Genomic DNA, 244,473 nt, shown 5'->3' with positions numbered 1-244,473 from the left:
CACTGATGTACATTGATGCCCATTGATGCTGATCATCATCAAATTAACAACATCGGACAACAGCAGTGTAGATCTTCTGTCCGTACATACATTGTTCATAAGACTAAAGCCCCTTTCACACTCAGCAGTGCTGCAAAGGATGGTCTGCATGCATATAAGGGGTTTTAAGCTTTCAGGCTCACTGTCTGCATGGGTGCTCAAGGAAATCTCTCATACCATTAACAGCTTGCTCTTCACAAAGATTGAACCGCCTGCACAGTCGTTTCACTTGTGCCTCACCATGCCGTATGTCAGGTGTTGATGGCCAGTTGCCTGTATCCAGAATGCTGAGATCATGAAGCATTTCATCTTCAAATGAGAGGCACTTCTTCATGTGTTGATCAGACTTTGTAGGAACTGCTTTGCATTGATTGGTGTGAGCTTTGCATTTGACTCCAGGGGAATCGATCCAAAATGTCCCAAAGCATGTGCTGTCATTGTGTCCTCTGATTTCTCTCCTGGGGTGTCTTTGAATTATGCCAGCAGTCTGACGTTGTGCTTAAGAAGCTGGTCTGCTCTCAAGTGTGATTGAATGGGCCTGGAGTTGCTGATACAGGTTTGCAAGTTCAGACAGTGCATCGTACATGAGTCCAAGGTCACAAAGGAATTCCAGGCCTTTGTAAGTTTGTTCTCTTTGCCATTTCTTGTTTGGTCTCCCGCAGCATTTTCAAAGTGTCTGTTGAGTTGAAGCTGCTGGCCACTCATTGCACATTTAAAACTCTGCCAATTTTCAGGACTTGTGTGAACCCACTTCTTGAGCTGCTTCCAGAAGCCCCTGTTAATTTGTATTGGACTGACTGTAGAGATTATGGATCTTCTCCATGAATGCTTTGAAGTGGTTGACTGCCTGAACCTCATCCACAGCATCAGATATAGCTAGTTCCAAAGGTTCATGTTAAGAGGTTAGGGTACCTTGCAATCTGCCTGGTTGCCACACCAGAGTTCTTGCCTAACATGACACTGGCTCCATCTGAAACAAATTAGACCTTTGGGTTATGTACAACTTGACAGCGAATACAAGAGTCAGGTTAATTATTGGACTCAAGTGCTTACAAGAATCACTGATGTCACTCTGACATTAGCCTCATGTAATCTGGCATTCAGAGGGCATAATATAAAATTTGAATGACCCAAACAATGGGAACTTTGTCAGTGATTGAGTTGTTAGCCCGGTATGACCCAGTGTAGCGAGAGTTGCTGGATAAAAAAAGCCACATCTGCGGGAACGGAGTAGATGACACTGCAGCGAAAGTGGACAAACATGCTTTCGACTTGCTTTCCAAGTATCCTATGGTGAGTTGAATGGAGAATTGAGCACTTGCTGGAGCGGAAGAGATAATTGTTCTGTGGGAATGGAGTGAGTTGGAAGAAGAAACGGAACTCCTGCGGGAGTGGAGGAGATGACACTGCTGCGCCAGTGGGCCAAACTTGTTTTCTGAAAACAAATCTCCAAAAGGTAAGTTGGACTAAGAACTGGGCTCCTGCAGGAGCAGAAAAGATAACGCTGCTGAGGATCAAGTTTGAATGGAGTAATGGAGCTCCTGCGGGAGCGAAGTAGATTGTGCGGTAGTGGAAATACTTTGTTTTACTTTCTTTCTAACTATCAGATGAGCCAGTCAGGTGGAGAACGAGCTCCTGATGGAGAGGAAGAGATTATGCTGCTGCAGTGTTGGAAACAAACTTGCTTTCCAAACTATCCGAAAGGCGGTTTGGACGGAGAGCTGAGCTCCTGCAGGAGTGGAAGAGATGGTACTGCTGTGGCAGTGGAGCAAGTTGGAATTGAGAAACATAGCTACTGGGGGAGCAGAGTAGATGACATTGCAACGGAAGTGGGACCCAAACTTGCTTTCCAGCGGCCTAAGGGCGGGTTGGAGGAAAATGTGAGCTCCTGCGGGAGCGGAACAAAAAGCATTGCTGTGGACGTGAAGTGAGTTAGAATGGGGCACAGGGCTCCTGCATGAGTGGTTGATAGAGAAAGTTGATACTAAAGAAATTTAGCTGGTGAGGGTTCGTTGAGCTTCTTTGATATGGAAGCAATTTGAACGGATGCAACTCTTGAAGGCCTCCGACGACCAGCGGCCAAGTGCTTGAATCTGCTGCTGGGATAGGCCTTTTTGGGCAGCTGTGGTTGCTGCGTCTATACGAAATGAATGGCTGGAAAAGTGTTCTCCTGGGATGCTTGATTGGAGAAAAATGGACTTACGGTGTTTTTGAAACCAGGATTGTGTGACAAGGCGTTTGGAGTCGTCAGTGAAGAGTGGGTCGGAAGGGGATTTAGTCTGCGAGTTTCTGATATATAAGTAGGCTAAGACAGATTGGTACGGTTGGACTGGTGATGGGAGATTGAAGATGTATATGAAATGACCTTTTTTTTATTTGATCTGTCTTACTTTGCTTTATGAAGTAAGAGATTGTTTCGTTGTCTAGCACTGATAGATCTGTGATTGTGGGGTGGACTTTTGGGTTAAAGCTGGAAGTGATGGTGAGTTCTGAGCATCTGAGGAAAATGATAAAAGCCAATATGAATATTGCATCCAGTGTGCGGGCAGTGTTGGTGGAGTGGTAGCCTCGGCGAAGGGTGGAGATGCATTTAGTAAGTATGTCTAACCTTATTGGTTGTCTGCCATCTGGGCGGGTGAGTTGGGTTTTTTGGATGCCTTTGATACTTGCAATATCTGTGAATTGGCTATCTCTGAGGAACCAAAAATGAGTTTGTTGAAGAATTGGATTCCGCTTAGATAACCCTTGATGGAACAGGCTTGGGGGTTCTTGATACTGTTTAGATAGGATATGAATGAAGTGATGGTGAGCAGAGAAAAATTGGGAAAAGGAAGGTTGTATGTGAAGTGGAAAGACTTAAAACACTTCCATGCGGATTGGAGGGTTCTGGGTGAAACGGCTTGAAGAATGAAATTAAGAGAGGCATCGAGAAGTGGTTTTAATGGGTGGTTTATTGGAATATCAGCTCTGAATAGTGAGGTACTGGCGTTGGGAATGGGTACGCGTCTGGTGCCAGCAGCCTGAATTTCTGGAAAGAAAAACGAGAGAGAGAGTCAGCTATTTGATTTTTCGACCCATGTTTTGCAGTTATGATGAATTGATCGTAGGCTGAAATCAAAATGAGGTGTCTTAGGAGAGGCATTAGTGCGGGGGAATTTGAACGGCCTTTGTTAATGCAATGCACGGTTGCTTCGTTGTCACAGTGCACTATGATGCTGCTAGTGGACCAATCTTCGCAAAGTTTAAGTGGCCGAGCAGAGATATTAGCTCGGGTTTAGAACAATTCGGATTTTCTATGAGGGTGAAGCGACCAGAATAATCCTGTCGATTTTTTCCTTGTGCAGTAAGGCCTGGAAGTTAACTGTGTCCAATTTAATGCCCAGAAATCCGATGGACGTGACTGGACCCATGGACCAACATTTTGTCTTGGGTGATTTGAATCCCTGGCTCAGCGAAGACTTTTTGGACTGTGAGAAGTCAGGCTTCAGTGGAGTCAGGCGGTGAGATGATTAGGAAATCATCTAACAGGTGGATTAAGTAAGGAATTGAGTAGTTATTGGACAGAATCCGACAAATGGCTTCTGATAGCATGTCGAATCTTGGACATTAAGTTTTCAGAAATGTTACTGTTCGAAAAGGGGGGCGAGTATAATGAGTGGAATTTATTCTGGGGTGCAGAGACGGGTCCATAGACATGGAGCCTGTGCAGTGCATAATTTGAATGTGGTGTTAAATTAGCCTGGTCCACATTTCTACGAGAAAGGCTCGGGAGATAAAATTATGTAACAAAAGCATTTTATTTATTAACAGCCCAGCAAGCACATATTTATATAGTTCTTTGGCATAGACCCCATCCGTAGCGCGCAATCCGAGGGTAGCGGAATCTGCATTTCCTGCCTGAAGACGAAGGGAGGGGCTACCCATACCCGGGAGGTATGGGTAGGGACCATCCTGGTGGTGGTGGGGAGGATGGAGGAAATTGTTTGCGTCAGCATCTGCAAAATCAGACATGTTTAAGTACCAATCTTTTATACTGCAATTAGAACATGATTGGTTAGATGTGAAGGCAATAAGTGACGTAACGATTGAGTCTTCCTGGCAGAACTTACACTAAAGCTTTTATAACACATCGATCAAGGAGTTCCATGACGTGGTCCAGAGACTTTGTTTTCTTCAGCCAAAGCATCAAATGTTAGGAAATGTTGAAAAATCAGCCAACACTGAAAATACTTTGTCCCACTGTTACGTGCTGTGGAACAGAGGACCAAAAAGCGAGATTCAAAATTAACAGTCTTTAATGGAAACAAGGGGCGAGTCACAGGATCGCTGATGAACATAAATCTTCTTAGGTAATTGACAAACAGAAAAACTTCGCTCGTAGAAACAACACAGACTGCAAAAATAGCTTGGAACTGGACTCTTGAAGCGCTGAGGCACGTCTTGCGAAGTAGAGCACTCAGTGGAGGTTGCGGAGGAAAGCGAGCCTGCAGAGAGCGATGGCACCGCAGGCTGGACAGCGCGTCTGATCAGGAACTCGGCGTCTGAATCGTTAGGACAGAGTTCAGTGAGTGAGCCAGAGAGAAGAGAGGCATACCATCTCGAGGAGAAACAACTTCACGGATCACACAGCACAGGACAGGACAAGACACGACACGATACAGCTAGGAAGGTAAGAGACGCGTTGTCTGCATGGAAAGCTTGGAATAAACTGACAAAGAGGCAGAGAAAGAGAGAGTAGAAATAGGAGGAAACATCAGGGAAAAGGGGAATCAGGTGTGAGGATAGGACATGATTAATGTGAATGGGAACAGCTGAAAGTGATGAGGCTAAAATGATAGTGTAGTGAATGAGTGTGAATCTGGCCACAAGAGGGAGACAGAGTAAAAGGAGGAAACCCAGATCATGACACCCACAAGATGGGCGTCGAGGCGCGATGCTCTCCATGCACTACGTTTTCGTTCACATCCTAAATAGACTGACCAAAATTGCCCAACAGTCAAAAAAATTAGAAGAACGTACATAGGCATTATCAAATCAATGGAAATATTGCTGCTATAATCACGCTTTATTGCATTATTGCATTACATCTTCAGATTCAATTAATCAATTAACTTTTGATAGGTAACTTGAATGTAAAAAATTGTCATGAACATGTTCGATCCCTGTTTATAATCAACAAATTCATTGTTATAACGATAACAGATTGCAGAATATAGTTTTGACACCAGATATAGGCTACCTGTTCTCTCTTGCATTTTAACACGTTATTATAAGGTTGTTTTATTGTTGGTGTTTTTTTAAGAACCTGAAAAGTTCTTTATAAATAAAATAAATTAAATGCATTAAATATAGACTATAGTAAATGCCACGGCACTGGTACAAGATTTTGAAGGAAAGGGTGCATGAATCCCACTTATTTCATTATGCTGCGAGGGGCCCTTCCTCCACTCTGCACCAACGCAGTTTGCGCTATGCCACTGTATGTTTTATATGGTCAGCAGGGTGTGACAGTCCATGTATGGTTGAAATGAGATTCCTGTGTATGTGACGTCATTAAGTGAAAGGACTGAAAAGCAAGGGGTTGTGAAATTATTTATTGTTAGAAATAAAAGTGATTGACAGAGTGAACCTGTCACGAACTGCTCCAAGACACGAGAATCCAAATGCAGCTTTTATTAAGGGGTAATCCAAAGAACAGGCAGGGTCAAACACAGGCAGGCAGTCCGTACAATTAAACACACAAACACACAAAACAGCCAGGGGTCAGAGGCAAGTAATCCAGGGAACAGGGCAAGAAATCCAAAAACCAAGAGACATGAAAACCAGGAGAATGCTCAGAATTGCAGTGTGACACTAAAACAAGACTTCGCAGAGAATTAATGGGTGTACATGGTATAAATAGGCCGATACTAACAAGGTAATGAGATACATGTGAATGCAATCAGTGATGAGTCCGGGCAGTGAGTTCTGGGAAATGTAGTTTGTGAGAATGACAATAGTCTGGGATGGAGTGCCCTCTGGTGGCTTTCAAGGGCACTCCAGCTGGTAACCAGAACCAAGCATATAACAGTGTCATCCTTTACTTTTTGAGCTACAGGAACTCGACATCAAATAAAGTCTAGCATTTACTGTGTGTATCATCCTATGGCATTGGTCAGTTTTGAATAGTTAAAGACTTTATTACATGTCACTTTAATGAGTAATTAACCACACCTTGAATAGCAAATATGCCAGTGCCACATCATGACATGAATAACTCCAATGATTGTATTGTGGAAAAATGCCTTCCCATGTTCATTATACACATTAAAGGGTCTGGCTTCAAATCCTGTACTACCCATCCATCACACATTTTCCTAGAACTAGGCCTACTGTTGGAAACACAGCTAGTCTGAAGAGAGACCAGAGTATAGTATGGAAAATGAACATTAGGAGTTATGAATCCCGTCCTTCGGATGAGATGTTAAACCAAGGTCCTGACTCTCTGTGGTCATTAAAAATCCTGTAACCCTGGTGTCCTGGCCAAATTCCACCCATTGGCCTTCATCAATCATGGCCTCCTAATAATCCCCATCCATTGAATTGGCTCTACTCTCTCTCCTCTCCACCTATAGCTGGTGTGTGGTGAGCGCACTGGCGCCGTTGTACTGTGGCTGCCGGCGCATCTTTCAAGTGGATGCTGCACACTGGTGGTGGTTGAGGAGAGATCCCCTGATATGATTGTAAAGCGCTTTGGGTGTACAGAAGTACATATGAAAGCACTATATACATGCCTCATTCATTCATTCATTCATTCATTCATTCACGAATTGAGAAATTGTATTGAAGATAAAGTGTCCTCCAGACATCAAGATCAAGGACCCAACTCTGAGAAAAATTTGCAATATGGAAACATTATTACATTATTACTAATAACTATGTTATTCCATAACATTATTATGGAATACATTATTACATTATTACTATGGAAACATTATTACATTATTACTACATTATTTCATTATTACTAGTCAATGTAATTTCTAATATTTGAATACAGTACCAGATAATTCCAGAATTGTTGCAAACAGTTATTTTCCGCCATGTAAATGATGTGGAGAAATAAATCAGATTTTTTGAAACCCTCTGTTCCTAAGAAAGTGTCAAATTTTGATTCCAGGTCAGTCATCAATCCAGGATGCATCATCTCGTCTGAACATTCCTGAAATCTTCAAGCAGGCACACACCTTTCATAAGTCCAAACATGCCCTGCAATTGCACCATTACAAAGAACAAACAACCTTCCCCAAGGTAAAACTTTATCAGGACCCACCTAAAACATTAGCTTCATTCAGGTGGAAAAATAAAAAGAGGATATAATAATCTTTTTATACAGTCATTCAGAGCAGATCAAACTTATATAAACTTCAAACAGTTGCAAATTATAACAATGCATGTATTAGTGATGACTTACCTTCATGAAACTATATAGGGATTACTTTACCTCCAGGGCAGAGAGAAGACAGGAGAACTTTAAAGGGGTAAACTTTCTTTAAAGGGAGCCTATTATGTAAAATTCACTTTGATAAGGTGTTTGAACACAGATGTGTGTCCACCGTGTGTGTAAACAACCAGCCATGGTAAAAATCCACCCAATAATTTTATTTTAATCCTCATATATCATTATCAATCTTTTAGAACAAGCTGACTGACGATTGGTCACGACTGGGCGACTGGTGACTAGATCCCGCCCTGAGTGAGAAGCATCAGTCCGACATTATAGCCATAAACAAAACGATACCTACTCTATCTCCATGCAGTATATATATATTTTTGGCTCAGTAGGCATAATACAGTTCACACACAAGCACCTATACAAACGTTTATAGATTAACATGACGGTACAGGCTAGTTGATGAGATGAATCAACGTAACTCCACAACAACTACATAAATGTATTCACTAACCATTCAGAAACGTCCTTGTACAGCAGGGGTCGGCAACAGGCCAAGCACAGAGAGCGCTGAGGAAAGTAATCACACAGACATGTTTGCAGTTAAAAAAACAATAACCATGTTTCACACAGTAATACACAATAAAGCTTTCTTATAATCTGTATGAACAGTCCAGTATAAATACCTTTTTTTATAAAGTAAAGCAGGGCTGAGCCTGGATAGTACCTGGATGGAAAACCAGGTTGCTGCTGGAAGAGGTTAGTGAGGCCAGCAGGGGGCGCTCACCCTGTGGTCTGTGTGGATCCTAACGTGTTGTGACGGGGGCACTATACTGTCAAAGAGCACTGTCCTTAGGATGAGACGTTAAACCGAGGTCTTGACTCTCCTCGGTCATTAAAAATCCCAGGATGTCCTTTGAAAAAGAGTAGGGGTATAACCCCGGCATCCTGGCCAAATTTGCCCCTTGGCCTCTGTCCATCATGGCCTCCTAATCATCCCCATATACTGATTGGCTTCATCGCTGTCTCCTCTCCACCAGTAAGCTGGTGTGTGGTGGGCGTTCTGGCGCAATATGGCTGCCGTCGCATCATCCAGGTGGATGTTGTGGTGGTTGAGGAGATTCCCCCCTTCCATGTGTGAAACGCTTTGAGGTTCCAGAAAAAGCGCTATATAAATGTAACAAATAATTTTTATTATTATTAAAGTTCGCATGACATCACTGGTATATCATGACATACCATGTCTTCTGAAGCCACAATGTCATTTTACAAAGACTTTATTGACTCTCAAACTCTCAAAACTTTACATTTTTTTAAATGACTTCAAGAAGTTAACAATTCAAATGAAACAAACATACCATTGTGCATAACAGTATATGTTTGTTTCATTTTAATTGTACAGATTATATTGTAAAATTTGTTTGTAATGTTAATGTTTGTAATTTTTTTACAGAAAAAGTAAAAATGCTAAACCTTTTAATTGGTTAACCCTGAATGTTTCACATATCATTATTACATAGCATGTTTAGCGACCTATTGCGATAATATAAAACTATCCTTATGTTAGAATAACAATTACTGAAGGATAACATAAAGCATATTTTGGAGCTTGGAAGGGTTCCGAGCAGATGTTTTATACCATCATCACTGTCCTTGTCAGAGCTCATTTCCCAGTACATTCAGCATCTGGCTCATATTTATGATCTCAAACATATTCTCAAAACTATAATTTTTAACATCTTCAAAATGAACATTTTGATCGCTGACAGCTTCTTCACCAGATCCACCATCAAGTGACAGTGATACTAATATTTGATTGCGTTCAGTACTTGCTCTACAGTAAATCGCTGAGCCATTTAATGTTTTGCTGATGATCTTGTTTTCTGGCTGCGGTATGAGTGTAACGTCACTTCACCATTGTGTATCAGACATATTCACCTTGATGATTTAATTATTCGTTATATACATAAGTTAGTTATTTTGATGTGTAACTTTAAAAAAATGAATGAGGAGGAGTGTAGTGAATGATGTCCCGGGTCACTAAATACCCAAAGTGGGCGTTTAAGGGTTAAATGTAATTTACCTTACTAGTAAACATCTGTAAATGGTTTACCCAAAAAATGTAAAACACTATCAAATGTAGGTATTTTTTGAAAGTAAAAACTATTGATTACCGTAAAATTCACAGTGAAAAGCATTTCCAGAAGTCCATATGACAAATCACATTTATTTTATTTAGTTTTGCTTATTTTTATTGTAAATTGATATAGTTAAGGTTTATAGCATGATGTAGGCTAGGCTATGGCATAATGCTGTGTGTGTAATGCTGCTCGTGTTTTGTGAAAATATGTGTTATTGTGGTGGGCCATCTACAATCAAACTTCGTTATGTGGCTTTTCTGTATTTTTCTATGGTGAATTTCTGGCAACATGCATTTCTGCTATTTTTATTTTATTTTTATTTTTTTTACTGTAGGCTATATTTAACTAGCTACAACTTGTTCCAGAATGTTCAAAGAACATTCAAAAGTACTGTAACAACAACCCCATTTTATTTGCAAAAGGATGAAATTAAATGTTTCCTTAACGTTCGCATAAAACAAAGCCCCGTTTTTTTCTTTATAAAAAACAAACAAACACTGGACCTTTTGACCGTTCAGACAAAATTCCGAAATAAAAAATGTATAGGGAACGTAAGCGAAAAGTTCTTGGGAAATATTTGTGTTAGCTGTGGAGAAAAGTAATGTATCACCTCTCTGTCATTCTTAATCGGTTTGTGTGTGTGTGTGTGTGTGTGTGTGTGTGTGTGTGTGTGTGTGTGTGTGTGTGTGTGTGTGTGTGTGTGTGTGTGTGTGACAGACCTCTGACAGGAGAGGGCGAGATTTCATCAAAAACAGTCAACAGGTGTGACACCCCTACCAAAATCGATGCCTAGCCTACTAGTGGGACGCCGCCTTAATGCAGTGCTCGTCGATCTCGCCCTCTAGTGCGACTAATGGACCGCCTTTACATGCATTCAGCTCCAGAATCAGGGAGAGATTGCTTCACACACGCGGCACACACACCCATTCAGACCTTCGCTCTCCGCGTTCGTGTGCGCGCTCCTTGTAAATCTCCTACCTTGTGGAATCGAATGGGAAGACACTTGTGGCACAAGAGCGATGAAGATCAGTGCGCGTAGGTCGCTGTTTGTGTTCATCAGACCGCGTAAAAATATTTAAATATATTATTATTTATTAAACGGATCTCCAAACTTTCAAAAAGCCGACCGATGTGGACAGATGTGCTGATCCAGTTCTGAATCACCCGATCATCAAGGTGAGTGGCCACTGTTAGTTTGATTGGATGTCGGTGCGCGCGCGCAGCGCACTGCGTTGTTTGAGGGGTTTGAACTCATTTATGTTATTAGGCATTATGCAAACCAAGGCATATAAGCACAGAGTCTGACAGAGGCGCGTTTACATTCGAGAGAGAAAGAAGCTTATTTCACGCCTTGCGGTTATTTTTTAGTTAGCCTACATACTGACAGTTCTGTAGCCTATGTCTATTTTGCATTTTCCGTAAGCTCTTCTTAACACCCCGTGTGGTGCAATGCTGAGAAATTGTTTAAGAAAGCTTCTCTAAGCTGTTTTGATCTTAAAGGAATGTTTTACCGTCACATTTACTCACCCTGATGTTGTTTCAAACCTCTGCATTTCTTTCTATAATGGATGCTATGAAAGTCAATGGGGTCCAAACATATTTTTATTTCTGTGGAAGAAAGAAATGCATACAGGTTTGGAATGATAAAGGGTGAGTACATTTTATTTGTATTTTTTAATTATTAAAAAAAAGGGGGGGGGGGGTAATTTTGGGGGGAACTAAGCATTACAATGTTTTATCTGTCAGTGATGATGAAGACTGAGACAATAAACACTTCCAAAAAAGCGTATAGATTTAAAAATGTATATGACATTACCATCACATGAGGCATCGCTGACCTTTTCCACGAGTAGTGAGACTACTGGCAGACTGGTCAGATGGTTTGCCTGCTCTTTTGCACTGTAATGGATGTTTTTGGGGTAGAGTTAGAAAGGCCAAGGCAGGACATTGGTGCCGGATCACTGGGGAATACATTATTTAGACCTAGTACTGAAAAATCCAACATAGGCTCATTGGAAAAATGCACCTCTACCTACATTTATACATGTACCAAAAAGGTACATACAATTCATAAAAAAATAAATTAAAATATATATATATATATATATTAGTGGCAGTAAACAACAACAACTTTTATTCTTTTTCATACAAAGTGTGATTACTGGGACAGGATATTAACTTATTTTCATGCGGTTCCTTGCACAATACAATGTTATTATGACCTCAGAATGCTTTTAACATGATTTGTAAACTAAAGGCCCCGATATATACTCGCAGTAAAGTTATTTTTCGTTCTTCACTCTGGGGTAAAAAGAAATTTAAAATACATGACCAGCAGTATACTGTTATACCCAATTGGCGGCCATAGTACGGAAGAAAAAAAATACAATGGAAGTTAGTGAGGCCCATCAACTGTTTGGTTACCCATATTCTTCAAAATATCTTCTTTTGTGTTTAGTAGAAGAACGAAATTCATACAGGTTTGGACCAACTTGAGGGTAAATGATGACAGAATGTTTGGGAATTTTCAACTATCCCTTTAAACCTTCAAGCCTCACCGGATATTTGTAATTGCGAAATGTGCAAGAAGCAACATATTATCATTTTGTACAAATGTAGCCACAGGCACGTTTTTGCAATGAGCGTGGGTTGAAATAATCATGGGTAACTAACTTAATCAGTCTCACTTGCAGTTTGAAGAGTTATTACCTCTAAATAGAGCAGAGACCTAACATACTGACCAGGGGAAAATCAATCCCACAGCCCAGAGAGCGAGAAGCAAAGAAAAAGAGACAGTTGAAAATTATAATGTTCACTAATAAAGACTTAAAAGGAATGGTTGTGGAATTTATTCAGACCAATAAGTGGAAAAACAAGGGCCTGGATTAAGAAAGAAAGCACATTATGTACAATATGTAATATAAATGGACACCTGCGATTGTGAAATATGCACATTACATGTCTCTGTCAGACTACAGTAAGAGACAGACACAGAAAACAACAGCATATTGGAGATGAAAGCTGGATTAAGCTCAAGATTTTAAAAAAAGAATGCTGCAGAGCTTTTTTTAGACAAAAGATATGCAGAGAGGAGGTTTGCAAGAAATGACTCATGAGAAGAATGATGAAATTGGTGAAATGTTTTACAGGAGAAAGTCTGAATTTTCAGTCTATCAGTGTCACTTTATTTATCGGTTCAAAGCAGTGTGTGTGTGTGGGGGGGATTTTCACAATACACACACATTGTGTACTTTGTTTTTCTTCTATATATTTGAATGAATGTATTTTAAAAGAATATACTAAATTACAAATTGAATGTTATGTTTCCAGACACATAATTGTGAGTTATTTGCATTTAAATGAAAATCAAGCGTAGCGTCAGTTCTGGCAGGTCACGTTAGTCAAGCTCGCATCAGCTGACTCTCAGCTGATCCACGTCGACCTATAGGAATACGACGCCTGTATACATATATAAGCTCCTTCAGTATTATCCGCAGATATCGCGTTTCTCAGGAGCGAATTACCCTCCTCCATCCCCAGCTCCTCCTCTCGCCAGTCAGGATTTGGCATTCTGATTCCCCTTGAATCAGAATAAAGTCTTGAATTATGTTGTACTTTAAAATCTTGAATTAATGATATCTGCAATACATTCATGTTGGCTCTGTTCTGTTTACCCTAAGGGGGGTTATTGCTGCTCTCCCTGCTCTTATCCATGCTAGGCTGCATGGATGCGCAGGGAGTTCTCGCCCAGGGGTGCGTTTCCCGTACAACTATATAGCTCTCTGCTTAACTACCATAGTATGATGCATCGTTGGAGAAATCAACTAGCTCGTCACGACTGTTTCCCGAAACCATATGTCGCAAAGTATCGTTCAACCACGCTGGTTTATGACGTCTCGCACGTGGTGGACTAATAAATTATTTTAATTAATCTGTTTGAGATCGAATTAACGCTAGATTTTGTCATATAAGTTACAGACATGGCATCTGAAGACCATTTCTAATTTTTCTCAGTTATTTTGCTTTATTACCAGACTCAATATTTGGCTCGTTCTTACATAGTAGAGCCCGTTCGCACATGCGCAGTCTTCAAAAACGGTGTTTTAAATCTCTTGACAAACTAAAAGACGTAAATTACATTTGTATGTATTCTAAATAAATAACACGGGTTGTACTGAATGTCAGCTTGCTTATTTTGCTAAAGATAAGGATTTATTCAGTCTACATCTCATGTAAACTAGAAACTATGCTTCTAACCACAGCTCGAGAGCAGTCGTTCCAACCACACAAGTTTGCGATGCTGTTTGCGAACGTTCGTTGGAACGATGGTTTCGGGAAACACCAAATCGTTGAACTATACTGATAACGACGGAACTTGCGACCATAGTTGGCTAACGATGCTTTCGGGAAACGCACCCCAGAACGGAACCACCAATCCAAACTGTATGCTAATTGTCAATCATGTTTGACGATAGTGGTCCTGACAGAAATGTAATATAATAAATGCAATGAGCTAAACTTTAGTGTTTTTTAAGCTTTAGTACATCTACTGTATGTAGTTTCATAATTCTATTTTCTTTGAAATTTAGGTAAAGTGTACCCTTGAATGTACATAATAATCTAAATTAATTTATGCTAAACTAAAATTACTTTTAATGTCATTTCTATTGAAACTAGAACCTTACCAATTGCCTCCTATTTGCAAATGAAAAGTAGTACTATAGTTGAATTTCTAGTTTTTAACCTGATTAGTAAAACATGAATGCTTTAAGTTGTTTATAACATTTTGTGTTCTGTTCTTGAGTGTTTATTGGGATCACCTTTTGCCAACCTACTCAGGAAGTGTTGAGGTCTACACGAAGATGCAGTTAGGCAAACTCTCACACATGTTTGCATCCATGCAACATGCACACAGACATAAGCAAATAACTGAAGCAATACCAGTCTGCATGTTGCTATAGAACGTTTACAACAATTTTAACAGTGTGTGCTATTCATGAAATACTCACAGACACACTGACATGCAAATGTTTCTCTCTGCATGTCTAATCTTGACCATTTAGGGCTGTATAAAGCCTGGCTCTGGTAGTGAGCCTGGGCCTATACGTGACTTATTAAAAACACAGGAAACACAGCATGACCCATTCTACTGTCAAGTCGGATAAACAGGAAGTACACGTGTTTTAGAGAGTGTACAGTGTGAATGTTTTAGGGTTGTCTGTAACTAATTTCTACTGGGACAAGAATGAGAGAGATGTGCTGACATCTGATGTTGGGTTTCCATGTTTTATGGGGACTTTCAATAGACGTAATGATTATTATACTGTACAAACTTTATATTCTTTCCACTAACCCTAAAGCCCTAAGCTCACAGAAAACTTTCTGCATTTTTACATAAAACAAAAACAAAAAAACAAACATAATTTAGTTTGATTTATAAGCTGTTTTTCTCATGGGGACCAAAAAAAAAAAGATCAAGGTAAACATTTCTGGTTTTACTTTCATTTGGTGACATTTGGTACCCATAACGTAAGGTTTACCAGGACCCCACACAGGCACATGAAGAGAGTTTCTCATTGTGAGTTTTGTGAAAGAGAGAGAGAGAGTTCTGTTATTTTGCATAACTGATCTGATAGTGCTGCATTGTGTTGCTGCTGAAAGATGGACAGAAAATAGGAGAGAGAAAAACAAGTCTTCCTGTCTGCTTATTATACAGTAACCACAGTGCAGCGGCAAGCACGTTTCTCTCTCTCTCTCTCTCTCTCTCTCTCTCTCTCTCTCTCTCTCTCTCTCTCTCTCTCTCTCTTAGTTTCAGGTTTAGTGTGGTTGATTGGCATGACTTCACAAAAAAACTGCACATTTGTACTGTCTTGACTTTTGTAGCAGAGCTGTGTGCAATGAGAAACTGTGAAACATGTAAATAAAAAATAAAAAACGAAAATGTTATGAATTTATCAGCTAGATAAATATGCCGAAATAACTATTAACACAGAAGTTGTATGCCATAATTTAAGAGAGTTCTCCTTATGAGCCAGAGATACAAGCCTGCAGCCATCTTTCAAATTTTCTCTAACTTGCTTATTTCTCTGGCATAGCTGTCAAAGAGTAAATAGCTGTTGAAGTGGATTTACCTATTGTAGAGTTAAGAAAAGCTATCATGAATATTGTAATATTTTAAGCGGACGTCTTAAGATTTTAAAACGAGTGGTTCATTCATAAATCCGTAAGATCTACCTTCATGCTGTGGAAATACAAACTGGAAGACCGAATAGAACGAGCGCAGATAAGGTTTTGGCATAATTGGTTCTTTAAAATTGTACTTTTTTTTTAAATTCTGCAGTGTAAAATGAAGTAAAATAGCAATACTGTGAAAACTGTGAAAAAAATGTGAAAAAAACAAGTAATGTTAACACATGAAATCCATATCGTTATCTCATTTATTCTCTGTGAAATACATACATAAACAGTAACTTCCGCCTTTTGTTAAGCTGTCAAACTGTTCTATTTTCAGGGCAACAGGAAGCATCTGCACTGAGATAGAACGACCAACAGAGAACATTCCCTCTATCTTTCCTACACACACAGACAAAGCAGCCTGGTCTTATTATTAATGCGTAGGTATCAGTACGTAACATTTGTAGGTGCAAAACTTTTTTTTTTTTTTTTTATAGATGTTGAAATTTTAAGTATTTAGATCTAAAGAAATACAAAATCTTTATGAATCTTTTATTTCATTAAGATATTTGTATAATTGCCCTTTTACCACTTTTATAGGTCAATTTCAGATTCCTTAACCCTACACCCAAACCCTTTTGTACGTCTAAAAGTTGTTCATATGTAAATAATGTACATTTTAGTGCTGTCAATATGTCAATATTGTACAGTTCATTGTGTATGAAAACGTAATTAAATTTGCGTGTGGTAGAACCACACTTTACGTAAATATTAGTGATGGGGAGTCAACTCCAGAAGAGTGACACTTAATGGCCCTATAGTGTCAGATTCGACTCGACTCTTGTTGTCGACTCTGTTGCTGTGTTTGAAACCACTCACTCATTTATAATAATATATATTCGACCAAGGCTTTTTCTCATGGCTTTTCCCTCTAAAATGAACAACTAGGAAACAATGTACTCATTTCAAAGTAATGCCATTTCTAAACTGGACTAATTTGGCCAGTCATTATTACACACTTAATATAGGCTATTTTCAACACAAAGCTGGCTTTGTGTCGAATATAGCCTTAAGTGTGTAATAATGATGGCAATCTTGTATTCTTATTGCTAACCCTGTTTTGAAATGAAGTAAATGGAGCAATTGGAGCTAATTCTATTGAATCATGATGTGGGAGTTGGGAATAAGAAGTCGACTTCGAAAAATCGAACACCCCTGTATATTCATATACACATGAATACTCATGAGATCACGTTGGACAGAGAGCCACAAGATTCAGAGAAAGGCCTTAGACAAAGACTTTGTTTACACACGTTTAAATACACCCTCATAATGTAATTTATAATGAGATTTAGACATCTTTACCTCATGTAAAGAAGAAACAGTTCAGATTTTTGAACTTTTGAACAGTTTGTAATGATCAAATTGATGCGATTAAGCTCATAACCGTAGCAATCTTAGTGTATGCTGATTTTTTATCGCAATAAACAGGCATGTGAAGTGTGTGCATGTGCTTGTGACTTACATGGGTGACCTTGCATTTGAAGTAAGCAGACTAAAACAGTGACCAGTAACACCTACTGTATGTGAGTTCATCATTTGTGCTGTGCATTGTGATTTATGGTGGTAAAAATAACACCAATTCTTGGCGAATAATCAGAATAATGAAATTTGCATATACTCTGATTATTGGAAATAATAATTACATTCTAAAGTGGTTTCTATAATGTTTTGACTTCAGAAGGAAACAGCAAAGTGACCAAAAGTACAATCATAACAGATCTTCCCACATAAAGCCCATGTTCGATGGCTTGAAAACCGCAAAAATCGCGATAATTTTCGTAAGGGTCCAGAACACTTTTTAATGGCAGAACAGACACAAGTTCTCTACATCTCCTGCTCTGTAACATGACACCAGCATAACAACCGTCTCTATTCAAATTAATGCATGGCTTGGATTAACTGTACAGCTATTAAGGCTCCGATAACATGAGTAAAATCAGATGCCCATTATTATAGGCTACACTTATTATTAATTCATAATCTATTTAGATTAATATTAAATACATTTTATTGAATTATTATTGCACACACTACCCACACTAAATGCAATAAAGTTGGCAGATTCTGCCTGCAAAAAAGAGAGTGAGAGAAAATACCTGTACATCCACACGACTAAAGTCTGCCACATTACAAGAATAGCTGTTTCCTGCAACACAATGGTCTCTACCGTGGTCCAAACAGCCACAGACAAAAAGTAAGCTCATTTTCACTCACTGTTTAGAGATGCTGCTTCTTTTGTTCATGCTTCTTATGTATAGGGTAGAGTGGGGGAAAACGTCACCCTACAACCGCCCGAACCCCCACACACTGTTTTTCCCAAAATAACCACTAGATAAAGTCTAGATACTGGTTGTTGCTATGGACTACGTTGGCAAGAGTATAGTGTAAGTATTCACCGTGAAGCTTACACTGGCGACGTACGTACCTAAGGGAAAATAAATTACACGTTAAGTGATATCGTTTTAACAGTGAAAAAAAAAGGTGTTTAAAGCTTGTTGTTTTGCAGAACATCACAGTTATGTTAAAATAGTAAGGCATTTACAGTAGTTAGGAGGATATAATTTTATAATTTATACTTCAAACCTGTTTTCACCCCAAGCACTTGGGATAATGCCTAATCATACTTACTGTTACCATGTTTTGAACATCACATCCTTTGTTTTTCCATCAAATGTAGTTTAACTAGGTGGTTGAATAAAAAATATTTGGACTTTATATTCAAAAATTAAGTAGGCTAATAAACAATTGTACTTGTTTCTTGTGATGTTATTATTATGTAATGCAGATTGATATATTTCATCATCATAGTAGCCAGTGCAACACAGCTAACCTGCTGGTTTTGTTCTGGGTATATGGCAAACAGAAACTTGACCAATCAGCTGTGAGCACAGTGTGACATCTCTGATGCAAGAAAATTATTATTACCCTTGTATGTCTTGCTCCAAATAAAAGCTTGTTTCAAAGTTAAAGAATTATAAAGATTGACAAAATATCCCTGCGTTTAATTATTTTAAAGTCCCCCTGTGGTGAAAATCAAGGTTTTAATATTGTTTATATGTATATGTGGTGTTTTTAATATGCTTTAAGACAAACCATGTGTAAATTCACAAGTCAACACCATTGCTGAGTACTTTCTCTTTAAAACTGCAGTGAACCAAAGACCGTCTCAAAAACATGGTTTGAAATCGCTGGTGTTTCTGACGTTACAAACTACCTTGTAACCAATCACGTCAGTGTGTGATCGTCAACGAGTGGATCTCTGGTGCGAGTGAGTAGAGGGCTAATTTGCATATTCATAGTACTGCGTATACTAAATGAGGCAAGGGTGTAGAGTTACATTCAAGCTATTTTAAGGCATGGATTCATTTTTTAGGGTATGTTTACACGACACCATTTTCAACTAATAACGGAAAACTTTTATGCGTTTTGGCCATTCATTTACACGACAAAGCCATTTTGGGGGTCTGAAAATGCAAGCTTTTGAAAATGGGTTTCAAAGTGCAACGTTTTGAAAATGATACCTTTAACCATCTCTGTGTAAATAACAAAAACATTTTTCACAAAAACAATTAGTGAAAACCGTGCCATCATGTGCATGCGTATTACATGCTCCAACTACTGGGCTTGCATGCATAATACAGCGTTATTTCGTATATTTGTAGATCAATGTGAACGGTGATCACTTTGACAACGTTGTCATCTGTTTTTAGTTGTCATTGGATTACTGCTTTTGTTTTGTTTTAGTAAAGATAACTATATTGTTTGAACTACTTATTTTTCTTCGCCATCCCTTGAGGAACTGCCGTGACAATGTATTTAACAAATAATATTATTAACTGTTAAAGGTGGGGTAAGCGGTATTTGAAAAACGCTGTTTGGAAGTTAGTCGGACCGAACGCTGCTTTGATTCCGCTCCACACGTGAGTAACACTGGATTTGAGCGTTATTGTTTGTCTAGAGCTACAGTCTATGGTCTGGAGCTGCTGTGCTGTTGGCAACTAACAATGAACTCTTGTTTGTAAATACTGTGTTCTGTGTGTTCTTTTTTGTGTGCTTCCTTGTCATTCGTTCAACATCTGCGCTTTATTTTTCGTGAAGCATCATTTTGTTGTGCTTCTGCTATAATAAACAGACATCCACTCTTGGATTGCATGCGCAACAGAGGGGTTTAGAGTTTAGCGTTATTGTTAGTGCACTCGACTTGCATGTCGGGGGATCGGGGTTCATGTTGGTTCAAGTGGTTAGGATTGGAGAGTGAGTTTTGGAGGCGGAGCAATAAAGAGAGGGGTGTGTTTGTCTGGGTTGATTTCAAATATCAACAATGTCCAACAGCATTTTTGAAATACTGCTCACCCCCCTTTTGAGCATAGATCTAAACTTAAATGCAATTCATGAATTCTTTGAAATACAGAACCAAGGTTAGTCTTTTTTTAAAGATGATAATCAGCAGATTACTGCAGAAGTGACAGCGTAAAAAGTTATAGACGTTTCCGTTTAGTGTTAAGCAGATGTACTGAATTTAAATGTTTTTTTAATAAAAAATATAGATTTTACAAAATCATTTGGACTGGTTTCACTGGATAAATAGGATTATACATAATATATAATTAATGTGATACGGAATATGAAGAGTCAGTGTAAAAAGTCTCTATAAACCTATGATCTAGGTCAGTCATAAAAATAAAATAAATGTAATATAATACAAAAATAAAATATATCATATATCTTTATTTTTTTACTATCTGTGCACTGTTGTTGTCTCTGTGCTCTGGAAATCTTCTTCTGTCACCAAAACAAATTCCTTGGGTGTGCAAACATACTTGGCAATAAATCTCTTTCTAATTCTGACTCTGAAATACGGATAATCTCTTCATTTTCTGCAGAGAAATGAATCATGTTTCACATGATTGGCTGCTCACACATTCATATCTACAAGCACTGCAGTGTTAATCATAAACCCAGAGTTGAAAGAGACAGTTACTATATATAAAGTGGCAAGCCCTGTGAAACCCCTGAATCCGATCTAATTTAAGTTAGATTTGTTTCATTTTGTCAACTTGAAATCCTGAGTTTGGAGTCATGAATTTGTTGCACAACACAGATACCGTTCCTCAAATAGCACATGGAGTCTCTCACTTCTCTTTCTCCACTGAGGTTTCTTTAGGTGAGATTGTCAGTATTTTTTTTTACTTTGTCAGTACTTTTTTTTGTATTTTTTGTTTGTATTTGAAAACTGAAGATCAAGTAAAGACTGCCTGCTTTTGAGTTACCTCAGCCTCCTAGTTTGCTTTTGCTTCTGCACATGGGTCTTCTACAAACTGTCTTCTCCAGTAGACCAGAGGTAGAGAAATAGCTTTCTCTGACGGGGAGACCCGGGTTCTAGACCCACCTTCGACACTTTGTCAGTCGATCGTGACAGTTTGATGGATACTTTTTGACAATCAGGGCAACTTTTACAGTACTGGGCAACATCCGCTTCCAAGCCGGGCCAGTAAAAGTGTCTTTTGATACGTGCAGTGGTTTTCCTTTTTCCTAGGTGGCCAGCCCAGGGAATGGAATGGCTCAGGTGAAGGACAACCTCTCGAGTATCCTGCGGAACCACCAGCTGTTTTACCAGTCCGATCTGGCGATAGAGTATGCCCTGTTCAAATACAAAATGCTCACCCTTGTCATTAGTGGGGCCCTCCCCTGTGGTCTCCTGGTTTGCTTTCTGTAGGCAAACAGCAAGACTACCATCTTTTTGCTGTAATGCAATTATGTTAGTAGGCAGCTGGACATGTGAGGTTAGATTGCATGTGTTCTCTACGGGCAATTGGGAGGCATTATACTCAAGCTTTGCTCGTCTCTTTTGACGTCTGGATTTCCTTGATTTTGGGATGCCCATCACTAAATCTACATCATAAAAGGGCAATGTCGAAAGAGTCTGTATCGCTTCTTCCGGCTGCTTTGCCATGGCCCTTGTTATCACTATGTTGCAATGCTGCGAGGGCTTGACCAGATCTAGGAGTACTGGTAAATCACGATCAAGAACTACAGGATACGGAAGATTATCTGCCACCCCTACTTCTAACAGGTAGATTTGACCTTCAACCCCAATATATAGGTCTGCAGTGGGCACCATTCTTTCCTCCCCATGTACGCAGCAAATGGGTAATTTATTATAGGCCCTAATTAACGATGGAACCACAGGGTCTGGTCACTCCCAGTATCCACTAGGGCCTTCAGTTCTTTACCGTTTACGGTCACCGTCTTGATCTGTAACAGTATATTTGGTTTATTTATCTTTGCTACGCTGCCTCTGGGGACATAACATAAGTTAGTTAGTTTGGCTGCATTTTGTGGGCAGGCTGGCCTTGTGTGGCCCTCTTGTCCGCACTGGAAACAAATGACTGGTCCTCTTAACATGTTATGTCGTCTAACTTCTGGAAAATCTCCCTTGGGAGACTTACCCGCCCCAGGCACCGGTTTCTGATGGAACGGGGCCCGTCGGGAGTCACTACCAGTTGTCCCACTCCACGGTTGATTCTTTCTTCTTGCAGCCACAAAGACATCAGCCAATGACGCAGCATCCGCTGCGGTCCTAGGATCCCGTTCCCGGACCCAGACCTGGAGTTCAGGAGAAAGCATACGAAGATACTGTTCTAGAATGATCATTTCACCCACCTCTTCGATGGTTTTCTCCCGGGGTCTAATCCACTTGCCATAGAGTTCCTTTAGCCTCATGTACAGTTCTTTTGGACTCTCGGATGGATAGACATCTAAGGAATGAAACCTCTGTCTATAGGTCTCTGCGCTGATATCGTATTTAATGAGGATGGCTGCCTTGACCTTCTCATACTCTATACAATCATCCAAATCCATATTAACATATGCAGCCCTTGCTTTGCCAGTCAATAAAGGAATCAAATGGAACGTCCAATCGGCCTTGGGCCAGCGGAAAGCTGTGGCAATTCGCTCAAAAGTTATTAAAAAATGCTCTATATCATCAGAGTCAGCTAATTTTTCTAGTCGAGGTTCACGAGGCCCCATTCGTCCAGAATAATCAACAGTAGGGTCAGCATCCCTTATGTGGGAGGTAAACTGGTGAGGAGAACGTCGGGTCCCAGGATCTCCATCTCCACCCTGGCCGTCAAGATAATCTAACTCAGTTGGGCGTGGCTCAGGAGTAAAGGAGGTACGAGCCTGAACCTCAGTCTGTAATAAGCTGAATTGATGTTGGAGAGCTCTGAATCGTCGCTCCTGTTCTCCATACTCCTGCTTCCTTGCTGCCTCACGGGCATCCATTTTCGCCATATGGGCTCGAAACAGGCCAGTCAAATGACCCAATGATGGTTCTCTACTTGCCGCCTTCTTCTCCCCATCAAACACCTCTTCGTCTACAGTCCTCTCCTCCTCTCTTTCTTCTCACTCAGTTGGAGCAAGCTTAGACACTCCTTTCTCTGGCGGTCGACTCATAACTCAAAAAAAAAAAAATGTATAACACGTATAAAAGTATAATTAAACAAAAGGAGTAGGGGAAAAACCTGTGTCCTCTTCTGGCTTATCCCACCGCTGCCACCATATGTCAGATAACGCCATGTAGTAAGGCACGAGGACACAGGATTTCCAACCAAAAAAAGGGGTTTTATTTTACCCAAAAATAAGAAAAGGTCCCAATTAAGGGATACAAAATTAATCAACTTGTTCTAACAAATCATCTAGCTAGACTCAAATAAACTAAAGTGAACAAACAAATTTTAACGCAATATAACGAAACTAAGGAGAACTGAACAGAACGAAATTACCCCCTAAATGAGACAACAAACAGGTATTTATCACAGACGGTGAGCTTACTTAAACAAGACAGGGGAAAGCATACAATCAACAAATTTATCCATCAACAATTTACCATCAACAAGTTAACCAATCAAGGTAGATAGAATAATAAACAAACAATATAAGAATACAAAACAACAACTGTTGATAATAGAAATAAATTGGAACCAATCAAAAATATAATGTCATTTTCTTCACACACCCCCCCATTACATAGCATCTAGTTGGTATCGCCAAGCGGCACGCTCAGGCCATAAATATTTACTGCCGCCCGCGCTCCAGCCTTTTGTCAGTCAAGACCGCGATGACGGAAAGACGCACATCTGCAGCCAACGCCATTCATCCAACCTCCATGCCACGGTAACTTAAACTCAAATAGAAACAAGGATAAGGAAACAGACATAGTACAACGCAAGCCAGTAAGTGGGCACTCCAAACCAACGAACGAAGTACTAACAAGTATAAATAAAGTTTTGCACATTTATTAACCAAAATCCGTGTAGTGATTTTTTTATACATGAACCTTAAATCCTATACTATACTCAAACAACAATGAATGATAAAGAGGAAGAAAATAACTATCAGTATATGAATGAATGTATGTATCGTGAATGAATGCGTGTCTGTTACCCTTATCAATGTGTGGCCACGGGTTCGGCCATCACAGAGACCATGATCTAACTTTGACAACAAAGACGAATCATCCAATGAGAATGAGATTAATAGTTGCATCACCAGTGAGTGTTAAGCTATCATTGCTTTACCGCTTCAGTGACCGATTATATCACACTCGTATGACAGCTTCTGTGTGAGTGATGTTATTTCCTCCTCTAATAAGTGCTGTGTCTGAGATCAACATTTTTATTGTACAGAGTCATGAGAGAGAGATAGAGAATGAAATAAAGACAGACAGATGATGTTGTATTCATTTCATTTGAAGGTTCTCAACCTCAATCTCTCTCTCTCTCTCTCTCTCTCTCTCTCTCTCTCTCTCTCTCTCTCTCTCTCTCTCTCTCTCTCTCTCTCTCTCTCTCTCTCTCTCTCTCTCTCTCAAAATGCAGTCAGACTTCATTCTGTTAGGTTAGATACATCTTTCAACCCCTGCGCCGTCAGGACACACACTCTGCAGGAGGGACTGAAATATTCAAAACACCTCTGCCATAAAACATCGGACAAACACACACACACTCACTCATAACCTTCGATTAAATCCCTGTGAGGATCAATAGTTCTGGGGTTCTGTCACCAAGCAACAGAAGCTTCAGAAAACAGCTGCTTACACACACACACACACACACACACACACACACACACACACACACACACACACACACACACACACACACACAAGGGTTTAAATCCCCATGAGCATCAGAGACAGACGACAAACAAGAAAGCTGTTTGATTCAGAAATACATCAAATGTTACATTTCTATAGCCTGCTAACTGTCAGAATTGTTGTTAAATGCACTAAACTAAAATTTGTTATACAAAATACGTATTTTACAAAATAATTTGCGATCTATTGACCTTTGACATTGACCTCTATAATGCAAAAAAGTGTATAGAGATCAAATAAAAAAAATAAACGTATACATAGCTATATGAAACGGACATAAATCCATTGTTTATAATTGTATGTATCCATTATTAGCTTGATGCCAATACATGTTCTCAGTAAACTAAACTGTAATGTATGTATGTATGTAATATGTTTCCTTATTATACGGCTCTGTGGAATTGATTCTGATTGGTGTTATTCAATCTGATAACAACCGCTGAAAACAGAAACACAGGCTCATCCGGGTCATTGAAGTCAGCAGCGCTATACGCTTGTTAGGAATGTTTTTTTTCTTCGTGGAAGTTTTGCATTTGGTGAGCTAATAAAATATTAAAACTCAGTCAAATCAATATTTTGTGTAGAGTTATTTAATTATGCCATCCAGTATCGTGGACTCGCTCTCTCTTGTTTCATACAAGGGCAGCTGCTGCCATTTTGTGACTATTGTTTTGTACACTGTTGGATTATAAAATACAAACAGGTACGATTTTAAAACAATCTGAAATCAATATCTATTATCTGCATAATTATGTATGTGGCGAAATGCTGTGTAATAATAAGTGGTATAACTGTATACCGTATCTCTTAAATGTCCATCATAATGTAGTTTGAACTTGCCGCGCTAGCAACTTCTCTATCCGCGGAAGCTTTGCGCTTAAAGACCCAATTAAATATTTCAACTTAGATCAATATTTCGTGTCTAATTATTTACTTATGTGGCAAGTAGCCGTGTAATAAGGGGACGAGGACCCCGACGTGAAGCGGAGGGGTTTGCATCAGCCTGAAGGGGTTCACTTACTTAATCAAAAATGTTCATTAACTGAAACATTGAGTGATAATATTTCAAAGTGATTCTGTCATTTTAACCAATAAATATGGTTTAACTGCTTTAGAAACATTCCAGTAAACACTGCTAATTGGGATTACCGTAGATGTGTAAAGGGCAGACAATCACATTTTAAAGGATTCGTGTGAAAACAAATAAGAGACTCTTAGTGCCTTCCAGGGAATTATTCATGGGATATACATATAATTAATCGGGAGAGCAGACCACAAATGCCCAGCATGTTTTGTTTCATACAGCAGAATACAAAGGAAAATAAATAAATAATCAGGAAAAGTATACAGCAACTGAAAATAGATCTTGCCAGATAGATTCTTCTTACACTAAAATACTAAGTGTTATGTTATTCTCCTGATGTACTGTATGAATAACATTTTACAGCTAATTTAATCACACTGACGGATAAGGATTATTAGAATCACAACCGTATGATTTGAAATGATTTGTTTCAGTCTTTTTGAGTGGTCAAGATCAAAAACACTCGTTAGGAATAAGGTGGATTGGTTTACAGTTAGTCAGCCGGTCTGTGAGCGATTATAGAAATTTGCAACACAGAACAGAAGTCAAATGGACATTTTTTGAGGGGTTCATTGGGCAGACTTTAGCAGTTCAGTTAGAGGCGATCCAACTCACACACGTGCTAAACACACGTCTACTGACTGTTCTAAGAGTCTCTTTTGTATGGAGACTATTTCTCTTTTCTTCTGTTGGCATATCCTTCTTTCCCTCACCTTGTCACTCCATCTGTTCACTCGCTTTCTCAGCACTGCGGCTCTTCTGCTTAAACTATTATTCTCTTCTCTCTCTATGAGGGCTGTAATTGTAAGTGTCCACCCACATCTCTGCAGTCTACACACGCACATATTCACCATACAATGAGATCCTATATAAAACACGCTTCATGTAGCTTAATGGAGGCTTTAGTGTGTGTGTGTGTGTGTGTGTGTGTGTGTGTGTGTGTGTGTGTGTGTGTGTGTGTGTGTGTGTGTGTGTGTGGCGCCGTGTATCATTACCCAAGATTGGTTGCACTACTGTCTACAAGAAAGCAGATTTTCCATGTATTTTCTGGGGTTTCTGTCAAACAGAGTACTGAGGCTAAATTAGCAGTCACAGCTCAAATACATTTGGTTTGCTTGGAAAGTGAAATGGCTTGTTGTTTGAAATATTTTAGATGCTCCTCTTATTAAACTACACTGAAAAAAGGGTTATTAAAATGATAACGTCTAAATTAGCTGGTTTTATTCAAGTCAAAAATATTATTTATTATTGCGTAAATATTATTTAATAAATATTTAAGTAACCTGAATACATTTATTTATACAAACAAACAAAATATATTTGTATGGGTTTTATCAAGTAAGAAATAGCTCTTTATGGTAACAATAGCAGGTTACAACTTTACAGTGATTGTTTTGTGAATTGTTTAATGTGTACATTTGTGCATTTTGTTTATGTGGAATTCTCTAACACATCCTGTTATTTTTACAGAACAAAAAAACTGCCAGCTGTGGTTGCCAGAATGTTTCTGTAAAAAAATGTAATTTCTACAATTTAAAACTGTAATTTACAAAAAAAAATAAAAGCAGTAAATCGAACAACGCTTTTATGCTGCATTTGCAAGGCCACACTGCTAGTAAAATCTGTTTTGTACTTTTTACATCCACCATTATAAAGAATAAAGAGAAAGACACATGATGATGTTCATCACAAGTACACTGTAAAACAATATGGTGATTCTAACGGTAAAAGATGAGGGAGGGGGGGGGGGGGGGGGGGGGGACTGTTAATTGCTTAACAACAGAAAGTTTCCATAGAGTGAATAACTGTAATAGAACTAACCGTACATTTCATGTAATTGTACAGTTTAATTTTTGGTAGTGAAAAATAACAAGTCATTGTATAATTAAGTCAAAAACTGTAAATTGACATTCCCAGAATTCCCTGCATGACACTTCACATTTGATGTATTTCCATTGAAATAACTGTTTCTTAGTTTTCTCTAATCATATACATAAGGGTTTTATGTTACATCTAATGTTGTTAAATCAATGTTTATTGCGCTTTTTTAATGTCAATCTATTACAAAGGTAAACAACAGATGATAGTATTCAATATGTTGGTAAATTAACATTATATGAGTTAATGAAATACAAATTTTTACTGTAAATTTAACAGCATTTTTTTTCTTACAGTGTAGCTTTCTACAAGCTGAGGTAAATGTAACATATAGAATGTGCGCATAGTGTTATGAAGACAAATCCGAAACACTTTCATGTTACAGTTTTTTACAATCACTTTGCTACTATTTTAAGAACCTTGATGTCATTTTTCAAAACTCTAGACACAAAACTCAAAACGGTTATCACTTGTAACACAGGCTGTCTAATGTTCGAAACATTGCATTGTGCATTCACATCTTTAAAGAAATCTTGCACTTGCCCAATCAATGGTTCAAAAAACTAATTTACTGTGAAATACCATTGCAACATAACTATAGATCACCCACACACACGCAACCGATAGTTTCACTGTGTCATTATTCGTACAATCATTAAATATTGTATAACAAAATAGATTATACAGGTTTCATTATGGTACTACATGTACAGTAAATACATCTCTGTAAAATATTATATATTACAGACACAGTGGAATCATTGAACAAATTTTGTAATATATTGATGCAAAACACTACAGTACAATCACAACATAGGTTTATTTGAATTAAAGCAAAAATAATTAGCTATGAAATAGTAAAGAAAAGACAGTGCTGTAAAACATAAAATGCAGTGTTCCTCAACTTGCTTGCTTGCACTGTAAGAAACAACATGTCTTCATTGTCCAAGATATGCTGGCGAATTTCTGTTAGGCAAATATCATTTCTGGCCCGAACCAAATCGACACAGCCTGCTCTTGTTGGTCAGTTAGAATTGTGCCTCTGCCTCCACTATTTGGCCTGGTCACAATTCTACAGGGAACATTAGAGTAAGAAGACACTTGGCCACATCACCTATTCTGTGAGACACATTGGTATGCAATCATTTGACAATTGAGAGTAGCATAATGTTTAGTGCATGCTGATAACTTACCGGTTCTCATTGCGGAAAGTTCTGATTATTGAGGTTGACCTTCTGAGGTTTGGTTGTATCATTGTAGCTGCCAGTCATTGTCATGCCATGATTTATGACATGGTCTACAACTATTGCCCGAAATTAATTGGACACTCTATGCTGTCTTTGTCCGTGGCCTTGTCCTCTACCACGTTCCCCCACACCTCTCAAACGAGGCCCACGACCACCTCTCAGAAGGAGTGCCTGTCCCCTGCCATTCCATTGACCAACACGTCTTCCTCGTCTTCCTCCCACCTTGGCTTGACCTCCATTATGACCTGGATCACCTGCTGGCTCCATGTTACGCATCACTATGCTCTTGCAATTGGATCCCAATCAACTCTTTACAGTATATACTCAGTCCACAATGTGCACTCAATCATCAGTCACGAGTTGGCAGAATTGGACAAGCGATTACAAGGGCCTGCATCTATACAGTGCAGTCCTGTCAATACTGTCACTAGTCTGAAAAGGTGGTACAGTATTTGGGACCATAGACACAGTGTCTGATGAAGCATTATGATAAAATGTTAGGCTACATCCATGCATATTGTAATATAATTGCTTCATGCTCCACGCTAATTGGCGACAAAGAATCTTGTTATCTTGAAACTTTCATGATTTACTGAAAACATGGAAGATTAAAACATGGAACAGATTGTTTGTCTGTTTCCATACAACTACGCATTAAGAGTAATGCAACAGTTACTTATCATTTTGAGCAGTTGTATCATTTGATAGTTAGATCATTGTAAGGAAATGAATAGACACTCATTTGAAATGTAATGTGTGAATTGCCTTTTGAAATAGTAGTACTTTGATGTTAAGTTGTGTCATATTGAACAGGTGACTTTTGTTGAATGAACAAATTATCTAATTTTTATGTGTATTGTATCCAAGCAATTGAGAAAAGGGTTAGAGTTTTGAAAAATGTGCATTTTGATCATTGGTTGTGAGTTTTGTGTCTAGAGTTGTGGAAAATGACATCAAGGTTCTGAAAATAGTAACAAAGTGATTGTAAAAAACTGTAACACGTATGGCATTAAAATGATACAAAAAACATTAATTTAACAACTTAATATGTAAGATAAAACCCTAATGGACATAACTGATTAATAAAATAAATAAATAAATAAATAAAAAAACAAGTGTGAAGTGTCACACTGTAAATGTCAGTTTATGGCTTTTCACTGTCAATGTTATGATGATTTGTTCTTTTTTACTCCCAAAAATGTTATATTTAACAGCATTTTACTGTAATTACATGAAATGGGTTAGATCTATTACAGTCAGTAAGGAAACTTAATGTTAGCCAATTAACCGTTTCTTATTGTATAATTTTTGCAGTCTTGTACAGTAAAAATTATAATATTTTTTTTACAGTGTAACAGAATATAATTTGTGTTTCAACGTGGACAGGTTGATCACAATAGATTTAGATTGTGTTGCCATGGTTTCAGTTGGCCACCTTGCTAAGTCAGCATGAGCAGAAGTGTGTGTGTGTGTGTGTGTGTGTGTGTGTGTGTGTGTGTGTGTGTGTGTGTGTGTGTGTGTGTGTGTGTGTGTGTGTGTGTGTGTGTGTGTGTGTGTGTGTGTGTGTGTGTGTGTGTGTGTGTGTGTGTGTGTGTGTGTGTGTGAGAGAGAGAGAGAGAGAGAGAGAGAGCGTGTATGCGTGCGTGTGTGTGTTCTTCTGTCAATACAGGAAAGGACAATGAGTGATAAATGTGTGTGTTGTATAATGGATAGACTGTGGTTTGGAGCTTGTGTGACTGTTTCTTTTTTAGGATGTGATAACTTGAGGTTTTCTGTTTTGAAAGAGGTCGATTGCTTGACAGTCTGAAGCTCATTATAATGGGTTTTTTTGTTGTTGTTGTATTACGTTAAATTAGTTTATCAGCTGGAACATTTGGTATGTCTTTCATTCTGTCACTAATGGTCAAAGTTATTCACGTACAGCAGAGCTTTTTAAGCACACACACACACACACACACACACACACACACACACACACACACACACACACACACACACACACACACACACACACACACAAACACACAAACACACACAAACACACATGCAGCCAAACAAACAACATATTGTTCTGCTCTTTTTTATTTAACATGAATGGAAACACATATTTTATACTAGTTAACTTGTACCAGATATTCTATGCAAGCTGCTGTTAGACGTGTAAGACCAGAAATAGCTTTGTACTGACAAGCGTGAAGCAGAAAACATTGCAATGTGAAACATGCTCTTGTGTTTAGGACTTACAGTTTTTTCCAACTGCTTACTCACAAAATCTTTTCATGTCACACGATTTTTGAAACCTCTCACTCAAAGTGCAAAACTGCACACCAAATCTCCAAAACCATAAGCTATTTCTCAGCCTTTGACTCAGTTTTCAATTGCATAAAACACTTTTTTCAAAACTCTACACACAATTCTCTACCTAAAACACAAAAATCTAACAGGAAGTGACTTGCTTTCCTTTTCTAAACACAACCAATCAAAATGCTACACTTATTCACCAGGGGCACGTTCAAGTTCAAAACGGTGCGCAACGTTTTGCTACGGTTTCCGGGTTGAACGTCATGTTTCCTGGAAACGGCGTGCACCGGTGTGCAACGGGGTTTGAGATACGTTTTCTCTTGTTTGGTGGGTGCGTCAGAACTGCAGTCCAATCAGCAGCAACATGTATATAAAGCACGCGGTATTACAGTTTTTACCAACTGCTTACACACGTTTTCAAACCTAAGTCTCCTTTTTTCAAAACTCTACACACAATTCTCAAAACTGCACACACAAAATGCAAAATGCCTCACATCTCCTTCAAAATGCAACACTGCATTCAAAATGCCATAAACACATGTCAGAATGAAGCATTTGCATCAAATGGCAAAAACTTCTTTCATAATAATACATTTTTGGATATACCATGTAAACACTGCTGTTCTAAATCTAAAGCTCTTTGGTCTTTCATAGGCTTAGGCTTATACAGTATCTACATTTCAATACAATGTTCTACAGTGAAAGTAATCTGCTGAGAGGGGTAACAAGTACACCGGAAACGCCAATGCAATGTAGAAACGGAAAATATTTATTAGGCCAAACATTACTGTTGTATACATTATTATACAACAAAACTATAAACATGTAAACCAAAAGTATATTCTTTACAGTAGAATACAGTAAATTGTGTGTGGGGTCCCGGTCCAGGAATTGGCAGGGAGGGGAGAGGGGGTGCAGTCCCCAGTGCTAAGCTTCATCTCTTCTCCGAGCTGGGTCTGGCCACAATACTTCATCCACATCACAAGATACGTTTTCTCTTGCCAAACATCTAGGGAAGTGTCACGGGGTAACTTTTCCTGGGGCGGAACCATCGTGGCGGAACCATAGTGGCAGAGATTGGTTCCGCCCGGATCAAACACCACCACTTCCGGTTCCCTTCCCGGCCCCAAAATCAGGGTTAATCGGCGGCAGGTGCACCAATGAACAGCGCGATCCCCGGATTGGATGAAGGGGAAGCAGGAGGAGTATAAGGAGGGCTTCCAAAAATCAGTTGGTACGGCAAGTTGTTACGGCGGGTTGTTGCGGCGGGCGCGCACCGGGTTTAGGCCAAGCGTGGTGGTAACTGCTTCCAGCCGTCGCGGCGAGAGGATCTGGGCATCTGGGCAAAACACGAAGGGCAACGCCTGGTGAATATTGTGGACTGAGCGATCAAGGATCCGGAGAACTGCGAAGAGAAAGGAAGAGACGGGGTTGAGTATAATACAGACCGCGTTTTGCATTGTGATTCAAGTGTGTGTTCGCCTTTGAGAAGTTACCTGCAGGACAGCTTCCCGGAAGTGCTGATCGACGAATCCCTTTGGGAGAGAGAGCACAGCGGCCAGGACGCGAGCGGAGCACTGCAAGAGGGAACAAGACGAGCACACGGGTTGATCGATGCGTGAGTACCTTGAGAACGCGAGTGGCCCCACTGCGGAGAGTGAGCGTGGGAGAGCCAGCGACAGTGGACAGGAAAGACGCCGGGGTGGTGCGGCAGCGACGTTCTCCCTTGCTGGTCCTTCGCTATAACAGCGCTTCAGCGATTCCCCCCCGAGATAAAACGACGTGGAAAAAGTGGTCTCTGGACCTTAAGTGCACCTGGACTGTGTGTGGAGTGCCGTGGGTGAGTCAGTGTCTTGACTGTGAAAGTGTACACTTGAAGTTTGCCGTGTTGTGTGCGTGTTCTCACAAAGACCACTTTCCAGACCGACCCCCTCTCTGGGGAGGATAAGGATCCCGAAGCTGGCGGAGCGGCTGGCCCATATATATAAGCCGTGTTCAAGCCCCGAGCCATCGCTACCCCCCGAGCTTGAGAGCAAGAGAGAAACGGATGCATCGCGCCTACAAAGACAATGAGTGAGACCCACTGAGCGAAGTTATACTTACCTGTATACCAAACGAAAGTCCCAGTGTTGACCCAGATCCAGTGAATGTTGTGGAGGTGTTTACCTGCATACCGCCGGACCGCTGACCCATCCCTCAAGGAAGCCGCCGAACCACGCCCGAGGACAAGAGGTAATCTTGTCACCCCTGACCCCAGTACTTCTTTGCTATATCTCTGTGCCCAGGAGAAGGAGTGAGCCGTGGCGTGGACGCCCGGAAGGCTCGACCTAGGAAAGAGAGGCGAGTAAGCACACAGAAGGACATCGGAGCCAGACATTGAGTCAAAGAACGAGACGACTTATCTGAGGTTCTCCTGTGACGGAGACAGCGGGCTCCGAGGCGGCGTCCTCACCCTCCAGTCCCCCTGGATTTTAGCCCCTTCACTTCCCCCTCCCCAATTTTAAGTAAATTAATAAAGAGTTGTATTTTAAACTTCCACTCCAGTGTCCTCGTCGTGTCTGGTCGTCTGGGGTGTCCCTGGGAACCTCCCCGAGGTGGAAACTAAGGGAGGAGCGGTGCTCACGCGGTCCGCTCCGACCTGTGACAGAAGTATCTCCTAGCATGGTGTATCCAACCTTGGACAGAGGCAACTTCTATGTCCCCACATGCGTCCTCCATTGCCTGGAGAAGCGGCATGCGGGCATAGGGTTGGCGATCATACACTTTCCAGCGCCAGGCTGAGAAGAATTCCTCTATGGGATTTAGAAAAGGTGAATATGGGGGTAGGTACAACACTACAAATTGTGGATGGGTGGCAAACCAGTTTTGGACCAGAACAGCCCGGTGAAAACTAACATTGTCCCATATAACCACAAATCTAGCAGGCGCCTGATCTGGATCAGGGACAAGCATTGTGTGAATTTCATCCAGAAAAGTGAGGATATGGCCGGTGTTGTATGGACCCAGTGTGGCATTGTGATGGAGGACCCCATTTTGAGTGATGGCAGCACACATGGTTATATTACCCCCACGCTGTCCAGGGACATTGGTTATTGCCCTCTGTCCTATTACATTTCGTCCACGGCGCCTGGTTTTGGTGAGGTTGAAGCCAACCTCATCCACATAAATAAATTCGTGGCGAATTACATGGGCATCCATCTCCAATACTCTCTGTAACAGACAAAATTATACAGATGAGTAAATATGGTATGTCTGAAGTACTGGAAGTAGTGTTGCATACATACCTCTACAAAGTCATGTCGCAGATTCTTGACTCTGTCAGAGTTTCTCTCAAATGGCACATTGTAAAGTTGTTTCATCGTCACTTGGTGCCGTTGGAGGATGCGTTGTATGGTCGACAGGCTTACAGCATTGATGATGTTGAATATGGTGTCATTATTCAAGATATGCTCCCTTATCGCTCGAATCCTAATTGCATTGTTGGCCAAAACCATATTTATTATTGCAGTCTCTTGTACATCTGTAAACAAGCGTCCTCGTCCTCCATGATGTCTTTGCCTTTCCACTCTGTACAAAATTCAAACACAGTATGTGTTCAGCATAGGAACTGTAAACCATTTACAAAAACAAAGTAGTACAGCATGATAACCAACCTCATTCATTCAATGCAGTGCAGTAAATGGATGGCTTAGAGTTACAAATGTTTATGCAATACTATGCAGTCATACGTATTTTACAGTACATTACTATAATGCTAAAATAGTCATTAGATAGTTGCATACCTGTTCTCATTTCTGAAGGTTCGAATTATGGACGCCACTGTAAATCGACTCAAGTTGGGCTGGACTCTCAGTCCAGCCTCTCTCATGGTCAAACCGTGGTTGATTACATGATCAACAAGTGTTGCCCTAATCTCATCAGAGATGGCTCTCCTTCCTTCTCTTATTTGCCCTCGTCCTCCTCCCCTTCCCCTTCCTCTTCCTCCTCCTCCTCCTCCTCCTCCTCCTCCTCCTCGTCATCCTCTTCCTCCTCCTCCTGGTATTTGTCCTCGTTGTCCTCTTCCTCCTCTTCCTCCTCCTCCTCCTGAGAAATAGCTTATGGTTTTGAAGATTTGGCATGTAGTTTTGCACTTTGAGTGAGAGGTTTCAAAAATCGTGTGACATGAAAATATTTTGAGTGTAAGCAGTTGGTAAAAACTGTAAAGTGAACTCGCATAATGGGTTCAAGGAAAGTAATTTACAAATGTGTTCAATGCAGCTCGGTATACGCAACAACTGAGGACATTAGAAGACATGTTTGTCGTAAGTTTTATTGTAAAAATATAGGATATCAACATAATGATGTAGTTGTTTATATTTTTAGCTTCATTGCAAGTGTATGACATATGGTCGGGAAATAAACAATGGTAATTACAGTTTTTCTCGATTGCTTAAACACTATAACCAGGCTTTTGAACTAAAATTTCAAAACCATAATGGCATTTATCAAAAAGCACACCCATTTCCCTAAACTATAAACACTATTCCCTGGTTTTGACACATGAGTCAGATTTGTTGAACTGTCACTGCAAAACACTACACACAAATCCCTTAATTTCTCATTGCCTAGACCACGTGGTCATTTAGAAAGCACTAGTATTCAATATTGTTCACTCAAGTCAGCACAGCTTCAGCTCAGTTAGCACACAATTACCCAGGTAAAAACACTAAGAGTCAAAATTGAACACGCATCAATCAGATCCTTCAATAGATAGATATAAGGGCCCGAATCAGTTTATTGAGTTTTGGAACAATGGATCCAGACAGACATGAAGGAAGAGGTCGATGAGGAAGAGGAGGAGGAGGAAGGGCAAGGTCAGGGGCAAGGGCAAGGGCAAGAAGACAAGCAGGGGGGACACAATCAACATTACTTACCAGTTTTGGAAATGTTGTTTTGAATGTATTGCACCAGGGTAAGACTATGTTATAGTCTGTGTGTTGTGAGAGCTTGTGTGTCCTGTCTGAGGGCAAAGTTTGTTTTTTCAGCAAGAGTGAATGGTTTTGAGTGTAGAGCTTCATTTTGACCTGAAAATAGGATGTTTGGGGAATTGGGTGAGACATTATGGATTTGTGTTTACTGTTATGAGAATACGAGGCATAGTTTCAAGAAATGTGTTTACAGTTTTTTTGGATTGCTTACACACTAAAATTAAAAGTAGTACACTATTAGCAAAACCTTACACTCAAGATGCAAAACATCAGCCCATATTTGCACAACTATAAGCACATTGTCAACCTCACACTTGTTGCAAAACTCTACACACAGTGATTTGCAAAACACTAAACACACTTAACATACATTACACACAAAAATCTATCATGAAGTCACTTCCTTGCAATACCAAAGCACTGACTGTCAAATTACCGCACCGTCAAACCAATTGGTTCAACACAGTCATCAGGTGTGGAAACACTTGTTTGCTTAATTGTAGACACACCAATCAGGTGTATAAGCACTATAAAAAGCAGCAGGTGAGTTCATCGGTCTTCAAGCACAATGGAAAGAGTCAGATAAAGAGTAAGACGAGGAGGAGAATTAGGAGAACAAGGAGGAGGAGGAGGAAGGGGAGGAAGATGAATCAACAGAGGAAGAGGAAGAGATGGAGGCCATGCTGGAGGTAGAGGAAGAGGGAAGACAAGAAGGTGCTCAAAGAGGACCGAATCTGACAAATGAGATCCGCGCAATACTGGTTGACCACGTTGTCAACCACGGCCTGACGCTGAGGGAGAAATCTAAGCCGATACACAGTGGCAAGTGTGATAAGAACATTTCGACTGGAAAGGTACTAGATCTACACTGAACTGCACAATTTTGCCTGACACTGTTCTTCAGAGAGTTTTACGAATGGATGGAGAGGAGATCCAGCATGAGTTCATTTACGTAGATGAGGCTGGGTTCAACCTGACGAGAACACGAAGGAGGGGAAGACACATCATTGGCCACAGGGCTATAGTCAATGTCCCAGGGCAACGTGGGGGTAATATAACACTGTGCAGCCATTACACAGAATGGGGTCCTCCACCGCCATGCCCATATGGGCCCTTACAACACAGCACTCATACTTACATTATTGGACCAATTGCACAACGTTAACAGCAGCAAATCAAATCGATCATATGCAGAGTTCATATGCAATACATTGTTGTCTGGGACAATGTGTCTTTCCACCGCTCTGCTCTGGTTCAGAACTGGTTTCAGCAACATCCACATTTCACCGTCCTATATCTTCCACCATACTCTCCATTCCTCAACCCTATAGAAGAGTTTTTCTCGGCATGGCGGTGGAAGGTATATGATCTCCGTCTCCAGGCTGAGATACCCCTCATCCAAGCCATGGAGGAGGCCTGTGACCAGATGGAGGTAGCAGCAATGCAAGGATGGATTCGTCATTCAAGATGTGTCTTTCCAAGGTGTCTTGCTAATGACAACATTGCAACATTGCTTGCGATGAAATTCTCTGGCCAGATCCAGCTAGGCGAAGAGACAATGTCTAGTTTATTTTATTTTTTTTTACTGTAAACTTACAGTACAATACGTAAAATGACATTTTGTTACAGTATTATGAATATCCATGTCAACATTTTGGGCGTGTTGAGAAATAAATGAGTTTCTTCAGTCTGCAACATTGTCTTGTGTAGTGTTTGGTGAATTTACATTATATATACTTTGTTGATGGTAGCCTACTCTAATCATAGGGAAGTAGAAGTGCTAAAAGTGTTTTAGGTTTATTACAGCAGAGTGTAACTCATGCAAACAGAGTATAGTAATGTGAAACGTGTGTGTTTCATATGGTAACAAAGTGTGGTTTTTAAACAGAAGTGTATATTTTTTACAAGTGTGTTTAATTATGCAAAGGATCTGTAGTGTTTTGCTAATTGGGTGTGTGGTTCTGCTAATTGTGTGTAGTGTTTTGAAAACACGGGCCCTGTTTTGATAATCGTGCTTAAGCAATCCAAAAAAACTGTAAGCAATCGAGAAAAACTTTAAGTGCTTTTCCTAAAAATGAGAAAGAAAATACAGAGTATTAAAACAGTATGAACTAGCCTACAAATAAAGTCAGTATGTGAGGCTAAATAGATGTGTTTTAGTCTGAATTAGGTAAGATGTTTCCAGTTTCCACAAATCCCTTCACTCGATTGCGATGTTCTCTTTTGTTCTGTGCGGCAAGTGCATAAACTGTAACATCGGGCATATTTTGTAGTATTAAACACATATTTATACCGACTTCATCAGGCTTTACAGTTCTTTACTGTATTCTAAAAAATATTATTTTGGTTTACATATGATATATGTATGGTTTTGTTGTATGCTACTGTATACAACAGTAATGTTTGGCCTAATAAATATGTTCTGTTTCTACATTGCATTGGTGTTTACAGTGTACTTGTTACCCCTCTCGGCAGATTACTTTCACTGTAGAACATTGTGTTGAAATGTAGATACTGTATAAGCCTAAGCCTATGAAAGACCAAAGAGCTTTAGATTTAGAACAGCAGTGTTTACATGGTATATCCAAAAATGTACTATTATGACAGAAGTGTTTGCCATTTGATGCAAATGCTTCATTCTGACGCGTGTTTATGGCATTTTGAATGCAGTGTTACATTTTGAAGGAGATGTGAGGCATTTTTCATTTTGTGTGTGCAGTTTTGGGAATTGTGTGTAGAGTTTTGTTAAAAGGTGACAGTTTTGAAAACGTGTGTAAGCAGTTGGAAAAACTGTAATTGTTATGGTGTGGAAGGGAGGATGAACCCAATTGCAGACAGTAGTCAGGGCAACACGATTTATTATACAAATAACAGGGAAAACAAAGCCCACGAGGGGGCAAAACAAGATATGGAGAACAAGATATGACAATGGAGACTAACTAGACTGAGACAGATAACTACAAGAAAACAAATAACTAATACTGGTAATAGCGTAACAGGACAACAGCTCTTGACAAGATACTCACAGACTGACATAGGTTTGACAAGGATTAACAATGAACCGACACAGGACACCAAACACAAGGGGATTAAATAGGGAGACTAATGATAACATAACAGGTGACACAGGTAAAGCAATAAAGACGAGACTAATGATAACATAACAGGTGACACAGGTAAAGCAATAATGACAAAACGAGGATAACAAGGAGGGCGGGGCTAGAAGACGAGACAACACAAGCACATGGCCCAACAAGGCCATGTGTTTGCACATAAAACATGGGTCTGTCATGATCCTACCTCAAGACTTAAAGAAAGACAAGGACTAGATGGCAGAATCATGACAGAACCCCCACCTTAAGGAGCGGCTACCAGACGCTCCTCAAGGAGACATCAAACACGGGACATGACAGACTGAGACAAAGACACAAACCAACTAAACATGACAAACAACAATAAGGGCAGACACGAAAACACAACGACAGGGTTGGGGTGCAACAATAAAAATAACAAACACTGGAGGGGGGGCGGAGGAACAAGAGAGTTCATAGGGGAATGTCCAGGGTGGGAGGGTGGTACTGTGGTCTTGGGTTTACGGGGTGAGGGTTGAGGGCGAGGAATCCGGGCAGACTGGGAAGGGGACACATGAGGAACAGTCTTGGGGGAAACCGTTCGGGGCTGAGTGCAGACAGGGCTGACCGGGGAAACACAAGGCGACTTGATAGGAGTCTTGATAGGGACAACAGGGGGCGACGATACGGGACGAATCTTGATGGGGGAAACAGTAGGAGATGAAGCAGGACTCAAGACAGGGGATGTAGTAGGTGGCTGGGCAGTGGAGAGAGGCAATGCAGCAGCAGGCTGCAGAGCTGGAACGGGGTCATAGAATTCTGCAGACGAATCAGAACCAGCGCTCCTCACATCAGACTCGGAAGATGCGCTTCTCATGTCCGATTCAGGATTTGCGTTCACTACAACCGACTCAGGAACAGCGATCTCTGCAGCTCTAGGCACGGGGTCTGGGGACAAGACAGGCTTGACAGGGACTTCTAGGATTCTGACGAGACGTGACAAATAATCAGACAGGGTCTTGGCAGCAATGACGACCGGCATCTCCTGACTAGCTGAAACCGACTGTAACACTGCTTTAGCAGCAGAATCAGCCGCGGCTCTCTCTTCAGCTCTCACGACTGCAGACTCATGAGCAACCCTCTCTGCTGCCGGCACTGGAACAGCGTTGACTGAAGCGGGCTCTGGAACAGGGTTGACTGAAGCGGGCTCTGGAACAGGGTTGACTGAAGCGGGCTCTGGAACAGGGTTGACTGAAGCGGGCTCTGGAACGGCGTTGACTGAAGCGGGCTCTGGAACGGCGTTGACTGAAGCGGGCTCTGGAACGGCGTTGACTGCTGCAGCGGGCTCCGGGACGGCGGTCACTGCTGCAGCGGGCTCCGGGACGGCGGTCACTGCTGCAGCGGGCTCCGGGACGGCGGTCACTGCTGCAGCGGGCTCCGGGACGGCGGTCACTGCTGCAGCGGGCTCCGGGACGGCGGTCACTGCTGCAGCGGGCTCCGGGACGGCGTTCACTGCTGCAGCGCGCTCCGGGACGGCGTTCACTGCTGCAGCGGGCTCCGGGACGGCGTTCACTGCTGCAGCGGGCTCCGGGACGGCGTTCACTGCTGCAGCGGGCTCCGGGACGGCGTTCACTGCTGCAGCGGGCTCCGGGACGGCGTTCACTGCTGCAGCGGGCTCCGGGACGGCGTTCACTGCTGCAGCGGGCTCCGGGACGGCGTTCACTGCTGCAGCGGGCTCCGGGACGGCGTTCACTGCTGCAGCGGGCTCCGGGACGTCGTTCACTGCTGCAGCGGGCTCCGGGACGGCGTTCACTGCTGCAGCGGGCTCCGGGACAGGCAGAGACGAAGGACGGGGGGCTCCCTTCCTCCTCCTCTTTCTCCTAGGTCGCGGTGCCGAGACCTCAGTAGGACCAGTGACCGGTTGAAGGATCTCAGCGGGGTCCGTAACTGGTGCTAGGAGGACAGACTCTGGCAGGGTTGACTCCGTCGCTGAAGACTCCGAAGCAGACTCCCACGAGATCCGTCTCCCTCGCTTGCCGCGGAGACTTACAGGTGCGGATGACGTCTCAGGAGTCGAAGTGGGGCACCCCTGTTCCTCCTGCGTAACAACACCTAAGATGCGACTCTCCTGGATCACTGGCAGTGTGGCAGGTGGAGATCTCATGGAGGAAGCCTGCAGCTCCTCCCGACAACAACGGTCCACCAAATCTCGGAATGGGCGAAGAAACAGCTCCTCTCCATCAGACAGAGGAGGGGGGAAAAGACTCTTCGTATCAGAGATAGCCGACGACCACCATTGTTCCCGGAGCTCCAATTGTCGCTTGGCAAGGGAGGACATACAGTCTGCTGGGTTCTTCTTTGGTCGGTTCATTCTGTTATGGTGTGGAAGGGAGGATGAACCCAATTGCAGACAGTAGTCAGGGCAACACGATTTATTATACAAATAACAGGGAAAACAAAGCCCACGAGGGGGCAAAACAAGATATGGAGAACAAGATATGACAATGGAGACTAACTAGAATGAGACAGATAACTACAAGAAAACAAATAACTAATACTGGTAATAGCGTAACAGGACAACAGCTCTTGACAAGATACTCACAGACTGACATAGGTTTGACAAGGATTAACAATGAACCGACACAGGACAGCAAACACAAGGGGATTAAATAGGGAGACTAATGATAACATAACAGGTGACACAGGTAAAGCAATAAAGACGAGACTAATGATAACATAACAGGTGACACAGGTAAAGCAATAATGACAAAACGAGGATAACAAGGAGGGCGGGGCTAGAAGACGAGACAACACAAGCACATGGCCCAACAAGGCCATGTGTTTGCACATAAAACATGGGTCTGTCATGATCCTGCCTCAAGACTTAAAGAAAGACAAGGACTAGATGGCAGAATCATGACAGTAATAGACTTTTAAAATATATAGTTAAGTGCTAACTGAATTCAGTGTGTTTAGACACTTACTTGCATGCTAACTGCAATTAAATTAATGCAAATAACAGCGTTTTTGCCCATTACTTAAGTAGGACTTAAGTACAAAATGAAATGTAATTTTGTCTTCAAAATATAAAGTGTACTTCCGAATGTGCTGACAAGCATGTGGTAAACTAATATATTTTAATGTCATTTCTATTGAAACATAAATATATTTGTAATGATGAATATAGTACATTTAAAATAGATTAATTGAATAACACACTACAGTTAAAATTATAATCAAGTACTTTGCATGTGTTAGTCAACAGATGACAACATATTATTAAAACTTTAATGACTTAAAAAGCAAAACTTTAAATTTGACATTATTACGAAGTGCACTTTTTAAAAGTGTACTTTAAGTGTATTAAGACAAATAGTCATGAAAGTGTACTCCCATACACTTAAGTGGCCTTTTATTTTATTAATATATTATCTGCAAATACAGTTTTAAAAAATAAATACTTTTAACATTTGAAATACACTACAATGCACATTCAATGCAATTACATGCAATTATTTTCTACAAGGGTGTTTAATGTGTTGCTTTCCATTTAACAATCTCTATTGACAGACAAAAGAGAAGAGGAAGACCACTGGAGGAGAAGAGAAAGACAGAAGGGCATTAGAAAGTGAAGGTAGAGGAAGAAAGAGAGAGAAATGATGGATCCGTTACCTGTGGATACAGGAACAGTGGATGAGTTGGTGGACATCTGCATACAGTCCTTTGGTGAGTCTATAAAAAAAAAGTTGTATACATAAATGAGTTTCAAAGAAACATTTGGGTGGAACATCTAATCTGTGAATCTAGAAGATGAACCAGTAAACAGTAATCATGCTGTTCATTAGCAAAGCTTAGCTGGTAAAGCTGGTCAACAGCAACAAAGGAAGTCACGATAAAAATGTGTGTGGTTTATTTTGTCGTTAATGTTCTGTGATGTTTGTGCTTTCAGACAATGCAGGCACAATAAAAAATCCCTCCTTTGTGAAAATGTTTTTGATGATGCATCCTTGGTACATTTCTTCTACCGACCTGTCCAAGAAACTGCTGCTAAAGTATCCTTTATCTACTAAAACTCTCGTGCTGTATGTTATATTGCATTGTACATGGGCGGCAACTAACGATTATTATCTTTGATTAATCCAATGAATAATCCAATAAAAAATTGTTTTTTTTAAATTAATTAATTTTCAATCCATTATATATACGGTGCTTAATTACTGAATTAAGTTTATTTAATTCAGTAATTAAATTCAAAAAAGTGAAACTTGTATATTATATTCATTCATTACACACAGTATATATTTCAAATATTTATTTCTTTTAATTTTGATGATTATAACTGACAACTAATGAAAATCCCAAATTCAGTATCTCAGAACATTAGAATATTACTTAAGACTAATACAAAATAAGAATTTTTAGAAATACTGGCCAACTGAAAAGTATGAACATGAAAAGTATGAGCATGTACAGCACTCAATACTTAGTTGGGGCTCCTTCTGCCTGAATTAATGCAGCAATGCGGCGTGGCATAGAGTCGACGTCACGTTGAACGTGACCGACTGAAAGGGAACTCTTAAATCCTATGCCATAAGGTGTAAACCTGATATAATTTGGATGAACTAAAGTAGGCCTACTTAAGTTTTAATTCCTGTTGTAAAGTTAATGTAGAGCTAAATGAAAGAATATTTAATGCACATATCTAAAATCAGGACAATGGTGTTAATAACTTTCCATAAAATTTCAAAATTGTATATGTTCTCTTGTAAGAAATGAAAATGTCATGGTGTAGAGTTCGATAGAAAACCATTTAGACCCTTAACAAATGTACAGGTCACAGGAGGGCAGCACCGATGAGATCAGAGCCCAAATATGCCACCTCGTAAAGTAAGACTAATCCTGTGTCTCATTCAAACTCAAAATGTGCGTAGCCTATCTTATCTCATTGCATTTGCTCTTTGGTCTTTTTCTATGTAGGTACTGGATTTCCGAATTTCCAGTAGAGTTTGATCTGAATCCTGCTTTGGCTGACCAGATTAAAGACCTGAGAGAGAACCTGAACACTGGCGGCAATGAAACACAGAGTCAACTTATTGATGTAGAGAGTGTGTAAGTATAGAGACTCACAGCCAAACTTAATTTTATATTTTCACTCTGAAAAGGTTAAAGACGGCATGAAACAGAAGTTGTGATAGTCTTTTCTTCTCTATTGGGATGTACTGTATATCTGAGTGAAACGGCTTCTGGAACAAAAAAAAACAAAAAAAAGTAGGGCATAGTAAACACGTCATCGGAGAAGACAATGTCACTGCAAAAGGGAGGGGTTTTGATTAAATATTACAATGGCACATGAATAACAAAAATAATATTGTGCATGGATAAAAGTTCAGCTAAAAATGACACTACTCACACTCCTGTTAAAAACATGCTTGTTTTTAACAGTATGTTTAGAGTGAAATGAGGGTGTGTAGTTTATGATTTGTTTTATTTGTATCTTACACAGCACAGTCATATTTCAGCATGTTGGTCAACAACCATGAATAACAACCTTAGTCCTGTCTGAAATAAAAAATGTTCCCTGCTGCAGGCCCTCGTACCAATGGAAACGACAAGTTACCCAAAGAGTTCCCTCTATGTCAAAAAAGAGAAAAATGTCTCTTTTGTTTGATCACCTGGACCCTTGTGAGCTTGCTGGACATCTGACCTATCTGGAGTACAAATCCTTCTGCAAGATAATGGTATGTTTGTGAGTACAGGTTTTGAAATGCTTGTTGGTGTGAAAGTGCTCTAATTGTCCTCAGAAAGTTACGCCAAAATATATCACATAATTAAAGACTAAACATGCTGAAAAGTGTCTTTCAGGGCTTGGTGGAGTGATAAGCTTATGGATTTATTTTTTATCTTATATAAAAAAATATGGATGAGTAAGAGCCATCAAAAAGATATGCTTTTTACACAGACTTTGTACATTCATAAACAGCTATTACACACTACATGGAACGTAATATCCGCAAAAGCATAATAAGGGCACTTTAAACTCTTTCACGTAACAGATGTTTGCATATATTCCACATGAAATTATAATAACTGAAATGAGCCTGTTAAACACAGTTTATTATGTTCTTATCATGGAATTACTAAAACACCACCGAAGGTTATTATTAAATCATTAATAAAAGTCTGACTGTGACCATTTGTTTTACGTGTGTTTCAGTTTCAGGATTACCACAGCTTTGTGATGCACGGCTGTACAGTAGATAACCCAATTCTGGAGAGGTTTATTACACTCTTTAACAGCGTCTCACAGTGGATTCAGCTGATGGTTCTCAGCAAGCCCACCGCACCGCAGAGAGCTGCCGTGATTGCACACTTCATACAGGTCGCGCAGGTCAGGAGAGCTAACTACTGTTGGTCCCACTTTATATAAGGTGTCTTTGACTACTGTGCATTGATTTTTCAAAGTTGTAAATAAAACTTAAATTATTGTATTATTATTTTGTTTTACAAAAAAAAAAGGCTATTTCAGTTTTTCTACTTCAAAATGTCATGTTTAATTCAATGTGTTACATGGTGTTTCTTTGTAATTATTTGTGAAATTTATTTCAAAGTAAAAATTAATTTAGTTTTTTTTTTAGAGTACATTAGTTATTGTTATTGTATTGTAAAGACAGTGATTTTTGGAGCTGATTTTCAGAATACTGTTGCTCATTTGGTTTTATTAGTGCTTGGCCAACCCGATCACACTAAATGCGTCTCTATAGCACGCAATGTGTTTATCGTGTAATTTATATGCAAAAATGAGTTTTTACGTGCATAGGATACGCATGGGTTGGTTAGGGTAGGTTTAGTAGTGGTGTGGGGTGAGTGTGTATTATACGTTTGGGTAGAATTAGTGGTGTGTGGGGGTCATGTGTATTACACGCAATGAAGTGCGTATCAAATGCACGCGAAAACTGCGTATCATATGTACTGTACATAAAAACTCATTTTCGCGTATACATTGCACGATAAACACACTGCGTGCTATAGAGACGCTTTTACGTGAGAACAGGCTGGCTTGGCACTATACATTCTTTGTACCTAACACCTCTAGTACAGAACAACAACAAGTTATTGTAGTTATAAGAACAACAGCTGCAGCGTGGAAAGATCAGTGAAAAATTAGAACATAATGAATGAAACCCCCAAGACTTAAAAAACAGAGTTCTGGCATAGACCTTTAGTATGATGACAGATAGTCCCATGTGACTTTTCTTCTCTTTGAATTTTTCAGAAGCGCAGAGGGGCTCCATCACCCCCTGCTCTTGTTCTTCCTGATGATCCCTTGTTCTCTTCCTTCTTATGGGCCCTGAGCTCTTCCTCTTCCAAAATATCACTTCGACTACCGCTTTTTATCTTTCTGATATTTCCTTTCTCTTCCACAAGGTTTTCTGCCCAGTATCTTTTCATATCTAGTAGTCGTTCTCTTTGAAATCCTTTCTTCTCTCAATCTATCTCTTTAAAGCAGGCTAGGAACATATTTAGGGGACAAGCACCAAAAGTTTGAATGCACCTATTGTATCTGTTGTGTAGTAAATGGAAAGATTTAAAAAAAGATTTTAAACGAATTGAGTGAAATATTTCTTCAATTTTTTTTTTAAGATTCTACACAATTTTTTTGTTACTAATCAATAAATTTGCCTATATAGTGAATGGCGTGCAGTACATTTTATAGTGAGAAAAAAAAAAATAAGATTTTATGTACTGTAGTCTACCTTACAGTGGAAAGCAATGATAGTTGCATTAATAATTATACTAAAATTAACTTAACTTACATACTTAATCAGCTTTGTGATTTATTTTATGGATAGTATGGTGTTACAATAAATCTTTGTTTACTGTTCACAAACGGTTTATGGTTTGTTTGTTCATAATGATGAAAAAAAGATACAAATCAAATTGATCAATACACATTTTTTAGTAATCTTCCATGAGTTTGCTAATATACGCTGACCTGGAAGCTTTCAGAGCCTCAAAACAGCATAGCAGTTTTTTTATTATTAATAATTGAACAAAATATTTTGTTAACTTCAAAATATTTTGTTAACCTCTCTTTCTTTTTCACTAATTCACACCCTGTAGAAACTACTACAGTTGCAGAATTTCAACACGTTGATGGCGGTGGTCGGGGGTCTCAATAATACCTCCATCTCTAGGCTGAAGGAGACACAGGCACACATCAACAATGAAACCAATAAGGTACATACAACACCTGTGCACCAGACACAAAACCTTTACATCATACCCAACACTTGTGTTTCAGACAGTATCAACTTCAGAATGTCTCTCTCAGATCTTTAACAGTTTGTTGGACCTGGTGACATCTTGTGGCAACTACAGTCAATACCGGCGCCGATTCGCTGAATGCACTGGGTTTCGTTTCCCAATCCTGGCCGTTAACCTCAAGGACTTGATAGCCGTTCATGTTGCTCTGTCCGACTGGACAGACCCACAGAAGACTCGTGTCAACTTGGCCAAATTTCAGCAACTCTATGCGATCCTGCAGGAATTAGCCCTCGTGCAGAACACTCCCCCGAACATTGAGGCCAACACAGACTTGCTCAATCTACTTACAGTGAGTGTGTGTTTTATGATGTGTATATGATTTCAAATGGAATAGAGTGATTAGAATAAAACTAACCGATTGACTGTTTATTTGTAAAAATTCACATTAGAATAGAATAGAATGAGGCATTTATATAGCGCTTTCCTATGTACTATTGTACACCCAAAGTGCTTTACAATTATACCAGGGGTCTATCCTCATCCACCACACACCAGCTATAGGTGGAGAGAGTGATAGGGCCAATTCAATGGATGGGGATTATTAGGAGGCCATGATTGGTAAGGGCCAATGGGTGGAATGTAGCCAGGACACCGGGGTTACACCCCTACTCTTTACGGGAAATGCCATGGGATTTTTAATTACTACAGAGAGTCAGGACCTTGGTTTTACGTCTCATCCGAAGGACATTATTGCCAAGTTTGAGAAAATAGGATTTCCACAATAGAGTGCTGAAGTGGTGACGTATTTTGTAGGCCAGGCCGTAAGTTTGCATCACTCAGGTTCCCTTGACAAAAACCATATACGTTTCTTTTTGAATTATTACAGAAAATAAGCTGTGACCAACAAAAGTTTATTATACTTACACATCTTGTTCATCATTACAATCTTCACGAATAATCACAACCTAAATACAAGGAAAAAGCTAAACGTAGGCTATACATCACCACCATTAAGCTTCCGACAACTCTTTCAGTCTTCATGTAAAAAATATTTTCCCAGAAAGTTCGAGTTATAGTTTTCAAGAGTGTGACTATAAACACAACGACGAGAGAATAGATGAGTTTACCTGTTCGGTGTGATGACGTTTGTGTCAGCGACAACCTCTGTAGTCCCATTTAGACACTTGTTAGCAACCGCCTTTTTCAAGACAAGTAAAAGTTTCTAAAAATCACAAGCGGCTATTACTGGTGCATGTTATGTCGTAGAATAAAACATGAAAATATATTGAGCTTGTGTTAAGCACAGACCTTATTTCAGGTATTTAACCAAACATCCATCCAAAAAACACACTGACTTCAGGACAATGGAACCGGAAGTTCTAAAATTCCAAAAGCCGGAAACGAGTTAACCAATAAAAATGTGTCATCGCTGCAACACTCAGTTGGAAGAAGTGTGGAAGAATGGACTTGAACTTTTATCAGCTGCATGAGCAACATTGCTCAATGTGTCGAGCATTTAGACCGACTGAGTTACAACTCTTGACACAGTTTCATAGTTTTTTTGTAAAAACCTTCTTGTCATCTTTGACTCTGATCGTTTACAGCTCACATTCAGTACACTTTCAGCACAGAAATAGAACAGAAAGACATATTATACAGTTTTTTTTTGTATACAACATTTGCAAATTGTTGTTAAATTCCTGTGCAATAAAAAAAAAAACTGATGCCAAGCATGAACAAATTGGATATTCCAAAATCTGTACCACCCGTCCATCCATACGCAACATGGAAAGCATTTGCAAAAACACTTTTTTGCAGTTTGCCAGAATTTTTTGAGTGTTGCCATAGAAACCTTTTTTTTTAAGTCCCAAGAATGTGAACAGCTCTAAATAGAATATTCTAAATAATTACAGTAATCGCTGCATGTGGTGAATGTACCATGATAATTCATGTTTAATCAAATCCATTCAACCATTTCCAGAGAGAGAAAACATGCATACAGCATGGAAGTGTTTGATGAGTCTTTAAACTTTGATTTAATTTTAGTCCATTTGACTGTTTTCTGATAAACACACAATCACACACAAGTGCAGAACAGAACAGAGAAGAGACATTTAGTTGACAGCAATCTAGGTTCAGAAATACTTTCTGAAAAATATGATAAATCGTTTATGTCTAATCTTCCCCAAAAGTTATATTAATCATTTGTAGCTCATTGAATCATGAGACAGATTTTGGTTGTGTTTCACGTGTAGGTGTCACTGGATCAGTACCACACAGAAGAGGAGATTTATCAGCTCTCATTACAGAGAGAACCCAGAGCTGCAAAACCTCCGGTCAGTTTCCAGCCTGTTATATTTGGTTAATTTTATGCATTTAAATGATGCATGCAAATGCTGATATTTGGTTATGAAGAAATTGATCATTTACAGTAAAATAAGTCAACTCACAAGATTAGATTTAATCTGATAAATTCAATGTAAAGATAAATGCACACTTGTGACTTTGTTTTTTGCTTGCTGGATCAGAACTCAACAACGTCCTCCAGTCCAGCTCCTAGACGACTGTCAATGATTGATGAATGGGCAGCATCGGTGAAGCCTAAAGCTAACCCTGTTATTATCAGCAAACATATCGAGAAGATGGTGGACGTAAGAGAAAAAAATAACATTTGTATAATTCCAATTTGTTTTGATACACATTTACTGCTTATTCAACACATTAAATGACTTCAGTTGAGCCTGTACTAAGCCCCGCCCCTCTTATTTATTGCTCTAAACGCAGTCAACTGATTAACCATGCAGTTATATCTAGTAATTGTCCAAATTGGGCAAGAAAAGTTTCAAAATCTGTAGGCAAATACTTTTAAGAGTCAACTAAAGAGAAGTAAGCATAATTTAATAGGAATTACAATTAAGGGATGTCAACTAATTAAAAATACTAATTGATAATTACAAGATTGAACCGAATAATCAAACGAATCACAGTTAATTGCACATGGCAGACTAAACCACGGCAAAGATCTTCTTGGAATAGACATTTCAAAAAAGGTGTCTTAAATAAGTAGCCTGCTTTATTTCCATATAGCAATCAATTTTGCAATTGATTTTTCTATCTCTTAGGATTTGTTCAGAGGACATTTGCGTTCTTTGTACTCTTTGATATTTTGTAATTATTGGTCTATGTACCCAAACAGATAGAAGACTTTGTGTCTTGCTGTTTTTTAGCATCTCATGACATGCATGAAAATCCCGTCTTGAGACCCTTATCCCCAGTTTCACAGACATGGCTTAAACGTATCCCAGAATAAAATGCATGTTTGAAGTGTTTTAACTGAAAGCAACTTGCACTGACATATCTTAAAATGACATGAGTAAATGTATTATGTTTTAACATCTTATCATTTCCATTATTAATCATGCTAAATTGACAGCCCTAATTAAAAGTGAACAAAACTGCTACTGAATTCAGGGTACTTTCTAAGGCAACTATAAACACTCACTACAGTAAACTCTGAATTGAATGACATCGAGACCTTGATATAATTGATATTATTCCTGTTCATGTGGAAAAGAATGTGGTTTAAGTTTAAGCATGCTCTTTTTAAAATAATTACATTTAAAGTTTTGGAAAAGGAAAAAAATAGCCCTTGTATTCTCCCTTTTTGGACCTTGTGTTTTTTTTTTAGCTTTTAGTTGCCAATGTATGTGTCAGGATTCCACCTTCACATCACTCTCCATTACCTCCCAGATCATCACTGACTCCTCCCACTTCTTCAATCACCCGTTCACAGTCCCCTGATTACTGATTCCCATCACCTGTGACTCATCACCAGTTCCCTTTATAACCCAGCATTCACCTCACCTCCGTTGTCTGATCTCGTCATTACTTGACCACAGACCCACCGTGAACACTCTCCTATGCTAACCCGCTACTTACCCGAGCTTACCTGCATTCCTCCTCGGATCCCATCGTCTCGTCTCAGTCCAGTCATCAAGGCTCCTTCTCTTCAACTCCCTCTCCTGGATCCACACCTGAATACACATCACGGAATCAATCATTCAGCTAAGACTCTCCATATTTGCCATAGACTGTCTCACTTACCATTCCACTGTGTGTCCGCAACTGCATTGTTCAATAAAAGTGTGTTTACAACTTACGTCATCTCTCTCCGTGTTTCAAACCCTGACAGAAGATCAGACCAACAACATGCAATCGGATACACGAGACGCTGTTCCTCACCCAGTGCCCACCGCATCAGCGTCTGCTTCAACCAGTCCATCCCCGGATCCACTTCCGCATTCACCCGCTGCTTCGTTCACTGCCTCTTCCAGTCCCATGGCCAAACCAGCGCCTTACTCCGGCGAGGCGGAGGATTGCAGTGGGTTCCTCCTCCAGGTATCTTTATATTTCACTATGAATGAACAACAATTCCATAATGACGCCGCCCGCGTGGCTTTCATCATCTCGTTACTCACCGGTTCCGCCCTCCAGTGGGCTCAATCTCTTTGGAATTCCAATTCTCCGACCATTCGTGTATGCAAGGATTTTATTCAACACTTTAGGGATGTGTTTGGACAGTCCGTGGCTTCCCTCTCTATCCACGATCAGCTGTTCCATCTAAAACAAGGCCGTTCTTCGGTGACTGAATATTCCCTTCGATTCAGAACCCTCGCGGCTGCTAGTGGATGGAACGAACCCGCTTTAATTACTGCATATCGTCAAGGATTAACTCCGAAGATCCGTCAGCTGGTCGTGGTTTACGATGACGTCATGGGCATAGAAGCGCTCATTCAGAAAACTATCAGAGTCTCTCAACTACTAACTGCTTGTGACGTCAATATACCCACTGCACTTCCTCCGCCCCCGGCGTCCCAACCTGCTCATCTTACTCCTCCAGCACCTATTCCTATGGAAATTGATTCTTCTCGACTAACCCGTTCTGAACGACAACGAAGAATGCAAGCCCATCTCTGTCTATATTGTGCTTCTGACAAACATCTACTCAACAGCTGCCCCATTCGACCTCCGCGCCTTGCGGTAAGCTCAATCTACCATCCTCCTAGCGTTGAACATCTTATCAAAACTCAAGTCCATCTAATAACCCCTAAATTCTGTTTCCCCGTACAAGCCCTCATTGACTCCGGTTCCGCGGGAAACTTTATCTCCTCCCAATGTCTCCAGAAGATGAATCTGAACAAGAAACGACTTGAGTACGATCTCGCTATTCATACCATCCAAGGTAAACCGCTAGGAAGGGGTCGAATCCGTTACAGTTCTCCCATGTTAACTCTGCAGATTGGATGCTTACACACTGAGGAGATCTCTTTTATGGTGCTGGAGGAGTCTACAGCCGAAATCATCCTGGGACGCCCGTGGTTAATACAACATCAACCCCATCTCCACTGGAAGACCGGTGAAATCCTCCAATGGGGTTCGGACTGTCATTCTTCCTGTCTAGTCGCTATCACCAAGGTTACCCCTTCTCCGTCATCCGCTGAAATAGAGAGTCCTTCCTCAGAAGTTTCTTCGGATATTATCCCTCCATCCTCGTCTGATGTCTCCGAAGTGGCACTGCATTCCACTTCTGTGGAGAGCCCTGAGACTCAACGTCAGTATGAAATTCCAGTGGAGTACCGGGCGTTCCAGGACGTATTTAGTAAGGCGCTGGCCACCAAATTACCACCACATCGACCATGGGACTGCGCAATCGACTTGCTACCCGATCCAACTCTACCTAAGGGCCGTATCTATCCTTTGTCCATCCCGGAACAGAAGGCCATGGAGGAGTACGTAGAAGAGGCATTACAGCAAGAGTTCATCCGACCATCTATCTCCCCTGCCGCTTCGAGCTTCTTCTTCGTGGCCAAGAAGGACGGAGGCTTACGGCCGTGCATCGATTACCGTCAGCTTAACTCTCAGACAGTGAAGTTTCGGTATCCTCTTCCTCTGGTCCCGGCTGCTCTGGAACAGCTCCGAGGCGCCCAAATCTTCTCCAAGTTAGACCTTCGAAGCGCCTATAACCTCATCCGTATCCGCCACGGAGATGAATGGAAGACCGCCTTCGTGACTCCCTCCGGTCACTATGAATATCAGGTGATGCCCTTCGGACTGTCAAATGCTCCAGCAGTATTCCAGGGGTATATGAATGAGATCCTTCGCCCCTTCCTCAATCGCTTCGTGATCGTCTACATCGACGATATACTTATATACTCATCTTCCCAGGCTGAACATCATCATCATGTCGTTCAAGTGCTCCAGAAACTACGCGAGCATCAGCTTTTCCTCAAACTGGAGAAGTGTGAGTTTAACATCACTACTGTTCAATTCCTCGGTTATATCATCAGCCAAGATGGAATCCAGATGGACCAGAGGAAGGTGGAGACCATTCTAAACTGGCCCTTACCATCTACTGTAAAGGAACTCCAGCGCTTCCTAGGATTTGCCAACTTCTATCGACGTTTCATTCAAGATTACAGTCAACTCAGCTCTCCACTTACCACTGCTCTGAAGGGTCGGCCCAAGTCTCTGTCCTTATCACCTGCGGCTCTACAGGCCTTTCAGTCGCTCAAGGAAGCCTTCTCTTCTGCTCCAATACTCACTCACCCTAATCCTGATCTACCATTCATCGTGGAAGTCGATGCTTCATCCTCAGGAGTGGGGGCCGTTTTGTCTCAGCGGCAGGGGGATCTCTCCGTACTTCATCCATGTGCCTTCTTCTCCAAAAAGCTTGCCCCGGCGGAGTTAAACTACGATATCGGGAATCGTGAGCTACTGGCTATTAAGTTAGCCCTGGAGGAATGGAGACACTGGCTGGAGGGAGCTAACCATCCGTTTGAGGTCATCACGGATCATCGAAACCTGGAGTATCTACGAGAAGCTCGTAGACTAAATCCGAGACAAGCCCGTTGGGCCCTCTTCTTCACTCGATTCGACTTCAAGGTGTCATATCGTCCAGGCAGCAAGAATTGTAGAGCTGATGCTCTTTCCAGAATTCATCAAGTCCCTCACGAAGATAGTGAACCTGTGCCTATCCTCCCTCCAGCCTTATTTCTCAGTCCGATTGTGTGGGACATTGACAATCAGATCCACCAAGAAAACCGTCTCCATCCTGCTCCGCCGGGAGGTCCAGAAGGGAGTACCTTTGTACCGGAACATCTAAGAACTCCTCTTCTGGACTCAGCTCACTCCGTACCGGGCTCTGGACATCCGGGTAGCAAGCGTACCCTCTCGCTTCTCAGTCAACGGTACTGGTGGCCAACCATCTCCGAGGATGTAACAAGGTTCGTCAAGGGTTGTTCAGTCTGCGCCATTGTCAACACCCCGAGGAGACTGCCAGAGGGTAAATTGGTGCCCCTTCCGATTCCTCAGCGTCCTTGGTCCCATATCGGTATCGACTTCATGACCGACCTTCCTCCATCTGATGGTTTCACCACGGTACTTGTAGTCGTTGATCGTTTCTCTAAGGGCTGTAAATTAATCCCTCTACCAGGACTGCCGACTGCTCTGGAAACCGCCGAAGCCCTCTTCCAGGGAGTCTTTCGTAACTTCGGAATCCCGGAGGACATCGTCTCTGACAGAGGTCCCCAATTCATCTCCAGAGTTTGGCGTGCCTTCTTTCAGCTCCTCGGGGTCACTGTCAGTCTCTCTTCCGGATACCATCCTCAGACCAATGGCCAGACTGAGCGCAAGATCCAGGAAATCGGTCGCTTCCTAAGGACCTACTGCCACCAGTACCAGGACAGCTGGAACCGTTACCTTCCCTGGGCTGAGTATGCTCAAAACTCTCTCCGACAAAGCACCACTGGTCTTACTCCCTTCCAATGCATTCTCGGTTACCAACCTCCTCTGTTCCCCTGGTCTGGGGAGTTATCTGAGGTTCCAGCTGTCGACTTCTGGTTCCAGCAGAGCGAGGGGGTATGGGACTCAGCTCACGTTCATCTCCAACAGGCAATAAGGAGACACAAGACCCAGGCTGATCGTCGAAGACTACCAACTCCCTCTTATCAGCCTGGGCAGAAGGTGTGGTTGTCCACCAGGGACATTCGTCTCAAGTTGCCATGTCGTAAGCTGAGTCCTCGATTCATTGGACCTTTCCCCATCGAGAGGCAGTTGAACGAGGTCACCTACAGACTTACACTCCCAAGGCAGTATCGCATCTCACCATCCTTCCATGTGTCATTGTTAAAACCTTACGTTGACCCTGTCCTTCCTCTTCCTTCAGATGCACCTGCCATTGACGTACCTCCTCCTCCTCCGGTGCCTGTGGAGGATGAGCCCATCTATAGGATCCGTTCCATCTTGGACTCCAGGCGGCGAGGTCCCCGTCTCGAGTACCTCATTGACTGGGAGGATTACGGGCCGGAGGAACGTTCTTGGGTGCTGCGCGACGACGTAATGGATCCCACTCTCCTTTCCCAGTTTCACGAGGAACATCCCAATCGACCAGCACCCAGAGGTCGGGGTAGACCTCGCCGCCGACAGCATCCTTCACAGGCGTCAAGAGCCGCTTCGGGAGGGGGGGGTACTGTCAGGATTCCACCTTCACATCACTCTCCATTACCTCCCAGATCATCACTGACTCCTCCCACTTCTTCAATCACCCGTTCACAGTCCCCTGATTACTGATTCCCATCACCTGTGACTCATCACCAGTTCCCTTTATAACCCAGCATTCACCTCACCTCCGTTGTCTGATCTCGTCATTACTTGACCACAGACCCACCGTGAACACTCTCCTATGCTAACCCGCTACTTACCCGAGCTTACCTGCATTCCTCCTCGGATCCCATCGTCTCGTCTCAGTCCAGTCATCAAGGCTCCTTCTCTTCAACTCCCTCTCCTGGATCCACACCTGAATACACATCACGGAATCAATCATTCAGCTAAGACTCTCCATATTTGCCATAGACTGTCTCACTTACCATTCCACTGTGTGTCCGCAACTGCATTGTTCAATAAAAGTGTGTTTACAACTTACGTCATCTCTCTCCGTGTTTCAAACCCTGACAGTATGATTCGTCAGTAATGATTTTAAGGTGGTCTTTGCAGTGTCAACAATTATGTATATTGTTTACTCTGACAGTATACATTATAAAGTTTAATAGGCTCAATATGTTCATTTACAAATCCCTCCATTGTGTAAGGTGGATTATTGGAGATGTTTATGAAACTGTGTTTCTATTTTCTTTTCACAGTCCGTGTTCCAGAATTTTGACACAAACGGTGACGGCTTCATCTCACGTGAAGAGTTTGAATGCATCAGGAATAACTTTCCATATCTCAGCAAGTTTGGAGAACTCGATAAAAATCAGTGAGTGTATCAATGCCAAACAAGAGCACTGTGAACATTATGATGAACACAGCATGAACAAAATTCAGCAGGCTCAGCAGATCGATTTAATAGCTTGGTTTAATAAAGAAATTAGTATGAACATGGACCTGAGGTCAGAATGAAAACCACAGAGAGAAATTTTTCTTGAAGACAGTTAAGACTTGTTGAAGGGGGAACTCACTAACTTCATTATGAAGGCATATCCCGAATCCAAGGCTGTAACCATGTCTTGAACATTAGAGGGAACAAACCATTTTTGTTTGTTTTTGTTATTTAAATAATGAAATGTTTTAAAGGAGTTTGAGGGAATAAAGGAAAAGGTAGAAGAATGTATTGTATAATATAATAAAGCACGCAATTTGATCCATTTCCAAATGTTTTATTTGATCACTCTTATCTTATGCCTAATATTCCGAAACAGCTTTGCTTATGTTTCTTGATCAGTCATATTCAGTTATGAGTTACATTAATCAAAATAATTCAAAACTGCAAAATTTGACACAAAAGTTGAGTAGCTTGCATCACTATACCTACCTAGTGTTTTTTTGTAAAGTTTCACAGTTTTGAATTGAACGTAGGCCCTAGGCTATTGTTACTGTTGGTATTTTTTTTACATCATTTTTGTAAAACAATTTTCAAATATTAGGCTAAATGTTTCTCTTACATCTTACCTCATACTCTTGCACCATTAAAACTGAAGTATTATGCTGGAATTTATGTTCGGCTTCTGTGAACATTAATGCCCACCTTCTGAGATTTGATTGGTAATCTACACTATTACCAAGTGCTGTTAGGGCCAGTTCACACTGAACGCGTTTTTGCTGTTAAAAACGTGAAAACCAGGTAAGCAGAACAGAAAAAAGAGCAAGGTCTAAAGACACGTCTTTTTTTTAAAGTTTAACTTCTTTTAACTTGAGCACCTCGTTTTTAGAATGTCATGCGCGAGATGCTGCAAAAGACACGAGATGCAAATGCGAAACCAATGGAACAGTAGCGCAGTGGAATGGAAAAACGTGTTCTGTGTGAACAGTCGCTTAGAACACTGAGGCAGACCAGCCTAAAAATTTAACTTTTAAATTATGTTGTCATCCTAACAACAATCAGAACAGTGCATTATGAAGTGCAGCAGAGCAGCATCAAAAATATCAAATATTGGGTGGAACAATTTTGCCATATCTAATTATTTTATGGTATAATTATTCAATTTCAGTCATTTCCAAAATTCTGGTTAAACTGTAGGAAGGTTCCAGAAATGTTGGCACATATATATGGCATATATCCTACTAGTAACAGCAGTAACAGTTAATACATTATTATTATTATACAGTTATTATTATCGCCATAACTAAATCTACACCGGTGGCATGAGTTATTAGGCCTCTTCTCTTGTGATGTTCACGAAGCACCCTTTCCATGGAAGTTGAGGAAGTTATGAGGAAAAGATTCCCAAACTGTTTGGACCTTGTGGACTGTTTCAGAATGTATGTTTTTCTCTCTCATTCCATGATCTGTTTGTCTCCATCTATTAGGGATGGAAAGATCAGCAGGGAGGAGATGATAGATTATTTTATGAAGGCCAGTTCTTTGCTCAATTGTAAGATGGGCTTCATACACACCTTTATGGAGACTACATACGTGAAACCCACCTTCTGCGAACACTGCACCGGCTTTGTAAGTATCAGATGCTCATGCAATCATATAGAAATAGATTCATGTCTTTTTGAGTGCCCTTATTGTGCTTTTTCGGATATTACCTTTCATGTAGTGTGTAATACAGGTGCTGGTCATAAAATTAGAAAATCATCAAAAAGTTGATTTATTTCAAGAATTAAACTTAACAGGTGAAACTAATATATTATATAGACCCATTACATGCAAAGTGAGATATTTTAAGCCTTTATTTGTTATAATTTTGATGATTATGGCTTACAGCTTATGAAAGTCACGAAATCAAAATCCCAGAAAATTTTAATATTACATGAAATCACACAGTAATTACACAATAATACCATGGTAATTGAACCAGGTTTTGGTTCTTTTGGCAGTGTGGGCAGGTGCAAATCCTGATGGAAAATGAAGGAAGCATGAAGTACTCTGAAAATGTCCTGGTAGACAGATGTTTTGACTCTGGATTTAATAAAGCACAGTGGACCAAAGTCCTCTTTTCTGATGACAGCAAATTTTGCATCTCATTTGCAACTCCAGCCGATGACATGGCTCCCCAAACCAACACAGACTGTGGAAACTTCACACTGGACATCAAGCATCTTGGATTGTGTGCCTCTCCATTCTTCCTCCAGACTCTGGGACCTTGGTTTCCAAATGAGATGCAAAATTTGCCGTCATCAGAAAAGAGGACTTTGGTCCACTGTGCTTTATTAAATCCAGAGTCAACACATCTGTCTACCAGGACATTTTCAGAGCACTTCATGCTTCCTTCATTTTCCAGCAGAATTTGCACCTGCCCACACTGCCAAAAGAACCAAAACCTGGTTCAATGACCATGGTATTACTGAGTAATTACTGTGTGATTTCATGTAATATTCAAATTTTCTGGGATTTTGATTTCGTGGGTTTCATAAGCTGTAAGCCATAATCATCAAAATTATAACAAATAAAGGCTTGAAATATCTCACTTTGCATGTAATGAGTCTATATAATATATTAGTTTCACATGTTAAGTTGTTAACTTTTTGATGATATTCTAATTTTATGACCAGCACCATAGCTGTTTGTGAATTTCAAAGATCAAGTGCACATAAATGGGGTTATTGTCTCCCAAAAGAAAGAACTGATTCTAAACTGAAATGAGCCATCAGTAATTCCAGTCTTACTTCCTGCTCGAACCTACGTAGGTTTGAGAGCAGATGGTTCTCGAAAAGGAGGGTTTTATAGAGACAGGATCCTTGATCGAACCATTTCAGACACTGTGAGAAAAGAGGTGATGCTGCAATGTATATGTTCGATCTTGGATGCATGTACACCTATTGTAGGAGACCTCTGAAACTAAATTAGGAACCTATAAAATAACATAATAGGGACACTTTCATTATTGCACAGTGTCTTTTCTAAGATGGACAGTTTTAGAAATTAGCTCTATCTGAGCACATTTGGCTTTGATCTGTTGGTTTATTTATAGCATGGTGTGGTGTGTAGCTGTGTATTGAATGCTGTACCCCAGTCCTTTCCATTGTGTGTATGTGGTACTTTCAGATCAACCTGTGTGTGTGGCCTCTGATGTTGTGTGTTTGTGATGTTTGGGCTTTCCCTTTCATCTATTGTTGTCCTACTGTGATTCTCATTCTCTCTTGATCCTCCCTCTTCTCTTCTCTGTACTATTTTCAACATCCTTTCTGCATCTCTCTATTTCTTCAAAAATAACTTTAATATGTATATCCCTCTTTTTAAGATATGGGGCTTTTATAAACAAGGATACAAATGCAAAGGTAAGCGAGAACTGTATGTGTGCATGTTTGACATGTCTGAAAAATTACCAATTCCTTTACCAATTCACCCATTCAGAAAAGGTCAATAGGACAAAGATTTGAAGAATATAGAAATATAGATAGTTGAACTCTGATTTTGTGCTTCGTTATGATTTCCATACACTGCGCCGCTGCATAGAGTCCATTACAGGACTGGAGCTTTAGAGCTTCGTAAAGGATGCAAAAGCACTATAGATTTATCATTAAAGCAGCCCATATTACTTCTGAAGTCAAATGATAGCTTTGGATGAGAAACAGACTTACATTTAAGCTGTTAACTCAACGAGTCAGTGAGTTGAATTAAAAAAAACGATTCAGTGAACCAGATTTGTGGACTGTATCTGATGATTCATTGAAAATACCTGACTCAAAAGACTAAACAGAGATTGCAACTTCTGTCATGAACCCTAATGAACATGAGGGTAGCTATAGGGTGGTTGTCAAGGTTTTCAATAAATGATGACCAAAATTTCAGTTTATTCCTCACACAATGCTATTGCATGACTTATAGACCTTATGCGCCATGAGAAACATGTTTTTGAATTACAGATCCTAGTGATGTCATGTAAATGGAGAAGAGAAATTGTGCAAGCACTGAGCCCTGATGCACACCAGTAGCTAGATGTTGGGTCTTAGACACTTAGACCCTCCACAACACCCTATAAGACTTGAACCACAGGAGTGCAGTTCCCGAGATGCCCTTCATCTTTAGGATTGACAGGAGGATCTGGTGGTTAACTGTGTCAAAGGCAGCAGACAGATCCAGCAGGATGAGAACTGAGGACTTGGAAGCTGATCTAGCCAGTCTCGGAGCTTCAATTACTGAGAGCAGAGCAGTCTCAGTTGAGTGTCCGCTTTTGAAGCCAGACTGATTGTTCTCCAAGAGGTTGTTCTGCGTAAGAAAGGAGGAGATCTGGTTGAAAACAACTCGTTCAAGTGTTTTTGCGATGAATGGAAGAAGGGATACCGGTCTGTAATTTTCTAGATGTGCTGGATTTAGAGTGGGTTTCTTAAGCAGTGGGGTTACCCGAGCCTGCTTGAATGCTGTGGGAAATGTACCAGTGTGAAGAGAGGTGTTTATGATGTGTGTGAGTGCGGGTATAACAGAGGAATAAATAGCTTGAAGTAGGTTAGTGGGAATAGGATCAAGCGGACAGGTAGTAGGGTGATTGGAAAGGAGGAGTTTTGAGACTTCTGTCTCTGAAAGCAAGGAGAAGGAGGGTAGAATGTGTGTGTTAGCTGGTAAAAAGTGTGTGTCAGTTTGTGGATTGGTAAATTGTCCGCTGATGGTGGTAGTTTTATTTATAAAGAATGTGGCAAAATCATCAGCTGTTTGGGTTGATGAAGGTGGAGGAGGAGGAGGAGGAAGAGGAGGAGGAGAGTTAAGAAGAGAGGAGAAGGTTTTGAAAAGCATACGAGAGTCAGAAGAATTTTTAATTTTGTTGTGATAAGTCATTTTAGCAGTAGATATGTTAGCAGTGAAGGAAGAGAGGAGGGATTGATAAAGACCAAGGTCAATATGATCTTTGGATTTGTGCCACTTCCTCTCTGCACCCCTGAGTTTAGCACGATGTTCACGGAGAACATCAGATAACCAGGGGGCAGAGGGTGTGGGCTGTCCTGGAGGAAAGGGGGCAGAAGTTGTCCAAGCAGGATGTTAAAGTGGAGAAAAGAGTATCAGTTGCATTGTTAGTATCTAGTGCTGAGAGCTGGTCTGGTAGAGGAAGTGTGGATGAGATCAAAGAGGATAGACGAGAGGGTGAGAGTGAGCGTAGGTTCCGCCGAAAGGTGACCTGTGGAGGAGTGCATGTTGTGTTCTGGGGCAGGTTGAGGTTGAGAGTGAGGAGGAAGTGATCTGAGGTGTGCAGTGGAGTGACTAGAGTATGGTCAGTGGAGCAGTAGCATGTGTAAATAAGGTCCAATTTGTTACCTGGTTTGTGAGTAGCCGCAGTCGATACTCATTTGAGGTCGAATGAGGCAAGCAGAGTGTGGAAATCAGCAGCTTGAGGTTTTTCAAGGTGGATGTTGAAGTCTCCAAGAACTATGAGAGGAGTGCCATCCTCGGGGAAGGATGAGAGTAGCACAACAGGCTCCTCTAAGAAACTGCCAAGCTGACCTGGGGGACGATATATAACTACACAATGGATTTTAATAGGACTAGTGATGGTAATAGAATGTGATTCAAATGAGCTATTGTTACACAGAGGTGGAAAAATGATTACATTTCCAATCGTTTGAGATAGGCAGACCAGTACCTCCACCCCTTCCAGTCAGGTAAGGGATGTGTGAGAAAGTGAAGTTAGTGGAGAGCGCAGCCGATGTGGCAGTGTCCTCTGGTCTGATCCAGGTCTCAGTCAGGGCCAAAAGGCTGAGACCTGAATGACTAGAAATAGATGTAAGGAAATCAGCTTTGTTTACCGTGGACTGGCAATTCCAGAGACCAATAGGAAAAGAGAAAATAGTACTAGAAGACATCGGAAGCATACACAGGTTGTTAGGATTGTACTGCCTCCGACGTGTGACATTGGATTTACGCATGTTAGTAATAGTAGGGATTATAAAACACATGGTGTAAGAGAGCTCACAAACAGAAAGATCAGTTGAAAGTTGAGTAGAAGATAGAAGAAACAACAAGAAGATAAAACAGATAATGAGAAATTAATACTCAAGTGCCTTGTCGGTGTCCTGGCTCGGTGGAGTCGCACAGGTGGAGTCGTTGGTCTTTACACTCTTCGGTCTCCACACGATGAGGGTTTCACACCACAGCTACCGCGACCGCGGTTCACTAACCCATTTATACACGCCTAATACCTCGTTGTTGAACACAGCAGGCCACGCCCTACTCTTTAGCCAAGCGAAACTCAAAAGTCACAACACGCAAACAAAGGCCGCGTGGCCTCGCGTTTTACCAGAGTAAACACAGTAAACAAAACAAAGTTTTCTAGCAACAAAGAACCACGCTAAAATCTACTGAGAAAAGTAAACACTCACAGACTGATGTTCTCTCCTGCTGTTGTTCTCTCAGTTCTGTGTTTAAATATGTTTAGGGAGGCCTGTACAGTACATATTGATTGTGAGTAAAAAGAGAAACTTGCAACATGGCCAAAATAGCTAGTGTTGACATTTAGGTGAGAGAAATGAGACAAGTGTTAAAATTAAAGGATATGGAAGAAATGAGAAAGTACTTCTCTTTTTTTATTTTTATTTCATACATCTTTTGTCACGCTTGTAGTGTTTTTATCGCTTGTCATTGGAGTGTGAAAAAAGCCTCCTGTCAGACGTCAACTCTCTATCAGTGTTTTGACTCCCTTAATCCTTTACTGTCTCTCAGTTTCTGTTGTGTTGTGAAAAAGTACATGTGGCATACTTTTAAAAAGAGAACTTGTAATTATTTTCTTTAAAATGTGTGCTAACTGAAATGCATTTATTTAAACTTTAGAGTGATTTTTAACCACTTACATAGAACTTAAGTACATCTTTATATGTAATTTCATAATTACTTCTATTGTTATTGAAATATGGTTGAAGTGTACTGCCGAATGTACAGCACCGAAAGCACTTGTGATCAGCTAAAATATACTTTTACCTAATGAGGTTAAACTCATTTCTATTGAACCGTGTTTGTCATGCATTTAAAGGGGGCCTATTATGCAAAATTCACTCTTATAAGGTGTTTTGTAAGGTGGACAAATGTGTGTCCACAGTGAAACACCCTATAATGGTAAACATCCACCCAATACTTTTGTTATAATCGACCCCATATTATATCATTATCAATTTCTCACAACAAGCTGTTTCAAATTTCCCCCTACAACTACGTATGAGTCGGGAAACCCCGCCCACTGGTGGCGATATACACTAGATCCCGCCCTGAGTGTGAAGCAGCAGTCCGACATTATAGCCAGGCCATAAACAAAACAATACCTGCTCTATCTCCATGCAGCATACATACAGACGGTTGGTCTGGGAACGCCCCCGGGAACGCCCCGTCACATGACGTGAATTTAGCCCGTGGGGGAAAACATTGCCTTGGCGCTAATTGAAATACACGGGACAATCATGCCGAAGAGTTGCTGTGTCGTTTTCTGTACCGCCAATAAACAAACAAATTATGAATTGAAGTTCTACATCCTTCCTAATAAGCACACAGAACCACAAAGAGGCCAATCGCTACGTAATGACGCGAGCCGTGAACCTATGGAGTAGTTCGAGGTCTACACTCAATACAGACTGCAGTCTGTGAGTTAGGGATAACTGTCAACACAGTGCCTCGCCAAATTCGTACTACTGATCACTGTTTTGCAAAAGGATTAATAGTTTGGAGTGAAGCATACGTACATGTGACAAGGTTTTATAGAGTTATAGTATGCAACATATACGAAAGTTGATTGACTTATTGGCTAATGTTACCGCTACAGCTACCAGTACATGTCATACCTTGAGATTCAACCAGATAACAAAATATATGTCTGGAAACGACACCTCCGGCCATTTGGTTGGGTCATTGACCCAGTTTTTAATTAAATAAGGGCAATCATAACCTATTGCAGTTAATTTTGCAATGTACCGTTGCCGTTCGGCAGGCCATCAATGACTCGCAATACAAGATTTTTGTCATTCAAATACACACGATGTTCGCTGTGTTTTCCCCCCCTGCCGACTCCACCCTCGCCACGCCCCCAACTATGACTAGATGCTGTTTGTATTGGCTATATTTTTGGCTCTGTGGGCATTCTAATACACACACAAGCAACTATACAACAGTTTATAGATTAACATGACGGTACAAGCTAGTCAATGATGAGATGAAAACGTAGCCTAACACCGCAACAACTAATTTACATAAATGTATCCACAAACCATTCAGAAACATCCATGTACAGTCTAACCAACGCATTCTCATCCTTGGGCGTCATATACTGACGCTTTTGACAAATCGTCTACATCCAACGCACATGGCACCCTTTAGCGTCAATATGAGACGCACAGAGCTTTGTTCGGTTATGGTTGGGTTTAGGTCTGGGGTAGGGTTAGGGTTAGACCGCTAGGAGGCGCCTTCTGGCCCATATCTATCGGCGTCTCATATTGACGCTAAAGGGTGCCATGTGCGTTGGATGTAGACGATTTGTCAAAAGCGTCAGTATATTACGCCTTGGGATGAGATCGGGCTGGTCTAACAGTTGCAGCCTCTTCCTAAGTCTCTCTATCGGTGTCTGACTCCGGTTCAAACATATAAGGCTGCTGGGTATTATTGACATTTTACCTGAGAGAAATTCGTCTGTCATGTTGTTCCTGTATCCGAAGCACATGTCGGTCCTCTTCTAAACGGAGACGGAGCAGCAGCTCATTTGCATTTAAAGGGACACACACAAACGGAGCGTTTTCCCTCACACCCAAAAAGGGGCAACTTTGACAAGCTATAATAAAAAATCAGGCTGGTATTTTGAGCTGAAACTTTCTGAGGACATAGGACATTTATATGACATGTGAAAATGGGCATAATAGGTCACCTTTAAATGTATTGTAATGTTAAACATTTAAGTTAGTAACTATATTAACCTTAATATAAAATAACACACTACAGTTATTGCTGGTAGTTGATGTATAGTAAGTGATTTACATGTGTGTTAGTAATTAAGTCAACACATCAAAATCTACTGCACTTATTTAAATACGACAAAATATTAGGTTACACTTTTATAAAGTGTCCATGTTACAGTGTAATTAAATACAGTGTAATTTAGTACTGAGTAATATTAATTAACTACGTGTACTTAGGGCTAGGTTTGGGTTAGTTGCATGTAATTATGCATGATTTATAGTTATTACTACAGTATACAGTTATTACTACATGTAACCTGTAACAAGGACACTGAAATAAAAAGTGTCACCAAACATTAAAACAATGATTTGAAATGTACTTTAGAGTCAGTTTTCATTCATATTATATTATCTGCTAGTAGTTTTTTAAATTATACTTTTAAGATTTGAAAAACACTATAGCCTAGTGAACATTCAATACAATTATGCACACTTCTTTTTCACAAGGGCTTTCTCTCTCTCTCTCTCTCTCTCTCTCTCTCTCTCTCTCTCTCTCTCTCTCTCTCTCTCTCTCTCTCTCTCTCTCTCTCTCTCTCTCTCTCTCTCTCTCTCTCTCTCTCTCTCTCTCTCTCTCTCTCTCTCTCTCTCTCTCTCTCTCTCTCTCAGTTTGTGGTGTGAACTGTCATAAAGCATGTCATGGACGTCTGACGATTGAATGCCGTAAAAGAACGAAAAGCATCAGTCATGAAACACCCCCGTCATTACAGTCCAGATCCTACAGCTTTCCTCTGTCCAGTAATGCTCAATCAAACCTGCAGAACACAGGTAAACATATCCTCACACACACTGCAGATAATTTCTAAACTTAGAAGCTTAAAGCTTAGAAATAAAAAAGATAATTGCGACTTTTTATCTCACAATTCTGAACATTTTTCTTGCCGTTACATGTTTACATCTTGCATTTTTGCCTTTATTTCTTGCAATTTCGAGTTTATAACTCTGTCAGAATTGTGAGATATTAACTTGTAATTGTGAGAAAAAAAAGTCAAAATTGTGAGATGAAAAGTCGCAATTACTTTTTATTTATTAATTCCGTGGCGGAAGCTTTCAGGTGTTTAACAAACTTTCTGTCTATTTCTGTTTATTCTTTGGTCTTCAGTCATCACAGAAGAGGATGTTGAGGCAGCAGAACAGGGTGTATTTGACTGTCACCTTTAAACTGGTAAACCAACATTCTGCTTAATCACTACATAAAAACATCTTGAAAAAAAAGACAACAACTATTATGTTGAATACAAAACATTACACATTGTATTAACTCAATATTGTTCCCTGTATGTACAGATGTACAGTTCGTGTTGGGGCAAATTTCTTCCATTCACACCCAATGTTGAAGAAAAAAAGAGCTGATAAGAGTCAGGAAAATTATAAAAAATTTTAATCGACTGTGTTCACTGTCACAGCCACTGACACATCATGAGACATAGGCATGCTGCTCTCTGCTGGACTGAAGCTGGAACTGCACCTCTTCCTTTTAAAGTCTGAATGTAATCTCAAACATATCTCAAAATCTCAAGCATATTTGTAGGATTTATCATTATGGTGTATATTTTACCCAGGCTCCTGAAAAAAAAAAATATGAAAGAGAATGAAGAAATTTATCATCAACTTAATAAAAAGTAAGTTAATTCGGTTACCATGTTCTGAGTTTCAGAAATGTACATTTTGAAATGTACGTTCACTAAAGTAATGAGATCTTCTAACATCACCAAAGCAGTTCTGGATGAATTTCAGTTTCAGTATCTGGTATGTGTGTTTATGTGATTGCACCTAAAATATAGTTGATATTATGCAACCAGTAATGTTCTTTAAATCTTAAAACGACAGGGGGCAGGGGGGGAGGGGAGGGGGTGTCCCAATTAATGAATTCAATTAAGGTATCTTGCGAGACTTAACTGCAATAAAAGTTACTCATAGATATTCCACCTGTAATTGGTGCATCAAAATCTTCGTCATCCAAGTTGTGTAAATTGTAAGTTGTCAAAAAAAAAAAAAAAAAAAAAGTTGTTCTTTCATACCATAAATATTGTGCACGAACAAACATTTTAACATAAACAATTAATTATTGGTGAGCTATTCACCCCTGAAAAGTTTTTTCTTTACTTAGTGTGTCAATTGTTTTTCTTCGTCTGGGGAATATGCTGGTAAAAAAAGATTAAATCTTTGGGCCACATGTTAAGAGCCTTTTCCCTCTGCATATCTGAGCATTAAACATTCATAAAGAATTTGAATTCATTCTTTTGGCTCAGTCACTCCCCAAATTCTCATTCTCATTATTTAAAGGGTTAAATGTAATAACTCATGATCGTTTGGATGTAACATGGCATGCTGATGAAATACATTAAGGTATTTTTGCTGTTCGATCTGAATGAAATAAATATATATATATTTTTAAATGTAATTATATTTAGATTTTTAGTAGTTCTTGTGGTAAAACACCCCTTTAAAAAAGTCTGGCTCTATTGCAGGAAGATGCCAAGCCAAAAGCATAATCTGTTTCACAACACTATTGGTCAATATCTCTCATTAGAGAATATCCTTTTCCTCTCTATTTTTCAATATATATTGTAGCAGTTGCTAAGACGAGATTTCCAAAATTCTTCCAATGATCTGAGGAAACTGTCAATATTAGTCTGGTAAATCTGACTCTTATGTGATGTGACATTAGGCATGTAACTCATGTATTGTATGCATATTAACTATGTTCTTTTCAAATATCTTATGTTGAATTATTTGTTTTTATATGTACAGGAAGATCTGAGAATGCATTTTACATTTAAGTCAATTTGTTGTGTTGCACACTGAAATATGTTTGTTCTGTAATACAAAAGATGAATTTTCCTTGGTGTAATTGAATGTATTTTTCTCATGCAACTACCTTTTAATGTGCCAGTCTGTAGGAATTTTTCAGTGACATAATAAATATTGCTATATCAAAATATATATGAGCGACAAAATTACACGAGCCTCTCTTCTCTTCTTTTCTACTGCAACCAGAGTCTGTAGTCATAAAAAAATATTTACAAACTTCTCGCACTTGCACTATTAGGATTTTCTTAAGTTATAGCGCCCCCTAGTTTTGGAAAAGGATGAAGTTAAATCTCATGTCATTACAGATGGCAAAAAAAACGTGTATGACTGCAGAACACAATAGAAAATATTCTGAAAAAGTTTTTTTTATTTTTTATGTTATAGGTTTGTTGTTGTTGGGGGGTTGGAGCGCAGAACATTCTTCAAAATATAATCTTTTGACAACCAGATAAAAAAAATTTGGGTGAGATGTCCTTTTAAATGAGTAATGTCTTGAAATTTTCTGTATTTAAGTAATGCAATAACAACACAAACATTGCTCTTACCTTTTTTTGATATTCCAAATACGGTTGTGCGGATTAATGCCAAAGAAGATTTTGATATCATTTACATTCAACTTTTCAACTTTGTCTCAATTAGCTTTTGTGTAGTTTGCTCAGTTAAAGTGCCCCTTATGATTTTTTTTCGAATATTCCCTTTGTATGCAGTGTGTAATTTACCTTTTAGGACATTGAGGGAATTGTCATCCCACGATGTTATAGCAGTCCCCAGCTGGATTCTGAAGCCTGCATAAGAGACATTAACATATTTTGTGATGCTTCAGATCATGCATATGGGTAAGTTGCATATCTCAGAACACAAAATACTGAAGGCCAAGTGGAGGTTGCATTCAATTCAGCAAGATCTAGAGTGACACATAAACGGCAGTTATCTATACCGAGATTAGAACTGTGCAGCACTCACATGGGCCCAGTTGGCAAGGCTTCTAGAAAGGGAACTTACCCTGGGCATTCGGCAGCGGATCTTATTGAGTGATTTTAAAAGTGTGTGCACGAGAATTACCAAAATTCAAGAGCTGATGTCTCCTCAAGCAAGGCGGTATGTAAAGTCTGAAGACAACGCTGCAGATGACATCACTCATGGTAAATCACTCTGGCAGTTCTCTTAGCTTGATAGAACTGAGGACCTAACTTCCTATGGCAGGACCCAAAATACTGGCCCATTGACCCAGTGGAGCCAGCCACAGACAACACAGATGAAGAGAAAAGGTGAGCTTCTGTGGCCTTACTACAGTAGTTATTTCTAAAGCTTTGCAAGACTCAGTTTCACAGTCTCATAGAACTAGTTAAGAAAAAAAGCACTAGAACGGTCTGGACATACTAAAAAGTCAGTAGAGCTATCTGCCCAAGTCTATGCAGCAGCAAAGATCTCTCTTCCAAAGGAAGCACAAGCTACATCCTTCCCCACTGAAATCGAGGCATTAAGGGCTGGCAAACCCTTGCCTTCCAACTGGTTACACACACTTGCCCTAGAGATTGACCAGTGTACTGGGCTCATAAGTGTAGGTGGCCATCTGGGGCGCAGTGATTTGCTTGACCAAGAGTCTGTTCACCCCATTATATTTGAACCCAAACACCCCCTTAGTCATTTTCTAATCCAGCATTTTGATAAGAAATGACGTCACCCAGGGGCAGAAAGAGTATTTGCAGAGATACGCCATTGATACTGGATCCTGCGAGTCAACATCTACACGAGTGCAGTGAGTACAGAAAATGGTGTGGGAAACCTGAAATCCCACGTAGGCTGATTTACCACCTGCCCGCCTTCGCCTCTACCAACCTGCATTCTATTCAACTGGTGTTGACTGTTTTGGGCCTTTTACAATTAAAATAGGATGGCGCAATGAGAAATGCTCACCAACATTATCTCAGATTCATTCCTCATGACCTCATGGACTCTTTTTGGACCAGGGGACTAATTTCAAAGGAGGTAAACGAGAGCTGTCAGAAGCATTCACAGCCTTGCAGCCCACCCTACAAAGCCAACTTGCAAAGCAGCAAATCCAGTTCCACTTTAATCCCCCAGGAGCTCCCCACTTCGTGGTATATGGGAAAAATCAGGACGCTGAAAGCTGCACTCAACCTTGACTCTTGGAGCACAACATGTGTCTGAGGAAGTGCTGACAACAGTCCTGGTAGAAATCGAAGGAAACCCTTGGTTATGTGTCTTCTGATGTAGCGGATGTTAATCCTGTCTCTCCAAACAGCCTTTTCATGGGTTGGCCGGACCCCGACATACCACAGGTTGTATACCCTAAGTCAGAGGTGCTGAGTAGGAAACGCTGGAGACACAGTCAGATCGTCACTGATCATTTCTGGGCAAACTTCATAACACAGTATCTACCTGAACTACAAACCTGTTCAAAGTGGATGACTGAAGGGGCCAAGAACCTGGAGAATGGACAAGTGGTGATGATAGTTGACCAGCTACTTCCCAGGGCTCTCTGGCCAGTGGGTAAGGTCACAGCCACAATACCCGGAGCTGATGTCAAGTAAGAACAACTGAAGTTCAAGTAGGTGATCGTAAATATGTTAGACAAGAAAATAAGCTAATCTGCTTGCCAGTATTACCAATCAATGATAAAGACTCTTAGGCCTTTTCTCTAGTGAAATTACTACATAAATTGGGGCCGCAGTTAAAAAAGGCACAGTATTTTTCATAGTATTTTCTGATTTGATGTGGATGTGATTGACAGTTTAGTTTGGCCCACCCAGAAGAAGGACGACTTGTTAGTTCTATTCAGTTCTATTTCTATTCATTTACTGACGCCCCCTGGTGATCACAAATCAAAACAACACAGCCAGTACAGTCCTTTAAAGGGTTAGTTCACCCAAAAATGAAAATAATGTCATTAATGACTCACCCTCATGTCGTTCTAAGCCCGTAAGACCTCCGTTCATCTTCGGAACACAGTTTAAGATATTTTAGATTTAGTCCGAGAGCTTTCTGTCCGTCCATTGAAACTGTATATACAGTATACTGTCCATGTCCATAAAGGTAATTAAAACATCATCAAAGTAGTCCATGTGACATCAGTGGGTTAGTTAGAAGTTTTTGAAGCATCGAAAATACTTTTTGGTCCAAAAATAACACAAAATAAGACTTTATTCAGCATTGTATTCTCTCCCGGGTCTGTTGTCAATCTGCGCTCAGGACTCCGCAGTGACGCTGCTGACGTAAGGCGCTGATGACGTTTTATCTGGTGCGCCCAAGCTTCGTTTACAGTCTGAGGGAGACGCACGCTATATTCAAGCTATTCTACATTGTTTGCGTGGATATCATTTTTTTAATGGTGCGTAAATGTGCATGTCGCGGATGAGACACTTTTACAGCGTGCGTTTCCCTCAGTCTATAAATGAAGCTCGGGCGCACCAGATAACACGTCATCAGCGTCTTACGCCATCAGCGTAACTGTGAAGGATTGACAACAGACCCGGGAGAGAATACAATGCTGAATAAAGTCTTATTTTGTGTTATTTTTGGACCAAAAAGTATTTTCGATGCTTCAAAAACTTCTAACTAACCCACTGATGTCACATGGACTACTTTGATGATGTTTTAATTACCTTTATGGACATGGACAGTATACCGTATATACATTTTCAATGGAGGGACAGAAATCTCTCGGACTAAATCTAAAATATCTTAAACTGTGTTCCGAAGATGAACGGAGGTCTTACGGGCTTAGAACGACATGAGGGTGAGTCATTAATGACATTATTTTCATTTTTGGGTGAACTAACCCTTTAAACTAAATAACACCCGACAAAGTGGGAACTGCTCCATTTCAGGAGAAGCTTTTGTGTGTAGCCTGCATTGTACTCATCTTAGGTTCTTGAAGCTGTTCTCTGTAAAATGTGCAGCACAAAGATAATCATTGGGGTTATAATGTTCAGAAAGGAACAGTGTTTAAAATTTTAGCCGATGTGCGGGCATTGGGTAACAAAATGGATTTACTAAGGCTGCAAAAAATATATATACTAAGGCTGTGAACAAAGAGATGAGGAACTGCTGCGTGCTTTTATTGACAAAACATTGCTTAAACCTTTTGCACGTATGATCACACTGGTGTGATCAGTCTAGGCTGGTCCCTGAAGCGTACGATCACACCAGTGTGATTAGAACGGTAAGTGCATCACGTGATCAACTGCTAAATTCAAATGTGCTTTCGCGCGTTGGCTGGCGCTGAGCGGAGTCAGTTATCGGGGAAGACTCGGAGAAGACTCAGGGACTCTGCGTGTATATCAACAAAGGTTGGTGCACTAACTCTTCCATTATTAGCAGTCACTGCTCTGAAGCTGTCGAATATATGACCATCAAATGTCGGCCATACTATTTACCACGAGAGTTCACAGCGCTGTTCTTTGTAGTTGTTTACATCCCTCCTAGCACCAAAGCTAGTGAGGCGCTAGGAGAACTTCATGATAACTTAAGCTCTCTCCAAAACAAGCACCTGGATGCTTTTTATGTGATTGCTTGTGATCCACCCCCGAAGCATGTGGGCCGGCATTAAGAGCATCACTGATTACAAGAGAAGAGACACTGAATGCCCTAGCGACCCATCTCTTCCTGATGCGGTCAACAGTTTTTATGCTCGCTTTGAAGACTCCAACACCACCCCTTCCACTAGACTAGATACACCTGGTGAGCAGCCACCCAGTGTAATCACAGAGGACGTTGGGAGGGTCCTGCTGAGAGTTAAGCCACGGAAAGCTGCAGGCCCAGATAACATCCCAGGCAGGGTCCTGAAAGACTGTGCACATCAGCTCTCGGAGGTACTGACTGACATTTTTAACATCTCACCCTCTAAAGCAGTTGTACCATCATGTTTTAAATCTGCCACCATCATCCTTGTGCCTTAGACCACTACAGTGTCATGCTTGAATGACTATCGCTCAGTAGCACACATCCCGATAGTGATGAAGTGCTTTGAGCGGTTGGCCATGACTCGAATAAGTGGGCAAATTGATGCCAGCATTGACCCTAATTATGTATACAAAAAAACCCAGGTCTACAGCAGATGCTGTCTCTTCAGTTGTGCATCTGGCCCTCAACCACCTTGAGAGCAAAGACACTTAAATGTGAGACTGCTTTTTCTAGATTTTAGTACTGCTTTTAATACAATCATTCCACAGACACTGATACATAAACTGGAGACTCTTGGACTGAGTTATTCACTGTGCAACTAGGTACTGGACTTTTTAAACAATAGAAGACAGTCTGTAAAGATTCATAACATTCTGGCGCCCCCCGCAGCGGTGGTCTGGTTTCACACTCAACTTGATTCTATCGAACCCTGGAGCGTTTGCGTACATATTACGCCATCGCAAACGTGCATGGCGCATGATAGAAAACAGAAAGCGGGTCAATATATTGTGTTTATTAATTTGGTGTTAATATGCGCAGCTGAGTGAACAACACAGATTTACTGTGCGTGTTTAAGGTGGTCTTCTGCTGCTTGCAAACGGACTCTTTTGAGGTGACAGTGGATTTCCATATTTGTTGCCCTGATTCCACGCGCTATGCGCGAATACACTGCAGGCTCACTCTCGCTCGTATCCAAGGTAAATCATCAACACTATCATCCCTTACATGTGTTGTATTTAACTAAATACATCATAATTAGCATGCGCAGGTCACCTTACTTCCTGAACAAGTGCGCACCCGAGTCTGTGTTGATCTCACATTCACGTGAACCGCGGCACGGTTCGGGAACAACCGAACTCAGACCACCTCCTCCAGGTAGTCTCGGGTTCGGTACCCCAGTGCGCACCCGAGTCTGCATGACAGCGTTCATATTAGGGATTTATCATGAGAACCGTGTCCCGTTCCGAACTAAACTGCCAGTGTGAAAGCACCCTCAGATAGGAAGGCCCTGCAGCGTGTAGTTAAGGCAGCAGAGAAGATTATTGGATGCAGTCTCCCGGTGGTTAGTGACACATACATCAGCAGATACAGGAGTAGGGCTTCCAGCCTTGTGAAGGACTCCTTCCACCCTGCCAACAGACTATTTGTAGAACTAGGACGACCAGAAGCTGTTAGACTATTAAACTCTGCCACACACCAGAACTGACTAACTAAACTTTTTGTCTTAAGGTATGTTGCACTTTTATTGCTATGCTGCTAATTTTTCAAGTTTAATGGTGCCTAAATGTTGGTACGATTGTGTATTTGTATTTATTTATTTATTTATTTATGAGTTGCTGACCTGTTATTTACTTGAGATGGATTTAACCAGACCTCAGAACTAATTTTGTTCCAGATAATGTACCGTTTTTGGAATGACAATACAATCCTTGAATCCTTGAATCATAATGCAGCTCAATCAGGCCTTGTCCACTTTTTTGCATAATCCGTGGGTGGGGGTTATTTAAATGAGTAACATTATGACAAAGTCCGTAAAAAAAACTTCTTGTAGTTCTTGGAAAGTAGATTTGGTTAAATAAAATGTCTCCCTTTGGAGTAGACATTAAGCTTTGTAACCTTACAGATGTTTGTTATGCTCAAACAGCAAGATAACTTACTAACTAAAGTTGAAAAAGTGAAAAAGCATAATAGGACCCCTTTAACACAATGGATCATTTAAAAAAGGTAATTGTTGTGTTTGTGTACTTGTCTGGAGATGGCGCTGTAATCCACATCATGTTACCTATAAAAGGTGTAGAGTAAGCATTGAAGTATGTTGCACCTGCTGCCAATTATGTAACGCCTGGCACTATTGGGTTGCTTGTCCTGCTTTTGATTTTTTTAATAAATGTATAAGAATTGATAACTTTCTTGGCCTTGTGCTTACCAGAATTTAAAGGGGTGGTAAAAAGCCATTTTCACAAGATGTAAAATAAATCTCTGGTGTCCCCAGAGTGTGTGTGTGTGTGTGCGTGCATGCGTGCGTGTGTGCGTGGGTGGGTGTGTGTGTGTGTGTGTGTGTGTGTGTGTGTGTGTGTGTGTGTGTGTGTGTGTGTGTGTGTGTGTGTGTGTGTGTGTGTGAAGTTTTAGCACAAAATACCCCACAGATATTTTTATATAGCATGTTAAAGTTGTCACTTTTTGAGGGTTTTGTGCCTGGCCCTTTAAATGCAAATGAGCTGCTGCAGAGGGCGGAGTTTCAAGAGATCATGTGTGTTAACAGCTGCGATTACCTCACGCAGACACACTAAAATGACAGAAACTGTTCTGTATTTAATGTAAAAACGGAGTCAGACAATGATGGAGAGACTCAAGAAGTGACAACAGAAAGCAACAGGACGTCTCTGAATGGTTAGTTGATGAATCTATGTAGCTGATGTGGAGTTAACTATCTTCACATTCCACTGTTGTGAGATGCACACAGAGTGACTTTCTATTGCATGTGAAAAGATGGATGCTAAAGTTTGAGCTGACTCACAAATGTAGGCTACTCTTATACAACAACTTTTCCTCTTCTCAACATGGACTGCGTGTTCCCGGTTTATGTACATGTCGGGGTTGCTGATGTCACTAACCCCGGAGGAATGTTGTGTAGTCCCTACCAGCCGTTTGTTGTAGTCCTTTTCTTTAAAAGCAAATATCTTCCTTTGCTTTGAACTTTGAGCATTGTAAGTTTGCAAATGGTGTTTATGATCAAACAGCAACATTACACACTAACTAAAGTTAGAAAAGTGAAATCATACTTTACCACCCATTTAAACATTATAAATTGGCGATGAGGATTTTGCTGCTCTACGTGAAAGATTTCCTACGCCATTCTTACCGTGTACTAGTGAGCCATCTAAACCTTTCGAGGTCTAGCTAAAGATGTTTGAGAACTACTTACTTGTCGTTACTGCATCAGGAGATGACTGGTCAGTTGCAAGAAAGCAAGCTTTATTTATATATTGCCTGAGAACAGAAGGCCAGAGATTGTTTTATACTTAACCAAACTAAGGAGAGACAATGCTTAACTTGTGTCTTGTCTTTCTCCAGCTTGTACACCTAAGGAGGATGTCATTAAGGAGGATGACATTACTGTGTTGACTAAAAATTTACTTGTGAACCTACCAACTCAAATTCCCTCTCCATCTTTTCCTGAAAAACATTTCCATTGCAATAATCCATCTTCTAGACGGGTGGGTAAATTTTTCATATTTTTCTGTCATTATGCTAGCTCTTGGGGTACAGTAGTTGAATTTTACCTTCTGCCTTGACAAGTTGTTTCCAACTAAAGACCTCATGAGATGTGGCTTGAGTGTAAAAGCTGTATCTTGCATGTGTAACTTCTTCCTTTAATAAGGAAACTTATTTCTGCACCGTGGTTATTACTTGAATCACGACAGCAATCAACGGCATACTACATGTTTCTATGGTAACCTCATGGTGTCGCAGGCTCACATGGCTTCCCCGGCAGCAGACACAAGTGTAAGGTTGCATCCACCAACGTCGCTGGCTCACTCGTTTTTGTTATTTCCTTGTCCTGCATCTGAGCCCAATCAGGGTGTTTGGGATGAGCACAACTTTGTATTTTTGATTCTTAATAATAATAAACATAAATGCCATGTCAGATGCAGCTTCTGTTTAACCTTTGCAGTGTAAAAATGGCTTTATTTGAAGGTTGAAGCATATTGAATTGGTAACAGTCTGCAGAATTGTGATTGACTGGTTAAATGTAGTTATTTGAACAACACAGATAGTATCATCAAAGTAGATTTTAATAAGGTAATTATAAAAACTGTCCCCTAAAAAGGATAAAAAATAAAATATATAAAGTATATGTAAAGGTGTGTGTGTGTGTGTGTGTGTGTGTGTGTGTGTGTGTGTGTGTGTGTGTGTGTGTGTGTGTGTGTGTGTGTGTGTGTGTGTGTGTGTGTGTGTGTGTGTGTGTGTGTGTGTGTGTGTGTGTGTGTGTGTGTGTGCACCATGCAAAATCATTGACCACCCTGAAGGCCATTGTGTAATTCGCACCGTGATTCTCAGCAAAAAGTGCTATTCATGTCACCCAGTGGAATCAGTGCCCTTACTGGGGCACCCTTGATCCTGATCTCCACAGTACAGTTTATACATGCTGCCGAAATATCTCTTGCACGATGTGCAGATCAGTGACTCACTCCACCATGTCGTGTCCTCAAATTAAACCTTCATCCCCCCCACCCCAACCATCGCCGCCCAGATTCAGCACAGATAAAAACCCACCAGCTACGTGTCACAACCTGCATCCACCAATGTAGACCTTCCCAACACTAATACTAGGGGAAGAACTGTCTCTTTCTCCTCCGGCAGACAGGTCTGCAACAACATTAGGAGATTAATTTATTGCTATAGGAGAGGAAGAATTTTGCAAACTCTTTAAGGCGAGACACTACAGGTGAATAGGGTAATATTTTTAACTAGCAGATATCACCATGAAACTTTCACAGTTGATTACCTACATTAAGATGAGAAAAAAATTTATTACAAGTTTTCTGTAATTTAATGTTTAAATATGCAAATTAGGCATTCTCTAATTAAATATGGGGCGACAGTGGCTCAGTGGTTCATGTAGATTGTCTACAAACCGGAAGGTTGGTGGTTCAATCCCCGGTTCCACCTGACCAAGTGTCGAGGTGTCCTTGAGCAAGACACCTAACCCCAGCTGCTCCCGACGAGCTGGATCGCCTTGCATGGCTGACACCGCCGTCGGTGTATGAATGAGTGAGTGAATGGGTGAATGTGAGGCAATATTGTAAAGCGCTTTGGTGGCCATTGGGTCTGTGAAAGCGCTATATAAATGCAGTCCATTTAAATATGCGCTAATTTGCCTATATTTAAACAAACGAAATCTCAGAATTGGATAAAGCTAGGTTCAAAATTATTTTTTCATTGTGTTCACTTATTAGATGGGAAAAAAATTACAGAGGGATTTATGGATATCTACTTTTGTTATCCTGTAAATCAGAATATACTGTCAATAGAAAGTACAAGGTGTGGTGTTATCACTTCACCCTGTACCCAAGGGTGATGTGGCCTCTGAAGCTGTGCGAAGTCACCTCATTAGCCGTAAGCCGGATGGAGGCAAAAGCCAACTCCTTCATCCGTAAATGGCTTGGCCTTCCACGGTGCTTCTCAGCTGCTGGCCTGTATGGATGGAACTCACTCCGGCTACCCTTGAAATCCATCACCCTGGGCTATAGGCAGGAGAAGGCAAGGCTGGTGATGGAATTAAGGGACTCCTCTGACAGGACAGTGGCTGATGCATTGCCAGAGTGGAGACTGGAAGGAAATGGAGGGCCAATGAGGAGGTGCAGAAGATGATGGGAAGACTGCAACATCAACAAGTCGTGGGCATGGTCCAGACAGGGCGGGCAGGCCTGGGATGGAGCAAGCCACTCATCCCATGGTCCAAGGCAAGCAGGAAGGAGAGGAAGGACCTTGTTGTTGCAGAGGTAACGAGGATTGAGCAGGAGGAGATCAGAGTGAGGTCTGTGGTACAGGGGCAGCAGGGGCGGTGGACAACGTGGGAGGAAACAACAGTTTCCTCATTAGGGCAACGGACGACACCCTGCCGAGTCCTAAAAACCTCCACCAATGGCTTGGAACAGAGCAATCCTGTGACATTTGCGGTACCATCAATGCCTCACTCCAGCATATTCTGTCGGGCTGCAAAACAGCACTTGACACAGGGGCGGCTCAGATGGCGGCACGACCAAGTGCTCAGAAAACTGGCAGAGGTGCTGGAGAAAAGTTGACAGGAGGCAAACAAATATTGGTCTGAATACTGAATACAGTTAGTAATACTGATCAAGCTGACAGTTCCATGGGAGGAGGGACTGGAACCTTAGGTGCCTATGAGAGAAAGAAGGCGAAGTATGCAGACCTGGTTGCGGAGTGCAGGGAAAGTGGATGGAGTGTGAGGCTGTATCCGGTGGAGGTGGGAGCCAGAGGCTTTGTGGGCAGATCAATATCACGTCTGCTCAAGGACCTGGGACTACGGGGAGCCACACTGAGCAGATCCACCAAAGAGCTCTCTGAGGAAGCGGAGAAAGCAAGCCACTGACTCTGGCTGAAACGACGAGACAAGGCTTGGGGAGTAACATCAAATTAGGTTTTGCTGCAGGGGGTGTCAGGGAGACGTGAGACGTTCTGGATTAAGGGGCGAAACGTCAATGAGCGGTGGTCCCCAGCTGAAGACCCTGCAGCAAAATCGTGCGGTATGCGGTAAGGTTTAGGCCTGCCTCAGAGAAAAGGACGCCTCTGCCATGCATAGTCCACCAAAGGCACCGTTGGAGGTGCGACAGGCTTAAGGCCCAGCAGAAAGACCATCTTGCTGTAATGAAGAGTGTTTCAACAAAATGTATTTGGAATTAACAACACATTGTAACATTGATCAAACCATATTACCAAAGATAATTTTTTGTTAATTTCAGTGTTAATTCAACAGCAGTGATGTAGATTCAACAATATTACCATTGATTATTTTTGTTAATTTCAATATTGATTCAGCATCAGTGATGTAGAATCAATCAGATTCAATAGCATTACCATAGATTTTTTTGTTCAACATAGTTCCAACATTAACTGAGGGTGTAAAAGTGATGTTGATAAAATATCACTTTGTTGAATCAATACTATTACTGTTGATATTTGGTTAAAATCTCAACATTGCTTCACCATTAACTGAGGGTGCAAGAGTGATACTAAAGCAACATCACTTTGTAACGTTAATTTAATGCAATAAGTGTTGATGCATCAATACTGACTCAACATTGTTTCAATGGTTACATGCTATCTGGATGAGACCTTCAGTCTGTAGTGTGTGTGTGTGTGTGTGTGTGTGTGTGTGTGTGTGTGTGTGTGTGTGTGTGTGTGTGTGTGTGTGTGTGTGTGTGTGTGTGTGTGTGTGTGTGTGTGTGTGTGTGTGTGTGTGTGTGTGCTTTCTTTTTCTTGAGGTGTGCTTTGGATCATTGTCCAAGTGGCAGATCCAACCATGTCCCAATTAAGCTTCCTGGCAAAGGCAGTCATGTGTTGATTTAATATCTGTTTCTTGTATCCTAACAACTTGTCCAGGGCCTTTGGAAGAAAAACAGCCCTGTAACATCGAAGCCACACCAAACTTAACAGTGAGGATGAGGTATACTTTTCTGCTGCATGAATATATCTTCCTCTTATAGCATGTAGTATGTACTGTGTATTATGTATGCATTTATTTATTTTCATTATGAAAATCACTAGTTTGTCTTAAAGGGATACTTCACCTCGGGAAAGATGAATGTGTATTTAAAATGGGTCATTTATGTAGTAGAAATGTGAATTTCTAACCACTTTATTTTTTCTTCTAGAGTGAGAAAAGCTAGAAAATTATGGACGAAAGACAATAACTCCCAGAATGCACTTGCTTCGCTGCCCTACGAGGCCACTCCGAAGCCACGCCTACTGGTAAAAGCGCAGTTAAACAACTAGGCTAGGCTACTAGTTGACTCAAAACTTAAAAGACTCCGTTTTATCGTGAGTCTCTGTGACAAGTCTGCCGGAATCTGTCCGGAATTGGCCCAAAATGTCCGGGATTCGGCTTTTGCGTTCTACAGTCGGCATTCATTATGTTTACCGCGGCGAGCAGGACAAGGCTGAGGGCCGGGGGAGAACGACGCGAGGCCAGTGGCGTGATTACTGATAAGCGGCACCTGTGAGACGCACTGGTCTCGTAGGCTATCTCTCAGGGAGGAGCGGGAATTTTCTTAGCAATGCTAAAACGCACATCAACCAATCACTTGTTTAGCGTTCATGTAAACACTACATTGAGATTCACCAATCGGAATGAATTCAGTCAGATTGAAACAAAAGGTGTGCATGTAAACAATGAATGGCAACTGTAGAAAGCAAAAGCCGAATCCCGGACATTTTGGACGATCTTGATGGCCGGACATGTCCGGGAAAAAGGATGTATGGTAAACCCTACTACTCCGGTTTCTCCACAGAACAAGAGCCTGTTAACTTAGCTTCCAAAAATAGATGGCTGACACTATTTGTACATTCTGTGAGTGAGATCCCACCCTCTATGGGCGGGTTGAAAACATGCGGAACTAGCTACTACTACTGGCTGTAGTCTCTAGCCTCTGGCCAAAAAATCGTCCGATGACGCAAAATTAAGATTTTTGCGTCATCTGAGGATTTTTTTCCAGACAAAAAATACATAAATCTCTCGTCTCAAGGGGACATGAGGGAGGTAAGCACAGGGGGGCAGTGTTTTGGAAGACACTGAAGCATCCCCGGACGCCGCCATTGGCTAGCGGACCCCCACCTGCTGTTAGCATTCCATTGATTCCCATTCATTTTGGCGTCACTTTGACAGCGAATAACTTTACATCTGAGGCGTTTAAATACACCATTTGTCCATTGTTTATTTCTAAAGAAACACGAAAATGTATAAAAGGCTCCATTACCTTGTATCTTACGTTATGGCCCCGTAGAAGCAGTTTTTGTAAAAATAGGCTAACGATTGCGTCATAACCGCGCGACTCTGTCGCACAAGTCGAGAAATTACCGTATGGACAGGCAGAGAAGCTCGCAAGCAATCGGGAGGACGTGGAGGCATAAAGTCAAGGGAGAAGCCCATAGAGAGTGATAAAGTTGCTCCCGCTGCTAGCTCATGGACAGCTAATGCTCACACTCTCCATCTCTGTGAGATTCGGAAGGGAATGATTCAGATTTCTCTCGGCACAGCTACTAGAAGACCTACAGGTTGCTCACGTCACATCTACGTCGTCAAGCTCAGTTTGAGCCTGCGCAGTTCGCCTGGCGATCAGGAAGTGAGTGCTTCTAATTGACTTCACTTCTCTCCGTTGAAACCTATGGGGTCGCTGTGTCCAGTTTATATACTGTCTATGGGTAAGCATGGTAATTTGAAAATACTACAGGTTTTCTACTGACACAAAGCTTAATGCTAAATGCTGAAGTATCCCATTTAATAGAGTTTGGTCCCATTGAAAGTGTCAGGATATACATGAGGACAACAAGGTAAGTTGGATTCAGAAAGCTTTAATAGTAGAATGGCAGGTGAGCGTCAGATGAAACGGGCAGATGCAGGATATAATTTGCAGAGGAATGATAGTGTGATGATATCTTGCAGAGATATGCTTGGATGTAGAAAGGATGTGCAAACCGGGAAACACAGGGAAGGATCACAGGAGAATCGGGGAGTATCCAGGAGGAAACGTAGGGTCTTGGGAGAGAAGCAGTAGGTAAGTCCTTGTGCTGGAATTCTGTGGAGTCACACTGGAACAGATGAGTATAAGAATCTGGGAATCACAGAGAGAATGTTAGCAGGTCGGTTCCTAGTTCGACGGAGACTGGATGAGAAGTGTGCTCTTTTGTAGTGCTCAGTGGTGCTGGATTAGACGACAGGTGCAGGTGGTTAATACTCGGGTGATTGTGATCTTTGTGCAGTGGGTGTGAATGAACCTGATTGATCCCTGACAGAAAGTTCTAGTAAAATTTTGTTAACTAAAATTGCTTAAGATTTAATGAACAGCAATTTTTTTTTTTTTTTTTTTTGTGGAAACCCTTCTAAATAAGTTATTTCCCATAGAGATTCATGAATATTGGAATTTGGCTTGTCTGTCACCTTATATTTATTCCTTAGAGAAACATAAATCACGACTTGACTTTGTGATTGCTCAGGAACCTAAAAATCTACAATATAAATGTGAATGTACTTCTGTTAGATGTTTATGCATTTCAACAGGTGCAATTTTGGCACACATGTTTTGGATAATTATTTTAGTTAGATATTTGAGAATACTTTAAATGCAAGACTTAATAGATAAATGGCCTTTTTTGTTTGTTTTATTTTTTGCTTATATTCACCAAGTGTGCCAATACTAGTGGAGGGCACTGTACTCTTATGGTATACAGTAGTTGTAATCGAATTTATTCAACCCCCATTGCAAATCTGGTTTATTGACACATTTACAGACTTCCAGCTGTTTGCAATGAACAAATCAAACAAAAGTAATTGAAATAGCTCAACACAACAAATGTTCAAGTGGTTTCCCCAAATTCATTTAGTCTGGAACATTTAGTAATTTAGTACATTTTAGTACATGTAGTACATTCATGATGGTTCTGTTTTGTTTAGCCTAAGGGGGGTTGTTGCTGCTCTCCCTGCTCTTATCCATGCTAGGCTGCATGAATGCGCAGGGAGTTCTTGCCCAGAACAGAACCATACCGCCAATCAGAAAGTTATATTCCGGATTGGTCTTAGTCATTAGAACAAAGCAGAATGACATGCAGGTCAGAAGATAATGAAGGAAAATAAAGAATTACTGTTATATAAATACTCAAAAATGACCAAATCTGCAGTTTAAAAGCATTGTTAGGGGCACTAGCATCTTGCAACAATGCATTTGAAATCTTCAAAACTCCAGCAGTACCAACAATGTCCACTAGATGACCATATAATGACTCTAAAAATGTCTGGGTACATTTAGGACTGAACCCAGGACACCAGACTCCACTTTTGGCTGCTCACCATATGCCCTTTATACAGTTTGTTCTTCCTTTTTTAATATTTTGTTTTGTTATTTTATTGTGAATATGGCCTGAATCCACACCCACAACAAAGTTAAACAGGACAAGAAAGAGGCCTCACTAGAAAAGGAACCTTACAAATTCTCAAAACTGAAACTTGACAGGCTCCAGAACAGTGTTATTTAAAATTGTGCATGTGTCATTAAAGTAGGCTTATAGAGTGCTGCAGCGATAGCGTATTTTTGTATGCAAATCTGAAAGTTAGCATCATTCTGGTTTCCTCATCAAAAACCCAATGGATGACTTCTACATCACCACCATTAAGCTTCCGACAACCCGTTTTAGTCTTTATTTAAAAACTATTTCCCTCATAGTTTGAGTTAGAATAGTTTGGAAGAGCACGGTTTTATCACAACAGGCTGTAAAAGCGGACTAGTGAATGGATGAGTTTATCTGTTCGCCTGATGGCGTTTAATGTCCCAGACAACCTCTTTTCAAGCCTTTTTCAAGACGAGTAAAAACTTTAAAAACAATCGCATGTGGTGATTACGGATGCATTTTATGTCATAGAATAAAATGTGAAAATATCTTGTGTTAACCACAGACCTTATTTCAAACATTTAACCAAAAACCCATTCAAACAAATCTACTGACTTCAGGGTGATGGAACCAGATATGCTAAAGTGTGAACTTCTTTCTGGCTTTTGGCCTACAAAAATAAGTCATCCCTGCAGCACTCTAATAAATAAAGTGGTTATAATATGAAAAGGGGGTTTGCTTATTTTCATGGCTATTACTATGATATTGGCTGTTTATTGGTACTTATAAAGTAAATATTAAAGCTTTATTCTGCATGGCATATTCTACATCTGCCCAAAATCTAAATGTAACAACTACCTTATTAACTATTAATAAGCAGTAATAAGGATTTTATTGAGGCAAAAGTCACAGTTAAAAATTAGTCAATAGAATTGGACCCTAATCTAAAGACCATAATTTTATTTCAGCTTCATTTAGTTTCAGTTTTAGTTAAGGATAACAGCGCAGCTCCAGAAAGCTCTGATTGTGGTTCCTTCATCTGTAAGATTTCAATATGAAAATGTAATTTACATAATCTATTAAAATAACACATATTTCTGATAGATATGTTGAACCAACAACAATAACTCATACTCTCCTTTCTCACAGTAATATTGTAATTTGGGAATCAAACAAAAAGGGTGTGTGTGTATGTGTGTGTGTGTGTGTGTGTGCGCGTGTGTGTGACACATCGACCAACCCCCCAAATCACTCCTCCTCTGCTTCCGTGGTGTTCAGTTAGTATCAGGGAGGGTCACCCCTCATTCTGCTGCCAGATGGCCAAGCCATAGTAGAGTCCTCTTGCTGTAATACTGAGTCGGGAGGAGAGGCCTTTCCCAGACCTAGTCATTATAGCACATCACAAGCGAACGACTGCGTATGTATGTGCTGACATGCGTCACAAGTGATTAGGGTTATGCACACACAGAAGCACAAGCACAAAAATAATGAGAATTGCATAATCACTCTTAAAAATAATGGTTATTGGTATCGATGGTTCCATAAAAACCTTTAACATCCAGAGACCCTTTTCATTCTAAAAAAGCTTCTTTAGAGTGGAAAAAGATTTTAAATGTTTTATTTCATTGCAAAAACACCCTTTTGGAACCGTTACTTTCGGGAATCATTTCTGCTCCATACTAATCTAGTCTTTTTAATCATCCATCCATTAGTCTAGAAAAAGGATTACTGTAGCTACAGTGAGGAGGCTGAGGAGCCAGAGGGCAAGAGAGATTCAAGCAAGCGGGTGAAGGAGAGAAGAGACAGGAGGGGGTGGAGAGCAATAGCGTATGCGGGGTGGAGGAAGGGGTCGGCTTTAGTTTGATGTGAATGGGTATTAAAGGCAGCATGCTAGAGAGGGGAAGAAAAAGACGGAGAGCAATCCAACCTGCCCCTGTAAGAGAAGCACGATGGGGGCATAGGGAGCTTCTCAGGGCAAGCTGTCAAGGGTGGATTTTGCATTTCTGCATTGATATATTTGGGTGAAGGAAAAGCAGCCTTCACTGGGGGAGAGAGATCACAAAAATGCTAGCATGAATTGAAGTGTTTACGTGGAACTGAAATGAAAACTGGGAGGTAAGAACCGTTTTTTTTTGTCTGTACATTTAAAACCGCTCATCTTGCTATACACCCTTAAAAATAAATGTTCCAAATGGGGTTTTCACAGCGATGCCACAGAAGAACCGTTTTGGCACCTTTAGAACCTTTCAGTGAACAGTTCCCAAAAATATCATTTGAATTATCTAAATAACCTTTTCCCACTATAAAGAAATGTCTGCGTAACTGAAAGTTCCATGAATGTAAAGGTTCTTTATGGAAGCACAGATTTCCAGAAGAGAACCTTTATTTTTAAGCGTGACCATCCCGGTCTGCGTTTGCATGTGTGGTTTTTGTGACAGAACAAAAAGTAACAGAGAGACAGAGAAGAGGATGTGTCAACACAGTAAAGGGAAACACATTGTGAGGCAGAGGAAGTGATGTCTGAGGTTGAAACTGTGCTCTGCTAGCTTCACACACGTCTACACGTCATTGCTGGCTTGCATTCGCATACATGCACACTCACACACATGCGCGCAGACCGCTGTTCCGACAGACACCGAGCCACTGCAGATCTTTGCTGAGGATGTGCACTAGATGATTGACAGAGATTATGGAGACAAAGAATATGAATATGAGAGAATGAGAAAAATAGATTAAAAAAGGTAAGGATTTTTTTCCACAATTTGTTTTTGATTCATAAAAATGGGATGTTTGATTTGCACTGAAGTTATTTCCGCAAGCGCTGCTGCTGATGGTGTTCAAGGTGGTATGGAAAATGCAAGATGCACTGTAGCGTCTCTATCAATCTCGTTCTCATTTGTTTGGTAGGATGGGGGGAAGGGTTGATCTCTGGGCTCTAGGGATACGTTGATAATAGATGAGAATGGTGGGAGTGGAATACAGAGCGATAAAAGAAAAGGAAGAACAGAAATCTTAAGCATGCACAACAAAGGGTACGGCTGCATGGCTTTTCATGGCAGCACTTGACCCTGTGGATAACTGCACAATGGCATCTTTCACTTTGTCACATTTATTAGGCGGCAATGTGGTGATGCACTGAGTCCTTTTCCTTCTTCTGTCTCTCAGGTGATACAATAACACAAGTGCTTGTTGGGTTCATTTGATTGTTTTTGCCCAGGGGTCAATCATTACTTAGAAATAATCTACAGTATGTCAAGTTGAGCCTATTTCCAATGCATCAGAGTAGATAAGGACCCTACCCTTGTAAAAAAGAAGTAAAAAAAAAAAAAACACGATAAGATATTATTGTTTAAAATTATATTAAATGCAATTAGTTGAACTTAAAGGGGTGGGAATCTTTAAAATAAGTCTCTGTTGTCCCCAGAGTGTGTATGTGAAGTTTTAGCTCAAAATACCCCACAGATATTTTTTTTACAGCATGTTAAAATTGTCCCTTTTTGAGGGTGAGGAAAAATGCGGTTTCGTGTATGCCCCTTTAAATTCTTCAAAGCTTCCTGTTTCTCTCTGTGTGTGTGTGTGTGTGTGTGTGTGTGTGTGTGTGTGTGTGTGTGTGTGTGTGTGTGTGTGTGTGTGTGTGTGTGTGTGTGTGTGTGTGTGTGTGTGTGTGTGTGTGTGTGTGTGTGTGTGTGTGTGTGTGTGTGTGTGTGTGTGTGTGTGTGTGTGTGTGTGTGTGTGTGTGTGTGTGTGTGTGTGTGTGTGTGTGCGCAGCTCTGATTACCTTGCAGACACGCACTAAAATGTCAGAAACTGTTCTGCCTTTTATGTTTAAACTGGAGTTGGACAATAATGGAGAGATTCAAGAAGAAGTGACAACATGTAGAATGCAACAGGAAGTTTCTGAATGGTTAGTTGATGAATATATGTTGCTGATCTTCATTTAGCATGTTCTGTCATAATAATCCATAAAATCGTTTGTTAAGTCAAGTCATCTTCATTTATATAGTGCTTTTAACAATGTAGATTGTTTCAAAGCGGCTTTACAGTGATAAACGGATAATTTAAGGTAACAGAGATTGTTTTGGCTTTATAGCGGTTTTTGAATAAAGATATTTTCCAGCTAAAGTTAGTTTTGATTGATTCACTTCCGGCGCAAGGATCAGTTAGGGGCCGCTAAGATGACATCGTTCTCTCTACACTTTAAACGCGAACCTGTGAGAAACGCTCATGTGTGCATTAAGAATTAATTCTATAGTTATGTGTGTTTGAATATATGTGCGCAGGTTTGTAATTCCCTACAAACCAAGCCTTAACAAACTACTTGTCTGGCCTTAAAAAAATTTAGACAGAATTTTATCACTTCGGGGTAGATACGCGAAACCGAAATTATCCCGACAACGCTTTATCTGTAGAGTGGTAAAGGGATCCTCCATACGGAGAGACTAGTTGGCACTTCAGCACAAGTGGCACAAGGTTTTATCCTTTATCTGGGCTGCAGATCACTAATTGAAACTGTTGGCTTAATTTTCTTATAATATTGCTCTACTGCCATTTTCACTTTTAGTGCTTACAGTTGCACTAGGGGAGCTGGTCATGTATTATGGCTTTTCAGCTGTGATGTTGAGATACAACAGTTTAGTTTAGGAATGTTGAAGTGTACAACATACAGATGTGTATCCATTTTCAGACTGGTCTCATTGATTATAAGTAGGTATTCCTACGTAACGTATAATACTTATTTAATATACTTTTTTGTACATTTGGGTAGATGCTGAAACAACGAATATGGCTGTACTGACAGCATCTAGAATAAACAGTATTACTGATATAGAAAAGTCAAATATTTATGAATCATTTATATCATAAATATTTATATAGTAAATTTTTTGCCGTTTTTAATACATTTTAGATCCCTTAACCTTATCACCAAACCTAAACAAAACCACTACAGTGAGTTTTTTATTTGTTGTTGTTGTTTCAATACACCATTATGTTGATGTATTTATCTCTAAACCTAACCAATGTCCTAAACAATATAGGACAAAGATAAATGTAACAGACGGACAAGTTTAAATCACAATAATTTATGGAATTATCCAAAAATGGCAAAAACGTTGTACCAAGGCAGCCTATACATGATTAGCATTTAATATATATATATATACATAATGTTTAAACAATTACAGAAATTGTGTTCATTTCAAGATTTGATAGTGTTGTTTTGTTTAAAATCTAGCATGATCTAGCACCAGAAGTCACACAGAACAGAATGAAATGTTATAATTACAAAATAAATGAGTCAACTGTGATAAATAAATGTGATTGAAAACATTGATCATAAATGCAGTATAATCAACTGATTAATTCCATGAATGAAATATTCTTAGATTAAACAAACGTTTAGATGTTGTCAATGTCAATATTTTACATTTCCGTGTCTATGCAAACATACATAAATGTATGTGCGGTAAAATATATACAAATATACCATGAGATCATGTTGCCATTGTACTTATCACAGACTAATCTAAGGTCTCCATGTATATTTAAAAACATGAGACATACACTATCATGTCTGATTAAATATTTCTCAGGCAAATAATAATGAAAGAAAATCAAAAAAATCATTCAACATTAGTATGTGTATGTCTTAGCATTTCCTTGGTGGAAAGAGCAGAAAATCAATAAAAGTGCTGTGGGAAACTCAGAGCTTAATGCCACGCACACCAACTGCTGTGTGAAATAACACCATCAAAGAAGAGCAAAGAAATGCAAGAAAATGTTGAAATTCTGACGATCGATTTTTGGCAAAGACAAACAAACTTTATTTGTTCAGACATATGAGAGTGTGAGGTAATGAGAATGACTCCTTAAAGATTATTCACAACTAGACCAAAAAAGCCCAAAAAGTGGATAAATACATTCTGTCATTGTTATTTTATTCCATTACACTTCCGCTGCCCTGCTCTAACTTGCAAGTGAAGCTAAATATAGTGTAATGTTAAAATGGAACACTTAAATATTAAATGCTTTGACCTAAATGATGGGAAGCTATGTTGATGTAGATGCAGGTCCTAATGCATCTACATCAATGTGGCTGCGCTACAGTATATGATCACGCTATCATTCATTCAAGTGCTATTAAACCCTTCAAGCATAAGATGCACAAAAAAAAACTCAAATCTGAACTGGTGCAGCACCCGAAACACACGCACAGTGCTGCATTAAGTACCTTTCGCGTTTGGACGGACACAACTTCCTGTCTTAAATTAGTTGAAAAGTGTCACATTGACGTAAAGAACTGTGAGATAATAGGATGTGTCAGATCCGAGTCGTGTGAGTCAGGTCTTAGTGACAGCAGCCTTATAAACATTCATGTTAATTCAAGAACAAAATAAAATCACTCACTGCTCTTGACTGAATAACTTTTGTAGCTTTTATAAGGATTCATCTATATTCAGTTTATAATGCATTTTGATAAGCCTATTCAATTTCTGCATATTTACCTATATACCTGAAAATCTTAAAGCATGCACTGTTTGCAAGGTTACATGGGCCAAAAACAACGTTTTTTTGTGTGCATTTTAGCATGGCAAGTAAACATCTGAACTGGCCCACATTTTTTAAAGCCTATTAAATGTTAAAATTGATAGCTTTCAATTATACTGTATATGTTGTATGGGTATAATTAATGGCTAAGGGGGGGGGGGGGGGGGGGGGCTTGGGGGTCCATTTAATAGAGACATGAGTATCAATACTGGTTGATCACTCCGGTTGATGCAATGTGATTAGTATTCATGATTGAGAATATTCATTATATAAAACATTTCACATTCTGTCGGAGTCATATCCTTCTAGACAAAGCTCCGTCAAATATCACAACAGCTCTTTGTGTTTGAGTCCGGACTCATGGTCTCTTCCCGATCCCACTTTCTATTGCTTCCTGTCTCTCTTCAACTGTTTTCTCAAAAGCAAAAATGCCCAACAAATGCAAATTGTTTACATCTAAGTAACTTTTAGCATCTTCTTAATCTCGGGCCTTGTTATTATTGGTCCTTTTCATTCACAGACGCATTGAATGACCAATAATATTAAGCCCCGCCACCATTAAGTTCTGTTTAATATGAAAAATATCCATTCTCATTAATACATGAATGCCTGGTTGACTTATGTTTTTTTAAACATCAAATTAGATCCTATATGAATGTATCTTCTAACACAGTCCATCTAAAACTGTGTTGTATTATGAAGAGAGGCTATGGTGAGATTTAAAACTCACATTTAGGAAATGTCTTTAAGATGTTTTTGATTCATATGATAAGATGTCAATTAAATGTTTGTACTCAGTAGATACTTTGCTCTTTGACCGACATGTTTAATCCGTCAAATCTTTGAGAAAATGCGAGAAAGAGTTAACCAGGATGAATGTTTGCTATGTCCAATTTTTCGTGTTTGTTATGTAAATTGTTTAATCATTGTACTATTTTTTTTTATGTGCTTAAAACTAGAAGAATGAGCCCAGGGCTCAGCTTACCTCTAGCTCATTAATATTAATTGGGCCAAGCAAATGGGCGCTCTAGGAAGGTCATATCAAGCAATGTCTGCATGGTCTAATTAATATTCATAAGCTAAGATTCTGTAAATTCACTCCTCATGTCCTACATTTTCAGCAGGTAAATAAATGCTTTAACAGTATTTGGCCGAAGAGATTCAAGTGAAAAAAATCATAACATGTAAATGACCCTTCCACAAATGACAAGACGTTCTTTTTATCTCCCACATCTACTGCACAATTCTAAGGCTGGCTGAAAAAAAGATTGTTTACCACTATTACCACATGCATTAACTCTCAAAACAATAAAATAAAAAAGCTAATGAATATGTTATATGCTAGTTCCATGAAGAGCCATTAACATCTATAAACCTTTCCATTCCATAAAAGGTTTTTTATAATGGAAAAAGGTTCTTTAGATTATTAAAGTGTTCTTCACGCCATGAAAAAGTTTCTTTGCGGAACCCAAATGATTATGAAATCGCTGTGAAAACCTAATTTACTGATGTTTATTTCAAAGAGTAGATAGTCAAAGTTTATTTTAGTTTAAAAAAAAATAGTAAGATGCGATGAGAATGTAAAGTAGGAAAAGATGCAGTCGCAGGTGCAAAGACATTGGTATGGACAGAGTGGACAGTGTCACAGAAGTATAATGGATGTAGTGATGGAGGAAGGCTTCTCACTATATCCTTTCTTGTGTGTGTGTGTGTGTGTGAGAGAGTGTGTGTCTCTCTGTGTGTTTCATTAGAACAGTTGTTCTTCCTGCCTACTTGGGCAATAAGCCCCATTTCTGTAGACATCTTAAACATACACACATAAATGAGGACATATACCACAGACCACTACTGTTTTATTTAAAGCTAATTAGCTATAATTAGGCCTTCCCATAATAAAGAAGTTTAGCATTTGTAAAAAAAATAAACATTATTTACTTTGATTATGAATCAAGTCATCACCAGGCTGCTCCAAATGCAGGCTTTTTTCATAAACCTGTATACATTTGGCAAAGGGAACATAATACTGTTCACCCTTGTGAAAAAAATTACTTAATTGTAGTGAATGTGCACATGTAGTTAAAATCTTAAAAATTATATTTTGTTTGTACAAAAAAACTGCACTTTAAGATCATTTTATATTAATACAAATAAATGGCCATATACACTTTCATGGCTGTTCTTAACACACTAGAAGGTGCACTTTGTAATAATGTCAGATTAATACATTTTAAATCGGTGTTTTAATAAACTTTAGTCGTACTTTAAAGAAGTGCACACTTATGTTGATGTGTTGACAACATACTAAAGCACATGCAAAGTACTTGATTATAATGTGTACTGAATAAATGTACTAAACTTCTTATAATAATACTATATTTTACAGCACTGTTCAAAGTTAAATTACATATAACTGAAACTGAAGTGGGTCAAAAAGCTGAAATAAAAGCTAAGTAAATTATTAACATGCAATTCAAATGTGAAGTGAAGTAAAGTGTATTATTTCAATAATAAGTAGTCTTTTTTTAAAGTATACTACTTTTCAATGGCACACGTGCATAAAGTGGACTGGGGAAGTCACCTGAACTCAAGAAAAACAACCAAACAATGTAACATGAGGAATAAAATACTCTCATTTGAATTACTCAACTTAATACCATTGTGTTGTTTTCTCAAACAAGTTCCTCTTCCTCTTTATGCAAACACAAAACTCCTAAAACACTTGCCATTTCAAATGCAGCCAACAGATTTAACTGCTTTATTCTGCATCAATCAACTGCATAATGTGTTGCGTTTAACTTCTCAAATGAGAAGTGTGGTTATGTCTCCTATCTGTGTCTTTGTATACTTTTCACATCATTTCAACCTTTTGAACCAAGTAAACTTCCTGCTTGAGGTTTTGTTTTTGTTCTCAAGTTTGCATTGGAGGAGCAAAAATCGTTGACTTTTTTAAAGCATATCCTGAATGTTGCCTGATGGTTTTGCTCATGAATAACTGAATAATGTTTTACTCAACCTCTTCGTCCTTCCAAGATTATGGTTATTTACTACACTTTCTTTTGGACTCATTTTTGTCAGTCCTCTGCTATTGTTGTCGAGCAACCATATGTTTGACACTGAACACAAAATAGCATTTATTTTTTATTTAGTGTTCAGTGTCACATGCTAAAAATACAGTGTTGCCTCGAGCACAAGGGTGACCTTGCACAAGTACCAGGGGAACGTGGGACCGGGTTGACTTAGGTTGTTCTCTAAGCACAGAGAAATGAGATACAACTAATGAACCACACAATATCAGGAAACTTGTGAAAAAAGAAGTACTTATACTGAATGTGTACTGCAAATCATAATTAATAAAAGGCCACTTAAGTGTACTTAAAGAGTGCACTTTATTGACTATGTTTCTTAACGCGCTTCAGTACTCTTTAAAAAGCTTATGGTAATAATGTCAAATTAAATGTTTTACTTTAAAGTAAATTTTACATCATGCATGCTTTGAAGAAGTACACTTAGTTTATTGTGTTGACTATACATACTAAAGCACATGTAAAATATTTTTACACTATACTTATTTATTTAACTGTGTTTTATTCAATACTTAGTTAATATAATTTAAATGCACCAAATTATGCAAAATGTGCAATTAAAATATATGGCATTCAAGTTGCAAAATAAATTACATTAAAGTATATTTTAGTTTACCATAAATGCATCTCGGTACATTCACTTTAACCATAATAAGACAACAGAAGTGATACAATTGCATACAAAGATGTACTTAAGTCCTATAATTAAGTGGGTCAAAAAAGCATTCAATTAATTGCTTTTAAAAGAAATGTTAACTAAAATATATGCACTTAAGTGCCATTCAGTTTACACTTAAGTAAACATTGCATTTAGTTTACACTTAAGTACATTGTTTTAAAGTGTATTATTCCCATAATAAGTGCTCTTTTAAAAGTATACTAAAGAATACTTTTTAATTTCTCCTATATCAACTGAAATTTTAAAAATAAATCTATAATATGACTTGTCAAAAAGTGTCCTATATTTTAACTTGGGTTGAGACATGTCAATAATCTGGGGTAAATTGAATAAATTATTAAATTATATATGAAAAAAAAACTGAATTGCACAAAAAATTATACAAATATTGATAATTAATTTGCTGTCATTATCCCTTTTTTAATACTTATTCTTGTTTTCATAAAGACAGTGTTGGATTGCATAATTCAGCTATAGGATTAATACTCAGGATGTTGTGATGTGTTAAGTGGTGAAACTTTTCTCTTTCAATATTTTGGTTAAGTAGTGAAGTGGAATTATCATCAATCAAAAGCATTGCCTCACTGCTGTCTTTTTTTTTATAAAGATCAATATGAGCTAAATAATTCACAGAACATCTTGGGTAATATATCAACTCTCAGTGTCAGACTGACACAAAGTACTGTCTGTAAGCAACACACAATAATAAAAACCATGCATATTTTGAAAAGGATCCTTTATGTAAATTTAGTTAATTCTTTGTCTTGTGGAAAATCTCTCTTTTTGTTTATTTTTAAAATGGTAAACTTATGAGGACTGTATTCATGAAATCAGAGATACTCTCATAACCTGAATCCAACCCCAAGTGATCACAGGAGATGCATTTGAGACACATTTAGCTTATCCACACAAAAAACATAATAAAAGAGGATTATGGTGGAGATGAAAGCGATGATATGCAGGAAAAAATAACGTATTCAAAATGTTACAAATCAACTTTGCAGAACAAACCTATAACTGACAAAAATGAGCAAACAGTGTTCAGCATGGTATGAGAGCTTATAGCCTATATTAAAAAGTGCAAAAGATGTGTGCATGGAGGAAACAAAGTGGAGAGAAATTACACATAGACCCGGAAGTTTAGTTCACCTTGTTCTAGGCCATGGCATGACAGTTTCATCCTCTCCGCCTACATAAAGGTCAACTGGCATATCACATCACTTCCTGTCAAACAGGAAGCAGGCCCTATAATAAGGGTGATGGTCACATTTAAACTGCCTCTCTGAAACAACCCTCTGTGTGTGTGTGTGTGTGTGTGTGTGTGTGTGTGTGTGTGTGTGTGTGTGTGTGTGTGTGTGTGTGTGTGTGTGTGTGTGTGTGTGTGTGTGTGTGTGTGTGTGTGTGTGTGTGTGTGTGTGTGTGGCTTGAAATTAACATATAGGGCCCTATCTTGCACCCAGCGCAATTGACTTTGTACACTGACGCATGTATCATTCCTATTTTGCACCCGCGCACAGCGGACTTTTCCCTCCACAGACACACGTTGATAAATTAGGGAATGAACTTGCGCTCGCGGGGGCGGTTCAGCGCAAAGAGGAGGCGTGATCCGGCGCAAAACTCCCCTGGTGCTATTTTCCAGTTTTAGAAAGCAATTGCGCCACTGACCAGGAAAAAAACAGTCTAAAGACAGTGGCGCGTTGCACGTTAGTGATATGGTATTTTAAGGGCGCGTGCTTGGCCATAATGTAGTGTGTTAACGCGCATCCACTTTGATTCTCTAATATAAACAGACGCAGCAGTTTTCATTTTTGCAAATCATACATTATTACAAGGAAAAATATTAACACACGAGGGAAATCATTGTTGTGTCCATGAAGATGTGGAAAAAGATCTATCTAGATTTTTTTTTTTAATCATCTAGATTAGGCTACACATTTACCCAAATTATAGCTACGCCTGTTTAACCGAAGCTAATTTGGGTGGGTTTCTCACATCATCCCCAATGTCACTTCTCTGTGTTTTACGGCCCTGACGAGAACATCGGTCTCTTTGGCTGTGAACTGCTACTGGCATGCGCTGGCAAATCCGCCGTTATAATAGCGATCCGCCATGGAACAAGCGCACCGGCTCTTAAAGGGACTGTAAGAGGACGCTCTGGTTGGTTTTATTTCACGTTATGCCCAAACCACACCTATGAATAATGAAGCTACTTCAGACCAACCCCTTTTAGATTTGCGGCAGGCGCAAGAGTCATTTATCCCGCCGGGAAAATAGCAACAGCGCCCGGATCCGCCCACAAAGTTACTTGCGCTTTGTGCTTTGACACTTGCGTTTCAGATCGTTAAAATAGGGCCCATAGTCTACTACTTAATATTTAATACTTAAAATAATCATATTTTTATATATAATACAGTTTTCAGCTGTAAACTTTTAAAATGGCATCTGAAATAATACACTAGTCTAAGTGCAATGTAATGTAAAAAAAATAGATTTTTCTATACTGAAATATCTGAAACACTTCCATACTCATTACTACCAATACCCATTTTCTCTGCCCTGTTTACACCTGGTATTCAGATGCGTTTTGGTCGATCGGATCATAAGTAGATGAGAGAGGCACATTCTCGTTCACACCTGGTGTTTTAACCCCTCTTTTGTCCACTTTCAACCACTTCTGTCCTGACTTCTTCGAGGGGAGGGTCTATGAGCGGGTAAATATGGGGTTTTATTAGATCATTTGTTCTAATGGTAAAAATAAGCTTGCGCAATATATGAATGTGCCCGGAGACAACGAAAAAACATAAGGAGAGCAGCAACTTTCGTTTCTGCCCTGATAGACCAAGTCTAAATCTGGTCTGGCTAACAGACTCTTTTGACAGAAATGCAATATCATATACATACCTATGTTTTCAGTGGTGTATAAAGACCTTATATAATGAACAATATGTTTGTATTACCTTAGAATGAGCCATTTCTATCTACATTCACCTCGGGTCCCCTTACATTGAAATAGCCATTTTGCGCCACCATGGCCCCCAAACGTGTTTCGTCACTATGTTGTTCTTCGTGCAAAGAAGCAAGCTAAAGTCAGCGAATAATCGTTTTACTGAATAATTAAGTGAACCTTACTTAATTTCTTAATTTATCTTTGTAAAGAAACCTCATTGCTCCACTGGCTACTCTCTTCTGTCATAGACATAGATATAGATATTTATAGATAGACATAGATATAGATAGACATAGATAGACAGATATTTGCCTGTCGGCCACCGTAACTTCTGTTGGTTGCAATTCCCAACCTCACCACTACATGCCGCTAATGTTTACACAGTGAACCTTTACAAATTAGTTCAAAAGAAGGTATACTGCATTTCATTAGATATAGCTTTTAAACCCATACAAAACAATTATTTATTTGTTTTATTTTTTAATTGAGATATTCCAAGAGAATCTAATAGCTGTTTTTGGCAATAAATAAATAAATACATAAAATATTGTAACCTTAATTTATGTTTGTGCCCAGAGATTTGTCATGTTTGTTTACACAGATTTTCCAGAGTATAAATAAGGCTACTCAGTCAACACTTATCCAAAATGTAAATTAACTTATAGGGTCAGAGTATTGTAACATGTAACTTGTCATTGCAGATGAAAGTCTTGGTTACTATTTCAACCTCTGTTCCCTAATGGAGGGAATGAGACGATGTGTCGAGTACTGACACTAGGGGTCGCACCCCTGTCGGTAAACTAATGTCTTCCCCTAGCCTAGGCAGAGCTCCGCCTCTGTCATCAGTCACTGTGTTTATAGGAAGGGGGTAATCCATCCGCCGGAAACTGAAGCCTCCCCGGGCGCCGCCATTGTAGCAGAACTTCACCTGCTGTTAGCATTCCATTGACTCCCATTCATTTTGGCGTCACTTTGACAGCGAATAACTTTACATCTGAGGCGTCCAAAGACTCCATTTGTCTATTATTAATTTCTAAAGAAACACGACAGTGTATAAAAGGCTCCATTACTTTGTATATACGTTATGGCCCCGTAGAAGCCGTTTTTGTAAAAATAGGCTAACGATTGCGTCATAACCACGCAACTCTTTGTCGCACTGTAGAGAAATTACCGTATAGACCGGCGGAGAAGCTTGCAAGCAATCGGGGGGACGTGGAGGCATAAAGTCCGATAAAGTGAAGGGAGTAGCCCACAGAGAGTGATAAAGTTGCTCCTGCTGCTAGCTCATGCACAGCTAATACTCACGCTCTCCGTCTCTGCGAGATTCGAAAGGGAATGATTCAGATTTCTCTCGGCACAGCTACTAGAAGACTGACAGCTGTCAGACACGTTGCTCACGTCACATCTACGTCGTCAAGCTCAGTTTGAGCCTGTGCAGTTCGCCTGGAGATCAGGAAGTGAGTGCTTCAAATGGGCTTCACTTTTCTCGGTTGAAATCTATGGGGTCGATCTTACATACTTTCTATGGTTTGTAGTTTGCTACTTCCCGGTTGGTAATCCACAAACCTCTCCTCAGGCAGGATGTGATCTCCGTAGTGTTATTTCCCCTACCGAGGAGGAAGAGCACTTCTCTAGTACTACCTTAAAAAAAAGAGAAAAGGTCAAAAGACTGACTGAAGCAACCTGTTCCCATTGTAAGTACTGTCCTTTCTGTCCCCGCGTTGTTCGATGGACTACATGGCTTACGTGTGGTGTTGGAAAGGTTACGATGTTGCGAGTGCACTTGTTACCCGGCAAGCTACTGGCCTGCACCACCCAAAACCTTGTAACTCGTTTCAGCTGTTGTGGTGCTTTCCATTGGGACCCCTAGTGTCAGTACTCAACACAACGTCGAAGTGACCTCCTGTCACAACATTGAACTCCCCGCTGAATGGCTGGCACACGTTCTCGGCCCCTCAGCACAAACCTGAAGGAGTGGATGCATGCCATCTCCTTTTATACCCGTAAGTCCGGGGGAGTGGCACATGCAAATTCCACTCGCCAACTCTCATTGGCTTTTTCTCACAATATCAGAGGTGTTTGGGGCTCCCAAGTGCAACCCCAAAGTGTCAGTACCCGACACAATGTCGAAGTGACTGACAGATAGGGAACATATGTATTTCCATTAGGTGCAGTTTGGATGCTGCATCAAAACCTTCAGTAAGGACAATATTCAAGCCCTCAATACTAAAACTGTTTAAGCCTTTTCTCTTTTTAATCCCTCACTGCATATAGGGAATTTAAAACTGTAAGAAACACTGTGCATCTTAGCAAGCTGTGTATTGTGGCAACTTGATATGGTTTAAGTGTTTTACATAGGCCCCTATGGGTCATTGCAATTTACAAAAGCATAACAGTTTGGCAAAAATGACTGCATATAATTTGTTAGTATGTGTGTTGGGACATGGAGGGAAAAAACATAATAAACATATACTATAACACAGCATATAGATTGTTATTAGTAAACTAATTTGCATTCCCTTAGTCAACAAATCCTCAGTAAATGCTGTAAGTGTTTTTAGAATATTCAGTATTTTATTTCAACCTATAACTTTAAGAATTATTTTCAAGTCCGTTTACAAATTGTAGGCCTAGAAATAGCTTTTAAATCCATACAAAAATTATTTATTTTATTTATTTTTAATTGATATATTCCAAGAGCCTCTAAGAGCTTTTTTGGTTTGTGCCAAGAGATTTGTCATGTTTGTTTCCACAGTCAACACTGACCCTATAAGTTGAGTGGTAGATCTTTCATCCTAAATCAAATATAGCTTTTAACCAAACAGAATAAAAAAGGGATCATACCGAGAGCTAACAAAGCTATGTGCAACTTCCTGCTCATACATATTTTGTGCCCTGTTGCAAATGCAAATGTTTAGTTGTTACTTAAACAGCATTGAAAGGTATTCTCTTTTTTATGTATACAAATGCTGTTGACTATCATATGCTGTTAACATATATTAATGTTCTCAACAGATACTTATCAAAGTATTACTCTCTCAAACAGTAAAAGGCCTACATAAGTTAAAACACTACTCTAGTTGGAGTTGTGGGAAAGTGGAAAGTTTTAACAGAGATAGTTAATTTCAGCTATCAATTAATCTAGCTTGAACCCACATTAACAGGTGATGCACTTGGAAGTGAAAACAGTTGAGAGAATACAGAGGCTGCAGGATAATCATATTGACTCTATTAAATATTTAGAATGTTTGATAATGCATCCTAAATGTTTTATGTAGTGTAAACATAAATGACAAAAAAGAAACATGCCACATGAAAAAGGCCCAATTGATTAGGTATACCAGAGGACGTGAGTGGGTTGACGAAAGCCTTGTGCAAATGTGTCTCAAATTATCATATCAACAAAAGTTGTACATTAACTAATGTTAGAAAATTGGAAGTGAAACTGACACTTAAATATGTGGAGTGAGAATGGGGTCTCAGTTCTTTATCTTATCAGAAAGAGGAAACGGACGCAGTAGCCTAGTACAAATAACCAAATTTGTCAAATGCACAACGCAGTTCACACTAAATGTTTCAGTCTGGCATTCGATTCTGCTGCATTACCTCAGTGTGCGTTTGCCCCTAAATCTACTGGAAAAAGTTGTCTATTTCTAGAAAGGAGAGTGTGAAATAAGATCAGGACGTGTGTGTGTGTGTGTGTGTGTGTGTGTGTGTGTGTGTGTGTGTGTGTGTGTGTGTGTGTGTGTGTGTGTGTGTGTGTGTGTGTGTGTGTGTGTGTGTGTGTGTGTGTGTGTGTGTGTGTGTGTGTGTGTGTGTGTGTGTGTGTGTGTGAGAGAGAGAGAGAGAGAGAGAGAGAGAGAGAGAGAGAGAGAGAGAGAGAGAGAGAGAGAGAGAGAGAGAGAGAGAGAGAGAGAGAGAGATGAAACCGTCAAATCCTCGTCGTTCACCTTTAAAATACATCACCGCAGTGCTCGCGTATTAGAGCTTCACTGGCGCGCGCATCGGAAGGGCTCGCTGCACCACTGCACCTGTTCTCGGGGTTGCAAATCACAGGAAGTCGCTGTGCAAAAACGGCATATTCGTCGAGCTAGGTTTAGCATAAAAGACGCCAGTTCGACAAGAATTACGCGAGGGGAATGAGAGACTAGACAGCTGTCAGACATCGCTTTGTTGTTGGTGAGTTTCATTCGACGCCGCTATTTTTAATGCGAGTGACACCAAATGCCACTGATGCAACCGGCATTAAGACAGTAGCAGCGTCCTGTTAGTGAGAAAGGATGTGCTCGTTTGCTTCTTTGTTCATTCGGTTACTTCGTCCTGTTCCGCTTGGCATGTAGCAGCCAAATGATTCATATCGTGCGAGCAGCCTTTGTTATGAAAATGAACTGCTCATCTAAACACTAATTCTATTGTAAAGAGATCATATTTGTGGAATAATTATAATAATATAGATTTGTTTTAGCGTAGACGAGTCTGTTCAGAGGCAGGCAGATTATTCACACAGCTCTCACTGCTCATCCACACTGCCCTCTTTTTAGCGACATTAAGATGAAATGTGCATGGATGCTCATAAGAAAGAAACGGCACATCAGCACAAAAATGATGCTGAGAAAGACATGATATAGCCTACTCAGGGGCGGTTCTAGGGTCAGTGGATATTCAAGGTTTATCCCAGACATCTGTAGATACGTGTAGAGCCATCCATTGAGTAGCCTATAGCCTAAATGTTGCAACATGATGGGGCCTATATAGGCTACTTTATACGTTAAAGGTTTTTTTTTGTTTTTATTAGGTCCAAACACTAAACATTAATGGAGCTAAAACTAACAGTTTTGAACAGAATTGTGAGGGCGAAGTTCATAATAAATATTTTTTTTGTAAGAACCCCAAATGGCCTCACTTGTGTCTAGCTGTATATTTTGTTTTATGTTTATGAAATATTGGTTGCTTTTTGCATCTGACCAAAACGCTAACAATTTCTTTTGGGGGGCGGATGCGCAAGTTAGTGCTACTGAACACCTTTAAATTACTTTCATATTTATTTACCGGTGTGTAGCCTATGTATTTATTTATTTAGCCTAAATACATATTTCTTTAGTTGGCATTATGCTGGAATTGGTAGGCTAAATGAGCAAAATCATTGTTGTCCATGACTGACAGTTATTAGCCTAGGCTACTATTTATTTTTACTACACTATTATTACTTTATGCCTTAAACTACAATTAGAATTGCAGGAATAATGTTGTGAAATTAGTGTTTTAAATGTACATTTTTGAATATAGAATCAAATATCATTAATTAACTGATTCGTTCAAAGCAGCTGATTAATTCATAAATGAAACACCATGCAGGAATCCCGACCTCATGAAAGTGCGTATCTATATGACGAATGTTATCGTGCCATTTATGCGCCGAAAATAGTTTTTGCGTGCTTGATACGCAGTTTTCGCGTGCATATGATACGCACTTTATGGCGTAATACGCACGCACTCCCCATCCCTAATCCTACCCAAGGGTTTTCAGTGCGCATTTGCACGGAGAAAAAACAAAAAACAAAAAAAAAGATCATGTTGGCGCTAGTTTGATCGGAAGTATTTTCGTTCGTGAAATAGAGCAAACACAGTCAAAATTTACACTACGGTGTTTAAAATTTTAAATTAATATCAACTTTGTTTGTGTAACTGTTGTAGGCTATTATAATTAAAATATTAAAATTGCATTTGAAATCGTGCTGATATTCGTGAAAAAAGCACTTTTGCTCGTGTGATATTGCTCAACATGTCATATAAACATAAAAGACAAAATTCATATCTTGAATTTTGCGGGCATTCTTTTTTTTTATTAATGTTGGTGGTATTTTCCATTAGCCTAAGCTATTTTATGCCAACGCCAGACATGCTTGAGTTAATGTAGGCCTTAATGTAGGGCTATTGATTAGTTAGGCTGGCTCTATATAGGCTAGATATTGCAATAGTGGCTTAATTTGACAGCTGTGACAAACAATGCGAAGCTTAGGGTAAACAACACTATCGTTACCTTGCTGGCTGTCACCAGTGAACGCTGCTCCGCTTGATTTGCCTGGTGGCTATGACGAGGATCTAGAAGAGGGGGGAGGGGCAGGGGCTCGTGCGGTAGTACCTAATGCAGTTTTCGGGTACACACTTAATTGGGAATTGATGCCATGTGCCAAATTGAAATAAAAATTCAAATATAAAATAATTAAATAAAAAAAATCCACTTATGACGCAGAAAAGGGCATTTACAGTAGGTGCTTGAGCACCACTAACACATGCCTTAGTGTTGATGTTAACAAGACATTGTATCCTAAAAAGCTCCCATGCATTAGGCTATTGGTTGTAATTCAGTTTGGACTAGTGTCATTTTAGATATTTGTAATGCAGTTTTTACTTGTGATGCACAAATTCTATACCTGGATTGGTATCTGCATGGACATGGACCTTTGTTGTCAAATCTGTCAGACAAATACAATACTGTGCATCCCCCATATTAGCTATAGACTCTGTTTACTCTTCATTTTATAATGCATTGTTGTGTAGTTGGCATGTTAGTGAAGTAGGCTATATATATAATAAACTGGTTAAGAAATAAATCAGTCATGGTATCGGATATGTATTGGCTAATAAGCAGAATTCAGCTATATAATAATTCACATCGAAGATATCTGAAAATGCGATTTTGTAATAATTCATTTGGGGGATATTTACAATGCAATGTTTACTAGTAATTCACTTGTCTGAATTGACTTCCATTGTTTTGTTTTGCTTTTTATTTTCGATATATGCAGTTGTGTTTTTACATAATAATTATAACTTAAGTTCAATTCAAGCTGTCTAATAGAAATAAAACAAAAAATCACATTCATGTTTTGCTTAAGTTACTTAATTAACTGTAGATATCTATAATTTCATTTTTAACTATGATTATTTAGTCAAAATGAGATTTACAGTGGTAACTACAATTTAATTTGGAGAATGGCCAGAAACAGTAACTGTAATAACTGTAAAAAAAACTATTACAACTAGTCATAATTCAGTTTTGAGTAGAATTATATTTACTAGTCAAATGAAACATATCTGAAATTATTACATTTAGTGAGAATTATTATAACTAGAAATAATTTTAAGATCTTAACAAGTGAAATTATGAGTAGCATTATAGATACAGTGCCTAGAATAAGTGAACACACACATGCTAAAGTTGAATAAAAAGAAGAATAAAAAATAATCTTTTGGAAATTGATCTTAATGCCTTAATATATATAAAAATATATGCCTCTATGGGAATTTAACATAGGGGTGTCGTAACTTATGCACTCTGTATTTTAAGGAAGAACATTTATTTATTTACGATACATTATTTATTCACAAAGAAAATTGGCATCCTTAAAGGTCGGAGTTTTCCTCTTTTTTTATTTATTATTATCAAGGCATTAAGGCATTTTTATTCCTCTTTTTAGTCAACTTTAGCATGTGTTCACTTATTTTAGGCACTGTATCATCAAATGAATTATTACTAAATGTAATTAAAGACATCTACAATAGTAATTCTTACTAGTCAGAATTGCATTTTAGAGCTCTTTATTCAACTCATTATGGTAATTGCATCCAGGCGGTTAAGCGTTGTGGGCAGTGAATAAGTCAAAGAAATAAGTCCTTGTGTAGCAGGAGTTAAATCAGTTGCAGTCAGAGCATTAACACTTGAATCTGCTGTAATCTGGACTCAAATTGTGAATTGCACAATAGTATTTAGTTTTACATTGAAAATGGATTGATAGATTAAAGAATTTTTAATATATTTTTTTAATAAACTTAAAAACATTTTTTTTAACATTTTTTTGCCAATATCCAAAACTGACATTTTGAACTATTCCAACTGCATGTTTGCTAATTAAGTTTTTATCAGTAAAAATTCAATAAGATAGCTTTTTTAAATAGCCTTAAATGTAGTTGTAGAGCACATTAATTATATTTTTACTTGTCAAAACTGAATTACATTGGTGACACACTGGTGACATTCAAAGACAAATCTGCTTGCCATAGTATTCAAGGTCGTTTGACCAATCGGCGGCATAATAATTTAAATGAGATTTCATTTTGTTGCTGAATAAACTACTGTGTGTACATGCGCCAAACTTTATGTGTGACACTACATCTGACAGAGTAGACTGTAGCTCTGAATGATTTTATTAAAACAAAGTTAACTTATCATGCATGTGTCTGTTCCTCTCCCTCCTTACCCAACAAACCAGAATGTAGAGATAGAGATTCTGAAAGAGGATGGGATCAGACCAAATCATAAGGCAAAGAAATCATGCAACATGGGTTAAAAAAACCTGGCAAACAATGTTGCATAGTTTATGAGTACTTTCCAATGTATTGGCAAAGTTTGCAGGAAGCCTCCTCCTCTTGTGAGCAGAGCAGCTATTGTGCAGGTCAGCTGGGTGGATGTGGTCTGATGTACGGCATAGTCTGTATGCTATTTTTGACTGAAAGGAAGTGTATAAAAATGAAAACTGTTCTACCTTAACAGCCACATCTTGTTTGCGCTAGCATTTAGATAGGCCTCTGATTTTTTTAGATTTTTTTTATGCAAGACGTGCATTATTTGTTAGATTTATTTATGTAGGTGGCAGGTATTACATGCCCAGTTACACACCTACATGTATACATTCAATGTTTTTTGCATTTTGCACATATTTTGTTGTTGTCGTTGTACTAATTGTGTGCAGCGCCTTAGTCAAAACCAACTTGCTTCTAAATTATTTAAAACAAATCATTAGTATGTCAGTGTGTGTATTTCAGGAATGGGGCACATTTGGTTACATTTTAATTTGGCAGTTTCACCAAAAAAGAAAGCTGGATTAGAGATGATTAATCTTTTTGGTAAGTGGTACGAAGACCAACCAGCTGTCTGTGTATGTGTACTGTACTGTACTGACCTATAGTGCCGCCGTAGGCAGATGGTTGTGTTGCCTATGCAGGGTTCACCACTGGCTAGGGAAGGTTAACACTTTTTGAAAGAAATTTAAATTGAAGTAGGTGGAATTACTAACCCTGTCCCTAACCCGTGCAATCAGATGATCTCTTCATCTGCAAGATCTCCCAGTGTATAAATAACTTCAAGCAAGTCAAGATATGTGCACATAAAGTATAAACAGTACAGCAGAATTTACCACAGAATCAAATGTACTGCCTTACAACCCAAGCACAAAGTGTATTTTACAACAATGCTATCTATATAACATTTATTATCATGTAAAACCTATTAATAACCTACATGTCATTGTGTTTCAGGAATTCAGTGGAGGATGCAGCCGTGGTCTCTAAGGGCACAGAGCTTGTGGTTGGCCATGAACGTAGAGTCACAACGAGGTGTACCTGACTCAGAATAAACCAGACTGGGAGTCAATAGGAGGTCCAACTCTAATCCAAGCTGGGGTTTGGCCTATAACATTAATGATTAGAGTACTGTTGTGTATTAGAATTTAAGATGGTTAATGAGAGATTGAAATCCTATCTGGAGCCTGCGCGGCTGTTATTTTATTCCAAGGAAGAAGGTTGCGCTCAGCCCTTCTGAATATTTTAGTGAATGAGGAATCTATTGAACTGAGTTCTGCTGGCAGTGCTGGAGAATTTAGGTGTTCATGGCTAGAACAGAAACATTTGTGTCCGTCACTTAAGTTCCTCAAAAACTCCTGACTTATTCACACAGATGCAGTAATTTGGTGGGGAGACGTAAGAAAAAGGGGCAAGGGGATCTGAAAAGTAAGAGCTTCCCACAACTTCAAATCATCAGGGCATCATGCAGTCAGATGATCTCTTCATCCGCAAGTTCCGCAGGCAGAGTCCACGCCCGCCCCTAGCGAGAGTGAACTATGACCCCAAGCTGGATGGTGGTAGTGTGCGGACACGAGTCTTGTCCGAATGGCCCCCCAGGAGAGAGCCAGAGGGAACAAACTGTGACAACGTTACACCCAACACAGCTTCACTGAATCTGAGGACAGTGGGTCGTGGACACATAATGCAGCGCAGCAACAGTGATGTCACCCTTGGCGATTTGGATTCAACGGGACAGGTCGGGAGAAAGTTGCTCCGAGCAGGGGGGGACAAAACTCTGTCTGCGGGGCAGGGGGAGTACCTCCACCGAGAATACGGCAGCCTCTCCTCACTGGAGCGACAGACACAGTGCGTAGATCCTGGTGCCGAAGAACAAGGCGTTCTCAGTCCCAACGCCTTGCGCTTCAGAGATCCGTTTCTTCTTTTGGGGCTGCAAGAGGCACCTCCTGAGGTGGACGGCTTGTATCAAGCAAACTGTTCTCCAGCAGTAGAAACTTCAAAACCAGTCAAGCCCCCGAAACCAGAGGGGCTCGGTAAAAAGGCCAAACCGTCCCCTCCGCAGGCCACTCACTTTCCCTGTGAACAAGTCCCAGGCGGTGCTTGGGTGCGCAATTTTGCACACTATGACGTACAGAGTATCCTCTTCGACCTGTCGGAGGCTGCCACTAATCGGGACAGCATTGGGCGCAAGAAGAACATCACATCTGGAGCGTCAGCTGCCTCTCAACTCCGTCCGCTCTCTCAATCCACACCTTCCTCAGTTTCTCAGGGTGGAGGGAGTGGCACGGGAAGTGGGATTAGTTCAGAAGATGTAGAGCAGTCTTTGCTGGACGAAGGAGATGGGAATGATAATGATCTCCTGCTCAGCTGTCCTCACTTTCGGAATGAGATGGGTGGTGAGGAGAGCGTGGGGCTTGGCCTGCACAGCAGGTGCAGGTGGAGGAGTCTTCAAAGCCCCAACGATGCTGTTTCAGTACTAGAGGAGCCCAGGGAGAGCCATGTCCAGCCCCAGGGGAAAAGTAACTACTTCATAGAGCATGCAGACCTTGGGGCTCGTTACTATCACAAGTACTTTTACATGAAAGGTGAGGGTGTGTGTAGCGAACTACTTTTGCTTGTTTGCTCTTTTTGAAGAAACATATCATAGGCTATACTCGTTTTCATAGCTTAGTCTACTTCACTCTCAGAATAAATGTGCAAAAAATGTTACTTTTAGGGGTACAACAGCTTGGGGGTTAGCCTTAAAAGAGTGGTGCCCAATCCTTTTCCTTTCTGCAAAGTTCAGCTCCAACCTTGATCAAACAGCTAATCTGAAGCAGCTAATTAAGATATTCCGGAGCACTTGATAATTGCAGACAGGTGTGTTGAGCAAGGTTGGAACTGAACTTATCTTAAGGTATATCTCCCTCGAACACTTCATGTTTTGCATGTCTCCTGGATCCATCGCACCTGATTCAGATCATCAGCTCATGACTCGAGACCTAAAATGCGTGTATCAGATAAAGGAAACATACAAACCGTGCAGTATTGGGAGTACTCCAGGAATGTGGTTGGAAACCCCTGCCTTAAGAGGTACTACTAAACATTGTAAGGCACACGTGTCAAACTCTGCTCCTGGAGGGACACCTCCCTGGAAGTTTCTACCAAAGCCACTAGAAGGCAAACTGCAACCTTAGCCATAAAAAAGTATAAAGCCTGCTAATGCTGCAGTTCTTAGGGAAGGAGTTTTTATTTTTATTTTTTATAAAGGATGTCAATGGAGAAGAGGCTTTACTATACTGAATAAACCAGGAAGTACCTTATTTAATGACTTGACAGCCCATCGGCTAATCTTCAACATGTTTGCTCTTAGACAATTATTTGAAATGTATCTATTTTTTAAGTTTACACTGAAAAAAATACTGTTTTATAAGAGAAGTCACGGACAATTGTGCAACAGGTATGATTCAGTTTACGGGACTTCTCATTCTATGGTATCTGCAAACAGTGATTGACTGTTGCACAACTCTGAACGAAATTCTGGCTGTAATTGTAAGTAATAAGACCATTGCTGCGTTCCAGTTCACGTACATATACTATGCTCTAAAAGCATGTACTGTTTTTGTGAAGAAAAAGTACATACTTTTGAGTGTGTGGCAAAAGAGTAGGCAAGCTCTGGGATATAACATTTTAAAGTACAGCTCTGTCGCTTAGTTACGTACATCCTGTCACCGTTTAGACAGCCCTGTCAACCATCTTGTCAAAGTGGAAATTCTCCATATTCAAACTAATTTTCTACCCTTTTTGAGAGAAATGTTGTTGCATGTTGATCCGCCAGTCGTGGGTCTTTACGCAGGTCTAAAATTTAATGACCAAACATATTTTTTACAAAAGTTCACAATGCTGTTGCAGATTAAATATAATGAGTATAACATTGAATACATATATTTGTGTTAAGTTAGATATAATAACTCAAACCAATTTATCTAAACTTTTCTACTCAACCGTTGGACTTGCACATCCGCCATGTTTATAGTTTATTAACACATTTTATTCATGTTTGTAGTTCTAATTGAATCCTCGTCCAACATGCAAATGTACCATACCTTGAAAGTACCATAGTAAAAACATGATTATTGAGTTAATAAGTATAAAAACACAAACCAACACATTCTCACCTGCGAAAGGTTATCCCATTTCTATGGGGATTTAAAACTCGGCAGTTTCACAACCAGCTGCGCAGTAATGTTGTGGCATCATTGATTATTACTGTGAGTGACGACACGCTGACCGTTGCAATATGGTGTGCGCGCCAATGTGTCTGGAGTGGTGGAATGTGACATCTACTCATACATATCTATGGCATGCATGCACAGATCTGCGCTTCGAATTCTAACCCGAATAAGTAGACCATACTACGATTTGGGACACACTAATTTTAATCTCAAATATTATTTAGGACGGATAGTAGGCTATGCGAATTGGGACGCAGCACATCTCTCTCTAGTAATCCTGAAGACCTTGATTAGCTGGTCCAGGTGTGTTTAATTAGGGTTGGAGCTGAACTCTGCAGGACACTGATCCTCCAGGAACTGAGTTTGACCTTTTAGGGGTAGATAAGGTACAACGTTTTCTCTTTTAGCTCCAGTGACAAGCTGTTGTAAAGGTGCAGCTTTGTACTTTTTTTCTGACAGTGTTGTAACCATGTCTGTTATTGCTTTGTCAAACCAACATACTGTTATTGTATTCCTTCTTGTTCTTTTGTATTTATTTGTCTTCTAAGACCAATATTTCTGACTGTAAAGGCCCCTGAACATCAAATGTGATGCAAATGCAGAGCTCTCAAGCGGAGAGGACAGATTAACCATTTTGATGACTCATTCTCCACGTCAGATTATTATTCTATTTTCTGTCTAATCAAATGCTAGGATAGGATTGCAAAAGATGCAATGCACATAAATAAAAAATAATATTTTTAAACAACACGTTTCACTACAAAAAATTTGACTGTTTTACTGTATAAACAGTTGCATATTAAATCTTAAAGGGGGGAATCTGTTATCCTTCATTTTTATTACAACTATAAAAATAGTTGTAGACTGTAACAAGCTGTAAAGTGCAGCTTTGCCAGGCTTTGACGTAGACAAAGCGCTATTGGCTATCTAGTTCTGAACATTGACAAATATGTTAATTCATAAAGAATCATAAATATTAATTGTTAATATTTTGTATTAATTATTAACATCTTTTCTTTCTTGTAAACCAGACCATCAGAATTTCTTTGGCATCGACGACCGTTTGGGGCCAGTGGCTGTCAGTTTTCGCAGGGAGGAAAAAGAGGGATCAAGTGGGTCCCAGTACAACTACAGAATCATTTTCAGGACCACTGAAGTAAACACAAGACTCTCTCACACACAGAATAAGTTGATAAAGACATTTTGAAACCTTTTCACTCATTCGTTTAAAGGAGTTATGTCCTATACTTTATCATGTTTATATTTTCCTTGAGGTCAACTTATGTTGCTATAATTTCCACTAGAAAAAAATGGTCAGAAATTAGACAATTTTTACACTTTTTTTTTGTTTGTTAAGGTTTAGTTTTTTTTCAGAGTGAATGAGATCACATCAAGGAAATTCATACACAAATGTACCATTTCATTTAAATTTCTCTTTAAAGAAAAACAACAACAACACATAGCATTACATTATTACTCACTACCTCTAAAAGCACCTGTCCTCAGGCCATAACCCAGTACTTTACATAGATTAAGATATGTAGGCCTATTTAACTTTTGACGGACAGAAAAATAAATTAGTATAATAAATTAGAAACATTGCTACTATGATCTCTTAGGTTCATTTTAAAATTCAACCTTTTTTATGAGGTTTTAAAGCTGCACCTTTATATAATTTTGAATACACGACTAATATGATCAACCTCAGGGAAAAAATAAATAAAATGTATATGATATAACCCCTTTAAGTCTACATTATGTCTTTTGCTCTCATGAATCGGTCTTGTCCCTGTCATTTTCCTGCAGCTGAAGACCCTGAGAGGTTCAATCCTGGAGGAGTCTGTTCCCTCCGCAGCACGTCACACCACGCCACGCGGCCTTTCACCCAAGAGACTGCTGGAGTTTATTTTGCCTGATCTCAACCTACATTGCCTCAGACTGGCCTCCACTTCGCCTAAAGTCAAAGACACACTCCTTAAACTGGATGAGCAGGGGGTAAGGGATTTTACATTGAGCTGCTTTTTGTCATTCTGGTGAATTTACAATTCGTGTTTGAAGGTTACTGAAACGCTAATAGAAATAAGGTGCGCACAGAATGCATGTATGGATATACATATATATATGAGTTTATGACACTGGCAGTCAAAAGTTTGGAATAATTAAAAATGTGTGTCTCTTCTGCTCACCAAGCCTGCATTTATTGGATCAAAAATACAGTAAAAACTCTAATATTGTGAAATATTATGACAATTCAAAAGTAATTGTAATATATTTTAAAAAATGTATTTATTAATTTGATGGCAAAGCTGAATTTTCAGCATTATTACTCCAGTCTTCAGTGTCACATGATACTTCAGAAACCATTCTAATATGCTGATTTGCTGCTGCTGCTAAAAAAAATTCTTATTATTATCAATGTTGGAAACAGTTGTGCTGCTTCATATGTTTGTGGAAACCGTGATACACTACCATTTAAAAGTTTGAGGTAAGATATTTTAATAAACAATAGAAATTAATACTTTTGTTCAACAAGGATGCATTCAATTGAAGTGAGGGTTTAGACATTTATAATGTTACAAAAGATTTCTTGTTGAAATAAATGCTGTTCTTTTGAACTGTCTCTTCATAATAGAATCATGGCAACAACAAAAAAATTCACAGTTTCAACAAAAATATTAAGTACCAAAAACTGTTTTATACGTTGATAATAAAAACTATTATTAATAATTGAGCACCAACAACAATTCAGAGTAATTGAGAAATAAATCAGCATATTGATTTCTAAAGAATCATGTGACACTGAAGACTGGAGTAATGATGCTGAAAATTCAGCTTTGCATCACAGGAATAAATTACATCTGAAAAAGATTTAAAAAAAAACTTAATTCTTCCAAACTTATATATGTATGTATACATGTGTATAGGCTTGAAAAGTGTTGTTTTCCTCAATGATAACATGTTTCCGAACAGACTGTAAAAAATAAATGTATCATCTAGAAGCTAATTGTTATCAACATTGCATACTGCTTATCACATAGATGACCGCAAATAGACAGATTAACGGAAACAAAACTTGAACATATACAGGTACACTGATAACATGTCTGACAGTGGCATTTGAAATGGGTCTGATGATTTGATTTCAGTCCCAGATATTGAGAATTGCAGCAGAAATGTTGTCAGTGATAAAGCCCAGCAAAAGCCTGCTTTTGTAGTTACGCTGCTTGTGCATGCAGTGTGAAACAGGCTGAGTGAAAAAATGAGGAAGAATGGTGTTGTGTGTGTGTAGAAAACTAGTTGGATAAGCAACCGTAATTTCATCATTGCTAATGCGTGTGTATGTGTGTGTGCAGTTGAACTTCCAGCGTAAGGTGGGGGTTATGTACTGCAGAGCAGGACAGAGTACTGAGGAGGACATGTATAACAATGAGAGTGCCGGCCCAGTGTTTGACGAGTTTCTGGACCTTCTTGGAGACAGAGTGCGACTCAAGGCCTGGGAGAAATACAGAGCTCAACTAGACACCAAAAGTAAGAAAAAAACTCAAAACACACACACATACACTTGAATATGTGGTTTACGGGACTCTCCATAGGCGTAATGGTCTTTATACTTTACAAACTGTATATTCTTTCCCACTATACTAAACCTTACCCCTAAACCTACCATCACAGAAAACTTTTTTTATTTAAAAAACACTGTTTAGTGTTAAGTTTAAGTTTAAGTTAAGGTTTACTAGGTGTGAATGGTGTTAATGTCCTCATGAACCATGTTTACATTGTAATATGTCATTATAGACATTTGTGTCCTCATAAACCATATGCAGTATAGAACATACACCATTTTGGGTTTATGGGGACTTTCCATTGACATAATGATTTGTATACTGTACAAACTGCACTGTAAAAAATGTGGCTACGATTAGTTAAAATTTGTTGAGATAACTTAAATATCCAACTTAACCAAACTAAACTTAAGTTAACTAAACTTAATATTTTAAGTCAAGCTTGAACACATACTTTTTAAAGTTGAAACAATGTTGGATTTTAAGTTGTGCTAAATAATCGCAGCAATTTTTTTTACAGTGTGTATTCTATCCCCTAACCCTAAGCACAACCCTCACATAAAACTTTCTACATTATTACACTTTCAAAAAAACATAATTTAGTATGATATATAAGCTGTTTTCCTCATGGGGACCAAATTAATGTCCTCATAAGGTAAACACTTCCGTTATTACTGTCTTTGGGTTTACCAGGACCACACACATTGTGATTGTAATTGTTTATTTTTCTTATTTTAAAAGGTTTAGGTTCACTAAAATGTTATATTTTAAAATTAATTTATACTTTTCTTCAGCAAGGATGCATTAAATTATTCAAATATGCGAGTAAAGACTTCTTCATGGTATGAAAAAACTATTCGTTTGAACTATTACATTTATAAAAATAAAAAAACTAATAATAAGAAATGTTTTTTGAGCAGCAAATCAACATATTAGAATGATTTCTGAAGGCTAATGAGACACTGAACACTGGAGTAATGATGCTGAAAATTCAGCTTTGCATCATAGGAATAAATTACATTCTAAAATATATTCACATAGTAAATAACAGATTTTGATTTAGTGTGTAATAATAGTGTTTGTGTGTTTGTTATTTGCAGCTGACTCCACGGGAACACACTCACTGTATACTCGCTACCAGGATTACGAGATCATGTTTCATGTCTCCACCATGCTTCCATACACATCCAACAATACACAACAGGTAACTCCAAGAACCAGAGAATATCCCCTTAAAACTGAGCACCACTTATAGTCATTTCTAAAAAAAAATCATTACTCATATTATTAGCAGGACAATGATATGAATCAGCAATAGAATAACTATTAGGAGCTTATATCTATCTGCTAATTTTAAATGTGTTGAATTGCTTATCTTTAATATAGTGTTTGACAATATATCATATTCAAAATATAATAGTAAAGAGATGAAAAGTGTCACTGGCAGCCTAACTTTCAATAAATGGCCCTTTTCAGTTGTTTATTTTTAGTCAAGCAAGAGACCTGGGTAGGGTTGCACCAGCCATTAGTATTTTTTTACTGAAATTGGAACGTAAAGTCCACACTAGAAACCTATATCTACTAGCTAACTCTGTACTTTTAACCATTTGTTCCTAAGGTAGAATGTAGTTAGTATTTCGTAAGCTCTCCATAATATATATTCCTATAGTAGCCTTCAAATACTAACTTCCTTCATTCTAACTTTTGCCTTACGTAACTAACAGTAAAAATAAGTTCAATTAAATACGATACTACTTAATCGTGATCATATAATAGGTATTTATATATGTTGCAAAAATAACATTCAGAAACTGTATTTGAAATAAATACTGATACAAAAATACATACGTGATGACATTTATTATGACTGATTTTATTTGACATGCACTACATGGATCGATGCAGACAGCGGCGCAATGTTTAGGACGGATTTGTGCCGAAGAGCCACTAACAAAATAGTAATATATTCACACAATGTTCTCTGCTATTTTATACCAACCATTACTCCTAATCAGAGGCTTCTGTAAATATGTAGTTTATACATATATAGAGTTACGCTTCAAGTTTAATTGCGCAACGCAAAAATATTTGGTAGTGCGTAAGTTGTAACTTAGTCAAAACTAGGTTAAGTTGTAACACAGCTGATGCAACCAGCCCTGGGGTCCTTTACAATAACACAATGGGCATTGAAAAGTTTACATGCCATTTCCAACATACACATCAAATTTATGAAACGTAAATGTGCTGTGAACATATGTCTCCCCTGGTGAAAAAGAAGTACACTTTAGCATATTTTTAAAAACTGTACTTATTACAGAAAATAAATAATATACTTGAAAAGAATATACTTACGTGTGAAAACATGAAGAATGTTTTCAGACACTTAAAGGGATGGTTCACCCAAAAATGAAAATTGTGTCAGTTAATTATTACTCACCCTCATGTTGTTCCAACCCCGTAAGACTTTCATTCATCTTCGGAACACAAATTAAGATATTTTTGATGAAATCTGAGAGCTGTCTCACTCCTCCATAGGCTTCTAAGGGATTGAAACACAGAAGAGCTGCGCAGATATACTACGTGAACCCACTCTAGGCCCACACTGAAGATAATGAATAGTGTAATAAAGTCGTTATTTTTGTTTGTTTTTTGCGCACAAAAAGTATTCTTGTCGCTTGATAAACATATGGTTGAGCCACTGTAGTCACTTGGACTATTTTAACGACGTCTTTAATAACTATTCTGTTTTGTGCGCAACAAACAAACAAAAATAACGACTTTATTACACTATTCATTATCTTCAGTGTGGGCCTCGAGTGGGTTCACGGAGTATATCTGCGCAGCTCTTCTGTGTTTCAATCCCTTAGAAGCCTATGGAGGAGTGAGAGATTTCAGATCTCAGATTTCATCAAAAATATCTTAATTTGTGTTCCGAAGATGAACGAAAGTCTTACGGGGTTGGAACAACACGAGGGTGAGTAATTACTGACAGAAATTTCATTTTTGGGGGAACTATCCCTTTAAATTTCAGACTCTGATACCCCCCTTGAAGGCACACTTTGAGAACCACTGCATTAGGGACACTTAAGTGGCAGTTTAAAAATATACTACTATAAGATTTGAAGTACACAACACAAGTACACAAGTCACTGCATTTAGAATGAAATAATTAGAATAATTTACCACATTTAGAATGCAAATTTTGTCCTCAAGCATTTCCAAGTTAACTAACATTATTTTTGTCAGCATAATATCTAAGTTTCTGTTTTCTCTATTTCTCTTCTAGTTACTGAGGAAGAGGCACATAGGGAATGATATTATCACAATAGTCTTCCAAGAGCCAGGTGCTTTACCCTTCACCCCCAAAGCCATCCGTTCTCACTTTCAGCATGTGTTCATCATTGTCCAAGTACACGAGCCCTGCACCGACAACACCTATTACAGGTAAAAGAGTAGACACATAAAAAAAAACACATAAAATGTTAACAAAAAATAAAAAATGTCTTTATCTCCACCTTTCTCAGAGTTGCTGTAACTCGTTCCAAGGACATCCCGCTCTTTGGTCCTCTCTTCCCTAAAGGTGCACGCTTCCCCCGTTCTCCTGCCTTCCGTGACTTTCTCCTTGCCAAAGCCATTAATGCAGAGAACGCAGCCGAGAAAGCGGAAAAATTTCGCTCTATGGCCACACGCACACGGCAAGAGTACCTGAAAGACCTAGCGGAAAACTACGTCACCACCACACCCATTGATTCTTCCACCAAATTCCCGCTGCTTTCACTTGGCGGGAAGCGCAAAGAGAAGTTTAAGGGAGCTAAAGGCGCAGAGCTTCATAGCGCAGGCGCTTTAGTGTGGGCCGTCACCGTCGTGCAGGGCGGTGAGAGCAACGGTCTTAGCCTGTCCTGCCTGCTCGGCGTGTCAGCGGAGTCAGTCGTGCTCATCGAGCGATCCACTAGAACAGTTGTGTTCAATTGCAGCTGCCGCGATGTCATCGGCTGGAAGGCCGTGACTGAGACTGGAGCTCAGGGTGGCCTTTGCCTGGATATCTTCTACGAGAGAGGCGAGGCAGTGACCGTGACGATGTTGGACAGCCAAGTTGAGGATATTAAGGAGGTTGTCCAGAGGCTGGAGGTGAGATGAAATGCAGTGTGCAAATCTATATTACTTAAAGTGCCCATATTATGCTATTTTAAAGGTTTCTAATTTGTCTCCTAAAATAGGTTTACATACATCCAGGGTCCAAAAACACACAAAAATTCTCATAATATACATTGCAGCATCACCTCTTTTCTCACACTGTCTGAACTGGTTCGATCAAGGATCCGGTCTCTCTAAACCCCTCCTTTCCGAGAGTTTTTTTTTTAGAAAAACTCCTTTCTACTCTGTTCTGATTGGTCAGATGGCCCCGTCTGTTGTGATTGGTCTACCGCTTACAGTTTGTTTCGGAAACAAAATTCCTATTACCATATATAAATTTCAGCTCCTGAGGCTTCCTCAGCTCTTGATACACAGTGATACAAACAGTAATGATGGCGTCGGTTTTGTCGTATCAATTCCAGTCCAAGTCCTTATCATTTGGAAGTGCTTGCAAAGTAGATTTGAACACTTGTTTCAGGCACTTCAGAATATGTTCTTTCTTTTGGGAGACAATAACTCCATTTATCTGCACTTGGATCTTTCACATTTAGAAGACATTCACAACCAGCTATATTACAGACTACATGAAAGGCAAAATCCGAATAAGCGTAATAGAGGCACTTTAATCCCATGAATTGTTAGCACTGTGCGATGAGGGATTTGATTTCAGAACATATTGATCGGTATATCTGTAATGTAAATACTGTTATTGTGGGCTTCGTAATGTTATTTGTCAATTCATACCGAATTAAATTGCAAATATAGGTGCATCTACTGCCTTTTTTACCACATGTATCTGACCTTCATAAAATGGTTTTACTACTTTCCTGTATGCTTTTACTGCTGCAGTAAATATTAAACATGAGCATCCATCAAAATACAACAAAACTGTTTACATTTGCATGTGTGTAAAGCTATATTGCACTCTTGAATTAAAAAAAGACATACAATACATATTAACATATACAATATTATTACAAAGTGGGGATTGTCAATAAAGGTAAATTAATTAACCACAATTCATTTTGTGCATATTGTTAAATAAACACAATAGATGACAAGAAAAAAAAAATATATGGTTTCAGTTTACATCTTGATATGTTGCTGTTTCTTATTCTCACCAAAGCTGCATTTATTTAACCAAAATACCATAAAAACAGAAATATTGTCAAATTTGACTTTGAGCTTTTATGATATGCAGTATGCCATTTTAACATGACACTTCTATGCCAACTCCCCTGGTAGCTGGTAACACGAGGCTGTGAGGCGCGTGAGATCACACCCCTGCGGGACGGAGTAGGTCAGCCTGGCTTCCTGATGAGCGAGGAAGGCTTTGTAACTGAGCTGCAGCGGTTTGGATATGCAGAGAGCGGCGGGCTGCAGTTGGGGGCTCGTGTTGTTCGTCTCTGTGGTCAGGTCCTGGTGCACCTCAGCCAGGAAGAGAGGAGCCGACTCCTCCGCACGGCACAGAAGATCCACATCACAGTCATTCCTCCAGACGAGAACGGAAAACCACGCAGGTAATAGAGGTGATGGCTTATTTGCGTGTGCAAGAGGGTGGACAAAATGGAGAGATGATGTAAAGCACTCGTACGTCGTACACTGCAGTGATTTTTAGCAAAAAGTGGGCTGACTAGTAAAAATAGTCAGCAGGGAGTGGAGGATGGAGTGCTAAACTGTGCATATGTATCAAACTACCATTCAATCGTTTTGAGACGGTATGATTTTTCAATGTTTTGAAAGAAGTCTCTGTAACACTTTAGTTTAGGGTCCAATTCTTACTATTAACTAGTTGCTTATATTAGCATGCATATTACTAGGATATTTGCTGTTTATTAGTACTTATAAAGCAAATATTAATGCCTTATTCTGCATGACCATATTTTTACATCCCTTAATCCTACCCCATACCTAAACTTAACAACTATCTAATTAACTATTAATAAGCAGTAATTAGGTGTTTATTGAGGCAAAAGTCGCAATTAATAGTTAGTTCATAGTGAGAATTGGACCCTAAACTAAAGTGTGACCGAAGTCGCTTATGCTCACCAAAGCAGCCTTTATTTGATAAAAAATACAGTAAAAACAGTAATACTGTTATTATAGAGAGAGAGAGAGAGAGAGAGAGAGAGAGAGAGAGAGAGAGAGAGAGAGAGAGAGAGAGAGAGAGAGAGAGAGAGAGAGGCTATGTCCCTAGGGAGGGAACCAGATGGATAGAGAGGGGAAGGAGCAATTGATTGAAGGACAGATCTCATTGTATTGTGAACATGTTTTAGCCAGTGTTTCACCAGCTGGCCAACTATCATTAAATTTTCATAATGCTTATTGATGGATCTAAACCTACACACACAAGTACATGTTGGTTTAAAACTGTTTAAAAAAAGTCCTATATAAAGCGACTCACTCAGCATGATTTATGTAAGTCTTTGATTATATAACATACTTCAAAAAAGAGAACCAAAATAGCAGCATTGATCTTTTCACCCATGACTAACTATGCTGAAATAAATAAGCTGAAACTTTGAGGTTTTCACTACCGTTGCTCTTCACTTTCTTTTCCCTTTTTTCTTGTTCTTGTGTCTGAGCTCAGGAGTTTCTCTGAGCTTTACCAGAAAGCCATCCAGGACGCAGAAAGCAAATCCGGAGAAGGGCGATCGGGCGAAGCCTGGGTTCTGGATGATGACGACGATGAAGATGATGGTGATGATGATGATGATGAAGGGGAGGAAGAGGAGATGAAAGAGAATGAAAATAAGATGGATGACAGTGAAACTCCAAAGCAGGAACTACATGGAGAGCAGATGGTATTTCCCGAGCCCATGGATACAGATTCACTCCTCTCCCCACCCAGCTTGCCCCTCTTGCGGGCAACATCCCTGCAGGACAGCATGAAGAGTCAGACCACAGAAACCACCCCTGTCTCTCTCACACGAAGCTACTCATTAGAAGGACACCCTCCATGCCAGGACATCCTTGAAGGGTATACAGATTTCTGTTTGCCTACTTCTGATTTCACTATAACACTTAAAGGGATAGTTCACTTTAAAATTAAAATTCTGTCATCATTTACTCACCCTCAAGTTGTTTCAAACCTGTATTAATTTATTTCTTCTGCTGAACACAAAGAATATATATTTTGAAGAATGTCGGTAACCAAACAGTAGACTGTACCCATTGACTTCCATAGTAGGAAAAAAAAAATACTATGGAAGTCAATGGGTTCAGACTACTGTTTGGTTACTGACATTCTTCAAAATATATTTCTTTGTGTTCAGCAGAAGAAATAAATTAATACAGGTTTGAAACAACTTGAGGGTGAGTAAATGATGACAGAATTTTAATTTTAAAGTGAACTATCCCTTTAATAGTTAATAACAACAACACTGTTGCCACACCTGCCAATGGCATCAATTCTTTTGTAAATCGGCCACAATTTGACGCACACTTTGCAAACAAACTTTTACTGAAAGATGGATCTGTGCTAATTAACTATCAATTATAATACGTCACCTGTGGTAACTGGTTGTTTTTATGTGTTAGGACTCATCTACAGTTTACTCATCATGAGTAGGACTCAAAAAAGTTGGTCATGTGTACCAAACTTATACTTAAAAGGAAAAGCAATATTGTTTTGACATTTTATAAGAAATCGGCTGTGGTCTTATGTTGCGCAGTAAGGTGCATTCTTTGAAAATGATGAATTCTTTGTTATTTTGGTTCCCCTTGTGAAAAAGAAGTGCACTTAATTGTCTTCAATGTGCACTTGTAGTGTACTTCAAATCTTAAAAGTATATTTAAAAAAACAGTATTTGCAGATAATATAATATTATTAATATAAAAGGCCGTTTTTTTTAACAAACTCAAATTAAACATGTCAATCTACATTTTAAATCATTATGTTTTAATAATGTTTTCTAATGCTTTAAACAAGTACACTTATTTTGACGTGTTGACTAACATACTAAAATCCATGTAAAGTACGTGATTATAATTTTAACTGTAGTGTGTTATTTCGATATTACATTTAGGTTAGTTAATATATTTAAATGTAGACTACTAAATTGCTACTTCATTTGAAATGTGTAATTTAGGGCTGCATACCGATTAATCGCAACTAATCGTTTGCAGAATAAAAGTTTTTGTTTACATCATATATGTGTGTACTGTGTAAAATAATGATGTATTTATAAATACACACACATGCATGTATATATTTAAAAAATATTTACATGTTATATACATTTTTATATTTAAATATAATTTATATTATATATAATTATGAATACTTAATATATGAATATAATTTTTTCTTAAAATTATACATGCATGTTTGTGTATTTATATATACATAATTATTATACACAGTACACACACAAATATGATCTAAACAAAAACTTTTATTCTGCAAACGATTAGTTGCGATTAATTGCCCTAGTGTAATTACAAATACATTTAAAGACATGCCATACAAGTGTCAATAGAAATGACATATAAGTGTATTTGCGCTTACCACAAATGCTTGTCAGTACATTCTGCTTTACTTTAACCATATTTTAAAGACAATAGAAGTAATTATTAAATTACATATAAACAAGTTCTAACAAGTCCTAATTAAGTGGTTCAAAAAAGCACTCTAAAGATCATTTAAATTAATATAAATTTAAATTATAAGATATTTTCTTTTAATTACAATTAACATTCAGTTAAGCAAATGTCCTTTGCTTAACTAATAAGTACTCTTTTTAAAAGTATGCTAAAGTAAATTTTTCACAATGGTAAGGAAGAATATGCATGACCCCTTTACTTGGATAGCACTCACAAATAGACAACACATATATTAACTAAATTAAAAATACTTTATTCACAATAGTGAAGGGTGAAGCAATTGGGTGTTATAAAAAAGGCTCATATCCCAGCCTCATAAAAGGTCATTGTTGTTGACACACATGAGCAGCCGTTTTTTATTCTATTCTTTATTTTATTTATTTTAACTATGTCTCTCTCTATGTGTATGTTTGTCAGACATGTGTATGCTAATGTGGGGCTGAAAGGAAACAGACACATCTATGAAAACCTTGGAGAGCTTAGGGACGAGACCCCTGACCTTATACTGGCAGTCAAACCTAAAGTGCCTCCAGAGCTAGTGGAAGAGGTATGAAATGCACACTTTTTTTTGTTATTGTGACATTACTTTGTTTTACAAGCTGATGGGAGAAACATTCCTTTGATTGAATGTCAAGTCAAGCAAGACCTGATGATTATTATGATAATGATCATTATCATCTTATTGAGTTGTAAACCTTTTCCTTCACCAAGATTCATTCATCAAGAGAGATTCATTCTGGGTTTTTATTTGCGTTTTAAACCGATTCTTGACCGAAACGATTCACTATTTTAAAAATCCATGTTTCAAGATGGATTTGTAATCGATGCATTAAGAATGTAAATGAATCATTCACTTCTGCTATGACTCTTACTTAGAAATGAAAAGTACGAACAACTTCCAGAATAGCACAACAGATTTGAGCTCCTGAAGCATGGCATGATCTGCTGCTGTTGTGTATGCAGGATCCTGCCTCCCACACAGAGGGCAACTGATGGATCAGCTTGTAGCTCTCTGTGTTTGGAAAGTGATTGTAGTGTTTTTAGAAGGGTTTTTAACCTCTGAGATCCCTCTCCCACTCTCTCTCTCTTTCCTTCCTGTATGTTCACTGTGTTCCTCCCACTTCATCTTTCCCTCATAAAATCACTTTTGCTCCCTCTATTCCCCACATTTTCTGTCATATTCATCTTAATTTGTCTTCTGTTTCAATGAGTACATTGAGAAATAATTATTTACAGAAACGTTCTGTCTTACAGTATAATCTATTTTCTGATCACTTTCATGCAATGATAAAAAAAATGTAAGCAGTAGAAGTAACCTGATATATTTTATACTGCAGTATATCCACATTGCAGATGTAAAAAAAGGGAAAAGAAAAAGGATTTATGCTATATTTACAAAAATTAAGAACTTTTTCAAATTTAAAAATTTTAAATTCACTTTTTTATTGATTATATTATTACATGTTATTGTCACAATGGCAGTAAATTATTCATAATTCATTGATTATACTTCTTTTTTTATCTTAAAAATTTTCCTTTCTATAAAAGTCTACTGCTTATATACGTTCAGAGGGTCTTCCAGGTTTGTGGAATTGCACACACAGGCCAGCCACTAGTCATGTTTCTCACTGAAAACTGAGAGCCACAGCATTTATCACTGGATTTACAGAAATCATTTCACTTTTAAGAAGCTTTTCCTCAACATTGAAACACTGCATAGCCTATCTAATCAGCATCTAATAAGGTTCAGGGTTAGTACCTAGATATTACCCAGTTATTGCAATTACTATAATAAGTAAATATGTAGTACTGTACATGGGGAACAGGACTGTAAAATGAAGTGTTATATTTAGTTATACACAATTACTATAATATCTTGGTCATTACAGTAATTGATTGATTGATTCTTGCTCTCTGTCTAGTTTGGGCCTGATCAGGGGACTGAGGAGCTGCCATCGGTCAGTGATGTGACCATGAGATCTGCCTGCATGGAAAGTGCAGAAAGAAACTCCAGAGCTCTGAGCCTCCATAACTCCATCACTAAGAGTAAGTGTTTCTTAATGATACCACAAAACATTATGCTGTAAATGTTTTATTTTAAATTTAATTGTGTAGTTAATGTTATAAGTTTATACCACTGTTAGCAGGCCAATATTTGCAGTGGGATATTAAAAAATCCCTCAAATAATCAATTCCACAATTGCCGTGTTTTCAGTGTAGTGCCAAAAGCGAGCATGCTAGTGCGTGCCGGGGCCAGTTGTGTTTTCACTGTCACTCCCGGGGCTTGATCAGGCCTCATCGGGGCTTCCTCTGGGCCAACGTCCAGGGGTTTTTGGACTGCCAAATACCTTGGTTCAAAGCGAGCCAACTGGGGCTTGAGGAGTTGTCATGAACAGAGGTGGTCAATGCCGCTACTCTGACAGCCATAGGTGAAGCCGACACCAAACCTCATAAGCAAGAGAATTAGCTGAATTAGTCTGTTTGGTCGCTGGTGAACCTTTCCAAGGCGACCCAAAACAGACCAAAAAACGATCAGACTTCCTCCACAAGGAATCTCTGTGGACATAAGCGTCCAGTGCTCTGCCTCTCCTGGACTGACGTCTGGAATGGAGGAGGACAAAAGGCTTGCAAGACTATAGATTGTGCAACATTAGTTGGAACCTTAGGCATTTAACCCGGTCTAGGGTGCACAAGTTAAAGTGCTTAACCATGCTGGGAGCTTATTCTAAGCATGAAGGGGAAACGACAGAGATTTCTGTCGATCTCCTGCTCTCTTAAGAGACGTAATGGCATTGGCCAGTAGGAACATAGTCTTTAGAAATTGCTCTGCAACAAAATCGGGGCCAATATAGGCTCGAATGGTGCTGGGGACAGACCTTCTAGTACCAGAGCCAAATGCCAAGCCAGAACCCTTGCATGGCTTTCAGGCCTCATCCTCATAACAACTTAGGAAACAAGACACCAGTGGGTTTCTCCCTAATCACACCCAAAAGTGCATGGGAAGCAGCTATGGCCACCACATACACCTTCAAAGTGGAGGGATATAGCCCTGCAGGAAATTGGTTGATCCCCCCTCATTAGCCAAACCCACAATTTCCATACTGGTCTGGGTGATAATTCGTGCCCCCTGCTTGAGACCAAAGATCCCTCTTGACGGGAATCTCCCATGGAGGATCATCTTCTAGGAGAGACATCATGTCCGAGAACCAAACTCGGTCCCGGGGCCATCGCTAGACGAGGCATTGAGTCTCGGTGGCCCCGGATACCCTAGTTGCGGCCCTAATGGGGGCACTTGTGTGACGTGACTGATGACTTCATCAATTCAGAAACAAAGAGACATTATTTAATGTCATTATTTTTATGTTAAAGTATTGAAAATGTCACATCACATGCCTCTAATATTATATATTTACTGTATATAGGGTACAACAGGGCTAAAGGCGCACCGGGGGGAAAGGCGCCTTTGATTTTATTTTCCTCTAAACCGCTAGATGGTGCAAAAACTTGCCGTAGCACTTTCCAAAACCTCCACAGTAACACTTCCTATGACGTCCATGCTTATAAATAAGTATAAATGGAGCTATAATTTATTATAAGTATTATTACTATTCTATAGATATATTTATAAAGACTCATTAAGACCTAATACTGCAGTATAAGAACAGTTATAGTCACATTTATATTCTTATTTTAGAATTACTTAAGTCCTTCGGATGAGACGTTCAACTGAGGTCCTGACTCTCTGTAGTGGTCATTAATAATCCTAGGATATCCTTCAGAAATAGAGTAGGGGTTTAACCCCGGCATTCTGGCCAAATTTGCCCATTGGCCTCTGTCCATCAGCATGGCCTCCTAATCATCCCCATATACTTATTGGATTCATCACTGTCTCCTCTCCACCAATAAGTTGGTGTGTGGTGGGCGTTCTGGTGCAATATGGCTGCCGTCGCATCATCCAGGGCTGCGTTTCCCAAAAGCATCGTAAGCCTAAGTTGATCGTAAAAACGATCGTACGACTGATCTTAATATTATGGTCTGTTTCCCAAAAGCATCGTAGCTTAAGTAGCACTTGAAAATCTTCGTAGAACTACGAGTGCTCTGGAGTAATCGTACATCCCCAAGTGCATCGTAAGAAGACAGATTTATGAGGTCACCTGCAGGACAACCGGCAGATTACAATTTTATCTAGATTTAACACACTGCAACGTAATATAATAATGTTTTGATTGTACTTTATTGTACACTTTATTATACTCGTTTTTTGTTTACATGAATTTATAAATGAAATAATTAAAAGGGGAAGAAAAATATAGAAATAGAAACCTAAATTAAATTAATTAACAAAAAAATATATAAAAGAAGTAATGTGGAAAATATGCTTCAAAGACTGGGCAAAATATGGATGAATTAAAAAAAATCTGTCAGTGACGTGCACGAAAACCAGCCATGTATTGGCGATTTCTTGGTTGGCCATCATGTGGTCCTCTTCATCTTCCTCCTGTTAAGTAAGGGCACTCTTTAAATGTAATCTTTTTTTAGCCATTTTGTCTGTACCTCCGCCTGTAGGTGCTTTATATAGACTTGTCTTGATTGCTAATCCACAACAGATGACGATTATTAGGTTAAACGTTCAGAATAGGAATCCATATAAGGTTATATTTCAGCACTTTGCGAATGGACAACGACTCTTAAGTTGCACGTAGAGCGCGTTCTCGCGCGTTCATGTTAAGTGCATGTTTGGGAAACGCGCGTGGAATTGCCGCGAGCGTTCGTAACCTTGCACGTAGAAAGCGCTCTTAAGAGCTAAGATACATCGTTATCGGGAAACCCGGCCCAGGTGGATGCTGCACATTGGTGGTGGTTGAGGAGATTCCCCCCTTCCATATGTAAAGCACTTTGAGTACCAAGAAAAGCGCTATATAAATGTAACAGATTATTAAAATTAATTATTATAAGTCATGCATTTGCTTTTTCAATGCGCATACTTATGATCCATTATACACTGATTTATTTGTATTAATTAGTCAGTCATATTGTTCCATGAATGTATTTACAAAGATGCAGCCTGCATTGCTGTAATGTTATTATAGTTCAGATTTATTTCTGTCAAATACATGAATATATTGTTATTAATAGATGTGTTGTGTTCTTGTAAATATTCATTTTTGTGAGTGATAATACAGTTACTAACCTCTATAAATGATTAAATCTGAACCTGGACATGTGCTCATGATACATTTTAAATAGTTTATTTGTAAATGTAACTAATAATTCCTGTAAATAAAATTAAGAATTTCTTTTTAGCTTTTTTTAATGTTACACACTAGCAAAATACATCATTGATAACTAATTGTTGCAGCAAATAAGTGTCTCTGTCTGGAACTATTTTATATTTGATCATTTATAAATCAGTGTATAATGGATTATGAGCATGCACATTGGAAAATCAAATGCATGACTTATAAGTAATTATAAAAAAATTATATAAATTTAACTATAACTTTTCTTATAATGCAGTATAGGTCTTAATGAGTCTTTATAAATATATTTATGAGTAATACTTATAATGAATTATAGCTCCATTTATACTAAAAAGTGTTACCACATTTGCTTTTCAAGATGCACGTGGAAATTGACTAATGAGCTGAAAAATGTATCAAATGTAATATATCATGTATTTAGCTATATTGGTATGGTTTCAGCTGTTAGGGTTTTGCTCTGTACATTAGCTCAGCTTCCTTTTGTCCTTTTGTCTTGGCGACAGGGCAGCTCTATTCCTCCTCTTCCTCTGGGAGGTTTCATTTTCCCTTACTCCTGCATAAGCCCTTCTCCTGTAAACGCTACCTTTCTGAAAAATAAGCTGATCTACGACCAGCCCTCTCATCCATAAGTAAATTCAGCAAGCTTTGAAAGATTTGAATCAAGGCATGAATGGCATTGACATTTTAAAATGAGTGTAAAGCTTTGGACAGATGGGGGCCAGGCTAGGGCTGGTTGGGATAAGGGGTATTATATGGCCTTAAATCAAGTCGCTGTCTCTGGGCCATCTGTTCGGTGCTGCCCCTTGTTAGTTGAGCGGTTACATCTCTCCAGGCTCTCTTTTAAAATGCATACGGGTGTGCATGCGTGTTATTCTCTTTACTCAGGCCTTTTTAAGCCAATCCCCAGAATGTCAGTAGGAACCTTTCACTTTAAACAATTTGGGGGATGAAAAATCTTACGGTTACTACAGCAATTGCTTAGAAAAAAAAAACATATATCGTTATATTAACAACAAAATAGTCTCCATTTTTGGTGGCTTGTTGCAGGATGAAGCTTTCTCATGAAAATTTTGACTGTACGCTCAAAAGGGAAATAATACCTAATGTGGCAAGTAACCAAGAGATAAAAAAAGGGAACTGCGGACTGCTTTAACAACTTCAAATCATGTTATGTTTCAATAATCTTCTGTAGTGCTATAAAGTACACTTATTTGGATGTGTTGACTAACATACTAAAGCACATGTAAAGTATGATTATAATTGTAACTGTAGTGTGTTATTTGATATTACATTTAATGTATTTTAAATGTATTGAATTGAAACTTCATCATTACAAATATGTAATTACAAATATATAAAATTGAATGTACATGAAAAGTTTCAATAGAAATAACATTAAAAAAATATTTGTTAAATTATTGTCAGTACATTCAGCAGTACACTTTAAACAGCAACTGTATTTCAAAGACAACAGAAATCATTGTAAATTTACAAGTCCTACTTGAGTGGGTCAAAAAACACTCTAAACTATTATACATTTGAATTTAATTGCAATTAAAATATTATTTTAAAGTATGGTATTTCTGTAATAAGTCTCTTTTCAAATGTATGCTAAAGTTCTTACAAGGCTATTTATCCACTACAACTGCTAAAGTGCTAATTTACACACAAATTCCACTAATTTTAACAAAATTCACAAAGACACTTCTAGTAGATTCCAAGAAATAATCAATACTAAATACTTTCCAAAGAAAGCTCTTTTTACAATATATTTTTGCTAATTTCAGTTCTCTCAGAGACAACAGATTCATCTGAGGAAGAGTGGCAGTCGATTGCTGATCTGGCCAGCGCCTGTCGGAACATTCTGGAAGCTTTGTCTCGAGAAGGTGAGAAATGAGCATGTGAAAGTCTGTTTAGTCTGTTCACTGAAGAATGCTGGTCTGGTAACTTTTGCAGTGATAAGATGGAACATTACTAATGTCATTTCCTGCTGGGTTTCAGATCGGAAGTCAGGAGATGGAACTCAAGAGACTCAGCCAGGTCAGACGGAAACCAAGTTTAAAGACTTCAAGGACAGGTGAGAATGACTGTGCCATGCATTCTTTTGACATTCGATTATACTCACAACATGAGGAGGAGAGACACAACTCGCAGAGAGCTATAAACTAACCTGCCAAAAACATTTACAGTACACACTTGTGGTAGATTTTCCCCTATGCCCGTGACTTAAATTTACCTTGCTGTTATTTTGAACATTCCATTCATCAAAAAATCCAGAAGGAAAAAAATTAATCATGGTTTCCACAAAAATATTATTCAGCACACTGTTTTCAACATTGATAATAATAGAAATGTTTCTTAAAGGGATAGTTCGGCCAAAATTATATTAAACCCATGATTTACTCACCCTCAAGCCGTTCGAGATGCATATGTCAATCATTTTTCAGACGAACACATTTTCAGTTATTTTAGAAAATGAATCTTTCAGTGGTTATAATGTCAAGTTATGGGGTCCACCTCCTTCAAGTCCCAAAAATGTGCATGCATCCTTCACAAAAGTAATCCATCCAGCTCCAGGGGGAGATGGTTGCCGGCGTATGACGTAGGACGTAGCGTAGGAAGCGTTGTGACGTAGAACATAGAAATACACGTTTTTTTAAATCGCGGAAATCCTGAGTGTAGTTTTGTTTTGCTCTGCTCTCTGGCTGCGCTGTCGCGTTCATTCTACGGCACGACGCTTCCTACGTCCTACGTCATACGCCATACGCCGGCAACTATCTCCCGTGAACCCGCGTCGACCGTTGCCGGAAGCCAGTTATATTCATTTATAAACTTTTAAATATGTATATTTTTACAACAAAACCGCACGGATTACCCTCAGAAGGCCTTCGTTTATCCCCCTGGAGCCGGATGGATTACTTTTTTGAAGGATGCATGCACATTTTTGGGACTTGAAGGAGGTGGACCCCATTACTTGACATTATAACCACTGAAAGATCTAAGACATTTTCTAAAATAACTGAAAATGTGTTAGTCTGAAAAATGATTGACATATGCATCTCGAACGGCTTGAGGGTGAGTAAATCATGGGTTTAATATTATTTTTGGCCGAACTATCCCTTTAAGCAGCAAATTATACATATTAGAATGATTTCTGAAGGGTCATGTGAAACTGAAGACTAGAGTAATGGTGCTGAAAATGCAGCTTTGCTTCACAGGAATAAATTACATTTTACACTATATTCTCATTGGAAAATAAATTAAATTGTAATAATATTTCACAATAATACGTTTACTGTATTTTATGCATACTGCATGCAGACTTTAGTAATCACATTCTTTCTTCAACTTTAGAATTTTGAAAGATATTTGAATTTGCTCAAATATTTGTAACCTAAAAATGGTAACGTCTAATTTATTCAGGTTTTATTCAAGTCAAAATTATTATTTAACATCACTGAGTCAACCTAAATGAATTAATGTATACCAACAAAATAAATGTTTGTGGGTTAAATCAAGTAGAAATAACTCTTTAACGTAACAATGGCATGTTACCACTTTTTACAGTGCAACATTTAACAATGAGTTGTTGTTTTTTCAAAGTTTCATGACCCTTTATGCCTTTAAAAAAATCTTACGTTTACTTTAAATGTGGTCCCTGTTATTCAGCATTGAGCCTTTACAGTCTAAATGCTCTAAAAGAATATAGGCTACATATGTTGCAAAATATATATCATATGATATATCACACCATGTATTTGTGTTCCTTTGTGTTCTTCTTTCTCTCCCTGCCTTCGCAGTGACTCGCCTGGTCACCTCGAGGAGAAAGTGTCCCAGTTAGAGGCCATGCTGAAGCGACTGCAGGACGACCTCCAAAAGGTACTTTGTCCTCTGTGGGTTTGTCACAGCACAGCTCTCTCTGTCGCAGCATACTTCCCACACAGTAACCCCGTTCAAATATCTCCCATTAAATACATCCACCCATCCTTGTCTGTATATCTGCCCTGTCCAGTCCTTGCCCTCTTCGCTACTTCAAAGAGCCACTGCTGCTTCACAGAGCCAATCAAACAGAGGGACTGTAGAGGTAGGGCGGGACAAGCAAAAGAAACCTGTCTTGTCATTGAGCAGGGTGAACAGAGGAGATGAGAAGATTGCTGGAGGGACAATGGGCAGCCATGCTCACTCTCAACACTAACCGACCAATGGCAGTGAAGGCAAGTAGAGCATGAGATTTTTACTCAATCAGTAACAAAAATCAACAACATGTATGACAGTTCTCACTTGATTAACATCAAAATGATGCGGAAGTTTAACTCAAGAATGTGAAGGACATAGTGATAAAAGTTGAGAAGCAAAGCCTAAGCCCATGTCAATCAAAACACATTTATGTACTTTGTTGAGCGCCGAATCAATGCTTGGTTTAGTGACAGGCAAGGAAAAACACGCTGTCTATGAGAAGCAGTTGATTCCAACTGGTATTAATATTCAGACCCTGATTTACTAACATCCCAAATAAAGGGTACTAATTTTACAAATCTAACAAAATCACATGAGGGGTTACATATTAATGACCACAGCATACATAGGTTGCTATCATACATGTTTTTTATATTATATTAATAACGATAGCAGCATTTTGGCATCTATATATCTTTATTTGGCACAGCCCTAAAACAGATGCTATGTGATACTAGTGACTGGAAACATTTTATCGTATGTTATTTTCCATTCACACATCAATTGACAATTTAGCATATTCACCAATTCAAATGTTTAAAGCATTTAAAGGGATAGTTCACCCAAAAATGAAAATTGTCATCATTTACTCACCCTCATGTTGTTCCAAACATGTTTGAGTTTCTTTCTTCTGCTGAACACAAAATAAGATTATTTTAAAGAATGTTGATAAAAAACGCAGACAGGTTTGGAACAACTTGAGGCTAAGTAATGACAATTTTCCTTTTTAGGTGAACTATCCCTTTAAGTGCACTTAAATGTGGTTGTGATTGCTGACACTTTGCAGCGTGTATGTGGCCTTTCATTTTTAGTACAGAAACACTTTACAATAACATTCCAGTTGTAAAAAATAGTTAACTGTATTAGTTAACATGAACTATCACTAATAAATACTTTTAGAATAGCATTTATTAATCTTAGTTAATGTTCATTTCAACATTTACTTTATTAAAATCAAAAGTTATATCTGTTAATGTACCAGAGCTAACATGAACTAACAACCAGCAGTTGTAATTGTATTAACTAACATTAACAAAGATTAACAAAAACTGTAACAACTGTATTGCTCACTGTTAGTGAATGCATTTATAAAGTTGTGTTATAAAGTGGTACCAGATATTCTTATATTACATTTTTCATTATGAGGGATTTATTGATTTAGACCAGTTTAGAAATAAGAATCCAATTCAGTTCACATATTTATTTGGTTTAGAATAACCCAGTTTTAAAATACTCTTTGAGAATTTTAGAATATGTCTACTAATAATACTTTATTAGAGCATGGAAAGCATAATCTTATAGAAGCCCCGAAGGTGAATTCTTCTCTTTTTTTTTTTTCTGTTTCCTATTTTTCTGCTGTGCTTAACAGCAACAACAACAGCAAAACTGGGCAAGAACAATCTAATAAAAAATATATATACAATACAAATCAAATTATTAAAATAACTAGAGCATAATTTATGGAAGATCAATTTCTGTTGAGTGTAGTTTTTGAAATTGTAGTTTCAATTATATTGACTTTGAGCTACAAAACTGTCTTTAAAGAGCTACATGTGGCACTCAATAGATGAGTTGAGGACAAGCATAAATCTATCCAAACATTGGATCATAGAATTACTGCAGACCACAAAGACCACAACCGTATGAATGAAGTGCATGCACACATAATAACGCTATAATATAACATAATATATTATGATTAAGGCCCCTCAGGATGAATATAGGTGATCTGGGGTCCCAGGTCTCTCTTGTTTGATCACATTATCGGCATAAGGTCAGGAAGGGAAAGAGAGGCTGAGCATGGTTGACTGCATAATGTCCCACAGTTATCCAGCACACTCATCTAGGTAAACCATATAGTCTACTAAACCCTTTGGTCATCTTGAGATTAAAAGTGTGGCCTTATAAAACATTATTATACATGCACAGATAACAATCTATCATCAATTACTACCATTTTTAGACGCATCATTGCTTTCCATGCATGAATATCACTCAGGATATTTCAGACACATGCATATTGCATTATAATCCATGTATTTTTCTTTTCTTGCTTATTGAATGCTTCGTATCACTGATGCAGCCTGTGTATACATGTCTGATGCCACTTTTGGACTGCTTTTACAATCGAGAGCTAACGTGCAGGCCCTGATTTACTAAGATAACAAATAAAAGCTACTTATTTACTTGTTCAATCTACAATATAACTATATTCCAAATATATATTGTGGAAAAATAAGTACACCCCTTCGTTTTGTAGCTGGTATTGAATCCATTTGGCAGAAATAACTTTGTAATTGTCTATCAGTCTCTAACATTCGAATAATTGTAAGCCCATTCCTCCATGCAGAATTCATAGACTGCCTTTATTTATTACTTTTATTCAGCAAGAATGCATTAAATTGACCTTTACAATGTTCATATTTTAAATAAATACTGTTCAAATAAATATTAGAGAGGAGAGGTTTCTTATATGGCCTGCTTCAAGTCCCCAAACAGCATTTATTTCAATTCGATTTTATTTAGCTTTTTCTATTTGTTTAAGGTTAATGACCAAACCAGACCAGTTTACTGAGGTTTATAAAGTGTGGCCTTCCAGTTTAATGTTCTAATTTGCCCTTCATATATGTAGGGGTGTACTAACTTTTTCCACACACAAAATAGGACATTTTTCTAAGGTGTACAAATTATTGCCAAATGTCCATTCCAAGTGTTATTTATTCATTTATATTGCCCTTTAATGTATTGCAATTGTTGAAATGCCAATCATATATATTTAAAAAAGTTTGGGGTCAGTAAGATTTAAAAAAATATATATAATAATAATACTTTTATTAAACAAGAATGCATTAAATTGATTGAAAGTGTCAGTAAAGACATCTATCCTTTTTTTAAAAAAAGCTGTACTTTTGAACTTCATTAAAGAATCCTGAACTAAATGTATCACGGTTTCCACAAAGCTTTGCATCACGGGAATGAATTACATTTCAAAATATATTCAAATAGAAAACAGTTCTTTTACATTGTAATAATATTTCACAATATTACTGTATTTTGATCAAATAAATGCAGCCTTGGTGAGCATAAGAGACTTCTTTTAAAATAAGTTCATTCTCGAAACCTTAAAAAATCTTACCAACTCCAACTTGCCAACTTTTAAAAGTGAATACATCATATGCAAACCTTTAGTAAATCAGGGCCTCAGTGTACGAACCATTAGTCGTCATTTATCCACTCTGTTTTTTGTATAGCAAGTGATCTAAGGATCATTGTCTGCGTTGCAGCTTGTAATAGTGTGTGGCATTTGCTGGTAAATGTGTGTCAAGCAAGCCATTGTATTCAATGGTCGCTGTGATTTTGCCAAGTAAGACAAGTAAAAACTTTTTTGTTGATCCTGGAACAACAATCCTATCCAAAAACATATTTCTAACCCTATCTTTACCCCTAAACCTAACTCTATCCATAACTTGTCTCTAAAATCAGAGGGAAATGATAAGTGAATAAGACTGGTGTAAAAGCACCTAACCCTTGTTGTAAGCCTAAACTTGACATTAACTGTAAACCTTTCCCTCAAATCTGACTGGTTGATTGGAATTTAGTTGGAGGCAGGATGTTGGATGTCGAAGCAGGAACTGGTTTTACTTGGTGAAATCATGTCCGCCCGTCTGTATCTGTCTCATACCACCAACATATTGAGATATAGTAAACCCTCTTGTGGCGTGGATATGTCCTATCAATACAGAGTGAGAACGCACAAACCTGAAAGACATTATGTTTGCATGCTTCCCACAGGAGAAGGAGGACAAGGCAACGCTGCAAGCAGAGGTGCAAAGTCTCAGGCAGAACAACCAGCGGTTGCAGGAAGAGTCCCAGAGTACCGTGGCGCGGCTCATTAAGGTCACTGAACTGCTCTGCAACGTCAACAAACCCTGCTAGCATTGAAGGCCAAACCATGGCAGCAAGCAAGATCGACAGACTGATCTAAAGGCCAATGCAAAACTAGCAAACAATGCCCTAAAAACTTCTCTTAAGTGACAAGAACATTGACAAGCCTTACTCGAAAAGTGCACGAAAACAAACTGGTCGGCTAAAGTAGATTCAAAATATACTTAACAAGTCATCCAAATCTCTGTTTCATCCTAAACAGTTTTCAGGGCTAGATTCACATATAGTCTCATCACTGTGACAGCTTGTTAACAATGATAGCCTTCGGTGCAAGAACCAGACTCGTAGGAAACACTTTTGGAAGCTTGCCCTTAACATCGGCTAGTGTTGTTTACAAGCAGTTCAAAACCATCTGACTGATCTAAAAGTAATTATTTGCAACCATCAGACCTGACTTTAGAAGACATTTAGTGACAGTAACTGTTGAAACTCATATTATACTTTTAAGTATTTCTTCCCTACATAGTGCACCGGATGGTCACAAAAAACTATCGTGTTCAGATACCTAGCAATACATTCCCCTTACCTGTGTTGAAACGGCTTCAGGAGTTCCAGACCATGTACTTCAGTGTATATAGAGTTTCTTACTAGAAGAAAATGATTAAAATATCAGTGTGACTGTAACCCTCTATTAACCATCACAGTGTCAGGAATAGGTAGAACCCGATCTGACCTTTTCTCTGTTGGCAATGGGGTAAAAGGCTGGCTTCTCACTTATCTCTAAAGTGAATATGCCAACACCAAGAGCGTTACTAACTGACGGTGAAAATCTGAAAATACGTGCATTTTGGTAAACAGAATTTTTGTTTAGGACTACCCTTGTGAAAAATAAGTGCGCTAAATTGTATTGAATGTGCACTTGAAATGTACTTCAATACTTAAAAAGTATATTTTTAACCTGTAGCCTACTTGCAGATAATATTGCTAAAATAAAAGGCCACTTAAGTGTAATTAAAGAGAGTACACTCATGATTGTTTCTTAACACACTTAACTGCACTTTTTAGCCATAGATTGAATCATCTTTTGTCATGTTTCAAAGAAGTACACTTATTGTGATCATTTTAACTGTATGTTATTAAATAAGTTTAAAGTTAATATATTTTAAATATACTTAATTACATAACATACAAGTTTCAATAGAAATGATTTTAAAGTATATTTTAGTTTACCATATATGCTTATTAATATATATAACAGTACACTTTAACCATATTTCAAAGACAATAGAAATTACTTAGAAAGATGTGCTTAAGCGGGTCGAAAATGCACTCTAAAGTTCATCTAACTGCATTTAATATAAATTCAAACTAAAATACATTTTCATGTAATTGCAAATAACAATTACATTAATTTCACACTCAAGTATATTATTTTAAAGTATATTATTTCTGTAATAAGAACTCTTTATTTTAAAAATATGCTTTTAAAAGTGTACTTTTTCACAAGGGACAAGTCAACATTGTGTTCTGTGGTCATCCACAGCATGTTGAGCTGAAGTTGAAGCTGGAATATTCCTTGTTTTAGCACAAATAATTTGAGTTAACTCATTCCTGCTTTGAATAGCCAGTTGAATTTAGAATTTAGACTCACTGGACACTTTTTTTTAATTGATCAAGGATATTTACTGACGCATACCAGAGAGAGGGAAGAAAAGGCTAATTTCATGCCTTTTCACGGTTGTTTAGCTGTGATTTCAGCAATGGGACAAAGTGTCTGACATCTGAGATGCGTCTGTGTGTGTGTGTGTGTGCACATGTGTCTTATATAAGTCTTATGTCTGATCCCACTGAATCTGAATGAGCCTTGCAGACACCTGCTTGAAAGACATTGATTTGAGAAGCAATTCTTAGTGTTAAGTTAAGTTACTTCCAATTTGATTCAAGTGTTTGCAGCTCACAACGAATTAAGAGAAGAGCCAGACCAGTTCTACTTTGTTCTCACACAAATTGCCTAGAGTGCTTTACACTGAATTGTGAGACAGCACATAAAACTGCTATTTTGTCTCTCTTCTTTTCCATATAATATCTCTCTTTACCTCACCTAAAGGTGCACTGATAATAACATGAAAATGTGACAAGAGGAAGAGCATATTGACTGGACACTCGTAAAACAAGCCGGACTGAAGTTAAATTAATCACACGGCACCACCACAAACCTACATGCAAAGGGAAACGAAGCAAAATGTTAAATATCCATACGTCATACATGTCTTCTCCCCTTCAAATGTTGAGGTTTTTTTTATTTTAGAGTCACTGTGATAACCTGGTACCAGCAGATTCTGATGTATTACAATGAAATTATAAATCTATATCTTTATTCATCTCTGTGAAGAAATGTAGAGCCAAAATAAGTGTTACTTCCCTCTGATGTGTGTCTATATCCAGATGGAGCTGGAGTTTACTGATTAGTTGTTACCATTAGTGGAGAAATTGTTGAGTTTGATGAATGCAGCGCGATAATTGTTACAGACAGGAATAACACTGATGCAGCTTTTATGCAATCAGTAATGCATTTTGTGGGGTTTACTTAGCAAAAGAGCAATGTAAAAGAACTATTTCCTGTTCATCTGTGTGCGACATAGTCTTTTAGATAGGAGGCTGAGAAAGCGCCGCGAGTGCAACAAGCAATTTCTAAGCCACCTTCTGTATCTGTGTATGTATTTATAAAAATGTAATAACTTATTAATCTTGAAAATGTGGATGTTATTGCTAGATATGTATATTTGAACTGGAAGGGAAGAGATGCAAATTTGTGATCCAATGAATGTTTAATTTTATTTAATTTTAAATTGTAAGAATATTAAGGCATGACATGATAGCAGGTCATATTTTGATTTACCTGAATAATAACAACAACCGTAGAGAGACTTTCCGTAGTGGTAAACTACTCTCTGAAATTACACTGGAAAACAAACTCAAAGGGACAGTGCGAGTTACAACCGTGGCTGCTTAAAAAATTGTGTGACATTCCATCTTTTCATGTTTTTAATAATTTTATCATTATTTTTTTACTGTCAACGCTGTATTATACCTTTTGTTCGATACTGAAATGTTAACTCTTAACTGCTGTGGTGGCCCAGTTGCATTGTTATTAATGATACGATCAGGACACTTTAACAGCAAAACCTTCCTGAAAAACAAATCAGAACTAAAGCATTTAGACTAAATTACTCACAGACACATTTGTGACTTGAAATTCTTAAAGGGACTGGTTTGGAAATGTCAAACTAATTCCTATCTTTTTTTATGGCATGGTATTTTATGGAGCCATAAATGCTTTTCATCATATAGTAATGCTTACTGTTTGATTTATGTGTTAATGATGCAATTCTGTTGTTTACAAAATGTTGGTCCTTTTGATTTCAATGCGACTTTTAAAGTACAGCCTGCTTTCACTGGAACAAAGCCACAGTCACTCCAGGGAATGAAGCCATGCAAGTCATGCAGATAAACTAGCATAGTCCACTGGAAATTTGTGGCTGGATTGTTGTAGTGCCAAATTTTGTATCGTTCCACTACCAACAACTGTGGTATTTACAGACTGTACAATTAAAAGCCTCTTACAAACTCTCCGAACCACTCCTAAGAATGTACATTTTCCACTGTTAGCCGAACATTCCTTGATGTGTTGCTTTTTTTCATGTCATTTTGCTATCCATGTCATGCCCATGGACAGATTTACAGATTAGGCTTAGGTCTTTGTAGTTACTATACACTGATGTCAATGACTGTTCTAAATTGCCAAACCTGCCAACAAATACCATTATATCTACTAATCCCATAAATAATCAGATCCTGGAACAGAATCACTAGTTAGCAGGCACTTTTACAAGTAAGTATTGTCACATTAAAAATGTAGGTGTATGGCAAACCACAAACCCACACACTATGCACACTGGTCTGTGAAATCTGTAAAGAATAATGACTGGACCAACAGGAATACGCCGTCTAGTCAAAACATACTAAGAAATTGTATGGTGATCACTGGAGCTATACTTGTTTCTTTTCATTAATAGGGATCAAGTATTGTTTATGTGAATCTGAGGGATCCTGGCAATAAAAACTGAACTTGTTTCTGTACAAGCTGGTGTCAGAAATGTATCAAATATTTGTCTTAAGGATTGTCATTGAACTCATAAAACATTTGCTATATTTTTGTCTCACATCAACAAAATCTTTTTACACACTGAAGGATGTCCAAAAAGATTTACTGTAGTAAATTAGAGCATGCCACTCTCTAAACCTTTTATGGTCTATTTAAATGTACACAATTTAAATAAGTCAATACCCTCAACCATTATTCCAAAACTTTTTTTTTTTTTGGTCTTACCCTGATTTTCTAGCCTATTATTAGTGTTTATATTTTAGAATGGATGGGATGTTTTTCGCGGGAAATTGCATGCTTCACTCACCCAGTAAATAGAGAAAAGTTACTCCAGCTACTTTGGCTGTGTCCAAATTCAAAGACTGTATGCTTCGAAAGACTCAGGACCCTATTTTAACGATCTGAAACGCAAGTGTCAAAGCGCAAAGCGCAAGTAACTTTGTGGGCGGATCCCGGCGCTGTTGCTATTTTCCCGGCGGGATAAACGACTCTTGCGCCTGGCGCAAATCTAAAAGGGGTTGGTCTGAAGTAGCTTCATTATTCATAGGTGTGGTTTGGGCGCAACGTGAAATAAACCAATCAGAGCGTTCTCTCACATTCCCTTTAAGAGCAGGCGCGCTTGTTCCATGGCGGATCGCTATTATAACGGCAGGTTTGCCAGGCGCACGCCAGGAGCAGTTCACAGCCAAAGAGACCGATGTTCTCGTCAGGGCCATACAACACAGAGAAGTGACATTGGGGATGATGGGAGAAACCCACCCAAATTAGCTTCAGTTAAACAGGCATATAATTTGGGTAAATGTGTAGCCTAATCTAGATTTTTTTTTAAAATCTAGATAGATCTTTTTCACATCTTCACGGACACAACAATGATTTCCCTCATGTGTTAATATTTTTCCTTGTAATAATGTATGATTTGCAAAAATGAAAACTGCTGCGTCTGTTTATAATTATTAGAGAATCAAAGTGGATGCGCGTTAACACACTACATTATGGCCAAGCACGCGCCCTTAAAATACCATATCACTAACGCGCAACACGCCACTGTCTTTAGACTGTTTTTTTCCTGGTCAGTGGCGCAATTGCTTTCTAAATCTGGAAAATAGCACCAGGGCAGTTTTGCGCCGGAACACACTCCTCTTTGCGCTGAACCGCCCCCGCGAGCGCAAGTTCATTCCCTAATTTACCGACGTGCGTCTGTGGAGGGAAAAGTCTGCTGTGCGCGGGTGCAAAATAGGAATGATACATGTGTCGGTGTTCAAAGTCAATTGCGCTGGGTGCAAGATAGGGCCCTCAGACTTCAAAGGACACACGTTTGAAGGCTGCGAAAGTCGGGCTGAGCATTGTTAAATGGGACGGTCTAGCCTATAGAGGCAGGCTAGGAAGCCTCCAGGGCCTCTGTGGCCTTGACCCGAAAGCTATAGGCTACTATTTCTCCAATTTCTTGGGAGGAGCTGCGGGGTTTTGAACCGGAGCGGACTCTGGAGCGGGTTCATGGGCAGGAGCAAACTCTGGACTGCGCTCAGGGACTGGTGTGGATTTGTGTTTGGCCATGCAGACACACATAAGTGTTAGTGTAAGCAAAGTGTAAGTGGCCCATGAGTTAATAATGATCTTTGCAACGGAAGTGAATCAATCAAAACTAACTTTAGCTGGACAATAACATTATTCTAGAGCTGCTGTAAAACTAAAACGATCTCTTTTACTTTAATTTCCTTTCACTGTAAAGCTGATTTGAAACAATCTATTATTGTTAAAAGGACGCGCTATATAAATGAAGGTGACTTGATTATGGACATTGCGATACTCTGGGTTGGGCTCTGGGATTTCCCTCTCGAGAGCAGACTCGAAACTTCACTCACTGGAACAGACTCGGGAACTTCTCTTACTGGAAGCATTGTGACCACTGTAATCCTTGGATCGGGAAATTGGACGAGAGCAGATCGCAATTATCAAAAGACACACCGTTATCGGTTTCAAGGTAGTCACATACTAGTCACGTTAATGTACTGTTTACTAACATGTCCTGAACTTAATGTGGGATTGATTTGCATCTAATTTCAATCGTTCGAGATTCTAATGTCACAATTAGTTGGGGGCCTTAAGCACATTTTCACGCAAATTAATCTAAAAGCGCCAAATTTGGCACAGATGTAGCTCAGGTCATGCTGAAATGATTTAGCTAGGGCGCCGGAGCCAGCGACCCTCGGAGCTAAGATGGCGGCCAAATCCAATATGGCCACTGCCCGAAAAGGATTCCGGCTATAACTTTTGAACCACATGAGTTACAAATACAAACTTGATATCTTTTTCAGCTTAATTGATCATGGGAAACATATAGGAATGTTAATATTTATGACCCGGTGCATCTGGACCCCTTATTCCTACGATTCCAATATGGCCGCTGTCCAAAAAAGCAGTTTTGACTCTAGTATGGGGCCTTACACCCCATTGTTCGAGCAAATTCATCTACAAGCACCAAATTTGGCACAGATGTAGCTGAGGACATACTGAAATTATTTAGCCAGGGCGCCCGAGCCAATGGTCCCTGAGACCAAGATGGCGGCCAAATCCAATATGGCCGCCGCCTGAAAGGGATTCAGCTATAGCTTTTGAGCCAGATGAGATACAAATACAAACGTGATGTCTGTTTTACCTTTTTTGACTATTGGAAACCCATAGGAATACTTACATTTATGATTGGGTATATCAAAACCCCCAAATTCCCTAAATTAAATATGGCCGCTGTCCAAAAATGGGTTTTGGCTACACATTTTAAACCAAATACGCTACAAATGAGGATGTGGTGTCTATTTTATATTTATTGACCACAGGAAGTCCATTGGCATATTTATATGTATGCTTGTGTAAGTCTTGAACCTTTATTCTTTTCAAGACTGTGGTTGAAAATCCTTTTTTTTACCACAACTTTGAAAGTTATTCTCAATGTTGATTAATTTCCTTATAAAAGTGAAATGCTTTCAGTGTACCAGGTGAATGCATTTAAAAATGTAATCATATAAGAAAGAATAAGACACAATTATTATTGAAAGGCAATATTTATATTATGTCAAATTGTTAAAAGAATAATATAGTCAATTTGTCCAAAACTCTTAAAGGTTTGCTTAGAATAACAAAAAAACAGCAATAACATAAAAAACAACAACAGTGAATTCTCATGGTCTCTCACATGAATGATCATTATCCCTCACAATCACTAGATCTCTTATCGTCTCCACCATCATTGTTTGTACAAGCACCCTTACATGCACATTTAGAAGTGCAACGAACTCTGGCTTTACAGCACTTGCAGTGCCCTCTACATGCTGTCAGCCACAGTGGAGGAGAATGGTGTAGGCTTTACTGGAGTCTCCGAGATTAGTCCAGTAAGTCCAGTAAGGTTCCCAAGTCTTGCTCGTAGAGTCCCTATGCCCATGCATTGAACCATCCCCATGCATTGAACTCTGGGATATCTTGCTGGACAGCGGTTGCCTGATTACAGTAGAAGCTGGCCTGCAGCAGTGCTCTTTTGATGTGCTGAATCCGTGCAGCTTGGGTGGGAGGCAGGTTCTCAAGATACTTGGTATCATTCAAGAAAAGGTGATGTCTAGCTTCATCTACGCGGCTGGAACAGCTCTTCCTTTACATGATGACGACCAGTCTTTGGACATGGACGTCATTGTTGATCTGTTCAGGGTCCAAGGTGAGGGTAACCAGGGATTCCCATGGAAATCCTTTTTTATCAGCGAATCATGACTTCATAGCACTCGACACCCAAGATATTATGGAAAGAGAAGTGGCTGATTCGCTCACTACTGCTCACGAAGTTGGTACAGCCCTACATGCTGCCTATGTAGAGCAACGACTTGACAAGGTCACCAAGCCTGTATCAGATATGATCGCTCGGACAAATATACTGACATTTGCCAATCGACCTGACACAAAAGCCAAGCACAAAACAAAAAATGGGTTTCACAAGCAAAACATGACGCTCATCACACAGCGGTTCCTTTCCCTTCAGTCCAGGCCTGATTGCAGAATTCTTTAGCTTAGAAAATCAAAGGGAGCCACCCAGCATTTCCAACCAGGGGCGTTTACGTAGTGATACAAAGTCAGACATTCTCGAATGCATGAAGGTGAAAAAAAACCATGTAGCAGCAGCTAGAGATGCAACTGTAGTTGTGCTTGATTGTGCTGTAATGGTCCAAATGGTCCGGCCAACTACTGAAAAAACATTCCTTGACTACGTTAACTCCAATATTGCTGGGTTTGTGAGATCACACATGAGCTATGAATCTGTCGTGCGATTGGATATTGTGTTTGATACATATCCAGAGGAGAACCTCAAAACACAAACTGACCAACGCAGAGGAATCGGATCAAGAACTCAAATTCCAAAATTGTAACTGGAACAGTGACTTCCTGAAAAATGAGGACAACAAGGATGAAATATTTGGATATATCAGTGAAGAGATAACCAAGCATGGCATGTCAGGTAAACTCTTCCTTTCCACCAAGAAAGATGCTGTACTCTCCAACAGACCAGGGTATGACATGTCTGCCCTTCAGCCTTGTAATCATCCAGAAGCAGATACAAGAATAATCCTGCATATTGCACATGCTGGGGCCAATGACCATAAAAAGGCATTTGTCCGGACTGTCGACAGCGATGTTGTCATCCTTGCCATCCGCTTCTTCAACACACTCGGCCTCACAGAGCTCTGAATTGGCTTTACAGGTGGAAAAAACTATAGGGACATTCCTGCTAATGAAATCAGCAAGGATCTTGGTCCCCAGAAGTCACTGGCCTTACCACTCTTCCACGCTTTAACAGGCTGTGACACAACCTCAGCCTTCCTGGGCCATGGGAAAAAGAGTGCATGGGAAGCTTGGGAGGCAACACCAGATCTCACAGAATCCCTGGTTACCCTCACCTTGGACCCTGAACAGATCAACAATGATGTCTATGTCCAAAGACTGGAGCATATGGTCGTCGTCATGAACAGCAAGAGCTGTGGTTCCAGCCGCGTAGATGAAGCTAGACATCACCTTTTCTCGAATGGTACTGCTGCAGGCCAGCTTCTACTAGAATCAGGCAACCGCTGTCCAGCAAGATATCCCAGAGTTCAATGCATGGGGATGGTTCAATGCATGGGCATGGGGACTCTACGAGCAAGACTTGGGAATGGGAACCTTACTGAATTTACTGGACTAATCTTACTGGACTAATCTCGGAGACACCAGTAAAGCCTGCACCATTCTCCTCCACTGTGGCTGCAAGACAGCATGTAGAGGGCACTTCAAGTGCTGTAAAGCCAGAGTTCGTTGCACTTCTATATGTGCATGTGAGGGTGCTTGTACAAACAATGATGGTGGAGACGATAAGAGATCTAGTGATTGTGAGGGATAATGATCATTCATGTGAGAGACCATGAGAATTCACTGTTGTTGTTTTTTATGTTATTGCTGTTTTTTGTTATGCTAAGCAAACCTTTAAGAGTTTTGGACAAATTGACTATATTATTCTTTTAACAATTTGACATAATATAAATATTGCCTTTCAATAATAATTGTGTCTTATTCTTTCTTATATGATTACATTTTTAAATGCATTCACCTGGTACACTGAAAGCATTTCACTTTTATAAGGAAATTAATCAACATTGAGAATAACTTTCAAAGTTGTGGTAAAAAAAAAAGGATTTTCAACCACAGTCTTGAAAAGAATAAAGGTTCAAGACTTACACAAGCATACATATGCCAATGGACTTCCTGTGGTCAATAAATATAAAATAGACACCACATCCTCATTTGTAGCGTATTTGGTTTAAAATGTGTAGCCAAAACCCTGTTTTGGACAGCGGCCATATTTAATTTAGGGAATTTGGGGGTTCTGATATACCCAATCATACATGTAAGTATTCCTATGGGTTTCCAATGGTCAAAAAAGGTAAAATAGACATCAAGTTTGTATTTGTATCTCATCTGGCTTAAAAGTTATAGCCGGAACCCTTTTCGGGCAGCGGCCATATTGGATTTGGCCGCCATCTTGGCCCCGAGGGTCGCTGGCTCCGGCGCCCTAGCTAAATCATTTAATTATGGCCTGAGCTACATCTGTGCCAAATTTGGCGCTTTTAGATGAATTTGTGTGAAATTACCTATTTATGTTCTTAAAGGTGCCATGTGTAAAAATTGAGGTAAAAATATCCAAAAAGTGAGCTACACACATCAAAAGAATGAGAAGAAATAAGGGCGATGATGTCATTAAAAAAAATTCTAGTTATAGTGCTGCAGAGATATCAACCTTAATTAGCATTAGCATTACTAGCCAGGTGTCGTAATACCAGTTTCGGCCATGGGAGGCGGTATGCGGGCAACATAATCACCAGCCAACCTGCAATACACGAATAACTCGCGCGGCTTGTGGGCGTACTTGAACCTGATGTCAATCGTGTGGAAAGTACAGCCCACTACTTCATTTCAATTCAGGGAAGAGAGCGGAAGGATGGCTGAAGCCCTTGGCAAGAGACCCCTACCACCACCACCCGCTGCAGGGAAAAAAACGCGCTCTGAAGCTCAAATCAGATAAGAAAAGGACCGCTCGTCATGGTCCGGGCTCGACGGCGAGCGAACTGCAGCGCATAGCCCTGTTTTACAACATTCAGCACCCATTCTGACACACCCGGGATTGCTTTCGCACGCATAGCTAGGGGCAGAATGGTCTCCGTGTTCTGACCGCCGCACTGCGCGGGTTCGAGAAATCCCTCGTTGTCTGAATATTGCTGCTCGCTGACGACAGCAGCGGCTGTTTCACATTCAATGACTCGGTCGCTAAGGACGGAGAACAATTTGTGGCGCGAACAGGTCATTTGTAGCCTACTGTATCTTTCAACAGTGTTCGTGTTTTTTTTTACTATAGTAGAGATGATCGGTTCACGTGCGCTGTCTGATGTTGACCAATGATGTTGACAGAATGCTGTCTGGCAAATTAATTTAATTCAAACAATGTGTATATACAACTCAAAATGTAATATGAACAAAACGAATATGAACATATTCACTGGTAAAGGTGAAGGGGAGTAGCTTGAAGATGTCATGTTTCAAAATCACTTGACATCACCCAACGTTCCTCTGGAGGCAAAACGTCCTCTATTAGGCTTCGGCTATGGCTCTAGGGTTGTTGTGAAGGTAGGGGCGGAGCATAGAGACTATGCCGTTTCTCATCTGTTACTCTAGAGTAGACCAATTCACTTTATGGAGGTATACTGCCCCCATCTGGTATGGAATGTGGAGTATGACTTGATTTTTTTGCCAGACAATACACATGGCACCTTTAAGGCCCCCAACTAAATGCAGTTTCTCCAACGCTACCTCACAACCAATTCGTACGAATTTGTACGAGTGATTAAAAGGTGGCTTATTCGTACGAATTTGTACGAGTGATTAAAAGGTGGCTTATTCGTACGAATTTGTACGACCTCACTCGTACGAATTTGTATGATTTGTCTAAACCCACGTGATTGGTAGGTTTAGGGGCGGGGTCAGGGGTAGGTCATTCGTATGAATTCATACGATTTTGGCAACTCGTAAAATATGTGCGATTTAGCAAAAAACTTACACATTCGTACGAGTGAGGTCGTATGAATTGGTACGAATTAGCCACCTCGTAAAATTTGTACGAATTGCCGTGAGATCGGGTTGGTTTCTCTCTCTCACACACACACACACACACATATGTTGTCATATTTTTTTTAAGGGCTGTCAAAAGATCGCGATTAATCGCATCCAAAATAAAAGTTTGTGTTTACATAATATATGTGTGTGTACTGTGTATAATTATTTATATATATAAAAACACACACAATCATATATTTAAGAAAAATTGGTTATATTTATATATAAAACATTTATATATAAAATAAATTATAGAAATGTATATACAGTATATAAAAGCAAATATTTCTTAAATATATACATGAATGTGTGTGTATTTATACATAATAATTATACACAGTACACACACATATATTATGCAAACACAAACTTTTATTTTGGATGCGATTAATCGCGATTAATTTTTTGACAGCCCTAATTTTTTTAGAATGTCACAATTTTGTTATAATGAGCCCAGCCTGAACCCTGCACACTCTCCATCATCCATGAGTTTCCTGTGCTTCCTCTCATGGCCATGGATTCATCCCCAGATGTGGGAGCTTCCTGTATCTCCTGAACTTCCTGTTTTTGAGGAACATCATAAGCTCATATTTGCTAAGTTTAAAGTAAGGTTAGCATCACATTCCACCAAAAAGGAGCTGAGAGAGTGAAAGTTTTGGAAAGCGACTTTGTGCATGTTGTGAAGAAAAAAAAAAACAGATGCTGCTATAGTTCCCTGACCTTAAATTGCATGAGGAAACACTATTGTGATGTAGAACACAAACAGGCTGCAAACAGGCCAACTTTAAAGACCTTTTCTAAACAGTATTCAGAGACATTCACTCTTTTATTTTTGTAATGTAGCCTACTTTTGGACTGTTGATGACAACAATACTCTGGATTTTGTCTTTATTTGTCTTGAGTGTACTGATATCTTCCAGAACTTGGAAGAGAACCCAATGCTTACGTTGTGGCTTATCAGGTTTGAGGACCAGTGCTCTGTAAATGATTTGTGTTTGTTGTTTCTCTATCCTTGTGGGAACTAAAGTTCTATAACTAAATATCTAAGCAAAAATATTCCAAAGGCCCATAGAAGGACATCGAAACATGACTCAACCATTTTAAGAGTAAATATGTTGGTCTTTTTCACTGCACAATGGAAAGTATTTTGGCATTAAGCATGTTTCACAATAGTCTCTCTCTTAAATGTAGCTGCAAATCTAAGCTGCATGATCAAATAGTAAAATATTATCATATGATAGCCTATTGCATATATCTTATCGTACATTCTGCTGGAGAGGGATTGAAGAATCCTGAGAACAAACACACAGTAAATGTCGCCACCTGGTGCTGAACATCAATATAAAGTTACTCAACAGTGTATTTAAAGTTGTTATTAGTTGCAAGGATATATACAGTATGCTAGTGAAAAATTGGATTCAGTTTGCTTAATGATGTTACATCGTTGTGCCAAATTTTATAATGCAAAAAATAAATGCAACTATCTGCAAATGAACAAGGTTTCCTAAAGGTAGGCCTACTAGGAATAGTTGTAATGTATTTGAACAATTGCCTCACACAGATATAGCGATAGAGTGCCAATCAATGTTTGTTCTACACCTACATATTTTCTTTTTTGTTTGATTTCTATACAGATTTATTGGTGGATTAATGTATAGTGGGGTGAAAGTGGTGTAGATGGGCAATATAATGCCAGAATAAAGGCTATAATAATTAGTTCCAATCCTTGATTCTGATTGGTCTATAACTGTTTTATTTACGATAAAACATAGATGACCGCTTCACAGGTATGACCGCTGACCTTCAGGTCAGTCATATTCCTAATAAATAAATAAAAATCCGTTTGAATGTCCGCGATATCTTGTCCTTTTAACGGTTAAAGTTACAGTTTACTTGTAAAGGTACAATGGTGTTTCATGTATTCAGAGTTGTTTACAGTGTTAAAGAGATGGATAGCCTACTCATGCTAATAATGGCCAAAGTTTGAAAAGTTATTTTGAACGAATAACAGAGAATTTCTGTGCTGAAAATCATACTTCCGGGTTGCAACACGTTTCGGCTGGTTTTTTTCTATCGTAGATCTAATGACGTAGACCAGAGTGGAACTCCTTATATGAGCATTGCTCTCGGAAAAGCGCGTTCACGCACAAGTCGACCAGAGGAGAGAAAGACCGCACTCATCGACGCGCTACTACCGGAAATCATCAGCAGCAGCGCTAAATAGGAATGGTTGATGTCAAGAATGTCTCCAAAAAAGTGTGTTTTGGGATGTGAGGGAAAGTTTACCTTGTTCAGCTTCCCAAAGAACCCAGTGTTACTGCTGGCTCAAGCTGCTCCCGCTTGACTCTATAGCTCCGCCCACGCCCAGAATCAAGGACCTCGGCTTTTTCCGGATAGAATCGGAAAGGTGTATTTTTATTTTATAAATATGATGAAACTAAAGACTTTTTGGAGATATGAAGGACGCACTATTACTCTATAGGTACTCAAGATTAACATGAGATTGACTGAAACTAAGTATTTTACCTCCCCTTTAAGGGAATTTCCCGTGCCCTGACATGCTAGTCATTTGTCAGTTGCATCTTGCTTCCCCGGGTTCACAACAAGTTTCAGTCCTTTCAATATAAGAATCTTCTCTATGCTACTGACAGACTCACTCATAAAGAGAGTCTTTGCCGCTATCTAACGGCGAAATAATGTAACGTATGTTCACGGTCAGGGACTATTTTTTCCAGCGGAAGGAAGGCTTTTAGTGATTGTAGCCTACTTCATGAAAGTTGCATTGGTACGCTTGCGTTGTGCCTATCTGCCTTCAGGATACAGTACAGCCTTTATTGTTTAAATAGGCTACAAACAAAAGAATAACGATAAAAGAATAAGATTAAGTCTAATTCACGGCAGAAGTGTGAAAGGTTCATTGAGTGAGAACAATAACATGAGTTGAGCAGTTCTTATCGCCAGACATTAGACAACAGACTGCAAATGGGTGTTTTTAAAGGGCAATAAATTATTTAATTAGAATCTCGTAATTCTTCTCTAAATTTTTTTTTACTTTTTTACTGATTTTTTTTACTGAGCTTATACATCTTAAGAATTTTATATTAATTCTTAATATTTGTACTTTTTATTTGTACTTGTTTTTTAATGTTTGAGCTTATCTCCATATTAAAAACATTCTGAGTAATTCTAAATACATGTGCCTATTCAGAAGGACTTGTGAGCAGTAACCTTTTTATTTTGGATATGTCATTTATGCCCCACTAGCCCAAATTCAATTCAATTAAATTCACGTTTAGTTTTTAAGTTAACGTGAGTCCACGTTACAATTTAGAGTGATCTGTTATCAGAGATAGGCTGTCTAAGTTATGCATTTCAGAAATATGTAGGCTACATACAAAATCACAGTGTGTTCAAAAAATATTAATTTAAACAATGTAGGTAGAAAGAATGAACTCACAGCCTACTTGTTGATAAAATGATTATGACAATGGGGTGTGTGTGTGTGTGGGGGGGGGGGGGGGGTAATGCTTATAGATCTGAGCAATGGACTCACGAGTCTTTCGCCTCATCGTGTTTTTTTATTGGTCGTCCACGGCGTTACACGACTGTATTGTGGCAAGAGCCGCCCTCAAGCGGAGAGAGAGAGAGAGAGAGAGAGAGAGAGAGAGAGAGAGAGAGAGAGAGGACGAGGGTACCATTTACAACGACTTCCAAATCCAATTCCATTTCCAAATCCAATGGCATGTGAGCGCATTTGTGCGCTTTGAAGCAGATGATACCTGAGCGTATAGAAAAGGTCTGCGCGTGAGGTTATAGCGCTGCGATGCTTCTCAATAGTTTGAAACAGTGTGTTAACTGCGATGAAGAAAAACAAGGCAACTGAAAAGTTTAGTTTAGTAATAAGGTAGTTCTCAGTCCCGGATAACGACAGGAGGAATCTGCGGCTGCTGCGATCATGTTCTGACTCCGCGGTGAGGAACAGACGGAGCGGAATGAAGGCTTTGACATGGAGCGTCAGACGGCGGCCGTTCCAGCGCTTCTGCTGCTGTGCGTTCGGCTTTCTCCTGGTCGTGTGGGTCGCACAGGTCCTGCAACTGACAGGTTAGGACAATCACAGACAAAAAATGCATTAGTTTAACACGATCATCCCATGGTTATGCTTTTGTTCGTAAAATGCATTTTCATTTTTTTTTCTCTCATTTGTGTCTCTGCATCAATATGACAGAAGAAGAGCATGATTTATGCACACAGCAGAAATGAAATAGAGCAATTATATTGTATTAGGATAGATAAGAGCTATAAGATTTGTATTCTGTATACAGTTAAAAATAGCCTAATAATTTAGCATGAATGATTTTCATTAAGGAGCTAGCTATTATTTTAAATGTATATATTTTTGTTATATTATCTTGTTCTGCCAGTAAAAAAAAAAACTCAGACCTGTGTCACAGCACCACTGAAAGGTGGTTTCCCATGCTAAGCCCAATCACTATACAACTAACCTGTGATGAGTGGAGGAAGATAGAGACAGACCAATCTAGCCTACATATAAACTATACCTAAGTCGAATTATTTTGCTGCCTTACGGGTTCAGAAAGTTCCAAAAACAACCTGATCCTAGAGATGTACCTATCCAGGGCATTTGCTGTAAGTAATAGTTACACGTTTACTTCCTAGTGCTATAGTGTTAGTACAGCTGCTGGTGCTTAATGTTGGTGATGGTGACCCACTCTGTCCAATTAAAAAAAAAAAAGATTTCTTAGAAATATGATATGGCTTGAGTCCTTACCTCACCACAGTCATTTTAATTCTTATTTCTTAAAATGTTGTTCATTCCTTTGTGTTAAAACATTATCAAAACCAATACTTGTTTTATAGTGCATCTAATTCTCCTTTAATAAACAGAATAGTTGTAAATCCATAGAACTTATCAACACCTGTTTTCCAACTAAGCTTATCTTTCATGACAGATCAGTTGTGGCTCTGGGGACCTTGGAGGTGTCAGCTTTTTCTATTATCAATTTCTTAAATCATTAAAACATAAATTAGCTTTTTATTTTAACTTATGCAAACATATTATTTGTGGCAGATGAGTTTGTAAACACAACATTAACATTAGAATTGAAGGAACCTACAGCCAGTATTGCAAGCAATTCTACTAAAATCAAAGAAAGCTTTATTCCTGGTCAGCTTGCTTTCATGATTTAAATCACTTAAATTAAACTATTGAACTTTATGATTGTTCGGTCTTATGAACTTGATTAATCTTTTATTGACAGCTGACTGCATTATTTAGTTGATCAATGAAATTGGCTGTGGGGCGAGGTTTGAGCGTAACTAGTTTTTTTTTTTTGGGGGGGGGGGGGCATACAACAAACTTGTACAATGGCACATAATTACTTATTGTATACTATTACTTGTACATAATTCTATTGTTTTTGAAAATGGTACTGTTGATACTGATAAGCATTTATGCCTATAACTAAAATATATTTTATTGACATTTCTATTGAAACGTGTATGTCATGTAATGATGGTGCAGTTTAGCATATTTAACATAAATTATCTTTACATTTTATACTGAATAACACACTGCAGTTCAAATTAAAATCAAGTAGCCTACTTTAAATTTGCTTTATTACTTTCAACACACCCAAATAAGTATCACTTTCAGTCTACAGTAGTTTGTACAAGTTGGAAAAAAAACGTATAATTACAATAAGTGTATTTATATAATCGAATGATTTGACATTTCTTGAATGAAGCTGCAGGTTTCTACCTACTGACAAACAGACCAAACCAGGACAACAAACTGTTCCAACTTGCAGTGGTCACAATGATCTTCGTGTGTGGCATCAGTTGTTTCATTTTTATGTTTTGTGATGACAGAGGGTTCTGCAGCAGAGGCGCTGATTTTACCCATATATAGCATCACAAAATGAAAGCTGAAAAAATATGCCCTACACAAGAGAGCAGGAGAGACAGTCTGATAAGAAACAACTTAAATAATTTGGTGGAAGAAACTTTGCAGCAGTCTCTCTAAAAAACAGAATACTCAGCATAGAAGTCACTTGCATATGGATCAATGTTCATTGTTTTCTTTATCTTTAAGTTCAACTTAAGTTCTAAACATGTATTGACACCAAAAAACCTGTTTCTGTCATGGATGGTTGCAATGAATTGCACGAAGATTGAGTTTAAAAAACAAATACAGTCTTTAATAGTAAATCCATTAGGAAAATGCTGGATAATGCAAGGAAAAAAGCTTAGCAGAACAACCTATACCAGCATAAAACGAAGTGTGGCGAGCAGGATGAGGGGCGTGAGAGAACGGCGCGAGGCCCGTGGCATGATTGATAATGAATGACACACCGGTCTCGTATCTCTCACGGAGGAGCGGAAGCATAAAGGAGGAGCGACGACATTGGATATGGAGAGAGGCCAGGCCTGGATTTATGTTATGTAGCAATGTTCTATGTTATGGAAAGAAGGAGGTGGGAACCGGCGAATATTCAAAACACAATTTAATAATAAAATAAACAAATGCAAAACGAAAGTAAAAGACAGCAGCCCCTCACGGACAACTGCTGTCACATATAATAAAACATAACATAAATCCAGGCCTTGCCTCTCTCCATCTCCACTGTTGTCGCTCCTCCTTTATGCTTCCGCTCCTCTGTGAGAGATTGGAGTGTGTCACGCAGGTGTCGCTCATTATCAATCACGCCACCGGCCTCGCGCCATTATCTCACACCCCTCGGCCTCGTCCTGCTCGCCACACATAGACTATACCAAACCTATAAAAACGCAGAGTAACGTCTCGGTTACGTACGGAGACGCCATGTCGAGACCGACAAATAGAAATCTCACTAGAGAGGCCAATCTACTTCGAGTGAAACTAAACGAGCCGATGCACATTGACGTGCAATAATTTGCAACAGCTGCTCTGCTGAGGAACCGAGCCGATGAGCTGACCGACCCAGCAGCCCGCAACAGTGGTGGCGACGGGACGTGGTGTCTCCTGGTGGTGGGAGTGAACATTTTAGGTGTCGCCCAGCCCGGAGCTCTACAGATATCTGTTAGCGATGCGCCGTGTGCCAGCACCCAGGTGGATGCAACGCCTCTCGTGGAGTGAGCATGCAACCTGAGTGGGCAGGGCACGCCTTGTGCTTGGCAAGCCAAGGCGATGGCATCCACTATCCTGTGGGCCATCCTCTGCATGGAGACAGCCTTTCCTTTCTGCTGGCCTCCGTAACAGACAAAGAGCTGGTCTGAGGTCCTGAGGCTATGAGTTATGTCCACGTAAAGTCGCAGAGCGCGAACGGGACAGAGCAAAGCCAGGGCTGGGTCTGCCTCCTCCAGGGGCAGCGCTTGCAGGTTCACCACCTGTCCTGAAGGGAGTGGTAGGAACCTAGGGCATATAGCCAGGCCGGGGTCTCAGAACAACATGGTTGAAGCAGAAGCTTTAAGTCTGCTGATTGCAAAGACTCAAAGGGAGCATCCTGGAGTGCTCGAAGCACCAGGGAAAGGTCCCAATAGGGTATGGAGGCGGTTCGAGGAGGATTTAACCGTCTCGCCCCCCTAAGGAACCTGATGACACAAGGCAAATTACACTCATTGGTGGGCACGCACTGCCGATGATGGCACCAGTTGTCGGCGCGACGGGAGGATGAAGGCTGAGGCGGGAGATAGTCGGTTCGGCCCCATTCACCAGTAACAGCGGATTATCAGTGAATCTCAGTTGTCTCTGATGAAAGTTTATAAATGCATTCCGTTTAAAATTATCACTACAGAGGCGGGTTTTGGCGGCGATCCTCAGCTCTCCATCAAGGTGGCTCTTCACAAAATTAATCCACCTCTTCTTGATGTGCTCGTTTTTCGGAAATTTAAATAAGGACACCGATCTGTTTTGTAGGTAGTACGCATTTCCGTTACGAAGGCATAGCTAGCTAGCAAACTGCAGGCTGTAGTAACTAATAGTAGGCTACTACTACTGACAGTAACTCACGATTGAGCGGCAAACTGATGTGAATGTGCTCTATTGTTAGCGGTCTGACTCCACAATTCAGTACTTCACAGTTCACAGTCTTTGTAATATGTTTTAGCAATACATTTCTAACATTTATAATGTGTTTCGTTTTTTTTTTAGAATTGCCTTTACAGGGACTTTAAGATAATTGGTGGATCTTACAAACTAAACACCTGGGCCCTGAAACTGAGCGTAGTCATTCGAAGCGAAAATACTACCGGGTTTCTACTGATACAAAGCTTAATGCTTATCGGTGAAGTATCCCTTTAAGTCCAGTTCAGGATTTCACGAGCCATGTGACAGTCTCAGGTAAAATCTGACAGAATCTGAATTTTGTTATTTTGGATAATGTGTACTTTGGATAGTTTACAATAAAAAACAATACTTTTTAAAATCATAATTGTATTGTATTGTGTTCACTTACAAACAATTCCATTAAAGGCACAAAATGTAAGTTTTGCCGCTAGAGGTTGCTTATTCAAAACAAAGGTGTAGCTTGATAATGCCGTGTATGAGCGTGGAATCATGGGAGATGTTGTCTTTATCTCCACAGCCGGTGGAAAGCAACCCGACGGATCATATTCATGGATGATCTAATTTATTAGTTTAGTTCCACAGTAACTCCACAGTTGAGTGTGGTGACTGCAGCTTTCCCGCGAGTGGGCGTGGTTTCAGCGCAGTCAGCGGACACGTCCCCAGCGTTTGAGAGCTGAGACTACTGCTCATTTTTTCAAGATTTTGATAGCTTATTTTATGTACTTGGCGGCTTTTTTATCATTCAAATTGGGCTGGGTGGCTAATAACAAATTTTTCTGTGGTGTGACAAACTCAGAACACATACTTAATTTTGGCTTTACAGGGACTTTAAAGGGACAATAGCCTAAGTATCTTTTTAGGTATTTTATTATCTAAAATCAATATTTTTATTCATAAATATGTCCTCAATGGTGTACAAATACCTCTGCCAATTATCTGACTTATCCTTATAAATGAAGAATTTATTATCTTTATATACATGGGACGGGTAGGTCCACGGAGGCTTCCATGTAGTTCCGCCATCTTGCAAAACTATAATAGCAGAGAGGGACAAAAAGTACTAAGCCAACGCGTTTCCACAACGCGTTTTCGTTCAGAGCCAGCCAGTCACGTGACGTGACTGAAACCAGCAGAAACGCAGGTGCAGAGCAGTGAGAGGCGCTTGAAACTGCACCGGCAAGTTTAAAAGTCTGGATTGCATTCTTATTATGGACCATACATATGCCGCGCCACAGGAGAAGAAAACATCATCGCCAAAAAAGTCAAAAATAGAACGTAAAAGGAAACGTGACCGTAGATTACAGAAAACAAGAGTTAATGTCGCTAATGTGGCTAATTTTATATAGCTCTCCTTTTTCAAAAACAATCCATTAGCTCAAGTTGTGAATATTTTGCTACATGCATAGAACTGTATGCCTGACTCTCGCTCTCCTCCTCTTCCTCGTCGTCCACCTCCTCGCCTAGATCCCACTGATCCACTGGATCTCTGTCCTCTCCCTCTACCTCTTCCTCTCCCTATTGTTGAATCATCTGATGATGATATCTAACAATGAACATAATTAAAAATATAACAAATAAAGAAGGGTGCGATTTGCCGGGGGGGATGCGTGGGATTTCCCCCTTTCTGGTCAATGTATCCCTGCCTCTGCTTAATTATTTTTATCCCCGGTGGGGATAAATTTATCCTCCCCTCAAAGTGATCATAGTGCTACTATAGTGGCGAGACGGATCACAAAACTTATCACGGATCCGTGGTTTGATTAAAGTCAATTTTATTTTAAAATGATTACTCACTCACTCTTGAGCGTCTGGCGCGAGTGATTTCAATGTTCAGTCAATGTAAAGACACGTTTATGCGCGTCTAGAGGTCCTGCGGCGCGGTAGACGCGAGCCTCATTCGCGCGTCCAGTTTGCGCGAATGAGGCAAATTGCTATCACAGATAATGTCTTTTCTATCATTTCACTGTAGCTCAGCATCGCGATGTAAAGTTAACGTTATTGCATGATCACAGTTCATATGTGTGGGGAAAGATAATCTATTAGAGTATTGCGTTAGGCTACTTCAGTTAATAAGAAAATAGATTTTACAATTCCTGCAAATGCAGTGATGTTCTCATGATTTATTTTTATGAATAACAATGTTTCAAAACATCCCCCCCCTCTGTTTTTTTCACAAATCACACCCTGGGCATAACTACAATATTTCATGTTTTTCACAGTCAGTAATTCATACTGTAACATTCGTATGTTTGTTGTCATGTCATGCAGTGCTATTAGAAGACATCCTGTCAAAGCTTTTTGGTACATATCGCCTACCGTAGATGCAACGCGCATTTGAAAAAGCGAGGCGCTGGAGAGCAAAATTAGTTTGAATGCAAAATACAAATTCACCACTAGATGGGAGTAATTCCTACTTATTGTCCCTTTAAGTCTTGTTAGAAAAAAAAATATTATATATTGGGACCTTGTGTTAATTCTTTTAACAAATAATAGAGCAACAAGTAGCATCAAGCTACATGACACAATTTAAAAGATTAATATTACATTTACTCAGAGGTGGAAAGTCCAGGTTCAGAAAGTAAAAGTCCTCCTCAGTATTTTGTTCCAATCACCTGGATTTGCTAATTAGCACAGTTTTTCAGCCCGGAGATAGAACTAATTAGTGAAATCAGCTGACTGAGTTCATGGGTGGAATAAACATATGGCAGGACTTTTACTTTCTGACCCCTGGACTTTCCACCTCTGCATTTACTTAAAGGGGTGGTAAAATGGCCATTTCACAAGATGTAAAATAAATCTCTGATGTCCCCAGAGTGTGTGTGTGAAGTTTTTCACAAAACAGATATTTTTATATAGCTTGTTAAATTTGTCACTTTTTGAGGATTTGTAAAAACGCACCGTTTTGTGCCAGGCCCTTTAAATGCAAATGAGCTTCTGCAGAGGGCGGGGTTTCAAGAGCTTGTGTGTGTTATGCTGGGTAGCCTACACACCAAAAGATAATCTGGCCGATTTCCCCCCTTCCGACAATCCTAGCTATGTCCCGATTATCTTTATAGTTCTACAGATTATCTTATCAGATTTTCCCTTGGTGTGATGTGTGTTAAGAGTGTTCGAACTTGCTCGGAAGAACGTCGGAGGCGCCCAGATCGCGAATCAGAAATCCTGATGTGTGTGGGGGAACCCCGAAGAAAAAACTCGCACGCTCTGGAGATTATCACGTGAAACTGTTCTGCCTTTAATGTTAAAACGGAGTCAGACAAAGATGGAGAGACTCAAGAAGAAGTGACAACATGTAGAAGCAACAGGACGTCTCTGAATGATTAGTTGATGAATTTATGTTGCTGATGTGGAGTTAACTGTCTTCAATTAGGATATTCTGTCATGGTAATCTATAAATCGCTCGTATAAGTGAAGTGAAGACAAGTGGAAGATTCTACGTGAGATGATTGACAGCTGTACAGCGAATGAGAGAGCGCTGAGATCATAACTGGCGCAAATCAGGAAGAGAAGAGACAGAGTTCGCTGTTTGAGCTCTTCAGATCGCATAATTCATTGGAAAATTAATATAAATTTTATTCTGTATGACGAAATATTTTACAAACATGTGATGATAAATCATTATTTCTCCAAATATGCGCACCATTGGACTAAGAGCCCTGGCGGATGCTGTATATAATGTGAACACAAATAAATCGGAGAAGACGTGCTTTATAATTGATGATTTCTATTCAAAATAACAACGGTACAGATTAATAATTTTGCACTCCTGGCATAAATTAAGAAATTAATGTCACTGCAATCCAGTTTTATCCTAAACAGTGGTCAAATATCTAAGCTGGAGTCTAAATTAGGTTAAATTAGTGGTTTTGGCGCTGTCACAAAAAACTAGGGTCCTGGAACTGCGGTCCTAGAACTGGGGTCCTGAAACTGCCAAGTACACCTGGCTGCAGCCTGCAGATCGGGGCGGGGGTGCACCTGGGGCGGGGCTGCACGCCCATAATGCTTCTCATTGGTTACTGGCACAGTAATTACCTTGATGCCACGGTAAACAGGAAATGATTTATGATTTATACATGGTAGTATAAAACAAAACTTTTAATCCGTTAATTACTTATATCTGGTAGTAATATAGTATTATAAACATTGTTATTTTTTCAAAAACGTTTCAGTATGTACATTTCCAAGCAATAATCCAGTTATTTCTTTTGACTTGTCAGATTGCAATGTCTACAAACTTAGTTTCAAGTTATTTTTATAAATTTTAATGTTATTTCAGTTTATGCTTTACAGTTACAAGTATTAGTTTTAACATTTAAATAAAAGTCAAATATTTTCAGCAAGTCTCAAGATGTTATTAAAAATGAATAAATTATGGATTTACTTGATAATGAAAAGGGTTATGGTCCAAATGCAAATGGTAATAGAATTACAATAATAACAACAACAAAAACTTGTCTGAGATCAATGTCTACATTTTCAGATCAGATGTTGTTTTCTTGCTAAACAAAATCTTTGAAATCTAAACAAAGGGTTGTGGTTATACACTATGTTTGTCAAGATGCACACTTGCGCGGTGAAACTTGAAGAGCCTTCTGATGCTGAATGTTTTTACTCAAGCATACTTGCTCACAAATACCTTTTTTGGTTTGTCTGATAGATTAGTGTTTAAGTAAATGTTTTCATTAGCATTATTGACTGTTGCAATGACAGTTTGCAGACATAAAAGTAAACTTTGTACATGTTTGGTTGTGAAAGGTGTATAGGTGAATTAATTTCTTGTGTCTTTACAGAGGTGGAGTCTTCGTGGCCAGAAACGGACTTTCCCAGACGCAGAGTCCTGCAGTATGGATTTGAGAATCAAACAATTGACTCTCCCAGAGCAGGTGGGAATCATTTTAGTATTTGAATTTCAAAGAATTGTATATCTAAAATGTATATTTAAGATTTTATGGTATGCTATTCATTAAGTTTTTTACAAACTACTGAGAGTAAACATTTGTTTTTCCCCAAAGCCCCTGCTTGAAAGATATAGTTTACACAGTAAATTTATTTGTTCATGTGTTTATCTACTATGGTTGCATGGAGCATAAAGTATAGCACTATAGTTGTAATAACAGTAAATTATACACAATTACATGCTACTAACCTAAACGAAACCCTAATCCTAAACCTATATTAAATGCTTGTTTATTAATATTACACAGTACTTAAATGTATAATTACACTGTAACGAGGAAACTTCCAAATAGTGAAAATAAAGAAAAAGCCTCTGTTTCTTAACACACTAAAGTACACATTTAAAAAGTGCACTTTAATGTCAAATGAAACGGTTTACTATAAAGTATATTTTAAGTCATTCGTTGTAAATCATTTTCTTGTGCTTTAAAGAAGTATACTTATTTTGATGCGTTGACTGACATACTAAAGCACATGTAAAGTACTTGATTATAATTTTGTCTATAATGTGTTATTTTAAAATGACTAAATTTCAACTTACAGATGTCCGGGTACACATTTATTTTTAAAAACATGACATACAAAGAGAAATAGAAATAAAAATTGCATTAAATTATATCTTAGTTTACCATAAATGCTTTTCAGGACATTCGGTAATTCAGTACATTAAAGGATTAGTTCACTTTTAAAATGAAAATTCTGTCATCATATACTCACCCTTAAGTTGTTTCAAACCTGTATGAATTTCTTTCCTCTGCTGAACACAAAGGAACATATTTAGAAGAATGTCAGTAACCAGACAGTTTTTGGTTCCCATTGACTTCCATAGTATATTTTTTTCCTACTTCCATTTCCATTCTTCTAAATATCTTCCTTTGTGTTCAGCAGAGGAAAGAAATTCATACAGGTTTGAAACAACTTAAGGGTGAGTATATGATGACAGAATTTTCACTTTAAAAGTGAACTAATCCTTTAAGTAATTATAAACTGCCATATAAATATGTATTTAAGTCTTACTTAAGTCGGACAAAAAAAGCTATTTAACTTTGAGCTAACTGCATTTAATAAACTAAATTTAAACTAGGGCTGCTCCCGATTTTTCTAGTCGACTTGATTTAAGCCATTATTATAGCATATTATAGCATAGCCTATTCCACGCTCAAGCGCATGCTTAAAGCCTGGGGTGCTTCTCATTGCTGCTGAAGACGCTGTGAAGGGACGCTCGAGTGATCAAGTATTTCAATGTATAAAAAAGCTTTCCTTCGATTCCTCCGTCCTCCTTTTCTGTCTTTGCAGCCTGCCCTCACATCCTATAGGGCAGGGATAGGCAACTCCGGTCCTGGAGGGCCACTGTCCTGCAGAGTTTAACTTCAGCCCTGATAACAACTCACCTGCCTGTATCTATCTAGTAATCCTGAAAACATTGATTCAGGTGTGTTTAATTAGGGTTGGAGCTAAACTCTACAGGACAGTAGAGCATTTTGGAATAGACTATGCTATAATATGCTATAATAATGGCCCTCCAGGACCGAAGTTGCCTATCCGTGCTATAGGGGGTGGAGCTGAGACGCGAGGAAAGGAAACGAGGACGGAGGAATCGAAGGAAAGCTTTTTTATACATTGGAATACTTGATCACTCGAGCGTCACTTCACAGCGTCATTCAAAGTTGGGTCATTCAAGAAATTAATAATAAATAATAATAAAGCAAGATACCCTGTTGAAATATTTATGTGAGATGTGTGGCTTATTTAAACTGCAAAGGTAAAGTATAAATAAAAATAGTTGTGACAGATGTGAAGGGGGTGGAGAATTTAAATTTATGTCACGTTTCGATAAAACACAGTGTTTATTTTACACAACACTTTCTTATTGTGAGTTTACACAAATAAAAGTAGACCCGTTTTGATGTATTTGATGGCTGAGTGCGGGAGCTGGCGGTAAGGTAGCCTACTTGTGTGTGTGTGGGTTGCAGGAAAATAAAATAAAACCTCTACAAACAAAGGAATTGTTAGATCTATTGGACAAAAGCAACAAAAACAACTAAAGGCTAGGCGACACTTAACTTGAAACTATTTCATGGAAGTTTCATGGACGTACAGAAAAAATCTATTTATACTTTTATGCGGGCTCATTGAGAGCACATACTAGAATGAGTTAAAAAGGAGTGGAACAGAAAACATACACTGTCCAGAGATATTAAGAGGCTACATCAAGTATAAACAGAAGTCAGGAAAAGACGCTCTACTGTCTCATCTGAAAAAAAGTTAGACATTGATCTCAGACAAGTTTTTTGTTGTTATTATTGTAATTAAATTACCATTTGCTTATGAAAAGTACTGAGAACTTAGATCACAGCATGGTCTGTCTGTTCTATGTGTACACAGCCAGCAGTTTAAAAAATGCCATACACCCTGGACTGGATGCTTGAATAAGTTAGTTACCAGAATTAGCACTAGTGAAAGATCAGCTTGAGCGTTTGATGAATAAAAATGTGCAAGATCCATTTGAAAATTCGGTCACATGATGGAAAGTCAGTCTTTCTGAATTCTCTGTTGCAGTGTTATGTGTAGAACCGCTTTGTTTATTTTGATTTACAGTAGGCTACATAGGCAATGATTGGTCGTTTTAAAAATCATTGCAAGTTAATGGCTCAAGCTGCAACAGAACTAGTATGCACCAATTTTAATTAACAGTTATCAACAGTTGTGTTTGTCAATTCTTATGTCTTGTTTTGGTTTTGTTTCATGTCTCAGTCATGTTTCCTGCATTGTCATGAGTTTATAGTCATGTGATCCTGCCATGTGTTCCCCATGTGAATGTGTCATGTTGTCATTGGTTTATTGTCTAATCATGTGCACAGGTGTTCATGTTTAGTGATTAGTCCTTGTATATGTAAGCCCTCATGTTTGGCTTGTCAAATGTTGTTTGTGTAAACACTGGGTAAGTTCGTGTTCGTGTTCGTGTTCGTGTTCGCATGGAGTGGCGAGGTATCCAAAGCACATCAACTGACTACAGGGGTTCCTCAGGGTTCAGTTCTTGGACCGCTCCTCTTCTCCATTTACACCACATCACTGGGACCCATCATACAGGCACATGGCTTCTCTTACCATTGCTATGCTGATGACACCCAGCTCTACCTCTCATTTCAACCTGATGATCCCACAGTAGCTGCACGTATCTCAAGCTGCCTGGCGGACGAAGGAACATCACCTGCAGCTCAACCTGGCAAAGACTGTGCTTCTCGTCCTCCCTGCCAATTCGTCTCTACAGCACGACTTCACTATCCAGCTAGATTCAACTTTAATCACCCCATCAAGGTCGGTCAGAAACCTTGGAGTAACATTTGATGAGCATCTGACCTTCACAGACCACATCACAAAGACAGCTCGATCATGCAGGTTTGCACTGCACAACATCAGGAAGATCAGGCCCTTCCTAACTGAGCATGCAACACAACTTCTCGCCCAGGCCTTGGTTATCTCTAGGCTTGATTACTGCAATGCTCTTCTGGCTGGTCTTCCATCATGTGCAATTAAACCTCTACAAATGATCCAGAATGCTGCAGCCCGTCTAGTCTTCAACGAGCCCAAAAGGGCCCACGTCACTCCTCTGTTCATCTCTCTGCACTGGCTACCACTCGCTGCTCGCATCAAGTTCAAGGCATTGAAGCTTGCTTACAGATCGACCACAGGCTCAGCTCCCTCCTACTTTCACTCGCTCCTACGAGTCTACATCCCTACCAGAAGCCTGCGATCGGTCAATGAGCGACGGCTCGTGGTACCATCACAGAGAGCCACAAAATCACTCTCCAGAACATTCTCATTCACGGTTCCTTGCTGGTGGAATGATCTCCCTACCCTCGTCCGGAATGCAGAATCCCTGACCACATTCAAAAGACAACTGAAAACTCATCTCTTCCGTGAGCACTTGACATAAAAAATAAAATAAATAAATAAAAACCTCTCCTTTACCCTCCCTTGTTTTGGCTTATGCTACTCTGAGCAATGCCAGAACTTTGTATTTTGAGCACTTCTTGTGTTATTTTTGCCTCTTCACGATGACTCGCTTGCTGTAGTCCTCAGTTGTAAGTCGCTTTGGATAAAGGCGTCTGCTAATTGCTAAATGACTAAATGTAAATGTAATGTAAATGTGTTCGTGTTCGTGCTCGTGTTCGTGCTCGTGCTGCCATGCCTTTGTTTGGATGTAAATGTAACCCCAACATCTCGCAAGAGATGTGGAGAACTCAAGAGGGCCACAACCACAGTGTGTTTTGTTGCAAATATAACAAAGTTTATTTCACAGTATTCAGAATGAGCACCTAGGGTAATCAGAACTGGCAAAGAGAGAAAACAAACTAAATTATAACCATTACAGACAACAGGGTTCCCAATCCTATCCAATGGAACTTGCTCTTAAACGATGTGCACACTCACAAGTTCACCAAACACAATTTCACTCCAACCTCCACAATTGTAAAGTAAATCAAACCACTACAATCTATTCCCCAAACCTTAACAGAGTAAACCATATTCAAGAAAATGGGAACCCCACCGTCAGTCACAGGTCGAAAACAAAAACAAAACAAACAAACAACATCAAAACAATCTCACAAATTAAATAAATCACTTTGCCACTTCCATACACAAGACCCAATTCAACATTAAACGTAATCTCTTCAGACACACATTAAGCCACCAATGCTTTCAATAAAGTAAACGGCAATCATGCATCAGCTGTAAAGAAAACAAAGAAATACAAATTAATGATTGCCCTATAAAATATTTACAAAGATTAAAAACCTTAAAACCATTAAAACAAATTACAAATATAAAATGAAACTTAAAACCAAATCTCCCCATTAAATAATTCAATTAAGGTACCTGTATTCTCAAATATATCTGCTTAATTCTCTGAGGCACCAATCAACACCATTCCCATACGAACACTAAAACAGAAAACAAATACCAACATGTTACAACTAGACAAACTCACTATAGTCATCATAAGTCACAACCCTTACCTTCCCAATTCAGTTCTATGCTGCTCATTAATCAACTTGGTTTTTCATCTGCCATTACACAGCCTTGAAAGACACCAAACAACTTTTCCTGCTTGACACATGGTACCTCAAAGAGGAAGTCTAAACCGTTTGGTTTCCCTTTATAGCATCTTAACTCATGGGATTTGTAGTCCATCTAGTTTGTAGTCCTTCAACTTCTACCCCACTACAATACACCCCGCTTAATTTAAATCGGCGTCCCGTCGATCGGATTTCTATGACCAAGGTCGAAAAAACAGGGTATTTTTACCCTTGGGGAGCTCCCTCATAAGGAGAGAGGCATGACCATTTAGCTGGACTTCTCTACACACTGCCGACTGAGGAAGGTGATATGGATTTTTATGCTGTCCCGCTGTGGACCGTGCTGTCCGTCTCAATGGGCCCACCTCTAGCTGCAAAGGCGGTTCATCTTGACATGGCTCTGAGATCAACTCACGATCAAGGCCATGTTCTTCTGCTAAAGGGGGCATAATGCATTCATCCTCCTCAATTACACCAGGCAATTCACCAGACACCATAAGCCCTCCAAAATCGTCATAATCATTGTTCAAAGGGGGTAATCCCCGATATTCTGCTTGGCCATCTGATGGAACATAAACTGGTCGCAGCTCACTACGGTGGATGTGTTTCACTTTACCACCACCGACTGGAACAATAGAATATACGGACCCTTGACCTTCAGGGCATCGGACAATTCTGTATGTGGTTGGATCCCAGGCATCCTGGATTTTACTTCTACCTTTGTGACCGTGAGCTCTCTGATATACCAGCTGGCCTTCCTGTAAGGACATCTGACACACCTTTGCATCATTTGCACGGGCACGCTGAGCTGCAGCCTTTTGGAGACGAGCTCGGGCACAGTTAAAAATCTTTTCCAGATTATCTCGATGGTCCGCCATCCAATCACAATTCGTTTGACCATAGTCATCAAATCCTAACATAACATCTACAGGTAAATGTGGTTCTTGTCCAAACATCAAGACATAAGGACAATAGCCTGTAGACTGGTGCTCTGTGGTATTATATGCAAAAACCACCTGAGACAAATGTGACGGCCAATCGTGTTTTTTCTCAGCAGGAAGGGTGCGCAGCAAATCGTGCATGGTTCTATTGAACCGCTCACACTGACCATTCCCCTGTGGCCGATATGGGGTAGTATGAGTCTTGGTAATTCCATAAATTTGACAAAGTTCTTGAATCAAGCGGCTCTCAAAGCACCTTCCCTGATCTGAATGTAACTGTCGTGGGACACCAAACATATAAAACCACCGTTCCACCAGTACTCGAGCCACTGTCTTAGCAGTCTGGTCTTTAGTAGGGATTGCCTGGGTAAATTTTGAAAACACATCTGTCATAATTAATACATTTTCCATTCCATTAGATGACGGGTCCAGCAGTGTAAAATCAATTGCTAAAATATCTAGCGGTCTATCAGCCACCAAATGCCCCATGAAGGTACGCACCTTCGGTCTAACTACTTTTGACAGGGTACAGCGCTGACATTTCCTACACCAATCCTCCACATAGCTATACATCCCTGGCCAATAGCACCGAGCCCTTACTAACCTTGCAGTTCGCTCCATCCCCTGATGACCATGGTCATCATGAAGGCAGGTGAGAACCTCTTCCCTAAGGGCAGATGGTAACACCACCTGTCGAACTTCTTTATGACCTTCTTGTGGCCAAAATCGTCGGTACAAGACACCATCTACCTTCTCAAATTTCTCCCACTGACGAACTAACTCCAGGACTTCTGACCGTTCAAGGATACGTTCTTGAGATGTTGGTGGCTGCTTACGGTCCCAGTAAACCATGAACCTTCCTATAACTGGGTCAGCTTCCTGCAGCACACCCAAATTGTCCTTCGGCGGTCTAGGAAAGACCGATATGCTATTTACCGCTGCTACTGGAACATGATCAGAAACGGACTGCCGTATCTGTTCAGGCACAACTGCAATTGAAGCCAGTCCCACTAAAGGGGCGGCGCTTTGTCTAGACAAAGCATCAGCATTGCCATTATTGCGTCCAGGCTTATATTTTATGTCCAAGTCAAATTCTGCGAGTTGATTGACCCACCTTTGTTCCAGTGCCCCCAACTTTGCTGTCTGCAAATGACTAAGAGGGTTGTTATCAGTATATACTGTACACTTATTGCCCAGCAAATACTCTCGGAATTTTTCAGCTACGGCCCATTTTAGAGCCACAAATTCCAACTTCATTGAACTATAATTTCGCATATTACGTTCTGATGGCCTCAACCCTCTACTTGCAAAAGCAACTGGTCGACATTTGCCCTTTAGTTCTTGTGACAAAACGGCGCCCAACCCCTGAAAGCTTGCGTCGATCTCCAAAATGAATGGCTTGCTAAAATCAGCATAAGCCAGCACAGGGGCACTGGTCAAAGCTACCTTAAGGGACTGGAATGCATTCTCACAGGCTTCCACCCACTTATCCCCCAACTCAACTTTTGGCCGCTTGGTTTTCTGATCCCGAATGACCTCCGCTACTAAAGTATTCAACGGCTTTGCAATACACGAAAAACCTTTTACAAATCGTCGATAGTAACTAGCAAAGCCTAAAAACGACCTCAATTCTTGAAGAGTCTGTGGCCGTTTCCAATTTGCCACCGCAGCTGTCTTATCTGGATCAGTACTAACTCCTGCAGCGGAAACTACATGTCCCAAGTAACGCACTTCTGATCTAAAAAAACAACATTTACTAAGTTTGACTTTTAAATTTTGCTGTCTTAAACGACTCAGTACCAGTTCCAAACGCTGCAGATGCTGTTCTACTGTTGTTGAAAAAATAATCACATCATCAAGATAGAGCAGTAGGGACTGAAAACTTTGGTCACCAAAAATTCGCTCCATGAGCCGTTGGAAAGTACTTGGTCCATTGCAAAGCCCAAAAGGCATCCGGAGAAATTCAAAGAGTCCGAAAGGAGTACAGAAGGCAGTCTTAGGACGATCAGCTTCAGCCACTGGCACCTGATTGTAGCCACTTGCTAAATCTAATGTAGAAAACCACTTTGCTCCAGTCAGTGCGTCTAAGGACTCCTCAATCCTAGGAAGAGGATAAGCGTCCTTCCGAGTCTTCACATTTAGCTGGCGATAATCTACGCACATTCTTAAGGAGCCATCCTTTTTCTTCACCAGCACAATTGGGGATGAATATGGGCTACAACTCTCCCTAATGACCTGGCTCTCCAACAGTTGCTTAATGTGAGTTTTCACTGCTTCAAACTGACTAGGGGGAATTCGGCGATGGCGCTGACGCACCGGGACATCATTCAACAAAGGGATTTGGTGCTCTATTAATTTAGTACAACCCAGGTCACCATCATCCTTAGCAAAAACATCCTGATATTTATACAAGAGGTGCTTGACTACTTCCTTTTCTGACTCTGAAAGCCCCGGTAACTCAACCCTTCCCAGCTCACTGTGGTTTGAAATGGAAGCTGACATTTGGCACTGAATAACCATTTCACTAACATTACCCTGCAAATTTTCTTCAAAGGAAATTTCTTGGTCAGATTGATCAATCACCTCAGCGCTAACCAAACTACCCAACATAGCCTTTTCAGGTAAATATACAGTCTCTGTGCCAACATTAACCACGGGCACACAGATTGTATTTTGGGAAGACTGTAACAATGCAGGAGAAATCAAAATTCCTGCAGGTAATCCACCACTACCATCACTGCTCATAGGTTCTAGTAGAGTAACTACATTTGAAACACTCTTGGGGCAGTAAGACGTAACTAACCTCATTGTTCCAGCTGGAATCTGCACTGGATGCTTAGCTTGCACTCGTACATGGCCAATGAAACCAGGACAAGAAGGATCACTAGTTTTCTGGCACTGCAACAATGCATCCTTCCAGCCTGATTCCGCCTGCTTAACCTGTGGAACTGAAAATAAGGCTGACCCGTGTTCTTCAAATAATTCATTATAACACTGCCCTATTATATTCATACCCAACAGGCCAGGGACCAGTTTTTTCTTCTTGGACATGATGTTTTCTGGGTCTTTCACAACCAATACACCTTGTTTAGATATAATTTTCCCCAACACGTTAACATCAGTTTCAAAATATCCCACATAGGGAATGTCCAAACCATTGGCAGCTTTTAGCTGAAGCCAACCACAATCCTTCAAAGCATCTGGTGCTCGCTGTCGAAAATGTTGGTCAAAACAAGACTCTGTTATTGTGGTCACCATTGACCCAGTATCCAGCAGACATAAAACAGGAACACTCCCCATTTGAATGGTAACAGTAGGACATTTGCCAATAAGACGCTGTACCACCGTAGGACAAACAAGACTAGAGGTCTTTAAACTTCCACTGCCCACTTCTGTAGTATGACTAGAAGCAACAGGGGAGGTAGGTTGATCATTCTCCTCCACAAGCGTTTCTCTTGTTGTCACCCTAACTGGCCCAGATCCAGACTCAACAGGCCATGGTTGTCTACAATATCGGGCAATATGACCCAGTTTGTTACAGCGTAGACACCTTCGAGAAGTATTTTGCCTTGTCAAAACGGTTGAGGGTTCATTACTCAAGGGTTTAAGATAATTGAGACGCTTAGTAATCTCGTCAATTTGAGTTTGTTGTTGCTTTAACAGCTCCTTGATTTCTTTTAACTCAGTAAATTCCTTATGCATCTGAGATTCAATTACTCTACCCTGAGCAACATTACACCACAACTGAGTAGCAGAGGGAATAACTTCCCTCTTCCCTTCCTCATTCCATCTTATAGCTTCGCTTCGAACATCAAGTAAAGTACCGTGTGGAGTTTGTCTTACAAAACGTTTGAGTTCGCGTTTAAGCGCTATATCATTAACATGCTCCACAAACTGATCACGGAGAACTTGGTCAGCATTTGGGACACCATCTGGACGACTTGCGAGAATGGAGTCCATCAAAGACTTAAGTGCATGAGAAAATTCAACAAGGGATTCACCTTCTCTTTGTTTTCGATCATAAAACCCCTTCTGCAACTGCACAAATGTTTGTTTTGCACCATACATACTTCTTAACACCTTAAAAATGAGTTCAGGAGTTTCGCGTTCAGCTGCGGGTCGGAGTTTAATCTCCATTCTGGCTTCCCCTCCCAAATAATCCATCAGAAACGCTACCCTTTCTCGTACAGTCCAGCTCCCATCCCCAATGCAGGCCTCAGCCTCCTCAATCCAGTCCTCAATGTTCAAATTAGAGTCCAGGTCCCCGAAGAACCGGCGACATTTCCGCTCCCGAGGAACATACATCACCCTGCTGAAAGGCACAGAAGGTGGAGCATTAGGGTTGGATACAGGTTGATTAGTGTCAGGGTTGGATTCGGAACGTTCTTCCATTAACTGTTGATTCGTAGCGCGTAGACTACGTATCTGCTCCCGCAACTCTGTTAACTCCTGCTCCATTGCAACAGTTTTTCTTGCACGATTGCCGTTTACTTATACAATTACCTATTAGATACCGACACAAAAGAGTGGCTATCAACATTCAACACATAATAAAAGATAAGAAGAGGAAAAAAAAAATTTAAACACACTGCAGTGCTGCCCAAACATCCTGCCGACTACGCCATTTGTAACCCCAACATCTCGCAAGAGATGTGGAGAACTCAAGAGGGCCACAACCACAGTGTGTTTTGTTGCAAATATAACAAAGTTTATTTCACAGTATTCAGAATGAGCACCTAGGGTAATCAGAACTGGCAAAGAGAGAAAACAAACTAAATTATAACCATTACAGACAACAGGGTTCCCAATCCTATCCAATGGAACTTGCTCTTAAACGATGTGCACACTCACAAGTTCACCAAACACAATTTCACTCCAACCTCCACAATTGTAAAGTAAATCAAACCACTACAATCTATTCCCCAAACCTTAACAGAGTAAACCATATTCAAGAAAATGGGAACCCCACCGTCAGTCACAGGTCGAAAACAAAAACAAAACAAACAAACAACATCAAAACAATCTCACAAATTAAATAAATCACTTTGCCACTTCCATACACAAGACCCAATTCAACATTAAACGTAATCTCTTCAGACACACATTAAGCCACCAATGCTTTCAATAAAGTAAACGGCAATCATGCATCAGCTGTAAAGAAAACAAAGAAATACAAATTAATGATTGCCCTATAAAATATTTACAAAGATTAAAAACCTTAAAACCATTAAAACAAATTACAAATATAAAATGAAACTTAAAACCAAATCTCCCCATTAAATAATTCAATTAAGGTACCTGTATTCTCAAATATATCTGCTTAATTCTCTGAGGCACCAATCAACACCATTCCCATACGAACACTAAAACAGAAAACAAATACCAACATGTTACAACTAGACAAACTCACTATAGTCATCATAAGTCACAACCCTTACCTTCCCAATTCAGTTCTATGCTGCTCATTAATCAACTTGGTTTTTCATCTGCCATTACACAGCCTTGAAAGACACCAAACAACTTTTCCTGCTTGACACATGGTACCTCAAAGAGGAAGTCTAAACCGTTTGGTTTCCCTTTATAGCATCTTAACTCATGGGATTTGTAGTCCATCTAGTTTGTAGTCCTTCAACTTCTACCCCACTACATAAATAAACTACACTTGGGTTCTGCTACTTGCCTCCAGTGTGAAAAAAATGTAAAGGGGTGATGACCTGAGAAATCTAATTTTCCTTGAGCTTTTCACATAGGCCCTATAAGAGGTCATCATACTATAAGAATATCCTGAAAGTTTCAGTCCAATAGATGCTTTTATTGACACCAGGCCCAGCGAACAACATGTTTTTCAAAGTGGGGATCTATGACGTCATAGGGTATCAAACACCGCCTCCGCAGAAGATCATCAACGCCTACTTCAACACTGCCTGTTTAGCCCCGCCCATGCAGTGCCTGGTTGTGGAAGAAGACAGTCAAGCTTCCTTCGGATTCCAATATTAAGAATGCGTGGTTAAACTTTATTAAATCAGTAAATCAGTCACAATTTCCGAGTCCGACACAGGTTTTGCAAACAGACTTTTACGACACGGATCTGCCAGAAACGCCACAAACATGTAAGTTACCATGTGTTCATGCCTGATCTGCGATCAGTTATTTCTGATGTGTAATTATTCAAGTTCAGATTGATTATCTCTCTCAAAATCTTTCAAAACTGTTTATGCATCAGTGACTAAACGATCAACTTCACATCGTTTCTCTTAACAGGATGAAAATAATCTTTTTTAAATTGCGATTAAATTATATACAGAAAGCGATCAAAAAACGTTCCCTTTTCAAATCTCCGAGTTTATCTGGACACTTGCCAAAACTCGTTATGAAATCAATGATGCTCTTACACTGCACAACGAAGCTCTTACTGTATTTACATCGTGTTTGCATTGTTATTTGGTAAAAGCATTTGTGAAAGTGCAGAAATTGCGTTGCAATGATAAGATCTTTTCATTCACTTGATCAACAGACTGTCATCTGCTCAGTGCTCATCACTCCAACCTTTTATGTGATGGGATAGATTTAAATAAAATGCTTTAAACAATACTTTTCACGACTCGTTAATCTCGATGGCTTTTTGATGTAAAAATCATACTAACATTATAAGGGCACCCTAGGCAACATGATTAAATAATAAAACAATCCAGTTCATGACCCCTTTAACTCAGCAGTTGCCCTCCTGCATCTACGCCAGGGGAAGGTATGTTGAGGACTTCAGTTGACTTCAATTAGTGTTGGAAGTGGAGACCCATGCGGAGCTGAGAGGGTGACGGTCCACCGCAGGCCTGGAAGTTCTAGGCAGAGCTGCTGGATCGCAGGACCAAGGTGGAGATGGGATTTTGGCAGACCAGGGCGACGCCTGAGAGGCTAAAGGTGAGGTATGAGGTGCAACCGAGGGTCCCGAAGTCTGTGGTGGAGGCAGAACGACGACTGACCAAGGTGCAGCTGGGAGGACGAAGGAGCACGGTGGAGCTTGCAGGCTGGAGGACCACGGTGGAGCCTAGGGAGTGCAGACCCGGGGTGGAGCTGATGGACTGATGGCTGATGGTCTCTCTCTCTCATCCTCACCATTGTTTTTGTTCCTTTAAAAAGACAAGACGACAGACCCCAGACTAGGGCGACGCCTGAGGGAGGGAGGACCCCGACATAGACGAAGGAGTGGAGGGATGAGGTGCACCCGAGGGTCCCGAAGTCTGTGGTGGAGGCAGAACGACGACTGACCAAGGTGCAGCACGGTGGAGCTCGAAGGCTGGAGGATCACGGTAGAGCCTAGGGAGACCCGGGCGGAGCTGATGGACTGACAGGCTGAGGTGGAGTTTTGGACATGAGGCCCAAGGTGAAGCCGAGGAATCCGCATCACCGTGCCGAGCTGGGGATCGAGAAGCTTGAGACGGAGCCAAAGACCTGCACAGGGATACCAGAGAGGGCTTTGGGGGGTTTAGGTTTCCTAGCTTTGACCACCCTATGTATAAAACCCTAGTTCAACCACTGCTGCAAGTACAGTTTTTTTAAAGAAATACAATTGCAGTCTTCAAATAAGGGGTAACAAGGATAAAGTAGATCATAAGACTATCAAACTAGATCTTTTGATATAGAGAATCTGATTTCCCCAGTGAATAGGTCAAATCAAAGTGTGTTAGCACAAATGAGTTATTGACTCTGTCTCTGAGACTACATTTGGTTACGTCTATTCACGTCATTAGGGTCTGATCAGGTTGAAATAGCCCTTTAAGGTAACAAATGCACAATTTCACTTTTTTTCAGTGCACAGTAAGAGACACTGCAATGTGTGAGCTCTATGCATGACCCAGTTCTTTTGTTTTTTAACCCTGTGCATGCAAGCACTCGACGTGACGCAACAAAACAACATTGCACCAATTATAATCAACAAAATCTCAATAATGTTGCTCTCTTACTGCATTGACAGGAAGTCATGAAGTCTAAAACAGGTCAACCTTTACTCCATCAAATGATCTGACTGGAGATTTAGGTATGAGGTGACATTTGGGACATGTTTCAAACTTACATATGCATACAAGAAAAAAGAAAAAGAAAAAAAGACTCACATTCATGCAGAATGCTCCTCATATCTTTGTGAAAAACAAGTGTATTTAACTGTGTTGAATATGAACCTATAACCTTTAAATCTTACATTTTAAAAAGCTGTACTTGCACATAATTTAAAATTTATTAAATAAAAGGCCACTTAAGTGTACTTAGAGTACACATTCATGACTGTTTCTTAACATACTTAAGTACGCTTTTAAAAAGTGCACTTTGTAATTTGAAAAAAAGTTTTACTTTTAAATAGATAGCAATAATAAATGCAATTATTTTGATGTGTTGCTTAACATACACACAGGTATAAGTGCTGAAATGTGCTGTGTTATTCTCAATATTACATCTAACGTTAAAGGGGTCCTATTATGCTTTTTCACTTTTTCAACTTTAGTTAGTGTGTAAAAGGTGATTATTACTAATATCGGTAATAAGTCCAACAGGTACCAGTAACACTTCACAATGACTATGAACTAAGAATAAACACTATTTCTTCTGCTTTGTGTACTAACATAAATATGAACAATTGTATTCACTAACATTAACAAAGGTTTACAAATGTAAAATATAGTGCTCATTGTTATATTATATTAGTTATGTTTATAATGTAAGTTAGTTTGTAATGTGTTATGTTAACTTAAAAGTTAAAAGCAGTGCATAAAGTGCTTACTTTTAAGTGTGAGTGTTAATGTTAAAATATTGACCACTGTGCAGTAAATGGTACATATTTGTGACAGTTAATAACTCTCATTGTCTGAAAATGTGTTGTAGAGCTCTACCAATGGATGTTTTTGCTCATCTATGAGAGCTGAGCAATATAATGTTTAATAGACGCAATTTCTTTAACTGTTCTTCAGTAATTAGAAGGGATTATGTAATAAGTCTGAGATCAATTTCATTTTCCCCCTTCTGTCTCTCTCTCTCTCGTCCTCACCATTGTTTTTGTTCCTTTAAAAAGACTAGACGGCAGACCCCGTCCTTTGAGGTTTGTGTTGCTTGGCAACTGAATGCAAAATTTTGGAGTGCGTGTGTTTGTGGAGAGCTGTGAGAGAGCGAGAGCTTAGATGAAAAAGACAGAGGCAGAGAGAGAGAGAGAGAGAGAGTGTGTGTGTGAGAGAGAAAGAGAGAAAGGTGGGAGGAAATAAAGAATGAGAAGGAAAGGGAAGGTGCTATTTTTAGGCATGTCAGTAATCATTGCACATGATGTTCTTTGCGTTGGCCAAATATTTGTGTACATTTCACAGGAGTAGGTGGCTAGAGAATCCCTTACAAAGACAACCCCAATTGCTGCCGTTAAATAAAAAACAAATCATGCATCATGTTTGACGTTGTTATAATCAAAGACCTTGAGTGTTACCTCTTCTGACATGCTGCATAAAGGTCACATGACATGAGCAGAAGTAACTGGTTGTCACAATGTGGATGCTTTTGATATGATTTGCCAAATATTTGGGGAAAGTAGCCCCAACAAGCCCATTGACCATATAAATCTACTTGTTTTATAAGAGAAAATATGTATATTTCACAGCAAATGCATGTTTATTAGGCCTACTGTCATTCTACTTTTTATTTGGAGCCAATCAAATGTTTAGACCTTGAGATATTTGTGTTAAAGTGTGGCTATATTGTCACATCCTATGGCATTTTTCAATCCAGTGATGAAACTAAAGTATTGATCAAAATCTAGATATCAGTAAATTGCTATTTAAGTAATTGCTATTTGAAAGTAATATTCAATGTTGCTTGAATGTTACTATTTGTTATGCGAACAACTAATATTGGAATAAAACAAAAGGGATCACATAGAATTACTGATTTCATTTACTAAAGGGCATTTGGATCATGGACACAAACAAAAATGGTAATTAGGTAATATAGGAGGTATATGCATTGACTTTAATATGCATAATCCAATATGCATTGGATTTAATAGGGGAAACTGCAAAACAGGAGGAAAACAAACCTAAAACTTATTGAAGCACTACAGGCATAAGACACTAAACGATGTGTACACTCTAAAGACGGTTGGGTTCGTCCATATTTGACCCAAATTTGGGTTAAAACAACCCAGCATTTTTTAGAGTGTAGTGTGAAGCACTAATAAATATGACTTGATGCTTGGTCGTACTTCAAGATGGATAAAAGTGACAAGGACATCAATGGATGGTTGTTTCAATATATTTTGTAGAAACTTTTAAAGTTGGATAACTGTCAGCTGTTATCTTCAAGCAGACGATACAGAGTTTTCTGCCACTCAATGGGTGGCAATGATTCCCACCTAGTCACGCATACCCTCTATTAGTAACATTAAGTAAAATGTACTGCTCTTTGCTAAATACATTTAAAAGCTTTAATCAGCATATTTAAAACTGCACATTAAAGGAATATTCCAGATTCAATGCAAGTTAAGCTCAGTACTGCAATTTATAGCATACTGTTGTTTACCACGAAAAAAGGAATTCCCACTTGTCCCTCCAGCAAAAATCTGGCACTTACAATGGAAGTGTGTGTACGGAGCCAATCTATAAAAATTAAGTACAGCTACCAGACATAAATAATTATATTTGTAAATTTGTAAATTATATCCAGTTTTACAACTTCATCGTAACCCTAAACCAATCGTGTCACTACAGCTCAAATAATACACCATTTTTTAACAAAATAATTGATGTATTTCTCCTCTAAATTCTCTTTAAACGCATTCCCTATTCATTTTCATTGTAAGTGGTGCACTGTAACCTTAGTCTTTTATTATATTATTATTATTATTTTAAGAAAAAAATTGGTTATTTTGTGGTAATCAACATTAAGCTTCAAATTCTGTCAACTGAACTTAACTTGTATTGAACCCATAATATTATTTTGATGCAAAATTAGGCATAAAAATTGTACAGATAATTTTATAAGGCTGCTTCTCTTCTCAGTCAAAATTGAAATCAATATGAATCTATCATGTCTAATAATAATACAGGGGAGATTTGGACAAACTTTTATTATTTATTTATTTATTTATTATTTTATGTTTTAAATTAAATACGTTTAACTTTTTTAACTAAATTATCTTTACCCTAATATTTTTTTTCTTTTTCTTGTAAAGGTTTGGAATGTCATGATGACAGAATATTTATTTTTGGCTTTCTATTCCTTTAAACTTTGCCAGTTGCAAGTCCTGCTTAAATTTTACTTGCTTACCTTCGTAACAGCCGTTTTGACTTGAAGAACTTTAAATTATAATACAAAAATCTTGGTACTTTAATAGTTAGTTAAAATAATGATGTGCCATTTTCCACAGCAATTTTATATAGGCTTTATTTTTGGAACTTACACCTAACTGAAGCTTTCTCACTTGCACCCACATAGCGAAAAGACAAGCTCTGCCACTGTGTGTCCCCATATTTGCATTAGTAAATTGTGGCCTGAAGCTACCTGATATCAGTTGGCCACTTATTTTCACTTCTTTCTTTTTTCTTTTTTTTTCTTTTTACATAATTCACAGGTCAGATTAATAGAGTTGTGAAATGTTATTTAAACACAATATGTAAAAAAAAAAAAAGACTAAATATTTAGTAATTGTATTGATTTGACTGCATTTACACTATTGTATGAGAACAAAACTCTAAATAATGGTATCTTCTGTAGAGCTGCTTCATAGCTGATTCCACTTTGTTTCATACTTGAATTGCTAGTCACACAATCAGACAGAAAGACAGATGCTGTCATATTTCTCTCATACATTCAAGCCACCAAAGCCTTTTCTCTATCCAATTTTTTCTTGCAATTTGAGGTATTTTACACTATACTTCCTTGATTTGATTGTCACATAGAACTGGGTAAGCCATCCTTGAGCTGCTTTCAGTCAGTTCAGCTGCACTGTAGCTAAACTTGGCTCCAGCTGCTAAGAAAAAGGGAAACACAAGGCCAAATTGGCTGCTTGTATCCAAGAGACGGAGCAGACGACTGTGTGGTAAAAAGTCACAGTGACGTATTTGCACACTGACACAAGCCAGACATGTAAACACATAAAAAGCATTTCTTCTTGAACATTTCAGGGCACTTTAAAGTGACATGACCGGTGAGTGGTGCTGAAGAAAATAACTTACCACCTACACTAAACCCAGGGATGTATAGTGTGACATATGTCACACATAACATGAAAAAATAGGTTTGTGTTGTGAATAAATTTACTACAGTAGCACGCGTGCGATACAGTTTTTCGTGTGTGAGACATAGCCGCTTGTGTGAAGTGAGTGAGCGTCTGTTGTGTCACTTGTGTGCTTGTTTGTGTGTTAGGTTAATATCTCTAAATGCTAAAATCTAAAATCTCAGTCTTGATGTCCCACCATATTTTTCATATTTTTCCAAGTGTATGCTGCAATCAAGGAATTGAAAAACGGTCCCCTGGACCTGATTGTATTCCTGCTGAGCTCCTGAAGGAGGGTACCTCTGCTCAAGGGCAATCCATCAGTTCATCACCCTAGTGTGGCATCAAGAAAATATTCCAAAAATATTACAAATATGCAAAGTATGCATATCTTGTCACAATATATAAAAACAAGGGTGAGCCAATCTGTGAAAATAGTACGGGGATCTCACTTCTTTCAGCTGCCGGGAAAGTTCTGGCAAAGGTCATACTCCATCGACTTGTCAATGCCATTTCTGAAAATCTACTGCCAGAATCCCAAAGTGGATTCAGAGGAGGTTGAAGTGTAGTGGACATGATATTTAGGCTACTTGCAGGAGAAATGTCGTGAGCAACATAAGAATTTGTTCATTGCTTTTGTGGATCTTTCCAAGGCTTTTGATACTGTACATCGTGACCTCTTATGGAAAGTGCTTTTGCATTTTGATTATTGATCAAATATATGATTTCCTGACAAAAATATTGTTGTGTGCCCTGCGTGGAATATTAAATGATGTTTTATTAACAAAGTTCGGGAGGAGCAAGTTCAGATAATTAACACGAGTGGAGAGCACTCAGCAATCAACGATAAGAGGTGTAGCTATATTCAGCAATCTCTCCTCAATTCGTTGACGGTTTAGTAGCATTTGGCCCCGCCCTACCTTCCTAACATGTCCGAAACGAGCTATCCCATCCGATGAAGAATCTTTCGTCCGGAATCTTTGCCGCAATCCTCTTGTGTTATCTCGTGGGCATCAGGCCAAACAAATGGGTCCTCGGCACCACGGGCGAAACATCCGCGATCTCCTTCCGCGCATTTCTCTTAACCGGACCATTCAATAATTCCTGCTGTAGAGAAATGGACAATAAGGCCCGCTGAGCACACGCTCGCGTCTTGGGCAATGTCACCCTCCACCGCCGCATCAGGCCCTCAGTAAGCCGCGCCACAGATTCTTTCCCTGGTTAAATTTCGCATTGCTTCAGTCATTGAGTCACGAGCACAGTTATGCCATCTGGATACTCATTTTTGATCGGTAGTCGCACACAGAAAAAAAATAATAAGCAGTGTGTTTCCATGGCAAATTTTAGTAATCCTAGTTATTTTCAAACACAATTGGATAAATTCTACATTCTATGAAAAGCTGAGTCTCTTTTGAACACCATCCTCGAAGCAGTTTCCCCCAGAACCATCCAATCCTACGTGACCGCATGGAGATGTTTCAAAGGATTCCACTTTGCATATAACATGCAGTTCCCTGATTTTTCTCTCCTTTCAATCACCTCATTCATCTCCCATATCAACAGTGTTAAGGGCCTGCAAGTCAGGGTCCATCAAAGACTACCTTAGCGGCGTCCAATTTTTCCACAAGTTGATTTACGGCACCCCCTACCCAGAGATAAATAATTTACAAACCTCCCTCCTGATAAAAGGGATCTGACGATCACATCCCACCCGCCCTGACACCAGACAACCTCTCATTGCTAATCCAACCATGCCAGTCCATTCTGGCATATCTTCAATGAAGAAGCTCTCAGGCTAAATCCCTTCTTGAACCCCTATTCATAGATGACTCCAACAAACCTGTGATACGCTTTTGGTTCCAGAAACACCTCATATCCGTTCTCAAACAGTCAGGGGTCCCAGCAAAAAAAAAAAAAAAAAAATCTACAGTCACTCTTTCTGCATCGGGGTAGCAACCTCAGCAGCCCAAAAAGACCTCTCCCACAGCAGATCCAAGCTCTCGGAAGATAGTACTCGGATGCTTTCTAAAGCTACATCAGGACCAACCGGTTCCACATTAAAAAAATTCCACCAAACCCTCATCGATTAAAACCCTCCGGGTCGTCCATATGGGTTTTCTTTCTCCGTCTAGCGAGCATTGGTCTCCCAGCGGAAGTAGCATACATCTATGTTTTGTCACGGCCGGCTCACAAGCCGCGACAAAGAAGGAGATGACACGTTAATTCGTATGCAAAAAGGAATAACATTTATTAAAGTAAAAGTAAAAGACTAGACAGAAACGGGAATAAAACAATAACTAAGACGATGACGACGACAACATGGCACGAGGGGAGAGCGCCCCGTCACGACTGAAGGGAGCTGCTTTATCTGCCGGCATCAGCTCTAGCACAGGTGTAAACCCTCAGTCATCATGACGTCACTCACTCCAACTCCAACCTACAACACAAGAGACAAACAGACAACCAAACCCACACAATATGACCCATACTGGGGTCGTAACCCCCCCCCCCCCCCCCCCATAGAAAAAGGGTGGACATTTATGAAACCCGTCACCGGATAACTCCCCATACTGGAAAGACCCACCGCTCTGTAATACTCTCCAATATCCTCAGCAACCACGGGCCCTGTGGAAGCAATTTAAGAAAGACAAGTAGAGCGAAACAAAACAGTTAGTCAATCAGTTAAAAGTAATAAGGAGCTCTAGACAATGCGTCAGCAACCACATTGTCTGTCCCCTTGATATGCCGGATGTCAAGTGCGTATGATTGCAAGAAAAGACACCAACGAGTCAATCGTTGGTTTGGGCACCGCAAAGAGTGTAAATAGATGAGCGGGTTGTGGTCCGTATACACAACCAATGGGTCTGACACAGATCCCACATACACTTCAAAGTGATGCAAAGCCCAAATCAAAGCTAATGCCTCCTTTTCAACCACAGCATAATTCAACTGATATGAATTAAACTTCTTTGAGAAGTAGCTATACTGGACGGTAAACTCCTTCCTCATCAGCCTGTAACAACACTGCTCCAGCACCCACATTGCTAGCATCTACGCACAACTGAAAAGCACGATCAAAACGAGGCGCTGCCAACACAGGAGTGGAAGTAAGCAGTGATTTAGCTGCCTCAAAAGCGTCCTGACAGACAGATGTCCAAACAAAAGCGGCTTTTGCTTTCAACAAATCAGTTAGTGGGGCTACCACGGTAGAAAAATTCCTGCAAAATCCCCGGTAGTAACCTACTAGCCCCAAAAAACGCATTAACTCCTTCTTAGTAGTAGGAGAAGGAAATCGATCAATGGCCTCCACCTTGGCCCGAACTGGTCGCACACAACCTTGTCCAACTATCTTACCCAAGTAAGTCACAGTGGCTTTGGCAAACTCGCATTTAGCCAGATTGACGGTCAGACCAGCATCTACAAAACGAGAGAACAGGTCTGCAATATGCTTCAAGTGCTGCTCCCATGAATCACTAAAAACTACTACATCGTCTAAATAGACGGCCACTCCCTCCAACCCAGAAACAACCCTATTCATAAGCCGCTGAAAGGTTGCAGGCGCATTTCTGAGGCCAAAACTCATAACGTTATAAGAGAATAACCCCTCCGATGTAATACAAGTGGAAATCTCTTGAGCTCTTTTGGTCAACGGGACTTGCCAATAGCCTTTAAGCAGATCGAACTTGCTTACAAATTTCGCTGACCCAACCCGATCAACACAATCCTCAATACGAGGCAGTGGAAATGAGTCTGGTTTTGTTACTCTATTTATTTTACGATAGTCGGTGCAAAACCGATAAGTACCGTCTGATTTATTTACAAGCAAACAGGGAGATGCCCAACTGGAAAATGAAGGTCGTGCAATATCATGATCCAGCATATACCGGACTTCAGCTTTAAGATGCAGGAGTTTATTTGGGGACACCCGATAAAAATTCTGGCGAATGGGCACCGAATCCCCGACATCAATATCGTGCTCCAACCAATGTGTACGCGAAGGTACATCACCAAATAAGGAAACATGATGATTAACAATATCAATCAAATCACCACATTTATCATCAGGCAAATGGGCCAACATTTTATTCAAATTTTTAAGAGTCTCTGAATTTTTTAGACGACCCAACAGAACTGTATCCTCTGGAAAAGAAACTCCCTCATCTATTCCCTCCCCCATAGGAACAAGCGAGACTCTCTCAACTAGTAATGCAGATTTTACCTCATCGTCTGGCATCTTGTGAGAACGGCAATAATATGGCTTCAACAAATTAACATGACACAACTGGGTGGACTTTCTTCTCTCTGGAGTGGCAATCAGATAATTTAAGTCAGTAACTTGTTTTTCTACCACATACGGACCTGTAAACCGAGCTTGAAATGGTGAGCCCTCCACAGGTAATAGAGCCAACACCTGATCACCAGGCATGAACTTACGTTCCTCAGTTCGTCGATCGAAAATGGTCTTCATACGCTTTTGCGAAGAATGCAATTGTTCTTTTGCCATCTTACCTGCTTCATATAATATACGCCTAAAGTCATTCACATAACTTATCAAGTTTTTTGGTGGTGTACTTTCAACCCACTGGTCTCGGAGTACAGCCAGTGGTCCCCGAATTGTGTGCCCAAACACCAAATCATTGGGACTAAACCCAGTACTTTCCTGACATTCCTCACGTGCTGATAACATCAACCACGGCAATCCTTGTTCCCAATCACCTCCCATCTCAGTACAATAAGAACGCAGTAAAGACTTCAGCGTCTGATGGAAACGCTCCAAAACCCCCTGGCTTTGAGCATGATAAGCACTAGCTTTATTGTGCTTAATGTGCAGCAGTTTCAAGACCTGAGAAAATAAATGAGAAGTGAAATTAGAACCTTGATCACTTTGCACAATCTTCGGAATGCCAAAAATGGAAATGAACTGAGTCAAGGCTTTCACCACTGATCTGGCAGTGATCGTACGGAGAGGATATGCTGCTGGGTACCGAGTAGAGGAACACATGACAGTGAGTAAATAAATGCTACCTGACTTTGACCTAGGCAGCGGGCCTACACAATCAACAATCAGGTGCTCAAATGGCGGACTGACAGCAGGAATAGGAAACAATGGGGCAGGCTTGATCTTCTGATTTGGTTTGCCTGTTAGTTGACAAGTATGACAGGTCTTGATATACTGTGACACATCCTTCTTCAATTTTGACCAAAAAAATTTACGAAGGATTCTGTGATAGGTCTTTTTTACCCCTAAATGACCTGCAAGTTTATCATGGGAAATCTGTAATACCAGTAAGCGATACTTCTCTGGAACAACCACCTGCATGATAGGATCCCCAGCAAAATCACTACCATGAGGAATCCATTTCCTCACCAACATTCCATCCTGCAAAAAATAACCATGAGCAACATTTCTAATTTCATCAGAAGACATCACACTCTCAAATAATTGATGGAGAGAAGAATCAAGTTGCTGCTCCTGGAGCAACTCAGAAGGAGAAACAGAAAAGTCATCAGGCAAAGAGAAAGGTTTGACTACAGCAGAATCATAGGTCACCCTGGGCTGAGCAGAGGTCATGGAACGAGTTACCGCACATGCCGTAAACACTTCCGGGTAGTTCTTGTGACTCTCGTCAGGACCTGAAAGGGGAACAGATAAAACCACAGGAGGTGAAAAGGTATCAGGCCACACTCTACCCCCTGCCAAATTATTCCCCATGATTATATCCACCCCATCCACGGGCAATGATGGACGCACTCCAATCACCACTTCACCACTCACAAGCTCAGATGACAACGTTACTCTGTGTAAAGGAACAGACACCACATCCAATCCAATTCCTCTAACAAGAACACTAGTACCAGTATCACTAAAAAATGAAAATGGCAACACATCCTCCAATATAAAAGATTCCGAAGCTCCCGTATCCCTTAATATTGTTACTGGAATTTTTATCTCCGTACCAGTCATCGACACATGTCCATAGGTGATAAAAGGCGCATAATCACCATTTTCTAAAAGGTTACCTGCCTTAGGAAATCCTTCACACAATGAATTAACAGGAGTTAACACGGGTGCCACAAGAGCCGCTGGTTTGATGCGAAGAGCCTTTCCGCCTTTACTCTTGGCTTTAAGCACTGGGCACTCACTTTTCCAGTGCCCTCTACCATGGCAGTAATTACAGATAAGAGACGAATTTCTGGACATACGATCCCCTTTATCTTCGAAAAATTCATCCCTTTTCCGAAACTCAAAACTCTTGTGTGTTAACACATAATCATCAGCTAACTCGGCAGCTTTAGCAGCTGTGTCCGCTTTCTGCTCATTTATATATGTTGCGATACGAGCAGGTACAGAATTCTTAAACTGTTCCAGCACGATTAAGTCAGTCAACTCCTCAAATGTGGTTACGTCAGATGCCATACACCAGCGATTAAATGCAGTACTGAGCTCTCTAGCAAACTCAACATGAGCAACATTAACACCTCTGGACAATGTTCTAAATTTTTGTCTGTACGCTTCTGGTACTAACTCGTACGATTTCAAAACGGCTGCTTTTACGATGTCATAATCGTTACAATCTGAGAGGGGAAGAGAAGAATAAACTTCCTGAGCCCTGCCAGTAAGCACGCACTGTAAAAGTAGTGTACGTTCCTTGTTGGGCCAACCTCTCGCTTCCGCAATCCGTTCAAACAAGGTAAAAAATGTATCCGGATCTCGTTCATTAAATTTAGGCATTAAACGCAAGTTTCCCGCCGTGTCAAACATTTTAGAAGTACCCTGAAAAGCATAATCTGAAGTTGAACCATCATCTATCTTGCCTTCTCTTAACATCTCCAAGCGGTATTTCTGCAGCTCTATATCCGTCTGTTTAGTTCTATTTTTCTCACGCTTCATTTCAAGCTGTAACAGCAATAACCTTTCTTGTTGTTCAAAAGTTAAAGTGCCAACAGTTGTTTTACTGTGAGCAGTAGCTGTATCAGACATTTCAGTCAATATAGCTTGTTCTATCAATTTTGCTTTAAGTGTTTCTCTAATTGTACTCTCTTTTAATCTCTTATCCTCAAATTCGATTCCATAATGATCCGCAATCATAAACAACTGATCTTTTGTAAACGACTCAAGTAATGCTCCAGAGGGAGAAATAATAAACCTTTCTACAAGTTTAGACATACTTCCTCTAAAATATGTTACAATTAATATAAAGTGACTTACAAACCTCACGTGGTAGGAATAAAAGGTTCCCTTTCCCTATCTATAGGAAAAAACGACTAACTAACTCACCCCTAATCTTCGTGTGGTTACTGGCGAGGGGTATTTAAGCACCAACTCCCGCTGGTACAAGAAAAGCAACCAGCACGCTGGCGACTACCTCATACCACGGCCATGCTCCCGAGACAACTGCTCTACTCACGGTCACCACACAAAAATAAAAAAAATTACATTACCTACTTGTTCCAAAAGGGACCAAGCAGCTACACCTAACAAGGGAACATCCACAAAATTCTCCCCACGATAAGATTTGCAAAGTCACTTACCTCTTAGAAACAGCATAGAATAGCTAACTGATGATACAGCAACATGTCCTCAAAACAAATAATTTCAACGCGCATTTCCTTCCAAACGACGAATTAGACATCAAAACAATAGCGTTACCCAAACAACATTCTTCCGGTTTTACGTTCAGTTAATGAACGTGCCAAGTTCATTACAAAGTAACCGAACGCAACAAAAACGCTTCCAAATCATGTCAACAAATAACAGGAATTTGCACAAGTTAGCAAACGAGCGGACGAGCCCCCATTTTGTCACGGCCGGCTCACAAGCCGCGACAAAGAAGGAGATGACACGTTAATTCGTATGCAAAAAGGAATAACATTTATTAAAGTAAAAGTAAAAGACTAGACAGAAACGGGAATAAAACAATAACTAAGACGATGACGACGACAACATGGCACGAGGGGAGAGCGCCCCGTCACGACTGAAGGGAGCTGCTTTATCTGCCGGCATCAGCTCTAGCACAGGTGTAAACCCTCAGTCATCATGACGTCACTCACTCCAACTCCAACCTACAACACAAGAGACAAACAGACAACCAAACCCACACAATATGACCCATACTGGGGTCGTAACAGTTTCCTCTTTCTCCATCCAGCCAGCATTGGTCTCCCAGTAGAGGTAGCATGCATCCATGTTTCCTTTTTCTCCATCCAGCGGGCATTGGTTTCCCAGTGGGTGTAGCATGCATCCTTTTTCCTCTTTCTCCGTCCATCGAGCATTGGTCTCCCAGTGGACATAGCATGCATCTGTTTCCTCTTTCTCCATCCAGCGAACATTGGTCTCCCAGTGGGCGTAGCATGCATCTATGTTTCCTCTTTCTCTGTCCAGCGAGCATTGGTCTCCCAGTGGACGTAGCATGCATCTAGTTTTCCTCTTTCTCTGTCCAGCGAGCATTGGTCTCCTAGCGAATGTAGCATGCATCTAGGTTTCCTCTTTCTCTGTCCAGCGAGCATTTGATCTCACAGCGGACGCAGCGAGAAATCTCCCGGTCGAGTACTTACGTTTTCCCTTCTGTCCAGAGAGCATTGATCTCACAGCGGACGCAGCGAGAAATCTCCCGGTCGAGTACTTACGTTTTCTCTTCTGTCCAGCGAGCATTGGTCTCACAGCGGACGCAGCGAGAACTCTCCTGGTATAGCACTTATGTTTTCTCTTCCGTCCAGCGAGCGTGGTCTCACAGCGGACGCAGCGAGAAATCTCCCGGTCGAGTAGTCATGTTTTCTCTTTTCCGCAAATCCTCTTTTCCATCCAGTAAGCATAGATCAGAATTGTCACTCCGCCGTCGGTGGGTAGGGCCTGACGACTGCGAGCCGTCGAAGCTACATGGCCCTCTCGGTCTGCCATCCGTGATCTGCCGCGAAATGATCCCATCATGAAAGGTGCAAGCCCTCCCGACTGGTCATTCCAAATTACAACTGCTCCCCGTTCGCGGGCCAGCCTGTGGTGGTGCCCCCAGCGCCTGACTGACAGACAGGCCCTGCTGGCCCGCGAACGGGGAGCAGTTGTAATTTGGAATGACCAGTCGGGAGGGCTTGCACCTTTCATGCTGGTCAAGCAACCAGGCCCCTTCTCGAGATGCCAGCCCGCCAAGCTCGGCACTCCTTTGGGGGGTCTTTAGTCTGGCGGCTGTCCTCTGCTCTTTAGCCTTTTGGGGGGAGTACTCTAGGTTCGGGCCAAACTCAGAGCTCTGAGCCCTCCCCCGGGACAGCACGCCAAATATGCATTAATCTTTACTCCCTCTAAATGAAGTGTGAACTTGTGAATGTCCATTGTTAATCACATGCACATTTAACTGATGAACTGCACTACTTGTGGTTGTTTTCAGAGATGGTCACTAATGTTTTTTACTTGTGCTACAATTTTGTGGCCTGTTTTACAAAACTTTTAACCTCTAGCCCCTATGCTCTGTTAATAAAAGCCCTGAAACCCTACACCAAACCTAACTGATAGTGTTAACAAAGGCACACATGGTCTAAAAACACACTGTGACTGTGCCGTTTTATCTTGCTTCTACAAGTCTTTGAGCTCTTTATTGTGACTCGGATTTCACAGGTCTCGTACCCAAACTCTCCACATCACAGGTGCAGTGCTGTACCAGCTGAACTACCGAACAAGTTTACTATATCAGAAAAGCCAGACAAATGGAGCTGGTTGTGTGATGCAAACATTAAAGTGCCCCTATTATGCTATTTTACCGATTCCTAATGTTGTTTTGGAGTCTCCTACAACAGGTTTACATGCATCAAAGGTAAAAAAAAAACCTTTCATTTTCATTTTCTCATAATATACATTTGCACATCACCAGATTTTCAATGATTCTCAAACAACTTGCCAGATGAATCAATCTCTCTAAATCCCTCCTTCCAAAAACAAAAACTCCCGTTGCCATAACAACGTCAGCTCTGTGTGTCCTGAGGCTTCCTATACCGTAAACTAAACACAGTAATGAACAATGACGTCGATTTTACCATATCAATCTGAGCGTGAGTCCGATGATGAAACATTGGAAGAACTATTCATTCAACCCGAACATTCATCGCAAGGACAACTCGAGCAGGGGTGGGTTTCCCGAAAGCATCGTTAGCCAACTATGGTCGCAAGTTCCGTCGTTATCAGCATAGTTCAACGATTTGGTGTTTCCCGAAACCATCGTCCAGAGCTCTCGAGCTGTGGTTAGAAGCATAGTTTCTAGTTTACATGAGATGTAGACTGAATAAATCCTTATCTTTAGCAAAATAAGAAAGCTGACATTCAGTACAACCCGTGTTTTTTATTTAGAATACATACAAATGTAATTTACGTCTTCTAGTTTGTCAAGAGATTTAAAGCACCGTTTTTGAAGACTGCGCATGTGCGAACGTGCTCTACTATGTAAGAACAGGCCAAATATTGAGTCTGGTAATAAAGCAAAATAACTGAGAAAAATTTGATATGGTCTTTAGATGCCATGTCTGTAACTTATATGACAAAATCTAGCGTTAATTCGATCTCAAACAGATGAATTGAAATAAGTTATTTGCACACTACGTGCGAGACATCATAAACCAACGTGGTTGAACGATACTTTGCGACATACGGTTTCGGGAAACAGTCGTGACTAGCTAGTTGATTTCTCCAACGATGCATCATACTATGGTAGTTAAGCAGTGAGCTATATAGTTGTACGGGAAACGCACCCCTGGACGTTTCTCACTAATCAGTTTGAGGTACATTATGAGATGTTGCAACTATAATTCCTCAGCATCAGCATTAAGAAGTGCATGTCCATCAACCGATTATTTTACTTGTACTAATTTATTTACAGAGTATTTTATGATGCTGTCCAGTATCCACAGGAATCAGCTGCGGTTTTTAAGGTTCAAGTTTTCCCTGGTGTCTGTGTGCACAATAAGTGGACGGGCAATATGCTATTTTTTTCCATCTTGACGTCACAACGGAATGGCTTATGGCTTATGGCAATTAATTTCATTGACTCAGAGTCGACTCTTACTTTTGAAAGACAATAACTTTATATACGGTGTGTTTTCATTCACTTAGAGCTGTCACACACTACATGAACAAATGAATGAATGAATGAATGAATGAATGAATGAATGAATGAATGAATGAATGAATGAATGAATGAATGAATGAATGAGGCATTTACATGAAAGGTCATTTTCAAAAATCCATAATAGGGGCCCTTTAAAATTTATTCATTTACAAATCATGCAATGACAGGTTGGCATTTATGTGAGGTTGAGACTAAAAAACAATTGTGAACGTTTGAGTGTGTAAGAGTGTGTAAGTTTCCATTATCATAGCTTTTCCCTTTATACAGTTTGTCTTAAAATCATTCACATGCTCTGCAATCTGATTTACACACTTTCCTCTATTTTTGTTGGAGTCAAACACCGTCTTATATGTGTGTCTTTCTCACAGAACCCCAAGACTTTCCCCCTGGGAGAGGGAAATTAAGTATTTTTAGCAGTTGCACTTCTGTGTTGCTTGTCATCTCTTCGTCCCTCCTTTTTTCCCATATTTCCGGATTCAAGTCCATGGGAAAGATATATCCTCCACCCAGTTTCTCACTTTCGCTCTGTTGCCATTGGCTTCCTGCCGCTGCTCGTCAACAATTCTCTGCCCTAGGGAAGACGTCTCCATAGTAACTGCCTTCGCTGAGGCAACTCGTCAGGACATTCAGTGGAGCCAGGTTATTTCAGCACGATTCAGCGATTTACATAGAGCAAAAACATGTCTTTTGACACTGGGCTGGAGAAGAGGTGGGAAAGATGACAGGAAAGAGAAAGGGAAAAGAAATGAAGGACAGAAAGAGCGAGAGAATGAAAAGATGTCAATCAATGAGATAAAAAAAACATTGTAAATAAAGCAGGGGTGAAGAGGTTTTGTCTGGGATGTAAAGGGCAAGAAAAGAAAATCATCCCTGTGCATGCGTTTGTTTTTATAAGTCCTTTTTCTAAGGAAGTCTGTGAAGCAGCATCCCAGTGGAAAATTGTATTGCTCAGAGTCAGAGGTGCTTTACCGAAACACAACTCAGAACTTATTTCTCCTAAAATATCTCCTAAAAATTTGTCAATTGACACGCTGTCAACAATATTGAGCTATAAAATGAGCGTGGTAGTAGCAAGATGATCTTATGAGTATTCGCATGTATTTATACTTAAAATGTGGTTCAAACCATGGCATGCGTAGCCTACCTTTGTTTGCATAGGCACTAAAACGTTTGTTTGACAGCTTCTAAAACTAATTTACGAATGAACAACTTTAGAGAAGTACAAATATTTACGAATCTTTATTTAATCTGTGAATACTTAATTCATGGAATTAATTGGTTCATTCTACTATATTTATGATCAACGATCGGGTGATGTGTGCTTTTGAGTGAGATTTACGCAACTTCACAGAGTAGATGATATGTTGTAAGTAAAATTATTGTCACTGTAAAAAATTATTCTGTCTGTTTTTTTATATTGTTGAAAAGTGGTTTTGTATAGGTTGTGTGTATGTGACCTATGAGTGTGGAGAAGGGAGGTTTCAGTAGCTCAATGATGGGCTGCTATAAATAGAATCGGGTTCTGTCATCATTAAAGTTCATATTCCTCTCTGTCAGACTGTATGTATTGCCTGAACATGAAATTAGTCCACCACACATCAAACTAAATGTGTTTTGAAAATCAAACAAGCAGAACTTTTTCTAATGATTCCATGTCCATACCATGTGGTATCTTCCCATTAGCAATTCATGAGTTCCCCGAGGACATCTTCACCAAAGAACAGCGGAAGAGAGGTGCCATACTACTACACGTGCTATGTGTGAGTGAGATGCATCTATCTATCTATCTATCTATCTATCTATCTATCTATCTATCTATCTATCTATCTATCTATCTATCTATCTATCTATCTATCTATCTATCTAATCTTCTCTCTTCTTGTTGCAGGCTATCTATATGTTCTACGCACTTGCTCTTGTTTGCGATGACTATTTTGTCCCTTCCCTGGAGAAGATCTCAGAGGTGAGTCAAGCCACCTGTCAGACATTTCAGCTGGAATAAGAATGACAACGCGTTACTTTTGCCATTTCTCAGAAAATGAAGTGATGACAGCCTTGTTTCCCTGCTCCCATGGGTCAGCACTGATGCTATGTGTCATGAACTCTGGGTTAAGTGTTAATTAACACATCAAGATTGGAAGGTGTGTTTCTGTTTGGGAAATTCCCTATATTCATGTTCCTTTAGGAAATTACCTTTGTTCACAATTTGGCAGGATTCAATAATTCCTTTAAAACAGCAGATATTCATGCCACTGGGAACCCTTGTGAAAAAGAAGTAAACTAGCATACTTTTAAAAAGAGTACTTATTACTGAAACAATATACTTTAAAAGAATATACATAAGTTCTGTCACCGTTATGTTCTGTTAGTTTCTGTTTTCATGGACTTTCAGTTTGTTTTCATATGTCACGTGTCCTTGTCTAGATTCCCGCCACTCATCTGTCTCCTTGGTTACCGTCATTATTAGTTCACATGTGTCAGCTGTGTTTAACTAATTATCCTCATTTGTGTTTAGTACTTAAGTTGTTCCCTCTCCTGCACTCCTGGTCTGGTCACAGTTATGTTATTCGTTTTTGCTATCTGTCTGCCTACAGGAATAGCATTATTAAAACTATTGTTGTTTGGAACCTTCTTCTCCTCTCTTCGTCTGTTCGCCGGCAAACACCCCCTGTAAAATGGGCATGGGCAAATGATGCCTCATGAAGCACTGAGGCTTTCCCCTGATTGTTCCGGGAAAAGATTCGAAGCATCAAGAGTGTCGAAAACAGTCAAATTAATAGCAGCCATAAACCCGAGTGCCATTGTTTTATCTATTAAGCACAAATAAAAGCCTGACAATGCTAAATGTTCAGTTTTATAGTAATAGTAAATGGACTTAATCTTCAAAAAACGTAGTGGTCTGGGTTCAAACATTCCGACACGCAAAGTAAAGCATTTACCTGACTGGAAAGAAAGCGAAGTTTCGTTTTTTGTTGATCATGTGTTTCTCTGAAAACAACACATAGCTTCATGAGAAATTGCGCTGTGAAGCTTCAAAGCAAAGCATGTATCAAGTAACATCACTACCGTGACAGATGACAGGTCCAAAAATGGGCTATGCAGCATAATTCACTGCTGTAGCTCATGAGATCCAGAACTTTTTAGTTTTCACCAAAATATTTTGCCATCTTGCACTCACCTGCCCTTACCACGACGAGACCCTGAAGTAATTTTTCTGGATCGGGGAAAACTATTATCATCCCGTCGACGGAGAGTTGGAGAGTTCCCTTTCGTCCAGGGAACTCCGACGTACGTCGGGTTCCCCTGACGAATTGGGATCACGCTAGGGAGCCTATTACCTTCGAGAACTAAACAAAAAGCCAATGAACATTGGCATGCAACATTTGCATTCCGCGGACCCGCCCGTCAGCGCGGGTATAAAAGCCGGAAGTAAACATTGCATCATCGCCTTTCGCTTCGGAGCCTCAGTATTCCTGACTTCAAGCTAAGCCTTCTGGAGAACAAACAGATCGATTACCTGGAGAGCAGAATCGCTGGTGTGACGGCGCGGTGCAGCGATCTTCGCCCTCGGCAGCAAAGGGTTGCAGTTTTCCCCCGATTGTCTGCTGCGGTGGTCCCTCGGCGCTTCGGCGTTTTCTCTCTCTCTCTCTCTCTCTTGTTTTTCTCTCTCTCTTTTTCTATCTAAAAGAGCTGGCGGGTGTTTCGCGTCCTTTTCAGGATGTCGACTCACCCGTGCGTTTCTGGATGTGGTAGACTTCTCCCTCCGGATGATGGCCATCAACACTGTCTCGCATGTTTGGGCTTAAGGCATGCTGAGGCAGCGTTGTTGGATGAGTCATGCTCTCTCTGTGGGAGCATGGCCATCGCGACGCTCCGCTCGAGACTAAGATCCCTGAAATATGGGGGAGTCCCTTCGGAGAATGCTCGATCTAGTTCGTCTGTCGGTTCAGTTCGACAGGCGGCTACTTCGGTCATTCCCGTTGGTGAGCGTATGAGGGTTACAGTGCGGAATGTCTCGTGTGGTGAAACATCCTCGCGAGCTTCCCACTCCTCTAGCAGCTCGCTGCCAGCGGCGCTTCCGGGGGAACTTCCGGGGCCGTCCCGCACGGTTCCGGTTGTTTCCTTTGGAGCGCCCCCGGAGGATCAGATGTCTATCGCGGCATCGGAAGAGGCGCAATCATCTTCGGGTGAGGAGTCAGCGGCTCCACCCCCTTCGGGTGCGGTGGCTGCGGCTGACGCTGATCCCGAAGTGGTTGCCATGCTCGAAAGGGCGGCCGCGAATGTGGGACTCGAGTGGAACCCTCCGCCCGGGCCCTCGCATTCGCGGCTTGATGATTGGCCTGCTGCGGTGCGTGCGGATGCCCCGCGCACCGCTCCAGTGCCCTTCTTCCCTGAAGTGCATGAGGAGTTGAGGAAGTCCTGGTCGGCGCCTCTGGCGTACCGGCGGGGGCCTCCTCGCCCCTCCCTCTTCACCACCCTTGACGGCGGGGCGGCGCACGGGTACGAGGGAATCCCCCCAGTGGAGCGGTCTATCGCGATGCAACTGTGTCCGAAGACCGCTTCCACCTGGCGGGGTGCCCCTTCACTCCCCTCCCGCGCCTGTAGGTTCTCCTCGGGTCTAACCGGGGAGGCCTATAAGGCGTGTGGAGACGCCGCCTCCGCCCTGCATGCCATGGCTCTGCTTCAGGTCCACCAGGCCAAAGCACTCCATGACCTGCAGGGGGGTGGTCCCGACCCAGCTTTGCTGCAGGAGCTGCGTGCGGCGACTAACTTCGCTCTACGGGCGACGAAGGTTACCGCACGTTCGCTGGGTCGGGCGATGTCCACACTTGTGGTCCAGGAGCGCCACCTATGGCTCACCCTTGCGGATATGCGGGAAGCCGAGAGGAACAAACTTCTCGACTTCCCCGTGTCCCAAGGGGGCCTCTTCGGCGAGGCGGTGGATAACTTGGCCCAAGAGTTTTCCGCCGCCCAGAAGCAGTCGGAAGCTATGCGGCATGTCCTGCACAGGAGGAAGGCCGCTGCTGGCCCGACTCCTGTTGCTGCACAGCCTCCGGCCGCTCGTCGCCGAGGTCGTCCTCCTGCGGCCGCTCCCCCTCCAGGCCAGCAGCCTCAGCCTGGGGGACGGAGGTCGGGCCGTAAGAGGGCGGCCCAGCCCGCTCCGACGCCACCTGCACCTTCCAGGAAGAAGAGAGGTGGGCGTCGTTCCTGATGCGGGCGACCTGGATCAGGATGTTGCTGCTCTGCGGGAGGCGGTCCCTATTCGCCTCCTTCCCCCGGGGGAGGGCCGGGTGGAGAATCCTTGTTTTGTTTTTGTTCCGCCACTGACACAGTCAGTGGTACCCACTTTCTCAATAAAAGAGCAGTTTCCGAAACATCCTTTTCCAGGTCATCCACGGCCGAGACTGTCGGGCACGCAGTCTCCCCCGTGCGGGAGGGTCGCAGCGGCGGCGCGTGTCGTTTCAGTGCGTTACGGCCCCCGCTCCCCTCTCCCCAGCCTGCGGGTAGCGGCCTCGCGGAACCCTCCGCGTCGCCCCGGCCTGCGGCTGGCCACGGAGGCGCAGAGACGGGGTTACGAGGAGTCAGGGCCTCGTTCCTCGTCTCTCCCCCTCCCCTCGCCACGGGGCGGCCCGCAGCAGAGGGTACACGAAGTACCCTCTCTGCCGTCTGCCCCCCGGTGTGGACAGGTAGGTGTCAGTACCTGCGCCCAGACCCCGCTCGCGGTCGCCATGTCGTCGCTGGAGCCGGGTCCCTGTCCCCCGCCCTGCTGCCCCTCCGCGGGTACGCCGGTGGTTCGGGTGGGTCTACTCGCTCGGTTCCTGGAGGCCTGGCTAGCGCTTCCAGCTCCGTCCCGGTGGATCCTCCGCACCATTCGGCTCGGCTATGCAATTCAGTTTGCTCGCCGGCCTCCCAGGTACAGGGGCATTTTCTTCACCCGTGTGCGGTCAGAGGATGCCCCTGTCCTGCGGAAAGAGATCGATGTCCTGCTGGCGAAGGACGCGATCGAGCCGGTCCCTCCTGCCGAGATGAGGTCCGGGTTTTACAGCCCCTACTTCATTGTACCCAAGAAAAGCGGTGGGTTACGACCGATCCTGGACCTGCGTTCCTTGAATCGGGCCCTGCACAAACTCCCCTTCAAGATGCTCACGCAGAAGCGCATTTTCGAATGCATCCGTCCCCGGGATTGGTTTGCAGCAATCGACCTGAAGGACGCTTACTTTCACGTCTCGATACTTCCTCGACACAGACCGTTCCTGCGGTTTGCGTTCGAGGGTCGAGCGTATCAGTACAGAGTCCTACCCTTCGGGCTGGCCCTGTCCCCCCGTGTCTTCACGAAAGTCGCGGAGGCGGCCATTGCTCCCATGAGAGAGCAAGGCGTTCGCATCCTCAATTACCTCGACGACTGGCTCATTATAGCTCACTCTCGGGATGTTCTGTGCGAACACAGGGACATGGTGCTCCGGCATCTCAGTCAGTTGGGTCTTCAGGTCAACTGGGACAAGAGCAAACTCTGCCCCACGCAGAGGATCTCTTATCTCGGTATGGAGCTGGACTCGGTCGCCCAGACTGCGCGCCTCTCAGAGGAGCGCGTCCAGTCAGTGCTCACCTGCCTCAGGTCTTTTCGAGGCAGGACAGCGGTTCCACTGAAACAATTTCAGAGGCTCCTGGGGCATATGGCGGCCGCAGCGGCGATTACACCGCTCGGCCTATTACATATGAGACCGCTACAGCGCTGGCTTCACGATCGAGTCCCCAGGTGGGCGTGGCAGAGTGGCACGTTCCGGGTCCAAGTGACCCCGCACTGCCGCCAAACCTTCTCCCCGTGGTCGGACCCTGCGTTCCTTCGGGCTGGAGTGCCCCTGATCCAGGTTTCCAGGCATGCTGTGGTTTTCACAGATGCCTCTGCCACGGGGTGGGGGGCCATGTACAAAGGGCATGCAGTCTCGGGTCTGTGGACGGGGCCCCAGCTGCATTGGCACATCAACTGCCTGGAGTTGCAAGCAGTACGTCTAGCTTTGTGTCGCCTCGTAGGGGTTCTCAGACACAAGCACGTACTGGTCCGTACGGACAACACTGCGACCGTTGCGTACATCAACCGTCAAGGTGGTCTACGCTCCCGTCGTATGTCGCGACTCGCCTCCCACCTCCTCCTATGGAGTCAGAAGCATCTGAGGTCGCTTCATGCCGCTTACGTGCCGGGGGCTCTCAACCGTGTGGCCGACGAGCTTTCACGGTTCACCCCCCTGCCCGGAGAATGGCGACTCCATCCCCAGGCGGTCCAGCTGATTTGGAGTGTCTTCGGAGCGGCGCAGGTCGACCTGTTCGCCTCTCCGGACACGACCCATTGCCAGTGGTTTTACTCCCTGTCCGAGGGGACCCTCGGCACGGACGCCCTGGCTCTCAGCTGGCCCCGGGGCCTACGCAAATATGCGTTCCCCCCAGTGAGCCTTCTTGCGCAGACTCTGTGCAAGGTCAGGGAGGAAGAGCAGCAGGTCTTGCTAGTGGCGCCGTACTGGCCCACCAGGACTTGGTTCCCAGAACTTATGCTCCTCTCGACAGCCCCTCCTTGGCCGATTCCTCTGAGGAAGGATCTACTTTCTCAGAGACGGGGCACTCTACGGCACCCGCGTCCAGACCTCTGGAAACTCCATGTCTGGTCCCTGGACGGGACGCGGAGGTTCTGAGTGGTCTGCCACAGGCAGTGGTAGACACTATCGCTTCCGCTAGAGCCCCCTCTACGAGGCGCCTCTATGCGTTGAAGTGGAACCTGTTCGTCGCTTGGTGCTCCTCCCGTCAGGAGGACCCCCGAACTTGCCCGATCGGCGTTGTGCTTTCTTTCCTGCAAGATGGGTTGGAGCGTAGGCTGTCCCCTTCAACCCTCAAAGTGTATGTCGCTGCCATTGCGGCGCATCACGATGCAGTTGACGATAAGTCGGTGGGAAAGCACGACCTGGTCATCAGATTCCTGAAGGGTGCTAGGAGGTTGAACCCTCCTCGCCCTGTACACTCTGTACCCCCTTGGGACTTGACTCTGGTACTGAGAGCTCTCCAGAGTCCTCCCTTTGAGCCTTTGCTGACAGTAGAGCTTGATATCCTGTCTATTAAGACAGCGCTCCTGTTAGCATTGGCTTCTTTTAAAAGGGTCGGGGATCTGCAAGCATTTTCGGTCGACGAATCGTGCCTAGAGTTCGGGCCGGGCCTGTCCCATGTAACACTGAGACCCCGCCCCGGATATGTGCCCAAGGTTCCTACCACTCCGTTTAGAGATCAGGTAGTGAACCTGCAAGCGCTGCCCCAGGAGGAGGCAGACCCAGCCCTAGCTTTTCTCTGTCCCGTCCGCTCCTTGCGGTGTTACGTTGACAGAACGCAAAGCTTCAGGACCTCAGACCAGCTCCTTGTCTGTTACGGAGGCCGGCAGAAGGGGAAGGCCGTCTCCAAGCAGAGGTTAGCCCACTGGATAGTGGATGCCATCACCCGAGCCTATGAGGCTCAGGGTGAGCCTTGTCCCCCCAGGTTGCGCGCTCACTCAACTAGAGGGGTTGCCGCTTCCTGGGCGTTGGCTCAAGGCGCCTCGCTGACAGACATTTGTAGAGCTGGGGGCTGGGCGACACCTAACACGTTTGCTAGGTTCTATAACCTCCGTGTGGAACCGGTTTCCTCCCGGGTTCTGGCTTCGTCCAGTGGGTCGAGGGAATAGGTTGTGTCGGCTTGCTGCGCCACTCTGTAATCAGATAAGTGCGTCTCTTCCGCTCCGCTGGCCCCTAAGTGGTAACCTCGTTGAGCTCCTCCATCACCCCCCCGGCGCCCGGCGTAGCGGACCGCCCGGCGCCAGGTTTGCTCCTCTAGCTAGAGTCGTAGCAGACTGGGTGTTCAGTGGTCTTGTGTACCGGTTTTTGCCACGTGCAGTCCAGCCGTGTCTTCCCCGACGGACTCGCGCCGTCGTTCTTGTTGTATGCGCTCCCAATTCCAATGGTTGGGACCATCTCAGGGACTCCATATGTTCACGATGTGAATTCATATGAGTATTCCAGGCCAGATCAGGCATCCTGGTTTTCCGTAGTGTGCCTCCCCCCCCCCGGGGGTTGAGGCACGCTTCCCAGTGTTATCCAATGTCCTCTGTGTGGGTCTTGCGGAACAGCAGTGGATTCCTAGCAGCCCCCGAAATTTATTGAAAAAACTGCTGTAGGGCGGCTTAGCTGGGCACTGGAAGGGGCCAGCACCATGGCGTTTTATTAGGGATCCCAATTCGTCAGGGGAACCCGACGTACGTCGGAGTTCCCTGGACGAAAGGGAACGTCTCGGTTACGTATGTAACCCTCGTTCCCTGAGTACAGGGAACGGAGACGTACGTCCCTTTGCCATGTGGCTGCACCTTCGCAGGGGTCCGTTACTTCGGCTCCTCAGCGAAAAGCGATGATGCAATGTTTACTTCCGGCTTTTATACCCGCGCTGACGGGCGGGTCCGCGGAATGCAAATGTTGCATGCCAATGTTCATTGGCTTTTTGTTTAGTTCTCGAAGGTAATAGGCTCCCTAGCGTGATCCCAATTCGTCAGGGGAACCCGACGTACGTCTCCGTTCCCTGTACTCAGGGAACGAGGGTTACATACGTAACCGAGACGTTTTGCATCCCGATCCAGAGAATAGCCAGACCCAGAGCAAACTTCTACACCAACCACAGAGGTGACTGGAGGAGTGTATTTTACAGCCAACGAGCCCGTTTTACAACCCGCTCGCCTGTACCCAAACGCCGTTTTCACGGCGACCCAGATATATCTCAAAAAGAGCATTATGTCTGTCTGTCCGGGTCACGCTGAAAGTGTTATAAATGTAGGAATTGTACCCGCTTCCCAGTGTTCACCCCTACACATAAGCACGGCCCACTCAGTGTCACTCACTCATTCAGGGCCCACATCATTAAAATCGTCTCAAGCCGCATGTGTTTCAAATGTAGGAAATGTGCCCGCTGTTCAGTGCTCACCCCTACTCCCAGCCAGAAAATCTCTTTTCTGGGAACAGATCTGGACTCGGTGTCAATGATAGCGCGGCTTACGTCACAGCGTGCTCTGCGAAAACAGCGCCTGGCGGCGTCATTCAAAGTTGGCAATGTCTCTCAAAAGTTTTCAGAGGATGCTAGGTCTCATGGCCTCAGCCTCAGCAGTGCTTCGGCTGGGCTTGCTTCACATGCGTCCACTTCAGCACTGGCTGAAGACGCGCGTCCCGCGCCAGGCATGGACCTCCGGTCATGCACGCCTCAAGGTAACCCAGAACTGTGTTACAGCTCTGGAGCTTTGGAAGGCAACCGACTGGTATCAGTCAGGCGTAGATCTGGGGGTGGTCTCGAAGCTGAAAGTAGTCTCGACAGATGCCTCCAACTCAGGTTGGGGCGCCCTCTATGAGGGCAGGCCGACTTTTGGCCTGTGGTCTGTGCCAAACACACATTACAGTTTTAGTTAGATATCGTTTTTTTGTAATGCCTCGTTTTTATTTTTATTTCAGTTAACGACAATGTTTTTTCCCACCTAGTTTTTATTTTTTCGTTCGTTTTCGTTAACGATTATAACAGGCGCAGGTCCTTCATCAGATCTGGATACGGCCAGGATACGGAATTCAATTATTCAATTCCCGCCACTCATCTGTCTCCTTACCGTCATTATTAGTTCATATGTGTCAGCTGTGTTTAATTATCCTCATTTCTGTTTAGTACCGGTACTTAAGTTGTTCCCTCTCCTGCACTCCTTGTCCGGTCACAGTTATGTTATTCGTGTTTGTTATCTGTCTGCCTGTCTGCCTGTCTGCCTGTCTGCCTGTCTGCCTGCCGGAATAGTTTTATTAAAACTGTTGTTTGGAACCTTCTTCGTCTGTTCGCCTGCAAATACCCTGTGACAAGTTCAAACTGAATGCAATGTTTTCAGACACTTAACTGTATGTTAATTTTAATTAAATCAAACCTGGTTGTGCTTTGGCTTGACCTTGCCAATGCCTACAGTTCAATACCTCATAAGCTAGTTGAGACTTCCTTGGATCAACATCATGGTGGCATATGCACAAAAAAATCAATGGGCTAATGTGTTTACTCTCATTAAGTTATGCAGTTGCTGGGTTCACTTGTTTAAGCAGCAATCAAGGCAAACAGATCCGAGAGAAATAAAAAATTTCACAAACAAAACAAAAGGAAGGAAAGAAAAATAATGTGGGGGCTGATCCGCACATCTCTACTGTAAAATAACATGCCATCCAGATCCAACACAAGAGAAGTATTAGTAATAGTCAAAAATTGTCTATTGAGCAAGTTACCAATAAATTTCATATTCCAATGAGTGCTGAACATTCAGTGGCATACATCTACCCAAAAAATTTCACAACCAGAATGGAACTAACATAAGGGAAAATCCATATCTAGGTGTGCATTAAACAATTTTAATGTATGACGTGGAGGCAAAGAACCACCTGATGTGAAACGAATACTCGGAATGGTAAAAATGACGTTTATTTTCCGTCAGTTCCCTAGTGAAAAAAAAAAGTATAATACAAATACATTTACATATTTATGTACTTAATAAAAATGACCCTGCAGTTGTATTTTTGGTATACTAAACTGGTATACTTAAAGTCTTCTAAATTAGAACAACTAATTTTGGACTAAATGCACTTAAATTGTGGAGATGTAGTCCAAAATAAATATATACTTAAGTATACTTGATTGTGCTAAAGTGGAACTTTTGCAAGTATACTTAAGGTACACTTTAAATATCTTGCATTTAAAGACTGATATTCTACAAAGATCATACAATCCTTATTATTAATGATATTAAAACACATTTTAGGCGTAATATTAAGAAATGTGCATTGTGCAATAAAGAAATAGTCCAAATAAAGTTGAATTATAATTTTTTATCAGTAGGCCTAAGTCTTAAAGGGGTGGTAAAATGCCCTTTTCACAAAATGCAACATACATCTCTGATGTCCCCAGAGTGTGTGTGTGAGGATTTAGCAGAAAATTACAGATATATTTTTATATAGCATGGTAAAGTTATCACTTTTTGAGGGTTTGCAAAAACGCACCGTTTTGTGCCTGACCCTTTAAATGCAAATGAGCTGCTGCAGAGGGCGGGGTTTCAAGAGCTCATGTGTGTTAGCAGCTGCGATTACCTCACGCAGACACACTAAAATGACAGAAACTGTTCTGCCTTTAATGTTAAAACGGAGTCAGTCAAAGATGGAGAGACTCAAGAAGAAGTGACAACATGTAGAAGCAACAGGACGTCTCTGAATGGTTAGTTGATGAATTTATGTTGCTGATGTGGAGTTAACTATCTTCAATTAGGATATTCTGTCATGGTAATCTATAAATCGCTCGTATAGGAACTGTTGTGAGATGCACACAGAGTGACTTTCTATTGCATGTGAAAAGACGGATGTAAAGTTTGAGCTAACTCACAAATGTACTCTTATACAACAACTTTTCCTCTTCTCAACATGGACTGCGTGTTCCCGGGGGCGGGGTTTATGTACATTTTAGGGTTGCTGATGTCACTAACCCGGGAGGAATGTTGTGTAGTCCCTACCTGCCGTTTGTTGTAGTCCTTTTCTTTAAAAGCAAATATCTTTCTTTTGCTTTGAACTTCGAGCGTTGTAACTTTGCAGATGTTGTTGCTCAAACAGCAACATTTCACACTAACTAAAGTTAGAAAAGGGAAATCATACTCAACCACCCCTTTTAAATGATATGTCAATACATATGTTAATGGATTTGAAGTATACTGTCTAGCATTCTGGCCACTTTATACAAACCAACTTTTTTTATTTAAATTTGGTAAATAAATGTAAAAGAAAAATTGGTCTAAAGATGCATCCTATGACGTTTCTGAGTTCCTTGTGTGTTTCGGGTCTTTCATCATATACTCCCTCAGGCGACCCATAGGGTTGAACAGACCCTGACTTGTGTCCCAGCAACATTAAGCCATCTAGATCCACTAGCCCTCTCTGCAGTTTCTATTGTAGACTTAATAGTAATTTTATAATTACTTCTATTGTCTTTTAAATGTACTGCTGAATGTACTGATTGAAGCATTTATGGTATACTAAATATATTTTATTGTTAGGTCTAATGAAACGTGTAGGTAATGTATTTTAATATATTTGCAATTACACAAAGTTTGTAATAATAAAGTTGCAATTTAGTACCTTTAAAATATAATGTAATATTAAAATTAATATTATCTGCCGGTACAAATAATAGGTTTTTTTTAATATACTTTTTGGTGTACATTACAAGTGCACATTCAGTACAATATAGCACACTTATTTTTAACAAGGGAAGTTTGGTTTATGTACATGGCATTTGGTGTGTTATCCATGAGTGCAGATAAATAGATTGAAACATTGTGTAAGACACTGTACAAGGAATCGTCAAAGAGACAGTTTGATTATTTTCATATTATTGCTAGTACCCATGATTAATCATCTACTGTATATAATGCTTTTCACTAGAATCTGCAGCTGAGTGAAGATGTGGCTGGAGCTACTTTTATGGCTGCAGGAAGTTCTGCTCCCGAGTTATTTACTTCTTTAATTGGTCAGTTTTCTTTTTCACTACCTTTGATTACCTACCTCCACTTGATTGATTAAGATGTGCACATACTACTTTTTATATATTACATTGCAAAAGTCATGTCCTCAAACAATCTGAACAATCTGAACAATCTAACAGATTGATGTATTTTTTTTAAACAAAATGTTTATCTTTTTTAAAAAGGTAAATCAGAATTTACCTTCATTACAAACCCATTGAACACAAAAGGAGACATTTTAAATATTCAAGTTGTTCTTTTCCATACAATGAAAGCAAACAGGTGAAACTCGAAAAATTTGAATATCGTGCAGAAGTTAATTTATTTCAGTAATTCACCTTAAAAGGTGAAACTTATATATTATATAGACTCGTTACATGCAAAGTGAGATATTTCAAGCCTTTATTTGTTATCATTTTGATTATGACTTACAGCTTATGAAAACCCCAAATTCAAAATTAGAATATTGTGAAAAGGTTTTCAAGCCATAATCATCAAAATTATAACAAATAAAGGCTTGAAATATCTCACTTTGCATGTAACGAGTCTATATAATATATCAGTTTCACCTTTTAAGTTGAATTACTGAAATAAATGAACTTTTGCACGATATTCAAATTTTTCGAGTTTCACCTAATGTCAAATGCAGTATGGCATGACTTTCAGTCAAACTTATGTTGAAACTGTTCAATAGTTTAAATACATTATAGACATTACATTATAGTATGACTTTCTTTTACAATATATATATTGTAAGGGATATATATATATATATATATATATATATATATATATATATATATATATATATATATATATATATATATATATACATATATATATATATATATATATATATATATATATATATATATATATATAAGGGATATAAGGGATATAACATTCTTCAAAAGTTAATGCCTTTGTGTTGTTTGGATGAAATTTATATATTATATCAAGGTATCATAGGAGCTCTTTAACAAACTAATTAAATGGCTAAACTGTGCATTTTTACCAAGTCCATTGAGGAATTTTATATATAATTTAAACCACATGGTAAAATGTGAAATTTGTTTAATGATCAATGTAATTCCTCTGCCACATATTGTTACCATTGTTCATGTGCTTGATGGCAGGTGTATTTATCACAGAGGGGGATGTCGGCGTAGGCACCATTGTAGGGTCGGCTGTCTTCAACATACTGGTCATCATTGGAGTGTGTGGCATTTTTGCCCGTCAGGTAGACATTCTGATCTAACAATCTGACCTCATCATTCATTCCTCAGCTTATGAGAAAATTTAGCAAAAGCATAAAATTGTGTGAAGAAGGTTAAGTTTGCGAGAAAAAGTCAGAATTGTGAAAAATAAACTTGCAATTGCAAGAAATAAAAGTCAGAATTGTGAGCTGACACTTGAAATAAGAATATTGCCACAGTTTCTCGTGTCTCCATTTGTGCCCTAGACGGTGGTCCTTACCTGGTGGCCTATGTTCAGAGACTCGTTGTACTATATCTTCTCAGTGTTGGCCTTGATTTTGGTGAGTATATGGGTACACATGAGAGAGGACAAAAGAGAAGATAAATAGTATAAAGCAATTTATCTTGTTTTATTAAGGCAGGGTTTTGCAAATGGGTGTTCATGAGGGAACTGCAGGGGATTCATGACTTGATGAAAAGCTAATGAATTATTTCAACTGAATTTAACATAGAAATAACCAAATTGGGCTGCAGAATTTGTTGAAATAAAACTAAAATAGCACTGTATATTATTAAATCGAGATTATTAAATCGAAGAAGTTCCCTTTTGAGTGGAAGTCAATGCTGCGTAATGACTTTGATGCTATGGGAACACTTGAGCCGGTGTCTGAAGCACGTGTGTAAAAAGACCATCTTGATTGGTCAACAGCATGGTCAGGTGACATAGCATCAGTGTGTAACTAAGAACATAAATAGATGCCTGAAATGCACATCACCAGCTTCTCAAGATAAGAAAGCCAGGCAGATGACACATTTATATTAGTTATATTGTCAATTCTTCTATCCATCTTCCAGACTGTGTTGTAACTGGCTGATTATTGGCTGTGCTTAATAAGCTCTCTATTTTAGCACTTTCCTCTCTATTTTAAATGCTAAATAGGCATCAGGATCTGAGTAGTTTTAGATGTACGTTATATATATATATTACTATATTCATGTGTCTAATTCTTTACAGCTGAGGCATATCTGCAGACCTCGAGTTCCATCCTGGGGTCTTCCCATAGTCCAGGTAGTCTTATCAGAAGCTCTGGTTGAGCCCTTGAAGTAAGACTCTGGTCAGTCTCTTAAGCAAAGTCAGAAACTTATCTGAGAAAGAGCAGAGGTTGAGCAACTGGAGGCTTGGTGAAGAGCGAACAACCTCTGCATCAATGCTAAGAAAACGAAGGAAATGATTGTGGATTTTAGGAGGGTCGTTAGGAGCCTTCCTGTACCTATCTACATTGGAGGAACATCTGTTGAGGTCGTCCCTAGTTTCAAATATCTTGGGATATACATCGACCATGACTTAACCTGGCATACTAATGCCACGAGTATAATAAAGAAGGCCAATCAATGGCTGTACTTCTTAAGGAGGCTCAAGAGGGCTGGGCTGGGCACCACAGTTCTTACATCCTTCTATAGGTGTGCGGTAGAGAATATCATCACGTCATGTGTTACTGTGTGGTTTGGAAACTGTTCTGCCACAGACAGGAAGGCTCTGCAACTGTCTGTGGTGAAATCGGCACAGAGGATTACTGGCGGGCAGTTTTTCAACAATTGAGGATATTTACAGTAGTAGTAGATGCAGGGACAGGGCTGCCAGTATTATGATGGACTCTTCCCACCCGGCCTATGGATTGTTTGCCCCGCTTCCCTCAGGAAGAAGGTTTTGCTCCATCCAGGCAAGAACAACTAGGCTCAGGAAAAACTGTTTAACTGACAAATTATTGCTCTTCTACTCTGCCTACAATAATATAGATACGTGCATGTGTAATACAGTTTCAATGTTTTTTCGTGTGTGTTTTTTTAATAACAGTATTATTTAGACATTTTATGTGCAATAGTATTAGACTATTTATGTCCTTATTTATCACTAATTATTGCACTGTTTTTCTTCTTGCATATTCTATTCTAATTTTTTTATTGCTATTATGCTATTTATTGACGAAGCTGCGACATACTCCCTAGTTTCTAATGTGTTTATTGGTTAATGTTTTTATCTTGTGTTTTGACCGGGGGACCTTAGTACTTAGTTTTGTTCTTTCATGTAAAAATGTGTATGGAATGACAATAAAAGACCCTTGAAACTTGAACCCTTGAGAATTGGAGATTTGCAGGCCCTTTCAGTTGCCCCCTCCTGTTTAGTTTTTGCCCCATGGACTAGTCAACGTTCTATTGTACCCGAGATTGGGTTACGTTACACAGGTGCTGTTTTCGATCGCCCATTCGGTCATCCTTTAAGCCTTTTCTCCTCCACCGTTTGCCTTGCAAGAGTAAGAACGGCTTCATCTCTTGTCCCCAGTCAGGACCTTGAGGATTTTCGTTGGCCACTCAAGACTTTTAGTGTAAATCCGATCAGTTACTTTTCAGCTTTGGAGGCCATGGTAGATTCCCCCATCTCCAAGCAGAGTCTATTCCATTATATTGTTGATGCGATTTCGTTGCATACGAGGCACGCAAAATGGCTTCACCTCTAGGCAACAAGGCTCACTCCACTAGGAGTGTGCTTGCTAAGTGTGAGCCATTACAAGATGTTTGTGCAGCAGCAGGCTAGTCCTCTCCGTATACATTCACAAGGTTCTGCTGTTTGTATAGAAATTCAATCCCAGGATCTCTGCTCCCTATGGGTTTATTCTTCTTTTTGACCATAGGTCCATAAAATAGACAAATTAAAATGACAACCTTTTTAATAAATAATTTCTCACTTTCTTATGAGGCACGCAGCATGCATTAATACTGTACCCAAACTATGGGTACCATTTAGGCCCTACATAAGGGTGCACCATTTTGGGATGCTGGGTTGCTGCGGATTATTTCTTCTGCACACATTTATACAGGTGAAACTCGAAAAATTTGAATATTGTGCAAAAGTTCATTTATTTCAGTAATTCAACTTAAAAGGTGAAACTAATATATTATATAGACTGACTCGTTACATGCTAAGTGAGATATTTCAAGGCTTTATTTGTTATCATTTTGATGATTGTGTCTTACAGCTTATGAAAACCTTTTCACAATATTCTAATTTTGAATTTGGGGTTTTTGAGTTTCACCTGTATAGTTCTTCAGTTGGATGGATTTTACCCCTCGATTCAGGTCCTTTTGGGTATAATCTTTCTTTTCTGGCAATAAGGTTTATAAAACGAAAGTCACAGCCTTATTGGTTGGTTGTTTCTCTTCACTTATGATGTACTTAGCATTGAGCATACCATACTAAGAGTGTGGTAGGCTTAAGGTGCCCCATTATAAAATGTTTTGTGCTACAGCGGGCTGTCCCTTTCTGCTCACATTCATGGATTTTATTCTACAGTATATTGAATTGTATTGCAAAGGAAGGATTCTTAGGAATTTTATGGAGGCTAAAAGGTCTGTGCGTATCCATACTTCACAACCTAATTGCCTTCAGTATATTCCAGTCTTTTTGATTCAAAGGGTGTTCTCTGTGGAGAAGTTTAGCCTTTATATTAGGTTAAAGGATTAGTTCACTTTTAAAATGAAAATTCTGTCATCATATACTCACCCTTAAGTTGTTTCAAACCTGTATGAATTTCTTTCCTCTGCTGAACACAAAGGAAGATATTTAGAAGAATGTAATTAACCAGACAGTTTTTGGTTCCCATTGACTTCCATAGTATATTTTTTTCCTACTATGGAAGTCAATGGGAACCAAAACTGTTTGGTTACTGACATTCTTCTAAATATCTTCCTTTGTGTTCAGCAGAGGAAAGAAATTCATACAGGTTTGAAACAACTTAAGGGTGAGTATATGATGACAGAATTTTCACTTTAAAAGTGAACTTATCCTTTAAGTTCCTTTTCAGGTCTGTGAAGTGCATAATATGTTTCACCTCCAGGCACTCAGGGGAATTCCCTCTTTCCTGAGAAGGAATGAGACACTGCGTCGCTTTGGCATACTTCACGCAATGCCAGAAAACATCTCCCTTCAGACAATTAGAATCTGGTGACGTGAATTTCATGCGTCTATTTGTTGTCTTAGTGACGCGCTGAAGCTATGTCACGTGACTATGCTGTTGGCCAATCGGGATTGGCATTTTCCACACATGCTTCAGACACAGGCTCACTCAGAAGCTTTCCCATAGCATCAACAAATGCAGCGCCTTGTCAAGACATTTTCATAATTTTACCAATATTTTGCCAAAAATAAAAGCTTGAGGTTCTGCAATGTTAAAAGCTCGAAGGTTTGAGCATTTGAAAGTAAGGTATTTAAGACATAAATATTTGTATTCCAACTTGTAGTGTTAGTTGGTTCTTGTAAAGAGCGAACCCGAATGTGTGAATACTCTTAAACAGAACTGTTTCCAAAGTATTTCTTCCAATCATAATGTCATATAAAATTTGTTATATATAATTTAAATAAAAATAAATCACTTACTAAAAAATTATTAAAATTATTCAATATTTTATCCGTTTACTTGTGACCATTAACCGATGTCAGAGAACCGTGAACTTCCGAATGTGGTGTTAAATTATTAAAATATTAACTTAAAATCTCAGGGAACACTTAAAGTAAATATGTTACATCTTAGGGGTTTGACTGAAAAAAAGTTTGTGAACCCTTTAAAAGTATAAAGACTCAATAATGACGGTCAGTGCGTCTCTACATTTACTTCTGTGGAGTTTTAATAAAAATGATACATGAAGAATTCATCATCAAATCCCAGTCATTTTACCCCTTCATTTGTCCACCTTTCTCTAGGTTATCTATGATGAAAGAGTTGTATGGTAAGTCTTATAACTGTATGTTCCTTTTCAGTCAGTCAGTCGACGCCACGTCGAGATCGACGAATAGGAATCTTGCTAGAGAGGCCAATCTACTTTGAGTGAAACTAAACGAGCCAATGCACATTGACGTGCAAACATTTGCATCAGCTGTTCAGCCACGCAGCGCGGGTATATAATGAGCAGAAGATTGCAAAGGCCGTTTTTTCGGCTGGTAAGACCGACCAGCGAGAGGTGCACATTTCTGTTTGTGTTCGCTGTGACCGTTCCCCTGCATGCTTCAGCACCAAGGAGAGCAGTCCCTCTCTGTGTTTCTGGATGCGGTTGTTGCCTGCGATCGCGGGGATGGTCACGAATGCGGGGATGAGTCATGTACCCATTGTGGGAAGATGACCATCGCGGAGCTACGGTCGAGACTCGTTCCTGGCCTTCTGCACGAAGATACCGCAACTCCTGCATCTCCTGCCCCAGGTAAGTGGTGCACAGCAGAGAGAGAGCCTTCCGAGCCGCGTCCCTGTGTTCCACCTCGCTGCCCCACGCCGGGTACGTCTACGGTCCCTTTGGTCCCGCTTGTACGGTCTCTGCGGTCTCGCTGGCTCATTCGGATGATCAGGCTCGGCAATGCGATTCAGTTCGCCCGGCGTTCCCCCAAATTTCGGCCCATCGACTCCACTACAGTGAGAGCAGCCGATGCCCATGTCTTGCGTGCGGAGATCGCAGTCCTACTGGCCAAGGACACGATAGAGCCGGTCCCTCCAGCTGATATGAGGTCAGGGTACTACAGTCCCAAGAAAGGCGGTGGGTTATGACCGATCTTGGACCTGATCTTGGTTTGCAGCGACCTGAAGGACGCGTACTTTCATGTCTCGATTCTGCGCTTTGCGTTCGAGAGTGGAGCATATCAGTACAAGGCATATCAGAACTGCTTGAACACGTTCACAGGCAGGACGGCGGTCTGAAATTCTGAAACTCTTTCAGAGACTCCAGGGGCATATGGCAGCTGCAGCAGCTCCATATGAGGCCGCTTCAGCACTGGCTTCACGGCCGAGTCCCGAGATGGGCTCACACCGGCGTGCTGCCAGACCTTCAGCCTGTGGTCAGACCCCTCATTCCTACGGGCAGGAGTGCCCTTGGAACAGGTGTCCAGACATGCTGTGGTATTCACAGATGCCTCTGCCACCGGCTGGGGTGCCACATACAACGGGCATGCAGTGTCAGGGGTGTGGACGGGCCCCCAACTGCATTTGCACATCAACTGCCTCGAGTTGCTAGCAGTACGTCTCGCTCTGAGCCGTTTAAAAAGTCTGCTGCAGGGCAGGGACATGTTGGTCCGTACGGACAACACTGCGACCATTGCGTACATCAACCGACAAGGTGGTCTACGTTCCCGTTGCATGTCGCATTGAAGTGGAACCTGTTCGTCGAGTAGTGTTCTTCTCGCCGAGAAGACCCCCAAAGATGTTCGATAGGGTCCTTGCTTTCCTTCTTGCAGCAAGAGTTGGAGCAACTGCTGTCTCCCTCCACCCTCAAAGTACAGGCTGCCGCTATTTCAGCATATCACGACTACATAGATGGCAAAACAATAGGAAAGCACGACCTGGTCGGCAGGTTCCTTAGGGGGTTCCATACCCTCTTGGGATCTTTCCCTGGTGCTTCGAGCACTTCAGGATGTGCCCTTTGAGCCTTTGCAATCAGACTTAAAGCTTCTTTCCATGAAGACTTTGCTGCTGGTTGCACTGGCCTCCTGCACTTGCACTGGGTAGGGGATCTGCAGGCATTTTTGGTCGACGAATCATGCCTAGAGTTCGGGCAGGGTGACAACCATGTTGTACTGAGACCCTGGCCTGGTTATGTGCCCAAGGTTCCTACCACTCCCTTCAGGGACCAGGTAGTGAACCTGCAAGCGCTGCCCCTGGAGGAGGCAGACCCAGCCCTGGCTTTGCTCTGTTCTATTCGCGCTCTGCATTTGTACATAGACAGAACTCAAAGTCTCAGGACGTCAGACCAGCTCTTTGTCTGTTACGGAGGCCAGCAGAAGGGAAAGGCTCTCTCCAAGCAGAGGATGGCCCACTGAATAGTGGACGCCATTGCCTTGGCTTACCAAGCACAAGGCGTGCCCTGCCTGCTCAGGTTGCATGATCACTCCACGAGAGGCGTTGCATCCTCCTGTGCCCTGGCACATGGCTCCTCGCTAACAGATATCTGTAGAGCTGGGGGCTGGGCGACACCTAACATGTTCGCTAGATATTATAGCCTACGTGTAGAGCCGGTCTCCTCCCGTGTTCTCACCCTAAACGGGTAGAAGCACTGAGAGGCTTGCTGCACCCTACTGTGCACCCTTATTGCTCCAGAGTGAAAAACCTGTTGAGTCCTCCAATACCTTCGGCCCGGACATGGTGGAGCGTCTGGCGCCAGGCCTTTATCTGCTGAATCCTTGAGAACCTGGTCTAGGCTGGGTCCCATATGTGTGACCCTACGGGGATCCCATATGTGTATTCTTCCACGGCTGCTTCTGATCGAAGTCTGTGTCTTCCCTTGGGCTAAGTCACCCAGTATTTATATGCAGTACAACCTTCGGGCTAGTCCATATGTATTCCTCACATAACTCCTTCGGGGAATAATATGGCTTCCGCAGCGCCCCCCTTTTCTCATAGAAAGGGCACGCTTTGCCAGTGTTATCCAAAAATCTCACTGTGTGGGTTATCATGGAACAACAGTGACATGCATACTCTGTGTAAGCCCTCTCCTATCGTCCTTCCAGGCAAGAAGGGGTAGAGGCTTGCACAGGGCGCTGGATGGGGTGCAGCAGCTGTGGCCCTTTTGTAGAGATTCCTATTCGTCCGGGGCGGCCAGCATATCAGACTCGGCTCATCAGCAAAAAAACGAAGTGCAATCGTACCTGCTGCTCATTATACACCAGCGCTGTGTTGCTGAACAGATGCAAATGATTGCACGCCAATGTGCATTGGCTCGTTTAGTTTCACTCGAAGTAGATTGGCCTCTCTAGCGAGATTTCTATACGTCAGTCTCGACATGGCGTCTACGTTCCCTCCTTGGAACGAGGGTTACCATATATAACTGATGTTTCTTCTTCATTCATGTTCACATGTTCAAGCAGAGTAGTCTCGTTATTTAGAAGCATTAGAAAGTTAATATATTTATACTTATATGAGATCTTTTTATTATGAGAGTTGTATTCGCGACGCTAACAATCTTTGTATCTATTGTTATACTGTAGGTGGGAATCCATGCTTCTGATCTCCATGTATGGAGTCTATATCCTTATCATGAAGTGAGTATAAATAATGGTGTTTTCCATCACATTGCCTTTAGAAAGCATTCAGAGTAGTATTCCATTCATGAAGTTAAGTATCTCTCCACTTTTATCGCCCTTTTTTGGAACATTTTAGAAGATATTTGAAGATTTCTAAAACCCATAACCGATTAACATGCAATTAAGTTTCCGAAAGCATAACATTCATTTTGCATTCATACTTTAGAACTATATTCTTTCGAATGGTTATTTCCATAATAACTAGGCTACTCTTTAAAAGTTTGCTTAAGCATTTGCATGTGGGATATCAGTGTATTAGACACTGTATTAAGCACTGTTACTGAAAATTGTATCTGAAAACTTCTAGTCAGCAAGTCAAAGGCTAACATGTTATGGAAAAACTCCCAAGATGGTTAGGTTTGAGAGGAAGAAACCTTGGGAGGAATTAAAAAAAGTGTAACATATAATCCTAGAATTAATACTGTAGTACTCGTTGTCTTTTCTGGCTCCAAATCCCAAATGAAGTTTTTTATAATAGCCTAGACTAAAACGCCTTTAGACCTCCCTCTTGCTTCAAACATATACCTTTTCAAGTATCTCTTCTCTTTATTGCTACAGGTTAAGAATTTCCAAGTTCAAGCTAATACATGACACCTCTTTCCTGCATATGAGAGAGGACCCGTTTCATTTATTGTTTAGAAAGGAGCCTGGATGAGTAACAGTGTTGTATAGACAACACAGTTTTATAGAGAGATAAGGATCTTCTAGATGACAACTGTCTTCATTAAAGACCTTTTAAGGCTACTAGGGGAAGCTTGAGCTGTCGGAGGCTGAGATAAACATCCCTGCTCTCTGTTTTATTTGAGGAGGGAAACTAAAGCATGTTTTGATGCAGAGGTATTGATAATACAAGATACTACATACTTATCTCGTACAGATACAACAACCCATGTTTTGGAGGCTGGTGTGCTTTATGTCCCCATCAAGTGCCTCAAGAGAAAAAGCGACTGAAAAACCTTTGAGAAACTATATTATATTATAATATACTGTTAAACTGTGTAACTGAAACATGTACAATAATGCATTTATTGATATGTTTAAAAAAAATAAACTATAGCAATGCATTTTAAGAATTTTTTACATTTGTGCCACACATTTCAAAGTTTCACCTAAAAAATTGACAACATTCATGACAGGTAAGTATGCATGTAAGTAATAATGAAAAGTGCTTAAAATATCTAATGAAATTAAGGGAGATGAACAAGAACTAATAATTTTCACAAAAACATCAAAATAATGCTCTTTCACATTGTATATATTTTAGCTCTGAATACTTACAAGAAATGTGTCTCAGCTTTAGAGATAAAGCATGATTAATAATTGCTAAATATATATAAAGAACAATTACAGATAGTGCTGCTTAAGATTACACCAGGTACTCAAAACTGTCTCACTAGAGGGTGCTAAAATCATACCAGTAGAATGCATAGATAAACCATATCCGGAGTAAGGATATATATACCAGTCAAAAGTTTGGAATAATTAAGAGTTTTTAAAAGTCTATTATGCTCATCAAAGCTGCATTTATTTGATCAAAATACAGTAAGATTTGCTGTTATTATTATCAATGTTAAAAACTATTTTATTACTTTTTTAGGATTATTTGATTAATAAAATGTTGAAAACAACAGCATATTTGAAATAGAAATTTATTGTAACATTATAAATGTCTTTTTAAATGTCATTATAACAGTTATTTTTAAATTGCAATAATGTTTCACACTATTAGTTATTTTTGATCAAATAAATCAAATCAAGTCTCCTTTCAAAAACATAAATAAATCTTATCGACCCCATCATTTTTTGCAATAGTGTATATTTATATAATAAAATTCAAATGTATAAAATATGACAATTTGTTTTCTAGTCTGTCAGAAACAGAGACTCAAATTATTGGTTGATTTAGCCTTAAAGTCGAAATGAAACGGAAGTTGCGATAGCTTTTTCTTCCTTATTGTGACAAATCAGAGTGAAACGGCTCCTTGAACAAGAAGAAAAATGTTGGATGGGACTTGATTTTGTACATAGGGAATTGATGATAGAAGATCTCATGTGAGTGACAGGTTGTCACGCCCTCACGCCAGTAAATACATCATCAGAGAAGAGAAGTCACTGAAAGATGGAGAAGTTATTTTAATCAAAGACTACAAGGCACATGAATAATTGTGTAACGATGTGTCATTTATAATAAATACGTCAATATTCCATAAAAAAAGTTGAATTTTTTATTTTGTTTTCATGGTGACTTTAATCTCGTTCGCAGGTTTAATCGTCAGATTGCCAGCTTTGTCCAAAGATCATGTGTCAGTCCAGCCCAGTGTTGTGTCAGGAGAGAAATGCCCACAGATAAAGAGGGTGATGAGGTGGGAGTCAATTGCAACACCTCCATGGTGCTGTTAAAGAAAGGTACTCATGCATGCATGTTTTTATTCTCGATAGCAGGAATGCAGCGCTTCCAAAGTGGTGGTTCTTAATATGCATTTATTTTCTGTGTTGTTTTCAGCTCCAGCAGACTCAGGGCAGGAATCTCAAGTAGTGATGGTGGATGAGCTACTGATCTTGAGACCACACCAGCTTTCATTCCCGGAGGCTGGGCTGCGTGTTATGATCACTCCGCATTTCTCCCCACGTACCCGTCTGTCTATGGCTGGACGCATGCTCATCAGTGAGGTGAACTTGAAAACATTTTTTGTTACCTAATAATAAAGATAATGTCTTTTAAATTACAGTTCAATTCCTGAATTTGTTTACTTTATATTTAAATAGACTTTGTATGTATGACAAAAACATTATTTCCTTTTAAATAATTTGATAAATTCATGACATGAATTTTACGGTAATGAAAGATACAGTATCACTTTCATCTATAAACTTATTAGTTTTAATTATTTTTTAGTTTATTTAAAATTTAAATAATCCATATTATTTTCTGTTTTGTTATCTTAAACCCCCAAAATGTCTGGAAGTGCAACTGTCCAAACTATTTAAAATGGTGTCTTATCCGCCTATATTTTCATATTGTACAGTATGACATAAAAACATTAAAAAAAAATCAGGATTTCCAAAATCAATCTATGGATATGCAGCAGCGTTTTCGACAAAGAGGATATCAAACACAAACTCTCGTTCAAGCTCATAATAGAGCCCAATCACTTGAAAGGAAGAGCCTGCTCCAGTCTAGACCCAAAAGAGTGTCAACTCAGAAACCCTACTTTGTCACTCATTTAATTTACATTTAGTCATTTAGCAGACGCTTTTATCCAAAGCGACTTACAACTGATGACTACAGCAAGCGAGTCATCGTGAAGAGGCAAAAATAACGCAAGAAGTGCTCAAAATACAAAGTTCAGGCATTGCTCAGAGTAGCATAAGCCAAACAAGGGAGGATAATTTTTTTTTAAATAAATGTTTTAGATATATTTTTTATTATGTCAAGTGCTCACGGAAGAGATGAGTTTTCAGTTGTCTTTTGAATGTAGTTAGGGATTCTGCATTCCGGACGAGGGTAGGGACTAGGGAGATCATTCCACCAGCATGGAATCGTGAATGAGAATGTTCACGATTTCAGCAAGGAGGCTGTCCAGATTAAACACATTATAAAGAAAAACTGGAACATTATTGAATGTGACCCGACTTTACGGGATATATTCACGGAACCCCCCGGGATCAGCTTTAGGAGGGCCCCCACAATTAAAGACAAGTTAGTAAGAAGTTACCTCCCTGCTCCTAAACGTGAAACTTGGCTTCGTCAACCCAAGGGAAACTTTCCTTGTGGCAATTGTAATTATTGTGAGAATATGGCTAAAACTGACACATTTATGGATGTTTTCAGTAATAAGACTTACACTGTTGATAGTTTTATAAATTGCAATACTACCCATGTTGTCTATCAATTATAGTGTACTTGTGGCTGTTTTTACGTAGGCCTCACTAAAAGGAAACTAAGGGCGCTTTCACACTGGCAGTTTAGTTTGGAACAGGGCACGGTTCCCATGAAAAATCGCTAATGTGAACGCTGTCATGCAGACTCAGGTGTGCACTGGGGTACTGAACCCGAGACTACCCGGATGAGGTGGTCTGAGTTCGGTTGCTCCCGAACCGTGCCGCGGTTCGCGTGAATGTGAAAGCAACACGGACTCGGGTGCGCGCTTGTTCAGGAAGTAAAGTGACCTGCGCATGCGTTTTTGCTGATTATTATGTATTTAGTTAAATAAAACGCATGTAAGGGATGGTAGTGTTGATGATTTACCTTGGATAAGATGAGCGAGAGTGAGCCTGCAGTGTATTCGCGCATAGCGCGTGGAATCAATTCCAAACAAATTTGGAAATCCACTGTCTCCTCAAAAGAGTCCAAAAGAGTTTGCAAGCAGCAGAAGACCACCTTATGCGACACACACACACACACACACACACACACACACACACACACACACACACAGTAAACCTTGGTTCACTCAGCTGCGCATAATAGCACCGAATTAATAAAAAACACAATATATTGACCCACATTCTGTTTTCTATCATGCGCCGTGCACGTTTGCGATGGCATAATATGCACCCAAACGCACCAGAGTCCGATAGAATCAAGTTGAGTGTGAAACCAGACCAACGCTGCGTGGGGCACTGGGAACAATCGCGCTCGGGCTCGGACCGCAGTAAACGAGCTCATTGTGAAAGCCCCCTAAGAGACAGAGTAGCTGAACATAGGTATGCCATCCGGACTGGAAATATTAATTATCCAAAGGCCAAACATTATATAGACGCAAAACATGGGAGGGATTTGACCTTACGAGTAGTGGGCATTGAGGCTATTCGCCTTGATGCCAGGGGTGGCATCAAGGCGAATAGCCTTGGTCCAATCAAACGCCTTAAACAAAGGGAGACATATTGGATATATTCCTTGAGGGCCACTAGTCATCCAGGTCTCAATGAAGATTTTGACCTCTCACCTTTTTTGAAATTGTTGTGTCTCAATAGGGACAGTGTATTGTTGTTTGTGAATGTTGACTAGTCTTTGAATGCAATGCCCATTTTTTTCTCATGTTGTTTTAGAACCATGTTGACTATGAATTCAGAATTATGATGGGTAACTAGCCTATTCACATTTATTGACTTTTGGGGCATATTGTGTGGAGTACACTAGATGTTTGGTGTCACTCCTATTTTTCCACTTGGAGATCTCTTATTTTGCCTTTTATTTGTATGGTTTAACCTTTGGCATTAGACATTACCTGAACTATTGCCTCTAGTAGCCAAAAAATTGTGTTGTCAGTGCCAGAGTGGCACACCTGAAATCAATGCAACTATAAGTATTGCTTGATTTCTGTCTGTTTGTTACCAACACCCTGATAAAGGCCAGTGGGCCGATACGCGTTGGTGTTTTAATGCTATAGCCCACAAAAAAATAATAAAGGCTTTTTAACTTTTGCATCCTACTGAGTGCCTGGACTTGGATTTTTTTTATGAACATTGAACCCTTCCAAGAGCACCAGAGGATACAAGGGATACCAGCAGCGCTCCAGCTTCCCTTTGTCTAGCCGTTGACATGTTATTTGACAATAACATTGTTTAAACATTGTTCATGACTCAAAATTATGCATTACATCAGTTTTGAAAATATTTTTTAAGGCTTATTTGTCAATGATCCATAAATATTTATTTGAATGACGATTCATTTACACTTCTTGTCATTCCAATTCCAATTCCAACTGATACATTAAAAGGGGAGTAAATTCTTACATTCAGAATATTGCCCAACCCTGCATGAAAATGTAAATTCCTTGCTTTTCCTCCTCTTTACCATCTCTCTCCTGCACATTTCAGAGACAGAGGCTGCTTAGGGAGAGCAGGACCCCAGTGAAGACATTTAGTTCTAGAGGGGTAGTAAATGGAGGAAGTGCTGAACCACAGCAGACACTTGAGGACACAGAAATGATGGATGGTAAGAAAGGAGTGGAGGTGGAAAATAATCAGCCTGAAGAAGAGGATGAGGATGGGGACGAAAGATTCAGACCTCTCCATATTCCTGGTTAGTTCATGAAAGCAGATCAAATGCAATTTATTGGTATTAAAAACATGCAGGTTTTGCTTAGTATACTAAACATTGGTTATTCTTTTGGTAAGCCTTGAATCATCTCTAGGAGAATTTTTAGTTCCCTTTCAGTCAGTCACTATGAGTTACGTCAGTGACTGATGACATGGGGGGTTTCACTAGAGGGCCCTATCACCTTCGAGTTATTAGAAAACGAGCCAATGGTATGAACATACCATGGGTCTGTCGGAATTTGCATTGCGAACTCCGCCCCACTGCGTGGGTATAAAAGGAGCCGTGAGTGCAATCTCGCCTTATGTTTCTGCTTCGGAGCCGAAGTGTTTATGTGCTTCTCTTCGCCTTCATTAAAGCAACGAGCGTCTCTCTTCAGTCGGTGTTGGTGTGACGGTGCGTTTTAGCGGGTTCGCGGACCTGCTGGTCTGTGTAGTGACTTTGCACACGGCTCGTGTTCGCTCCTGGGCGCTTCAGCACTGCTGAGAGAGCTTTTCTTTTTCTAAAAGAGCTGCACATACACGTCTTTTTAAAGATGTCTCGCCCGTGTGTTTCTGGATGTGGGCACACGATCCATCCTCCTGACTGTCACAAGTGCTTTCTAGCATGTTTGGGCTTTAATCTCGCTCAGGCTGTGCTCGTGGATTAGTCATGTTCACATTGCGGGAACATGGCCATCGCGGTGTTATGATTGAGACTCAATGACCTCTGTGGAGGTAGAGTCCCCTCTACCACTCCCCAATTTAGCTCTTTCTTTGAGAGGGGATACTTTGGCTGGTGGCCAGGGTGATCTGAGGGTTACGGAGTGGAATAACCCGACGAGTCTTCCTCGGGCCATGCCCCCCTGCACATCGCAAGCCGTGGAGCTTCCGGGTGAACCTGGTTCCTCTCCAGGAACCAGTGTTTTCATTCAGGGCTCCGGCAGATGACGCCATGTCGCTCATGTCGCTGGGGACCCCATGTCCAGCATCACAAGGCGGGATTGATTCCTCTGTAGATGAGGATTAGGCTGCGTTACCTCCCTCTGGAGTGCCAGTGTTCGCAGAGTCTGATCCAGAGCTGACGGCCATGCTTGCCCGGGCAGCTGAGAGCATAGGGTTGGAGTGGCACCCGCTGCCTTCCCCAGAGCGCTCAAGGCTGGATGATTGTTTCCTGGGGGCGGCGCGTACTGCCCTCAGTGCCTTTCTTCCCGGAGGTGCATCAGGAGGTCACATACAAGAGCTGTGTACTGCCACCGACCTCGCTTTACTGGCGACGAAGGTCACTGCACGATCCCTGTGTCAGGTGATATCCACTTATGTGGTCCAGGAACGTCATCTGTGGCTCAATCTGGCTGATATGCGGGAGGTTGAGAGAACTCATTGTGTCAACTCCCCCATATCCCAGGCTAAGCTCTTCGGCGGTGCGGTTGAGGACATCGCCCAACAGTTCTCGGCCGCCCAGAAGCAGACTGAGGCGATAAAGCATATCCTGCCCGACGACCAGCTGCTGCCTCCATCCTGCCGTCGATGCAGCCCCCTCAGTCTGCTTCCCGCCGAGGCCACCTTCCTGTGGCTCCCGCCCCTCCTGCTCAGCCCAAGCAGCAGCCTTCGCCCGGGCCGAAGCAAGGAGGTGGTCGCAGGAAGACTGCACAGCCCGTCACTGCCTCCCCAGACACTTCCCATTGCTGCTGGTTTTACTCCCTGACCGAGGGGACCCTCGGCTCAGATGCACTAGCGCACAGCTGGCCGCGGGGCCTCCGCAAGTATGCTTTACCCCCAGTGAGCCTTCTTGCACAGGTCCTGTGCAAGATTATGGAGGACAAAGAGCAGGTCCTTTTGGTTGCGCCTCATTGGATCACCCGGACTTGGTTCTCCAAACTGGTGCTCCTTGCGACTGCCCCTCCCTGGCCAATCCCTCTGAGGAAGGACCTCCTTTTTCAGAGACGGGGCATCCTTTGGCACCCGTGTCCCGATCTCTGGAACCTGCACGTGTGGGTCCTGGACGGGACACGGAAGGTTTAAGTACCCTACCACCTCAGGTGGTGGCTACCTGAGCACACCTACGCCTACGCTCTGAAGTCGAACCTCTTCGTCACCTGGTGTTCTTCTCGCCGAGAAGATCCCAGAAAATGCCCGATCAAGTCTGTGCTCTCCTTCCTCCAAAAAGGGGTGGGATGAAGGCTGTCTCCTTCCACCCTAAACCTTTTATGTGGCTGCGATCTCTACGCACCACGACCTTGTGGAGTCTAAGATGGTAGGACAGCATGACCTGGTCATCAGGTTCCTTAGAGGGGCAAGGAGGCTAAATCCTCCTCGCCCCCCATATATGCCATCTTGGGACCTTGCAGTTGTTTTATCTGCACTGCAGAGAGCTCCCTTCGAGTCATTGCACTCAGTTAAGCTAAAGTACCTCTCCAAACATTTGAAGACGGCGCTCCTGGTTACTTTGGCATCCATCAAGAGGGTAGGGGACCTGCAGGCATTTTCGGTTGACGAAGCGTTGCCTGAAATTCGGGCCGGCTAACTGTCACGTCATCTTGAGACCCCGGCCTGGATATGTGCCCAAGGCTCCCACCACTCTTCAGGAATCAGGTGGTGAACCTGCAAGCGCTGCCCTCGTAGGAGACAGACCCAGCCTTGGCACTGCTCTGTCCAGTACATGCCCTTCGTGCTTAAGTAGACAGAACGCGGTGTTTTAGGACCTCAGACCAGCTCTTTGTCTGTTACGCTGGGAAGCTGAAGGGAAAGGCTTTCTCCAAGCAGAGGTTGTCTTGCTGGATAGTGGAAGCCATTGTCTTGGCTTACCAGGCACAGGGCCTGCCATGCCCCCTAGGGGTGAAGGCACACTCCACCAGGAGACACCTAATCATTTTGCGAGATTCTACAATCTCTGTGTAGAGCCGGTGTCCTCTTGTGTACTCGCTTCCAGTAGCCAGTAAGTAGGACCTGGTCTTTGTCATCGCTTGCTGCGCCATTCCACTCCACGGACTGGATACGTGTGCTATTTTACTCAGATGAGTTCTTCATAGACTCTGAGTTCCTCCTGTACTGTTGATGCCATCACCAGAGTGCATGCCCGGTTGGTCAGCCCTCATGATTGGTTAGGTGCCTCCATCTGCATGGTTCCCCGGTTGGGCAACCCCCACATGTGTATTTCCACAGTAAGTCTCCTCCGAGCACGTGTCTTTCCCTTGGCAAGACCCCTCTTGCCATCTCGAGGTTGAAACATTCCACTAACCCTGTGGGCTACCTCTGAGTTCTCCATATGCATCCCATACTCAGGTCATATGTGTATTTTAAGTCCTCCCTGCGGGTAGGCACTGTTACATATTCCATTTGGGATATGCTACCCAGTGTACCTTGGTATTCTTGCATTAGCCTGTCCCTTCACTCGTGCTAACCTCACGACAAGGAGCTGGGCTTGCGCAGGACACTGGAAGACAGGCGCAGTGGCGAGATTGGATTGGGACCCCCATTTCGTCAGTCACTGACGTAACTCGTAGTGACTGACTGAAAGGGAACGTCTCGGTTACGTATGTAACCCTCGTTCCCCGATGCCTCGTCCGCATGCCACTTCCGCTATACCGCTGCAATTGCCGGGACGCACAGTCTCGGCTCCTCAGCAGGTAACAATGCGAGATTGCACTTGCGGTTCCTTTTGTACGCAATGCAAATTCCGCAGAGCCATGGTATTTTCATACCATTGGCTCGTTTTCTAATAACTCGAAGGTTATACGGCTCTCTAGCGAAACCCCCATTTCGTCAGTCACTGACGTAACTTCTCCGTTCCCTCCTTCAGGGAACGAGGGTTACATACGTAACCGAGATGTTACCTTTATCTAATGTGTATTTAACGGTATTTAATAAGTCAAGTCAATACACATTTCATTATATTGCGGTTTATGCAATATAGATTGTTTTAAAGCAGCTTCACATTAATAAACAGGAACATAATAGTGTTAATTCTGTAAAATTATGAAACATTACATTTCAGCAGCTTTACAGAATACAATAGTGTCAAAATGCTTCTCAATGTAGTTCGATTTTGATAGCGTTCAGTTTAATAATTGTTAATGTTGTAAAATCAGTTTTTAAATAAATTTAAATTCAGCTATAAGCAGCTCTACAGAAGACAATGGTGTCATTATTCAGCTCAATTCAGTTGTTCAATGTTGATTCAATTCAGTTCAATAACTGTGTCAATGTTGCTAAGTTAGTGTTATTATTCAGCTCAATTCAGTTCTCATCCGATAGTGTCAGTGCAGTTAAACCAATAATATTACTGAATATTACCCAATATTCAAACCCAATAACAACCCGTTCTCACTCTGGCACAGTTTTAATCATTCCGATTGATGAATCCGAACATAGTGTTTACATGAATGCTAAATAAATGGTCGGGTTAATGTGCGCATTTATATGTCACAAAATATAAATCGGATTTGATCTTTTGACAAAAATACTGAGTTTTCCACTATTGGCGTGTACTTATCCCCCTACCTGTAGCATGTATTCTCTGTTTCACTGTGTTTCCCTGTGACTTAGTTTCTCTGTTTGTTGGTTAGTCATTATTTTCTCCTGTTGTTTCATTAATATGTTCATTCATTATTCGTTCCCTTTGTTTTCTTCATGTATTTATACCCTGTGTTATAATCCCTCATTCTATGTCCGTTATCATCTTTCTTTTCTTGGAATGCATTTTTTATTTTTATTTTTTACAAAAAACACACTGAGAAGTAATCAAAATGGTGCTTTGCTAACCATTTATGGTCCGTTTTCTTTGTGTATTGTGTGCATTAGCTGGATACCGTGCATGTATGAAGTGGTTTGTATCGTGGCCGCTGAGTGTTTTGCTGTATTACACAGTGCCTAACTGTGTTTCGCCACGTTGGCATCGATGGTTCATGGTCACTTTTTTTGCTTCAACCCTCTGGATTGCAATTTTTTCCTACCTCATGGTGTGGATGGTAAGAAAAAGCTAAAAAATATGGACATTCTCATTAAATATACTTTATTGTAATTCCATTGGTTGGTGTATTATGATGATTGTTATGATTGTCTGGTGTTTTTTAATGCCTTGCAGGTCACCATAATCAGCTACACTCTAGATATTCCGGATTACATCATGGGAATTACTTTCCTTGCTGCTGGCACTAGCGTACCCGACTGCATGGCAAGCCTCATTGTTGCCCGCCAAGGTTTGAAACCTTTGTATGTGTGAGCGGAGGCTAATGCCACCTAAGGGGTAAACGTATTTTATACACGCTCCCAACTACAGGGTTCCAACCAAATGGAAAGGACAAGCAGAGATGTGTACAATCTTTATTTGATGCTCAGAGATAAGAGGATATATATTATAAAATCACACAAGTTGAGAGAACAATGCAAAAGTACAATTCCATTCACACAACAATAAATAAATAAATAAATACTGATGTTATACTGCGGTCACCTGAAAAATTCGGATCTTGGACAACAGTCAATATCAATATCCCATGGGATAAGGTAACATTTGGGAAGGAGAAAAGAAAAATTAATTCAAACCACCTCAAATCACACCATCATGCAATTGTATAACCAAAACCACAATCAACCAAATAAATAAACAAAATAAATCAAATAAATCCTCCCAGTCCCAACGGTAATCCTTGATGGTACAAGCAAGGAATTGACCAATAAGATCTCAAGAACACAATTCACAAGCAACAACAAATCAAAGAAAAATACAATGAGATCAAATTATAACAAAAATATCAGATTAAAAAAAAACTATTAAATCGACCAATATAACAAAAAGTTTATCAGAAAAGAAAATACAATTAAATCAAACAATATAACAAAATTAATCCATATCAAATAGTCTCAACACACACGCACACAAACGCACCGCTCACTCAACCGCGCACTTGCATCAACACACACTCACATAAAACCCTGCGCACATAACCGTGTGCGTCTATCACAGTAATCAGTGGAACTTGAGCGCACAACTTCTCCAGTCTCCACCGCACAACACCACTGGTCGTCGTAACGAGCCGCCACACAGCAGCAAAACAACAGCGGGCAGATATCTATAAAATAATTACCCAATTTAGCCATTAACCCCACATACCCTAACTAAAATGACATCTTCGGTTAAAAAAACAACAACTCACAAAGTACAATATAACTTACCTGCAGCACAATCGACTGGCCCTCGGTACGATCGGTAAGAACGGTGAACAACCACCAATACGGCCTTGATCACACTACATAAACGAGCAATAATTAAAACGACACTACTATCAAATGCAACATCATATCAATGCAGTAGCGTACCTTAAAATATTTCTGTAGCTGGACATTCACAGGCCCAAGGCGAGAGTCAAAAGAAGTGAATTTCCCACTTATGCAGTCTACTATCTCGCTCAATGCTTAACGCATATTAGGTAGCTTCTTTCTGCGACACAATGCCACCTGCATACCATGCCGGAGGGAAAACGGAAGTGAAAGTAAATCTCCACGTTTTTAAAGGGGCCGTGAGCTTCCGCCCGGCTCCACCCACCTTAAAGGGTCACCCCATTACATTCTACCCCTGGCTTTTCGATCATCGTTCCGATGATCCAATCTACAACCATGGACGGAAAGGGCAATCCTGGGCCTGACCAGGTTGAAATGGAGCATTTACAGGCCCTCGGTCCAAATGTACATTTTGAACCGTTGCGATGGCCTTTGGTAGATGATAAAGGTTAGAATGTTTCCCGGCAGTAGTCCGAGTGGTTTGACGCAGACTCACTTCACTTATTTGAACTGGGGGATTAGCAATCAACACAGGGCCTTCAATCCCCATCTCAACAGGACTTTCTACAACCCTCTCTGGCTCCAGTGGTAGATCCACTTCGGCTGAACTCAAGGCAACAGGGGTTACCTCTATAACAGCTACATCCCACTCTTCCCTTGCCATTAGGGAGACTGAAAACGCATCCAAGTCGTCATCTGACAACCCTAACCCTGGATCAGCCATGTGGTCAGAGCATGCTATGTGTGGTACTAACTTTAAGTGAGACCTGTGCACCTGTTTTACCAAGGAAGGGTTATCTACCTCTGCTATAGTGTATACACCACCATCACCCCTAGGAGCTCTAACTACTTTGTGAACAATGCTGGACCAATGATTTTGTATTTTATTACGACCACGGACACCATAGTCCCGCAGATAAACTTCTTGACCCACCTGCAGCACAAAATCCCATCCTCCCTGATCATATCGCTTTTTACGAAGCTCAGCAGCTCTGTCCAGCCGAGACCTTACTCTCGTATAAGTTGTTTTAAGTCTCTCCCTATGCTCCATCACCCAGTCTTTCACCAGTCCACTGGCAGGTTCATCCACTGCTGAAAGCAGAAAATCAACTGGAAGTCTGGGGGCCTGGCCGAACATCAAAAAATGTGGTGACTCACCGGTGGTCTGGTGAGGAGTTGTATTATACGCAAAACATACCTGTGCTATATGATAAGTCCATGACCTTTTCTGCTCTGAGGACAGTGTACGGAGTAAGTCATGAAGAGTTCGATTGAAGCGCTCACACTGCCCATTTCTCTGAGGGTGATATGGGACAGTGCGAGTCTTCTTAACTCCATACAACTGACAGAGCTGGGAAACCACTGCACCCTCAAAACTCCGACCTTGGTCTGAATGGATTTGCGCCGGTACACCAAACCTATAAAACCACTCATGGACCAAAATATTAGCTACCGTAGTCGCTTTCTGGTCCCGTGTGGGCACAGCCTGAGTGTATTTCGAGAACACATCCGTAATAACAAGGACATGCTCTCTTCCATCACTAGCCTGTTCCAAAGTTGTAAAGTCAACTGCCAAAATCTGATTCGGTCTTGATGCCGACAAATGGCCCATTGGAGCACGGACTGATGGCTGATTTGATTTTGCAATAGCACACTGACTACATTCCTGGCATTGCTTCCTGACATCCGCCTCCATTCCCGGCCAATAACACCGGCTGCGTATCAGCTCATAGGTACGCTCCCTACCTTGATGGCCATGAGCACTATGCAATAGCTGAAAAACCTCAGGCTGTAAAAGCTCAGGCAGCACTAACTGGTCCACCTCCTCTCCCCCATCAGGTAGTTTTAAATGACGATACAGCAAGCCATCTTGCTTGAACAACCGGCTCCACTGACGGAGTAATTCCAAACATTTTCTGGACATAGACTGACGTTGTTCCCTAGTCGGATACACTTTAGAAAAAAAAAACCCAAGAGCTGGACCAATGACTACATCCTGCACCTGTGCCCGTCGTAAATCTACTTTCGATGTTGTAGAAAAAGCAGAAATTGCACTCTGTACTGCCTCTACAGGCCTCCCCTTGTCCAGCAATTCTACCAGAGTGGCCGGCAGAGCAGTTCCACACTCTTGCTGTGGAGAAGGTGTCACAGTATACTGCCTAGACAATGCGTCTGCATTACCGTTGGCACGGCCAGGGCGATACCGAATATCAAAGTCAAACGCGGCAAGCTGGGAAGCCCAGCGTTGTTCCAAAGCACCGAGTTTTGCCGTCTTCAAATAGCTCAAGGGATTATTATCTGTATAAACTAAGCACTTCTGCCCTAAAAGATAATCCCTGAACTTTTCAGTTAGAGCCCATTTTAATGCCAATAGCTCCAACTTCATGGAGCTATAATTTTGAATATTCCGTTCGGTGGGTCTGAGACCCCTGCTAGCATATGCCACTGGCCTCATCTTACCATCTCTCTCCTGCCCAAGCACTGCCCCTAACCCAGAGTGGCTAGCATCAATCTCCAACACAAATGGGAGGGAGAAATCGGCATATGCCAAAACAGGAGCAGACACCAATCGCTGCTTCAAAGTCTGGAACCCCTGCTCACACTCCTCAGTCCAACAGCTTGCAATTGACTGTCCCGAACCCCTCTTCTTCTTCATCCCTACCAAGCTTGCAACCAGCCGATGTAACGGGGAAGCCAACTGGGCAAATCCCTCGACAAAACGCCTATAATAACTTGCGAACCCTAAAAACGACCGCAGTTCAGTCACATTGGTTGGATGCTTCCACTCCAGCCTCTCCAAGTGCTGTGCAATGGTAGATGAGAAAACGATAATGTCGTCTAAATATAGCAACAACGTTTGGAACCTTTGGTCACCGAACATGCGCTCCATAAGCCGTTGAAAGGTACTAGGTGCATTGCACAGCCCAAAGGGCATTCGATTAAACTCAAATAACCCAAAGGGTGTGCAAAAGGCGGTCTTACACTTATCCCCCTCTGCCACCGGAACCTGGTTATAGCCACTGGCCAGGTCCAATGTGGAAAACCACTGGGCTCCACACAGGGCATCCAGGGACTCCTCGATCCGGGGCAGAGGAAAAGCATCCTTCCGTGTCTTACTATTCAACTGCCTATAATCAATGCAAAGACGAATCTGACCATCCTTTTTCCTCACGACTACAATAGGAGAGGCACAGGGACTAGAACTCTCTCTGATCACCTGACTCTGCAGCAATTGGTAAATATGCTGCTTGACTGCCTCATAGTCTGAAGGGGGCAAACGTCGATACCTTTGCCGTATTGGGTCAGTATCGAGCAGAGGGATCTCATGAGTAATGAGCTTGGTACAGCCCAAGTCACCCTCATAAGCTGAAAAAACAGATCTATATGTGTACAAAAGGGACTTAACTTGAGCCTTCTCATCCTGAGGCAACTGAGACAAATCCATCTTTTGGATTGCCTCATCCATTTTATCTACTTCAGCTGACTGCGATGCAATCGTGGCTCGGTGCAAGAATGGTTCCTCTGATGGTACAACAACACCACAACCCTCTGACTGTGAAACAGTCTCGACTTTACACAATGTTCCCACCGCAACATGAGGCTGCAGTAAGGCGTCCTGTGCCCCTATATTAACTATAGGTACAAAGGCCAACCCTCGGACAATTGGTACAAGCAATACGGAGGCCAAAAGGCCAGCAGGGAGCTCTTTCCCCAAAGGCTCAAACAGCAACACAGGTGAAGGGCCTACAGGTAAGGAAAACGTAATGGGAAAAAATCGCAATGAATTGGCAGGGATTCGCACAGTTTCTCTGCCCCCAACCCTAGCCAGTCGTTCAGTAGTCTCATCAGCATCTGTTTCATTTTTCTTACAATACTGCAGGGCAGAAAGCCATGCAGGAGTCTCTTTCACTGTTGGAAGGTCAAAAAGCGTATGTCCATGTTGACTAAACAACTCCCTATAGCACTCCTGAATAACGTTCATGCCCAACAACCCCGGCAACCCACCTGGTAAAGAAGAGTGGGACAGGTCTTTCACCACAAGTACCCCCTTATTCTGGATTTTCTTCCCGAGAACAACAAAATCCAACTCCAAATAACCCAGATAAGGTATATCTAAGCCATTTGCCGCCCGCAACTGTAGCCACCCACAACCAAGCAACTTCTCTTTACCCCAAGGCTCATAATGTTGGAGAAAGAACCTCTCTGATATAGTGGTCACCGTCGACCTAGTGTCTAATAAACAGGGAACCTCTACCCCACCCATAGTAATAGTGACAGAAGGACAGCTACCTAATAATTTAGAAAGGGCTTGGTTCCCACCTGATTCAGAGGGCCGGGAGCCGACTGCTACCCCTCCTGAAGTGTGGCTCATCAATTCAGGGGGCTGAAGTTTTCCGCCGGCCTACTAGGATGCAGAGAGCTACCTGGCTGTGACAAAGATACCTGCTGCTCGGTAGATCTACGAAAATCCAAAACACAATTTCGGGCAATATGACCTGGTTGGTTACAACGTCTGCAAATTATAGTGTTAACTCGCCTAGATTGATTAAAAGCATGCTGCGACTGTAGTTGCTGTAGACCTTGGGTGAGTTGATTTAGCTGCTCTTGTTGGGCCCTCAACATCTCTTTCAATTCAGCCAACTCAGACTGATTCTCTCGACCACGGGAGGGTAAACTATTTCCTTGGACTCTATACTGAGTAGCGAGAGATGGAACCGAGTAACTTCTTTCCCGTGTATCAGGGCGAAAACCCTCATCAACCCACCTAATTGCCTCTTTCCTTACATCCAAAATGGTAGACTGTGGATAGAGCCGGACATACCGCTTAAGCTCACGGCATAAGCTGTTATCGATCACGTGTTCTACGAACTGATCCCTAAGTAAAGTAGAGGAGTTAGGTACGCCATCTGGAGCGCATTGTACTACCTTCTCCATCAAAGCAAAAAGGGCATGTGAGAAGTCTTGCAAGGACTCCCCCTCTTCCTGTTTACGGGAAAAAAAACTGCTTCTGAAGAGAAACACGCACGGCTCACTCAACCGCGCACTTGCATCAACACACACTCACATAAAACCCTGCGCACATAACCGTGTGCGTCTATCACAGTAATCAGTGGAACTTGAGCGCACAACTTCTCCAGTCTCCACCGCACAACACCACTGGTCGTCGTAACGAGCCGCCACACAGCAGCAAAACAACAGCGGGCAGATATCTATAAAATAATTACCCAATTTAGCCATTAACCCCACATACCCTAACTAAAATTACATCTTCGGTTAAAAAAACAACAACTCACAAAGTACTATATAACTTACCTGCAGCACAATTGACTGGCCCTCGGTACGATCAGTAAGAACGGTGAACAACCACCAATACGGCCTTGATCACACTACATAAACGAGCAATAATTAAAACGACGCTACTATCAAATGCAACATCATATCAATGCAGTAGCGTACCTTAAAATATTTCTGTAGCTGGACATTCACAGGCGAGAGTCAAAAGAAGTGAATTTCCCACTTATGCAGTCTACTATCTCGCTCAATGCTTAACGCATATTAGGTAGCTTCTTTCTGCGACACAATGCCACCTGCATACCATGCCGGAGGGAAAACGGAAGTGAAAGTAAATCTCCACGTTTTTAAAGGGGCCGTGAGCTTCCGCCCGGCTCCACCCACCTTAAAGGGTCACCCCATTACATTCGCACATAAAACTGTTTGTATGAATGCTTGTATTATCTTTAATTATAATTTTGGTAAGACTTTAGTGTTAACAACGTTAGTTAACTTGAACAACTAACCATGAACAATATGATTTATTACATTTATTATAATTCTTTTTTAATGTCAATCTCAGCATTTACTACTACATTTTTAAGATCCAAAGTTGTATCTGTTAAAGGGGTGGTAAAGTATGATTTAATTTTTCTAACTTTAGTTAGTGTGAAATGTTGCTGTTTGAGCATAAACAACATCTGCAAAGTTACGACGCTCAAAGTTCAAAGCAAAGGAAGATATTTGCTTTTAAAGAAAAGTACTACAACAAACGGCTGGTAGGGACTACACGACATTCCTCCGGGGTTAGTGACATCAGCAACCCTAAAATGTACATAAACCCCGCCGCCGGGAACCATGTTGAGAAGAGGAAAAGATGTTGTATAAGAGTACATTTGTGTGTCTTTGTCATTTTAGTGTGTCTGCGTGAGGTAATCGCAGCTGCTAACACACATGAGCTCTTGAAACCCCCGCTCTCTGCAGCAGCTCATTTGCATTTAAAGGGCCAGGCACAAAACGGTGCGTTTTTGCAAATCCTCAAAAAGTGACAACTTTAACATGCTATATAAAAATATCTGTGGAGTATTTTGTGCTAAAACTTCACACACACACTGGGGACATCAGAGATTTATTTTACATCTTGTGAAAATGGCATTTTACCACCCCTTTAACATTAGTTGATGCACTGTGAACTAACATGAACGTGAACTTTTATTATTACTTTTATTAACAAAGGTTAATAACTCATTTAACTGGTTAATTGCTCATTTTTAGTTCATGTTATTTAATGCATCAACTATGTTAACAAATTAGACCTTTTTATTAAGTGTTACCATAAAATAGTTTTTTAAAAAACTGCAAGTTTTACATTTAATTGAACCTGAAATTTATAAGAAAGACTGAAAAAGAGTATTTTCTTATAAAACACTCAAATAATCCTTATTTATACCTATGAAAAATAATTTCAGTGTATACCTATAGAAATTTGTATTTAATTCATAGCTTTTAGTTACGTGACTCCCACGGAGACCTGGAGGTCAAAACATGCATAGAACTGCATTACAGACTTGTCAATTTTCTATCTCAAAAGAAGAAGATCAAAAACGTTTTCAAAATGCAAGTTCCCTTTTAGTTGCTCACGTTCGACGTTACGTCGAAAACAGCTGTTTTCACAGCTCAGAATGTTGCGCCTTCAATGAGAATGTGGGTGCACATATCAGGCTTGCACTATCCTGTCCTGTATGTGTTTGTGTAGCCGCGGTCATCCCTGGGTGCTTCAGCACCAGACAGCAGTTTTTCTTGAAAGAGCATACACGGTTTGACACTGCGTCTTTTTCAAGATGTCATTCAAACAGTGTGTTTCTGGATGCAGTCGTTTCCTATTCTCATATGACGGCCACGATCACTGTTTCACATGCCTGGGCTTAAGCGTGCTGAAACTGCGCTCGTGGGTGGTTTATGTTCTCTCTAGAGAGCATGACCACGTCGGCACGTTGTTCGTCTCGCCTTTTTCATTAAGGTTGAAGCAATCAGCGCGCTGTGTGCCGTCGAATTGACGACCACATTCACTGTCTCGCATGCCTGAAAACTAGGATAGGATTGCTGGACATTCTCATGATGGACCTAGCATTTCATTCGGGGCTCCAGGGGAGAATTAGATGTCGATCGCTGCATCAGAGAAAGGGCTGTTACACTCTGGAAATGATGATGATGCTGAGCTATATGGTGTGCATGCTCATGCTGAATCAGATTCAGACTTGACAGCCATGCTTTCCTAGGCTACTCTGGGGGCGCAGTGTGACGCGTAATCGCCTTGCCCCACCCCTGTGCCTTCCCGGATGTGTGTTACAATGCCAGAATGGAAGCATTTTGGCGCCAATATGGCAAGCCAAACATGCCAAAAGCTGCAGAGCCCCCTGGCTAAACCTTGCAGAGGTGCAAGACATCGCCAAAATTCGCTTTCTCAATGCTCCCATCTCATGAGGTGGCCTTTCGGCGGCCCTGAGACTCCATTCTGGCGACCCAGATTAGTATAATCTCCGGGAGGAGGGCCGGGCGGAGAACTTTCGCTGAATCATTCTGTTCTGCCACTCAGCCAGCGATACCAAATTCTCAGGAAAAGCAGTTTCTCTATCTCTGGGTCCCAAGAGAGCGAGGTTGGTGGAGTGCGTGGAGCAAACTCACCCCCGGGCAGATGATCTCTTTTCTCGGTATGGAGCTGGACTCGATCAACATGACTGCGCGCCTCACGGAGGCCCACGTCCAGTCAGTGTTGGACTGCGTAAGTTAGCTCAGATGCAGGACAGCGGCATCACTGAAATTATTTCAGAGGCTCCTGGAACATATGGCATCTGCAGCCATGGTGACACCGCTCGGATTGCTTCATATGAGGCCGCTTCAACACTGGCTCCACGGTTGAGTCCCAAGATGGGCGTGGCAGCGCGGCCCGTGCTGGATTTCTATCACACCGCACTGTCGCCAAACTCGCATCCCGTGGTATGACCCTTAGTTTCTCCCCTAGAACAAGTGTCCAGGCATGTTGTGGCCACCACGGATGCCTCTGCCACTGGCTGGGGGGCCACGCACAACGGGCATGCAGCTTCGGGTCTGTGGACGGGGCCTCAACTGCATTGGCACATCAACTGCCTCGAGTTATTAGCAGTACACCTTGTGCTGGGCCACTTCAAAACGCCGCTACTAGGCAAGGATGTACTGGTCCATACGGACAGCACTGCAGCCGTTGCGTACATCAACTGCCAGGGTGGTCTACGCTCCTGCTGCATGTCACAACTTGCCCGCAATCTCCACGTTTGGAGTCAGAAGCATCTGAGGTCGCTTCATACCATTCATATTCCGGGTCTGCTTAACCATGCAGTCAACTAGCTCTCATGGCAACAGGTTCTACCAGAAGAATGGAGACTCCATCCCCAGGTGGTCCAGCTGATTTGGAGGCGCTTCGGGACCGCACAGGTAGATCTGTTTGCCGCCCCGGACACATCCCACTGCCAGTTGTTCTGCATTTCCCCTAGTGAGCCTTCTTGCACAGATCCTGTGCAAAGTCAGAGAGGACAAGGAGCAGGTCTTGCTTGTTGCGCCGTATTGGCCCAACCGGACCTGGTTCCCCGAACTAGTGCTCCTCGCGACAGCCCCTCCCTGGCCCATTCCTCTGAGAGAAGACCTGCTCTCATCATGTTATCATGTTGTGATCCCTGTGGCGATCCTATATGTGTTTTTTCCGGTGTAGTTTCCCCCTTCTCAGGCTGGAGCCACCCCAGAGACACTCCATATGTTGTACTGCCCCTAACCGGCCAATCCATATGTGTATTCTCATCATCTTCCTCAGCCCCTAAAACACACACACACACACACACACACACACACACACACACACACACACACACACACACACACACACACACATGTTGGGTTTCCATGTTTTAATGAGCACTTTCCATAGACATAATCATTTTTATACTGTATAAACTGAATATCCATAAACCTAGAGAAAACTTTGTGCATTTTCAAAAAGCATCACATAGTATGGTTTATATAAGCAGTTTTCCTCATGGGAACCAAAAATGTCCCCACAAAAACAAGGATTTTGGATACTGCCATCTTTGTGGTCACAATTTGTCCCTGTTAACTAGGACCGCACACACACTCACACAATTATTTGGAAAATGTACTACAATGGTGTTGTATTATGTGTCTCAGGAATGGGGGACATGGCAGTGTCTAACTCCATTGGCAGCAATATCTTTGACATCCTGCTGGGACTGGGCTTCCCCTGGACTCTAAGAACTCTAGTAGTAGACTATGGATCAACAGTGAGCATTTTACCTATTCTAAAACCAATGCAAACGTCTTCCCGTTGATGCTTTCATCTGATTGGTCTGTGTCTTTTGTCAGGTATTCATCAATAATAAGGGCCTGGTCTATTCTGTTGTCCTGCTGCTCGCATCAGTCTTCCTTACTGTGAGCAACCCAGTACCACAACATACAAGCCCTACACCAGAGATTCTCAACCATATTTGGTTTGCATATTAATTACATAATAGTAAAAAAATAAAAATGTTGGTAACACTTTCGTTTAGGGTCCAATTCTCACTATTAACTTGCTTATTAGCATGCATATTTCTAGGATATTGGCTGTTTATTAGTACTTATGAAGCACATATTAATGTTCTGCATGACCATTTTCTACATCCCTTAATCCTACCCCATACCTAGCTAAATGTAAAAACTACCTTACTAACTATTAATAAGAAGAAGTAATTAGGAGTTTATTGAGGCAAAAGTCGCAGTTAATAGTTAATAATGAGAATTGGACCCTATAATCTAAAGTGTGACCAATATTCTTAACAAAAGTCCTCAGTTCTGAGTGAGGAAAAAAAAAAGTTTATTTTTCGCATTGTTGTGAGATATAAACTCAAATTATCTTTTTTATTCTTTTATTTTTTATTTCCCTCTGGGGATGAAAAATGAATCAGAAAGTGGGATATTAAAATCATAGGCAGTGAAATCCCCCTAATTACACACTGACTACATACATACTCAATGCTATTAGTGTCCATGTTCACTGTGTTATGTCTTGTAGGTCCTGAGTGTGCATCTGAATGGCTGGAAGCTGGATCGGAAACTAGGTTTTGGTCTCTTGCTCTTGTACTCCGTTTTTTTGCTCTGCTCCATCCTCTTTGGTCAGCTCTAGAGGCTTCACTCAAGTTTATATCCTGCAAATCTGACTGTTTTTTTTTTTTTTTTTTTTTTTGCATTGTTGTTTTGGGTTGAATTTGATAGTGATTTTACTGATCAGGTACTAAATGCCGGCTGATTTCATGCCTGTATCCGATGTAGCAGCAAAAGGAAATGATGTGCTCTACAGAATGATTTTCAAAACAGTCAAACTGAAATGACAGTGCTCAAATCCAATCAGTCCTTTTAACAGTCCATTGCTTCAAGCTGGAAGGTATACTGTATAATATATTTATCTTCAGTCTGACATCTTACAAGAACACTGAATTATTACTATAAGCCACTGTTTAGCTGCTTATAACTTCAGTATTCTCTTTGCTGTGTTAAACCCTTGTGAAAAAGAAGTACACTTTAGCATACTTTTAAAAATATATATAAGTGAATGTTATGTCTTCAGAAACTTAATCGCAGGTTAATTACACTTAAATTACATTTTATAATAATTTAAATGCGATTGGTTGAACTTTACATCCACTTCAGTGTGACTGAAGTATATCTTTAATTGTAATTTCATAATTACTTCTATTGTCTTTGAAATATGGTTTGTGAACTGCCTAATGCACTGATAAGTAGGTAAACTAAAATATACTTTAATGTAATTTCTGTTGAAACTTGTATGTAACGCATTTAAATATATTTCTAATTACACATTTGTAAAGATTTAAAGTTTCAATTCAGTACATTTAAAAAATATTACCTTTAGCTGTAATATCAAACAGTTCAAATTATAATCAAGTATACATGTGCATTAATATGTTAGTCAACACATCAAAATAAATGTACTTCTTTAAAGCATGGCAAAATATTATTAAAACATAATTTATAATTAAAAAATAATACATACTCTAGAGTAAAACTTTTAATGTGACTATTACAAAGTACACTTTTTAAAACTGTACTTAGTCAAGTGTCCTGACTGTTTCATAACACAATTATGAAAAGTCTACTTTGTTTTAAAAGTCTACCTTATTAAAAACTTAAAAAAAACATTGACATTAATCCACTTAAAGGGTTAGTTCACCCAAAAATGAAAATAATGTCATTAATGACTCACCCTCATTTCGTTCTAAGCCCGTAAGACCTCCGTTCATCTTCGGAACACAGTTTAAGATATTTTAGATTTAGTCCGAGAGCTTTCTGTCCCTCCATTGAAAATGTATATACGGTATACTGTCCATGTCCAGAAAGGTAATTAAAACATCATCAAAGTAGTCCATGTGACATCAGTGGGTTAGTTAGAAGTTTTTGAAGCATCGAAAATACTTTTTGGTCCAAAAATAACACAAAATAAGACTTTATTCAGCATTGTATTCTCTCCCGGGTCTGTTGTCAATCCTTCACAGTTACGCTGATGGCGTAAGACGCTGATGACGTGTTATCTGGTGCGCCCGAGCTTCGTTTACAGTCTGAGGGAGACGCACGCTATATTCAAGCTATTCTACATTGTTTGCGTGGATATCATTTTTTTAATGGTGCGTAAATGTGCATGTCGCGGATGAGACACTTTTACAGCGTGCGTCTGTAAATCTATAAGTCTATAAATGAAGCTCGGGCGCACAAGTCCTGTTGCTGTGAGTTAGTCCTCAAATCTGATTGGCTGAGCTGTATTCCAAGAGTACCAATAGATAACAGCACTGGGATGTAATGGTCTGCTTGTCTGTGTTCAGAGATTCCCAGTCTATATGTATTACAGTCTCTCTCACTATTGAGGAATAAACTCATAGTGGAGCTCGACCCGAGTGAAAATGCTGGAAATGGCTGTTTTTCAGCGTTACTGATATACACTATTCCAGTATTCCAGTCTGTTTGTTACTTGGTGACATCCAGACATTGATGCTTTGGCTTCTTCAGGAAATACATTTGAGGTTGTACGTTTACATACACCTTGCAGAATATATATAGCCTATATAGTGATTATCAGAGGTGGAAAGTCCAGGTTCAGAAAGTAAAAGTCCTCCTCAGTATTTTGTTCCAATCACCTGGATTTGCTAATTAGCACAGTTTTTCAGCCAGGAGATAGAACTAATTAGTGAAATAAGCTGACTGAGTTCATGGGTGGAATAAACATATGGCAGGACTTTTACTTTCTGACCCCTGGACTTTCCACCTCTGGTGATTATAAAGAACTGCCCTGAAAATGGTCCACAAGTACCACCCCTCCCCCATTTTAAATAAAAAAGTTCAAAAGTTTACACACCCTTGAATCCTAATACTGTGTGCTGTTTCCTACTAATGTTTTTTTTTTTCTTCAGCTTTTATTTTGTCTTGTGGACCAAATGTACACATCTGTGGTGTATACAGAACTTATTTAGGGCAGGACTAAATACAAGACAAAATGCAATTTGTATTATTCATCTTATGCATTTATTTAATTATTAGAATTGAGCAGGATCTGCAAGGTGCTTCTAAACTTATGAGCACAACAGTATTTCTATATAGGTCTAAATAAGACTATGAATACATTTTTTATAAAGCAGCTGTATAAAAACAAAATAATAATACATGACAGCATTAAACCAGTTGTTTTAAGTAATATAGAATGATCAAGCATGCATGCATTTAAGCTATATACAGTGTTGGGTATGTGACTTCTGAAATAATTTGGCACTGATTACAAATCAGTTTTTCAGTCATCAGTCATTTCCACAACACTGACGCATTGTTCTGACAAAAATACAAAAAAGACCCAAAGAAAAAATGTTCCTTAAACTACTGCACATCTTTATTATCAACACAAACAGCCTTAATTGTTTCTTCAATTATTGCATGTTTTGATTAATATTAAAAAAATTGCTAATTTGTGAATTAAAGGGATAGTTCACCTGAAAAGGAAAATGATGTCATCATTTACCCACCCTTTTGTTCCAAACCTGTATGATTACTTTCTTCAGTGGAACATAAAAGAAAATATTTTGAGTAACGCATCTTTTTTTTCCCCATTCAACTGTTCCATTCCTCAAAAAAAATCTTCTTTTGTGATAGAATTTTCATCTTTGAGTGAACTATTTTAAGTATCATTTAACACTTTTCATTACACAATAGTAAACATGTTAAAATAACAGCAGATTATTAAAGCTCACTTTTAGTTTTGCTGTGGATATAAACAGCTTTTGTAAATCAAAGACACGTCACATAAAGATCAACCGAACATACTTCAGCCTCTGGCTCAGACAGCTCACTATTAGTAAATTACAATTTAATTAACTCATTTATTGCTGTTGACTGATATAATATAATCAATATGTCAGCATGAAAAAGTAACTGTACTCTGATTACGTGTTTGTTTCTTTTTAAAAAGTAATATATACTCAAAATTACAAGTACTTGTTTTTTGTAATCGGATTATGTAATACCACTTGTTATATAAAGACTGTTTATTTACTGTAGTTATTGACAAAGTAATCACGTTGTGGTAATTCTGTCTTTAATCTGTTTGCACTGACTGTAGCAATACTTCTGAATTCATAGACTGATGATTTGATATGTCTTTGATGATTACTGTAAGTGAGTGTGGGAATACTTGTAGTTATTTAAGCGATAAACTAAACAACAACACAGGTTTGCCTGTAGTAGTAATTTAACGTGATTGTATTTTTGATAGTAGTTTTTGGACGTTTTTTAAAAAAAAGTTTGTAACTGGTTGTTATAGAATATACATGTGTACTGACTTTTTTAGATTCCCCCCTTTGCAGTCAAAAAAGGGTAATTTTAATGGTAAATAAAATGTTCATATTATTGAAAAATATATATTTAGGTATTTTTAGGGATATTCGTTATTTATATAGGCTTAGGCTTGTTTGTTATTACATGAGAGTACCTACTCAGAAAGTTTTACTGTCTAGATTTACTACAATTTGTCTAGTTTTATAAAGTCAAGTTGAAGTGTTTATAATATTTATATAGACATGAATACCTTCATGGATATGTGAGTACTGTAGTGTTGTGTGTTAGACTGGAGAAAACCAATGAGTCTAACAATATATGTTCTGCTAAAAGGTCGCTAGACATTTTTTGAGTTGTCATTTATTGATGTCCACGTCTGTTAAGATGAAGAAGTATACTGCTGTACATTTTCACTATTGATACCATTTCGTATGTTGGCATATATATATATATTTAGATATGCATTCTGTTACTTCTGTCCTGTGAGATTCACCAAATTTTGTAAAGATCACAATTGCTTCTAGAGACTGAATGATCAGAGCAAAGACAAAACAGGGATGCCACTAAATAATAATAATGGCGGAGAGTGAAAAGCAAATGCTTCATGGCTTTTGTTCTACAGACAAATCTGTTTTTTGTGTGCAATAAAATGTGCAATAAGAAGAATGAGTGGTTATGTCAGTGTTTAGTATCATTGAGATACTACATTTTTAATTAACAGTTTTAATCAGTGTTTATTTTTATACTTTCTGTGTCTGTTTCATTATTGTTTGTTTGTTTTATTTTTTCGTTTACATTTTTTGTTTAGTCATTTGCTTCAAGGAAAATGAGAAATGTTTCCTTTTCAACTAGATGAAATAAAGTGAATTTACTGTATTTTTTTTTCAGATAATTTTAAGTAACAAATTGATACGTGTCAGGGTTTGAGGTTGAGGAGATGAGGTGAGGACTCAATTGCAGAAGAATGAAGGCTTTTATTAAATATAAATAATAAAAATAAACAAGGGGGAGGGGATGACTTGACTTGACTTGACCTTGGACTTGGACTTTACACAGGAGGAACATACAAGGTAGAATTACGACGTACATATGACAAACCAGTACAGGACTGCAAACACAGTGAGAATAAATAGGCGGAGGAAACAAAGTTAACAAGGGAGGACAGGTGGGACAAATTAATCAATTATCAGGTAACAAGATGGGAGAGGCTAGACAACAGGAGAGCACATGGCACAAGGAAACGCATGACAATCTATGTGCTCACACCAAAGCAAACACAATCCCCAGCCATGTGCCCCAACAAGACATGAACATGCAATGCAGCTAATGAGAACACTCATAAGCCATGTGTTCACATAAAACATGACAACGTGAAAGCACAAGCTGCATGCAACACAGCACAGCACACAAAACATGACATGAAAGCACATGAAACAAGGCACAGACAAGACAAAACAGGATTGTCAGAGCTCTGTCATAAAACCAAGAAATAGACTAGACAGAAGTGACAGAGCCCTGGTTCTGGTACGACAGTACCCTAGATTAATGCATGCTGTAAAAGTATTGGACATTGTTAGCACTATAGCCTACCTAATGCCAGGGCCGGATTTAGCTCAGATTGTGACATAGGCAAAAAATACCAGCCAGAGAACACAGACCATTTAGAGGAATAGAGCCATCTAGTGGACGGGGCTCTAGCCTGCTCTAGCGGGACACGTAAGCTCTTAACGCCGTAACCGGGCAAAGGAAGCAAGCGTCATCCTTTTCCTCTGAGGCCGGCAGAGCCGACAGGGAGATAACCTGAGCCCTGAACGGTGTGTTGAAGGACTTAGGCACATACCCATGTTTCGGCTTTAGTACGACTATAGAGTCATTAGGCCCGAACTCCATACACAACGCTCTCACCGAGAGCGCTTGTAAATCCCCCCAAGCGCTTTACTGAAGCGAGAGCCAGAAGAAACACTGTCTTGAACGACAAGTGCTTCATGTCAACTGAGTGCACAGGCTCAAACGGGGCACCCTTCATGGCATCCAGTACCGTAGAAAGGTCCCAGACGGGGACTGAAGGAGGTCTGGGAGGATTCAATCTCCTAGCTCCTTTAAGGAAACGAACAACCAGGTCGTTCCTACCAAGTGATCGGCCAAGCGTTGGATTGACGAACGCTGCTATAGCCGCCACGTAAACTTTGAGCGTGGATGGGGTCCTACCCTTATCCAGCAGCTCCTGTAGGAAGGAGAGAAACTCCGTTTCCCCGCACTGCAGGGGTGATACACCCTGGGCTGAGCACCAGCCAGAGAACACAGACTCTATTTAGAGGAATAGAGCCGTCTAGTGGACGGGGCTCTAGCCTGCTCGATCGTGTGTAATACTCCTTTTGGGAGGTTAGCGGGTACCCGTTGATGGCCCATACATGTAGGGACCAAAGCTCCGGGCGAGGATGCAAAATTGAGCCCCTGGCCTGAGAGAGGAGGTTCCTTCTCACTGGTATCGGCCATGGAGCAGTGCGCGTCAGCTGCATCAGTACTGGAAACCATGCTTGGTTTGTCCAGAACGGAGCCACGAGTAGCACTGAGCATCCGCTTTCCCTGATTCACTCCAATACCTGAGGTAGAAGCGAGACAGGAGGAAAAGCATAGAGCGAGCGCGTTCTTGCTCTTGGAGAAAAATTTCGGACAATGAGCGTTTTCCTGAGATGCAAACATGTCTATTTTTGCTCTGCCGAATGTCCTCCACAGTAGTTGTACTGTCTGTAGGTGTAGAGACCACTCCCCCGTAGGAACATTGTTCCGTGAGAGTCTGTCTGGGCCAATATTCAGGTGCCCGGCACGTTTACTGCTCTCAGCGAGCGCAGGTTGTGCTGGGCCCAAACCAGGAGGCGTTTCGTTAACCTGTAAAGATTTCGGGATTTGACACCGCCCTGGCGATTTATGTAGGCCACTACTGACATGTTGTCTGAACGGACCAGGATGTGATGTCCTTTTATCCGGGGACAAAAGCGCCTCAACGTGTAGTCTACTGCCAACATTTCTAGGCAGTTTATGTGTGGGAGCCTTTCCCGTTCTGACCACTGGCCAAAGAACGGTCTGCCCTCGAGCAACGCTCCCCAGCCTGAGGTGGATGCGTCCGAAGACACCACCTTCGAGCTCGAGGAAGTCCCCAGGCTTACACCTGACTGGTACCAGTCTGTCCGGCACCGGTCTACACTCCATGGTATCAGAGCTGACACGCATTCCTGATTGACCTTGAGGCGACAAAGACCGGAGACCCATGCTCGGCGCGGCACTTGCGCTTTCAGCCAGAACTGCAGCGGGCGCATGCGCAGCAGGCCCAGCTGTAGTACTGATGATGCTGAGGCCATGAGACCCAGCATCCTCTGAAACTTCCTGAGCGGAACTATGGAGCCACTGCGGAAGGTTTTTTTATCATGTGCAGAATACCCAGTCTGCGCTGTGATGACAGCTGTGCTGTCATAGACAGCGAGTCCAGTTCTGTGCCCAGAAAATATTTTCTGACTGGGAGACAGTGAACTTTTCGCCCAGTTGACTCTGAGACCTAAAACCTCGAGGTGATCGAGTAATATGGTCCTGTGCTGTACAAGCTCTGATTGCGATTTGGCTAGAATCGCCTTGGAGTCTCAAGGGTGCCAGCGCCGCGTCCATGCACACTGTAAACGTACGAGGTGCTAGAGACAGGCCGAACGGGAGGACTGTATACTGATACGCCTGGCCCTCAAAGGCGAATCTCAAGAATCGTCTGTGACGTGACGCAATTTGTATTTGGAAATACGCGTCTTTCAGATCTATTGACATAAACCAGTCTCCTCGGCGAATGTGCGCGAGGATTTTTCTGGTCGTGAGCATTCTGAACTTGCGCTTCATAAGCACTTTGTTCAGCTGCCTCAGATCTAAAATGGGTCTGAGACCCCTGTCTTTCTTTGGCACCAGGAAATATCTGCTGTACAAACCCCCTTCGCTCTGAGCTTGAGATAAAGGCTCTATGGCCCCTTCGCTATTTCGGCTCGAAGTAGATGTGCTACTTCTGTTTTTACCGTAGTTTCGACCCTCGCTGTGTAACGGTTGGGGCGTCGCGAGAACTGTAGCGAATAGCCTCTTTTTATAATGTTCAGCACCCACTCTAAAAACCCTGGGAAGTTTTTCCCACGCATTCGCATGAGTAACTAGGGGTAGAATGAAATCTGGGCCCTGGTCGCGAAATGGCGGCGACACGAGAGCAACCGTGTGCTGTGCAGCGTTTGAGGCGGGGGGCGTGATGCCGGTTTGTTGACTGCAGAATACACTGGCACGGTCGCATGTGTTGGAACTGTGCGAGCGAAAAGTTTTGGTGAAAATCCGGCCGCAGTGGGACTTGAACACTGTTGCTTTCCTAGGCGGGCTAGGAAGGCGTGGAGGCCTCGGGCTTGATCGCAATCTTTGGCCGAGGCCCACGCAGTGGAGGGCGGCGTCCAGCTGAGCGAGAGCGCGGTCTTGCCATATTTTGCCCGATGGCATGTACAGTGGATTTAGTGGTGCGGAGAGCAAGGTCTGTGGCACTCTGTAAATCCTGCACGCAGATCGCTTCCGGGCCTTCCTCGTCGAGCTTACGGATAAGGGTTGGCCTGGAAGATCTGTAACACCGCCATCGTGTTTGCAATGTCGACGCAGCTTGTCCAGCGGCGGCGTAGGCGCGACTGTTCAAAGCTGAAGAAGTGCGGCAGGCTTTAGCACCGGAGGGAGGGACTGGTATCCTCTGTCTC

At 40.6% G+C, this 244,473-nt stretch overlaps 3 protein-coding genes and 1 long non-coding RNA gene across 14 annotated transcripts; 3 read left to right on the top strand and 1 right to left on the bottom strand.

Annotated features, from left to right (window-relative positions):
* Positions 1–5,700: 5,700 nt before the first annotated feature.
* Positions 5,701–10,721, bottom strand: LOC307012130. Its single transcript, XR_013800565.1, has 3 exons — positions 10,591–10,721; positions 8,158–8,638; positions 5,701–8,041 (listed from the first exon to the last, which is right to left on the bottom strand). It is a non-coding gene; the product is annotated as an uncharacterized lncRNA (long non-coding RNA).
* On the top strand, positions 10,412–68,218 carry LOC307012115 (RAS guanyl-releasing protein 2). 3 transcript variants are annotated; one of them, XM_079638396.1, is made up of 18 exons: positions 10,668–10,788; positions 16,124–16,226; positions 43,122–43,277; positions 43,501–43,603; positions 44,385–44,438; positions 44,529–44,660; positions 45,139–45,289; positions 45,766–45,939; positions 47,673–47,789; positions 47,884–48,165; positions 50,072–50,152; positions 50,345–50,467; positions 57,014–57,129; positions 58,680–58,821; positions 60,560–60,596; positions 66,843–67,001; positions 67,336–67,398; positions 67,521–68,218. In XM_079638396.1, the coding sequence occupies exons 3-17, from the start codon at positions 43,208–43,210 to the stop codon at positions 67,392–67,394; spliced, it is 1,800 nt and encodes a 599-aa protein (XP_079494522.1). In that variant the 5' UTR covers positions 10,668–10,788; positions 16,124–16,226; positions 43,122–43,207; the 3' UTR covers positions 67,395–67,398; positions 67,521–68,218. The 3 variants fall into 3 exon arrangements, with proteins under 3 accessions (XP_079494523.1, XP_079494524.1, XP_079494522.1); XM_079638397.1 differs by lacking the exon at positions 16,124–16,226 and having other exon boundaries at positions 10,412–10,788; XM_079638398.1 differs by lacking the exons at positions 16,124–16,226; positions 66,843–67,001; positions 67,336–67,398; positions 67,521–68,218 and adding an exon at positions 61,185–61,310 and having other exon boundaries at positions 10,433–10,788.
* A 4,534-nt stretch (positions 68,219–72,752) lies between these two features.
* On the top strand, positions 72,753–237,073 carry LOC306989869 (sodium/potassium/calcium exchanger 3). Of its 3 annotated transcripts, none has more exons than XM_079595928.1 (17): positions 72,753–72,807; positions 160,808–160,900; positions 192,031–192,107; positions 192,236–192,310; positions 203,841–203,925; positions 205,057–205,160; positions 205,383–205,457; positions 209,873–209,898; positions 213,134–213,187; positions 215,493–215,635; positions 215,733–215,899; positions 219,053–219,257; positions 224,054–224,220; positions 224,337–224,451; positions 235,019–235,131; positions 235,214–235,279; positions 235,902–237,073. In XM_079595928.1, the coding sequence occupies exons 1-17, from the start codon at positions 72,771–72,773 to the stop codon at positions 236,010–236,012; spliced, it is 1,713 nt and encodes a 570-aa protein (XP_079452054.1). In that variant the 5' UTR covers positions 72,753–72,770; the 3' UTR covers positions 236,013–237,073. The 3 variants fall into 3 exon arrangements, with proteins under 3 accessions (XP_079452054.1, XP_079452053.1, XP_079452055.1); XM_079595927.1 differs by lacking the exon at positions 72,753–72,807 and adding an exon at positions 151,626–152,053; XM_079595929.1 differs by lacking the exons at positions 72,753–72,807; positions 160,808–160,900; positions 192,031–192,107; positions 192,236–192,310 and adding an exon at positions 202,525–202,623.
* Positions 86,584–140,271, top strand: sipa1 (signal-induced proliferation-associated 1). Of its 7 annotated transcripts, XM_079595875.1 has the most exons (18): positions 87,190–87,340; positions 107,173–107,316; positions 107,591–108,800; positions 111,461–111,585; positions 112,236–112,424; positions 113,783–113,957; positions 115,093–115,196; positions 117,279–117,436; positions 117,517–118,120; positions 119,372–119,646; positions 120,717–121,106; positions 123,149–123,278; positions 124,654–124,777; positions 129,780–129,878; positions 129,994–130,069; positions 131,793–131,871; positions 132,005–132,206; positions 136,021–140,271. In XM_079595875.1, the coding sequence occupies exons 3-17, from the start codon at positions 107,681–107,683 to the stop codon at positions 132,185–132,187; spliced, it is 3,831 nt and encodes a 1,276-aa protein (XP_079452001.1). In that variant the 5' UTR covers positions 87,190–87,340; positions 107,173–107,316; positions 107,591–107,680; the 3' UTR covers positions 132,188–132,206; positions 136,021–140,271. The 7 variants fall into 7 exon arrangements, 6 of the variants coding, with proteins under 6 accessions (XP_079452000.1, XP_079452002.1, XP_079452001.1 ...); XM_079595874.1 differs by lacking the exon at positions 87,190–87,340 and adding an exon at positions 86,584–86,714 and having other exon boundaries at positions 107,173–108,800; XM_079595876.1 differs by having other exon boundaries at positions 87,189–87,340; positions 107,173–108,800; positions 129,789–129,878; positions 136,021–136,157.
* Positions 237,074–244,473: the final 7,400 nt, after the last annotated feature.

Source organism: Phoxinus phoxinus (genome assembly GCF_949152265.1).
Source record: "Phoxinus phoxinus genome assembly, chromosome: 2".
NCBI classification, from domain to species: domain Eukaryota; kingdom Metazoa; phylum Chordata; class Actinopteri; order Cypriniformes; family Leuciscidae; genus Phoxinus; species Phoxinus phoxinus.
This window is presented reverse-complemented; position numbering and strand designations above follow the sequence as displayed.

Coding starts and splice junctions, on each gene's coding strand:
- LOC307012115 (XM_079638397.1), top strand. CDS start 43,208: ATGATGGATCCGTTACCTGTGGATACAGGAACAGTGGATGAGTTGGTG. Junction 47,790..47,883: donor TCAACAATGAAACCAATAAG/GTACATACAACA, acceptor TGTCTCTCTCAG/ATCTTTAACAGTTTGTTGGA. Junction 60,597..66,842: donor ACAAGGATACAAATGCAAAG/GTAAGCGAGAAC, acceptor TCTCTCTCTCAG/TTTGTGGTGTGAACTGTCAT.
- sipa1 (XM_079595874.1), top strand. CDS start 107,681: ATGCAGTCAGATGATCTCTTCATCCGCAAGTTCCGCAGGCAGAGTCCA. Junction 112,425..113,782: donor TTAAACTGGATGAGCAGGGG/GTAAGGGATTTT, acceptor GTGTGTGTGCAG/TTGAACTTCCAGCGTAAGGT. Junction 117,437..117,516: donor ACCGACAACACCTATTACAG/GTAAAAGAGTAG, acceptor CACCTTTCTCAG/AGTTGCTGTAACTCGTTCCA.
- LOC306989869 (XM_079595927.1), top strand. CDS start 151,945: ATGAAGGCTTTGACATGGAGCGTCAGACGGCGGCCGTTCCAGCGCTTC. Junction 192,311..203,840: donor CCCTGGAGAAGATCTCAGAG/GTGAGTCAAGCC, acceptor GCTTTTCACTAG/AATCTGCAGCTGAGTGAAGA. Junction 203,926..205,056: donor GTTATTTACTTCTTTAATTG/GTCAGTTTTCTT, acceptor GCTTGATGGCAG/GTGTATTTATCACAGAGGGG.